This window comes from Carcharhinus amblyrhynchos, chromosome 3 (assembly GCF_965287045.1).
Source record: "Carcharhinus amblyrhynchos chromosome 3, sCarAmb.v2.hapA, whole genome shotgun sequence".
Classification (NCBI taxonomy): Eukaryota; Metazoa; Chordata; class Chondrichthyes; order Carcharhiniformes; family Carcharhinidae; genus Carcharhinus; species Carcharhinus amblyrhynchos.
In genome coordinates this window covers 128,138,516-128,426,280 of record NC_137326.1, presented here as the reverse complement: position 1 = coordinate 128,426,280, position 287,765 = coordinate 128,138,516, and the positions used below count along the sequence as shown (strand labels likewise).

Sequence of the window (287,765 nt, the reverse complement as noted above, 5' to 3'; positions counted from 1 at the left end):
ACTGATCCCTCAGGCACACTGCTGGTTACAGGCCTCCAGTTTGAAAAACAACTCTCTACAACCACCCTCTGGCTTCTGAAGCCAATTTTGTATCCATTTAGATACCTCATCCTGGATCCTGTGAGATTTAACCTTATGCAACAACCTACCATGTGGTACCTTGTCAATGGCCTTGCTAAAGTCCATGTAGACAACATCAACTGCACTGCTCTCATCTACCTTCTTAGTTACCCCTTCAAAAAACTCAAACAATGACAAGAGACAGTACAGGAAAGAGGGAATCTGGTGAGTTGGTGTGATGAACAATAATCTCCCTCAACGTCAACAAAACAAAGGTTTGACTTCAGGAAGTGTAGTGGAGGGCATGCCCTGTCTACATCAATGGGGACAAAATAGAAATGGTTGAGAGCTTCTGGTTTTTAGGTGTCCAGATCACCAAGAACCTGTCCTGATTTCCCCCCCATGCCTACACTATAGTTAAGGAAGCTCATCAATGCCTTTACTTTCTCTAAAGATTAACGAAATTTGGCACGTCAGCTATGGCTCTCACCAACTTTTTACAGATGCACCATAGAAAGCATTCTTTCTGGTTGTATCACAGCTTGGTATGGCTCCTGCTCTGCCCAAGACCGCAAGAACTCCAAAGGGTCATGAATGAAGCCCAGCCCATCACACAAACCAGCCTCCCATCCATTGACACTGCCTACACTTCCCACTGTATTAGAAAAGTAGCCAGCATAATCAAGGACCCTACGCACCCTGGACATTCTCTTTCCACTTTCTTTCATCAGGAAAAAGGTACTAAAGACTGAGGTCACGTACCAACTGCCTCAAAAACAGCTTCTTTCCTGCCACCGTCAGACTTTTGAATGGACCTACCTTGCACTAAGTTGATCTTTCTCTACACCCTAGCTATGACTGTAACACTACATTCTCCACTCTGTCCTTTCCTTCTCTATGATCAGTATGCTTTGTGTAGCACACAAGAAACAATACTTTTCACTGTATGTTAATACATGTGACAAATCGAAAGTGGGGGGGGGGGGTGGCGTGAAACCACTTGGGACTGAGATAAGGAGAAATTTATGTACTCAGCGTAGTGAATCTTTGGAATTCTCTATCTCCAGTGAAAACAATCCTAGTTTATTCAGTCTCCTTTTAGCCAATGTCCTTGACACAAGGCAACGTCCTGGTGATCCTTCTGTGCACTCTCTCCAAAGCTTCCATGGCCTAATGATAGTGTGGCAATCAGAACTTCATACAATACTCCAAATGTTGACTTCTCCCAAAATGTTCCTCCGCTGCCTCTGTTGGACGCTCTTCCCCCTGTTTATCACTGGGGTGGTTCTTCCATGACACTCTGTTCAGTTGTGGTGGCTGAGCCAACTTCTCCTTGAATGTTCCCCTTTTGTATGTTCTTTCCCCTGTTTAGCATTCTGGGAACCCACTGCTCCCAGGATGCTCCTCTGTTGGATGGTCTTCCTCTTGTTTATCACTGGGCTGGTGGGGGCTTTCCGTGATCTACTGTTCAGTTGTGGTGACTGAGTTGACTCTTCCCAGAATGTCTCTCCGCTGCTTCTGTTAGATGCCCTTCCTCCTGTTTAGCAGTGAGGGGATGTTCATTACTGGGAGGGTTCTTCCGTGACCCACTGTTCAGTTCAGTTCCGTTGTGGTGACTGACCTGAGTTCTCCCAGAATGTCCCACTGCCACCTTTGTTGGATGCTTTTCCTCCTGTTTCCTTCACTGGGGGGAGGTGTTTCCGTGATCCACTGTTCAGTCGTGATGACTGAGCCAACTTCTCCCAGAATGTGCCTCTGCCACCTCTGTTGAATTTAAAAATGATTAAACATTTCAGTTTTGTGGGTACTTAACTCCATGAAGATTGGGTAATAACTACCGCCTTGGTGGCATCACCCACTTCCCAGGAAAACATGTTTTGTAAAATTAGTGTAGGCTATATTTATGTTTGAAGCAATAGTTTAATTACATGGAATTTGCAGTGCAAAAGGAGGCCATTTGGCTCAACCTGTCAATGCCAGTGTTTGTCCTCCGTATAAGCCTCTTGGCATTGCTTCATCTCATCTATCAGTATAAAATTCAATTTCATTCTCCTTCATGCACTTAGCTTTCCTTTAAATGCATCTGTACTAGTCATCTCAGCCATTCTGCATGGTATCAAATTCCACATTCTAACCACTCTCTGGTTAAAAAAGCCAATTACTCCTGAAATTTCTAATCAGTTTTACTAGTGTGCTCCATATATTTGCAACCTGTAGTTTGAAACCCCTTCACAAGTGGAAATATCTTTGCTGCGTCTGGCCTTTCCATTCCCTTCATAATTCTAAACAACTCCCTTATTTGATTTAATTTATTATTGTCACGTGCATTAGTATACAGTGAAAAGTATTGTTTCTAGTATGCTATGCAGACAAAGCATACTGTACATAGAGAAGGAAAGGAGAGGGTGAAGAATGTAGTGTTACAGTTGTAGCTCAAGTGTAGAGAAAGATCAGCTTAATATAAGGTAGGTCCATTCAAAAGTCTAATGGTAGCAGGGAAGAAGCTGTTCTTGAGTCGGTTGGTACGTGATCTCAGACTTTTGTATCTTCCCTAACGGAAGAAGGTGGAAGAGAATATGTCCGGGTCCTTAATTATGCTGACTGCTTTTCTGTAATAGCAGGAAGTGTAGGCAGAATCAATGGATGGGACGCTGGTTTGTGTGATGGACTGGGTTTCGTTCACGACCCTTTGCAGTTTCTTGTGGTCTGGGACAGATCAGGAGCCATTTCAAGCTGTGATACAACCAGAAAGAATGCTTTCTATGATGCATCTGTAAAAGTTGGTGAGAGTTGTCTTATGTCAGCCCTCTGCATTCTCAGCTCTGTGACCATGGGAACTGGTCCTTACACATTCTCAAAAATCTTTGTTCGCCACCATTGAAATATTAGCTAAGTGTTGAACTGGTTGGACAGAGAGTTTTTAAAAGATGGGCTATGCACGAATTGTATACGTATATTAAATCTGGACTTGAGCAGTGTGTAGCTATCGCCTCAAGGTACCTTTACTTGCCTAAACTCATCTCAACTTGGAGTTCAAGTCCACGTTTTATAAATGTAAACCCTAATGCCAGCTGCGGATCAGTTAGTAGCACTTCCTTCTCTCTATAAGTTGTGAGGTTCTGGGTTCAAGTCCCAATCCGGGAATGCAGCACAGATATGTGGGCTATACTCCAAAAGAGGGCTGAGGGTGTTTGACACTTTTGGAAGTGCTGTCTTCTGGAAGGGGGGAGAGGGTGAGTTGTTTGGGGGGGGACGGTGTGCGGTGAGGATGGGTTGGCAGGGGTGTGGTTTAATTAGCTCATTTATGAGAAGTTGGCATTGATGCTAAAGCACATTCTTCAACTGCTGAGTTCCGAGAAAATGGCTCACTATTCAATTAAGGATGGTCTATAATCACAGTGCAGAAGAGGCCTTTCAACCTACCGTGTCTGCAGCGAGACGTGTGAAACACCCGACACCACCACCACCACCACCTCCCCCCACTCCCCGACCTCATCCCATTTACCAGCACTTCACCTGTAGCTTTGAATGTTATGATTTGCCAAGTGCTCATCCAGGTAACCTGCCTCTACCACTCTCCCAGGCAGCGCATTCCACATTGTCACCACCCTCTGTGTAAAAAAAAAAGATTTTCCCTCATATCCCCCCTAAACTTCCTGACCCCTCACCTTGAACCTACGTCCCCTCGTGACTGGCCCTTCAACTGATGGGAACAGTTGCTCCCTATCCACTCTGTCCATGCCCCTCATAAAATGTACACCTTCACCAGGTTGCCCCCTCAGTCTTTTCTGCTCCAGTGAATACAATCCAAGCCTGTCCAACCTCTCCTTATAGCTTAAATGTTGCTTCCCAGGCGGCATCCTGGTAAATCTCCTCTGCACCCCCTCCAGTCCATTCACGTCCTTCCTGTAAACACATTGATCAAAACGGCACAGAATATTCCAGCTGCGGCCTCATCAAAGTTCTATACAAATCCAATGTGACCTCCCTGCTTCTGTAATCTCTGCCTTGATTGGTAAAGGCAAGTGTTCCAAATGCCTTTTACACCATCCCACTAACATGTCCTTCTGCTTTCAGAGACCTGAGGACACAAACACCAAGATCACTTTGTTCCTCAGAACTTTCTAATCTCATGCCATTCATTGAGTACTTCCTTGCCAAATTACTCCTTCTAGTGTATCACCTCACACTTTTCAGGGTTAAATTTCATCTGCCACTTATCTGTGCATTTTACTATTCTGTCCATACCTTCCTGTAGTCCAAGATATTCAACATTACTGTTAACCATCTAGCCAATCTTTGTGCTATCTGCAAACCTATTAATCCTACCTGTCACAGTCATAAATGTTGTTTATACAAATGGCAATTAATAGGGGACCTGACACAGATCTCACATGTGGTATGCCACTGGACACTGGCTTCCAGTCACTAAAGCAGCCTTCTGTCATCACCCTCTGTCTTCTACAACTAAGTCAGTTTTGAATGCACCTTATCAAATTACCCTGTATCCCATGCGCATTTATCATTGTTATAAATCTCTTATGTGGGACCTTGTCAAAGGCTTTGCTGAAACTTATATAAACTATCAGTTACAATACCCTCATCTACACACCTGGTCTCCTTCTCAAAAAAAAATCAAATCTGTTAGGTATGACCTCCCTCTGACAAAGCCATGCTGAATATCTCTGATCAAACATTGCTTCTCCAAGCGGAGATAGATTCCCCTCCTTCAGAATTTTCTCCAATAGCTTCCCTATTACTAACATAGTACATAATTACTAACATAGCTCTCTGACTTATCTCTACCGCCCTTTTTAAATCGTAAAATCACATTAGCTGTTCCCCAATCCTCTGGCACCCGAAATAAGTCTCAACACCAGGTCAAAGGTATATTTGGTAGCACAAGCCACAAACTTTTGGAGCGCTGCCCCTTCCTCAGGTGAGTGGGCGTTATGTCCGCAAACAAGGCCATTATCGACACGAACTCAATTTAAAGGATAATGGGTGGAATGCAGATCTTTACAGGTAATCAAGTCTTAAAGGTACAGGCAATGTGTGTGGAGAGAGGGCCAAGCACAGCTTAAAGAGATTTGGACAGTTAGTGAGATTTTGCAAGCCCAGGCAAGTCGTGGGGGTTACAGATAGTGTGACATGGACCCAAGATTCCGTTGAGGCCGTCCTCATGTGTGTGGAACTTGGCTATCAGTTTCTGCTCAGCGATTATGTATTGTCGTGTGTCGTGAAGGCTGCCTTGGCAAATGCTTACGTGAAGATCAGAGGCTGAATGCCCGTGACTGCTGAAATGTTCCCCAATAAAAGATATGCTGCAGGAAAGATGTCCTGAGGCATAGTACATTGCGTAGACCACGCAGACACTGTGACAACAGATGAATGAACACTGCTCAACAATCACCAGGCAGGAGTGTTCTCTTCCTGTTGGGGGACACTTCAGCAGTCAAGGGTATTCAGCCTCTGATCTTTGGGCAAGCGTTCTCCGAGGTGGCCTTCATGACACGCGATGTAAGAACATAAGAAATAGGAGCAGGAGTAGGCCATCTAACCCTTCGAGCCTGCCCTGCCATTCAATAAGATCATGGCTGAACTGAAGTGGATCAGTTCCACTTTCTCACCTGCTCCCCATAACCCTTAATTCCTTTGCCTGTCAGAAACCTATCTACCCGTGACTTAAACATATTCAACGAGGTAGCCTCCACCACTTCAATGGGCAGAGAATTCCAGAGATTCACCACCCTTTGAGTGAAGAAGTTCCTCCTCAACTCTGTTCTAAACTGCCCCCCCTTCCTTATTTTGAGGCTGTGCCCTCTAGTTTAGGTTGCCTTCCTAAGCGGAAAGAATCTCTCAACCTCAACCCTATCTCGCCCCTTCATTATCTTGTAAGTCTCTATAAGATCCCCCCTCAGCCTTCTAAACTCCTACAAGTACAGGCCCAATCTATTTAATCTCTCCTCATAAGCTAACCCCCTCATCTCCAGTATCAGCCTGGTGAACCTTCTCTGTACTCCATCCAAGGCCAATATATCCTTTCACAAATAAGGGGACCAAAACTGCACACAGTACTCCAGTTGCGGCCTCACCAGTGCCCTGTACAGGTGCAACAAGACCTCCCTGCTTTTATATTCTATTCCCCTCGCTATAAAGGCCAGCATTCCATTTGCCTTCTTGATCACCTGCTGCACCTGCAGGCTGGGTTTTTGCGATTCGTGCACAAGGACCCCCCAGGTCCCTCTGCACAGTAGCATGCTGCAACTTTTCACCATTTAAATAATATTCCATCCTACTATTATTTCTTCCAAAGTGGATAACCTCACATTTGCTAACGTTATACTCCATCTGCCAGCTCCTTGCCCACTCACTCAGCCTATCCAAATCTCTGCAGACTTTCTGCACCCCCCCACGCAATTCGCTTTTCCACTCATCTTTGTGTCATCAGCAAATTTTGTTAGCCTACACTCAGCCCCCTCCTCCAGATCGTCTATGTATATGGTAAACAGTTGAGGCCCCAGCACCAATCCCTGCAGCACTCCACTAGTCACCAACTGCCAACCAGAAAAGCACCCATTGATTCCAACTCTCTGCTTCCTGTTAGATTTGAATTCAATAAAAAAAGTATGTGGAATGAATAATCTACTGATGACCGTGAAACCATTGTTGATTGTTGGAAAAACCCATCTCGTTCATTAATGCCCATCAGGGGAGGAAATCTGCTATCCTTACCTGCTCTGGCCTATATGTGGCACCAGAGGAACAACAATGTGGTTGGCTCCCAACTGTCCTTGGGGAACAAGGGATGGACACTAAATGCTGGCAACCAGTGACGTCCGTGTCCCGTGATTGAATAATAAAAAAAAGCTTAGATTCAGTGTTCAAGTCCTTGACCACTGAGGAAGTGCTTCACTTTTGGAGATGCCATATTTTGGATGCAACATTAAACTGAGGACCGACCTGCCTGCTCGATTGAGTGTGAAAGATCTCATGGCACAATGTTGAAGAGGAATAGGGGTGTTATCCTTGGTAACCCGGCCAATATTTATCACTTAACCAATGTCACAAAAAGCGGATTATCATCACATTGCTGTTTGTGAGAATTTATATGTGCAAATTGGCTGCCGCATCTCCTACAAATAAAACACTTTGAGATATCAGGTGATTGTGGAGAACACAAATAAACATGCAAGCCTCTTTTTCCCCCTGGTGCTGTGCAGGCATTGACCAGGAGGGGTCACTGGATTAGTATATCCATTTAACTCCTTCAAGTTAATGGCCTCCACTCCCCTCAACTCCTCTCCACGGGCACTGGGTTAGTTAGTAATTAGCAAGTGCAGGGATTACAACTGAAATATGTGTCTTACACCACGCAGGCCTATAACCTTCAGTAATGATTTAAAGGATTTAAATCATTTAATCAATAATGAACAATCCATTTAAAGGATTTGGTTATGGACAATTCTCTCAATTGCCACTCGAGGGCGCTTTAAGGGCACTGCAAAATGTGGCATCGCAAACAATCTCCACCTTGTCCTTGGTAAGAGAATTCATGGTTTGTTACGGACGAGAATTGCACACATAAAAGGAATACACAGATGCCTAATTTGATTTTTTACAATTTTATATAACATACTGCTACAACTGTCACCTTCACAACCAGGGCAAGAAACTTAGAAATCCTACAGCACAGAAAGAGGCCATTTGGCCCATCAAGTCTGCACTGACCACAATCCCACCCAGGCCCTACCTCCTTATCCCTACATATTTACCCACTAATCCCTCTAACCTCCACATCTCAGGACACTAAGGGGCAATTTTAGCATGATCAATCAACCTAACCCGCACGTCTTTAGACTGTGGGAGGAGACCAGAGCACCCGGAGGAAACCCACGCAGGCACAAGGAGAATGTGCAAACTCCACACAGACAGTGACCCAAGCTGGGAATGAACCCAGGTCCCTGGAGCTGTGAAGCCGTGGTGCTAAGCACTGCGCTGCTGTGCCGCCTTTGTTCATTCCTGGGTGGCCCGGAATTTATTGCCCGTCCCTAAATGGCCCTGAGAAGGTGATGGTGGGCTGCTTTCTTGTACCCCCTCCGCTGTGGTCCACGTGGTGTAGGAGCATCCACGGTGCTGTCGGAGAGGGAATCCCACAATCTTGACCCAGCGATGGTGAAGGAATTCGGGATAGAGAAGGGGCACGTGCCAGTTTGAGCTCTGGTGAAAATTGATGATGCCACTGAGGGCGGCACGATGGCACCGCGGTTAGCACTGCTGTCACAAGGTGTCAGGGACCCAGGTTCAATTCCAGCCTTGGGTGACTGTGTGGAGTTTGCAAGTTCTCCCCGTGTCAGCGTGGGTTTCCTTCACGTGCCCTGGTTTACTCCCATAGTCCAAAGATGTGCAGGTTAGGTTGATTGGCCATGCTTAATTGCCCCTTAGGGTCAGGGAAATTAGCTAGGGGAAGTATGTGAGATGAAGGGGATAGGGCCTGGGTGGGATTCTATTCTAATATTATTCTCAATAATCCCTCAGTATCATGACAGGAACAGCAGAAACTCGACTATACCCCACTTACCTGCAACCTTGGTTATTTGTCACAGTTCCAACATGTCTGAGGTTTGGATGAGCAGGCACCAGAAGTTATTATAAAGAAGAAACTTTTCATTTACAATAAAGGGAAACTTTGTGAGTTCACTTACTTTGGAACCTCCAATTATCCTTGCTGAGGGAATCCCTTTCCTTCTGACGAGTAATTGAGGTTCTAATATAAGTGGGAAAGCTGGGCTTTCATTTTAAACATCAGGTCTGGTTTGCATCTTGAGAATTTCCAGACCACCGATTCAGACGCTAGGTGGGTGGCATTCCCCTCCGCCTTCCCAGCAAACCCCCCGCCTTTATAATCAAGGAGCGCTCTCTGAGTTAGGCAAGTGGTCTGCTTTCAATGATGCTCTATCTACAGTGCTCCAGGAAGCCCACTGGGGAAAGCTTCATGAGGGAGGGTATCTCCCTTCTTTCCAACGTCTCCGTGGCTTGACTGAAACAGATGAACCATAGTCACCGAGCCTTAAGTTTCAAGCAGGTTTTGCTGCCACGAGCTATTTAACTGGAGGGAACAAATCAATGGCATATGTTTCTATGGCACGGTGGCACAGTGATTAGCACTGCTGCCTCACAGCACCAGGGGCCTGAGTTCGATTCCTGGCTTGGGTCACTGAATGTGTGGAGTTTGCATGTTCTTTCCATGTCTGTGTGAGTTTCCTCCGGATGCCTCGGTTTTCCCCCACAGTCCAAAGATGTGCTGGTTAGGTCCATTGGCCATGCTAAATTCACCTGAACAGGCGCCGGAGTGTGGCGGCTAGGGGATTTTCACAATAACTTCATTGCAGTGTTAATGTAAGCCTATTTGTGACACCATATAAAAAAAAACTTTAAACTTTACAAAGTAGTTGAAGCATAGAAAATAGGTATGGGGGAGGCCATTCAACCCTTCAAGCTTGCTCCGCCATTCATTCTGATTATGGCTGATCATCCAACTCAGTAGCCTGATCCCGCCTTTCCCCCCATATCCTTTGATCCCCATTGCCTGAAGAGCTATATCCAACTCCGTCTTGAAAGCATGCAATGTTTTGGCTTCAACTACTTTCTAAAGTTTAAAGTTTACCTATTAGTGTCACAAGTAGTCTGAGGGAGAATTTAGCTTGGCCAATCCACCTAACCAGTATGCTTCGAACCGTGGGATGAAACCGGAGCATCCGGAGGAAACCCATGCAGACACGGGGAGAATGTGCAAACTCCACACAGACAGTGACCCAAGCCGGGAATCGAACCCGAGTCCTTGGCACTGTGAGGCTGCTGTGCTAACCACTGTGCTGCCCTACCACTTCTGTAGTAGCGAATTCCACTGGCTGGCCACTCTCTGGATAAAGAAATTTCTTCTCATCTCCTTCCTAATCGATCTACTCTGTATGGTCAGACTGCGATTCCTGGTTCTGAACACCCTCACCATCGGAAACATCCTTTCTGCATCTACCCTGTCTAGTCCTGTTAGAATTTTATAGGTTTCTATGAGATCCCCTCGTTCTTCTGAACTCCAACAAATACAAACCTAACTGACTCAATCTCTCCTTGCACGTCAGTCCCACCATCCCAGAAATCAGTCCCAGAAAACAGGGCATACAAAGACACCGTATAAAGATATAAAGTTTGTGAACAGAATTCCCACTTACCTGACGAAGGAGCAGTGCTCCGAAAGCTAGTGGATTTTGCTACCAAATAAACCTGTTGGACTTTAACCTGGCGTTGTGAAACTTCTTACTGTGTTTACCCCAGTCCAACACCAGTATCTCCACATCATGATCCTTGGTGCCAGTTTCGATTAGGGTACTCATGTATAAATGAATTTTCCCGTTTTTAACTTTCACTGCCCCCATTCTCCCCCTAACCCACCCCTCTGCACAGGGACTGGCAGCAGCCCTTGCTCAGCTGCTACTATGAAGCCAACAATTGTTGTTCAGAGTTGCAAAGAAGTGGCAATTAAGACCATAAGACTGAAGGAGCAGATGTAGGCTATTTGGCCCTTCGAGCCTGCTCTATCATTCAGTGAGATCTGATATGATGATCCTCAGCTCCACTTTCCTGCCTTATTCCCATAACCCTTGATTCCCACACTGAGTAAAAATCTGTCTATCTCTGCCAGAGTCTGGCCTGTCTATCTCGGTCAGTCTCTAAAGCTCTCTGCAATAAAAGAAAGTTTATTTATTAGTGTCATAAGTACTGTGAAAATCTCCCAGTTGCCACAATCTGGCGTCTGTTTGGGTACACTGAGGCCAATGCACCTAACCTGCACATCTTTGGACTGTGGGAGGAAACCAGAGGATCCAGAGGAAACCCACACAGACTCAGAGAGAATGTGCAGACTCTTTACGGACAGTGACCCAAGCTGGTCCCTGGTGCTGTGAGGCAGCAGTGCAAACCGCTGTGCCACCATGCTGCCCAAATCCACTGGTGCAAAACCATCCACAGATTCACGATACTCAGAGAAGAAATTCTTCCTCATCCCTGTCTTAAATGATAACCCCTTACTTTGAGATTATAGAATCATATAACCCTTCCAATGAAGAAGGAGGCCATTTGGCCCATTGAGTCTGCATCAACCGTTCAACAGAGCATTTTTCCCATGTCCTATCCCTGTAACCTCACATATTAAACCCTCTAATTCCCCTAACCCATGCATCTTGAAACACTAAAGGACAATTTAGCATGGCCAATCCCCTTAATCTGCACATCTATAGACATTTATGACTTTTGGTCTTAGACTCTCTTTCCAGGGGGAACAACCTGAGGGAGAATAATCTCTCCCTCAATGCCAACAAAACAAAGGAGATTGTCATCGACTTCAGGAAGCATAAAGGAGAACATACCCTGTCTACATCAACGGGGATGAAGTAGAAAGGATCGAGAACTTCAAGTTTTTAGGTGTGCAAATCATCAACAATCTGTCCTGGTCCCCCCATGCCGACATTATGGTTAAGAAAACCCACCAACTTTCCCAGAATACTAAGGAAATTTGGCATGTCATCTACAACTCTCACCAACTTTTACAGATGTACCATAGAAAGCATTCTTTCTGGTTGTATCACAGCTTAGTATGGCTCCTGCCCTGCCTAAGACTGCAAGTAACTACAAAAGATTGTGAATGAACCCAATCCATCACTCAAACCAACCTCTCATCCATTGACTCTGTCTACACTTTCCACAGCCAGCATAATTAAGGACCCCATGCACCCCAGAAATTCTCTCTTCCACTTCTTCCACTGGGCAAAAGATACAAAATTCTGAGGTCACATATGAAATGACTTAAGAACAGCTTCTTCCCTGTTCTTGTCAGACTTTTGAGTGGACCTACCTTGCATTAAGTTGGTCTTTCTCTACACCCAACTATGACTGTAGCACTACATTTTGCACTCTCTCATTTCTTCTCTATGAACAGTATGCTTTGTCTGTGTAACGCACAAGAAACAATACTTCTCACTGTATGTTAATACATGTGACAATAATAAATCAATCAAAAAACATCCTCTCAGCATCTACTCTGTCTAAACCTCTTGAGAGTTAAAGCTGTATAAAAATGGATTCCAGGCACACACTACAACGTGTCTTCAGAGGCAGGAGTCCCTTCACCGAAGTTATTCACAAACTCTTACAGCAGTACACAAAGTGCTCGCAGACAGCAGTCTACCTCCGGGGGGGGGGGTGTCAGAGGAACTGACAATCCCAGTTAATACAAGGCAAAGACTCTCTGATTGGCTCATCAATTGGATCCTTGATCAGGGAGCTCATACTCCAATAGACCGACCTCAATGGTCTGACTGAAGTCATTACACATGTCTTTTACTGCAGGACTGGGGCAAAGAGGAATCGAGTGAACACGGGGTTTTGGGATAAAATGGGATATCTCTGAAATAGCCTGCTCTCCTCCCCGGCTGCTACTCTCGTTCCATGGGCCCCATATATGGGTTTATTAGTGTACCAACAAATCCACTGCAAAACAAATTCAAAACATCTGCTCTTTGTAATAAATCCTTTCCCACCCAAGTACTTCGTAGGGAAGCTTATTTTGCTCTGGGAATTTTTCCAAGAGCGAAAGAGAGAGGGGGAGAAAAAAAACCCCACTGTACTCTATGGGTAAAATGATCCAAAACATAATTTATTGCTCCACTTCAATTGGTACAAACTAAAAAAGTTAATCAGTTGTTTCTGTGGGAGCAAAACCAGAATGTTTTGTAAAATGGTTGGTTAAAAACGCTTTTTGAAATATTTCCAAGAAAACCGCATAGTTATGGATTTTATTTGCTTGCCTTCTGTTAAAATGCAATATTTGCCCCGCTTGTCAGTCCAGTCTGTACGGACAAGCATCTCTCAAAAGGCCACCATTGACGAGGAACTCCAATATTGTGTCATTGTGCCATCTTAGCCTTCTGTAAATTACAACAATGAGTGATTGATAACAAAGGCCTCCACAAGTCAAGAGAGACATTTCTTGTTCAATGTTCCTCTTCTTGCACTCATCAGGGTATTCACGAGAATACAATGTAAGGGAAATCCACAAATTTATACATCACGAGAGTGTGCTGATTGGTTGACAAGTGAACTCTGATTGGTAGCGGTGTTGCAATAGATAATGCATCAGTTGATGGTGACTGACACTTAACTGCCTAACATTTATTTGAAATTCTTCATTTCATGCCTCTATCAAGAACTTGACAAGAAATGTCTCTTTTATTTGCAGCAATACTCAAGTTTTGTATGACTGAAAGCCCTAGTGTATGAACAATTGTCATCACCACACCCCTCTACTGCATTGAGACCTGGACTGTGTATTAGCAACACATGAGAGAGCTAGGTAAGTTCCATTAGCAATGAGTCTGCCATATCATCCAGATTCAATGGGAGGGTTGTCACACAAACACTAGTGTCCTACTTGAAGACAGCCTCACAAGCATTCGGGCAAAAGTCCTGCAGAATCAACTTTGCTGGATAGGACACAGAGTCTGGATGATTGGAAATCAGTTTACATCCCAGATCCCATTGTCTCACAACTCTCAAATGGCCAATGGTCTAGGGGAGGACAAAGGAATTGCTTCAAAGACATCCTGAAACTCTCCTTGAAGCATGGCAGCATTGACATTGAGGGCTGGGAAGAGATTGTTACCAATTGTTCAAAATGGGAACAACTTGACTTAGGGGCTCTATCCATCATGCTTTGAGTTGCAACGTCTTAACAATGAAGCAGGATTGTGGCAAAGAAAAGGAAGCAAATCATGCATTCTGGATTACATAATAGCAGCACCCTTCACACCCTCAGAATGTCCCAGAGCGCTCCATGGTCATGTGAAGTACTTCTGAAGTGCAGACCTCGCTGCCAATTGGAGGAGAACCTGGCTTGTGACCAACAGAAATAGAGAAGCCTTGTTCGGAGAGACACTGAACTTGCCAAGAGGCTTTATGGGGAATGTACAGGGGTGCAGTCCAGGTATTGGAGGCAGTGCACAAACATCCAAACAACCCATCTACCAGCAATTCTGTAGATCACACACTTCAATTTCAAAACCCATCAAATTGGAGTGGATGCTAGTCCTCCTCAATCCCGAGAGACTGCCTAAAATTAACATAGTGAGAGGTCTCACAACACCAGGTTAAAGTCCAACAGGTTTATTTGGAATCAAGAGGTACCCTTCATTAGGTAAGTCAGTTTAACCTGGTGTGGTGAGATTTCTTACAGCAAAGTGATAATCACTGGATCTGCTATATCCATGGTGTAGGTTTTTGGGTAAATGTTGACCAGCTCTCCTCATTTAATGATGCTTGTGAAATGTTTTATATTTACTCCGATCGGATAGAAAGGGGCTGCTGTTCGATGTTGCATCTGAAATATGGCACCAGTGGCAATGCAGTACTCTCTCAGTCCTGTATTAAACTTCTAGTTTACGTTCTTGTGCCTCTGGTATGAGATGTAAACATATGATCTCTGATTCACATGCGAGGGCGCAATCTTGAACTAAGGTCAACATCTAATTGTGCTCTTATCAAGGCTTTATAGAGGAAGTAGTAATCCCTAGCCTGAGCAATCAAATACATTTCCCAGCTGCACTTTAGAATAATCCTATTATTGTATAAAAGCAAGCACAAATATTGCCTTATATTTCTCATTAAGAAATTTCCATTTAATAAGGTTTTAATCACAGTCATAATCACAGAATCTACAGTGCAGAAGGAGGCCACTTGGCCCATCGAGCTTGCACCAACAACAATCCCACCCAGGTCCTATCCCCATAAGCCCACATATTTACCTTCCTAGTTCCCTTGACACTAAGGGGCAATTTGTTATGGCCAATGCACCTAACCCGCACAACGTGGAAGTGTTGGAGGAAATCGGACCGCCCGGAGGAAATGCACATAGCCGCAGGGAGAAGGTGCAAACTCCACATAGACTGATCTGAGGCTGAGGACCTTCCCATTGTCCGCCACCTCCTCCTTTCTCATTCTCATGGTGGGTGGGATGGTATAGTTCCGGAGAGTATCTCACTATCTGCCTTGCAATTGAAATGCGCTGAATTGCATGATTTTGGCTACGTTTGATAAACTAAACTGGCACAAGCTGCCATCTGGTGCACTGGTCAATGTTTCGCTGAATCTCCTCCAAGCGGGAGCTGGCCTTTCTGACTCGAATGGACATTGCACAGAGCCCACACAGGAATTAGGCGAGTGGGCAAAAACTTGGCAGACGGAATATATTGTAGGAAAATGTGAAGTTATGCACTTTGGTAGGAAGAATAAAGGAGCTGAATATTAATTAAATGGAGAAAGACTGCAGAAAGCTGCAGCACAGGGATTTGGGAGCCCCCATGAATGAAACACAAGTAGCTAGCATGAAAGTTCAGCAGGCAACAGGAAAAGCAAATGGGATGTTGGCCTTTATTTCAAACGGAATAGATTATAAGTACCAGGAAGTCTTGCTAAGACTATACAGGACACTAGTTAGACCACACCTAGAACACTGTAAACAGTTTTGGTCCCCTTATCTAAGGAAAGATATACTGCCATTGTAAGCAGTCCACAGAATGTTTACTGGGTTGATTCCAGGAATGGAGGGATTTCCTGATGAGGAGAGGTTGAGTAGTTTGGGCCTGTACTCTTTGAAGTTTAGAAGAATGAGGGGCAACTTTATTGAGACATATAGGATTCTCAGGGGGCTTGACAAAGTGGATGCCGAGAGATTGTTTCCCCTTGTGGGAGAGTCTAGGACCAGAGGGCATAATCTCAGAGCAAGGGGGCTGCCCATTTAAAACAGAGATCTGTGGAATTCTTTACCGCAGAGGAGTGTAGAGGCTGGGTCTTTAAGTGTGTTCAAGGCTGAGGTAGACAGATTTTTAATCGGTAAGGGAATCAAGAGTTACGGGATTAAGACAGGAAAGTGAAATTGAGGATTGTGATATCAGATCAACCATGATCTGATTGTTTGGAGAATGGGGATGAAAAAAATATCAGCCATGATTGAATGGTGAAGCAGACTCGACGGGCCGAGTGGCCTAATTCTGCTCCTATATCTCATAGTCTTACGATCTAATCGGCCAAATGGTCTACTTCTGCTCCTACATCCTATGATCTAATTGTCTAAGAGTGGGATTCTCACTCCTTCAGGTGCTAATTGATGGTGGAGATTTTTTTGTTACTTATTTTTAATCTCTTTTTTCTTGCTCATAATCCAGTCTTTCTTTCCCTCTCCTTATTTCTCTTTCTGAAATTGATTTAGTATTGAACTAATTCACTTTAATTTACACTTCCACGCCCGTTGTTCTTCCATTATATCTCAATCCTTTGATCTGGTTTTCTTATGAAAGTACCCTGTTACTTGCCCTGTTTGCTAAGGTCTCCAGTGCTTTGTTTCCAAGTTTATCAGCACACACTTTCGCTAACTTGCCCTGCAAAACCTGTAAAAACTTAAACGTGCAAGAACAAGCCTGACTAGCAGCAGATGATGGTAAATGCCATGCAACAGCAACCTGTGGGCTACTTTTTATAGGGAAGAAAGAAATTTTATTTGTACAGTGCCTTTCATGGCTTCAAGGTGTTTCAAAATGCACTTTATAGCCAATGATTTGATTTGATTTGATTTATTATTCTCAAATGTATTGGGATACAGTGAAAAGTATTGTTTCTTGCAGACAAAAACATACTGTTCATATAGTACATTGGGGAGAAGGAAAGGAGAGAGCACAGAATATAGTGCTACAGTCATAACTAGGGTGTAGAGAAAGATCAGCTTAATACATGGTAGGTCTATTCAAAAATCTGATGGCAGCAGGGAAGAAGCTGTTCTTGAGTCAGTTAGTACGTGACCTCAGACTTCTGTATCTTTCTCCTCATGGAAGAAGGTGGAAGAGTGTATGTTGGGGGTGCTTATGGTCCTTAATTATGCTGGCTGCTTCTCTGACGCAGCGGGAACTATGGACAGAGTCAATGGATGGGAGTGTGGTTTGTGTGATGGACTGGGCTTTGTACATGACTCTTTGTAGTTTCTTGCGGCCTTGGACAGAGCAGAAGCCATACCAAGCTATGATAGAACAAGAAAAGATGCTTTCTATGGAGCATCTGTAGAAGTTGCTGAGAGTTGTTGTTGTGGACATGACGTATTTCCTTAGTCTCTTGAGAAAGTAGAGATATTTTCAAAATGTCTTCGCTGTTAGAATCGAGACAATTACTGCAATTGTATAGGGTGTTGGTGAGGCCATACCTGGAGCATTGTGTTCTGATGTTCTGGCGTCCAGATTTGAGGAGTGATGTCCTTGCTATAGAGGGAGTATAGTGAAGATTTGCCAGGCTGATTTCTGGGATGGCAGGTCTGTCATAGAAGGAGAGGCTAAGTAGGTTAGGATTGTCTTCATTGGAATTTGGAAGAGTGAGAGGGGCTCTCATAGAAACTTATAAAATTCTAACAGGATTAGACAGGGTAGATTCAGAAAGAATGCTTCAATGGTGGGGATGTTCAGATCTAGGGGTCATAATTTGAGGATAAGGATTAACCTTTTAGAACTGAGGTGGGAAGAAATTTCTTCATCCAGAGATCAGTGAATCTGTGGAATTCACTACCACAGAAAGAAGCTGCAGCCAAAACATGTGATTTCAAGAAGAAATTAGATATAGCTCTTGGGGCTAAAGGTGCTAAGAAATATGTGGAGGGAAGAGGGGGATCAGGATATTGAATTTGATGATCAGCCATGATCATAATGAATGATGGAGCAGGCTCGAAGGGCCAAATGGTCTAATTCTGCTTCAAATTTCTATGTTCCTAAACGCCACCGCCAATTTGCAGACAACATCCCACAACCAGCAATGAGTTAAATGACCAGATGATCTGTTTCCCTGGTGTTAATTGAAGGATGCGCGGTTGCTAGGACACCATGAGAAACCCCCAATTCTTCTTTCAAATTGTATCATGGAATCCTTTCACATTTGTCTGATCAGACCTCGGCTCAATGTCATCTGTAAGAAGGTTGTTTTTTTAAGCTTTACTATTAATTATTCTATTTCCATTTTCAGTTCCTCAGACTGTGAAGGCAATGGAATTTTGGACGAATTGCAGTTTGTGCTAAGGTAGTGTCCAACGATTGGCACCTTGAGGTAACAAGAGCACCGGTGAGCGATTAGAACCATTCTGTGCTATCGCCACATACTCCATTCACTATTGTAAATCATAGAATCCTTACAGTGCAGAAGGAGGCCATTTGGCTCATTGAGTCTACAATCCCATCCAGACTCTTTCCCTATATAACCCCACCTATTTACCCTAGCTGGTCCCCCGACACTAAGTCACAATTTAGCACGGCCGATCAACCTAATCTGCACATCTTTGGAATGTGAGAGGAAATCAGAGCACCCGGAGGAAACCCACGCAGAGACGGGGGGAATGTGCAAACTCCACACAGACAGTGACCCAAGACAGGAAGCGAACTCATGTCCCTGGCACCGCGAGGCAGCAGTGCTAACCACTGTGCCGAAATACTTTGATAACTATTTGTTCATTCATAGACTGGCTCGCACGCACAGAAAAGTGTTTGTTCTTGTCGGACAGAAGCATGCAAGTTTTGACAAGGTTTCACTGGCATTATGCGCTCATCATTAAACATGTCATTACTCAGGAGCCAGCCATTTTAAAACCCCCTTTGTCTGTTTGACATCAAAATGTCATTATTGTTGTGAGATGCCAACAAAAGGAGACCCACCCACAAGTAGATGTGGTAAAAGTCAGCGGTGTGGCCCTAATTTATGAGTTGGCTCAGCAATTTAAAATTTTTGGTTGCTCACGCAGGCTGCCTCCACTTTCTAGACGCTGTTTAATTGCTGTATCTGCCGCCCCTGTGCTTTCCTCAGTTAAGCTCTCAGCACTCGGTGCCAGATCTGTGCTGCGTCAATCCTCTCCGAGCCCTTTCCAACTCGCAGGTGGCTTCACAAAGTTACAAAGGAAACAGGATAGTAATTACAATCAAACTCTGCTGCATCAACAGAGCACTGAGTTAGAAAGCGGGTTTACTGACTGCTCTTAGTGATGGTGGCCCAGGTCAGATTTGCTTCCAGATTTCTCCAAAACCAGTTGCACATTAACCAGAAACTTAATATAACAATGATGACTTTTAAAAAAAAAACCCTTTGCCTTGTAAAGTTATATCACAGAGACCGGTGAGGCTGTGAGTGAAGGAAATAAAGTAAGAAGGTTTCTCATAGAACAATGGTTTGGGCCACTCCTGTCCTGCATGTATTGACTTGTCTTTTCTAAGAAGGCCCAGCGCAGAGAGCTGCCTTCAGGCAGTCGTTGCCAGCCCCATCCTGACAGCAAGGTGAGAACGTGAGAGAACTGGGTTCTCAGGAATCAACACATGGGAAACTGTTATTAAGTTGTTGGGTATTTTGATGGAAATGAGAAAGAAAAGCATCCAAATTAACTTGATTGCTTGAGTTTCTTGCACCAAAGTAAGAAGTCTGACAACACCAGGTTTAAGTCCATCCAATTTATTTGATAGTAAACTCACAAGCTTTCGGGCAAACCCCGAAAGCTTGTGAGTTTACTATCAAATAAATTGGATGGACTTAAACCTGGTGTTGTCAGACTTCTTACTGTGTTTACCCCAGACCAACACCGGCACCTCCACATCATTTCTTGCACCGAAACAGGTTATTCTGGGTTTCCCTACCCGAGTCCCACAAAATTCTTCCGTCAATCTTTGGAACATTTGTGCTGCTGCTACAGTGGTTAGCGCTGCTGCCTCACTGCACCAGGGATTCGATTCCCAGCTTGGGTCACTGTCTGTGCGCAGTCTGCACAGTGGTTAGTACCCAGAGACCCAGGTTCGATTCCTGGCTCGGGTCACTGTGTGTGTAGAGTGTGCACATTCTCCCCGTGTCTGCGTGCATTTCCTCTGGTGCTCCAGTTTTCTCCCACAGTCTAAAAGGTGCGCTGGTTAGGTGCTAAATTCTCCCTCAGTGTACCCGAACAGGTGCTGGAGTGTGGCGATGACAGGGGTTTTCACTGTAACTTCATTGCAGTGTTAATGTAAACCCTCTTGTGACAATAATAAATAAATTTTTAATAAAGTAAGTAAGTGAACATTATCTGAGAGTTGCGATCAATTTCTCTGTGCAGTGAAAACTCAATCAATAATCATAAATATCAATAACATGCTCCTTTTAAAGAGGATGGAAGTGGATTGACCATGATAAATTGCCCCTTAGTGCCCAGGCATGAGCAGGTTAGGGGGATAAGAACGGTAAATACATGGGAATACGAGGATAGGTTCTGGGTCAGATGAAACCAAAGATCAGTGCAGATCCAATGAGCCGAATGTTATCCTTCTGTCCCGTCGGGATTCTCTGATTTTATGAACTGAATGGACCCTTGAGTGATCTTCCTCCCTAATTCTCACCCACCTGATGAAGGAACAGTGCTCTGAAAGCTCATGATTCCAGATAAACCTGTTGGACTTTAACCTGATGTTGAGGGACTTCTTACTGTGCCCACCCCAGTCCAATGCTGGCACACCTCCACATCATTCCTCCCTCGAGTGAGAGCTTCAAGTTTTTTAGGTGTCCAGGTCACCAACAGCCTGTCCTGGTCCCTCCCCATGCTGACATTATAGTTAAGAAAGCCCATCAACGCCTCTATTTTCTCAGAAGACGAAGGAAATTTGGCATGTCAGCTACGACTCTCACCGTCTTTTACAGATTCACCATAGAAAGCATTCTTTGGAGCTTGGTATGGCTCCTGCTCTGCCTGAGACCGCAAGGAACTACGAAAGATTATGAATGTAGCCCAGTCCATCAAGCAAACCAGCTTCCCATCCATTGACTCTGTCTACACTTCCCGCTGCTCCGTAACAATTCTGACCAGCGGCTGTAAGGCCAGAAATGCCATCTTCTTTCTCCATCGACACTGTCTGGTCCAGCTGCTGAGTTGATTTACTGTCTTTACTTCCCATTTCCAGTACCTGCAGTATTTTGCCTTTTTTTAGAAAACAAAGATAAAACAGGTGGAAATTTTGGAATATGGGAAATAGTCACACAGTCCAAGCACAACATCCGAGGAGAGAAGTGCAGTCCTATTCGTAATCTGCTGATGGGTAACATTTTCTGGTTTTGATGTAGGAAAATGTCTAAAACAATAACAAATCATTTCTCTCCACAGAGTCTGTGCCTGACCCACTGAACTGTTGCTGCATTTCCTGTTTTTAAATTCAACAGGCCCCAGAAAGATGGGAAACAAAGATTAAGTTAAATGGTTAACCGTACCGAACCAACAAGCAAACCCCAGAATAACAATTATGCAAAGCACCACTGTCTCTATCTTCTCCTCTGTGCCACGTACCAACATGGCTGGGACACGTACCACTTGCTGTTCCTTCATCGTCACTGGGTCAAAGCCTAATACTAAATTACAAAAGGTCGTGAATGTAGCCCAACCCATCAGGCAAAATAACCACCCATCCAGTGACTTTGTCTATACTTCCTGCTGCCTCGGAAAAGCAGCCAGCGTAATCAAGGACCCCAATAATCTCTCTTCCACTTTGTCCCATCAGGAAAAAGATACAAAAGTCTGAGGTCATGTACCAACGGGCTCAAGAACAGCTTCTTCCCTGCTGCTGTCATCAGATCTTTGAAGGGACCTACCTCGCACTAAATTGATCTTTCTCTGCACCCTAGCTATGACTGTAACACTACATTCTGCACCCTCTCCTTTCCTTCTCTATGAATGGTTCGCTTTGCCTGTATAGCGCGCAAGAAACAAAACTTTTCACTGTATGCTAATACATATGACAAAAATAAATCAAATCAAATGGTTAACGTTCTGTCAATTACATTATTAAAGTTAAGGGAAACAAGTGAGGGGTATTAATTATACTTGAGTATATATAAATGATGGATTTCACCAACAAGCTTCCGGAACTTCTGTGACTGCTGATCCCTGCGGGGGCTGGCCTGCATCATCACTCCCAGTAATTTTGTAATTTTCCTTTGACATTTTGATAAATTCTCTGTTGCAGTGTCCTAGCAGGGTCTGTCGCCCCTCTCGTTTTTGACTAATTCATTTATGTTTTCATGTTTCATGCTTTAAGTTTATTTATTAGTGTCACCAGTAAGGCTTACATTAACACTGCAATGAAGTTACTGTGAAAATCCCCGAGTCGCCTCACTCCAGTACACTGAGGGAGAATTTAGCATGGCCAATGCATCTAACCAGCACGTCTTTTGGACTGTGGGAGGGAGCCGGAGCTCTTGGAGGAAACCCACACAGACATGGGTAGAACGTGCAGCTCCCACACAGACAAACCAGGAATTGTTGTTTATTTAAAAGAGTACAAATAAAGGATAGTTGGGACACTGGGTGGAGTGGGAGGACAGCTGAGAGGCTGTATAAACAAGTCAATAAACCCTGTTGATAAGGAGAAGTTCTGCGTCTTGGCCTTGGCTTCACCCATTGGCTTGGATCCTATTAAAACACTTCCTACCAAAGTGCGTAGTGGGAGTGCCTTCCCACTCAAACTGCAGTGGTTTAAGGAGGAGGCTCATAATCATCTTCTTCAGGATAACTACATATGTTTAATATGGGAAATGGCCTTGCCAGCAATGTCCATATTCCCAGGAATGAATAAATAAACCATTTTTTCAACAAAGTTAAACTCCACCAGGGAGCAAAATGTTATTGGAAGCTATAGAACCCTACAGTGCAGGAGGAGGCCATTTAGCCCATCGGGTCTGCACCGACAACAATCCCATCCAGGCCCTATCCTCATGACCCCATGTATTTACCCTAGCTAGTCCCTCTGACACTAAGGGGCAATTTACCACGGCCAATCAGCCTCACTTGGACTGCGCAAGGAAACCGGAGCACCCGAGGAAACCCACAGCGAGAATGTGTAGCCTCCGCACAGATAGTCATCCCAAGCCGGAATTGAATCTGGATTCCTGGCACTGTGAGGCAGCAGTGCCAACCACTGTGCCACCGTGCCGCCCCTAAAAGACAAGGAAGCATTCTGAGTGGTTAGCAGTTAGGCAGCAAAGATTAAAGTTAGTCCCATTTTCTCCAGTCTTGAGTTCATGCATTGAAAGACAAAATTTATTTTTCTATCACACTACTCACAACATCACAAAGAGCTTTATAGCCAGTGAAATGCAGTTACTTTTGCAACTTAGTCACTGTTATAATATAGGAAATGTAGCAGTCAATTTGTGCACAGCAAGCTCCCACAAACAGTCATAAAGAATTCTCATTAGTATCAGCTTTAGTAGCAGGTTTGCCCCTGGGTGACATAGTTCCCAGTGCAAGTTCCAGTCCAGGACCTGAGTGCAAAAAATCAAAGCTGACACGACAGTGCCGTACTGAGGGGGTGCTGCACTGTTGGAGGTGTCATCTTTTGGAATGAGAGGTTAAACTGAGGCCTCACCTGGCTGCTCAGATGGATGTATAAAATCCTGTGGCACTATTCTGAAGAATAGGGGAGCTATCCCCAGTATCCTGGCCACTGTTAATCCCTCAACCAATGTCACAAAAGCAGTTTATCTAGTCATTATCAATTGGTACTTGTGGGCCAAAGCCCTATGGGTGGCACAGGGGTCTCACAGTGCCAGGAACCCGGGTTTGACTCCTGGCCTGGACCACTGTCTGTGCGGTGTCGGCACATTCTCTCTGTGTCTGTGTGGGTTTCCTCCGGGTGCTCCGATTTCCTTCCACAGCCCAAAAGATGTGCTGGTTAGGTGGGTTGACCATGCTAAATTCTCCCTCAGTGTACCTGGACAGGCGCCGGAGTGTGGCGACTAGGGGATTTCACAGTAACTTCATTGCAGTGTTAATGTAAGCCTACTTGTGACAATAATAAATGAAGTTTAAACTAAGACCATAATAAATAGGGACAGAGGTACGCTGTTTGGCCCCTTGACTTTGCTCTGCCGTGCAATAGGATCATGGCTGATCCAACATTCTTCACATCCTGTTTCATGCTCCTTTCCCTTAACCCTTGATTCTCTTACTGATCAAGAATCACTCTCAGCCTTAAATATAGTGAAGGTATTCATCTCCACAGCTCTCTGTGGCAAAGAGTTCCAAAGACTCACAACACTCTGAGTGAAGAAATTCCACCTCATTTCAGTCTTAAATTGGTTAAAGTCCACCAGGTTTATTTGGTGTCATGAGATTTTGGAGCACTGCTCCTTCATCAAGTGAGTTTTAAATTGGTGTTCCTTTATTCTGAGATTATGCCCTCTCTTCCTAGACTCATCCATGAGGGGAAACATCTTCTCTGCGTTTACCCTGTCAAGCCCGTTAAGAATCCATAATGTTTCAATGAGATCACCTCCGACTCTTCGAAATTCCAATGAGTAGAATCCCACACTGAAACTTCTTACTGAACAGTGTGGTGGATATACTTCCTCCTCTCAGATAGCAATGGTCCGAGGAGGAACTATTTTCTCATGGGTAACCAGATATGGGCAATCGGTCCGGTGATGTAGTGGTTAGCACTGCTATCTCACAGTGCCAGGGACCCAGGTTCGATTCTCAGCTCGGGTCACTGTCTCTGCAGAGTCTGCATGTTCTCCCTGTGTCTGCAAGGGTTTCCTCTGGGTACTCCGGTTTCCTCCTAGAGTCCAAAAGAAGTGCTGGTTAGATGCATTGGCCATGCTAAATTCTCCCTCAGTGTCTCCAAAAAGGCTCTGGAGTGTAATGACTATTTTCATAGCAACTTGATTGCAGTGTTAAGGTAAGCCTACTTGTGACACTGATAAATAAACTTTTAAATGCTAATCTTGTCAGCAATGCCCATATCCTGAGGATGATTAAGCCAAGTATTTTTTAACCAAAAGACTGGTTGCTGCATTTGCTGCATTGCAATAAAGTATCGCATTAGATGTAAAGCATCATATTAATTCAACTCTTCTTTTGTAACCATTTTTGTGATGTTAACGATGAATAAATTGACCAGGTCATTGGAGAGGCCTCCCCTTCTCTCCTTTGAAGTAGTGTTTGAAACAGGTTTATTTGGTATCATGAGCTTTTGGGGCGCTGCTCCTTCATCAGGTGAGTCTTAAATTGGTGTCCCTTTATTCTGAGACTATGCCCTCTCTTCCTATCCTCACCCATGAGGGGAAACATCTTCTCTGCATTTACCCTGTCAAGCCCATTAAGAATCCAATATCTTTTACATCTACCTGAGAAGGCAGACAGAGCCTCAGTTTAACATCTCACCCTGAAAGACAGCATATATGGCAGTGCAGCACTCCCTCAGTACTGCACTGGAGTGTTGGCCAAGATTATATACTCAGACATCTGAAGTGATACAATGAACCCAAAATTAATTTTGGGTGGTGGTGTAAATCTGCAATATTGGATCAGACACTTGTTATACACAGTGTAATAGCACAAGATATCAACGAGGAGGCTGCTGTAAATCATGGAGCTCTTTTCTAATCATTCCTGGGACATGGGCGTCACTGGCTGGCCAGCATTTATTGCCCATCCCTAGTTGCCCTTAAGAAGGTGGTGGTGAGCCGCCTTTTTGAATCGCTGCAGTCCATGTGCTGTGGGGTGACCCACAATGCCAACAAGGGGGCAATTCCAGGATTTTGACCCAACCCTTTTCTCCCATTGGCCGTGGTTCATGTGCTTCCATTGTGGGTGGGTCATGTGATCAGCTGACTATGCCCCTTAAAGGGGCCACGCTACCACACAGCACCTAAAATTCATGTTGTTCATGCACTGGAACATAAGGCATTGCAGATATTATACACTCAAAGTGATATTACCACTGGGACAGGTATCTGCTCCCCTGATTAAGAGGACAGAATCCTATCAATGGCCCAAATTTGTCAATCTAACTCATTATAGCCTGAGAACTCTGACTCACCCCCTTGGTTTTAATAGTAAGAGAGTTGCTTCAGGATAATGGCAGATATTAAAGAGCCATGCCTTCCAGGGAAGTATTTTCCATGGCATGTGACCAGGTTTGAGAAGAGAGATCTGCAAATGCCTGTTTGGTGATGGAACCATGATGTGCTGCGGTTACTGCACTTACTGAAACAGGTGATTAAAAGGATTGTCTTATTTGCATTACTATTCAGACAGGCTTTTATTTTGGTCCATGGAAAAAAAATTGGAGCATTTCCTGTGGGTTATTTCTCCAACTCTGTTTGATTGCAGCCCTGACAATCCCTGCTATTTCTGTATGCAGGATCTAAACCACATCATTGTGAAAATGGACTGACAGGAGACCAGGCATGTTCTTACAGTATTCAATTACTGGTCTCGCTTTCCCACACATTCCATCGGACAATCTAAACCAGCAGTGTCAGATTTACCCTCAACTTCCTATACGTTTCAGAGACTAGGCCAACCAAGGCAGGCATCTCAAAGCACTGGTGAAGTACAACCAGCAGTGCCTTCGCAAGATCCTCTGAATCTGTAAGAATTATACAGTGAACGGTAGGGCCCCAGTGAGTGCTGAAGAACTGAGGGACCTAGGAGTACAAGTACATAATTCCCTGAAAGCAGCATTACAGGTTGACAGGGTGGTGAAGAAGGTGTTGAGCACACAGGCCTTCATCAGTCAGGACACTGAGTACAGGAGCTGGGACATTATGTTACAGTCGTATAAGTCATTGGTGAGGCCGCAACTGGAGCATTGTGTACAGTTTTGGCCACCCTGTTATAGGAAAAACATTGATAAACTGGAAAGAGCGCAAAGGAAATTTACGAGGATGTTGCCAGGATAAATGGGCCTGAGATATTGGGAGCAGTTCGCCAGGCTAGAGCTTTATTCCCTGGGATGCAGGAGAATGAGGTGTGTCAAACCATGAGGGGGATCGATACGATGAATGCCAGTAGTCTGTTACCCAGGGTAGGAATATTAAAGGACGTAGGTGGTAGGTGAGAGGGGAAGGATTTAAAAGGGGCCTGAGGGGCAACTTCTTCACTCAAAGGGTGGCATGTAAATGGAATGAGCTGCCAAGAAAGTGGTTGAAGCAGGTTCAACAGCAACATTTAAAAAGCATTTGAGTAAATACATGGATGGGAAAGGATGAAAGGGATATGGGCCAAACACAGGCAATCAGGACTGGCTAGGAGGGACTTTCTCTATGACTCGATGACTCTATCTGATGGTAAGAAAGGCGGCTGAACAGCAGTGCCTTCGTCCAATCCAACATTCCCAGCACTGAGGCTCTAATCACTCAAAAACCAGCCTCACTGTGCAGGCAAGGTCACCTGACACCAAACTCCTAGATTCACACGGTCATAGGGGTAAATTTCCCAGCCCTGATTGCAATGGGAATCATCATGTCCGGGATGGAAAATTTGATGGACCATCTAAAGGTCTTGGGTGGGAATTTCCATCCGGGGCCCAGCGCGATCAGAAGAACTCTCCTATTGAGTTTTGCAACACAAAAAAAGAAGCCCTTTGGCCCATTGTGAGTGCGCAGCCATCAAGCACATACCTACCCATTCTAATCCCATTTTCCAGAAATAATTGCCCTACTTGAAACTCGGTCAGAGCAGGAGACTCCCAATAAGACAGTGGAAATGCCTTAGAGATGTTCCTGAATAGAACTGACATTGCTGCCAATTCCCAGGAGAGCCTGGCTTGTGACCAACCAAAATAGAGAAGCATCATTCGGAGAGACACTGAACCTGCCAAGAGGCTTTACTGGGAACGTACAGGGGTGTGGTCCAAGTGTTGGAGGGAGTGCACGAACATCCAAACAACCCATCCGCCCACAAGTCTGCAGATCACACACTTGATTTATCGACGATTTCAAAACCCATCAAATTGGAGTGGAAGCCAGTCCTCCTCAATCCTAAGAGCTGCTTAAAATTAGCAGAGTAAGAAGTTTCACAACACCAGGTTAAACTGCAGCAGGTTTATTTGGTAGCACAAGCTTTCGGAGCGCCGCTCCTTCATCAGGTGAGGGACTGTAGTATTCCCTCAGTACTGCACTGAAGTGCCAGTCTAGATTATGTACACAAATGTCTGGAGTGGGTCAGGGGCCCCCAACCTTCTGAACTAGAGAGCACAAATATGCCCTGTTTGTGAACACAAATCCTCTCTCACCTGATGAAGGAACTTGAGGCTCTGAAAGCTAGTGCTGCCAAATAAACCTGTCGGGCTCTATCCTGGTGTTGCAACATATCCTGGCCAGTAATTTTTGTTGTGTATGGTCCATTGTTGCCTGTTGCATTCTGGGGATGGCTTTTCTTCACGCGGATATCTGGGACATTAATTGTTAGCAGGCTACCTATCATACAGCGAAAATGGAGCCCACTCGTGTCTGACCTGCCCTCCAGTACTGCAGCCTTGCCAGCAAAGCTCACTGGATAGCGAGCAGCAGCTGGAGCCTTTGCTGACTTACTTCTCCCTTTTATGAGGACACTGAGAATAACTTTAACCAACCAAACTACTGCCTTGCTGTGATGCACCAACTCAACCTCTCCCATTGCCGCACTCCCCCCTCCCCCAGTGCTAGAATGGATTATAATTTAATTAGTGTAGCACAGATCGATATACACAGAGTTGGGGGGGGGGGAATTGTGGAGGAAGGGAATGAAGCTCTATTTTGCGTTGAAGTTTCAATTCATCATCATGGACTCACATAGACTCGGATAAGTTGCATTGCTTAATGCATCAACTCTGAACCAGACCTGTCCTGTTCAGGCTGAATCTTGCTTTGGTACAGCAATTGAATTATTATCACAACAACTCCACCAAAAAAGAGGGAAAAGAGATGATAATCTGTGTAGAAACTCCTTGAATTGGCTCATTATGGGCCCCTGTGGGTATATTGTACGGTTCTTTCCTTTACACGTCTCACTAAAACTGCACATTCTATCTGCTTTTACACCTTCCGATAAAAACACCACACTAAATTTCACAGCACCTGTAAAGGTACACCAGCGTCGTGGTGCAGTATTAACCCACACTCATTGTTTCCGAAGCAGGCAGGATGCCAACTTTCTTCTACCTGTGAATTCACAGGCGCGGTGGCACAGTGGTTAGCACGGCTGCTTCACAGCAGCAGGGACTTGGGTTCAATTCTCGGCTTGGGTCATTTTCTGTGCAGAGTCTGTATGTTCTCCCCATGTCTGTGCAGGCTTCCTTCAGATGCTCCGGTTTACTGTTATCACAAGTAAGTTTATATTCACACTGCAATGAAGTCACTGTGAAAATCCCCTAGTTGCCACACTCTGGTGCCTGTTCGGGTACACTGAGGGAGAATTTAGCATGCCCAATGTACCTGACCAGCACTTCGTTCGGATTGTGGGAGGAAATCAGAGCACCCGAAGGAAACCCATGCAGACACGGGGAGAATGTGCAAACTCCACATAGACAGTGAACATCTGACACTATATAAATAAACTTTAAACTTAAATATCCACGTTGTTTGCTGATTGGCATCATGACCTGCTCACTCTGCATTTTTCTGGGGATGCTCATTGATCATGTATTATTGCTTTCACTCGGATGGCATCTAGAGTGACTTCACCACTGTGTATGAGCCATGGACGCTATTTTGGACCTCCAAGGCCATTCACAGTAGCCAAAAGTCTACATCCTGCCTGTCTATCGCAGCTTCCATTGTTTCAATACAAATAATCATTCAGAAATGCATCTTACTTCAAGCAGCCCAGGGAGGTGGGGAGGGGTGGTTATTCCCAAATGTAGAAAAATTCTAACCTCTCCATCTAATATGTCTGATTTAATTGTCAAAGTTGTCATTTGTTGTCACGACAATTTCATATATGTTGTGGCTCAGAGCAACAGGGCTTTGGTTCCTCTCTCAAAGCAAACACCATGGGTGACATGGTGGCACAGTGGTTAGCACTGCTGCCTCACAGCGCTAGGGACCTGGGTTCGATTCTTGTCTGTGCGAAGTCTGCACATTCTCCCCTTGTCTGTGTGGATTTCTTCCGGGTGCTCCGGTTTCCTCCCACAGTCCAAAAGTCGCTCTGGTTAGGTGCATTGGCCATGCTAAATTCTCCTTCAATGTATCCGAAAAGGCGCCAGAGTGTGATGACTAGGGGATTTTCACAGTAACTCCATGGAAGTGTGAATGTAAACCTACTTGTTGCACTAATAATAAATGAACTTTAAACAAGGAACCCGCCAATAATCTTTATGCCAGTAACTCTGCCAAGAATGGCTGGTCTTGTCATCGCACTGCTGTCTTTATAGGAGAGGTTGCAAACATTCACTTCCTTGGCTTGGTAATGGTTTGATGTGGACATGCCTGCTTTGGACTGGGGTAAACACAGTAAGAAGCCTCACAATACCAGATTAAAGTCCAACAGGTTTATTTGGTAGCAAATGCCACTAGCTTTCGAAGGTGAGTGGGATTTTAGTTCACAAACAGTGTCTTTATATGCCCTGTTTGTGAACTGAAATCCTACTCACCTGATGAAGGAGCAGCGTTTCCAAAGCTAATGGCATTTGTTGCCAAACAAACCTGTTGGACTTTAACTTGGTGTTGCGAGACTTCTTATTTGGTAATAGTAAACATAGAGACATGGATGCTTAACCTGGACCAATTGACGGGCAACACGACAGCTCAGTGACTATCACTGTTTGCTGTGCAGTCACAGGGACCCGGGTGGGATCTCCAGCTTGGGTCAATGTCTGTGGGAGTTTGCACATTCTCCCCGTGCTTGCGTGGGTTTTCTCCGGGTGCTCCGGTTTCCTCCCACACCCCCAAAACGTGCTTTTAGGCTGATTGGTGTCAATAAATTGTCCCTAAATTGGATCTCCCTTGATCTGGCGCACATAGAATTCACTAAATTTGCACCCCTGCCTTGTGGAGTCCACTAGATGTGGACAAAATTCGTAGGTAGAAGGAGGACTTGAATAAGGCACTCACTGAGTGTTAAAATGGGCAGCGCGGGCTTGTAGGACTGAAAGGCCTGTTTCCCGTGCTGTATTGTTCTTTGTTCTTTGAAACATTCATGGAGCAGAAGGAGGTCATTCAGCCATTTTTGTTTGCACCAATATCTGAGCTACTGGATTAAACGTGTAGCATTGAAGATGAGTAAAGGTGAGCGGAATGATTGGAAATGCTTTCAGGAGTAATAACAATACCTTCCAATTAAGTTGCACCTCTAATTTAGGGAAACGTTGCAATGTAATTCACAGGAGAGTAATCATATAACAAATTGACACCAAGTCAAAGACGGAGGTGTTAGGAAGGGTGAATGAAAGCTTAGTCAAAGAGGTAGATTTTAAGGAGCATTATAGAGGAGACAGATAGAGAAATACATTCCAGGGCCTGGATATCTCAACTAAAATGCTGGGGAGCAGCGAGTCTGTGATGTGCAAAGCGGGAGGAAGAGAACTTGGAAAGATTGTCTAGCTGAAGGATGTTGACGAGTTTGGGTCAGAGTTTTATGGCCTCCCGAGAGCATGGCAGGTGGAAGGTGTAAACACAGGCGAGATATTAAGTATGTGTCCTGGCTGCCCATCCCCCTCCGACCCCCATCCTCCCTATACCCCACCCACAGCACTTCCACCAGGAGCAGCGGCCACTTAAGGGCCCCCTCCCCATTACTGGATTTTACCCATGGTGATGAGGGGTGGGAGGGGATCCAGTGCCAAGTGCCCAGCCCAGCAGGTGAAACCTGGTAGATGGGTGCCAGGGGAGATGGGCCCCCTGCCGTGTCCATTGGAGACTCTCTCCCCCTGCCTAAAATCTTCCCTTTCCTGTAAGACCCTGGATTCATTTTCCAGCCTGGCTTAATCCCATCTCGCTTCCATCTGCTCCAGCAGTGACCATTGCTCCCAGCGGAACTGTTGGGTTAGAGAGCTGCTGGCCAACCAGATGGCTGTATGAGCGGGGGGACTTCCTCTCCAAGGGGGGAGCAGGAGGTGTTCCCTAAGCCCATTATCAGCCCGACAGTTGTTAGATGGCTGCAGAGTGAACCTGCCATATGGGGGTGAGCATACCTCCAACATTTATGCCATGGGAACAAGATTCCTGGCCCCAGTGTACAATTCAGCCCTGGGAGGAGGTCATGGATTTAAATGCAGGGAGGAGAAATTTAAATGGTGATCATAGAATCTCCTACAGGGCGAAAAGAGGCCATTTGGCCCATTGAGTCTACACCGACCACAGTCCCACCCAGATCCTATCCCCTTAACCCCATGCATTTACCGGGTCCATAAAACAACGAGGGGCATACATCAGCTAGATAGTCAATATCTTTTCTCAAAATAGGGGAGTCTAAAACTAGAGGGCCCAGATTTAAGATGAGAGGAGAGAAATACAAAAGGGTCCAGAGGAGTCATTTTCTCACACAGAAGGTGGGTGAGTGTCTGGAATGAGCTGTCAGAGTTGTAGTAGAGGTGGTTACAACTTTGTCTTTTAAAAAGCATTTAGACAGTTACATAGGTAAAATGGGTATAGCAGGATATGGGCCAAACGCGAGCAACTGGGGCTAACTTAGAGGTTTAATAAAAAGGGTGACATGGACAAGTTGGGCTGAAGGGCCCGTTTCCATGCTGTAAACCTCTATGACTCTATGACGGATCCCTCTGACACTAAGGAGCAATTTAGCATGGCTAATCCACCTAAACCGCACAGCTTTGGACTGTGGGAGGAAACCGGAGGAAACCCACAGTGAGAATGTGCAGACTCTACACAGACAGTGACCTAAGCTGAAAATCGTACCCGGGTTTCTGGCGCTGTGAGGCAGCAGTGCTAACCACTGTGTCATCCACGGTACCAGTGCACTGGGAGCCAATGTAAGTCACCTAACCGGGGAGTGATGGGGTGATGCCGGCTAGGACTCAGGCAGCAGGTAGTTGGATGAACTCAGGTTCACAGGAGTTGCGGCACTGAAGCCCTGAGGAAATCTAACCCTCTGCTGAAATTAACCAGTGTACAACAAACAAATCACGGTATTCTTGTGGTGATAACTCTGAAGGGGTGGAGGTCAAGGTGCAAACTGTATCAGAGAGAGAGTCAGACAGGCTGCAGGTGAAATGCCTGAAGCTTCCTGACTTGTGTTCCATGAAGGATTTTGGATTGCTACAGAATGTAAAGCTGCAGGCAATGTCCCTTGTGATCCTGCACTGACTCTGGAGCAGTGGCTGAGCACTAACGCAGCTTTTTGCAGTGCATAGGCTGCAAAGTGTCTCACGTCCTAAGCTGTAATCTTCGTGCTTTATTGTGCCCACATATTTTCACAAATGCGACCTGGGGGATCTAATCTTATTTGCACTTAAGTCTCTCGTTTGTTGCTGTTTGACATTAGTAAGCAAGGAGTTTTGGAAAAAACTGTTCTTGGTGCTGTTGTTTTACCGGTGAAAAAATCCTAAACAAAGTATCAGCAACTTGAGATAATGGCAAATTAGTGAGAACATGGACTTAAAACCTTAGACGTTGCTCCTAAAGCTTTGTGTTACAAATAAGGGGAGCACTAATAAATCAAGGCTTATATCGGTGTCAGCTATAGCTCAATGGCAGCATGCTTGTTTCTGAGTCAAAAGATGGTGGGGCGGCGTTTCCCCACCACGGGAATTGTAATGGGGAGGGGGGGGGGCACAGACAATGCAAAGGTCCATTGAACTTAGGTGGGATTTTCCAGTTTCAGGGCAAGCTCAGCCAGAAAAATCCCACCCTGTGAGTTTCAGTTCCACGCCAGTGACTTGGGCACATAAGGCACCTCAGTGCAGGACTGAAGGGATGGAACACTGTTGGTGGTACTGTTGTAGAGGATGAGATGTTAAATTGAAAGCCTGCCTGCTCTCTCAGCTGGACATGAAAGAACCCATTGCACTATTTCAAATGTAGCCATGATGAGGAGATGCTGGCATTGGACTGGGGTGGGCACAGTAAGAAGTCTTACAACACAAGGTTAAAGTCCAACAGGTTTATTTGGAATCACAAACTTTCAGAGCGCTGCTCCTTCTCCAGGTGAGTGACTCCAAATAAATGATTCCAAATGAACATGTCGGACTTTAACCTGGTGTTTTGAGACTTCTTACTGGACTATTTCAAACAGTAGGAATGTATCACTTGTGTCTAGGCCAACATTTATCCCTCATCACTAAAACATATTATTTGATCATTGCTGCTTACAAATTGGAGTTTGTGTTTCCTACAAGAGGAAAATAATACATTTAAAAAGGACTTAACTACATTGGGACAATTACCATGAGGTCAAGTAAGGTGTTATAAAATTGCAAAGCCTTTTTGCCATGCCCCCATTCACAGAGGCACCCAGGAAATCTTCTGAGTTTCCATATAGTTGGTTTCCCCACATCCTCCAGGGATGTGCAGGTTAGGTTGGCTGGCCATGCTAAGTTGCCCCTTAATGTCCCAAGATGTGTAGCTTAGAACAAAGAACAAAGAAAATTACAACACAGGAACAGACATTCAGCCCATCAAATCTGAACCGACCATACTGCCCGACTGAACTAAAACTCCCTCCCCTTCTGGGGAACATATCCCTCTATTCCCATCCTATTCATGTATTTGTCCATGTGCCCTTTAAAGCTCATTATTGTATATGTTTCCAGTACCTCCCCTAGCAGCGAGTTCCAGGCACCCACCATCCTCTGTGTAAAAAACTTGCCATGTACTTCTCCTCTAAACCTTGCCCCTTGCACCTTAAACTTGTGCCCCTAGTAATTGACTCTTCCATCCTGGGAAAAAGCTTCTGACTGTCCACTTTGCCTGTGCCTCTCATAATCTTGTAGGCTTCTATCAGGTCGCCCCTCAACCTCTGTCGTTCCAGTGAGAACAAACCAAGTTTCTCCAACCTCTCCTCATAGTTAATGCCCTCCATACCAGGCAACATCCTGGTAAATCTTTTCTGCACCCTCTCCAAAGTCTCCACATCCTTCTGGTAGTGTGGCGACCAGAATTGAACACTATATTTCAAGAATACATGGGTTTACAAGGATAGCGTCTGGATACGATGTTCTTTCGGAGAGTCAGTACAGACTAGATGGGCTGAATGGCCTTATTCTGTACTGTAGTGATTCTATGGATTCTATGAGCTCCAAACAGCATTTGGTAAAGGCTCACTTGAAGGTTACATGAAACAAAAGAAAAAAAATATGCAAAATTGTAACGTTCCACTATTTCCCAGCTAACGTCCCACTATTTCTGTCGTCTTGATCGACTGAAAAATGAAAGAAAAAGACCAAATGAAATAAAAAGTCAAAAGTAAATGTTTTCGCAGAAGGTTCTTTAAGAGTGCTGGGTTATTATGGAATGATTCTGGAGTAATGAGGTGAAGGGGGATTAGAGACTCCAGGTGTAGAAACCATTATATATAAGATATGCAAAGCTTACATATGCCCCCTGAGTCTTGTTTAATTCACTTGGAAGCAGGCTGTAAATTTTAATTTGGTGGTTTCCATTTACAGTTGGCAGAGCTTAAATGAAATGAGGTCCAATGGCCACTGAACAAGCACCCAATGTCTGAATTTTACAATATTGCTGTCTGGAATTTTTTGCACTTATCTATTTTTTTTACATTTTTTCATGGGATGTGGGTATTGCTGACATCCCTCACTGCCCTTGAACTGAGTGGCTTACTGGACCATTTCAGAGGGCAGTTAAGAGTCAACCACATTGCTGTGGCTCTGGAGTCACATGTCGGCCAGACCAGATAAGGACGGCAGATTTCCTTCCCTAAAAGACATTAGTGGGTTAGGTGGATTGGCCATGCTAAATTGTCCCTTAGTGTCAGGAGGGGTCTAGCTAGGGTAAATGCATGGGGTTACGGAGACAGGGCCTGGGTGGGATTATGGTCAAGGCGGACTCGATGGGCTGAATGGCTTCTGTAAACTTAAAAGATTCACTAGTGAACGAGATGGGGTTTTTTTAAACAACAATTGACTAATTGTTATCGTTAGACTTTTAATGTCAGATGTTTAGCGTTGAATTCAAATTTCAACATCTGCCATGGTGGGATTCGAACCCGGGACCCCAGATCATTACCCTGGGATGAGAGGCGGGGTAATTTTCCCTACCCACTCACCATGGGAATTGTAGCAGGTGTGGGGCAGACCATCCGTTGACTTCGGGCGGGGTTTTCCGGTTTTGAGGTGAGCGTGGCTGGAAAACCCCTCTACGGGTCTCTGAATTACTAATCCAATGACAATGCCACTATACCATTGCCTGCCCTGTAATTCCTTCATTACTGGTTAACTTATTAGTAAGCATTATCATTAGTTAAGCACCAAGAGCCCTTGAAAATAAACTTTAACGACCTGTTGAATATTTTTAATTTGAGACAATTATTTACTGCACACCATTACTCAGTATTCTGGAATTTTGTTTTGTTTTATCTGTATTTAGTGCTGTACTTTAGACAAGACTGAATTCCAAAGATTTTTCTCAAAAATGTAAATCCACTCCAGGATATCTTTGGCCGGTTCAGGTGTTGTGCCTCCTTTAAACTTGATTGAAGTTTATTTATTAGTGTCGCAAGTAGGCAACGCTGCAATGAAGTTACTTACTGTGAAAATTTCCTAGTTGCCACTCTCGGGCGCCTGTTCGGGCACACTGAGGGAGAATTTAGCATGGTCAATGCACCCAGCCAGCAGGTCTTTCAGACTGTGGGAGGAAACCGGGGCACCCAGAAGAAGCCCACACAGACACGGGGGAGAATGTGCAAACTCCACAGAGAGAGTGACCCAAACTGGGGAATCAAACTGGGATTCCTGGTGCTGTCAGACAACAGCACTTGCCCCTGAGCCACCCCTACAGAGATTTAATGCATGGAGCAACTGTAATTCTATCCTTCATGAGTTCAAACATTGCTGGAACTGTCTCGCTACATTACAGTTACTCATCAGAATTTGGTTTTCTTACACTTCAAACTTTTAACAACTGGCACACTTCATCAGCGGAGGAGGTCATCTTTAAATCTGCAAAGTGGAGTTGGGTGGTACAATGGTTAGCACTTCTGTCACACAGCACCAGGAACCCAGGTTCAATTCCCGGCTTGGGTCACTGCCTGTGTAGAGTTTGCACATTCTCCCTGTGTCTGCATGGAATTCCTCCGGGTACTCCGGTTTCCTCTCACTGTCTGAAAGACCTGCTGGCTGGGTGCATTGACCATGCTAAATTCTCCCTCAGTGTGCCCGAATAGGCGCCGAAGAGTGGCAACTAGGAAATTTTCACAGTAAGTAACTTCATTGCAGCGTTGCCTACTTGCGACACTAATAAATAAACTTCAATCAAGTTTAAAGTGCAGGTTAGGTGCCTTGGCCATGTTAAATTCTCCCTCAGTGTACCCAAATAGGCGCTGGAGTGTGGCGACTTGGGGATTTTCACGGTAACTTCATTACAGTGTGAATGTAAGCTGACTTGTGACTAACAAAAATAAACAGAATTTCATGTGGAGAATAAATAGCTGCTAGGTTTTTCTTGTGAAACTGTCACATGCTAAACAGGGTTTAGATGATATAAACTATGCAACAATGCTTAATTGGATTACTTAGTCAGTTTAAAAACATAAGAAGAACCTTGGACACTCTCCCAAACATTGATTATTTTAATCAAATGATGTGGTTGACCATGTACAGTTTAAAACAATACACTTTGTACCACAGAGATGGAAACGAATAACAATAATACACAGCATTTACAGAGATAAGACACACTCGCATTTATTACGCAATGTGGTACTTATTTTTTGAAATGTTGTGTAAGTGCATCAAATAATATCTTCTTCCCAACATTTCTCCTCCCTGGACGGCGCTGTCTCTTAATGTGCCAGATCCGTTCTATAAGTGGACATCATTCCCATGAAAGTCTATAAAGTGAACATTGGTCATTTATGGTGGTTCACCATAGAAGGCATCGGTCATAGTCAATCCCAACATATTAGGGCAGCACGGTGGCACAGTGGTTAGCACTGCTGCCTCAGGGCGCCAGGGACCTGGGTTCGATTCCCAGCTTGGGTCACTGTCTGAGTGGAGTTTGCACATTCTCCCCATGTCTGGGTGGGTTTCCTCTGGGTATTCCGGCTTCCTCCCAGAGTCCAAAGATATGTGGGTTTGGTGGATTGGCCATGCCACACTCTAGTATCAGGGGGACTAGCTAGGTTAAATGCATGGTGCTATGGGGATAGGGCTGGGTGGAACTGTGGTCGGTGCAGACTCAATGGGTCGAATGGTCTCCTTCTGCACTGTAGGATTCTATGATATAGAATGAGGCTGCTGGATAGTAATCAGGAGAGGAAATATCTTGGATGATTTGAGGCCAGTAAGAGGAATCTCCATTGGTAGCCTGGAAAAGCTTGGTATAGTCAGCGACACACTAAAGGGTAGATATTTTAGCAGTGCCATTTTAATTCAGGCTCAGGATATGGTTTCACTGGCATCCCTAGTACAACTTGATGGTCACAGATGGCAGATGTGAGCCAATCATCTTGGCATGAGACTGCTGCCATAAAATAGTCAGACCAGAAAAGGATGGTATATTTTCTTCTGTAAATGACATGAGTGAACTAATTGGATATTTACAACAATCCAGCAGTTTGTGGCCTTTGTTAATTATACCAGATTTTTAAAGCTGAACTCAAAGGCTCATGCCACCATGGAAGGTTTTGACTCACTCTGGTGGTATTATTAGTCCAAGCTTTTATATTACCCAGTAACATAACCATTGTGTTACTGTATCCAATAATAAGTCCATGTCCAAATGCAACAAGGCCTGGACTATATCCAGGCTTGGAGTGACAAGTAACATTCACACCAAGTGCCAGGCAATGACCATCTCCACCAAGAGAGGATCCAACCATATTCCATGACGTTGAATGGCATGACCATCGCTGAATCTGCCACTATCAACATTGACCAGAAACTCAGCTGGGCCAGCCAGATAAATACTGTGGCTACAAAAGCAGGTCAGAGGTTAGAAATCCTGCAGCAAGAAACTCACCTCCCAACTCCACAAATCCTGTCTATGATCAACAAGGCACAAGCCTGGGAAGGGTGCAGCTCAACACCCAAGAAGTTTGACACCATCCAAGACAAAGCAGCCCGCTTGGTTGGTACCTCGAACATTCACTCCCTCCACTATTGATGCACAGCAATAGCAATGTGTACCATTTATAAGATGCACTGCAGCAACTCACCAAAGCTCCTTAGAAAGCATCTTCCAAACCCATAATCATTACCACGTAATTATCTGGGAATACCACCGGCTGGAAGTTCCAATCCAAGCCAATCAACATACTGACCTGGAAATTTATCGCTGTTCCTTCGCTGCCACTGGGTCAAAATCCTGGAACTCCTGCCCTAGCAGCACTAGGGGTGTATGTATATGACATGGACTTCAGTGGTATAAGAAGGCATTTTACCACCACCTTTTCAAGGGCGATTAGGAATGGGCAATAAATGTTGGTCCAGCCAGCGACGCCCACATCCCATTGCACCAATAGCAATGCAGCAGAGATGCCAACTTATGGCACCTCGTTCAGAGTGACCACTTTTGTCTTTGCTGCCATGCTTGTAAGCCATGGATTTAACTTCCCAGGGCCCAGCACATCACCTACATCTGCTTTCTGCTGGCATTGCCACCCTGGACATTACAAAAAGTTTGGAGCCTAGTAGGATATACCTGAGGGATAGGTAGGGCTAGCGAAGTTCCACCTCACTTTCATGTTCCATTCTGTTGCTGACATTCTCTCCAGAAACATTGTAAGCTCTGATTAATCACTACACCTCCAGTGGGACATATTAACTGTCAACTTATTGTTTTGGTTAGCCACGTGTCTGACACACATGATATTATCACTTACCCCAAATCTCACTGCTGAGGGATCTGTTCCTGAGTTTCATTGTCACATGGCCATTACTCTCAGTTCTACAATAAAAGGTTATTGGTTCAAACCTCACTGCAGGACTTATGTGTATCATCAAGGCCAATACTCATATGGAAGCCTGAAGTAATTAAAGACAGTAAAGACAGTAAGATTATGGGTTTGGAAGCCTTAAGTAATTAAACTTCAGTTCTCTGCCAGAAGGTCGGCCTCACCCACACCCTGTGACACCCACTGGAGGTAGGGTAAGGAGGCAGGTTCTGAATCCACCTCAGCAGGAACAAGGATTGAACTCCATGCTGTTGGAACCAATTGGATCCACACCAGCTGACCAGTTCCCTAGATGTCCAAGTTGCCAAGGCAATATAGACTTTATATGCATGTTGGGATCTAGAGCTATAGATAGGGATAATAGGTGTTCCAGTTTCTTTTCATTACATGTCTCTCCCATTCCTACATGCCTGCCGTTGACATTTTATGGAAGGATTTGCAAGTAGATAATCAGGCTGTTTGGCTGCATTATGGATGCACCTTCCTTGGCCATCAGGTCCTGGACTGGGACACGAATATGGAACTTCTGGCTCAGAGGCAAGAATGCTACCCTGTGCAACTCAAGACTTCATAGAATACAGCATCCAGAAAAACTGATTTCTGAAAATTGTATATCGGGAAGAAAGTCATTACAAAAAGATGGAAGAAAAATTATGCCGTCACAGAATCAATTCTTGTGACTTCTACATACACAGCCACAATTCAGTGGTACAATTTATCCACTTGTTAGCTGTGGTACAGTTGGTAACAGAGTTGCCTCTGAGTCAGAAGGCTTTGGGTTCAGACCCCAATCCAAAAGTTTAAGCACATAATCTAGACTGACTTTCCCAATGCAGTGCACAGTGGTTAGCACCCAGGAACCTGGGTTTGATTTCCAGCTCAGGTCACTGTCTACACGTTCTACCCGCGTCTACGTGGGTTTCCTCCGGGTGCTCCAGTTTCCCCCCACAGTCCAAAAGATGTGCTGGTTAGACGCATTGGCGATGCTAAATTCTCCATTGGTGTTGCCAAGCAGGTGCCTGAGTGTGGTGACTAGGGGATTTTCACAGTAACTTCATTGCAGTGTTAATGTAAGCCTATTTCTGATACCAATAAATAAATAAAGTTTGAGGGAAATATTGCATTGTCAGTGATTTTGGATGAAACATTAAACAAAGGCCTCTATCTGCCATCTTAGGTAGATGTAATAGATCCTATGTGATTATTTTTTTAAAAAAAGGTAGGCGCCTTGGTTAATATTGTGTCCTCATCTTCCATCAATCACATTATCTGGTCATAATCATATTACCATTTATGTGACCTTGTGGTGTAGAAATTGACTGCTATGCATCCTCCATAACTATGGTGATCACACTTCAAAAATACTTAATCGGCTGTAAAACACTTGGGGACATCCTGAGGTTGTTTTTAGCACTTTATGAATACAAGTCTTTCTTTTTACTTTAGAAATCTGCCCAAATATCTTATTGTGACCTCTCTATCCATCTGGCGATGTCCTACATTCATTCCTGACACCCCATCCTATCATTGGCATCTTCTGTTTCAGCCATTATACCTCCCTTGTCTCACCTTCCTCTTACTAAGCCTTCTCTCTACTTTGCTTCCCCCTGTCTAATAATATCCCTCTTCTGCCTCTCCCTCTTGCTTTGTGCTGACTTATCCTGTCTGCTGCATTCTCAAGGTGGAGATGTCGGCGTTGGACTGGGGTAAGCAGAATAAGAAGTCTCACAACACCAGGTTAAAGTCCAACAGTTTTATTTGGAATCACAAGCTTTCGGAGTTCTGCTCCTTCATCATTGTAAAGGAGCAGGTCGTGAACGGGGAAGAGATAGTTGGCAACAAAGAAACAAGTTTTTTTGAGAATCCAGGGAAGAGGACTGAAACCCTTTGCACAGATGCCATTGAGGTTGAAAAGTGTAGGAGAAAAGAGGTGAGCAGTCAGGAAGTAGTGATTAGGGAATGCTCAATTTAAGTTATGCAGGCCTGAAGGTTAGGTTGTAGGAGGAAGAGAATACTGACCAAGGTATGGGGTTTTGCAATTTAGGAGTTCATGGGAAAGGGACAGTGCAAAAGTATTTTATTCAACTCATGAAGGAAGAAAGGGAAAAAATGGTAAAGATTGGTTTCAGGTGGGCAAATTGGATTGGACTTCCAACCATCCGGTTCCTTCTCCATCCACACAGGTATCTCCTAATTAAACATAGCAAGTTATGGGCTGGCCAGAATTTTTCTAAGTTCATCATGGATGCCACCAAAGTCATTCTGTTCAAGTCCTGCCACAAATTGTAAACATTCATTTCTGACCACCTCTGATATTTTGCCTCATCTTCATCCAGACAATGTCATTCCTTAGCCCTGAAGGAGATTCAGATGGACCCAAAACATTAACACCGTTTCTCTTGCCATCGGTGCTGCAAGACCTGCTGTGTTTTTCCAGAATTTTCTGCTGTTATATTAGCGCTATTTCTATATTTCCTCTTTGATTCATGAATTGAGCGTCAAAGCCATTTTCAGTCCATCGCTGAGGCAACTATTCCCAGCTCGGAAGTATTGCTCATCTATATTCGTCATTCAAACTGCCAATAAAATTCTCACCTTCAGGACAATCACTTTCTGATACAGCTTTTTCCAACGCTTCCCTTGCTGTGCTCCTCCAGACCATGGTGAGAAAGACTAGGATCAAGAATTAAATGTGGGGAGCTGGGTTCAAGATTACTTGGAGTTTTTTTATGGAGGAGCTTGAATTAAGAATGGGAATCACTACTTGTCCATGACCTCACTCCATCCATGCATTGATGTTCCTCTGATTCCAATCCATTGCATCTTCTGTCCTCTACTCTCAACATCCCGGCTGGAGCCATCAATAACCACGCACCCACACTCTGGAATTTAATCCCTAAGCTTCCCACATCTCTCTGCAGTTCCAAACTTACCCAATAAAACCTACACCCCATACTCCCCAAACCACATATACTCAGCAGCACTCCATTACCCCCCCATCACCCCACACTCCCCTGCAATACCCAATCCCCCGAACACCCCATACCCCCAACACACCCCCAACATCCCAAATCCCCACAACATCCCATACCCCCAACACCCTATACCCCTCCACCATCCTCCCAACACCCCATCCATATCCCCAATACCCCATATCCCCCAACAACCCTCCAATACCCCATGTCCCCAATGTCCCCCAGCATCCAACACCCCATATCCCCCCAACACCCCATACCTCCCAACACCCCATATCCCAACAGCCCGTACACCCAACAGCCCCCCAAACACCCCATATCCCCCCAACACCTCATCTCTCCCAACACCCCATATCCCCCAACACCCAAATACCCCATACCCCCAACACCCCCTATTCTCCCCAATTCCTTCACAGGGTGTGTCCCATCATTGTAAGTTGTTACTGGTTTGTTTGTCGAAAAAGATGCAAGCTTTGAACAAGATATCTTAAGGTAAAATTTTCCTGTCTATTGATCTTGCTACAAGACTTCAAAAAGTCCTTCTGTGCACCACATCCCATTTAATTTCCCATCCAAGAATAAAATCTTACCTACATTAAAATTTTGACTTCAAAAAGTTCTTCATTGGCGCTTTGAGCTCCCTGAGATTATGAAAGGTGTATTATAATTGCTGGCATTCCTTCGGTCTCTGTCTTTTAAGAGACGATATTGAATAAAAACTTGTGTTGTCTGCAATTATGCTGCTGTCCCTAGTTGAAATATAATAGTGCAGTTGTGTGTTTGTAGGTGCAGTGTTTAATATGCAGATGATTATACCCTACAGTATCAGAGAACCTGTTATAATAGGATGAGAGTTCAGTTTTTCAAGGCTGCGAGGCCAGCTGGAAAGCCTAGGACCAGGGAATAGTCATAAGGAGTCAACCATTCAGGATTGAGACCAAGAGAAAAACTATTCACTGAGAAGGTTGTGAATCTTTGGAATTCTCTACCTCAGGGAGCTGTGAATGCTCTGATGTTGAGTTCACTCAATAAAGCGATTGATAGGTCTTTGGACACCAAAGGGGTTCAAGAGCTTTGAGAACATGGCAGGAAACTGAAGCCAAGGTTGAAGATCAGCCATTACTGAAGGAGCAGGTTTGAGGGGTCATTGTGGCCCACTCCAGCTCCTCTATCTTACGATTTACTGTGTTGATAAGCTTGGATTCAATTCATGAAAGAAGAAAGGAGGTTTTCCAGCATTTTCTGCTTTTGAATCAAGAACTTTCTGACTCAGAGTTGGGAGTGCGGGGAAATTGAATTTGACTAATGACCATCCGGTTCCTTCTCCATCCACACAGATATCTCTGAATTAAACACAACAAGTTATGATCTGGCCAGGAAATTTCTACGTTCGCCATGGACACCACCAGAGTTACCCTGTTCAATTTCTGTCACAAATTGTAGACATTCATTTCTGACCCTCTCTGATATTCTTCTTTATCCTATGTGGAGCGGTTGAGGAGTCTGGATCTATACTTGATGGAGTACGGAAGGATGAGAGGGGATCTAATTGAAATTTACAGAATACTGAAAGGCCTGGATAGAGTGGATGTGGAGAGGATGTTTCCACTTGTGGGAGAGGCTAGAACTCGAGGACACAACCTCAGAGTGAAGGGACGCTCCTTTAAAACTGAAATGAGGAGGAATTTCTTCAGCCAGAGAGTAGCAAATCTGTGGAACTCATTGCCACAGAGAGCTGTGGAGGCCAGGTCATTGAGTGTCTTTAAGACAGAGATAGATAGGTTCTTGATTAATAAGGGATCAAGGGCTATAGGGAGAAGACAAGAGAATGAGGATGAGAATCATAACAGCCATGATTAAATGGCAGAACAGCCTTGATGGGCTAAATGGCCTCATTCTGTTCCTATATCTTGTGGCCTTATGGTCTCATCCAGGCAGCATTATTCCTTAACTCTGAAGAAGAGTCAAAAGGTCTCAAAATATTAACCCTGTTTAAATCTTGTGATTTATTGTAATGGTCAAGACAATGGTGTCAGTTTGGGCAATATTTTCGTGCTTGAGTATAATAAGAATGGGGAAGATCCTTGGAGCTATCTCAGCTGTTAGAACAGCCCGTGTTCACCGCATTAAAGCATCTGAACCACTTCTGGGCTTTTGCCTTTGCTATTATACCTGTAGGTCCATTCAGTATGTTGATCAGTCTTTGTGTGACTCAGAACACCCTGGTCTCAGTTGTAAATTTGCCCATTACTAATTTGACCCTGTGCCTCCCGTACCTAACCTTTTGTACCTGGATCATTAGTGGATACAACATACTTTTCCTCTAATCTTCACTCTTATCTGCCTTTGGTATTGGCCCAAGGACAGTGGTAGCACTCCCAGCTCTGAGTCAGAAAGTTACGGATTCAAAAGCAGAAAATGCTGGTAAATCTCAGCAGGTCTGACAGCATTTGTGGAGAGAGAAAAGAGTCAACATTTTGAATCTGGATGACCCTTTGCCAGAGCTCATGATTTTGGCATAATTTTGCATTTAAGTTCGTAATTCAAATTGCTGTTGAAAGATTTGACAGCAAAATCTAAGCTGAAGCTCGATCACAGGACTGAGGAATGCTGAGCTGTCAGACATGACGCCACTCGGTGGATCATAGAATCCCTACAGTGCCCAAGGAGGCCATTCAGCCCAATCGGGTCTGCACCCACCACAATCCCACCCATGCCCTATTCCCGTAACCCCATATTTTAACCCTGCTAATTCCCTTGACACTAAGGGTCAATTTAGCACTGTCAATCAAACTAACCCACACATCTTTGCACTGTGGGAGGAAACCAGTGCACCCGGAGAAAGCCAAGACAGACATGGGGAGAATGTGCAAACTCCACACAGACAGTGGCCCAAGACTGGACTTGAACCCAGGTCCTTGGAGTTGTGAGGCATCAGCGCTAACCACTGTGCCACCACGTGAAGGATCCTTTGGCATTATTTCCATAATAGAAGTCTATAATCCCTACAGTGCAGAAGGAGGCCATTCGGTCCATTGAGTCTGCACTGACCACAGTCCTACCCAGGCCTATCCCCATAGCACTACTCATTTACTCTGACACTAAGGGACAATTTAGCAAGGCCAAACAACCTAATCTGCACATCTTTGTGAGAGGAAACCCATGCAGGCACGGGGAGAACGTGCAAACTTCACACAGACAGTGTCCCTGGCGCTGTGAGGCAACAGTGCTAACCACTGTGCCACCATGCCACCTATTTTGAAGAAAAATAGGTGAATTATCCTCAGAGTCCTGGCCAATATTTAACCCTTGACCAACGCCACGAAAAATTTGCAGTTTGTGGGACTGTGGTGTGTGCGCAAATTGGTGGCCGTATTTCACACTTCATTGGCTGTTGGGCACTTTGTGCCAAATGGGGTTGTGAAAGGCGCAATTTAAATGCAAGCTCTTTTTTCCCCATATCTTGCCCAAGTTGCCCCCAGTGTTTGTTGTGGAAGGGTATTTAAGAAGAATTTTCTTGGCTGAAAAGTACAGCAATGGAATAATGAGGCGCGATGGTGTCACTCCCCAGTTACATCACTTCATGCGTTTCTGCACACGTCCTTCAGCGTCCATGATTCCACATTAACAACATTAAAACTGTAACAGCACACACTGTTCCAGACACTGTACACCCACTGCAAAAATGGCCTCTCCAATTCAGATTATCTCTGCTTCTGTTATATCCGCCTGAGGGCACTAAGTTGGAATGCCCGTCTTTTGCCAAGCTTGAAAGCCTAACAAGGAGTGGGCGAGGGAGGGGCAAAGATCACAGCTTCAGGTGTAAAGTTTCTTTCCTTGGCAAAGTTAAATTGTCAATTTTTTAATTTATTAGTGACACAAGTAGGTTTACATGAACACTGCAATGAAATTACTGTGAGCAACCCCAATGCATAAATGCCTTTCATCTTAACATAAGCACAGTGACACAGTGGTTGGCACTGCTACCTCACAGCGCCAGGGACCTGGGTTCGATTCCTGGCTTGGGCAACTGTCTGTGCACATTCTCTCTTCACTCAAAGGGTGGTGAATCTCTGGAATTCTCTGCCCGTTGAAGTGGTGGAGGCTGCCTCGCTAAATATTTTTAAGACGCGGGTTGATGGGTTTTTGATAAGCGAGGGGATTAAGGGTTATGGGGAGAGGGTGGGAATGTGGAACTGAGACATGACAGATCAGCCATGATCTTATTGAATGGCGGGGCAGGCTCGAAGGGCTAGATGGCCTACTCCTGCTCCTATTTCTTATGTTCTTATGTCATAGAAATCATAGAAACCCTACAGTGCAGAAAGAGGCCCTTCAGCCCATCAAGTCTGCACTGACCACAATCCCACCCAGGCCGAACCTCCAATCCGTACATATTTTACCCACTAATCCTCTCTGACCTATGCATCTACGGTCAATTTTGCACAGCCAATCAACCTAATCTGCACATCTTTGGACTCCATGTCTCCATGGGTTTCGTCCCACAGTCTGAAAGATATACATTGACCATGATAAATTCCCCCTCGGTGTACCCAAACAGGTGCTGCGGTGTAGCGATTAGGGGATTTTCACAGTAACTTCATTGCAGTGTTAATGTATGCCTCCTTGTGACACTGATGAATAAACTTTAGGCGACAGGATAGACGAAAAAACATTTATTCTTCTAAAACAAAAAAGCACATTTTAATATTAGGTTTAGATTTTATAATTTTCTATGTCGAAACCACCATCCCTGATGCTAAATTCTCCCTCGGTGTGCTCGAACAGGTGTTGGAGTGTTGCGACAAGGGAATTTTCACAGTAACTTCATTGCAGTGTGAATATAAGCCTACTTCTGACATTAATAAATAAGCTGGTGGTCCCGTACAATATCTATTGGTAGGAATTGATCCACTTCTAGTATGGAGAGAGTTGCAGTTAATACCGGGTACAAACTGGCATGGGGGTGACCCTGGCACAGCAGGGCATTCAAGAGTCTCAGGAGTCACAGTGCCACTTTTAAACTTTATTGTCATGCCTACTGTCAGTGCTTGGCATGGGAAAGTGGAACTGCAACCTCTGAAATGACAGAATGAAAAAGGCAGGATGAGGAAAGAGGGGGAGGGAAGGCAGGGAACGAAAAAAGGGGATAAAGCACGGAGGGAGGAGGAAAAGGGGAGAGGAAAATTAAACGGGAGGCGAGTCAATGAGGCAGAATGAGCACCAAGACAGATAGAGTGACAGAAGAAAATAGAGTGGGGGAGGGAGGCGGGGATTAAAATTCCTCTGATTCCATATATGGCAATAACAGAAAGGCAAAGTGATTTCATGTTCTTAAGGTCACCCAACTCAAAAACAAAAGGGGGAGGGGGGAATAAAACACACACAGGGAGCTCCAAGTGTCCCTTAACTACTTGAGACCCCAAACATTCCTTCAGTGTGCCCGGGAGCCGGGAGGGAGTGAGTCTCCCTTTTTTTTTCTTGCCTAATCTTTTGCCAAAAAAAAAGTTTCGCAAACTCATTTCCCCGCGTCAGCGAAACAGTCAGAGCCACACTGAGAACTTCTTTTCTCTCTTGTCTGGGTGGGTTGTGCTTAGAAAAAGTAAAACTCCCTCCCAGCCCCAAAAAAAAGTTGTTGGAAAGTTGCTTGTGTCGAAGTTGTGTTTGCACACATTTCTCTGCGTGTGTGTGTGTGTGTGTGCGAGAGGAAATTGACAAAGGCTTGTTTTCCATAGAAAGTTTGGCAGTTCTGATTTGCTCAGGTCAAGTAACCCAGACTGGTAAACTCATGAATAATTAAACAGAGGGAGACTTGCCCGCAGAACCGACGCTGACTGATTGAACACTCCTTGGAAACTTGAGTTTCTCCAACTTTTTTTATTTGCCTGGAGTCGAGAGGAGGATGAAAATCCTGATTATTTTACATCTGCACTTTTGAAAACTGGAACTAGGGGGCCGGGGAAGGGATTTTCTTTTTAAAACAAAAAGTTTGTTAAGAAAAGTTTTCAGAACTTTATTTATTTGCCCTCTGTCTGTATAACCTACATTTGTATCAGTAACAGTCTTGAGATGGATCCCAATCCTATTCCACCACCGGGACAGACCATCGTCCGCGTCTTGGGAGACTCGGAGACCGACCTGGAGGCTCTATTCAACGCGGTGATGAACCCCAAGCCGGGCACCGTCCCGCACCAGGTGCCCATGCGGATGAGGAAGCTGCCCGAATCTTTCTTCAAGCAGCCCGACTCGGGATCCCACTCACGCCAGTCGAGCACGGACTCCAGCAGTAACTTGCCCCAGTTCCAGGTGCAGCACATCCGATCGCACTCGTCCCCAGCCTCGCTGCCCGTCAGTGCCAACCCCAACCCCCAGCCGTACGGGCACCTCCGGCAGCAGTCCTTCGACAACATAGACGATGTCCCCCTGCCCCCCGGCTGGGAAATGGCCAAGACCCCGTCGGGACAGCGGTACTTCTTGAAGTGAGTAGACCAACTTTTGCGTGCGTTCAAACTTTTGATTTTAACCTGAACTTGAGTTGATTTATTATTGTCACATATACAGTGAAAAGTGTTGTTTCTTGCATGCTATACAGACAAAGCATACCGTTCATAGAGAAGGAAAGGAGAGGGTGCAGAATGTAAAATTACAGTCACAGCTAGAGTGTAGAGAAAGATCAACTGAATACTTGATTTGATTTATTATTGTCACGTATACAGTGAAAAGTATTGTTTCCTGCGCGCTATACAAAGCATACCGTTCAGAGAGAAGGAAAGGAGAGGGTGCAGAATGTAATGTTACAGTCATAGCTAGGGTGTAGAGAAAGATCAACTTAATACTTAATTTGATTTATTATTGTCACGTATACAGTGAAAAGTATTGTTTCTTACATGCTATACAGACAAAGCATACCGTTCAGAGAGAAGGAAAGGCGAGGGTGCAGAATGTAATGTTACAGTTGCAGCTAGAATGTAGAGAAAGATCAACTTAATACCTGGTTTGATTTATTATTGTCACATATATAGTGAAAAGTATTGTTTCTTGGATGCTGTGCAGACAAAACATACTGTTCATAGAGAAGGAAAGGAGCGGGTACAGAATGTAATGTTACAGTCGCAGCTAGGGTGTAGAGAAAGATCAGCTTAATATTTGATTTGATTTATTATTGCCATATGTATTAGCATACAGTGAAAAGTATTGTTTCTTGCACGCTATACAGACAAAGCATATCATACATAGAGAAGGAAAGGAGAGGGTGCAGAATGCTGTGTTACATTCTCTACAGCTAGGGCATAGAGAAAGATCAGCTTAACATTTGATTTGATTTATTACTGTCACACATATTGGTACACAGTGGAAAGTATTGTTTCTTACGCGCTATACAGACAAAACATACCGTTTTTAGAGAAGGAAAGAAGAAAGCGCAGAATGAAGTGTTACAGTCATAGCCCACTTTCTCATAGTTTAAAGTTTATTTATTAGTGTTGCTTACATTGACACTGCAATGAAGTTACTGCGGAAATCCCCTCATTGCCATGCTCCAGTGCCTGTTCGGGTACACTGAAGGAGAATGTTTAAAATCCTACAGTGCAGAAGGAGACCATTTGGCCCATCAAATCTGCACCGACCACTCAAGCCCTATCCCCATAACCCCATGCATTCACCCTAGCTAGTCCCCCTGATACTAAGGGTAGACTTAGTATGGCCAATCCTCATAACATCTTTAGACTGTGGGAGGAAACCGGAGTATCCAGAGGAAACCCAGATACAGGGAGAACATGCAAACTCACCCAAGCTGGGATTGGAACCCCGGTCCCTAACCACTGTGCCACTGCGCCAACCCATTATACTAAGGGGCACTTTGGCATGGCCAATGCACCTAATCAGCGTGTTTAACATGGTGTTCTTAAAACAACAGCAAAACTATTGTGTCTAAATGTAACTCAAATATTTCTAACTTCTTTGTGGCCCTGTGCAAACATGCCTATAGGTTGTCAGTAACTAGGGCTATGGACCAGAGCTGGAAGATGGAATTAGACTAGAATTAGAATTAGCTCTTTTTTGGCAGGCTTGGTTAGGATGGGCCAAATGGTCTTCTGTGCTATAACTCTTTCTGCGCCCTAAACCCTCAGCAACTCAGTTTTGACAAGGTGGATGGTGGGGCTCGTGAAAGGGTCTTGGGGGTGTTGAGAAAAGGTGAAAGTTTGTAAACTTCTTTTGTAGCAGCGATATCAGGGTAATCTTGAAAAACCTCCTTTGTTAACAGGTAATTAATAGCTCTGTCTAACTGTAAAAACAGGTGACCTTTGTGAAGATTGTTGCCGCAAAGTATTTTGTCTATCAGTAGTGTGAGAGAATGAGATTGACCAGAAGGGTTATGGTTGGCAGAGTGAAGTGTAACAGAGATTGGCAGACAGTGGTGTACTGAGAGCTCCGACTGGGATTGGTGGCTTGAAGTGCAGGGGAGGGGTGATTGACATGGCAGCTTTGTACAGATTGCTGCTGCCCAGATGCCTCATTTATTTGAAAAAAATACTTAAATGACATTTTGGGCTTGCCAAGGTGAGGCATGTTGGTACTTGGAAACATGACATCTCGAGCAGCCAGTGTTCTGATTAGGTCTCCTTTATTCAAGTGTTGCTGCAAAAAAAAATCAAGAGACAGAGTCTGCCTTATGTACACTGCACCTGACACTGTCTAACCTCTGATCGCTTAACATCACCAGTACCCTCAACGCCGACCTTACCTCTCCCAAGTGCAACTCTGAACCCAGTGCCAGTGTGTACTCCAGACTCACTGACAATCCATAAGGAACTTGGTTCAACTCATTTTTCTGAGTTCCATACAGGGAGATTCTCATCCATATAACACCAAAGCAAAACACTGCAGATGCTGGAATCTTTAAAGTTTTTATTTAATAGTCACAAGTAAGGCTTACATTAACAACAATGAAGTTACTGTGAAATTCCTCCAGTCACCACACTCTGGCACCTGTTTGGGTCAACGCACCTAACCAGCACATCTTTCGGAATGTGGGAGGAAACTGGAGCATTTGGAGGAAACCCATGCAGATATAGGTAGAAAGTGCAAGCCCCACACAGACAGTGACCCAAGGCAAGAATCAAACCCGGGGTCCTTAGCTCTGTAAGGTAGCAGTGCTAACCACTGTGCTACCATGCCGCCCACAAATCTGAATCAAAAACAGAAAATGCTGGAAAATCTCAGCAGATCTGACAGCATCTGTGGAAAGAGAATAGAGCCAACGTTTCGAGTCTGGATCACCCTTCATCAGAGCTGATTCTCATCCAGACAGTTTGTGCTGAATTAAAACTTGAAGGAAGATGGATAATGTTCCAATCCCCATAACCACACAAAACGTTACCCACCTCCACTCATTTCTTTTTTTAGGATCCTTGGGTAGTGTTTTTGTTTAAATGTTCTCGCTGTACATTTGGGAGCAGGATTTTGTTGTGCCTTGTATTTGACCTTGCTTATCCCCTGAATTCTGCTCCATTTTATATATTGTTGACAGTCTTTTATTGGATGGAATGTTTTTTGTTCTCTTTGCAATTATCCGTCAGGAATAGAAGGAAATGTATATTTTATTGCCAAATTTACTTTGGAATCATTTTCGAAGCAGGCAAGTCATCGCCTACCACAACCCCCGCCCACTCCTCCGATTCTTTACCAGAATACAACTTAGGTCCATTTATCTTTCGTGCCATAACACCACATGAGCTACACAATATTTGTCAAGATTGCAATTTACAACCTCCCACTCAGTGACTGTTGATATTGATGCGCTGTAGTTCCTTTGGCATTAAAGTTTAAACATGTATTTATTAGTGTCACAAGTAGGCTTACATTAACAGTGCAATGAAGTTACTGTGAAAATCCCCTAGCCACACCCTGGTGCCTGTTTGGGTACACTGAGGGAGAATTTAGCACGGTCAATGCATTTAACCAGCACGTCTTTTGGACTGTGGGAGCGGCTGGAAGAAACCCACGCAGACAGAACTTACAGACTCCGTACAGACAGTGGCCCAAGCTGGGAATCGAACCTGAGTCTCTGGTGCTGTCAGGCAGCAGTTCTAACCACTGTGTCACCATGCTGTTCCATGCACACTATTTGCCATTTGGCCAGAGAGTCAATATTCTGAAGCTTGAGCAGCACCGCACATACAGTCTCAAAAACGTTTCCAGTTCTTTGACAACCATGTTGCCCGTCATTTTGTCGGAAGAAAAATAAATTGTCATTGTACCTTGACTGACCTCAAAGTGCTTTAGAACCAATTAAATACTTTTGAAGTGTCACTGTTGCAATATAGAGGGCGTAGCAGCCAATTTGCGTGCAGCAAAGTCCATTCAACAGCAATGTGATAATGACCAGATCCCCCATCAGTCGGCATTGATGGAAGGACGCATGTCGGCCGTGGGCCACACTCTGAGCTCCCAATAGCGTCACACAATCTTTCAGGCCCATCTCATTTTAACACCACATCCGAAAATGTGGAGCACTCCCTCAGCACTGCACTGGAACATCGACTTGACTTGATTTATTATTTTCACATTTATTATTCGCAGTGAAAAGTAGTTTCTTGCACGCCACACAGACAAAGCACACTGTTCATAGAGAAGGAAAGGAGAGAGTGCAGAATGTAGTCACAGCTAGGGTCTTGAGAAAGATCAACGTAATATGGGGTAGGTCCATTCAGCCTAGATTTTATGCTCATTTCTCTCGAAGAGGGTCTGAACCCACTTTCTTCTCACTCAGAAGGTGTGAGTGCTACCCACTGAGACACAGGTGACACTTTTGTCAATGCAGGTCTGTGCTATGTGACCCAACGCTGTTTTAAATCATTAACAGATGACCCGTCTGTGGATGAACTAAAAGAAAACAGCTTGATTTGATAATCTTAGTAAGTAAGTGATACGATTCAAGAAGTCCCTCAATTTAGTGTGTGGTCTGGTGAATTGGATACCCTCAGCTGGAATGACAGTAGGGACGCTACAACGGGCCCCCATGCCCCTGGGGAGCAGGGGACAAGGATGGGGTGGAAAGTGGGAGAGGAGATTGTTGGAATGAGCATGGGGAAAGAGTGAAAAATCAGCTACTGTCTGACATCCAGTCACCCTGGAGGGGAACGCTTAATGTGTGAGAGTCAGAGCAGACGGTATCAACTTGGCTGTCATGTCCTTGCTGGTCAAAGGACTGGTTTTTATGCCCTAGACTCTCAGCTAATTTGCCTACAAATTCTGGGCCTTAATTGTACACGCGAGGACTGAGCTTAGACTAGGAGTGGAGGGGGAAAGATGCAGCTACAAGCCTGGGAACATGACAACCCATACAAGGTAAAAGAGAACAACGTGACTTCAGATTAGGGTTATTTTCTTGGCAGGTTTTGTGCATTTTTGTTGTGTTTGTTTGCGGTTGAATCACAACATATTCAAACACAAGACGACCATGTTAAGTCATGGAAGTCTCTTCGAAGTTATGCGCGTCAGCTAAGTAACTGAGGGTGAGAAAACCGGCAACAGTTAGAGTCAAAGAAGTTTATAGCCCAATTTGTCCATGCCGCCCAGTTTTTACCATTAAGCTAGTTCCAATTGCCTGCTTTTGATCCATATTCCTCTGTACCCATTTTACCCATGTAACTGTCTAAACGCTTTTTAAAAGACAAAATTATACCCACCTCTACTACTACCTCTGGCAGCTCGTTCCAGACATTCAACACCCTCTGAATGAAAAAACTGCCCTTCTGGACCCTTGTGTACCTCTCCCCTCTCACCTTAAACCCATGCCCTCTAATTTTAGGGACACCCTACCTTTGGGGAAAGATGTTGACTATGTAGCTGATCTATGCCCCTCATTAATATATAGAGTCTATAAGATCACCCCTAAGCCTCCGATGCTCCAGGGAAAAGTTGTTTTACATTGTCTGAAATGTAATTGCTGCAATAAGTTAGTTTGCTAACAGTTCAAACCTTGGGCTTGGAAGTAAACAGCTGGGAAGTAAAATAAGAAACACAGTTAAGAGTGACTGTTATAATCAGGGATGTAGACTATTTGTAATTTTTGTTTCCATTGCTCGAGTAACAATGCAGCAGATGGGTAAAGTGCCTTCAAAACAAAGCTTAAAGCTTGGAAAATTACTGGTGATACAAAGCTAGGCGGGAATGCAAATTGTCAGGAGCACACCAAGAGCCTGCAAACAGATATAGACAGATTAAGTGAGTGGGCAGCAAGGTGACAAACGGGCTATAATATGGGGAAGTGTGAAATTATTCACTTTAGTTTTAAGTACAGAAAAGCAGAATATTTTTTTAAAAGGTGTGAAACGTTTTAATGTGGATGTTCAGAGAGATTTGGGCAAATTCAGACAAAGAATGCAGATAGTTAGCACGCAGGTACAGCAAGCAGTTAGGAAGAAAAATGGCAGGTTAACCTCAGTTGCAAGGGGATTAGAGTACAAGAACAAGGAAGTTTTACTACAACTGAGCAGGTCTTTAGTGACACCACATTGGAATGTCCAGATTAGTTTCCATATTTAAGGAAGGGTATACCTACAATTGGAGAGGGCGGTTGTCTGGACGACTTGGGTGCGGATCAGATTAACGCCAGCGATCTTTGTTCTGTCTGAGGTGGGCTTCTTTCCTCACCTTAGCAAATCATGGCACTTTGCTGTGTTTAAGTAATCTGTCTTTAGTCAGAGGCCTTAAGACCATTAGCAGAATTAGGCCACTCAATCCATCAGGTCTGCTCCGTCATTCAGTTATGGCTGATAAGTTTCTCAAACCCATTTGCCTGCTTTTTCCCCGTAACCGTTGATTCCCTTACCAGTCTATCTCTGTCTTGAATACACTCAATGACTTGGCCTCCACCGTCATCTGTGGCAATGAATTCTGTAGATTCACCATCCTCTGGCTCAAGGAATTCCTCCTCATCTCAGTTCTAAAGGGTTGTCCCTTTATTCTGAGGCTGTGTGCTCGGATCCTAGTCTTGCCCATTAATGGAAATATCTTCTCCATGTCCAGAGAACTGAAGATGCAGATACTTATACTGAAGGTGGTACAGCAAAGGTTCACTAGCTTAGCCACTGGGATGACGGTGTTGTCCTGCGATGAGAGGCTGAGTAAATTGGGTCGATATTCTCCGGAGTTTAGAAGAATAGGTGAGATCTCCTGAAACATTCACAGTTATGAAGGGGTTTGGCAGCTGCGGAGAGGTTGTTTGCCCTGGTTAGGGAATCTCGAACAAGGGGCACAGTTTCAGGCAAAGGAGCACTTAGGACTGGGATGAGGAGAAATTTCTTCATTCAGACAGTTGTGAATCTTTGGAATTCCCTATCCCAGAGGGTTGTAGAAGCTCCATGGAATATATTTAAGGCTGAGATGGACAGATTTTTGGTCTCATCGGGCATCAGAGAATATGAGGAACAGGTGGGAAAGTGAAGTTGAACCAAAGATTATTCATGATCATATTGAATGGTGGAGCAGGCTCGATGGGCCGTGTGGGCTACTCCTGCTCCTGTTGCTTGTGTTTAGATGTACGAGTTTGCCAGTTGTCTCTGTGACTATTTCACGACTTGCGCAGTGGTCAAACTGAGCTCAGCTCAGGAGTGGCACAGTGGTTAGCACTGCTGCTTCGCAGCGCCAGGGACCTGGGTTCAGTTCCCGGCTTGGCTCACTGTCTGTGTGCAGAGTTTGTACATCCCCCGCTGTGGGTTTCCTCTGGATTCTTCGGTTTCCTCCCACAGTCCAAAGATGTGCAGTTTAGGTTGATTGGCCATGCTAAATTGACCCTAGTGTCAGGGGGATTAGCAGGGTAAATATGTGGGCTTACGGGAATAGGGCCTGGGTGGGATTGTGGTGGGTGCAAACTTGATGGGCCGAATGGCCTCCTTCTGCACTGTCAGGATACTAGGATCTTTTCCGCCATATAGGAGAATCAGAAGCTTTTATGTAACATTGCATTGATAGTTGTCAGAGAGTACCATTGTAAACATACAGCAGGCCCATTCATAGTTCTGCTTGTTGTAAATCTTGATGTTTCCTTGCTGCCATTGATTCCATTGACCTAAAAGGGTGAAAGCAGCAACTTGCTTTGCTGACTAAAATTGATCTCCAGACTGCTAACTCCTCAAAGCTCACAACTCACATTTTTATCAAGTGTAGGGCAGCTTTGCTCAAAATATCAGCGAGTCGAACATAGGAACAGTCAACGATTTAGTCCCTCAAGTTTGTACCAAGGTCAGATAGTTGCACATGCTGTACGTCAGATGGTACTTTTATTTTCTCCCTCAGTGATAATCAGCCTCTTCTTTTGGCTGCTTATGACTTTATGCCCAGGAGCAGTTCCTCTCCCCATCATTATAATACCAATGATAGTACTCATGCCAAAACAGATCACTGCCTGCACTCCAGGCATGTTTCTGCCTTGGTCTTTTCTGCCCGCACCAACCTGGCTTTCAAGTTAATGTTGTAAGGGGCGGCACAGTGGCAGGCACTGCTGCCTCTTAGTGCTGGGGATCCAGGTTCAGTTCTGGTCTTAGTTGACTGTGTAGAGTCTGCACGTTCTCCTCGTGTCTTGTGTGGGTTTTCTCCAAATGCTCTGGTTTCCTCCCACAGTCTGGAAGACAAAGAACCAGGAAAATTACAGCGCAAGAACAGGTCCTTTAGTCCTCCAAGCCTGCACCAACCATGCTGCCTGAAGGAATTAAAAGCCCTACCCTTCCAGGGACCATATCTCTCTATTCCCATCCTATTCATGTATTTGTCAAGACGCCCCTTAAAAGTCACTGTCATATCTGCAATGTTGATTAGGTCCATTGGCCATGCTAAATTGCCCCTTAGTGCCTCATAATCTTAGGTTAGGTGGATTAGTGTGGTGTTACAGGGATAGGGCAGGGGTGGGCCTGGGTAAGATACACTGTCAGAGGGTCAGTGCAAACTTGTTGGGCTGAATGGCCTCATCTGCCCTGTATGGGTTGTATGAAAGTTCAGAACTGTAGCAGTTTCTAGTAGTGGGTGACACTGAATTGGGGAAATACGATGGAGTGATCCTTATCTTCTCGTGAAGTTTTCTGCAACCCAGTACACCAAGGAACCAAGCGAGTTAGGATGCTGGTATATTTTCGAAGGAGTCCTGAGTCCTATTTGTATAGATTTCTATTAGATGATTGTAGGACACCAGTGAGTTACAAAGTGGGTAATTCAGTAAAGAATTCTCATGATATCCTAAACCGTGAGAGCAGATCTTGAATGCCAACAGAGTCCTCAGATAGAATTACTTCCTGAAACCTTCAGCCAGCAATATTTTATATGCTTTCCTTTTGCATTTTATAGTTCATGGTCTATTTAAAAAAACAATATCCCAAAAAAAGTTATTACATTTTAGTGAAGAAGAGAACGAAGGCTAAACGTCGACAATAATGAGATAAGAGCATGAGAGGTTATTTTTAGCTAAATCGTTGGGTGGTATTCAGTGGAGACATTCATGTGGAGAGGACTAGAATATAAGAGCAGGGATGTACTTCTGAGGCTGTATAAAGCTCTGCTCAGTCCCCATTTAGAGTATGTGAGCCGGTCTGGACCCCATATCTAAGGAAGGATGTGTTGGCCTTGGAAAGGGTCCAGAGGAGATTCACAAGAACGATCCCTGGAATGAAGAGCTTGTCATATGAGGAATGGTTGAGGACTCTGGGTCTGTACTCATTGGAGTTTAGAAGGATGAGGGGGGATCTTATTGAAACTTACAGGATACTGCGAGGCCTGGATAGAGCGAACGTGGAGAGGATGTTTCCACTAGTGGGAAAAACTAGAACCAGAGGGCACAACCTCAAACGATCCTTTAAAACAGAGATCAGGAGGAATTTCTTCAGCCAGAGAGAGGTGAATCTGTGGATCTCATTGCCGCAGAAGGCTGTGGAGGCCAGGTCACTGAGTGTCTTTAAGACAGAGATAGATAGGTTCTTGATTAATAAGGGGGGCCAGGGGTTATGGGGAAAAGGCAGGAGAATGGATATGAGAAAAATATCAGCCGTGATTGAATGCTGGAGCAGACTCGATGGGCCGAGTGGCCTAATTCTGCTCCTATGTCTTATGATGTTAGGGACGCAATGAGGATCTTGGCCAGAGCTGGGATGAGAGCCCAGCATCACTTCTTATCAGGAAATCCTGCCAAGTTAAGTGCCGGTCCAGCACTTGACAGGCCAGTGGTGGGTCCTCCCTGGGAATTAGGATGCTGAGGATCGAAACCTGCTTACCGGCTGCTCTGTATTGTTCAACAGTGCCACTGGGGCAGAGGGTGGTTCTCAGTCGACTCCTCCTTCTGACGCAGGGTCCCTCGATCAAGAACTGAATGCCTTTGAATGAAGGTCCCCTGGAAACCTGTAAGCAGCTCTGACAGGGGTTTACTTTTCAGGCTTCAAGCTGGACAAGTACCCCAACCCACTGCTGGGTGGGTACTAGCGACAGGCAGCAGGGTGTAGCCCTCAAGTGGGAATTAATTACCCACTGCAGGGACTCAAGTGTTGGCTGTCTGTGGGCTTTCCCACCGTGGACCTAATCCGGACAAAAGCGGGAAGATGGCAGGGTCCTTGCCTGCTAATCTCCTGTCCAATTAAATGCCGCCTCCCTCCCCAGCCAACAAACTCAGCGTGGGGTAGGAGGTGAACTTTGACCCATTGCGTCAGACCAGATAATGATCTGGAAGCCAGCGCTCTTCCACTCCTCTCTCCATGTCCTCATGAAACTCACTCACATGAAGAAGGAGCGACGCTCTGAAAGCTTGTGCTACCAAGCAATCCTGTTGGACTTTAACCTGGCGTTGTGAGACTTCTTACTGCGCCCGCCCCAGTCCAACGCCGGCATCTCCACATTATGAAACTCGACAGAGTTAAGAAAAGCTGGATCCCCAGAACAAATTACCTCCCAGTGAAAATTGTTGATAGTTTGATAATGGTGATGACTTGGTTACGGTGCAACATGAGTACCCGACGCCCACACTGTGCATCATAAAGTGAATCAGCATCGATTTCAACTCTTCAATAGGGCTGGGGCAATAAATGTGATACGGTAATCAGCGTTTACACAGATTCAGTTCTTGAACACTTGCGAAAGAAATTCAGGCTTGGCACTCTTTACTGCCTATAAGAGCAGAACATTTGACTAAATTAGGGGTAATTTTCTTTAAGTTAGGGCTGCTCCCCTGCTCCTTCCATCCTTACCTCCTACAACAAGTACAAAGAGCACAAAGATTTCTTTGTACTAATGTTAGGTACCCGGTTCAGCTGGCACTGTTGTTCCCCAGCCAAACCACACATGGCACCAGCATCCCCATCTGCCCCAACCTCGATCCTTTCTATAGCTTCTCTCCAAGTTCCTTTTGTCCATGAGATTTACCTCCTCTTCCCAAGCCTCTCATTGCCACTAAACTGCTCACCTTCCAATCTTCCTCCCTGGTCCCTGTGTCAGCTGGTGTTGGAAACTGTTTTCTTCTCTTATGCACCGTCCCTCTGCCTCTCAAAACTACCTCCAGCTCCCTCTCCTAAAACCCTTGACTATTGATGACCCGAAAGACCCTCCCCACAAATGCTGCCACACACACACCCCCCCCCCCCCCGGACTATAGAGCCTAGGTAAGATGCTGTGTTGGAGAGTCGGTGCAGTCTCGATGGGCCGAATGGTCTCTTTTTACACTGCAGGGATTCTATGGTGCCTCTGCTTGCTGCGTCTGAAACCGTGCCAAACTTTCTCCAACTTCATGCTTGAATCCTGTCTTTCTAGTTTCTACCCTTGCTACAGCACTGGAAGGGTTCTTATCAAAATTGTAAAATAACACATCCTTTGTAACCATGGCAATGCTTCATTTTCCCGCTTTGTCTTCCTTGAACTCTCTGCAGCTTTGACACGGTTGACTATAACATCCTTCTGTAGTCTGGCTACCTTGCTTAGCTTTGCTTTTGCTGATTGAACTAAAATAATCTGGTAACAGTGTCCCTTCCTACACCATTACCTTTGGATCCTCAAAGATCTTCCATAGCTGTCTCCACCTGTATGCTGCCCATTCATCGTAAGACATAGTCTGAGATTTTTAGGCTTCCCCAAGAGATGGATGGCAAGTGAGGGAGAGGGGGGTGCAAATTTGGGAGCAATGCCAGCAGTCCCAACACCTATCTGCCTGTCTCTGCCCCAGTAGTCATTTTACCCATAGTAGAAGAAACATCTGGCTGCCTGTCCACCCATGGGTCAGTTGGTCACTTAGGGACCTCCTTGTTGCTGGGGTGACTTTTCCCTCAGTGCCAGAGGTCCATGCCAGTTCTCCACACTGCCCAGCAAGAGCTGTTGACCTAGTGGATGAGCTACATTGAAAGCCCTTTGGATTGTGAACGCTAACCTTGATTTCACCCCCCCCGCCCCTACCCTCCTGTGAATCCATTACCTCTGCCAATCCCTAGCCCCTCAACCCCTTCACCAGGGCCTGCCCTGGTGAGAATCCAGACTCACCTCACAGTGCGGGCTCCGTTGCTGAATGGCTTTCTGGGAGCTGTTGCAGTTCTAGCAGTGGCCACCGTTCCTGAAGGCGCTGCTGAGACAGGAAACTGCATTGATTGGCAATTTTGGGAGGCGCAACTTCCGATTTGAAGGAGGTGGAGGTTTCGCCTCAAGCCAGTTAAAGGCTCAGCGGCCATTCAGTGGCTATGTGGTGAGCGCGACTACTGCAGGCAGGCTAGCTGTCGACATTTGATGGGAGGATCAGGGTGTGAGGACTCCAATCCCAGTGTAAAATTCAGCCCATCTGGTCCATTTCCACATGTCATAGAGTCATAGAGGTTTACAGCATGGAAACAGGCCCTTTGGCCCAACTTGTGCATGCCGTCCATTTTTTGTATGCCAATCTCCTGCAGTTCTGCTTCTCCAGTGTGTCATTTAGCCCCCTTACTTGCCTCAATGCTGTTAGGCTGAACACACAAGAATTAGGAGCAAGAATAGACTCTTCAATACAGTGCTACCATGTGATAATACCATAGCAGATCTGACTGTGGCCTCAACACCACTTTCCCATCTATTCCCTGTAACCCTTGACTCCCTTGCTGGTCAAAAATCCAACTCAGCGTTGAACATATCCAAGGACCCAACCGCCCCTGCCCTCTGGGGATATGAATTCCAGAGACAAGTGACTCCCTGAGAGAAAAAAAGTTCTTGTGTGGGATTCTCTGGCTTCCTCCAGGACGTCTATCTCACAGTGGGAGGGAGGTGGCGCGCCTTTGGCAATTAGTGGGATCTCCTGGTCGAGTGGGATTTCCCATTGACTCCACCCCAAGTTGCTGGGATTAGAAGACCCTATAGGTGTGAAGAGCTGGAAAGCTCTGGCCCTTATCTTAGTCTGGAATGGGAGACCCCTCATGTTTACACTGTCTGATCGACATCCAGTCTTGGATAGGAGCGTTGGGACAAGAATAGGCCGTACACCCCCTCAAGTCTGCTCCACCATCCACTGACCGATCAGCATCTTATCTCTATTTACTTGCATTGGTTCCCTATACATTAGTGCCCTTGTCACAAGTGCATCCATTTAAATATTGGAAAAGCCATTGGCTTCACCCTCCGCTGTAAGTGACATATCCAGCCCACCTCCCTGACCACTGTCTCAGGTTGAACTAACTTTGATTCCTGACTTGACCCCCCAAGCTGAGTTTCCAACCCCATATCCTCTCCATTAAAAAGAAACCTGCCTGCTTCCACTTCTCTGACGTTACCTGTCTCTGTGATGATTAGGCACTTATTTCGCAAGAATATTGTTTATATGGATTGAGCCAAAATAAGGGATGGGCGGTGGATGGATTACAGGCGTGCAATGTGGGTTCTATTGTGTCATTGACAGATATGAGGGTCAACCATTGGCTTTCGGCATTCATTTGCATCCCCGCCTATCACAGGCATGCATCAGTGACCAGTCTGTCGCTGGTTAATCTGTCAGCATTTGTCTCAGCTTGGTTTAAAAAAGAATTGTGAAGAATAGTCCAAACTTATCAGGGCTATTGTTATCATATGGCCCTGTGTTATAAATAAGTCTGTATTTATAGAAAGACTTCCATCCTGCTTGCCAATCAGGTGTGACTCTGTAAACAAGAATTTGTTGGAAGTTCTCGACGAAGGAAGGTCAGACATCACAAGACAGAAACTGTGCTGTCCAAATTGGCTTTCTGTTTCTGAGTTGTCGTCCAGAGGTTTTAATAGCATTTATGCAGAACAGAATTGTTAGTATTCTGATATTAGTATTGTGGGTGGCACAGTGGCTAGCACTGCTGCCTCACAACACCAGGGTGCCAGATTCAATTCCAACCTCAGGCCACTGCCTGTGTGGAGTCTGTATGTTCTCTCCGTGTTTGTTTGGGCTTCCTCTGGGTGCTCTGGTTTTCTCCCACAGTCCAAAGATGTGCGGGTTAGGTTGATTGGCCATGCTAAGAAATTGCCCCTTAGTATCCAGGGATGTGTAGGTTAGAGGGATTAGTGGGTATAATACGTAGGGATATGGGGGTAGGGCCTGGGTGGGCTTGAGTTCAGTGCAGACTCGATGGGCCGAAGGGCCTCTTTCTGCACTGTAGGGCTCTATGATTTCTAAATTGACCCTCGTGCTAGAGGGATTAGCAGAGTAAATGCATGGGGTTGTGGGGATAGGGCCTGGGTGGGATTGTGGTTGGTACAGACTTGATGAGCCAAATGGCCTCCTTCTGTACTGTAGAGATTCTGCAATTTACCCACAAATTTTCTAAAAAATGTCCATATTCTTCACACTTTGATCTTTACAGAGTCCTGCCAGGAAGTTTAAAGGTTTTTTAAAGTTTAAACTATATTTATTAGTGTCGCAGGTAGGCTTACATTAACACTGCAATGAAGTTATTGTGAACTGAGTGTTAGACTCAATGGATTTTCTATCCTTATCCACAGATTGTTATAGTACAGGGTGTGGTGTGGGGTGAATATAGGGCCAATTAGGTTAAAGTTATGCCAGCAATATGGATATATGTGTATATATGTTATGTGTATTTCTTAAATTGATTGATTGGTACCCTTTGGAGGGAAGGGTCTCAAGTGCTTTTCATTGAAAAGATAATATAGAAAATGTTATCTGATTTTATAACAAATTGGGGGGCAGGGGGTATCTTCCAGTCCCGTCTGACACTGCAGACAGATCGGTGCATGTGCAGTGGCCCACTCAGCACTATGCTGCCGGCCTCTCAGAGGCGGGAATACGCCCCATCCACAGCTTTATAATGATATACACGCCGGTGACCTCTGCAGTGCACAGAGTGTGGGAGATTCTTCTTTGAGCGAATTCGACACTTCGAATTTTCTTGGGAGAATTCCAGCCAGTCTGTTATCAAGAAGGAATTAGCTACAGCTGTTGGGGTTAGAGGGATCAAAGGATAGGAGGGGAAGGCAGGATCAGGCTATTGAGTTGGGTGATCGCCCAATGAATGGTGGGGTAGGCTCGAAGGGCTGAATGGCCTATTCCTTCTCCTATTTTCTGCATTTTGTATCGGGTGAGCTGATATTCAGATAGTGACTGCCTTAATTTGGTGTCTCCTGGGCTAATAAGTGGAGGAAACTTGGTGAGCAGTGCTGCTGCTGACTACTGTCGATGACCTTACTAGGAGTGTAGGTGGATGGGATTGGACTCGACTGCGATGGCCCCGTCAGTGCAATAATCAGTTAATGTTCATCTCTGTACAGAAAGGGAACCCGAGCGAAAGGGCTGTCAGGGCTCTGCAATGATATCCCAGTGGGAAGGAGGGAGCTCAGCGGGGCAGGGTTAAATTCTGGAGTAAGGAGTAAGTTTGTTCATCCCTAGGTTTGAATATATTCTTTGAAGGTTCCCTTTCCTTTTCCGGCTTTAAGGATCGGCGAAGAAAGTGGCTTCAGTTCTTCTCAACCCGGTTTCTGGTGTTTGTGAATCCATTAAGCGTACCTTTCAATGAGTTTGGTGTCGATTGCCAACCAAGGAAACCCTATGATGGCTGGAATGTGAAATGCAGATGTCAGTTTGGCGCAGCCTAGGAGGCCTTTCTGAGCTTTGAATTAAATATGACTAACATGTCAGAGGAAAGTCAGATTTACTATGTATCAACCTTGAGTCGTATCTGGGAGCACTGAGTTTGCTATCCCTCCAGAATTACCTGGGAATCTCCAAGAACTTAAGATTTATCTCCAGGATACTGTTGTAAGCAAACCCCAGAGAAGGAGGAGCATCAAGAAAAATGTCTTTTTTCCTTTTAACACTTTTGTTTATGTTTGTTTATAAATGTATTGGTGCAGAGAGGGGGCTGTGGGGTGGAGGGGAAATCGGGAAAAAGGAGTTGTTTGACTGATGCTCAAGTCATTTCTGATTAACTAATCAAGAATCCCTACGGTGCAGAAGGAAGCCATTCAGCCCATCGGGTCTGCACTGACTGCAATCCCACCTCGACCCTATCACCGTAACCCCACATATTTACCCTGCTCATCCCCTGATGCTAGGGTCAAATTTAGCATGGCCAATCAACCTAACCTGCACATCTTTGGACTGTGGGAGGAAACCGGAGTACCTGGAGGAAACCCACGCAGACATGGGGAGAATGTGCAAATTCCACACAGACATGTTGGATTCTGTTCGCTTTTGCTTTGCAGTTAGTGTGGGGAGGTGGGATGATTGGAGGATGGATGGATGAATCAGGTGTCCAATGGTGGTGGGCATATGATGAATCTCCAGGATTGTGTAGAGGAGGGGCAGTGGTGTAATGGTAACATCACTGGTCTCCTAACCCCGAGGCCCAGGATACGGGAAAGTGGGTTCCAATCTGACTGATAACAGCTGGTACAATTTAAATTCAATTAACTAAATCATTTTTAAAAATCTGGAATTGAAAAGCTAGATGCAGTGATAGAATAGAATAGAACAGAATCTCTCGTGCAGAAGGAGACCATTTGGCCATCAAGTCTGGTGACCATAAAACAACCATTGCTCTTAAAACCCATCTTGTTCACCAATGCCCTTTAGGGAAGGGAATCTGCCAATCTTACCCGGTCTGGCCTACATGTGACTCCAGAGCCTCAGCAATGTGGTTGATGCTTAACGACCCTTTAAATGGCTGAGTGAGACACTCATTCAAGGGCAGTTAGAGATGGGCAGCAGACACCGGCCTTAACAGTGACGCCCACACCCCATGAAAGAATAAAGAAAGCATTTGGCAACCCTTGGGAGCACTTGATACTGAACGAAGACATTTGGAGAATATTTCAGTCTTTAGCATTGGCAACATGTACGTTGATGAGCCCAAGCAGTCAAAAAGCCAGTTTAAAAATAAGGTTTGTGGGATCGGCTGTAACCACCAATTCATAAAGGTTAGCTGGCATTGCTGCTGTGGATTTGTGCAACGCCCTCTCCCCTGACAAGTAATGTTAACACGAATGAGAGTTAAAAATAAGTGTGAGTCTAGCAAACAGCACAAGCTGTTTTGCAATGAATGCAGTTACTATGCTGGTGGGAAAAAAAAACACTGCATTCATCAAACTACCTCTCGCCTTGCGTCCCCACGACATGGGAGTGAGATAAGCAATGCCAAGTCAGAGCACTGCTGGGACAGGCCAATGATCGTTTACATTTTGGAGGACGTCCTTACAGAGAACCTGATCACGTCTCATCATTGGGGTTTCCAACACGGTAAGAAGTCTCTCAACACCAGGTCAATGTCCAACAGGTTGGACTTGTTGGGCTTTAACCTCGTGTTGTGAGACTTCTTACTGTGATGTCCAGCGCCGGCATCTCCACATCATGGTTTTCGACACACCCAGGCCAGTCCGATCAGGCAGTTTAGGAACAGGTTTTGTGTTGAACCAAATTCTGTTCTGTTTTCCCAGCTTTTCAGATCAGTTCATGGTGGCACAGTGGTCAGCACTGCTGCTTCACAGCGCCAGGGACCTGGGTTCGATTTCCATCTTGGGTCACTGTCTGTGTGGAGTCTGTATGTTCTCTCTGTGTCTGCATGGGCTTCCTCTGGATGCTCCGGTTTCCTCCCACAGTCCAAAGATGTGCCAGGTAGGTGGATTGGCCATGGTAAATTGTCCCTTAATGTCAGGGGTATTAAGCAGAGTAAATATATAGGGTTACAAGGATAGGGCCTGGGCTGGATCGTTGTTGGTGCAGGCTGGATGGACTGAATGGCCTCCTTCTGCATTGTGGGGAACCTATGATTCTATAATGTGTTGTTGCTTTTAAGGGAGACTTCCTCCGGGTGCTCCGGTTTCATTTTGAAAGACGTGCTGGTTGGGGTGCATTGACCTGAACAGGCGCTGGACTGTGGCGCCTTGGCGAACTTCACAATAACTTCATTGCAGTGTTAATGTAAGCCTTACTTGTAACTAACAAATAAACTTTGACTTTAACTTTTGCCTGTAAGTGTGCCTCTATCTCGCAACATTCAACGGGGTAGCCTTTTGAATCTGTCCTGTTGGGCACAGAGTTGGCATGGCACTGGTGCTTTTTCTGCTCAATATCAGCTCCAGTATTGCCCCTCTTGAGAGCTTTCCTCTCAATTGCCGTCACGCTGACTGGCTTGGTAAAATTTGGAGATGTGTCAGTCGACACAGGGACTTTTTCATCTTACTTTTTTTTGTCCAACTCAGGCTCCTTGCAAGAGAAATTCTGCTCAAACTGCCAGAAGGCAGTGGTGATGTGATAAAGTCACCAAAGCTCTCAGTGTGGATTCCTCTGTACACAAACCTTGCACTGACAGTTATACATGTTCTGTCATGCTAACACAGGTCAACAACGTGCATGGAGAATATTATTGTAGCAGTGTCCAAAAGTGGCTGGCAGCCTCATCAGGAGTGTTCGCTGTCGGAGGTGGGGGCACAGTGGCAGAGTGGTTAGCACTGCTGTCTCACAGCGCCAGGGATTCGGGTTCGATTCCTGGCTTGGGTCACTGTCTGTGTGGAGTTTGCACATTCTCCCCATATCTGCGTGGGTTTCCTCTGGGTGTTCCGGTTTCCTCCCACAGTCCAAAGATGTGCGAGATAGGTGGATTGGCCATGATAAATTGTCCCTTAGTGTCAGGGGGATTAAGCAGAGTAAATATATAGGGTTACAAGGATAGGGCCTGGGCTGGATCGTTGTTGGTGCAGACTCGATGGACTGAATGGCCTCCTTCTGCACTGTGGGGATTCTATGATTCTATAATCTGCTGTTGCTTTTAAGGGAGACTTCTAATGGGAGAAAGTTTCTTGAGGAAAGGTGGAGCAAAATTTGGGAGTTCCAGAATGTGGGAAAAAGGGGTTCAATGGGAGTTCCAACGTGTGGGAAAGGAATTAACAAAGAGTCCTAGAATTTGACAGAGGGGTTTTGCAGGGAGTTCCAGATGTGAGAAATGCGTTGATAGGGTATTCCAGAATATTGGAAGGACCTTTCGAAGGAGATCCAAAATATGGGAAAGGGGAAGCTTCAGAATGTGGGAAAGGAATTTACAAGCAGTTCCAGAGTTTGGGAAAAATGGTTCAATGGGGGATGCTAGAATGTGGGAAAAGGAACTGAGGTTCCAGACTCTAGAGGGAAGGGTAAGCGGAACTTCCAGAATGTGGGGAACGGAATTTGGAGAATTTCAAAATATGGGAAATTGGGATGCAGCAGGAGTTCCCAATTTGGAGAAAGGGATTTTGGTGGGGGGGGGGGGGGGTGGGGGGGGGGGGGATTCCAGAGCGTGGAGGCAAATTGGCTGAAGCCTCTATCACAGATGGCCTAGCAGAGGGAGAGCTGAACATGTAGTCCTTTAGCTAAACCATCGAACTTCCGAAGCCAAGGACCACAGCGTTTTGCTTGCCAAGAATTGCATTTGTAACACAATCTGTTTTTAAGATTTTCTGCACGAAAGCCAGCTCTCCCACACACACTGTTTACAACTAACATGGAACCCTCCTGTTGACGGTGGTTCATCCCAGGCACTGAAAAGGAACAATTATCGCTGCCGGCAATTGGCTACATGGAAGAGATGGAGAGGATTCAATGGCAGGAGCTGTGAGTCAAACCCATTCTTCTACAAGGAGCTCATGCTGCCTCTGCAGTACACCATTTCAGCATTCACATCACGGATTATTAACTCACATGCCACGTATCTGCTAGATTTTGTTGTCAGACATCTTACCAGATTTGATTGATACCAGAGCTTCAAGTTTTAGGTGTCCAAATCACCAACAACCTGTCCCTGTCCTGCCACATTGAAGTTACAGTTAAGAAAGCCCACTAACACCTCTACTTTCTCAGGAAGCTAAGGAAGTTTGGCATGTCTGCCGCAACTCTCACCAATTTTTACAGATGCACCATAGAAAAATCATACAGTCATAGAGGTTTGACTAGAGGTTAGAAAGTATTCTTTCTGATTGTATCACAGCTAGGTCTGGCTCCTGCTCTGTTTAAGGTCACCAGAAACTATTAAGAGTTGTGAATGTAGCCCAGTCCATCATGTAAACTAGCCTTCCATCCATTGACTCTGTCTACACTTCCTGCTGCCTTGGCAAAGCAGCCAGCATCATCAAGGACTCCACGCATCTTGGACCTTCTCTCTTCCACCTTCCTATGTCGGCAAAAAGATACAAAAGTATGAGATCACACAGCAACCAACTCAAGAACAGATTCTTCCCTGCTGCCATCAGACTTTTGACTGGACCTACTTTATATTAAGCTGACCTTTCTCTACACCCTAGCTATTGCTGTTTGTGGGACCTCAATTGTTTGATTCATCACAATACTTCAAAACAAGTTAATTGGCTACAAGGCACTTTGGGCTATCCTTGAAGTTGTGAAAGGTGCTTGATAAATGACACAGTGGATAACACTGCTGCGCCACAGTGCTAGGGACCCAGGTTCGATTCCGGCCTTGCGTGACTGTCTGTGTGGAGTTTGCATGTTCTCCCCGTATATGCGTGGATTTCCTCCAGGTTCTTTGGTTTTCTCCTACAGTCATAGAGTCATAGAGGTTTACAGCATGGAAACAGGCCCTTTGACCCAACTTGTCCATGCCGCCTTTTTTGTTAAACCCTGAAGTTAACCCCAATTGCCTGCATTTGGCCCAAATCTCTCTATACCTATCTTACACTTGTAACTATCTAAATGTTTTTTAAAAGACAAAATTGTACCTACCTCTACTACTACTCTGGCAACTTCTTCCAGACACTCACCACCCTCTGTGTGAAAAAGTTTCCCCTCTGGACACTTTTGTAGCTCTCCCCTCTCACCTTAAACCAATGCCCTCTAGTTTTAGACTCCCCTACCTTTGGGAAAAGATATTGACTATCTAATTGATCTATGCCCCTCATTATTTTATAGATCTTTATAAGATCATTCCTCAGCCTTCTACATTCCAGAGAAAAAAGTCTCAGTCTATCCAGCCTCTCCTTATAACTCAAACCATCAGGTCCTGGTAGCATCCTAGTAAATCTTTTCTGCACGCTTTCTAGTTTAATAATATCCTTTCTATAATAGGGTGACCAGAACTGTACACCGTATTCCAAGTGTGATCTTACCAGAGTCTTGTTTAACTTCAACAAGATGTCCCAACTCCCGTATTCAATGTTCTGACCAATGAAATCAAGCGTGCTGAGCAAACCATAGTGTAGGTTAGATGGATTGGCCATGTTAAATTGCCCCTTAGAGTCCCAAGATTAGGAGGATTAGCGGGATAAACGAGCGGGATAGGGCAGATGGTGGATCTGAATACGATGCTCTGTTGGAGAGTCAGTGCAGACCCAATGGGCTGAATGGCCTCTGTCTGCACTGCAGGGATTCTACGATGAATGCAACTTTCATTCTGCATCTCAAAGAATTAAGACTCATGCTTAATAACCTTCCTGTTTATGGGTTTCCCGGCAGCAGTGACAGCTCACATTGCACCATCGTTGGCTGGATCTTCCAGCCCCTCTGAAGTCAATGGCCATTTGTGTTGCTCGCTGGCCACGCTGCCATGGAACCTTTGGCGGGACTTGAAGATCCTGTCAGTGGGAAGGGCTGGAAAATCACGCCCTTAGCTCCAGACTTTGGAACAGATATATTTCTGGGACAATATCACGGTGTCATCTCCCCCATGTTACATAAACCCTAAATCTGGGATTGGAATGGAAAACAATGAAATGAGAACAGTTTGAGTCACATTGCATTATGGTGCAAAATATCACAATCCAACGTTATGCAGGACAACAGGAAAGTTTTGCCCTGACTCACACTAGGAAATAGTAACTAAACTATTGAAAACATTTCAAAACACAGAGTCTGAGCGTTAAGTTTTGCACAAATGCCTAGAATATCCAGGCTTATTTGATGTATAGAGATCTAAAAGAGCTTTAGAGTACTTAACTGTGTGGCACCTTTACTATTGAATATAAAATCTCCATGTTAACCTCCATTACAAATAATAACTTGGGGCAGGATTCTCCAATCTCGATCGTCTGCCCCACTGCCAGCGAGAATGGAGGAGGTGGCACTGAGCGACACTGGGGAATGTGGCACTCAGTGAGACTCAGACCATAAGATTTAGGAGCAGAATTAGGCCACTCAGCCCATCGAGTCTTCTCCACCATTCAATCATAGCTGATCTTTTTCTCATCCCATTCTCTTGTCTTTTTCCCCATAACACCTGACCCCCTTATCAATCAAGAACCTATCTATTTCTGTGTTAAAGACACTCAAGGACTTGGCCTCCTCAGTCTTCTGCGGCAAAGAGTTCTACAGATTCACCACTCTCTGGCTGAAGAAATTCTTCCTCGTCTCTGTATTAAAGAATCGTCCCTTTAGCCTGAGGTTGTGTCCTATGATTCTAGTTCCTCCTACTTGTAGAAACACCCTCTCCACATCCACTCTATCCAGGTCTCACAGTATCCTGTAAGTTTCATTAAGATTCCCACTCATCCTTCTAAACTCCAATGAGTACTGACCCAAAGTCTTCAACCATTCCTCATACAACAAGCTCTTCATTCCAGGGATCATTCTTGTGACCCTCCTCTGGACCCTTTCCAAGGTCAGCACATCCTTCCTTAGATATGGGATCCAAAGCTGCTGACAGTACTCCAAATGGTGTAGGACCAGAGCCTTATACAGCTTCAGAATTACATCCCTGCTCTTGTATTCTAGCCCTCTGGACATGAATGCTAACATTGCATTTGCCTTTCTAACTACCAACTGGAGAATATGGCACTCAGTGGCACTGGAGAATCCCAGCCGCAGATGAGGTCAGAGGTTTTTGGCACCGGTCTTTATGCGAGGTTTCTCTGCCACCCTTTCCTTAAAAGAAAGAATTACAGTTGATGTGGTAGATATGTGTTAATATGTGGTTTGATAGTCTCCAAAGGTTGGATTCATCATCTCAATCAATTAATTCGAGGGAAGTGTTTCCATCTTCAACAATACAAAGGAAAGGTTCTCACACCCAGGCAGATCCCGTGAAGCAATTTCTAAGTTTTGAAATTCTCATCCTGGATTTTAAAACCCTCCTTTGACCTTATCCCTCCTGCAGTCCCACGGCCCTCCCAAGATATCTGTGCTACTCAAATTCTGTCCTCTTGTGCATCCCCAGTTTTAATGGCTCCATCATTGGTGGTCATGCCTTCTGTTACCTTGGGCCCAGTGAGGCGAAGGGAGGATATTCCCTTTCTACCTCATTTTCTTTCTTAATACACTCTTCCTACCTCTTTACCCAAGCATTCAATCACCTAACCTAATATCACCGTAAGTCTCTCAGTGCCATACTTTGCTTTATAACTCTCCTGCACCGCATTTTGGGATTTTAGTAATAGAACCATAGGATCCCCCGAGTGCAGAAGGAGGCCATTCAGCCCATCAGGTCTGTGCTGACTCTCCAAATGAACATCTTACCATTGCGTAATCCCCATAAATCCGCACAATGGCTAATCCATCTAACCTACACATCTTTGGACACTAAGGGGCAATTTAGCATGGCCAATCCACCTAACCTGCACACCTTTGAATTGCTGGAGGAACGCAGAGCACCCGATGGAAACCCACGCAGATGACGGGCAGAATGTACAGACTCTGCACAGCCAAGCCACCCAAGGCTGGAATCAAACCTGGGTCCCTGGCGTTGTGAGGCTGCAGTGCTAACTACTGTGCCACCATACCTGCCTGCCCATAATGTTAAAGGTGCTATCGCAATTCAAGTTGTTGTTGTCTCACACATATCAGTAGAATGGCGGGAGGCGACTTCACGAGGGAATAGAATGAGGCTGGATAGAAAACCAGGATCACACCCAATCCTGTCAGTTCCCGGGTGTAGGCGGGGCCTCAAGTACCAGATGATGCTGTTTCTGAGTGAGGTGGGCAAGGTGTTGGGGGGGAGGTGGAGGGAGGGAAAGTGAAGAAACTGGAAGAAGGGGGGGGGGGATTAAACACTTCAGATGCAGCTTTGAAGAGCTTATACGACAGAGATTTAAGAAAGAACCTGACCTTTTTTTCAAGAAAATGTGTGCCTGATGGCAATCTAACTTGACGGTTCTTTCCAGCAGACACTGGGTCGTGGCCACCAGTGGGGTTCCCAGTTCAGGCCAGAAATATTCCTCGAGGTTTCATGACATCCCTTCCCAACTCCCAATTGTCGCATCCCCTCAAACGGCCTTTCCTCCCAGCTATCAATATTTTGGGGTGGGATTATTCCTCCACATCCCCACGTCACTGTGGCATGTTTTGCAGAGGTGGTCCGCCGTCAGAGTGGTGGGATCTTCCAGCCCCACCGCTGTCAGTGGGGCTTCCTGTTGTTTGTGCTGTTTGCCACTGGGGCAACCTTGGCTGCGGAGGTGTGGGGTGAGATGGATGGTGGGGGGCGGAAATTGCCAGCAGCAGGACTGGAAGGAATGACTGGAAAATGAGGCCCTTCAGATCTAACAGCCTGCAGAGAAAAGGAATAAAACTTTTCCTTTTAATGCCCCCTATAAATTTATCGCCCCAGCAGGCTGATCTTAAATTCTTGTAGTCTGTTGGACTGGATTGGCAAGCCTAGGGGCACAATTGGTGCCGTGTGGTTGAGGAAATGAGATTACTGGACTGCAGAAATGTGGAATTTTGGAGGATGGGATGCACAAAGGCAGTATGTGTTTGACACACAGAGGGAGAGAGAAAGAGACAGAGACAGAGACAGTGCAAGTGGGACCTGCAGAGACAGGCCCCTGTACAAACTGGCACGAGTCCAGCTCATTTTTAAATATTTCGTAGACAGTAATAAATTAAACCTCTTCTGTCAGAGGCCCCGATATCCACTGTTTCACAATCCGCAGCCATTTCTGTCTCTGCGCTCAGCGACTCCCAGATAATTCTCCTGCTTTTTTCTTCCTTTTGTTTTTAATTGTGTGTGTCTGCCTATAATTCTGTGGCTTTACAATGGGTACAGTAACAGGGCACACCTCGCTGTACAGCGGGGAATCTTTTGTATTCATCGGCTGGGAGTTTCCACATTGTACTGCAGACAGGAAAGAGACAAAAACATGAATTAATGGTTTACTATTCTCAATATGGTTGGTTGGGCCATGTCTCCCGATTGGTTTCGGTTGCCTGAGGCGGCCAGAGGGAAATTTTCCAGTTATTCTTGGGCCCTTTATTTTACCTCCCCCCGCCCCTCCAAATAGAGATGGGCGAGTGATTGCAGGGAAGCTGGTGGAAGAAGTGTTTAACCAAGAGGAGACAGGCAAGAAGGACAACGAGTCTTTTCTTGTCATCACCTTCTTTTGTTTGTGCACAGTACACCAGATACCCTGTAGCATGCTGGATGCGTGACATCAGCTGGGCAAACCCACTGAGGCAGCTACTGTCTATAGTGCGTTAAATTCATATCAACCTGCAGTAAAGTCCACAGTGAGTACAGATTGTTCAAAGTTCAACCCAGTTTCTGTAGAAGATATTACCTGACCTACCTCACACTGAGAATGGAAAGCAAAACCAAATGAGAAGTGCTCACGGACTGAAGCCAGCCCTCATTTTATAAATTCTGAGTTCTTCCTTTAGCTTTAGACAATACCTTGATTTTGTATGATCAATTTACGGTTAAGTTACACATTGGGAAACAAGGAAATAGTATTTGTTGAAATTTGCTGTGGTGTGCAAGGCATCGGACCTAGTGCTGGGAAAATGGAATTAGAACGGATAGGGGCTGGCATAGATGGGTCGAAGGGCCTCTTTCTGTGCTGTAAAATTCTGATATGAATTCTATGCAGAACTGAGGTAGTTGGAAGATAGAAAGCTTGAGGTGCTACAGTGCCACCACTGATGGGATGATGTAATTGCAGTGCGTTAGTTTATTTATTAATAGTGTCACACGTAGGCTTAGTGTAATAACTTCAGTCAAGCCACTGAGGTTGACCTATTGGAATATGAACTCTCTGATTAAGGGGCCAATTGATGGGCCAATCAGGGATCTCTTCCTTGTATATAACCGAGACTGTCAGTTCCTCTGGCACTCCCGGAGGTAGACTGATAGCACTCTGTATACTGCTTTTAGAGTTTGTAAATAAAGGGATTTTGATGAAGGGAGTTCTGCCTCTGAAAATTTTTAAAGTTACATTAACACTGCAAGAAGTTACTGTGAAAATCCCCTAGTTGCCACTTACTCCGGTGACTGTTCAGGTACACTGAGGGAGAATTTAGCACGGCCAATGCATCTAACCAGCACATCTTTCGGACTGTGGGAGGAAGCTGGAGCACCCGAGGAAATCCACGCAAGATATGACGTGCTGGAGTCTGATCTTAAGCAGCCTCGTCACCAGTTTTGTTCCTTACTGTTATGTTTTGGGGCTTTAGCCTCTTCTGCAGCAAAGAGTGAAAGAATAGGTAGCCAGATGGTGGATTTCTGAACCAACAAGTCAGAGTTTATCGATATAGATGTTGCTTCATCACCACCTAAACTGGAAGACAGAACTCTGTGAATACCTGTGTTGCTGTCACAGAGATGTCATATGACCAATTTCAAAGAGATATATTGCCTTACAATACATACCATCCCTCCCCCTTTACTTCAGTAATACGACAACAAACTTTGAAACATTAAAGATTACCCACTATGAACATCAGTTACATTACCGATTATTATTACCTATGTATAATTGATACGAGAGTCTTTTTGGTGGAGACAGTGTGACAAATTTATATAAGCAGATCCCAATATAAATGTAGATGTAAAAGTTTATAATGAAAAGTGTCTTCTGACATGCGTTTAATATGTTATTGCTGCCCCGCTATATGTATGTATCTATGCCTTTCTCTTCCTAAAATATGCCATTTCTACATAGGTTGCTCATTACTTCCTGTATGCAAACCTGTGAAGCAGATATTTTGAAGGAGAGTTGCTATTTTAGCAGATGCTAGATATTGCTGGAGATCCTATGCCTCCAATTCCCGGGCCACTGACACTCTGCTGGTTACAATCCGACCCTGCAGCCTCTCTGCCCATCGATCCTCAGCTGACAAATTACCATCAGCTAACATTCCTGCATGCCTCCCTCTGGCCTTGAACATGTCACTGCTGGGCTCTCCAGTTCTCACACCTGTCCTACCTCTTTGGTCTTGAGCTAGTTCCTTCAAACTATTTTCCAGCTCTTTGGTGCCTACAAGTTCATAGGAATTAGGAGCAGAAGCGGGCAAATTCAGCCCTTCAAGCCTGCTCCGCTATTCATTCAGATCATGGCTGGTCTCTCTCTGGTCTCAAATCCTGCCACAGAGCTTGGATTTTAAAGTCCTTTCCAATTTACAAAGTCCCTTCATATCCCCTTATCCTTTCTTTAGAAAAATATATTTACCTCTTTCTTGAAACCATTCACTGATTCAGACTCCACTGCGCTATGGGGCAACGAGTTCTATAAATTCACCACCCTCTGCGAGAAGTAGCCTCTCTTCATCTCAGTGTTAGTTCCACAGCCTCTCAACCTATAGCTGTGATCTCTTGTTCTAGATTGCCCCACAAGTGGAAACATTTGGTCTATATTTACTCTATATACCCCTATCTGATCCCCTCTCACACTTCTCTCCTCACCTCCCTTCATACGTCAATCTCTTCATCCCCGGAATCAATCTGTTGGAACTCCTCTGATCTGCCTCCAGTGCCACCACATCACCTCACTGGACCCTATTGCCTCCCATTCTGTTTCTTCCCTGCTAGTGCCACTGTTTTTGATCCCCATTGGCCCCCACTTCAACAAATGCCTCTCATTCCTTCTTCAGTTTTAATACCTCCTTCTCTGGTCTCCAAATTTTAATCCCTCCTTCTGTTTGTCTTCCAATTTTAGTGCCCCTCCCCTTCTTTAGCTCCCTGCTCTCTGACACCAATCAGGCAAGAGAGTTTCTTCCTCATTGAATGGATTGGCCCTGCCTTCCCCCGCCATCCATCATCTGATGGAAAGTACCAAGAGAGAAAGAGAGATCCAGAAACACAAAAGGACAAATCCCTCACCGGTGACTGAAGGGGAGGGAGACAGGATCACAAAAGAAGAAAAGGGGGAGAAATAGAGAAGAAGCCAAACTGATGAGCAATGGGACATTGAGACAAAGACCCTCTTGAAGATGAGAGCTAGCTCCAAGGGTGACCATATTCTTTTAACTGACTGTGAAGATTGGATATATGTGTGTCTTGAATCTAATATATGCCAATCATACTTCAGAATGTCAACAGTTAGGGGAAGAGAAAGTGACAGTCACTTTCCTACTGCCACCGCGCCCCCCCCCAACCATTTGTCCAGAGTTGAGGGGGTTGAGCTATGAGGAGAGGCTGAATAAACTGGGCTTGTACTCGTTAGAGTTTAGAAGGATGAGGGGAGATCTCATTGAGACGTATAAGATGATGAAAGGGATGGATAGGGTAGAGGTGGAGAGGTTCTTCCCGCTCAGAAAGGACAGCAGGACTAGAGGGCACAGCCTCAAGATAAGGGGGGGGCAGTTTAGAACGGAGTTGGGGAGGAACTTCTTCACTCAAAGGGTGATGAATCTCTGGAATTCTCTGCCCGTTGAAGTGGTTGAGGCTACCTCGCTAAATATATTTAAGACGTGGGTAGATAGGTTTTTGGTAGGCAAGGGGATTAAGGGTTATGGGGAGAAAGCGGGAAAGTGGAACTGAGCCACTTCAGATCAGCCATGATCTTGTTGAATGGCGGGGCAGGCTCGAAGGGCTAGATGGCCTACTCCTGCTCCTATTTCTTATGTTCTTATGTTTTCTTGTCCATTTACAAGTAGCTTTAGAGCGATACTACTTCCATGAGCAGATAGCAATCTTATTGTCCTCAACATGTGTCTATTTAGACTATCAACCCCAGCAATTTCCTCAAATGGATAGGTTGAATGTATCAAATCATAGAAGGATACAGCAGAGGAGGAGATTATTATATCCTATTGTACCTGTATTGATCAGGTTAGTCCCACTCTTTGTCTGTAACTTTTCTCCTTCAGGTATTTATCCAATTCTCGGACCCTGTGTTTTTTTATTCATTTGTGGGGCATGGGTATTGCTAGCTAGCCAGCATTTATTGCCCATCCCTAGCTGCCCTTATTCAGAGAGCATTTGAGAGTCAACTGCATTGCTGTGGATCTGGAGTCACGTGTAGGCCAGACCTGGTAAGGATGGCAGATTTCCTTCCTTAAATTAGTGAACCAGATGGGTTTTTACGACAATCGACAACGGTTCCATGGTCATCTGCAGATTCTTAATTCCAGATATTTTTTATTGAATTCAAATTCCACCATCTGCTGTGGCGGGATTCGAACCCGTCTTCCCAGAATATTAGCTGAGTTGTTGGATTAATAGGCTAGTAATAATACCACGAGGCCATTGCCTCCCCATAGGACCACATGAACGCAGCCAGCGTGTACATGTGAAAGTGTAAGCCCAGCACATGACTGCCACACTGCAGATGTTGCACTCTGCTTGCTACCAAGGCGAAACAATCTCAACAATCAAGGACAGAAAAACCAGTTACTTCTTCCAGTGGCCTCCTGCCACAGAGCTTGGATTTTACAAGTCCTTTCCAATTTACAAAGTCCCCTCATCAAACCACTGTTAGGTTTTCAATGAGATTGTGTTTACCTAATAATAATTTGACCTCCCAGTATTATACATTAGAGCTGTACTTCAACAGCATAATAGTACATTTTGTACTGCACTACATTGTTATCCTGTCATTTTAGCAGTGTTATGTTATCCACCTTACAAGGGGCAACAGCACAGGGAAATCCGCTCATGCAGGTTTATAAAAATGGTCTTTTTCTGGTTTTATTAAGTCCATTTCATTTCCAAGCCCTTCAGAAACTGACAGAGAGGAGGCCAGTGAATCCCAAGGTCATAACAGTGGACAATTTGAGGAGGGATCTAGGATTGATCTTGGACAGACACACTCAGTTGCCATCTGCTGATACCCTTTCTTCGCATGTCAAACTGTTTCTGGATATACCAGTATGAGTCAAGTTCACCTAAATGTTGTCCAGGCCCAATGCCGATTTGTCAAGAATCTTGCAACCCATTCAAGTCACCAATTCCAAATCTCTTCCTATACCTAGTGGTGCATTAAGGCAGTTTTTCTACTGTTCCGTAGGTAGTTATTCCAGGAACAGGTCACCAGTCTGTCGCCAGAGGCTTAAGGCTTGAGGGACGCCACCCCACATCAAACATGGCCAACTAGCAGTCTCTCCTGCTTTTACTGCCAGCCATTGATATGTTGGAAGGATTTGCAGGTTGACACTCAATGTTAATGACCCACTCTCCTTGGCCGTCAAGTTCTGGAGTGGGACTCGAACCCAGAGCTTCTGACACAAAGATGTTACCCACTGCGCCACAGGAATTCCATTGAAGTGTAATGATTTCAATGAAGCCATTGAGGTTGGAGTATGAGCACTCTGATTAAGGAGCCAATCAGAAGGTCTTTGCCTTGTACTTAACCGGGTGAGTCAGTTCCTCTGACACCCCCGGAGATATACTGCTGACTGCCAGCACGCTGTATACTGCTGTTAGAGTTTGTAAATAAAGGGATTTTGCTGCCTCTTAAAACTTACCGCAGTCTGCCAATCTGTATTTTATTTTCTCAGTCTCGAGAGCTTTCGTATTGTTGTTGTTCCCCAAGTGTAATGCTGTGTGGCAGAGGAAGCAATGGTCTTCTCAATATTCCAATCACAATAACAGTGAATGACGTTGTTGTTGGAGGCTAGTCTTTAATGTTGCTTAGCTTCATCCTTCACTGTCAGCCTCTTGCTCTTGTATAGGGTGAGTTTTAGTCTGTGCTCAAGTGCCAGGCAACAACTTTTGAACTTGCTAAGGAATCTTGGGGGAGCGAGGCCCAAGTGGAGACTTGTGGCTTTTGGACACCACTTTACCTTGCCAGATATTGCTGTTTGTAATGAAGACCTTTTGGTGGATGGGGACCTGAGATCTTTCTAGCTGCAAGTGAGGTCTACAATGCCGTATTTATAAATAGAGAATTTTACATCAACTGATGATAGTTTAATGGTCACCATTACTGAGGTTAATTCCCAATTCCAGATTTATTAACTGAAGTTAAATTCAGTGCCGTGTGGCATTGTCTGGGCCTCTGGATGACTAGTTCAGTGTCATTACCATTGTGCCATCATCAAATGATATATCACAAAGCATTGCCAAGGAAGTGTGCATTGAGCTTGGGGGACTCGCACAGGAAGAGGGACAAGAGGTGCGGGGAGGTCGCTGATGGCAGACTTAAGGAGACACATTTTGAGAAGAATTCTGAAGGGCAAAGGGGCTTAGCAAGTGAATTCCAATGTACATGGTGCATGTTGGCTCTGAGCTTTGCTGCCAGTAGTGGGCTAGAAATAGGTATTTTTTAAAATTAACTTGCGCAACATGGGTGTCACTGTCTGTAAGAAGTCTGACAACACCAGGTTTAAGTCCAACCGATTTATTTGATAGTAAACTCACAAGCTTTCGGGGTTTGCCCCTTCATCAGGCGAATGGAGAGTTCTGGCCTCAGACAGAGCATATAAAGCACAGACAGTTTACAGATTACTGATTAGAATGCGAGTCTTTACGACTAACCTTCTATTCAAGTCTTAAAGTGGCCAACAACGTGAGTGGAAGGAGCATTAAGCCCAGGTTAAAGAGATGTGTATTGACTCCAGACAGTACAGTAAGTGAGGTTTACTCACATTCAAAGGTTCCAGCTCATCTCTGCTCAATGGGGTCTGCAGTGCAGGGATCCCCGCAGCGTGTTTGTACAGAAGCTGTAGTACAAAATCACTGAAACTCCAACTCCGGGTCCTCATTTCAGAACTCAATCCTCATTGCCATTCACACTTGGCTTCCCCTCTACATATCCTTCTCTCTGTCTGAGTGGCCTTGACAGTTAAGAACATCTTGTGCTAGTGGAGAGCGCTACCTCAGGGCATGGGCAAGTCTCACCCAGTCTAAGCCGACTTCCATCACCTACGTACGTGCATCTGGATTTCAGCTTCTGTCAACTTATTGCAGCCTCCCTTTTTTGATGTGAGGAGTCACCCATCAGCTGCACAATGATTTTCTAGGTGTTGCTTCAACTAATATCTGGGAAACAGGTACATTAATTACATTCAATTGTTCCTTTCTCGGTGGTGGGGGCGGGAAGGTAATGAAGGGAAGTGAAAAGATAATCACGCGAGTGAGTAATCAGGACTGCAAAGAGGATAGGTGAGCGTTCAAGGGTAGACTGGAAAATACTACGTGAGGGCCATTGCACGAGCAAAAGAGCAGCTAGTGCAGCAAGGTATATGGCAAGGTTGCAGATAGAACAGAAGGAAGATGGGTTCCACTTATACGGCCCACTGTCAGTAAGTTAACGTGACGAGGTGTGCCAAAAGAAAGACTTGCATTCGTATAGCCCCTTTTCATGACATCCCAAAGCATGGTGACAGCACAGTGGTTAGCACTGCTTCCTCACAGTGCCGGGGATGGGGGTTCAATTCCAGCCTTAAGGAACAACGAGCATAGAAAAGTACATGAATGTGGAGATGCCTGGTGTTGGACTGGGGTTGGCACAGTAAGAAGTCTCACAACACCAGGTTAAAGTCCAACGGGTTTATTTGGAATCACGAACTTTCGGAGAGCTGCTCCTTCATCAAGTTGACACCACAAACATGTCACACTACGTGTGATCCCCACCATTTGACCTGGGCTTGCAAAATCCTGCTAACTGTCCTGGCTTGAGGCAATTCACACCTCTTTAACCTCTGATTATCCCTCCCTCTACTCGCATTGTCTGTACCTGTAAAGACTTGATTACCTGTAAAGCACAGGTCCAGACTCTCCGGCCCTCCAAGCTCGTGCTTGACCTAAACTGAAAAAGCCTTTACTGCCCTTACTCAATCTGTACCCCTCTATTCCCTCCTTACTCATTTACCCACCCAGTGACTGTGTGAAGTCTGCACATTCCCCCCGTCTCAGCGTGGGTTTCCTCCGAGTGCTCCGGTTTCCTCCCACACTCTGAAGGATGTGCGGTTGATTGGCCGTGCTAAGTTGCCCCTTTGGGATTAAGTTTAAAGTTTATCTATCAGTGTCACAAGTAGGCTTACATTAACACTGCAATGGAGCTATTGTGAAAATCCCCTAGTCACCACACTCCAGCACTTGTTCGGGCCCCTGAGGGAGAATTTAACATGGCCAATGCATGTCCTTTGGACTGTGGGAGGAAACCAGAGCAGCCAGAGGAAACCTCCTCAGTCACAGAGAGAAAATTCAAAATCCACACTGACAGTGACCCACGCTGGGAATCAAACATGGATCCCCGTGAGGCAGCAGTGCTAATCACTGTGCCATCGTGCCGCAGGGTAAATATGTGGGGTTTACAGGGATGGGGCCTGGGTGGGATTGTGGGGAATGGCCTCCTTCTGCACTGTCAGGATCCCGTGATTCCGCAGCCATTGGTGTACTTTAGTCACTGCTAAATGTCAGACACATGGCAGCCAGACCTATTTAAAATGGAAAAACCATTTTAAGGGCTTACACAGACAGCAGCAAGGTCAAAAGGAGATGAGATAAATCAATAAATAGTTTTCAGTGATGCTGAATTGAAGATGGAAGAAAGCATGGTTACTGAGGATGATTATTGGCAGACCTCATACATTCACCATTCCTCCTTCCTGTTTCTCTCCAACCTTCCTCACTCTATGTGTACAAACCGTACTCCTCTGTCACCTAAAGAAATGCTCTCAAATCCATGTTCGCTTGCTCTCAGTCCCACCGGGGTCAGTCTGCCTGATTGCTGACATGGAAATCTTTGATTTTGTTTCTATTTTGTCCTCTGCTTTTAATTTAAATCTTAAACCTTAGTGCTTGGCTGGGAAAGCTATTGAGATTTTGTTGGTGGTTTGGGGGAGGGGGGGTGGGATTGTGAGGAAGCGTGGTGTTGGTAGGGGTGGAGGCGGACGGATCTGTCCTGTCTTGGATGTTGGCAGGAAGGGCAGAGTTACAAAAATAGCTGCCACTCGAGATCTTTAGACCTCAGAGAAATGGGGGAAGCGTGTCTGCATTTGGAGACAGAAGGCTCCTGTTAGCTTTATTCCTGGCTTTTTTTTTTATCTTGTCTGTCACCACGCTCCTTAAGAAATGGGAGTCTGATGCGATGCTCGAGTGGGATATTTATCTTGCTGAGAACGCCATTCAAAATCACATCTGGAATCCATTGGAATCTTTTTTTTGGAAGATCACTGATGTAATGTTTGGCTTATGCGCTTGATGACCGAGAGGTTTAAACTGCGACCAAGAGAAAAAGTTATTTTTTTACAGATGTGTTTTTAAGATTTGTTTTACTTACCAGCTGTTCTTTGTTCGGCTGTGAAAGTACTTACTGTGCAGTCAACAAACCTCTCAGACTCCCCATCAAATAGTAAATCTGCTTCTCCAGGACCTATGATTTTTGCTTTTTGCTTTGCGGGCAAATTGGTGAAAAAGTCTCCAGCCTGTACCCATTAGCTAAACTCTTGGATCCTATAGGAAGGCTTCCAAAGAAGTACTTTAATTTTTGGAAGGAGTCTATCCAAAGACTGCTTCAAGAACATCATGAGCTGTAATCTTTCTGCCTTTTGGTTATTCGTCACATGTATTTGTTTACTTGTTTCACCGTCTTCGGACCCAGAGCACACCCAAAGCCTTCCCTGCAGGCCTCATGTCACCCAAGGATGGGGTGAAGTTAGCTACTGAAGGGTGCGATGTTGCCTTTTGACATTTTTATGTTATCTATTTCAGAAAGGAAAAACAACTTTCATTTGTATAGCATCATCCATGACCCGAGGACATCCCAAAGTACAAGCACTGAAGTGTTGTCTCTGTTGTACAGCGGCCAATTTACACACAACCAACTCCCACAAACAGCGGTGATAATGATCAGATTACCTACTCCATTCAAATAAATATTAGTCAAGACATTTCTCCTCATTCAAAATAGCGCCATCCTTCATGACTTCCTGAAAGGGCAGACAGAATTTCGGTTGGACGTCTCAACCAAAAGGTGTCACCTTCTGTCCTGAAGGTGCGGTGATCCCTCAGCCTTGTGGTGAAGTGTTAACCTGTGACTTTTATGCTCGCAGTGTCAGGAGGGGGATCGGAACCCAGGGTAGATTCAGAAAGAATGTTTCCGATGGTGGGGGAATCCAGAACTCGAAAGCTGTAGTTTGAGGATAAGGGGGTAAACCTTTTAGGACGGAGGTGAGGAGAAATTTTTTCACTCAGTGAGTGGTGTAAGTGTGGAATTCACTGCCACAGGAAGTAGCCAAAACATTGTGTGATTTCAAGAAGATTGTTTTCCTCTAACTTCCTCTCTTTTTCAAACCTACCTCTTTGGTTAAGAATTTAGCCGTCCATCTGCACAACCCCCTCATTGACACAGTACCAATTTCTGTCTGATTATACTTCGCTTTGGCTTGCTTTCCTAGGTTAAAGCTGCTTATAAATGTATGTGGTTCTTGTGTTATAATACAGTACTGTGCGAACCAGTGATAGTTCTACATTGGCTATTAGGCCATTAAGTATCTAGGTCCCAACACTTAAGATCTTCTTTCTTTTGTGCAAACTGTTTCCAACAGAACTTTGTATTAATTTCTAACCCTTATACCTGTAAAGTAGATCCTCAAACTGCCCAGTTATGAGCCTGAACTGGGACAGTATGTTAGATTCTTTTCCCAAACTTGCTGATCAGTTCTGGTTCAGTAACCTTGCTTGTGGTCGCTTCACACTTAACCTGTTGTAGCAAATTCAAGGACCAGCCTTCTATTCTTGACTCCTAACAACTTCCTGGATTAGCTCATTGACTTCCGCTACAACTCGTACTAACTGTCAGAAAGCTGGCTCTGAGCAGAATTAATCATCTCTCCTTTCTCATGCAGTAATTTCCTTTTGAGAGCAAGGTGCTCAATGAATGCCTGGTCTCAAAGACTCCATGGATTAACTTTACTCAAGTGGTAGAGTAATGGATGTGTACAGCACTGAAAGAGGCCATTCGGCCCATAGCACTGGCCATCAAGCACCTATCCATTCTAACCCCATTTTCCAGCACTTGGTCCGTAGCCTTGTATGCCGTGATGTTTCAAGTGCTCATCTAAATGTTGTGAGGGTTCTTGCCTCTACTGCCCTTTCAGGTGGTGAATTCCAAATTCCCACCACCCTCTGGATGGAAAGGTTTTTCCTCAAATCCCCTCTTAAGTTTCCTGCCCATTACCTTAAATCAGTACCCTTTTTTTATATCTCTAACCACTTTTCCCCAAAGGTGTTAACTCTTGCTAGGTTATGGTAGCATGGGCACTGCTCCTCTGATTGCTCCACCCAATGGTCCATCTTTGACTGGTGAGGTTAGTTAGTCAGTGGCCGGAATTTTATGGGCACGCCTGACTTTGATTTGATTTGATTTGATTTATTATTGTCACATGTATTTACAGTGAAAAGTATTATTTCTTATGCGCTATACAGACAAAACATACTGTTCATAGAGAAGGAAACGAGAGAGTGCAGAGTGTAGTTTTACAGTTATAGCTAGGGTGTAGAGAAAGATCAACTTAATGCGAGGTAGGTCCATTCAAAAGTCTGACAGCAGCAGGGAAGAAGCTGTCTTTGGGTCGGTCAGTACGTGACCTCAGACTTTTGTGTCTTTCTCCCGAAGGAAGAAGGTGGAAAAGAGAATGTCCGGGGTGCGTGGGATCCTTAATTATGCTGGCTGCTTTGCTGAGGCAGCGGGAAGTGTGGACAGAATCAATGGCTGGGTGGCTGGTTTGAGTGATGGATTGGGCTACGTTCACAATCTTTTGTAACTTCTTGCAGTCTTGGGCAGAGCAGGAGCCGTACCAAGCTGTGATACAGCCAGAAAGAATGCTTTGTATGGTGCATTTGTAAAAGTTGGTGAGAGTCGTAGCTGACATGTCAAATTTCCTTAGTCTTCTGAGAAAGTAGTTGGTCAGTTTTCTTAACTATAGTGTCAGCGTGGAGGGGACCAGGACAGGTTGTTGACGATGGGGACACCTAAAAACTTGAAGCTCTTGACCCTTTCTACTTCATCCCCATTGATGTAGACAGGGGCACGTTCTCCTTTACAGTTCCTGAAGTTGATGACAATCTTCTTTGTTTTGTTAACATTGAAGCCACTGGAATTGAGGCGGGCAAGGCTCACAGAATGGATTCTCCGTTGGCCTTGGGCAGGATTTTACAAGTCTCCCCCAGGCGAGGTTGTAAAATCCCGGGCTCTGTGTCCGCTGATCTTGGGCATGGAGCAGAGACGGGCCTGTTTTTCCCTGTGCTGAGGGGGCAGCAGTAAAGACTGTAAGTGCAGCTACCAATGATGGAGTGTGGAAGGGCAGTGTATATGTGTTGTGTTGAAAAGAATCTCATTTTCTTCTTGTGTGGTTTGTGTTTGGTTTTGTGAGGGAAGCAAGTTATATGTACATGTGAGAAATATTTCCTTCTAAAGATAGTGCATGATGTACTGTTTCTTGGGAAGATTGGGTCAACAAGATCTAATTTTCATCACAAGACAATAGTGGATTGCTGACTCTGCCAGAAAGCATTTGGAAATCATAAGGAACAGGAGCAGGGTAAGCTTTCTTGCTCGTGGAGCCTGCTCTGCCATTCAGTATTGTCCTGGCTGATCTTCATCCTCAACTCCACTTTTCCGCCTGTTCCACAATTCCCTGATTCTCTGGGAGACCAAAATTCTGTCCATCTCAGCCTTCAAGCTATTTAGCAATGGAGAACTCCTACCCTGTCAAACCCCTTCTGCATCCTCTATGTTTCCCTGCTCTTATAGATTCCATCCAGTGCAGAAGGTGGCCATTTGGCCCATCGAGTCTGCACCAACAATGATCCCATCCAGGCCATATTCCCATAAATCTACTTATTTATCCTGCTAAACCACTTGAGGCTAAGGGTCAATTTAGCATGGCCAATCCACCTAACCCGCACATCTTTGGATTGTGGGAGGACACCAGAGCACGCGGAGGAAACCCATGCAGACATGGGGAGAACATGCAAACTGCACACAGACAGTGACCTGAGCTGAAATTGAACCCGCATCCCTGGCGCTGTGAGATAGCAGTGCTAACCACCGTGCCACCCTTTCTGATGAATTCCCACCTCGTTCTTCTAAACTCCTGAGAATATCGACCCAATTTACCCAGCCTCTCATCATAATTTAGAAGTTTATTTACTAGAGTCACAAGTGGGCTTACAATGAAGTGACTATGAAAATCCCCTAGTCGCCACACCCCAGTACCTGTTTGGATACACCAAGGGAGAATTTAGCATGGTCAATGCACCTAGCCAAAATGTCTTTCAGACAGTGGGAGGAAACCAGAGCACTCGGAGGAAACCCAAGCAGACATGGGGAAGAACGTGCAGACGCAACACAGACTGTGACCCAAGCCAGGAATTGGCCTGGGTCCCTAGCACTGTGAGGCAGCAGTGCTAACCACTGTGCCACCATGCCACTGTACTGCCCCATCATCATAGGGTGACCCTCTCATCCCAGGGGCCAATCTGTTGAACCTTCCCTTTACCTCTTCCCAAGCAAGAGTATCCTTCCATAAATATCTTCTTAATTTATTTACAAGCGAACAAATTTAACTGCATTTAAAAGAAGAAAGACTTGTATTTATATAGCCACTAGCAAACCCAAAGTGCTTTCCAGCCAAGGAAATACTTGATGTCCAGTTGCTGAGGTGTCCCAAGGTGTGTCGGGTTAGTGGGAGTAGCCATGGGAAATGTGTGGGGTTACCGGGATAGGGCAGGGGAGTGGGCCTGGGTAAGATACTCTGTCAGAGAGTCACTGCAGTCTCAATGGGCTGAATGGCCGCTTCTTGCACTGTAGGGATTCTGTGGGTCAGATGGGCTTGCCCGAAGGCTGGAAAATCCCGCTTGAGGTCAACGGACCGTTGCAAGATCCATGTCCCGCCCATTACGCCTCCCGTGGTGGGAAGGGGAAGTTCCTCGGTATGATTCTACAATCCCCACAGAGGGGAGTTATTCACAAGTGCACTTCAGTACGTTCAGCATTGCCGTTTAGTGCACAGTATTTGTAAACAAATGTTTGTTAAATGATACTTCTAAGAAAGTGGTGGCCCTTTAATAACAGTGCACATTTATAATGTATAAACACTCGGCCTGTCTTGGACTGCATTTTTCATTTTCTTAAAGATATCTAATGGTGAATGTGGAGAAATTTCCATTTTAGGACTTGCTGAAGCCATAGCACTGCTGACATTTCACTTTGACTCAAGCTCCCCCCTGGCTGACTGTATCTTCTGCTAATGCACAGTGCCGGAGCTCCTGCTGCTGCAGTTTGTGGGTGTTAAGTAAGGAAAGGCAACAAGAATTCATTTGTTTTTTTGAAAGAGGCAGAATTTTCTGCACACCCCTGCCACCCCCTCCCTCCCTCCCAGACACGGTGTATTTTCAGCGGTGAAAGTGGCCTGCTGTTGGCCAGTGGCGGGATCCTCTGGTCTCACCGACATCTCTGGGGTTTTGTATGCGCTGCATCCTCTGCCACAGGGTAGTGCACCCATGGGCTGGGGGGCTGGGGGGGAGGGAGGGATGTTGGGGGGGGGGGGTGCGGTGGGCAGGTACCATCGGCGGAACTAAAAGATCCTGTTGCAGGAAGGGACTTACTCTTTAGACTTAATAGTAAATCACTATTTTGGGGAGGCAACTGCATAGCTCCCCAAAAATAGTGATTTACTGATAAGTCGGCATTGGTGGCACAGTGGTTAGCGCTGCTGCCTCACAGCGCCAGGGACCCGGGTTCAATTCCGGCTTCGGGTCGCTGTCTTGCGTGGAGTTTGCACATTCTCCCCGTGTCTGTGTGGGTTTCCTCTGGGTTCTCCGGGTTTCCTCCCACACTCCAAAGGTGTGCGGGTTAGGTTGACTGGCCGTGCTAAATTGCCCCTTAGTGTCGGGGGAATTAACAAGGTAAATACGTGGGGTTACGGGAATAGAGCCTGGGTGGGATTGTTGTCGGTGCAGACTCGATGGGCTGAATGGCCTCCTTCTACACTGGAGGGGGTTCTGTGATTTTGTGAGGTGTTTAAAGGTGATTCCAACATTTCTTTGGGTTCGATATTCCATGTATGCTCTGGAGGGTTTAGAACATTTACTTCCCAGGCAGTACATGGTTGGGAGCGTAGGCCGGGATTACTGCCTGTCTTCCACACCACAGTGGAGCGTACAGTATCCAGCAGTACGTTCTAGATAAGCCCTGAAATTCCCTCTCTAAATCTCTCGGCCTTTTCTTTGAACCATACGACGCTTCGAATCCCGTCACGGCAGACGATGAAATTTGAATTCAATAAAGCCAGCGACGCCCATGTCCCCCGTGAGTGAATAAAAGATCCACAGGTTGACACTTTAAACAAAAAGCCCTCTGAAATGGCCCAACAAGCCACTCAGTTCAAGGGCAATTAGTGATGGGCAATAAGTGCTGGCCCATTATCCATGAAAGAATAAATTAAAAAATTAAAACCTGCATTTGCAACGGCAAATCCTGTCACCAAGTCTCTTTGGCAAGCGATCAATTTATGATTTAATTTTTTTTCTGCTCTGGGACATGTTACTACGTTAAAGATGCTTATATCAATGTCGACATTCTGTTCTGTCATTGGCGGGGGGTTAGATTTCACAGTTAAACGTGATCTGGTTTTCACCTCATTGTTGGCAGTCTCTTGAGAATTGGGGATGACGTCCGTCAGGCTTCGGATAACTGAGGAGCCCAATTCTGGGCCCACAAATTCTTCTGCAGTGGGGCCGTGTTGTTTGCAGCCGCGGGTTGGCTTCCCTCTCCCTGCTGTGCTGTCGCCGTTCTGCCTCACTGCCTTGCTACTGAGCCCTGAAGTGGCTTGCACCTTGGTGGGCCGGGTGAAACCCCGTGCTGAGCAGTCCGCAACATTTCCCTCCCAGTGCGTGGTGTTAATGCCTCCGTGCTTTAGGGCGGCCTTGAGTGTATCCTTAAACCTTTCCCCCTGGCTGCCCTTGGTCAATGGAAAGCTGAGAGAAGAGGATCTGTCTAGGGAGGTGGTTTCCAGGCAGCTAGGCTTAATGGCTTGTCCATTGGAGTGGGGCTTCAATGCAGCTTCACGATGGATACTAACATTGGTCCAGTGCCCATTTCATATCAATATGCATTCCAGCATGGACTATTCAAAGATTGGGAAAAGTCAGTGAGAGCCCAGGCCAGACATAATGTTGGTGGAATTTGGAAACTGGTCCATGATAGAAACCTAGAAACTAGAAGCAGGAGTAGCCAATTCAGCCTTTTGAGCCTGCTCCGCCATTCATTTTGACCATGGCTGGTCATTGAATTCAATATCCTGATCCCACCTACTCCCCATATCCCTTGATCCCTTTAGCCCCAAGAGCTATATCTAATTTTTTCTTGAACTCACACAATGTTTTGGCCTTGGCTACATTCTGTGGTAGTGAATTCCATGCATTCACCACCCTCTGGGTGAAGAAATTTCTCCTCACCTCTGTCCTAAAGGGTTTACCCCTGATCCTCAAACTATGATCCCTAGTTCTGGGCTCCCTCAGCATCAGGAACTTTCTTTCTGAACCCTGCCTGTCTAACCCTGTTAGAATTTTATAAGTTTCGATGAGATCCCCTCTCACTCTTCTAAACTTCAGTGAATACAATCCTAACCGACTTAGTCTCTCCTCATATGACAGACCTGCCATCTCAGAAATCAGCCTGGTAACATTTGCTGTCCTCCCTCGATAAGTAAGAACATTCTTCCTCAGATAAGGACACCAAAACTGCATAGGTGTGGCCTCACCAATGCCCTGTACAATTGAAGTAAAACATCCCTATTCCTATACTCTCACTACAAAGTCCAACATACCATTTGTCTTCTTTACTGCCTGTTGTACCTGCGTGATTACTTTCAATAACTGATGCATGAGTACACCAAGGTCTCGCTGAGTATCCACCTCCCTCGATTTACACCCGTACAAATAATAATCTGCCTTCCTATTTTTGCTACCAAAGTAGGTATCCTCACATTTATCCACATTATAGATGGCAGATGCCCACACACTCAGCCTGTTCAAATCACACTGAAGCATCTCTGCATCCTCCTCACAGCTCACCCTCCCATCCAACTTTGTATCATCTGCAAATTTGGAGGTAATACATTCAGTTCCCTCTTACAAATCATTAATACATAATGTGAACAATTCGGGTCCGAGCACAGATCCCTGCAGAACCCCACTGCCCGCCAATCAGAAAACGACTCATTTAAGCCAACTCTTTGCTTCCTATCTGCTAACCAGCTTTGTTCCCATCTCAAGACACTACTTACAATCTCATGTACTTTAACTTTATATAGCAGGGTGTTATTTGAGACCTTGTCGAAAGCCTTCTGAAAGCCTAAATAAGCCACACCCGCTGGTTCTCCTTGGTCAGCTCTGCTAGTTACATCTGAAAGAATTCCAATTGATTTGTCAAGCATAATTTCCCCTTTGTAAATCCATGCTGACTTTGTCTGATTATATTGCTACCTTCCAAACTTAGAGCTATGAAATCCTTGACAATGGACTTTAGCAACTTCCCCAGTACTGGTGATAGTCAATTAGAAAAATGATCAGGAGCAGGAATCCAATTTGATCTTTATTATTCCCCTTAGATGAAAGGGGTACAGGAGCCTGCAGTGGGCACCAGTGATGTCCCCAGGACATTTTTATTGTGTTAAAGGTGCTGTATAAATGTTGGCTGTTGCTTAACATTGTTACATCGGAATCAAGCTTTAAGTTGTTGAGCTCCCTTTAACAAATTTTAATAATCAGATCATTGATTGAAGTGTCCTTGTGCACGAGTCGCAAAAACCCAGTCTGCAGGTGCGGTAGGTGATCAAGAAGGCGAATGGAACGTTGGCTTTTATAGCGAGGGGGATAGAATATAAAAGTAGGGAGGTCTTGCTGCAACTGTACAGGGCACTGGTGAGGCCGCAGCTGGAGTACTGTGTGCAGTTTTGGTCGCCGCACTTGCGCAAGGATATATTAGCCTTGGAGGGAGTGCAGAGAAGGTTCACTAGGCTGATACCGGAGATGAGGGGGTTAGCTTATGAAGAGAGATCGGATAGACTGGGTCTGTACTCATTGGAGTTTAGAAGGCTGATGGGGGGATCTTATAGAGACATATAAGATAATGAAGGGGATAGATAGGGTAGAGGTAGAGAGATTCTTCCCACTTAGAAAGGATAGCAGGACTAGAGGGCACAGCCTTAGAATAAGGGGGGGGGCAGTTTAGATCGGAGTTGAGGGGGAACTTCTTCACTCAAAGGGTGGTAAATCTCTGGAATTCTCTGCCCGTTGAAGTGGTGGAGGCTACCTTGCTGAATATGTTTAAGTCACGGGTAGATAGGTTTCAGATAGACAAGGGAATTAAGGGTTATGGGGAGAAAGTGGGAAAGTGGAACTGATCCACTTCAGATCAGCCATGATCTTATTGAATGGCGGGGCAGGCTCGAGGGGCTAGATGGCCTACTCCTGCTCCTATTTCTTACGATTGGGCTCCTTTAAGAAGGAGATACGCCCTACTTAATTGATACCTGTCAATCATCATTCATATAAAACAGGCAGAGAAATTTAGTAACTGAGGGTGTTAGTGGTCGCGTTGTGAAAGTGTGGACCAGGGCACAAAGGGTAGAAAAGCAACTGAGCAAAAAAAAAATTTACCATCACACTCAAATCAAATAGGAGGAAAAAAGGGAGTGGAGAGAAATGAAAGAGTGCATCCAAAATAAGGAAGGATATGTTGATTGATTGAAGCGCCACCGGTAAGAATTGCAGGGTGTGGTTTGGTGCTTAACAAGCTTGCTCTTGTTGCATCAATCCCAACAGTGAGCCGATAGATCCATTGTTTTATGTGTAAGATGCGCTGGGAGATTTGCAGTGCCCTACCCTTGTGCAGATGAAACCAGTCAGTCTCCTGTCCTGCACCCCCTCCCTCCACCACACTGATCATGCCCGCAGTTTCCCGACAGGACTGCAAAGCTATTTTTGCACTGGCTGAGAGATTTGCAGGAGGGAGCAGAGCTTAGTATTATTTTTTTGCCTTGTCGTCATTGCCTGCAAAACCCTTTGTAACCTGAATCCATTGGGACTGGCTGCTGCAGCCTTGGTTGGGGATCAAGTTTACTGACAGCGGGGTGGTCATCATAACTTGTTTAACAATGCCCAGTTTTAGGACAGGGAATTTTAGGAGTTGCTTAAAACAAATCAAAATTATGTTCTCTCCTCTTGCCTCACTCATGTGATTTTGATTTGATTTGATTTAATATTGTCACATGTATTAACATACAGTAAAAAGTATTGTTTCTTGTGCTCTGCACAGACAAAGCATACCGTTCATAGAGAAGGAAATGAGAGAGTGCAGAATGTAGTGTTACAGTCGTCGCTCGGGTGCAGAGAAAGATCAGCTTAATGCAAGTTAAGTCCATTCAAAAGTCTGACAGCAGCAGGGAAGAAGCTGTTCTTAAGTCGGTTGGTACGTGATCTCAGATTTTTGTATCTTTTTCCCAAAGGAAGAAGGTGGAAGAGAGAATGTCCGGGGTGCGTGGGGTCCTTAATTAGGCTAGCTGCTTTGTTGAGGCAGTGGGAAGTGTACACAGAGTCAATAGATGGGAGGCTGGTTTGCGTGATGGATTGGGTTACATTCACGACTTTTTGTAGTTCCTTGCAGTCTTGGGCAGAGCAGGAGCCATATCAAGCTGTGATACAACCGGAAAGAATGCTTTCTATGGTGCATCTGTAGAAGTTGATGAGACTTGTAGTGGACATGCCAAATTTCCTTAGTCTTATGGGAAACTAGAGGAATGGGTAGGCTTTCCTAACTATAGTGTCTGCATGGAGGGATCAGAGCAGGTTGTTGGTGAGCTGGACACATAAAACGTGAAGCCCATGACCCTTTCTACTTTGTCCCTGTTGATGTAGACAGAACATAAGAACATAAGAACATAAGAAATAGGAGCAGGAGTAGGCCATCTGGCCCTTCGAGCCTGCCCCGCCATTCAATAAGATCATGGCTGATCTGTCATGGCTCAGTTCCACTTGCCCGCCCTCTCCCCATAACCCTTAATCCCCTCTCTTATCAAAACCCATCAACCCGCGTCTTAAAAATATTTAGCGAGGCAGCCTCCACCACTTCAACGGGCAGAGAATTCCAGAGATTCACCGCCCTTTGAGTGAAGAAGTTCCTCCTCAACTCCGTTCTAAACCGCCCCCCTTTTATCTTGAGGCTGTGCCCCCTAGTCCTACTGTCTTTTTTGAGCGGGAAGAGTCTCTCCACCTCTATCCTATCCATCCCATTCATCATCTTATACGTCTCAATGAGATCTCCCCTCATTCTTCTAAACTCTAACGAGTACAAGCCCAGTTTATTCAGCCGCTCCTCATAGCTCAACCCCCTCAACTCCGGTATCAGCCTAGTAAACCTCCTCTGCACTCCCTCCAAGGCCAAAATATCTTTGCGCAGGTGCGGGGCATGTTCTTTGTGCAGGGGCATGTTCTCCTTTATGCTTCCTGAAATCAATGGCAATCTCCTTCATTTTATTGACATTGAGAGAGAGATTATTGTTGCCACACCAGTTCACCAGCTCATTCCTAGTGGGTGAGTTTTGTCAGCTCTTCCTTTACCTCATTAATGGCAAGTTGTATTTTCAATTGCCTTGGCCCGAGGTTTTGGAATTACCTCCCTATCCCCTCTCCACCTCTTCCTACATCAGCACCCTCATTGAATCTACCTCTGTGAACAACCCCCCTGTCCCACAGTTTATCTTACTCATTCATGGGACCTGGGCATCGCTGGCTGGGCCAGCATTCTTTGCCCACCCCTAGTTGCCCGAGGGCAGTTGAGAGTCAACCACATTGTTGTGGCTCTGGATTCACATGTAGGTTAGACTGGGTCAGGATGGCAGATTTCCTTCCCTAAAGAACGTCAGCTAACCAGATGGGTTTATTCAACAATCCTCAATGGTTTCCTGGTCATCAGTAGATTCTTAAATCCAGAGTTTTTTAAATCAAACTAAAATTCCACCATCTACTGTGGCGGGATTCGAACCCAATTCCCCAGAGCATTAGTTGAGTTTCTGGATTAAAAGTCTGGCGATATTACACTAGGCCACTGCCTCCTCAATGTCCCCTTCTTTGGCTTGGTATCATTTTTTGACTGATTTATTTTTCTTTGAAGTAACCTGGATCATGTTACTAAGTTAGAGGCCCTCACAATCAATTATTGTTTGTGATGTGATTCTATCCTGTAGTGGTCAGGGCGGACACCGTGATGAAATTGCTCTTGTCCTCATCCCATAACAACATGCATTTTTCCAACTTGGGCAACCTAAATGGAAATAAAGCAATCCGGAGCAGAAATTCAGGCTGATCTTTCTCATTTCTCTTGGGCCAGGTGCACTATAGACAGTGGTTGTAGCTTCTAACCAATTCCTTGGATCAAATCAGTGAAATCAGCCCTGATTTATAAAACCTGGACTGAGAATCTGGCCTCTTAGAATCATAAAATCCCTACAGTGGAGAAAGAGGCTCCTCTTGTCTGCACAATCCCAATCAAGCCCTATTCCCATAACCCCACATATTTACCCTGACACTAAGGGGTAATTTAGCATGACCAATCAACCTAACCCACACATTTTTGGATTCCTCCTGTTCTTCCAGCTCCTCCTGAGCTGCTGCATTATCGGCTAACTGTTTCAATGCCTCATACAGTCACTCACACCTCACCAACCAACCAATCTTGAGCCACAGAGCATTACTCATCATTCATAGAACCATAAAACCATAGAATCCCTACAGTGCAGGAGGAGGGCAATCAGCATCTTGAGTCTGCACCAACTCACCGACAGAGCATGTTATCCAGGTGCACCCCAAGCTCTATCCCCATAACCCCATGGATTTACCACCTTACCTGTACATCTTTAGACACTAAAGGACAACAACCATGGCTAATCCACCGAACCTGCACATCTTTGGACTGTGGGAGGAAACCGGAGCACCTGGAGGAAACCCACGCAGACACGAGGAGAATGTACAGACTCCACACAGACGGTCACCCGAACCGGAAATTGAACCCAGGTCCTTGGTGTTGTGAGACAGCAGTGCTAACCACTGCGCCACTGTTTGCTATGTACCAATTGGCAGCTGCATTTGTTACATAAACACCATTGGTACATTTCAAAATATTTCATCAGCGTTAAAGCACTTTGGCATATCCTGTGGTGGGAGAGACATCGTCCAAAGTTTTCTGGCCCTTCCCGCTGGTGGGATCTTTTGCTTCCGCCAACGGTCACAGCGCCAGGGACCCAGATTTGTTTCCCAGCTTGGGTCACTGTCTGTGCGGAGTCTGCACGTTCTCCCCGTGTCTGCGTGGGTTTCCTCTGGGTGCTCCGGTTTCCTCCCACAGTCTGAAAGACGTTAAGGGGATTGGCCATGCGAAATTCTCCCTCAGTGTATCCGAGCAGGTGCTGGAGTGTGGAGGCTCGGGGATTTTCACAGTAACTTCATTGCAGTGTTAACGTAAGCCTACTAATGACACTAATAAATAAACTTAAAGAAAACACTCAGAGAGAACAGTGTCTGTACAGAACTCAGTAACATTGCGGTGAGGGACTGGTGGCGACGTGGGAACTTTAAAAAGCAAAATCTCTTGAGCATAATGGCACCAATCTGCTGAATAAACTGGTGACAGTGCTCCCACTCTATGCGTTCCAGGTTTCTAGGCTATAGGTCATGTTTGTCAGCAGGAGGATTTGTTTTGCACGATTGCTTTGGTACCATGACTGCACAGGAAATTATCAGCTTGCACGACCACCAGCGCAAAAACACTAATTTTACGTTCATCTTGGTGGTAATAATTTTAATCAGGGGGTGTGTTTGTGTGTGTGCGTGTGGAGTGGGAACGGAGAGGGGCAAAGTGTTTTTTTTTAAAATGTGGTCGCAAAGTTTTATATAACAGGTCCAGCACAAAGACATAAGCGAGGTCTTTCTTAGCACCAGTTCCTCCAGAACTCTGGCCCTTCCTGTGTATCAAAGCCCTGGGAGCGTTCAGGCTGGCTGCAGAACAGAGACACGGGGACGGAGGCAGGGCAGTGATGAATGTGTCTCTGGTGAGGGCAGCCAGACTGGAGCTCAGTCTGATGCATCCTCTTAGTTTGTGCACTTCGCTTCTAACCCCCCCCGCTCCCCCTCCCCCCCACTCAAATCGTTTTCCTTCTGGAAGAGCCAGTGACGGGACCTGACTCATTTCCTGCTTCCAGTGTGACTTGGAAAAGTCTGGAAACCTGTTTATTTCACTCATCTTGCTCAAGCTCTCTTAGCCGCAGCCTCTAATATATCCATACATGGGGTTATAATAGGACAACAGATTCTTTGTAGCAGGGCACGTTCTGTTTTCAGAGAGCTGGCGTGACTTGTACATATAAATTGTATGGAAGCAATTAAAGCTGGAGGGAAATGTCATGTGGGTTGCATTTAAACTGACCGACTTATTGCAGAGTTACTTTTTTTTTCTCTCTCCTCTCTTGAACTGAAAGGCTGAGTTTAGATTTTGTTTTGTCAGGCAAGAGCAGTCAGGTTTTAAAGCAGTCCCATGCTTAACCTACAAATATAACTTGTTCGGTTGAAGATGTTGCCCGTCCTAGCCGATCTTTTTGATTTGATTTGGTTTATTATTGTCACCCGTATGAATTTACAGTGAAAAGTATTGTTTCTTGCGGGCTGTACAGACAAAGCCTACCGTTTATAGAGAAGGAAAAGAGAGGGTGCAGAATTAGTGATGCAGGGTGTAGAGAGAGAGAGCAACGTAACATGAGGTAGGTCCACTCAAAAGTCTGATGGCAGCAGGGAAGAATCTGTTCTTGAGCTGACTGGTCTTGCACACTATGCAAACAAAGCATACTGTTCATAGAGAAGGAAAAGAGAGGGTGCAGAATTAGTGATGCAGGGGTGTAGAGAGAGAGAGCAACGTAACATGAGGTAGGCCCACTCAAAAGTCTGATGGCAGCAGGGAAGAAGCTGTTCTTGAGCTGACTGGTATGTAACTTCCCCTTGTCCCACAAAGTTTTAAGTTTAGTTTATTTATTAGTGTCGCTAGTAGGCTTACATTAACACTGCAATGAAGTTACTGTGAAAATCCTCCAGTCGTCACACTCGGGTGCCTGTTCGGGTACACTGAGGGAGAACTTAGCACGGCTAAAGCAGCTAACTAGCACGTCTTTTGGACTGTGGGAGGAAGCCGGAGCACCCAGAGGAAACCCACTCAGACACAGGGAGAACGTCCAGACCCCACGCACTCAGTGACCCCCAAGCTGGGAATCGAACCCCAGGCCCCTGGTGTTGTGAGGCAGCAGTGCTAGCCACTGTGCCACCGTGTCACCCCCAGGTCAGATTATTGGCAGACTTTCACTTAAGTTTGCTCTGGTGGGTTTGAACTTAAAAGGTGCAGCTTGGCCTCAGAGAGATAAAGAAGTGCTCTTGTTTACAAGATGCTCTCCAGCTCCGAGTTGGGGTGAGTGCCAAAGGAGGGAAGCTATTTCTGTTGACAGTGTAAACAGTGGGTGCCAGGCTGGCTCCATGAGCTGCTTTTGTTGTGTAGATGACACTGTTGTTTGACGGCTCTGAGGGCAGATTATCTCCTGTTCCTTATAAAACAGACAGGAGTAAGATGCACCCCCCCCCCACCCCACCCCCCTGCCCATTCTTTTGTGATTTACAGTTCGAATCGCAGGAACATGTGGTTTTTGCAATGTGCAGTTCCGAGGAATGTTACTCTGTTAGGAGAAGCTGGGGGAAAAATAGCAGCTACTCATGACACAGCTGTAATAATAAAGCCTCGGACAGCTCCAGAGCTGCTTTGCGGTATGGATGTCAGGTGGATGGATGGAAAAGGTTCCATGGCACTGTTTAGGAGCAGAGCCAACTCCTGACCAATATTTATCACTTTACCAGCAGCTCGAAACAGACAGTTTGGTCATTTATCTCACCGTGCTGTTTGTGGGTGCTTGCTGGGCTAAAATTGGCTGCCGCATTTCCTACTTTAACAGGGAGACTACAGCCGGAATTTTATCGCCCTGCCTGTCACAGTTTATGGTGTCGGGACAAGCGACGCTGCAAAATCCCATATTTTGAAAGCAGTTTCGCTGTAAAGCACTTTGCAATGTCCTTTGACCTTGAATTCTGCTCTCGTCTCCTTTCCTTCCTCCCTCACTTCCTCCCCCCTTCTTTCCTTCCTGCTTCCCCCTTTTCCTTTCTTCCTTCCTGCTTCCCTACCTCCCTCCCTCCCTCCTTCCTTCTAGCCCTTCCTTTCTCTCTCCCTCCCTCCCTCCCTCCTTCCCTCCCTTCCTTCCTCCTTCCCTCCCTTCCTTCCTCCTTCCCTCTCTCCCTTCCTCTCTTCCTTCCTCTCTTCTTTCTCTCCTTCCTTCCTCCCTCTCTCCTTTCCTTCCTCCGTTCCTTCCTTCCTTCCTCCCTTCTTTCCAGCTGTGACGAAGAGTCATCCAGACTTGAAACGTTGGCTCTATTCTGTCTCCACAGATGTCAGACGTGCTGAGATTTTCCAGCATTTTCTGTTTTTTTTTGAATTCCAGAATCCGCAGTATTTTGCTTTCTGTACCACTGTTTAGAAATCAGTCTCTAATTTGTGATATTTGAGGGATTAAGAGGGCAGCGATTTATACAGCGTCTCCACCTTCTTGACTCTACAGTTGATGGCTGAAAAACCCATAAGGTGAATTGTTTTGGGGAGTAGGGGCATTTTACAATTCTTGGTCCATTAGTTGTGCCTGTACAGACTGAAATAGGTGGCATTACTGACATTTACAAATGCAAGGAGGCAAATCTGACCATAATGCAGGTTTTCGAAAAGATTAAAATGGGTCTGCCAGGGATTTTCTGCATTTATTGACTAACTAGCAAGCTTTTTTTTATTTATTATTGTCATGTATTGAGATGCAGTGAGAAGTGTTGGTTCTTGCGTGCTATGCAGACAAAGCAGGCCGTTCATAGAGTACATAGGGGAGAAGGAAAGGAGAGAATGCAGAATGTAGAGTTACAGTCACAGCTAGGGTGTAGAGAAAGGTCAGCTTAATATAAGGTAGATCCACTCTGGTGGCCTCTTTTAAGGTCAAATCAAATAAACAAACTCAAGTTAAATCAGGACAAAGTAAAAGGGGCAGCTCCCCAAAAGGAAGGGGAAACAGCCCGAACAAAATCAAACTACAAAGGAAACTTAAAAGCATCAAATTAAGATGCGATTATTAGAGTTAATAATGCACCCCAGTCCCTGCGGTGCCCAATGAGCGTGAAAGGCGTCAACTGCGCCCGTGGACACCGCATGCTCCCTCTTCAGGGACACCCGGCCGCGAATGTAGCCCCGGTAGAGGGGCAGACAGTCAGGATGCACGGCCCCCTTCGATTGCCCGCTGCCTGGACCTATAAATGGCGTGTTTCGCCTGGCCCAGGAGCAGGGTCACGAGGAGGTCGCCATCCCGACCCTAAATGTCTGATGGCAGCAGGGAAGAAGCTGTTCTTGAGTCAGATGGTACGTGACCTCAGACTTATGTATCTTTTTGCTGAAGAAGGTGGAAGAGAGGATGTCTGGGATATGTGGGGTCCTTAATTATGCTGGCTGCTTTCCTGAGGCAGCGGGAATTATATTTCTGTTGCTGTCAGCTGCGAGGCAGGCTTAACAAACTGCCCAGAGCTGGTCTCCTGATTGGCTGCCTCCAAGTGTTAGGAGTGGGTTAACAGACCTTCCAATTAAGTCCTAATTTGATATCAATAGTTCATTGGACGCCACTGATATATAAACGGGGTACAGGTGGCACTGGGTGTTGGTGGAGAATTGTGTGTGGAGTTGGATCAAAGAGATAAAGGTCGTTTATGAAGAATCGGAACTTGTATTTCCTTTACTGAACTGCAGCCAGGAGGTGGCACAGTGGTTAGCACTGCTGCCTCACAGCGCCAGGGACCCTGGCTTTGAGTCACTGCCTGCGTGGGGTTTGCATGTTCTCCCCGTGTCTGCGTGGGTTTCCTCCGGCTGCTCCGGTTTCCTCTCACAGTCCGAAGGTGTACAGTTAGGTGCATTGGCTGTGCTAAATTCTCCCTCGAACTGGCACCGGAGTGTGGCGACGAGGGCATTTTCGCAGTAACTTCATTGCAGTGTGAATGTGACCAACTAGTGACTAATTAATAAACTTTACTTTCGGCTCAAGTGCCAAGCTCGCTCTCTAGTTTGCAAAGATCTTGTTAACCAGAGTAGCAAGGCTGTGTGGGTTGCTGTGGAGCCCCAGTTGGAGAAAGGAAAACCACTCTGCACTTTCCATTGCAATGCGCGGTCAACCCGGAGGCTGCCTGAGCAATGGCAAAGTGATTTAGCGTTGGCTTTATCCCTGTCCGGGCAGTTACACTTACTGAGCAAAGCTCAGATAGGAGACAGAGGGTGGTGGTGGATGGTAAATATTCATCATGGAGTACAGTTACGAGTGGTGTGCCTCAGGGATCTGTTTTGGGGCCACTGTTGTTTGTAATTTTTATTAATGATCTGGATGAGGGTATAGTTGGGTGGATTAGTAAATTTGCTGATGACACCAAAGTTGGAGGTGTGGTAGATTGTGAGGAAGGGTGTCATAGTCTGCAGGGAGACTTAGATAGGTTGCAGAGCTGGGCCGAGAGGTGGCGGATGGAATTTAATGTGGAGAAGTGTGAGGTAATTCACTTTGGTAGGAGCAACAGATGTGTCGAGTATAGGGCTAACGGGAGGACTTTGAATAGTGTGGATGAACAGAGGGATCTAGGTGTGTGTGTACATAGATCCCTGAAAGTTGGGAATCAAGTAGATAAGGTTGTTAAGAAGGCGTACGGTGTCTTGGCGTTTATTGGTAGGGGGATTGAATTTAGGAGTCGCAGTGTAATGTTGCAACTGTACACTACTCTAGTGCGGCCGCACTTGGAGTACTGTGTGCAGTTCTGGTCCCCGCATTACAAGAAGGATGTGGAGGCGTTGGAGAGGGTGCAGAGGAGGTTTACTAGGATGTTGCCTGGTATGGTGGGGAGGTCCTATGAGGAGAGACTGAGGGATTTAGGGTTGTTTTCGTTGGAAAGAAGGCGGCTAAGAGGGGATCTTATTGAAACATATAAGATGATTAGAGGTTTAGATAGGGTGGATAGTGATAGCCTTTTTCCTCGGATGGAGAAAGCTAGCACGAGGGGGCATGGCTTTAAATTAAGGGGGGGTAGCTACAGGACGGATGTCAGGGGTAGGTTCTTTACCCAGCGGGTGGTGAGGGATTGGAATGCCCTGCCTGCTGCAGTTGTAAATGCGTCTAGTTTGGGGGCGTTTAAGAGATCTCTGGATAGGTTTATGGACGAAAAGGGATTGGTATAGGCTAGTGGGTCATTGTTTTTGTAACTGGTCGGCGCAACATTGTGGGCCGAAGGGCCTGTTCTGCGCTGTAATGTTCTATGTTCTATGTTCTATGTTCTAGCTCTCAGAAAGGAACATTCTTCGTATGGTTAAAACCTGCCCATCGAAAAAAATGCAGTTTACTCTTAAAAAAAAACAGCACCTCTGCCCACACCCCCTCAGAGTTTTTGTTTCAATCAGAATAAAAGCAGAAAGGCCACATGAAACTTGGAGCCAAGAGGCACAGAGTGAATAGCTAAACATTACTCAGTGGTGGTTCGATGCCATTGTACATCCGAGATGTCTAATGACTGTTCTGTAATAAAACTCTTTAAACCTATAATCTGCTGGTGGATTTATTCTTCTTGTTGTTAAGTAATGACTGGAAGACATAAAACGTAGATTTCCCATTCTCAGCAATCATCCACAAATCATTTCTTCTGGTCTGCCAGCCATTTTGCAATTGATATGAACTCATCTGGAAAGCCAAGCGGGGTGACTCTCTCCATTCTTTGTTAGGAACATAGGAATTAGGAGCAGGAGTAGACAAATTCAGTCCTTCCAGCCTGCTCCGCCATTCAGTCAGGTCACGGGGCTCCATAGCAACCCATCCAGCCCAGCCTTGCACCCTTGGTGGGAGAGCACTGGGAAAGTAATAGGAAGCCATGTTGACATAGCTTCCAAAGGCAGCCCTGCTAACGGAGAGGTTTTCCAAGGGTGGCCTGGAAATAAATTATGGAGGTGGGCAGTCAATTTTCATCATTAAGGTGCCAACTGTGGATGATTTTAACCCCACCCACTGCCACCACCTTAATAGGGAGCGACCCAGGGTTGACGTTTGGACTATTAGTGCCAGAGGCTCCAGCATGCCGCAAAGGTTGCCCTCATAACCCAAATGAGCCATACCCGTCCCAACGGGGCAGCCTGCCAACTTGGCCCCCTCTGATTATTATATCTAGATTTACTCTGAGTTTTTCTCCATTCAAAGATGCCCTTGTGATCCCCTACCTCCTCCCAGCTGCTTTTGCATGAGAGAAAAACGCCGCACTGATAGATCCCCAAATTCAGGTCAAAGTTGCAAGTTAAATTTATTTCTGAAATGTAAATTTATAGAAAGCAAAATAAAGGATTTGTAGTCAGATGAAAAGAAGATAAAAACTATTAAATTTACACTGATGCTTTTAACTTTTTTCTGATATAAAAATAATAAAGGTCTTTGCATTCTTTTGGTGCTACGTTTTTAGACTCGTGAAAGGAGGGTGGTAGTGAGTTAAAGCTACAATACAGTGACTGTTCTCTCATCCTTGCTCACATTGAGTATAGCCCCTATACACCCTCTGGCTGCATGGTGGCACAGTAGTTAGTACTGCTGCCTAACAACGCCAGGGTTTTCAATTCCAGCTTGGGTCACTGTCTGTGTGGAGTTTGCACATTCTCCTTGTGTCTGCATGGGTTTCCTCTGGGTGCTCCGGTTTCCTCCCCCAGTTTGAAAGATGTGCTGGTTAGGTGCATTGGCCGTGCTAAATTCTCCCTCAGTGTACCCAAACAGGCGCCGGAGGGTGGCAACTGGGGGAATTTCACAGTAACTTAATTGCAGTGTTAATGTAAACCTACTTGTGACACTAATAAATAAAAAAAACACATCTAATGGATCCAGATATCACAATCAGCACTTGCTGCTCCTTAGCCAAGATTGTATATCCATTCCACCTGTTGGCCCACAGACAAAGTAAACAGAATCATGGAAGAATTATAGGTGCAAAAGGAGGCCATTTGGCCCATCAAGCCTGTGCTGAAAACAATCCCACCCAGTCCCTAAACCCGTAATTCCACATACTTACCCTGCCAATCCCTCTAACCAACACATCCCGGGACACTAAGGGGCAATTTAGCATGGCTAATGCACCTAAATACATTCCAGAAGGAGCAATTCCCTCTTTAAATCCCGGTGCCTGGACTTGGCTGCCATTGTAGAAGGGTCACATTTACCTTACAAAAATGTGAGAACTTCAAGTAAGATGGATTTCAGCTTCCAGCATCAGCTCCTTTTACAGAGGGGTTGAGACCAAAATAAAAGACAGAATTTTCCCATTCCCCCCCGACACAGTAATCGTAGCAGGCGTGGGGCGGATCATGCAAAGATCCGTTGATCTCAGGCAGGATTTTCCGGGTTTGTGGTGAGCTCAGCTGGAAAATATTGCAAAAAGTTACCATTTTCATTACAGATCATAGATCATAGAATCTACAGTGCAGTGGGAGGCCACTTGGCCCATCAAGCCTGCACCCACATCAATCCCACCCATGTCCTGTCCTATCCCTGTAACCCCACACATCTACCCTCCTAATGCCTCTGACATTATGGGGCAATTTAGCATGGCCAATCAACCTAACCCTCACATATTTGTACTGGTAGGAGGAAACTGGAGCATCCGGAGGAATCCCATGCAATCACGGGGGAGAGCATGCAGACTCCACACAGATAGTCACCCCAGGCTGAAATCGAACTCGGGTCCCTGGCACTGTGAGGCAGCAGTGCTAACCACTGGGCCACCCCACTATGATTAGCTCAGGAGATGTTCTCAGAGCAGTCATTTTGCAAGGTGCATTTAAACAAAAAATATATTTTCCCACTTTATAAACTCATTCAACACGGATTTTAATAGCACTTGAGTATCGCGCTTAGAAATTACTGTTGGCAATGTTAGCGAACACAATGCTTTCATTGCTATTTTACCAGTGGGATTAGCCCCTGTAAAATGAATACATTAGCACCTGCATTTGAGTGTTTGTGTGCTAGTTATAGTTACAGTAAATGTATTGATTTGTTTTTTTTTCGGTTCGTGTTTTTTACTTACCCCCTGAGCCTGGCAAAGTGCAGACTGCACTCCTTTGAACACTGCAACATCTGGTTTTCACAAGCATTTGCACTTTATACAATGGTTTTAAGTACTGGCCAGTGGTTGAATCACTTCACTTCCTGTCTAGGCTGCCTGATTGGGCAGTGTGAGTTGGAAGTGGATTTAACTTTGTACTGTCCCATTTGCCACGGACGTGCAGAAATGAATTAGCTTTCTGTTCCTCTTTTCTGAATCTCAATTTAAGTGCCACCCCCCGCTTTCTGAATATTATCCAGTATTACTCTTGTTCTGATGAAAGGATGCGACCAATATGAGTGCAAGCCATCTTCCCCACAACTTGAGCTTGTGTCTTTATATGTCCTGTTTGTGAACACAAGCCCTCACTCTCCTGATGAAGGAGCCTGAGGCTCCGAAAGCTTGTGCTGCCAAATAGACCTGTTGGACTTTAACCTGGTGTTGTGAGACTTCTTACTGTGCTTACCCCAGTCCAACACCGGCATCTCCACATCATGACCACAACTTAACACAGACATCTTTACTTTGTACTTTTTTCCTCAGTTGGACTCTTTGAGGAGGCTGAAGTTGGAGAAAAGATAATAGAATGAAGTTGGGGGGGAAGTACTTTTGGCTTTTTAAACAAATGTGGGTAAATTTTTACCTTAATCCGACATACGTTCAGCCACTCTGGTGCTAACTGTCAGAATTCAATAGAAAAGCCCACTGCTACCTCCCCGGGGGGTAATTAGAAAGGAGCAATCAGTACCAGCCATGCCAGTGATTCCCACAATCCGAGAATGGTGGCACAGTGGTTAGCTCCAGGGACCCGGGTTCGATTCCCAGCTTAGGTCACTGTCTGTGTGGAGTCTGCATGTTCTTCCCATGTCTGCGTGGGTTTCCTCCTTGTGCTCCGATTTCATCCCGCGTTTCAAAGATTAAGTGCATTGACCATGCTAAATTGTCCCTTAGCGTCCCGGGGTGCGTAGGTTAGCGGGATAAATATATGGAGTTACGGGAATAGAGCCTGGGTGGGATTGCTATCAGTGCAGTTTCGATGGGCTGAATGGCCTCCTTCTGCACTGTAGGATTCTATGAATTATAAAAGACCTGCCCAATTGACTTTAATAATGAAAATTTGCGTTTTTTAAGAAATTTATTTTGTTTTTTGTAATCTCAGTCCTAGTCTTGAGGAAACCAATTTTTTTTTTAACCCATGCCAGGATGGAGCACTTTCAATTCAGCTAAACTGAGGTTAGGTCCAGAGTAGAGTTGGCAGTCTCATCTCTGAGTAGAGGGTTGTAGTTTGAAGCTCCGTACACCTTCTCCTTCTTAGGCAGCCCCTAGGGATCGAGGGTGACTTACTTCCAAAAGTTTGAAAGTTTTATTTTATTAGCGTCACAAGTAGGCTTACATTAACACTGCAATGAAGTTGCTGTGAAAATCCCCCAGTCGCCACACTCTGGCGCCTTTTTGGGTACACTGAGGGAGAATTTAGCATGGCCAATGTGCTTAACCAGCACCCATGCAGACACGGGGAGAACATGCAGGCTCTGTACGGTTACCCAAGCTTGGAATTGAACCCGGGTCTCTAACCACTATGCCACCGTGCTGCTGTTATAGATCCATGCAGCAGAGAAGCAGCTCATTCAGCCCATCTAGTTGCTGGCTCTGCGAGGCAGCACTGGATTCTGAGATGGCCTTCAGGCGACCTGCAGGCTCTGCGGCATGGCTAACTGGTAAGTGGGACGGATGAGTCGCTGGGAGTTCGTTCGCTGTCCCTGACGCCTCGACTTCTCCGCTATCAGTGCAATCGTTGCCTTCCTCAATGAATGGTCGGCCACAAGCCAGGGACTCCCACGAGGCAGTGGGGATGAGGCAGCCTTGCTTCCTGGATATCCCTAAAGCCTTTCTGTTGTCTTCTTGGGAGATTGAGTTCTGCTCCACTCAAATGTTAGCCTCGGCTAACATTTCTCACATGGTTGAATCAATGGTGTTGTCGGCCTTTGTGATGTTAAGTGGAGGTCAGTATTAAGGGTTCTCTTGTTGATTTTGTGTATAAGGTGGGAATTATTTGTCCATGTGACATCAGTCACTGCACTTGAAAGAAATGGATTGTATGTGCAGTGATTAGAGCTGTGATACAGTACGATATTAACACTGGTTTTGCTTTCAAAACACCCTTTGCCCCTGTGCTGATAATGTGCTTTAATCCCAGTATCTGATTACAGGTGACTTTGTAATGTTGGTTTCTTCACTCATTGGAGAATGATTTCAAACAACACAACACATTCCGGGCATGGTGGCACTGTGGTTTGCACTGCTGCCTCACAGCGCCAGGAACCTGGGTTCAATTCTCGGCTTGGGTCACTGAGTGTGTGGAGTTTGTACAGTCTCCCCATGTCTGCATGGGCTTCCTCTGGGTGCTCTGGTTTCCTCCCACAGTCCAAATGACACACTGTTTAGGTGCATTGACCATGCTAAATTCTCAGTCGGGGGGATTTCACAGTAACTTCATTGCAGTGTTAATGTAAACCTACTTGTGACACTAATAAATAAACTTTAATCTTAAATCCCTCAACTCAGCATGTTTTCCCGGGTGCTCCGGTTTCCTCCATTGTCCAAAGATGTATGGGTTAGGTGATTGGCCATGCTAAATTGGGGAGGTGATGGCCTAGTGATATTATTGCTAGACTATTAATCCAAATTTAACTAATGTTCTGGGGACCTGGGTTTGAATTACAGTGAAATTTCAATTCAATAAAAAATATTTGGACTGAAGAATCTACTGATGACCATGAAACCATTGTCGATTGTTGGAAAAACCCATCTGGTTCACTAATGTGCTTTAGGGAAAGAAATCTGCCATCCTTACCTGGTCTGGCCTACATGTGACTCCAACAATTTGGTTGACTCTCAACTGCCTTCTAAGGCAAGTAGGGAAGGGCAATAAATGCTGGCCAGCCAGCAACGCCCATATCCCACACATGAATAATAAAAGTAGATTGCCCCTTCGTGTCAGGGAGACTAGCAGGGTAAATACATATGGTTATGAGGATCGGGTTTGGGTGGGATTGTGGTCAGTGCAAGCTCGATGGGCCAAATGGCCTCCTTCTGCACTGTAGTAACTCTATGAGATTTCATTGGGATCCTTCTGAACCTTTAAATCAGGAGAACTTCCTTTCGTCTCTGAGAGTTGAATAAGAATCCAGCTTCCAGGGTGTAGGGAAAGTGTTCCAGCCCATTGCTCTGCCTTCTTTCTGGATTGGGCCTATTCCAGTTCTGTTGAATTGACAGTCAGCCTTGCCCCACCACTTTGCAGCTTGGTCAAGTGTGATACAAGAAACACATGCGAGACAGACTGTTACTGTTTGCATCCAACTCCGGGCAGTTTACTGGAACCAGTTTGAAACCAAAAGTCGAATAAACTGGATTTTTTTTTTAAATTCTTGGCAGCGGAGTTGAAGCTGCCCATTTATTAGCATCTGATTTAGATCTCACGCTGGGTTTTAAAAAAAAACGAAAGGCAGCGAGGTACAGTATCATTCTGCCGAATGTTTGTCGTCTGTATTTGCACAGCTGGAGGGGGAACTCGATGAATGCAGAGTTCACAACAGATGTGCCCTTTCAGAGGACTGGGGAGGGGGGGTGGGTGGCGGGAGTAGAGGATGACCGGTGCTGCTGATGTGGCCTTGCCAGAGGTGAAATGTCACCAGCTGTTTTGGATGTGGAAGGGGCCTGTTCAGTTTCATTGAGGAGTCAGGCAGGTCTGGCTTGGCATTTGGACAGCACAGATGGTACTGGCCAACATTCCAATATGTTGGATTTTGGAGCATTAACAGAACATTGGATGTTATTCTTAGAACGAGACAACCGCACTGTGACTGGCAAGTTACACACACGCGCGCACACCTTGCCAAACCTCCTTTTATCTGCATCTTGTTAAGGGAGGCACTAACCTCTTGAATCTACACAGCTGACTATTACGCTGGGGCAATTGAGTTTGCTTAGGCTAATAACCAGTTAGTTTTGTATAACATTTTGCTACACGCCATATCAAAAAACCTCTCTGTTCTCCCACTTTCTTGAGCAGGTGGAGTAGAATGGCAGGAGTAGGCCATTCAGCCCTTTGAGCCTGTTCTGCCATTCAGTTTTCGGCGGCACGGGGGTACAGTGGTTAGCACTGCTGCCTCACAGCGCCAGGGACCCGGGTTCGATTCCTGGCTTGGGTCACTCTCTGTGTGGAGTTTGCATGTTCTCCCCGTGTCTGCGTGGGTTTTCTCCGGGTGCTCCAGTTTCCTCCTGTGCTCCAAAAATGTGTGGGTTAGGTTAGTTGGCCGTGCTAAATTGACCCTAGTTTCAGGGAGATTAACAGGGTAAATATGTGGGGATACAAGGATGGAGTGGATTTGTTGTCTGCACATGCTCGATGGGCCGAATGGCCCCCTTCTGTACTATAATGACTTCTAATTTCATCATTAAATTCAATATCCTGATTCCCCTCTTCCTTTTGATAGGTTCACTGGTCCTGTACCCTTAGCTGGTCCACGGTTACCTTTGGCAGGGGTGCGAATCAGGTAATAGACTGCCTATCAGAAAAAATAAACAAAATAACCACCCCCCCCCTCAACCCCACCCCAACCCCACCCCCACTCCCCTGCCCCACATCCCACCCCACACTGCGGCAGAGGTATCTCCCCATTGGCCACTGGCAGAATCGCCCGCTCCTGTCTCACCTACTGCCCAACCAGGATTCCACCACAGGGCTAGAGTGGGGGGGTGGGGGTGGGGGAGGGTGGTTGCCGGTTGTCTTCCATGGGACTGGAAGATCTGGATGGCGGGAAGGGCCTGAAAATCTCGTCCGCTGGCGATGCCCAGAACAAGGTCTGCACGAGGTGATTTTCGCAAAGACCTCGATTTAAATGTGTAATAAATGGGACAGGAGCCTTGATAACATATTTAAATCATAACTCCAAGATCCCAGCAACAGTTTGGTTCGTCAGCGAGGGAGGTGGCTGCCTAGTGCTTAACCCTCTCTCCTTCTTAGGCAGTACCTCAGAATTGAGCCTATTTTCTTTCACTTTGGTCCGATGAGATCCAATACACAATCTGAAGACTCTGCTTCCTGGGCACGCAGTGCTTGAAGGGTCAGGCAGATGAGGGGTTTTTTGTAGGTTTGCCTACTCTCTATGATGCCTTGAGACTCTTTGATCCTGAGCAGGGGAAGGCCAGGCTAAGTGCAAAGTAGCAACTGGTGAAGGAGTTCTGGGAGCAGGGCAAGCATTATTATTACACTTTTAGAGCCAGAGAGGTTTACAGCATGGAAACAGGCCCTTCAGCCCAACATATCCATGCCGCCTTTTTTTTAATTACTAAGCTAGTCGCAATTGCCTGTGTTTGGCCCATATCCGTCTGTACCCATCTTACCTGTGTAACTATCTAAATACTTTCTAAAACACAAAATTGTACCCGCCTCTACTACTATTTCTGGCAGCTCGTTCAGGCACTCACCACCCTCTGTGTGAAAACATTGCCCCCCTGGACCCTTTTGTATCTCTCCCCTTTCACCTTAAACCTATGCCCTCTAGTTTTAGACTCTCCCCGACCTTTGGGAAAAGAGTTTTGCGAGTTTTGAGCTTTGAGCTTCAAAGTGGATGTCGTGCTTGTGCTTAAAGTTCCTCAGCCTTTTAAATAAGGTTTGTCATCACAATCAGTCATAGATTAAGATGTTGCTGTTCCCATGCTCGGTGTTTACCCAGCCAGTACTCAAATTGTGCGGGCAATGGGCCAGTGAAATACAGATGTGAGCTCAATGGGTGCCCCCCCCCCCCCCCCCCCAGTTTCCATTAACACTGTTGGTGGATCATTCCGATCAAATGCCTCCTTGGGCTCTGCTATTGCCGTGTTTGGACTTTTTCTTTCATTGCAAGTGGTCCTTTTGGCATGCGAGCAGCAAACTTGCCCCCTTGCGTCAACCATGGCACCTCATTACTCCTGTTGCAAGGTTGGTATTGTGCCACCTCTCCGGTTTTACCCATCTAGTCAATCATGTAAAAGGCGCAAGTGTTACTATTCAGCCATGACTGGCGCCAAAGGCAGAAGAAAATCACAGAGAGATACCTCAGGCAGCTCTTGCACACTTCTTGGCGTACAGCCATTTAATAGGAGCTCAAGGGCTGATCCCTTTGGCCCCCTTGACCAGAGATTGTTTACATTTTGCAGAAACACGTCCAAAAAGAGGGGAAATAATAACAATAAAATCCAATGTGCGTACATTGGAGAGATGCCAGTCACTAAAGGATTTATGGATTTGGCTACCAGTCAAACCTGCATCACGTCACTTGTGTAAAAAGCTCTGGATTTGACCCTTGGATTCAGTTGACGTCTTACACAACATCAACGACTTCATTGGGCGACTTCGAGTCCCATGTTCAAATGAAGATTAAGGTAGAAACGGAATGTTTCTGATTGGTTTGCACCCAGGGCCCCCCAAGATTAGGGTCAATGAATGGTGTTGAGTCAGACCGCGGGCATTGTATGCTGTGTTTACTGTTCCTCTCCTACTTTAACTGCAGTGTTGTGGGAAAATCAGAATGCGAGAGGCACCACCAAAGCATCAATTACTCCAAATTCCAGCCTGACGTGTTTACAGTGTGAACTTCTTTCATTTTCAGTTGTCGCTGGGGCCAGCATTCTATCTTGTCCAGGGCAACTGCAGCCAAGGAACAAAGGCCTGACATTTGCCTTTGTGCAGATACACAGGCCTCTCCAGTTAACACTGAACTGAATTCTAATTAAAAAGCACGTTTATGACAAAACACCCTTCTATATTGCACCGTCAATAAACATCAGTGTAGGGCCTCCATTAACCCATTGGAGAACCACCCTTTATGTTGCAAAAGAAATCCCATTCTTAAAGCAATTAACAACTGCTGATATATTTCCCTTAACAATCCAAAGGCACTCCAACAGAGGGAATTAGAATGATAGAAACTGCAGTGCAGAAGGAGGCCATTTGGCCCATCGAGTCTGCACTGACAACAATCCCACCCACGTCCTACCCTATTCCCATAACTCCATGTATTTACCCTCCTAATCCCCCTGACATTAAGAGGCAATTTAGCATGGCCAATCAACCTAACCTGCACATCGTTGAAGTCCGGGAGGAAATGCTTTCTATGAAATCGGAGCACCCGGAGGAAACCCAGACAGACACGGAAAGAATGTGCAAACTGCACACAGACAGTGACCCAAGGCCGGAATTGAACCTGGATCCTTGGCGCTGTGAGGCAGCAATGCTAACCATTGTGCCACTGTGCTGTCCCGAATTATGATCATTGAACCAGATAAGGAGGTATGAGAACATAAGCTTTGTCATCAAGGTATATTTTAAGGAACATCTTACAAGTGGGAGAGAGTTGAAGAGGGAATTCCGGAGCTTAGTGTCTCACTAACCAAGTTATGGCCATCAATTGTGGGGTGGAAGAGGTGAGTCAGGGGAAGGGATGCACAACAGAATTCCAATTTCGCAACAGGAAGATTCCACAAGTATTTCAACAATAAAAATGTGTTCATGGCAATGCAGAACTGCATGAAGGCCCTGGTTAGTCAGCCAAGTGACCACCACTGTCTACACAAGTTTTGATTTAATTTATTAGTCACATGTATTGGGATACAGTGAATAGTATTGTATCTTGCACGCTATATAGACAAAGCATACTGTTCATGGAGTACATAGGGGAGAAGGAAGTGAGCAGAATCTAGTGTTACAGTCATAGCTAGGGTGTAGAGAAAGATCAACTTAATATGAGATAGGTCCATTCAAAAGTCTGAGGGCAGCGGGGAAGAAGTTGCTCTTGAGTTGGTTGGTACGTGATCTCAGACTTTTGTATCTTTTTCCTTATGGAAGAAGGCGGAAGAGAGAATATCCAGGGTGTGTGGAGTCCTTGATTATGTTGACTGCTTTTCCCAGGCAGTGGGAAATGTAGACCGAGTCAATGGATGGGAGGACGGTTTGCATGATGGACTGGACTACATTCATAGTGTAGTTTCTTGTGGTGTTGGACAGAGCAGGAGCCATACCAAGCTGTGATACATCCGGAGAGGATCCTTTCTATGGTGCATTTACGAAAACTAGTGAGTGTCGTAGCAGACAATGCTGAATTTCCTTCACCTCCTGAGAAGGTAGAGGCGTTGGTGGGCTATGGAACTATGGAGTAGGCTAGAATTAAGGAGTAGGTTATGGAGGTATGGAGTAGGCTGTGGAGTAATGGAGTAGGCTGTGAAGGTATGGACTGAACTATGGATCTGTGGAGTGAGCTATGGAGCATTTTTTTGTGCTCCTAGAAGAACGCACTCTGCATATTGCATTGTTTAATGTGTAGGAATGTCTCTTACGGCTGCGTGGGCATGTTGTTCTAGCAATTGAACCTAAGGCTTGTTTTTATTCCCTGTAGTGGTGACATGCACACTCACCAGTTTGAATGGTGCAAACACTGTGTGCCACCAGAAAAACTCAGCTATAGACTGGCAGGAAGCAAGTTTGTCTTTTACAACAAAAATTAAATGAAAAAAAGCTCTTGTGGTTTTTCTCTTTCTAACTTAAAATTCCACCCATGTGTCGGTACAAGTCAGAGTAGTAAATGGAATCAGAAGATAACATCAAAGTACGTCGGCATTGTGAAGGGAATTGGACATCTGAAAATTCAATTTCTATGTTATTTGATGTTTTAAGAGGCTCAAAATTTATTTGCGATGACCTTTTCTCCATTTTGGGGTAAATTCAGGACTGGATTTTTGCAATGATGGAGAACCACCTTGTGAAAATGGCAGAAGCAGCCCGGATCTGCAAGTCCCACCCTGAAAATGACAGCTAACATATAAAACAGCTGCTTTCTCCAGTCATGTCTGAGTTTCATTAGCTAGGAGTGGGAAACATAATGTCTGCGGATTGTGCCTTGTAGAAGCAGTCTAATCTTTGCGGAGTACTTGTTTAAGTTTAACTTTGTTCACTAGTTTCACAATGGGCTTACATTAACACTGCAACTAAATTACTGTGAAAACTCCCTAGTCGTCACACTCTGGCGCCTGATCGGGTACACTGAGGGAGAATTTGCCACGGCCAATGCACCTAACACGCACATCTTTTGGACTGTAGGAGGAAACCGGAGCAGACACGGGGAGAACATGTAGAATTCTGTACAAGGTGGGCATTGAACCCAGGTTCCTGGCACTGCGAGGAAGCAGTGCTAACCACTGTGCCAATCTTGGAGGGTGGTAGGGCCAGAGGAAATTATCGAGTGAGCGAGAGGTGAGATTTGAACACAAGGATGAGGAGTGGCAGGGTAGGAATCGATATAAATCGATGGAGCTCAGAGGTGATGGATGAGTTGGACTTGGTGCAGGGTGGGATATGGCAACAGAGCTGCAAAGAACAATGCAGCACAGGAACAGGCCCTTCGGCCTTCCAAGCCTGTGCCAATCTATCTAGACCAACCTCCTGTGTTCCTCTATTCCCTGTCTGTTCATGTGTCTATCCAGATAAGTCTTAAATGTCTCTAACATGTCTGCCTCAACCACTTCTCTTGGCAGTGCATTCCAGGCCCCCCACCACCCTCTGTGGAAAAAACTTCTCCCACACATCTCCACCGAACCTTCCCCCCTTTATCTTGAACTTGGGTCTCCTTGTAATTGTCATTTCTGCCCTGGGAAAAAGCTTCCAACTGTTCACCCTATCCATACCCCTTATAATGTTATGAACCTCTATATCTTGTGTCCCTCTGTGGCTTCTGGGAAGTACGTGAATTGGCGAGCGCTACAGACATGTTTGCCATTGGCTACTAATACTGCAGCGTGATTGATTCCCAAGGAAGTTCTGTTGATAAAGGAACACGATGTTCGGAGCAGCGACACACTGGGTAACCTGTGGGGGGGGGACGTATTGCTGTGTCCCAGACTGGCCAGCGCTGACAACCAACACTGAGCTGCTGGAGAACTCTGAAAGCCCTAACATAAAGGATTCATCCCGTAACATGTTCTATATCTACTGCCCTCATGGACAGCCGCATGGATAGCCCGATGGATAAATAGGCCTTCTGGTTTTCAGCCGTCATGTTCAATGGACCGAATGGCCTTCTTGTAGGGATTCCATGGTTCTAAGTTGTCCAGGCTCACAATGGGCTCAAGTCTGTTGCAAGTAGCGAATGAGTTTCATCGGATCTAAATGCCTGCAGTCAGAAACTGGTGGTTCAATCAGTGAAATGGTTGTGGAAGAGGTAAACATACTAAATAATAAACATTAACAACTGCCTCAACAAAATATGATATTGGAATGACAGTACAAAAACCGACTGGACAGAACAGGGCCATTTAAAACCTCTCTATTCATGCCACAAGTAGGCTTACATTAACATTGCAATGAAGTTACTGTGAAAATCCCCCCAGTTGCCACACTCTGGTGCCTGTTCGGGTACACTGAGGGAGCATTTAGCACGGCCAATGCACCTAACCAGCACATCTTTCAGACTGTGGGAGGAAACCAGAGCTTTCGGAGGAAAGCCACATAGACACGGGGAGAATGTGTGCTCTCCGCACAGACAGTGACCCAAGTTGGGAATCGAACCCAGAATGAATTAAAAAAGAATCACAGCACAAAATTGAATCCATCTTGTCTTTTATGGAAGCTGGCCGGGCCAGCATTTGTTGCCCACCTCTTGAATTGAATAGCTTGCTAGGCCATTTCAGAGGGCAGTTAAGAGTCAACCACATTGCTGTGAGTCTGGAGTCACACGGAGGTCAGACCAGGTAAAGACGTTAATGAACCAGATGAGTTTTTACGACAATCGACAATAGTCTCATGGTCATCAGTAGACTTTCAATTCCAGATTTTTTTATTAAATTCAGATTTCGCCGTCTGCCGGGGTGGGGTTCGAACCTGAGTCCCTAGAGGCTCTGGGTTACAGGCCCAGCGACAATACCACTATGTTACTGCCTCCCCACACGCTGGGATCTTCTGCTGGAGTTGAAGCATGATGCCGTCAGGGATTTTTTTAAATAAAAGGAGAGATTTGCCGCGTCATTCCTAACAATGCCTGGAAAGTTTTGCATCTATAGACTATGTAATTTTTAAACTCCTCCTAAAATATTGGTACGATAAGTTATTGTGAGACAATTTACAGAATTCCCTCCATCCGCTCCGTCTAGATTGGGGAGTGCTGTTCTCAATATGTGACCTTCTTCAATGTACCCCCTTAAAGGGTTTGGAGGAGTGTTTTCAGGAAGCAAGAATGAGTAGATTACGCCAAGAACATTTTATTTTAAACATTTTTTTAATTTAACATTGAACATCAACCATTTCTGATGGCATGCAATGGACAATTTCTTGAATATTTCTGAAAAAGAGAGAGACAAGGGCCTCACCTGTCTCACCTGTCCCAGATTCGGGGCGGGTGAGTCTTGCAGAACGGCATCCTCCACTGGCCTCTGGCGGGATCTTACAAGCATTGGGTGGGTGGGGTCGTAAAATACCAGCCATGCTGTTGAAGCTTTCCGCCTTGCAGTCATCAGGGCAAATGCAAGAATGCCAAATTTCAAAGCACCCCAATTGACCACATAATAACTGCGACTGTTTGAAATTTGGAATTCTTGCATTTGTCCCAACGAGTGCAAGACAAAAACCTTCAACAACATTTCTCGCTTTTGAGCAACATTCAAGTCTCGTATAACCCAGCAACTCTTCCTTAATTGGCCATTTTGTGCCAAAGTGGAATCCTTCCTCCTTCCCTATTCATTGAAAGGTATGACCCTATTCCTTAGATTTATTTATTCAGGAGGAGGGATAAATTAACCAGCATGGAACAGCATGATCCTAATGATAAACCCCTCGTGGAGGAATTAGGCCAGCTCTGTGTGCTGTGATCATTGCTAAACCACAGAAACTTCATTAGCAAGCCTCAAAGTTAATAATTTTGCTTGCAAGCATCTGGATTCCCAATAATAAAATTGCAGGAGCCAAAAATGAAATTCCAAGTCGAATCTGGTCAGAATTGTTGCAAGATGCGGCAAGCCAAGAGGAACAAATAGCAATTTAGATAATTGAATGGTGGCAAACAAACAAGTCAAGGGCACCAGTGGCCAGAATGGCAGCAAAACCCATCCTGTGAAGGGTTTGAGAGGAGAAATTGTTTTTGAAGTTTATCTATTAGTATCGCAAGCAGGCTTGCATTAACACAGCAATGAAGTTACTGTGAAAATCTGCTGGTTGACACACTCTAGTGTCTGTTGGCTACACTGAGGGGGAATTTAGAATGGCTAATGCACCTAACCAGCACTTCTGGACTGTGGGAGGAAACCAGGGCACCCGGATGGAAACCCATGCAGATGACGTGCAGACTCCACACAGCCAGTGACCCAAGCTGGGAATCAAACCATGCGTTGTGCAGCAGTAGTGCTAACCACTGTGACACCTTGCCACCCTGGGAGGCTGTTACCAAATTTAAGGTAACTGCTACAAAAACTAGTGGGAGAAATGAGGATAATATTATATTTAACCCAACAAGTTCCTACCTGGGTGGGCAATGGAAGCAGATTCAACAGCGACTTGCAAGGGGAAATTTGATTATATACTTGCAAAGGAAAAAAATTACACTGCTATTTGATTTGATTTATCATTGCCATATTTCATTGGCCCTCCCAGCTTTGGAGCCCACCTGCTGTCCATATGGGTCCTCCTCAAAAATCTCCCTCTGGGTCCCTCTGCCGGTTCTCAGGGTTTCTGTCTCAGAATGGTGGTGGCCCAATGGCGGTAGCGGGATCCGGTTTTGAACATAAAATCCAGCTCAATTTCTCCCCACAGTTTCTCCAAGTGTGATGCTGTCGTGGAACTAGATTTTATTGTGTTGCTGCTGCTGGTGGCCTTTTACAGATAACTGTACTGTGTTCAGGGCTCAGAGTGTGCAGATAATGAGGAGCCGATGGCCTAGCGGTACAATCGCTAGGCTATTAATTCAGGAACTCAGCTCATGTTCTGGGAACTGGGTTCGAATCCTGCCACGGCAGATAGTGGAATTTGAATTCAATTGAAAAAGAAATCTGGAATTAAGAATCTACTGATGACCCTGAACCCATTGTCGATTGTCGGAAAAACCCATGTGGTTGACTAATGTCCTTTAGGGAAGGAAATCTGCTGTCCATACTTGGTCTGGTCTACATGTGACCCCAGAGCCACAGCAATGCAGTTGACTCTCAACTGCCCTCCAAGGGCAACTAGGAATGGGCAATAAATTCTGCGCCGTGCCCCATGTATGCATATATAAAAAAAGACTGCCCAAAGCGGTGGGGTGGGGTGTGAGGGAGAAATGTGAGGGTGGGGCAGAATTCCAGGTTGCTGGACAGATGTTCTTTGTTAGTTGACTTGGCCATGACAGATAAATGTCTCAAAATCAAAAACCAAGGTGAGGCTCCTTGATTAGGGAACCGACTGTAAACCCTTTTCCCAAATAATCAGCCAATGCTGAATTTCAACAGGGGGCGGGGGCCAATAACTATCATAATCCTGTGTCACAGAAGCCTCATTCAGCCTGACGGGCAGATCCCGATTAATGTTGAATAAAAGCAGACATCAATCTGTTCTCTTTTTTTAAAAGTTTTTTTTTTCCTCGCTCAATCAACAACACTTGGGCCGGCGAGCCAAAGCAAACAGACAAACAAATCAAAAGTGATATTGAAGCTTTTGTGCGACCAGTTTGTTTAGGAGGCAGTCAGTGTTTGGATTGGCTGAAAATTCTTTGGTGTCCGCTTTGAGAATGATTCCTTGTGTTTGGGCTCCTTAGTTTTAAGTTTTAAAAAAAACGTCACTGAGCTCCACTACAGTCTCCCCCTTTGTGAAAGAGTTAACACGAGCAGAGACTTTGGCCCGGAGACTCGCCGTGGTCTGTTATTCATGGCAGCGGACCATCTTATTCCAGCCATATGCAAACAGCAAGTGTCTGACAGGATTTCCTGAGTATTCCTGCATTCTAGACTGTAAAAGCAGGGCCTGTGGATACTTCTGCAAGTCTGCTTGAATAATCTTGCTTTGTTGTGCGGAGCTCCAGCGCGGACGACCATCTCAAGCGCCAACGAGACCCTCGGTCACCCCACCACAACCCCTTCCCCCACCCTCCCCCCCCACCACACCCAGCTGCCTCAGGATGACATGCGAAATCCAGACCTCCCGGGACACCTGCCCATTTTATTGCAGGAAAAATATTCTTCCTACAGGAATCACACTGGCTGTGAGGCAGGTATTCCAGTTCCTGTAATTGAGGTCAACTCAAAGGACACGCTCCCAAGTGGGAGAAGAAGGGGCCTGTGGAATGAACGCACATTGCTGTGTTTGACCGCAGGTTCAGCAGAATGGAATAACCCGGGGTGTGCGAAACTGAGAGGGACGGATTTCAAGAATGCTGCTTCCTCAAAGCACTCCAGGCCTGGGAGAGTGATAATGCTGTCTCATTTTTCATATATAATTCTGTGAAATGCCCATTGAAGGCATGTCCTATTCATGACTTCAAACACTTTCTGTGGAAACTTCCGGAGCTGTCTTCTACATTTTAAAATGGACGCTCCCAAAGTGACCGCCAAGAGTCAGGTGACCTTTGCAACTTCAACACAGGCCATCCTGAGCTTCTGGAAAGTTCTGAATTGAATCCTAGTGGCTCCTTCTTGGAAAATACACGCCCAGACTACATTTCTTTGATAAAGCTGCATTTTAAGAAGTCTCACAACGCCAGATAAAAGTCCAGCAGGTTAATTTGGAATCACGAGCTTTCGGAGTGCTGCTCCTTCATCAAATGTAAATTGACTCACCTGATGAAGGAGCAGGCTCCGAAAGCTTGTAATTCCAAATAAACCTGTTGGATTTTAACCTGGTGTTGTGAAACTCCCTAGTCTACCTACTCTAGTCCAACGCCGGCATCTCCACATCATGAATTTGCATAATGTTCATGGATTGATCCAAACACAGAATCATTGGATTCCTAGACTGTGTGGCCAGGTTCCTTGTGCAGATGGAGAAGTAAATTTAGCAGGAGAGGCTCAAATCTGGAATTCCCACTCCTGAGAGACTGAATAGGTTAGCATTTTGTTCACTGGGACTTCAGAAGAATGAGAGGGGATCTCATAGAAACCTAAAACATTCTAACAGAAGTAGACACACAGTAGATGCAAGAAGAATGTTACAGAATTAGATAGGGTGGATTCAGGAAGGATGTTCGCAATGATGGGGAGTCTAGCACCAGGGACACATTCTGAGGAAACAGGGTAAACCTTCCAGGACTGAGAAGAAGATAAGTTTCTTCATCTAGGGAGTGGTAAGACTGCTGAGTCCAAAACATTGTATGTTTTCAAGAAGGAGTTAGATGTAGTTCTGGAGGCTAAATTGATCAAAGGATTTTGGGGGGAAGGAGGAATTAGGCGTTTGAATTGGATGACCAGCCATTATCATAAAGAATGGTGGAGGAGACTCAAAGAGCTGAATGGAGAACTCCTGCTCTTATTTTCAATGTTTCCATGTAAAACTGACCTTCATGGGGAAGGGGGGAGAATGGGGGGGTTCTAATGTGTACATCTGTGGCTCATAGAGGCAACCGCACATGTTAAAATTGCAGTTTCCTCAGTCAGATTTGGTTTAGATGTGTGCATCTAAGGCACTCTTGTGCACTGTTGACCTGGTAAGAGAAGGTCTAAAGCTCTGCCAGATTTCTTTATCTGTTTGGATATGATCTAGGGTCACCTTTGACAGAGATCAGGTGCTCTTTGGATTGTTAAAAGTAGAAATGAATGTACATAAAAAAGTGCATAAATTTATTGGAACTGTCAATCTGTCAAGGTATTTAAATGTCCCACCCTTGAAATGTTAGATAAATCCGTCAGCAATGTTAAAAAAGAATCAGTTATTGCTATTTCACTGTCTGTTGACATATCACGGGATATTACGGGATTATTGCTCCATGACTGATTTCATAACCTGTCATTACCACAGTGAGGTGAAAAGTCAGTTCACAGCTTGAATGATAGTTTGAAGTAGTTATAAACTCCTCGAAGTGAGACTATGAATACAAATGCTTGTTTACAGAAGAGATTAAATGAATTTTGATGTAGTGAATGTCTTTTAATCAATGAGTGTTGTTTGTTTGGAATTGTGAATTAATGAATAGATACTTAAGAACTTTATTAAGTCTCATCATGGGTCCTTTGGTCTGTGCATGGCGGATACTGGGTGAGTTGGTATGGTAGTTTATGGTAGAGTGAAGAGTGGAGGACATGGGTTGGTATGAATTGGCACTAAATTCACGTAGGGACCATAAAAGACCATGGTGGTGGGTGGAGGGCATAGATTGGCATGGACGGTATGTGGGACTATAGAAGATGGGTAACGAGGTTGCATGGGTTTGCACGGATGGGTCATGGGGTGTGTGGGGGAATGTGAAGAGTAAGAGCTGGAAGGCTGCTTTCTGTTTTGTTTTTTTCTTGACATCTTCAACAAAGTACAGGAATACCAGGGCGGGTCTATCACCCAGTTCACCTCCCCAGCCTGGTACTGTTTCCCTGGTTGGGCTTGTAGACACAGTAGGAAGTCCCATAACACCAGGTTAAAGTCCTACAGGTTTATTTGGTAGCAAAAGCTTTCGGAGCACTGCTCCTTTGTCAGGTGAGTGGGAGTTCTGTTCACAAATAGGGCATATAAAGACCCAAACTCAATTTACAAAGTAATGGTTGGAATGCGAGTCTTTACAGGTAATCAAGTCTTAAAGGTACAGACAGTGTGAGCGGAGAGAGGGTTAAGCGCAGGTTAAAGAGATGTGTATTGTCTCCAGCCAGGACAGTTAGTGAGATTTTGCAAACCCAGGCAAATTGTGGAGGTCACAGATAGTGTGACATGAACCCAAGGTCCCGGTTGAGGCCGTCCTCATCTGTGCTGAACTTGGCTATCAGTCTCTGCTCAGCGATTCTGCGTTGTGTATCATGAAGGCTGCGTTGGAGAATGCTTACCCAAAGATCAGAGGCCGAATGCCCGTGACCGCTGAAGTGTTCCTGGCTTGTAGAACCAGGAATTATCCTGGCTCGGGAGTGAAAATTTTGTTTGCAATTTAACAAAAGGGAGCGAACAAGACGAGTTATCCACGAGTGTAAAAGACCACCATCTCTCTCCGATCCTACTGAACTATAAGCCATTCTGATTGGACAGCGGCTGTTGATCATGTGACAGAAACTGGCCACTGATACTGATCTCCTTTATAACCCCAAGGCCCGGGAAAAATCCTCGGCGGTCTGTAGAAGACACCGGAATGAACATATAGAACCCTACAATGCAGAAACAGGCCCTTCGGCCCATCGAGTCTGCACCTACCACAATCCCACCCAGGCCCTATCCCCGTATCCCTACATGCGACAGCATCTGCAGAAAAGGCAACGTCATCTTTATTTTTTAACAGCTTGGAGGCTTTAAAGAACTTAAAAACCTCTTGGCCTGATTCCTAAAGCTTTGACAATGGGTCATCTGGACTCGAAACATCAGCTCTTTCTCACCTCACAGATGCTGCCAGAGCCCCTGAGATTTTCCAGCGCTTTCTCTTTAGATTTTAGATTCCAGCATCCGCAGTAATTTGCTTTTATTCCTAAATCCAAGGCCACCATTAAAGAAATTATACTTGCTGATATAAAAACCACAAGTGCCTAACTTTATCAGCTGCTGAACATTCATTTCTTTGAGGGAATCCTACAATAAGCCTGATATCCTGAGTTATTCTAATTGTCTGACCCCAGCTATCTGAACTCATCTAAACTACAATTCAAAAGTGAAACAGACTCCCCTTTCCCGAATCTGCAAAAACCGTTTTCCTGTAATGTGCTAGACATGTGAACAATGGTCTATTCTACGGTTTACAATGTTAATGTTTATTTATTAGTCACAAGTAAGGCTTGCGTTAGCACCGCAATGAGGTTTCTGTGAAAGTCCCCTCGTTGCCACATTCCGGCACCTGTTTGGGTCAGTGCACCTATCCAGCAGGTCTTTCAGAATGTGGGAGGAAATCGGAGCACCCGGGGGAAACCCATGCAGACATGGGGAGGACATGCAAACTCCGCACAGTCAGTGACCCAAGCCGCGAATAGAACCCAGGTCCCTGATGCTGTGAAGCAGCAGTGCTAGCCACTGTGCCACTGTATTTGTAAACGTTCCCATTTCTCTTTAACTGTATGTTTTTGTCCCGTGTATGTGTGAGAGTGCTGAATGATTGGTGTGGCCTTTAGACTCTGCGTGATTGTATAAATGAATAATCATCTTTTAAATGCATGAAAGTCTGCTATTGCTTCTTTAAATTGACCACATTTTAAAGGGGGCTTGCAAACACACACATCTCCCATTCCACACCAGCCTTGATCAAGAGAAGGGAATTGGAGTCTCAGTTCATCTCTCCTCCCCATCAGTTAGCTCTCATAATCCAGATTAAGTCCTCCTTCAATTCCTGTGTTGGCAGACCTGGCATGACATGAACATTATTTTTTCTTGTTGGTACACATTTGTTCAATTTAGGGTTTCCCAGACACAGATCTCAGAATCATAGAATCCCTCCAGTGCAGGAGGAGGCCATTTGTCCCCTCGAGCCTGAGTCAATAGCAATCCCACCCAAACCCTATCCCGTAACCCTACATATAAAATAACGAGGGGCATAGATCAGCTAGATAGTCAACATCTTTTCCCAAAGATAGGGGAACCTAAAACTAGAGGGCATAGGTTTAAAGTGAGAGGGGAGAGACACAGAAGTGTCCAGAGGGACAATATTTTCATACAAAGGGTGGTGTGTGCCTGTAACAAACTGCCAGAGGTAGTAGTAGAGGCGGGTACAATTTTGTCTTGATTTGATTTGATTTATTATTGTCACAGGTATTAACGTACAGTGAAAATATTGTCTCTTGTGCGCTACACAGACAAAGCATACCGTACATAGAGAAGGAAATGAGAGAGTGCAATGTGCGTGCGAGTGTGTGCACTTTTAAAAAGCATTTGGTTAGTTACGTGGGCAAGATGGGTATAGAGAGATATGGGCCAAACGTGGGCAATTGGGACTAGCCTAGTGGTTAAAAAAAAGGTTGAATTGGACAAGAAGGACCTGTTTCAATGCTGTAAATCTCTCTGATTCTACAACTCTATATTTTCCCTGCCAAGTGTTGTAATGTAGTTATGTTGGTCTTCCTACTACAGAACATGTCTTGCACGTATTCTAAGCATCTTCACCACGGATATATCCTATTTTGCTGAGAACTCTTCCTATCGATAATCCTCCTGAAATTCATTGCGAGGTTTGTACAGGGTTTTCTGTAAATATTCACCTCTGGCCGAAAACTTCCCATCCCGCCTGCCGCGGGAATCATAGAGGGCAGGGACAGAAAATTTGGCGGATCATTTACTGGTCTGTCGACCTTGGGTGGGAATGCCCTCTCTTTGGGCGCACGTGACCGGAAAATCCCATCCACCCTCTGTCGACATCCAACATTGTTGATTCCTGAAAGTCTGCAGTCAATAGAGTTTGATGTTCTGTGGTGGTGAGTTGATGATCACAGACATTGACCATTACTGCTCCCATAAGATATGTCACTGTCCCAGCCTTTTTTGACGCGACCACCCTTAACATACAATAGGTCATCTACAAGCTACAGTCCAGAGGTTCACTAGGTTATATTGTATGGTAGAGGTGACATGGTGACACAGCGATTAGCAATGCTGCCTCACAGCTCCAGAGACCCAGATTGAATTCCTGGCTTGGGTCACTATCTATGCGGAGTCTGCATGTACTCACTGCTTTTGCGTGGGTTTCCTCCTGGTGGTCTGGTTAACTCCCACAGTCCCAAAGATGTGCAGGTTACGTGCTAAATTCTCCCTCAGTGTACTGGAATAGGCACCAGATTGTGGTGACCTGGGGATTTACATAGTAACTCCATTGCAGTATTAATGTAAGCCTACCCACCCCACCCAACACTCCCATCACCACATCCAGTAAAATCAGAAGAGTCTAACCTTCTTCGGATGTATGTAGTGATAGTGCAAGTTATGAACACATACGGACCACTGAGCTGTGTTTTGGCTCTACAATTGACAGAAATATGTTGGTAAAAGAGTGGAGCACAGTGATGTATGTGAGTCATAGGATCGTTAACAGAGCGTGTACATCGGATATCAGAGGATTTTTCTCAGGGTGGAAGCGTTAATTACAAGGGGACACAGGCCCAAAGTGAATGTTTTTCACAAAGAGAGTGGTGGATCCCTGTTGCCAGAGGAGGTGGTGGAAGCAGGCAGATTAACGACATTTGAGAGGTATCTGGATGGGTACATGAATAAACAGGGAATAGAGGGATACAGAATGAGTAAGGACAGAAGGTTTTATTTAGTTAAGGCATCATGATCGACAGGGCTTGGAGGGCTGAAAGGCCTGTTCCAATGCTGTCCTTTCCTTTGTTCTTTGTTCTTAAGTAATGCCCAATGGTGAGTCAATGGAAATATTAGAACATAAGAACTAGGAGCTGGAGTAGGCCATCTGGCACCTCGAGCCTGCTCCGCCATTCAATAAGATCTGGCTGATCTTTTTGTGGACTCGGCTCCACTTATCCGCCTACTCACCATAACCTTTAATTTCTTCATTGTTCAAAAATGTATCTATCCTTGCCTTAAAAACATTCAATGAGGTAGTCTCAACTGCTTCACTGGACAGGGAATTCCACAGATTCACAACACTTTGTGTGAAGAGGTTCCTCCTCAACTCAGTCCTAAATCTGCTCCCTTTTTTTGAGGCAATGCCCCCACTGAAAACAACTTCCCTGCTTCTATCTTTTCTATTCCCTTCATAATCTTGTAGGTTTCTATAAGATCTCCCCTCATTCTTCTGAATTCCAATGAGTGTAGTCCCAGTCTACTCAGTCTCTTCTCATAAGCCAACTCTCTCAACTCTGGAATCAATCTAGTGAATCTCCTCTGCACCCCCTCCTGTGCCAGTATATCCTTTCTCGAGTAAGGAAGCCAAAACTGTACACAGTACTCCAGGTGTGGCCTCACCAGCACCTTTTACAGCTGCAACATAACCTCGCTGTTTTTAAACTCCATCCCACTAGCAATGAAGGACAAAATTAGATGGGGTCCATTACAGCAACAACTTGCATTTATTTATTTAACACCTTAAATGTAGTAAAACATCCCAGGAATATTTATCAGGCAAAATGTGATGGTGGGCCACATAGGGACAGGTGACCAAAGAGATGTGTTTGAAGAGACATCAGAGCAGATTTGATGGGCCAAATGGCCTACTCTAACTCCTACGTCTTTTGTTCTTAAAAGGCTGAAAGAGAGCTCGGGAGGCTGAGAAACTAAAGGGAGGGAATCCAGTGCCTAGGGTTCAAGCAGATGAAAGCTTGGCCATCAATGATGGAATGATTGACATCAAAGATGTGGCAAGAGGCCAAAATTGGAGGAGTACAGAGGTTTTTGGAGCATTGTCAGATTGGATGAGATTCCATCGATAGAGAGGGGCTTGGACATGGAAGGATTTGAACACAAGAATTAGAATTTTGAAATTGAGGCATTGCTGGAAGGAGAACTTTCATTCCTTATGTATTTGATGTCGTGACTGTACTGACCGAGCAACTTGTGGTGGTCTCAGTTGAGGCTAGTAACTTTAAATAAAATTGCATGTGAAAGAATTGAGCTGCAAGATTCCACCATTTAAAAGGAAAGAATCTTTATTATACAAGAGTCAAATAAAGCAAACACAAAACGCTACCTTAATTTCTCAACCTCATCCACTGCTGGGATTATCCAGTCCCGCCAAAAGACAATAGACCTTTGGCTGTGCTGCCTAATCCCCCCTCCTTGGTGAGCGGGACTGGAAAATTCTCACCATACTCTCAAACCCAGAATCAACATAAATCAAACATAAATTAACAGGCAAAATGTGGTTGATTCTAAACTATAAATTACACATTAAATGGCAGGTATCATTGAGAAGACCTTTCACTTTGACCCAGCATTCCACTGAGTACATTTGCCATCAAACCCCTTCAAAACTCTTGATTTCCAAGTGAAGGATTTCAGCTCCTCTTCTTCTCAGACTTCTACTCCGTTTCCAGCCAACAGCAACACCCAACTAAACCAGTTCATAGAATCCCTACAATACAGAAGGAGGCCATTCAGCCCATCGAGTTTGAACCTACCACAATCGCATCCAGGTCTATTCCTGTAACCCCACACATTTACCCTAGCTAATCCCCCTGACCCTGAGGGTAAATTTAGCATGGCCAATCCACCTAACCCACACATCTTTGGACTACGGGAGGAAACCGGAGCGCCCAGAGGAAACCCACGCAGACACGGGTGGAGGGGAATGTGCAAACTCCGCACAGACAGTGACCCAAGCTGGGAATTGAACCCGTGTCCATGGTGCTGTGAGGCAGTAGTGTCACTGTGCCGCCCTGTTTCATGGGCACGGCTTTCACCAAAAATGGTGCACATCTGCACAACTTCGTCAAACTTGCCTATGACGGTCCAGATGTGTAGCTTCACCAGTTTTATCTTCAAATAGCAGCATCTGATTTCTTCAGCTGCCTGTACTGCACCACTGGACTCATCAACCAGTGAGCTCTGGTGACCCTGTCTTCCTTTTATATAGTTTGAAGTAGAGGTTTTGATTTCCAAACCCACTTTCAGTCTCAGTTTTCTTTTACTGATGCCCTTTTCAGTTTCCCTGTTTACTCAGGGTCTGTCTAAGAAAAACGTACAAAGCTTTGAAAATATGGATTTCACGACAAGCTTTTAAAGCTGCTGTGTGATGAATTCTGATCACTATCCAGAGAATATTTATCACAGGCTCCAAGCAGGACGTGATCTAGAATATAAATGTGTACAGCTTGGGCCAAAATACCTGATACAGTGTGTAACCCTGGCAAAAAAAAGGCATTTGAAAGAATGTAAAAAGAAAATATTTAGTTAATAGGAACGAAAACAGCAGATAGCCAGAGAATGACCTCCCCTCTCCTGTCCTGGAAGGTCAACTCCTCAAACAGTTGATGGCAACATGTTAACTTATCACTAAACACTATTTTCTGTCTGTGGTGACTAATTTCAGAGGTTTTGTAAGCGAGGCAGCAATTTTTTGATTTGATTTGATTTGTTATTATCACATGTATTAGTATACAGTGAAAAGTATTATTTCTTGTGCACTATACATAGAGAAGGAAAGGAGAGAGTGTAGAATGTAGTGTCACAGTCACAGCTAGGGTATAGAGAAAGATCAACTTAATATTTGATTTATTATTGTCACATATATTAGTATACAGTGAAAAGTATTGTTTCTTGCATGCTACACAGACAAAGCATACCGTTCATAGTGAAGGAAAGAAGAGAGTGCAGAATGTAGTGTTACAGTCACAGCTAGGGGGTAGAGAAAGATCACCTTTCTATAAGATAGGCCTATTCAAAACTCTGACAGCAGCAGGGAAGAAGCTGTTTTTGAGTTGGTTGGTACGTGACCTCAGACTTTTGTACCTTTTTCCCGACGGAAGAAGGTGGAAGAGAGAATGTCCGGGGTGCGTGGTGGTCCTTGATTCCGAGGCAGTGGGAAGTGAGGTTGTACTCAATGGATGGAAAGCTGTTTTGCGTGATGGACTGGGCTTCGTTCGCGACCCTTTGTAGCTTCTTGCAGTCTTGGGCAGAGTAGGAACCGTGCCAAGCTATGAGATGCTGACAGGCACTTTTCAACTCCAGTTCCATTTGTTCCTCCCCCCTTTCTGTGAATATTGACTCTTGTCCACGCTGTTATACATTGCGCCCTCTGACCTTCAGAGGCAAACCCTGCTTTACAGTCAGAGCCAGGCAGACTGGGTGGAACATTTTTTGCTGTCGCAATTCCACTTTATCCAATGCCCCCGTGCGACAGTGCGCATCCAGTAAACAATGCCACCTTCATTCACGAGGGGCTCAGGCTGTGCCCACACAGGCAAATGCGATTTTATGTGTGCCTTTCTGTAGTTATATTTTCCTTCCTCTCAGCCTCACCACACCATTGTGGTAGTTCTTGAGTGTGGGCAGAGCATGACAAGTTTGGTAACAAAGCCAGTAGTGTTTTCATACACTTGTTTTTCTCAGTTACAGGCCAAGAGTACCTTGCTGGGCTGCAGAAAGAAAGTGACCCTTTAATTAATGTTCAAAAGTTTGCAAATCTCAAAAGATCTAAAAAGTTGATTTTATTGTCCACCGGAATGGAACACAGGCTGCCTCTGAGTCAGAAATGTGTTTGCTGAAGTCCCACTCCAGAGGCCTGAGCACAAAAGGCCCCCATTGCAGCACTGAGGGAGGGCCACACTGTCAGAGGTGCCAGCTTTCAGACGAGGCATTAATCTCACCCTCCCCGTTTGTTCCCGTTCTTTACCTACATTGTAAAAAAAAGTACAAAATCACGGTTTTCGATAGAAAGATGCAAAACATTCCGTGGCACTGCTCCAGAGAAAAGCAGAAGGTTTTGCCTGTGCCAATATTTACTGCTTAGTTCTATTTGTTCATGGGACGTGTCATCACGTATTGCCCATCGCAGAGGGCATTCAAGAGTCAACCGCATTGCTGAGGATCTGGAGTCACGTCCTGGCCAGACTTTAAGGACGTTAATTAGCCCCATAAGTAGGCTTACATTAACACCGCAATGAAGTTACTATGAAAATCCCCCAGTCGCCACACTCCGGCGCCAGTTCGGGTACACTGCAGGAGAATTTAGCGTGGCCAATGCACCCTAACCAGCAGGTCTTTTGGACTGCAGGGGGAAACCGGAACAGCCAAAGGCGAACATGCAGACTCTGCACAGACAGTGACCCAGCCGGGAATCGAACCTGGGCACCTGGCGCTGTGAGGCAGCAGTGCTAACCACTGTGCCACCTCTGAGTCAATCAGATGGGTTTTTACAACAATGGTCATCATTAGACTTTTCAATTCCCAAGGTTTATTGAATTTAAATTTCACCACCTGCTGTGGTGGAATTCATGTCCAGTCATAAAATCCCTACAGTGCAGAAGGAGGCCATTCAGCCCTTCGAGCCTGCACCGAGAACAATCTCACCTGACCCCTATCCCAGTAACCCCGTGTATTTACCCCACTAATTGCCCTAATCTACACACCTTGGGATACTAAGGGGCAATTTAGCATGGCCAATCTACCTAACCCGCACGTCGTTGGACTGTGGGAGGATACTGGAGCTCCCGGACGAAACCCACGCAGACACAGGGAGAATGTGCAAACTCTGCATAGACAGTGACCCAAATCGGGAATCGAACTCGGGACCCTGGCACTGTGAAGCAGCAGTGCTAACCACATTGCCACCATGCTGCCCCAAACCCCCAGAGCATTAGCCTGGGTTTCTGAACTACTAGGCCAGCGGCAATCTGACTGCACCCCTACCTCACATGCATGACTAACGTAACTAAAAGTCACTGGTCTGGCCAACTTTAGGTGTTAGTGTGACTTTGCGATGCACAAATTGACCTTTCCTTACATTACAACACTTCACAAAGGTCCTTTCTTGGCTCTTAACCGTTTTTGGAATGCCCTGTGGTGGTGAAAGGCGCTATCTAAATGCTGCAAACCAGTTAGCTGCTGCCGAGGATTACTTTGAGGTTGTGCTCAGGATTAACCTTTCCCTTTATAAAGAAAGAATCAACACACCGCGGAGGCAGCTTTGATGTTTGTAGCGCTGTGGTTGTAGAACAACATTAAGGTCTCTGTTGTGTTAATGAAACTTTGAAACTGATAATTGACATCTGTGGAACATTCTGGAAGCCGGAGGCTATGTTTAATTAATGGAGACATTAAAGATGAATATGAAAGGGAAAAAAAAAATGCTTTGAACTCCAATGTAGGTAAGGAACAGGAGTGGAAAGAATATATAGTTCCCTTTAATTTGTGAAATGAACCCCTTAGGATACATGTCTGTCAGTGATCTCACTAAACCGGGCAATTTCAAAACCTCACGTAGCCTTTATTGAAAAATATCTTTGTCAGTGACCTGATCGAGGTGTTCAAGATTATGAGGGGCATGGACAGGGTGGATAGGGAGCAGCTAATCCCCTTAGTTGAAGGGTCAGTCACAAGGGGACATAAGTTAAAAGTGAGAGGTGGCACATTTAGGGGGTGATGTGAGGAAAAGTGTTTTCACCCAGAGAGTGGTGACGGTCTGGAGTGCGCTGCCTGGGAGGGTGGTGGAGGTGGGTTGCCTCACATCCTTTAAAAAAGTACCTGGGTGTACACTTGGCACGCCAGAACATTCAAGGCCACGGGCCAAGTGCTGGCAAGTGGGATTAGGTGGGCAGGTCAGGGCCTTTCATGCGCGGGTGCAGACTTGATGGGCCGAAGGGCCTCTCCTGCACTGCAGCATTCTGATGTGAAGACTCAGGCCCTGAATTTACATCCAATCTTTCAAACTTCTAACAGGTCTGTCTGAAATTCCTCTGCACTAATTGTAACAGAGTAACGAGGCCATTTATTATAAAGTCTGTTACAATAATAAAAAGAGGAATTTCAGAGGGACGTGTTTTGCTGTTGGTATATTATTCCCATACTCTCTCTCTGTTTAATACACACACACACACACACACACACACACACACACACACACACACACACACACACACACACACACACACACACACACACTCCAAAAGACATGCTGGTTAGGTGCATTGGCCACTCTGGATTCTCCCTCAGTGTACCCGAACAGGCGCTGGAGTGTGGTGACTCAGGTATTTTCACAGTAACTTCATTCCAGCGTTCATGGAATTTTACTTATGACGCTAATAAATAAACTTTAAACCAGTCAGCGAGGTCGAGTGAAACGTCAATTTTGTAAGTCTGCCTCATTTTACTTCCCGTTGAGATTCAACGGCAGGTAATGGGTGTCTCATTGAAGGAAACGTGTTCCTATATACCCTGGGTCCCTTGCCCAGCAAGTGAGCTTATGTCTCTTGTTCTCTCTAGCTGATTGTTTAAATACAGCGGTGGACATCCTGCGGCCCAGTGGCCACAGGCAGCCCATCCGGATTCTGAGTGCAGCCTGTGAGAAATTTAGTTGACTGTTGGTCACTTGCAGGGTGGCCACATTTTATGGATTCCCATCGGCGTAGACTTTTTCCTCCTGGTACCACTGAAGCGATTCACACGCAAAGCAAGGGCAAGTGAAGTGAGGGTGCGTGCTGATTGCGAGGGGAGATGCATTGGTTTATGGGGATAGGGTGGGATTGTGGTCGGTGCAGGCTCGATGGGCCGAATGGCCTCCTTCTGCACTGTGGGGATTCTATTATTGTACGAACATTGACTGTGAGAACTGTGCGCTTCCCTCAGTGTCCAAAGTGTAAATATTTCTCTTTTTTACCATTTGATGATACAAATATAATCTATTTTATATTAATAGGTAGTTCTATTAATAGAAAAATGATTAGGCATAACTCATTATAAAATATTTGGCAGGTATTAAATGTATTTAATCTTAGTCAGGGGGTCGTGGTGAGTAAGCAAGCCCGATTTCAGTCTTGCAACCCATTGAGATGGGCTTGGCCTGCCCATCGCTGCTGCAAAGCCTACTTCAGGAGGGTTGTTCTACAAGCCTGTGAGTCCGAGGGCTGCTTTGCCAGTCGAAATGCCGTGTGAAGTTGATTGTGCTCAGCTCTGTTTACGTTGATGTCAGAAGACTTTAGCTGACGGGCTGCTCCAGGGGCTGTTACTGTCCCAGGCCCTGCGTGGTACGGGTGGGCAGTACTCCAGGCTGATAGTCAGTCTCTTGTTTTTCTTGTTCTCTCTCTCTCTCTCTGTCTTGCTCGCTGTCCTTCCACCGCCTCTCCCCACCACCAACCACCACCCCACCCGCGCCTGGGGGCATTTTGAAGAGGTGACCTCTCCGGGACCTCCTGTTATCAGCTGGAAAGTAGAACAGGGAGCTAGAGAATTGCTTACCCCAGGAAAGAAGTTTCGAGGCAGCAAGTAATTGCTTGCTGTTAGCCCACTCTGTGAGCTTGGGAAACCATTTATTTTCCAAAATGAATTTAGCACGGCGCTGTCAAAGATGGAACCGTGTTGACAATAACGGATTGCACTGCGGTGTTGCGTTATTGAGCTCAGGAAAGCTTGCAGCCGAGGGAGAACGATCAGAGAGGCGCAGGATTAGGAAAAAGCGAAGGTCTCTTGTGGCAGAGATGGGGGTTTCATAGGTGATTAAAAAGTTCAACAGCTCTTGTGTTGATATCCTGCTACCACTCTAGCATGAAGCTAAAAGTGTGGATCGACAGCCTATTAATCTGCCCTCTAAATTCAACATGAGAATATGGAAATAAAAACAGAGCAGTTTCTGAAACAGGCAGCTCACTCACACCATCTGTTTGACATCAGGGCAGCAAGTTCAACATTTTTGATTTTGATTTGATTTGATTTATTATTGTCACGTGTATGCAGTGAAAAGTATTGTTTCTTACGCACTATACAGACAGATCATACCATTCATAAAGAAGGAAATGAGAGCGTGCACATGGTATTTGGTGTTACTGGTGTTAGAGTGTAGAGAAAAATCAACTTAGTGCAAGGTAAGGCCGTTCAAAAGTCTGACAGCGGCAGGGAAGAAGCTGTTCTTGAGTCGGTTGGTAGTGACCTCAGACTTTTATATCTTTTTCCTGATAGAAGAAGGTGGAAGAAAGAATGTCCGGGGTGTGTGGGGTCCTTAATTATGCTGGCTGCTTTGCCGAGCCAGTGGGAAGTGTAGACGGAGTCAATGGATGGGAGGCTGGTTTGCGTGATAGACCGGGCTGCGTTCACGACCTTTTGGAGTTCCTTGAATCTCTCCCCAGGCACGAACTCACCAGCCGTCCACGCTACGCTCCCACTGCAGCGAGTCGGAGAATTTGACCCCCAGCCACATTGCCGTGTACTGTGGCAGGATGGGAAAATCACAGCGGCGTGAACAGATGCAACGCTCTGGCCTCCATGTCTCAACGTGCAGTGCCCTGTTACGATAAAATGGTCGCTTTACCCGACCCTCCCCACCCCCATCCCACCGAATCTGAATACAGCACAGGAGGCCAATCTGCCCACCACCTCTGTTGTTGGCTCTTTTGAAAAAGCAACCCAATTAGTTCTAGATTGCTGCCCTTCCTCCATAGTCTGAATATTTCTCCTCTGCAACGATACGTCCAGTTCCCTTTTGCAACTTACAACGGAGTCCACTTGCTTTACTTTTTCACACAGCGCATTCCAGACCAGAACAGATCTCGACATTGTTATCTCTCCTCTGTTTTCATTTTCAAGCCCTTCTGTGATGTTGGTCCTCACGATGCATAACCTCCTCCAGTTTCTAGGTGTTTAGATCACCAACAACCTGTCCTGGTCCCTCTGTGCTGGTGCTATAGTTAAGAAAGCCCACCAACGCCTCTATTTTCGGGGGAGGCTGAGGAAAATTTGCATGTCCACTACGACTCTCACCAACTTTTACAGTTGCATCATAGAAAGCATTCTTTTTGGTTGTATCACAGCTAGGTGTGGCCTCTGTTCTGCCCAAGACCGCAAGAAACTACAAAGGGTCATGAATGAAGCCCAGTCCGTCATGCAAACCAGCCTCCCATCCATTGACACAGTCTACACCTCCCACTGCCTCGACAAAGCAACCAGCATAATCAAGGACCCCACACACCCCAGCCATTCTCTCTTCCACCTTCTTCTGATGGGAAAATGATACAAAGGTCTGACGACACGTGCCAACCGACTCAAGAACAGCTTCTTCCCTGCTGCCATCAGACTTTTGAATAGCCCTGTTAAATATTAAGCTGACCTTTCTCTTCAACCTATCTGTAATTGCAACACTATATTCTGCACTCTTTTTCTTTCTCCCTTATGTACTCTGTGAACAGTGTGCTTTGTCTGTATAGTGCGCAAGAAACAATACTTCTCACTGTATCCTAGCATATGTGACAATAATAAATCAAAATCAAAAGCCCCTCAAGGTTGGTCTGTCAATTCTGAGTCGCTGTACTACCAGTTTCAGGCTTCCTCCCGAGCGATGTCTTTCTGACAGGTACAAAGGACATACTACAGTGATCCCTAATCCCTTTCCCCATCGCCGCATCTCCCATTACACCCTTCCGTGCTTGCACCCACAGTGGACGGTGGGAGCGGCAGGCTTGTTGGCCACTCAAGATCTGATGCAGAAGAGAAAGAACTCTCATTAATGGCGGTTCCTTCACAACCTCAGGGTGTCCTTTACCGCCAGTGAAGTGCTTCACAAAACGTAGTCAGTGTTGTGACTTCGGAAACAATTGCTCCTTTAAACAAGTAACTTACTCTCCATTTTCCACCCAACAGGCTTTTCATTTCATTTTAAAAATTGTAGATTTAGAATTGGATAGATTTTGGCCTTGGTCCCCCCTTCCCAACAAAGGGGATTCTGTCTCTCTTTACGTGGAATGTATGTTAGCGTACAATCTGCGTTCATTATTTGGGAAAATTATATGCAGAAGTGGTTATGCGAATGCAGTGTTATATGAATGAGTGTATTGTATGGTCTGCATACAAAATTTATCAAATGACTCTGTTAGAAAGCACTATGTATGCAGGACAAATTTCCAAAATATGAGCCACGACAGATCAGCCATGATCTTATTGAATGGCGGGGCAGGCTCGAAGGGCTAGATGGCCTACTCCTGCTCCTATTTCTTATGTTCTTATGTTATGTCTTTCTTCAACCTTTTCTCTGTGATTCCCTCATCAGTCCTGGACCAGTTGAAGGGATGAGCGACTGAATTGGTCCGAGATTTTGGCCAGTGATGGTCAGTCTTGGTGCCTTATGGGGGCTGGACTTGAATTTCAATAGGGCCTTTAATTACTGCTATGTAATGAACACAGCAGCTAATTTTTGCCCCGCAATATCTCACAAACTGTCACATCGTCTGTTTTTGTGGTGTCGGTTGAGGAATAAAGTGTGATGTGGCCAGGGCACTGGGGATAATTTGTCCGCTCTTCCTTAATAAAGTGTGATGGAAGCTGAAACAGGACCCGGCTTTAGCGCCTCCTCTGAAATATTTCGTGCACTGCAGCAATTCACCAAAAATCCTTAGACAGCACCTTCCAAACCCACAACCACTTCCGTCTAGAAGGACAAGGGCATCAGGTACATGGAAACACCACCACCTGCAACTTCCCCTCCAAGCCACTCGCTGCCCTGACTTGGAAATATATCGCCGTTCCTTAGCAGTCACTAGGTCAAAATCCTGGAATTCCCTCCCTAACAGCATTGTGGGTCAACCCACGGCACACGGACTGCAGCCATTCAAGAAGGCAGCTCACTACCACCTTCCCAAGAGCAACTAGGGATGGGCAATAAATGCTGGCCAGCAGCAATGCCCATGTCCCAGGAATGAATTAAAAAGCTCCCGCGGTATGGCATGCCATCAGAGAATCCTACAGTGCAGAAGAGGCCATTCAGCCCATCGAGTCTGTACTGACCACAATCCCACCCAGGCCCTACTCCCACAACCCCATGTATTTACCCTAGCAGTCCCCCTGACATTATGGGGCAATTTAGCATGGCCAATCCATCTAACCCGCACATCTTTGGACTGTGGGAGGAAACTGGAGCACCCAGAGGAAACTCACGCAGACACGGGGAGAACATGCAAACTCCACACAGACAATGACCCAAGCCAGGAATTGAACCCGGGTCCCTGGCACTGTGAGGCTGCAGTGCCTACCACTGTGCCACCATGCCAGCCCTGTCTGAATGAATTAAAACTTCAAATCATGAGCAAACCTTTTCAGCCTGTTTGGAGCTGGTTATGTTGTTCTGGAGAAGATGCAAAGGGAGTGATTTGCTAGCTTGCATGCAGGAATGGACCTGAAGTCAAGCTCTGTGTGGCAGTGAATGATTTACACTGGGAGATAAGCCACTGGCTATAGATAGCTTTGAAACAGCAGCTGTGCTCGGGGCCTGGTGCTCAGCCCCCTCCCCACCAGCTGTTTGGGGGAAACAGGAGCCACCCATAGTACTTTGCAACAGCTGCTAATACCGAGAAGAGATTTTTCTAAATTATTGATGCAAATGAGTATTTTAGGAGCAGCACTAATAATAGACTTGTAAAACTGCCATGAATGTGGCAAACCTTTCACATTTGTTAATAAGGTAGGAGGCTGCGCTCAAGAGGTTGGACAAGGAGTTTGAGACCAATTTGGTATTTTTATCATATTCAGTGTTCGCTCTGCTAAAAAGAGAATCGAATTTGCTTCTCGAGAAAAGGACATTCACACGTTGCGAAACTATTATTAAACAAGTGTACGTTGAGATTTCTGAAGGTTTAGGGTACAGGAGTATTTCATGTCATTACTTACTTCAGGGAAAATCAGACACATTGAATTTTCCAGTCCCGCCTGCCTTGGTAATTGTAGCCAGTGGGGGGACGGACCATTCAAAGGTCCGTTGATCTTGGGTTGGATTTTCCAGTCTTGGGGTGAGCGTGGCTGGAAAGTCCCACCAATCGGGTGGAATTTAATCTGGGTGAAGGGGGTCTTACCGGCTTCCCAGAGACCAGGCAGAGCTCGGCACCTCCTCATTTGTATTAAATGGGAGTCAAGCCCTTAAGTGGCTAGCGGCACACTTTCCCCGGGATCGATCAAGGACCCTGGAAATCCTGGGAATCTGGTCAGTCACGAGTCTGGCAGCTCCTGCCAGCTTTGGCAGGAGAACTGGTAGAGACCCAGGTTTGTTGATGGCCCCGGGTCACACAAGAGTGAGGGTGGGAATGGGGCTCGGGTGGGGGGGAGGTTTGCTGGCTAGGAGGGCAGGAGGTGGGGCGGGAGGGGTGGCAGAAGGATGACTCCTCTCCCTTGCCTGGTGCTCATGCCGAGGGACCCTCGCTGGGAACCTGCTTGCAGTTTCGCATGTGGCAACTGCCCTTCCTGCCACTGCTTGATTACTAATGGTGGAGGGTGAGACCCTCAATGGGGGACAGAGGCAGGAAAGCAGCAGTGCCCCCACCTGGCACCCTCCTGCTCAACGTACCCCCGTTGGAGGAGGGCATTAAGTTCCATTCATTATGAGTGGTAGGATCACCGTGTTCAGAAGTTTGATTAAAAATAAGTAAAGAGAAAATGGTTTCCAGTGGCTGAGTGGTGGCTAAATGGAGGCCAAAGATTTAAAGTGATTGGCAAAGGAACAAAAAAAGCAAAAGATGGGAAAAAGGGGGAGAAGATGGCATGATGGTATTACCACTGGACAACTAATTGAGAAGAGCCAGGATAATAATCCGGGGAGCCGGGTTCGAATCCCACCATGGCAGATGGTGAAATTGGATTCAGTAAAAAACCTGGGAATTACTGATGAAACCATTGCCAATTGTCATAAAAGCCCATCTGGTTCACTAATATCCTTTAGGGGAAGAAATCTGCTGTCAAAGAACAAAGAAAATTACAGCAAAGGAACCTTCAAGCTTGCGCCGACCATTCTCCCCATCTGAAATAAAACCCTTCCGGGGACAATATCCTTCTATTTCCATCCTATTCATACGTTTGTCCTTACCTGGCCTGCCCTACATGTGACTCCAGACCCAAGGCAAATCTGGTTGACTCCCAATTGCCCTATTGGATGGGCAACAGATACTGGCAAGCCAGCGCCACCCGTATCCCATGAACGAATAAGGGGACAAAACGCTGTTACGATGTGGAGTGATGCCTGAAGGAGTGGTGGAAGCAGATTCAGCAATATCTGTCAAAAGGGAATTCAGTAAAAACACGGAAGGGAATTTTATACAGGGAAAGAGCAGGGACTGATGGAGCAGTTTTTGTTTCAAAGGACCCGCATAGCATAGCAGGACGAATGGCCTGCTATATCATTCACTGTTTCCAGATAAAAAGTTAAAGTGGCAGCTCAGCTGAAGCAGAGCAGGGTTGGGTGCCGAACGGTTCTCAGATCTGCAAAGCGCGATGCCAGTTAGAGACAGCAAGCCACCCCACTGTATCCCATCTGTACAGACATCTGCCTTCCTTCAAAAATAAAGCGAGAGGTTGTTTTGGAAATAAGAAGGGCTCACCAGTTTGAGTCGCTCCTTTGAAAACAGGGCAGTGTCTGTGTTTATCCTTGAGACACAGCCAAGAAACGTTAAAGGGAATGTTGTGCCGTATTGATCTTTTTAATGGCTGCCAAATTAAAGGAGGCAGTGGGTGGGAGAGCTGGTGGGAACAAGGCTAAGTAATAAACCTTGAGGAGCCAGTCTGACTAAACAATGTCTACCGTACATTGTTCTCCTGTTAGCTGTTTAATATCCACCAAACTCCTGAAAAGACAATGGCTGCACTCAATTCTTCTCATCATCTCTTCTTCCTCAGTGGAATCACTCCCAAGCTGAATACCACTGCTGTCTCACGGCACCAGGGACCCAGGTGTGATTCCCGGCTTGGGTCATTGTGTGGAGTTTGCATGTTCTCCCCGTGTCTGCGTGGGTTTCCTCCGGGTGCTCCGGTTTCCTCCCACAGTCCAAAGATGTGCAGGTTAGGTTCATTGGCCACGCTAAATTCTCTCTCAGTGTACCCGAACAGGCGCCGGAGTGTGGGAACTCGGGGATTTTCAAAGTAACTTCATCGCAGCGTGAATGTAAGCCTACTGGTGACTAATAAAAATAAACTTAGCTTACCAAGCAGGCAGATATTAATTATATTGCATGCTTAACACTGATACTTACAAAGGCTTCCTGGCAATGGCGTTGATATTGGGCCATGAAAGATGGACTTTACTCAGTCATGACAATATAGCACTTGCTGTCTTGTTGGACGGCGTGGTGACGCAGTGTTTAGCACTGCTGCCTTACAGCGCCAGGGACCCTGGTTCGATTGCCGGCTCAGGGCACTGTATGCGTGGAATCTGCACACTCTCCCCGCGTCTGCACGTGTTTCCTCCGGGTGCTCCGGTTTCCTCCCACAGTCTGAAAGATAAGCAGGTTAGGTGCATTGCCCATGCTAAATCCTCCCTCAGTGTACCCGAACGGGTGCCGGAGCGTGGCGACTGGGGGATTTTCACAGTAACGTAGCCCCACCAATAAATAAGCTTCCAACTAATCGTTTCTTCTGCAGTGGAATTGTTCTCAAGTCGAGCTGAATACCGAATGGGCAGATTGTAATTGTATTACATGCTTAACAATGATACTTGCAAAAGCTTAATGGTGATGGGGTTGGTATAGGGCCATGAAAGATGAACCTTATTCAGTTGTGACAATGTAGCTCGTATCAAGTTTCTTGCTTCTGAAGCCCATGCTCAGCTGTTTTGATTGAAGCCATTGATAATTCGTCAATTCAGCTAACCCCCTAAAGAAAAAAATTAGTTACATTGCTTTTTTTTTCTTAATAATTGCTTTATTCAAAGAGAGCAGACAGGTTATTTTCTCTTCAGTTCCCATTGCCAATAAATAGGCCGCACTAAGCACATGATGTCCTGACTATTTGAAATGATCATATGTCTCTGAATTCACAATTCCATTCTCACAATCCCTTCACAAATGCAAGAGCAAAGCCTAAAAATTACTCTCTTGATGACAGAACTCTTGTCCCTAAATTTCTATCGTCTGGAACTTTGCCCACCTCTATCCCCTGTCTTACTTCATTTTTTTTATACTTTCAAGGGATGTGGGCGTCACTGGCAAGGTCAGCATTCATTGCCCATCTCTAATTGCCCTTGGGAAGCTGGTGGTGAGCTGCCTTCCTTGAACTGCTGCAGTCCGTGTGGTGTAGGTACACCCACAGTGCTGTTAGGGAGGGATTTTGATCCAGCGACAGTGAAGGAGCGGCGATATATTTCCAAGTCAGGATGGTGAGTGGTTTGGAGGGAAACCTCCAGGAGGTGGTGTTCCCATGTATCTGCTGCCTTGTCCTTTGAGATGGTAGTGGCCATGGATTTGGGAGTTGCTGTCTAAGGAGCCTTGGTGAGTTGATGCACTGCATCTTGTAGATGGTACACACTGCTGCCACTATTTGCTGGTGATGGAGGGAATGAATATTTGTGGATGGGGTGCCAATCAAGTGGGCTGCTTTATCCAGGATGGTGTTGAGGTTCTTGAATGCTATTGGAGCTGCGTTCATCCAAACAAGTAGGGAGCATTCCAGCACGCACCTGATTTGTGCCTTGCAGATGGCGGACAGGCTTTGGAGAGTCAGGAGGTGAGTTACTCACCTCAGGATTCCTAGCCTTTGACCTGCTCTGGTAGGCCCAGTATCTATATGGCTGGTCCAGTTCAGGTTCTGGTCAGTGAGGTTGATGGTAATCCCAGGTTGTTAACTCTTGTCCATGTCCAGACTGCACATTTCCTGCTCGGGCCTTCACTGTTAGCTCATCCAAAGCCCTGTTGCTCATGAGCTGTTGGAAGCTTCATGCTCTTCTTCCATGTCGTTCATAAGTATCACTCATGTCTTCATTGATTTGGTTCCCAGCCTCTTCATTTAAATTTCTTCTCCCTGTTAAATTCTGTCCACAGTCTCAGACCTCTCTCCCTCTACAATATGCTCCAAGTCAACAATATCCCATCTCCAACTTTCCATTCCTCTGACCCCGACTCTTATGAACCCCTGCTTGGCCCCAGCCATTGCTGGCTGTGTCTTCAGTCTAGGCTTTGGAACCCTCTAATCTTTTCCTCCTCCCTGTCCTCTTTAGGGGCCTTGATAAAAGCTTCCTTTTTGGCCACCGCCTCCTCGAGTCCATTTCTCCCTTTGCGAACCTTGTTATTCTACATTAAAGGGTTTGTGTAAATGCAAAGTTGCTATTTCTGCACAAATATCCTGCACTTTTCCTCGTCCTGTCAGACTTGGCTCTGTGCTCGCACCATCACCTCGGAATCTGAAGGCCCTATCCCTGTTTAAGGATACTTACCCTGCTAATATCCCTGACACTAAGAGGGAATTTAGCATGTCCAATCAATCTAACCCGCACATCTTTGGACTGTGGGAGGAAACTGGAGCACCCGAAGGAAACCCACACAGACATGGGGAGAATGTGCAAACTCCACACAGTCACCCAAGGCTGGAATTGAACCGGGGTCCCTGTGGCTGTGAGGCAGCAGTGTTAACCACTGTGCCAACGTGCCGTCAGTCTCAATGCAGATTGTGGGAGCTTGCTGTGCGCACCTTGACTGCTGCTGTTTCTACACTGCAACAGTGACAGTTCTCGAACAGTATTTCAATCTCAAGCACTTCAAGTCGCACCAGATTGTACAATGAGATTTCTCTGATTCCTTTTTACTTCTCTCTTGAAGCGCTGGCTGAGGTTTGGAGCCATGGCAGCCAGCAGCTCTCTGCTACCGCGTCCAACTCGCCTTTCAGCCTCTGCAACTGCTGGCAAGCTATTCGACTGTGGTGTGCAGCGCCTGGCATCCACAGGTGCCGATTTCCCAGGAGTGGCTCACTTGATCAGGATCAGAAGTGGGAATCTTGCTTGGTTTCCCTCTCCACGCATCCACCTACCCCCCCACCCCCACCTCTTCTAAGCCCTGGGGCACTGAGGTCAACTCTCTGCTAATCGGTTAGCTGTGCAACAGATTCTGCATGGAATTGCAGGTGTTTGTTGTTCCCGGCACAGAGCCCAGTATAACTGCTGATTCAGGTTATGGGTCAGGCTGTGAATGGAATAGCTGCACCTGGCATCCTCCATCTTTGGTCTTTTTAAATAAAAATCTGCAACTAATTGCCCGGACTGGACAGGCATGCCTGGAATTTACACCTGGGGACTTTACCATGAGAACAGTGTGTGCGAGCACGCAACGCCAAGCTGCCTTTATTTCTGTATGTGCCCAAGATTCCTGCTTTAGAGTGGTCACAAGTGAGTTACGGAGACCATTCAGCCTATCAAGTCCATGCTGGCTCTCTAACACAATCCTGTCGGTCCATTGCCCCACTCTATCCTGGTAGCCCTCGACTGCCCACCCAATTCCTCTTTGAAATTGTTAGGCTGGATTTTCCCAGAAATTCCTGTCCGAGGTCAAGGGTCCTTTTGCTTGTGCGTCAAATTCTCCATGGCTCCCGTGATGATTCCTATGGCGGGTGGGACTGGAAGATTTATGGCGTTGTCTCCTTTTTCATCACACTTGTTGTTAGCGAGTTCCAGGCGTTGCTGCATATAAGTTGTTTTTCTCTGCATTCTGCCACTTCCCCCCACCCCCATCACTCCTTCCTCGCATCATCACATTGTTCGCGCAAATGCGTGAAACCTGTGTCCCCTCATTGTTGTACCAGCAGCTAATGGGAACAGCTTGTCAATGCCTACCTCATCTCATCATCACGTGACCTCTGCCTGCTCCTTGGCTTCTAGTCTTCTCCGTGTCTCTCTGCTTTGTGCTGGTCTGTTCATTTTTCAACAACTTTCTGTGCTTTTCCAGCCATCCACCATTCTCTTCCATTCTGTTCTTCCTTGAAATCTTCCCTCCGCAACATCTCTCACAAGTTGCTTTCCTCTGAAGATGTGCCCTATCTAATCTCTCCCAGCCTTTTCCGAATTATGTTCAGCAAATTTCTTTTTTGAAGTTTTAAAGTTTATTTATTATTGTAACAAGTCAGATTACATTAACACTGCAATGAAGTTACTGTAGAAATCTCTTCGTCACTGTTTCTTTAGAAGGAACTCTTCAAATGCAGAGAATAAAATTATAACAAAACTTACTCCAACTTATAAATCAAAGAAAGGATTTAATAAAGAAACTTCATTACTCCAAACTTGAGGCCTTGTCCTGGGCCACTCCAACTCACCCACAATTCTGAATAGATTCTTATTTAGAGTGAGTCAGCTGATCAGCTGACCATCACATCATTCTGTAATTGGTTCAATGCTTTATTGGGTCAGCTGACTCTTACAGCTTGTTGCCATTGGTCACATTACATCCAATACAAAGTTGTCACCGGTCTAACAGTCACCACACTCTGGTGCCTGTTCGGGTTCACTGAGGGAGAATTTAGCATGGCCAATGCACCTAACCAGCACGTCTTTTGGACTATGGGAGGAAACCGGAGCACCTGGAAGAAACCCATGCTGATAGGGGGAGAACGTACAGATTCTGCATGGACAGTGACCCAAGGCCAGAATTGAACCGGGGACCCTGGCGCTGTGCTAACCACTGTGCCACCGTGCCACCCCATTCACATTCTTCATTCTCTCTTGCAATAAGCTAATCTATTCTCTGCTGTGTTGGACTGCCACCGTGTCACCCCCTCTTTTAATTCTCCTTCCCATTGTGTCAAGGTGGGGTGAATGACAACTGTCAGTCAGATATCACCCACTCTACACGATCATCAAAAAAACACGATGAGAGCAGATAAACAGATACTGATGGGAGTTGACAGCACTCGCTGCAGAAAGGAGTCCCTTTGTGACTGAGGAAGTTGTTAAATCAATTAATTCCCAGAAAACTAAAACCAGGTGGTTTGATGATGATAGACTTGGAGGCTTTCCTGCATCCAGTGACGCATGGGGCAGACAAAGCATGTGCTCATGTCTGCTTCCAAAGTCAGTTTTCCTGGAGCGGGTCACTGGCCTGCGGGGCTCCACATCCAGCACAGCTGGCCAGGAGACTCTCCGGCTCACCGCAGGCACATTGGAAGGATTTACGAATTGATAATCAACCTGTTAAGAAAGCACTTTCCATGGCCGTCAGGTCCTGGAGGGGGATTTGAACCTGGAGCTCCTGGCTCAGAAACAAGGATGTTACCCAATTGCACCATGACCTCCCATTGCAAAGGGTAAAACACCCATGAATCCAGATCTAAGGCAGGACATGATGCCATTTGATTTGGAGAAGGCAGCTCACCTTCTCAAGGGCAATTAGGGATGGGCAATAAATTCATCATGGAATCTTTACAGCGCAGAAGGAAGCCATGTAGCCCATCAGGTCTGCACCAACCACAATCTCACCAGCCCCTATTCCCGTAACCCCACATATGTACCCTGCTAGTTCCTCCCTCAAGGGTCAATTTAATATAGCCAATTAACCTAACCCGCACACCTTTGGACGATGGGAGGAAACCAGAACACCCAAGGAAACCCATGCAGACATGGGGAGAACATGCAGACTCCACACAGACAGTGACCCAAGGCCGGAATTGAACCCGGGTCCCTGGCACTGTGAGGCAGCTTTGGTAACGACTGTGCCACCTGGTACTTCAGCCAGCGACCCCCATATTTCACAAATGAATAAAAAAAAACCGACTGAGACAAATAAAATCTTGTAATGACCCGCATTGGGATGTGCAACAGTGCACTTTGTCGTACTGACTGTTGTACTTGGCACAACACATCTCAAAGTGGACCTAAGTACGGGTGAGGCATCTGGATTGGGAGTGGAGCAGCATAACGGGAGAAAGAGAGGTGAAGTGGACTCTGAAAGATGGGTCAGTTTTACTGAGCCAGACACAGGTCTGGATCACACAGTATCCCACTGCTCACATTACAGCTTGTCCTGCTGTGTACGGTACATTGCGTTTCCTGGTGTTACAGTGTGAGAAAGCACTGCCAGTACTGTCTGCAGGATGCTTTATTCCCTCTTCTCTTTGTCAGGCTTCCTCCAGACCTGTTCAGTGTCGCTGCTACAGTCAATAACAGATGAGGTACATCGCTGTGATGTGATGTGATGTGTCCGTCACACCCCATTGTGAAATGTGGGTGAGATGTGGGGCGTGTGTGAATTGAAGTGATAGGGAAGGGGTTACCTAATCTGGTTGTGTCGACCCCGGGGGTTATTTCACAAGACCTTTTGGCTCAAAACAGCCCACCTCGATACTCCTCCATTCATCTCAGCTCACTGCCTTTTCACAGCAGATTGGAAAGCAAAGAGACTTAACTGACTTAACTCTAACGCGGCACGGTGGCACAGTGGTTAGCAATGCTGCCCCACAGCCCCACGCACCTGGGTTCGATTCCCAGTTTGGGTCACCGCCTGTGTGGAGTTTGCACATTCTCCCTGCGCCTGCGTGAGTTTCTGCCAGGTGCCCTGGTTTCATCCCACACTCCAAAGGTGTGCGGGTTAGGTCAACTGGCCGTGCTAAATTGCCCCTTAATGTCAGGGGAACTAGCTAGGATAAATGATTGGGGTTATGCGGATAGGATCTGGTTGGGAGTGTGGTTGGTGCAGACTTGATGGACCGAATGGCCTCTTTCTGCACTGTAGGGTTCTATGATTCTTTGACATTAGTGAAATCTGCTGTCCTAACCCAGTCAGCCCTACCTCTGACTCCAGAGCCACAGCAGCGTTGTTGACTCTCAACTGTCCTCTGGACAGGTCTAGCAAGTTGTAGTAGTTTTCCAAGACCACCACATTCTTCAGGCAACTAGGGATGGGCAATAAATGCTGACCAGTCAGAGAGGCCCATATCCCATGAATGAATGAAAAGAAGCACGTGTAAAAGAAACACATTGTGGTTGGATGGCCTGATGAATTTTTCCCCTGAATTGCTGTTGGCAAAATCCAGAAAATTGATCTCCAATTCCTAGGAGGCCCATTCCGGGAATTCTGGGATGGGGACTGCTTATTCAGGAAATTTGATAGGAAGTTTGAAGTTCCTTTTGGTAGCTTCATGAACATATGTGCTCCAGCGGGGAGGAGCTAGCCAGTCAAAAAAAAGAAGTCAAGTAGACAATAGTGTTAAGCTTGAAGCTCAGTGCAGGACATTGAATGTTCCTAGCATTCTCCCAATCATGAGATTCTATACATGAGCACAATTCCCTACTTTCTGCCTGAGATTCGACAATTCCAGGGCCATCCTCCACTAACCATTACTATCTCATTCCTCCACTATGCACTTGTTCCAATCCATCAATGCCTCATATTTCAGGTTGCCATTCCCCCATTCAAGTCCATCCATCACCTGCCTACCTGCGAAACTTCCTTCAGTTCTACAGCCCTCTGAAGTCTCTGTGTTCCTTCAACTCTGGCCTTTTGCTCCAATATTGACTCCCATGCCTCCAGTCAGCTGGGCCCAAAGACCTGGAGTTCCCTCACTAAACACTCCGGTGCTTCACATCTCTGCCCGCCATTAAGACTCTCTCTAAAACCCACCTCTCTGACTGGACTTTCAATCACCCCACCTTTCACCCCCTTCTTTGACAGTGCCAACTTTTTTTTGTCATGCTCCTGTGCGTGCCTTGGGACATCCTCCGAAAGGTGCCGTGTATTTGCAAGTTTGGGTTGAATGCGGTCAAGCGAAAATGCTCTGATGCCTGAAATGCCCAATGCCTCCAAAATACCCTCAGCTGTCTCAACCTTGTATGGCTGCGTACCATGTGATGACGGGCAGGATTTTACAGCCTCGTTTGTCCCAAAACTGTAAAATCCCACCCGAGGTCAACAGATCTTTCCATTGTCCACCCCTCGCCCGCTCCAATTCCTGTGGCTGGTGGGGCAGTAAAATTCCACCAATGTGTACAATTTGCCCAACACGTACCGCTATGCAGCGTGCAAATTGTATATGTGTACCAGCATGTACAATACATGTTTGCTTCCTGTGGAAACACCTAAATGAGGCACTCCTCGACTGAGGTGTTTGTAAATCATTGTACCCTGACTGGCCCAAACTTTTAAATGTTTGTAAATCATTGAATAAGTCAAAATAATCCAGACTGTATTTTCAGAATAACAAGTACACAAAAGGATTGGACAGATTGCCATGGTTCTAATGATTTGTCAGACCATTAGATGAATAAATACTCTTAGAATCATAGAATCTGATAATGCAGAAGGAGGCCATTTGGCCCATCAAGTCTGCACTGACCACAATCCCTATCCCTGTAGCCCCACTTTTTATCTTGCTAACCCCCAGACACCAAGGGGCAATTTAGCATGGCCAATCCACCTAATCCGCACGTCTTTGAACTGTGGGAGGACCTGAAGGAAACTCACGCAGTTTTGGGGAGAACATGCAAACTCCGCACTGACAGTGACCCAAGCCGGGAATCGAACCTGGGTCTCTGGCGCTGTGAGGCAGCAGTGTTAACCACTGTGCCACGGTGCTGCCCCATACTTGGCATAGTCCAAGTCCAGTGAAAATGATGAAGCCACTCCTGTCTGTCTCTCTTTCTCTAAAGTCTATGGACTTCAACCTGATGTTAGAGAGAAGAAGCTTAAGAGGTGACCTAATTGAGGCACACAAGATGATCAGAGGATTAGATAGGGTGGACAGTGAGAGCCTTTTTCCTCGGATGGAGATGGCTAACACGAGGGGACATAGCTTTAAATTGAGGGGTGATAATTATAGGACGGATGTCAGAGGTAGGTTCTTTACTCAGAGGGTAGTAAGGGTGTGGAATGCCCTGCCTGCGGCAGTTGTGGACTCGCCAACTTTAAGGGCGTACAATTGGTCATTGGATAGGCATACGGATAATATTGGAATAGTTTAGGTTAGAGGGTCATTAGATTGGTTCCACTGCTCGGCGCAACATTGAGGGCTGAAGGGCCTGTACTGTGCTGTAATGTTCTATGTTCTTCTATGTTCTATGATGTTGTGAGACTTCTTACTCTCTTTCTCTAAGTTCAGATTTAGAAGTTGTGAGTACTTTTGGAGAAAGGGAGGTAGTGTGGTACTATCTATAAACTGCCTTCTCGAGTTCTTATCCAGTCCAAGTTTCTCAGCATAAATATTTAGAATATAAACATTAAATAAAAGCCAAACCACTCTTTGCAACCATATTAGACAGGCCAGAGGAAGGTGAGGCTAACCAATTGATTGCTGTGGAGGTTTAGTGGATAGGGTCCCCTCGTCTGCAGTAAGTGATGGAAGCCCTGAGCTCCGAGCACACTGACAGGTGCTCGGGATAGGGTGACCCACCATCAGCTGTGGAAGTGCTGACAGAGATGGGAATTGACCCCATCTCCCCTCACTCTGGCTCCATCGCGAGCGGGGTGGTAGTGAACACAGAGAGAAGAAAAAAATTAGTCGTCCCTCCAGCCCACGACAGCTGCAGACAACTTGCTGTAAATGTTCAGTTCCATTTCTTTCCGGGGCTGTGGTGTCCCTTTTCTGGAGCTTTATATAGACTTCCTTTGAAATCTGTACCCATCCACTCCAAGCTGCTATGCCACATAAACAGTTGTCTGCATGGCCCTGCTTCATCTTACCATCAATTCAGTCAGTGGGTGTGTGGGATCAGTGATACGCACTCATTGTCTATCAAGTTACATTGAGACAGGAATAGACCATTTAGCCTCTTGAGCCTGTTCTGCAATTCGATTAGAGCACAACCAATTTGTACCTCCACTCTATTTACCATTGTTGCCCCCCACCCCCCCACAACCCTTTGCTCCATCTCTCTTGACATCTCTATTACATGACAAAAATAAAGCAACTTTAGCCGCACTAGTTTTCTAAAGTTGGCCCCTTTGTGGATAGATGGAAAAAAACTTTTTCATTCCCTGGGGGAATGTGTTAACAAAAATGCCTTTTGAAGTAAATATTAAACTGAATTTATGATCATCTAGATGCGTTTCTGGGGAAATAAAATAATTTACTGCCTTTAACAACCCCAGAATGTTCCCACAGTCTTCGGAGCCAATGAGTTACTTTTTAAAATAGAGCCTCTGTTCTCAAATAGGCAAGGTGGCAGCTAATTTATACACAACAAGATCTCCACAGACATCATATTCTTTGAATTTGATGTGATTTGATTTATTATTGTCACAAGTATTAGCATACAGTGAAAAGTATTGTTCCTTGCGCGCGATACAGACAAAGCATACTGTTCATAAAGGATGAAAGGAGACAGTGCAGAATGTAGTATTACAGTCACAGCTAGGGTGTAGAGAAAGATCAACTTCATGCGAGGTAGGTCTATTCCAGAAGTCTGACAGCAGCAGGGAAGAAGCTGTTCTTGAGTCGGTTGGTACGTGACCTCAGACTTCTGTGTCTTTTTCCCGATGGAGGAAGGCGGGAGAAAAAATGCCCGGGGTGCATGGGGTCGTTGAGTGTGCTGGTTGCTTTGCCAAGGCAGCGGGAAGTGTAGACAGAGTCAATGGATGGGAGGTTGGTTTGCGTGATCACTTCTAGTGATGTTGGCCGAGGGATAAATGTTAGCACCAGTACTCTTCTTCAGAATGCTATCTTTTCACATCCATCTGAAGAGAGTGGAAGGGGCATTGCTGGCTCAGCCAAGATTAATTGACCATCCCTAAGGGCATTTAAGAGTCAACCTCACTGTTGTGATAATTCCAAGAATTTTTGACAGACGATCTAGTTGCTATTGGCTCAGCAAGACTATGTTGCTTGCTCTGATCATGATGAAGTGGTCCTTTCCCAATTAATAGGGGAAGGTGATGGCCTTGTGGTGATATCGCTAGACAATTAATCCAGAAACTCACATACTGTTCTGAGGGACCCAGGTTCGAATCCCAGCACAGCAGATGGTGGAATGTGAATTCAATAAGATAAAAATCTGGAATTAAGAATCTACTGATGACCCTGAAACCATTGTTGATTGTCGGAAAAACCCACCTGGTTCAGTAATGTCCTTTAGGGAAGGAAATCTACTATCCTTACCTGGTTTGGCCTACAGCAATATGGTTGATTCTCAACTGCCCTCCAAGGGCAACTAGGGATGGACAATAAATGCTGGTTCAGTCAGCAATGCCCATGCCCCACAAATGAATTTAAAAAATAGTGCGCTGGAGGGCACAGAATAACATTAATGCAGTGTCCAGGATACCAGAGTGAAAGTCTCTTCTGTAACATATAGACCACGGTGATTTTGCATAAGCATCAAGCTCCTCCGTGACACCTTCAATTTTGCCATCTCCTTCAACCTGAATTGGGATTCTGTTTCTCTCTCTATAGATGCTGCCTGACTTGTTGAGTATTCCAAGCATTTTCTGTTATTATTACAGAAAAGATTCTCTGACCCATTAGCAGCAGCTCCCTACACATTCCCAGCTTGAACAGACTAAACCTTGGTTTCCTGGTCTGTGCAAGATCTGGGCTCACGTTATGTGCAATAGAACTGTTGAATGCTCTTTGTGAACATCACCTGACGTGCAGTGGACCAGCTGAGTGCCTTCAACCGTATCCCATTAGTAGGATGCAAATCAGTTTGATGCCGGCCAGTGGGTTTTCCGATCTACTATGATGGACATCAATGGAAGATCCGTTGGGAAATTCATGGTGGCGTAAAAAACAATTTTTGGGCCTTCTGCCGAATTCTGCCCACCCACATTGTACCTGCCAGCAGGGGAATGGCAAAATTCTTCCATCAAAGTCAAAGCATCAGCTGGCAGTGTTAAAACACAGTAAGAAGTCTCACAACACCAGGTTAAAGTCCAACAAGTTTATTTGGTAGCAAATGCCACTAGCTTTCAGGGCTCTGCCCCTTCATCAGGTGAGTGGGGAGTTCTGATCACAAACAGGGCATATAAAGGCACACACAGTTTACAGAATACTGATTAGAATGCGAGTATTCTGTAAACTGAGTGTGTGCCTTTATATGCCCTGTTTGTGATCAGAACTCCCCACTCACCTGACGAAGGGGCAAAGCCCTGAAAGCTAGTGGCATTTGCTACCAAATAAACCTGTTGGACTTTAACCTGGTGTTGTGAGACTTCTTACTGTGTTTACCCCAGTCCAACACCGGTATCTCCACATCAGTGCTAAAACAAACAGAGGTTAAGAGGTCACTTAATAGAGACATATAAGATGATCAGAAGGTTAGATAGGGTAGACAGTGAGAGGCTTTTTCCTCAAATGGAGATGACTAGCACGAGGGGACATAGCTTTAAATTGAGGGGTGGTAATATATGACAGATGTCAGAGGTAGGTTCTTTACTCAGAGTAGTAAGAGCGTAGAATGCCCTGCCTGCAACAGTAGTGGACTCGCCAACATTAAGGGCAATTAAATGGTCATTGGATAAATATATGGATGATATTAGAATAGTGTAGGTTAGATGGGCTTTAAATTGGTTTCACAGGTCGGCGCAACATTGAGGGCTGAAGGGCCTGTACTGCGCTGTAAGGTTCTATGTTCTAGTTGGCTGGACACAGACCAACAATAAATTTCAAGTTACCCATTTTTAGGCCTGTGTAGCTCTTAACCAATTCCAAGTTCTCATAATTAGTTCACCTATCATTTTGCACCTGTTCCTTCTGTATGCTTTCGATGATTCAGTAAATAACGGAGATATATAACCAGGACATTTCAATAAGTGAGATTCGCAATTTCCAATTTGGAAAATGTATTATAATATTTAGCTTCAGGACACATTGTTACAATGCTACAGTGAAATTTCCATTGTAATGCCACTTGGTGGTCTTACTGGCAATACACACATATCTAAATACTGAATTTTAACATTGGAATTCCCATGGGAAATGCTTATATTACAGGATTTAATGCCTTGTGAGGGGACATAGCCTTTGAATGATCCAAAATGCCTGCCACTGACTGGAAAGGCATCAGGAGCAGTTGCGCATGCTGCAGTGTGTATGCACAAATGTTTTGAAGATTTTTTGGTTGCTGTAGAAGTTACAGTTGGGTTAAGTTAAGTTTATTTATCAGTCACAAGTTGGCTTACGTTAACACTGCAGTGAAGTCACTGTGAAAATCCCTGAGTCACCACATTCTGGCACCTGTTTGGGTACACTGAGGGAGAATTTAAGCATGGCCAATGCAACTAATGAGCACATCTTTTGGACTGCAGGAGGGAACCAGAGCACCCGGAGGAAACCCACGCAAACACTGGGAGAACGTGCAGATACTGCACAGTCAGTGACCCAAGCCAGGAATTGAACCTGGGTTCCTGGCACTGTGAGGCAGCAGTGCTAACCGCTGTGCCACCGTACCATTAAAAGCCAGTAAAAAGCTAAAGCCACAAACTATTGTCAACTCTGCTTCATTCCTGTCCCTCTGTGCAAATGGAATCCTCCAGTCGGACGAGGGGGTGTGGATGTGGGTGTGAGGTGTGGCCTGAGTACCGAATGGGCCTTCCCTGAGGGGGACAGCTTACACATTCTAGCTAAGCTCCGAGTTGTAGTTTGGCAGCTGTGCAACACCTGTTGAGGGAAGTGTGGATGCTGGAGTGGGGAGTGTCAGCGGGGCCTGTGGTGCAGGTCCAGTTGCCACGGCGATTGTAGCCTTTCCACATAAGATGAAGGAGATGACACCAATTTGGTTGCAGTGCGAGGCACTTTGCAATAAGATGAAGCTAAAAATGTTCTTTGACACATTGTAGGATAGACTTTAAGGTATTGACATTGAAAAAAATGCAAACAAATCTGTGTTGTTTCCCTTCGTGTAGGCCTCTGGAAATTTATACTTGACCATTTGAATCACATTGTTAAAATAGGTGCTGATTTGTTGCCCCGACAGGTGGTAGCTCTTTGCTTACATACCACGAGCAGTCCTGTTGAAATATTCCTTTAACTTGACCCATATACTTTGTGGAACTTGATACTTTTATACTTCAATGCCAGTGGCTTCCATTCTTTCGCTGTGATCTGGGTAAATATGACCAGATGTCACCAGATGGGGGTGGGGTGGGCTGCACAGAGGACGTGGAAAAATCTGAGCCTGGAGGCGAGGAAAGCAAGCTACTTGTTTCTGTGGTAGAGAGGCTGACGGAGGGGCCGCGATGAACTGCATCGTACTTGAAGGAATTTCACATCGGTCATTTCTATTTGTTTGAGATAGACTCCAGGACTGGAATTTTCCTGGCCCCACAGGAATCATAGTGGGTGGGGTGGGGGGGGGGGGGGGGGGGAGGCGGGGGGCACAGACCATACAGAGATCTGTTGACCTCGGGTGGGATTTTCTGGTTTTGGGGCGAATGCATCTGGAAAATCCTGCCCCAAACATTTCCCATGGAGATACACTTCACCCATCTAAATCCTGAGAATTTGTGCATAATTGTTGAGCGCCACCCCTCCACATGCAGCAGGGAGGCGATGGCCTCATGGTATTATCACTAGGCTATTAATCCAGAAACTCAGCTCATGTTCTGGGGACCCAGGTTCGAATCCCGCCACAGACGGTGGAATTTGAATTCAATGAAAAATGTCCGGAATTAAGAATCTACTAATGACCATGAAATCGTTGTCAGAAAAGTCTATGGTAGGCTTACATCCTTTAGGGAAGGAAATCTGCCGTCCTTACTGGGCCTGACCTACATATGACTCCAGAGCCACAGCAATGTGCTTGACTCTCAACTGCCCTCGGGCAACTAGGGATGGACAATAAATTCTGGCCAGCCAGTGATACCCATGTCTCATGCATGAATAGAAAAAGCTCCTGTAGTTTAACTGGCCGTAACCATATAGCTTACTTGCACAGAGAAGTGATAAGGTTTACACAGTTCACTTTGGGCCATCTTTACCATCCAGAGGAACGTGGAAGGATTGGAGGTCTCAATGAGGCTACACTAGGAATCATAGAATCTCCACAGTGCAAAAGGAGGCCAATCAGTCCATCAAGTCTGCACTGACCCAGCCCGTAGCCCCATGTATTTAACCTGCCAATCCCCCTGACACTAAGGTGCAATTTTGCATGGCCAGTCAACCTAACCCACACATCTTTGGACTGTGGGAGGAAAGCCACGCAGACACGAGGAGAATGTGCAAACTCCACACAGACAGTGACCCGAGCTGGGGAATCGAACCCACATCCCTGACGCTGTGAGGCAGCAGTGCATTAAAACTGTCCACAGGTAGCCTGGGTAATTTGCTGTTTACGATTGACTGGCTTCTTCTGCTCTTTGGAAGTTCAGACACTTCTGTCCAGAGTTTGACTTTGTGCTGTGCTGTGGAGTTTGGAGCTGTTTTGTTTCGGGGTCATTGCCTGTATGATTTACAGTGCGATGAGTCAGTCAGTGTGGGCAGCAGTCGATGCCCAGTGACTCACTGCTTCCCGCTTGCTCTGTCACCGGGACATCTTTGATGTGTGTGTATGGGAGTTGCGGTGAGTGTGTGTGTGTATGTGTGCTGAAGATATTTGTGGGTGGGGGAGGGGGTGGGGTGGTGAGAAGAAAAGGTCAGAAAAAGTTGAGGAAATACGTTAGGAATCAGCCCAGTGCAGCAAAATGCATGACGAAATGCCAGTACACACACACACACGCACACACACACACACACACATGCACATACACACACACACACGCACACACACACACGCACATACACACACACACACATGCACATACACACACACACGCACACACACACACATGCACACACATACGTACACATACACACACACACGCATGCACACACACACACAAGCACACGCTCACACACACACTCACACATGCACGCACATGCAGGCATGCGCACACACACGTGCACACACTCACACATGCACACACACATGCAAACAGACACACACACATATATACACACAAGCACATGCTCACGTGCACACACACACACACACACTTACACATGCGCACGCACACACACACACACACACATTTTCTTTTTGCAACACAGAATTCTGCTGGAGTTGGGAATAAGATTGACTCTGAAGGATTGTCAATCTAAATTGCACAGGGTGATCCCAGCACGAGGTGACATGGTGACACAGTGGTTAGCACTGCTCCCTCACAGTGCCAGAGACCGGGGTTCGATTCCTAGTTTGAATCATTGTGTGAAGTCTGCAATTCTCCCCGTGTCTATGTGGGTTTCCTCTGGGTGCTCCGGTTTCCTCCCATGCTCCAAATTGTGTGGGTTAGGTGGATTGCCCATGCTAAATTACCCCTTATTGCCAGGGGGACTAGCTAAGGTAAATGCATGGGGGTTCTAGGGATAGGGCCTGGGTGGGATTGTGATTGGTGCTGACTCGATGGGCTGAATAGGCCTTCTTCTGCACTGTATGATTCTATGATTAGACAAATCACAAGGCAGGCTTCTCTGTGCTTCAGTTTCAGATCTTGTCTTTGATGGGATGTGAGCACGATGGCACAGTGGTTAGGACTGCTGCCTCACAGTGCCAGGCACCCAATTTGATTCCCGGTTCAGGTCACTGTCTGTGTGGACACCACACGTTCTCTCAGTGTCTGCATTGGTTTCCTCTGGGTGCTCTGGCTTCCTCCCACAGATGTGCTGGTTAGGTGCATTGGCCATGCTAAATTCTCTCTCAGTATACCTGAATAGGTGCTGGAGTGTGGTGATTAGGGCATTTTCACAGTAACTTCATCGCAGCGTTACTATAAGCTGAATGGTGACACTAATACTTAAACTAAATTTGACTAAGATTGAGCAGATTTCTCCGGGCTGACATCGCAAGCTGGCTGTTTTTTAAAAATGTGATTTAATTCTGCCCTCACCATGTGTGACCTACCAGAACCTGAAGCAAGGGGACAAATCTGACCCAACCTACGTTAACTGTTTAATTGCTGGATTCCAGCAGTTCCCAACCGCAAAAAAAATCTGTTCACTGCACTTTTCTTTGGAAAATATCTGTCGCGCTTTAGAGTTAGGGGAATTGCGCAGTAAGTTCATTGCAGTGTTCATGTAAGCCCTAGGTGTGACTAATAAATAAACTTTAACTTTAGTTTCAACTCCTCGTGTAGCTGCCTGCCTCCGAATTGCCTTTCCTTTTCCCTGCAGCACTGGGAAAGCTAAGAGAGCTGCCTAGACATGCTGCGATAGAGTTACAACATGGAACATCGGAGAAGAGAAATGTTCAGGAACAAAAAATGCCCAGAGAAAATATTGGAAACTCAAAACAAGTTGTTCAGTAGCTGTGGGGGGGACAGAGATGAGTTAACATTTCAGCTTTAGACCCCTAGTCAGAACTTATTCTCTGTTTTTGTTTCTGATTTCCTAAATATGCAGTATTTTGATTTCTTGACTACTTTTCGGTAACGTGAACCGTTCATTGGCACCCCTCTTCTCCGCACTTTTACACATCGTGGCTGCTGAGAACGAGCATTTCACACCCAACCCTGTTCTTTCCCCTGCAGCTCCACGAAACAGCCTGCCTTGTTGGAAACCTAGCCCCAACAAACAATTACTTTCCTTATTTCAAATGAACATGTCACTGCAAGGCACGAACCCAGATTCATCTTGCTTCCTCAGAAAATGTCAGAGGTAGCCATCAAATGTATGTTGCCCACAGAGTTTAAATTTTAAGATTCTCATCCTCCTTCTCAAATCTCTCGACACCCTCATTACGCCCCATCTCGACAGCATCCACCAGCTGTACAAACTATTCTATTTTAGAAACCAGCTGGTGAAGGACAGAACGGGAGCCCACTTTATAAATGTTAATTCACAGAAATGCACGTTGCAAACATGTGCCTCCAAACCCAGGTTCAGTAGTTTCAGTCTGTTCCTATATATCGGAACACAAGTTAATTCTCCCAGTCAATGAATTACTCATTTACTGTCAATTAAGATAACTCTTTCAAGACTCCTGTTTTTTGAATTCTTTCGTGGGACGTGGGCGTCGCTGGCTGGGCAGCATACTTTGCCCGTTCCTAGTTGCCCCTTGGAAGGCAATTGAGAGGCAGTCACATTGCTGTGGCTCTGGAGTCACATGTAGGCCAGACGGGGTAAGGATGGCAGATTTCCTTCCCTAAAGGGCATTAGTGAACCAGATGGCGGTGGGTTTCTGACAATTGACAACGGTTTCATGGTCATCAGTAGATTCTTAATTCCAAATACTTTTGATTGAATTCAAATTCTGTCGTGGCTTAATTCAAACCTGGAGCCCCAGAACATTAGCTGAGTTTCTGGATTAATAATCTAGTGATAATATTACTAGTCCATCACCACCCCTACATACTCCCCTAATACTCTTCCAATTTTGGTCTTATGGGCACTTTTGGCTGAGATGTTAAACTGAGGACGTGTCAGCCTTCTCAAAATGGATGTAAAAGATGCTATGGTGCAAGATGAAGAAGTGCGGGGGGATTTCTCTCCATTCTCCTGGCCAATTTTTATTCCTCTGGCACCATCACCAAAACAGATGCTCGATGTCATTATCGTGTCGTTCGATGTGGAATGTTACTGTTTGTTAACGGGCAAAAACAATTGCCACAGTGAGATACTTCAAAATGCATTGGCGTGCACTGAGGTAATGAGAGACCTTCATAGAAACCCTACAGTACAGGAAGAGGCCATTTGGCCCATCGAGTCTGCACCGAGCGCAATCCCACCCAGGCCCTACCCCCAGATTCCACCCACTAATCCCTCTAACCTACGCATCTCAGGACACTAAGGGACAATTTAGCCTGGCCAATCAACCTAACCCGCACGTCTTTGGACTGTGGGAGGAAACCGGAGCACTCAGAGGGAACCCATGCAGACACGAGGAGAATGTGCAAACTCCACACAGACAGTGACCCAAGCCGGGGATCGAACCCAGGTCCCTGGAGCCGTGAAGCAGCAGTGCTAACCGGTGTGCTACCGTGCCGCCTGAGGTTCTGGCCCTGGATTCTCCGATCCTGCTGCTGTGAAGGGAGATTTGGTTGAGCGTCAAATTCTCCCTTCTCATTGGCCATGGTAGCGGGGCGTGCGAGACAGGAGAACTCTGGCCCTTAATGGAATGGAACTCGTTCCGTTCGTTCCTCAGTTTACGGAGTGGAGTCGTTCAGTGGTAGCCTGGTGCACTTGGAGGTTTAGTGTTCGTTGCTTGTTTCCTCGGAGGTGGAACGCTTGTTAGACACTGTCTGGCAATGCCGTGCAGGGCCATTCGGTTGCTATGGCAAGTTGCTGTGTTTCAGGAGGCCTGGCTCTGTGTACCGCAGTGATAGTGAGGCCCCCCCCCACCCCCCCTCCTCAGATCGCAGTCTCCCTGCTCCAGTGCAAAAGGGCAGCGTTCAGGCCACGTTGCCCCATGCCAAGATTTTTCACCGAGGACGACCGGGTAACCACGGTGACATGGCCTGCAACCCTTGGCAACAACTCCTCCAGAGGCGGCTCTGTTGCCTGACCTCTGAAGTTGCGTAACGTTTCCCAATTTTCTCATCAAGATACGCCAGCTAGAAATTGACTCAGCAGCTCCGAACTCTATCAGCCAGCAGCCAAGCCTTGTTTTATCTGCAATTTATTTTTAGAATGTACTGAGCATCCCCACCTTAAATTGCCTAACATTGTGAGCAATTATCTCGTGTACTCAGTAAGTACAACAACACACACATGCATCTCAGACCAGTCGTACTGGCTGGGGTGAGAATGCTACATTTCCTATTTACGCAATCATTCTTTTGATTGGACCTGTACAGTAATTAATTGCTGATGCAAGGTGCCTGTCTTGTACTCTCTCTGACACCTGCTTTACCTTATTGTGTTCATTCTGAAGTGGTGCAATGACTTCACTGTGCCATCATCACTGGTCAGCGTTTGCCTCTGGCCTCTAGCTCTCGTTGCAAAAAAATAGAGAAAGAGAGAAAGAGCGGGCGAGAGAGACAAAGAGAGAAACAATTTGTGAAAGAGAGAGAAAGACCAAAAGAAAGGATGAAAGAAGGCGAATGAATGAAAGAAAGAAAGAAAGAAAATGTGAACAAAAGAGCAAAAGCAAGAGTAAAAGACTGAAGAAAGAAAAGGAAAGAGGGAAAGAAAAAGAGCGAGTAAAAGAGAGAGAAATAAAAAGTAAGAGTTCCTGTAACCGTGTCCATTGGTTTTACAACACTTGACAATAGCTTCCTGGTCACCATTACCAAGATTTGTCTTCAATTCAATGTTTGTTAATTGAATTTGAATTGGGTGGCACAGTGGTTCCATTCTGGCCTTGGGTGACCTTGTGAAGTTTGCATGTTCTCCTTGTGTCTGCGTGGATTTCTCCGGGTGCTCCGGTTTCCTTCCACAGTCCAAAGATGTGCAGGTTGGGTGGATTGGCCATGCTCCTTTGTGTCCCATGGTGTGTAGGTCAGTGGTTTTAGCGCGGTAAGTATGCGGGGTCACAGGGTGGGTGGGAATGTAGTTGGTACAGGCTAGATGGGCTGAATGGCCTCCTTTGCTGTAGGGATGCTGTGTTTCTAGTAAGTTTATTATGCCTTAATTGCAAGTGGCAATAAAGAAGTGGCCATACCACTTCTTTCTAATGTTTTTGACTGATTAATAAATGTTGGCCAAGACACAAAGAGATCTTCTCAGCTCTTCTCAAAATGGTGCTGTGGGATCTTTAGCTCCAGAGGACAGAGAGGAGCTCGAGTTAACATTTTATCCTATGAATGGTAAGGATAGAAAACAAAAGACGCACATTCCGGAAAATGACTCCATGTGTGAAAAATCATTTTCATGGTGGAACAGTACAGCAAGACATTGTTTTATTTTCCCTTAGAATTCTTTAATTACCATTCACGCATTGCCGTGTGCATGGTTAGAAGGGTGGGTAATGGACTGATAAATGGTGAGTAATGAGGAATTAAACACATGTTTACATTATTCAATCCTGTGTTCCTGGAATTGTCCTCCTATTCATGTATGCACTTCCTGGTCAAGTGTTCGTGCTAAACACTGGATGTCGCCCTTGGCCCTATGAGTGAGCTTGCTGGACCTCAAACTGGTCAATGCCTTCTCCTCTTCAAACTCTGTAAAATGGACCACTTCAACGGAAAACAACAAAAAAGCCATTTCAGAAACAAAAAATCTGTACTCCATCTGTCAACAACGAAGGCTGCTCGGAAATGTTTATGAAACTGCTGAAAATTGTGGTCAAGTGTTATGAGCTCCTTTATGTTTGTGGCTCTTAGACGGCCTGATCTGCTGACAACTGAAAAGCTTTCCAACGAGAAAGTTACTGCGCAGATATTTTTTAAAGATATTTAAATTTTCATTTTTTAACCGTGCAATGTTTTGCCTTTGGTTTTGTGCAAACATGATGTGCTGAATTGAACAGGGCTGCAAAAGCATAATAGAAGCAGGAGTAGACCAGATGGCCTGTTAATCCTGCTCCACCATTTAGTGTGATAAAGGCTCATCTTCAGCTTGGGTGTCACTTTATTAACCATTCCCCTGATTTTTTTTGAGAAAACAAAAATGTGACTGTCTCAACCTTTAATGTATTGGGTGAATGTAGCGAATTTGCATTCCAATGTTTATACTTTTCTCTATGAAGTGCTGATTGTTTGGAGTAAACTGCTGCTTCATGCAATCATACACTCCCTACAGTGCAGGAGGAGGCCATTCGGCCTATCAAGTCTGTACTGACCACAATCCCACCTGGTCCTGTTCCCGTAACCCTACATATTTACCCTACTAATCCCCCTGACACTAGGGTCAATTTAGCATGGCCAATCAACCTAACCTGCACATCTTTGGACTGTGGGAAAAAAACCAAAGCAGCCGGAGGAAACCCACGCAGACACGAGGAAAACATGCAGATTCCACACCGAGGCCAGAATTGAACCTGGGTCCCTGGCGCTGTGAGGCAGCAGTGCTAACCACTGCGCCACCATGTCGTCCATGCCTTTTATTACTCACTCCAGTGTTCCCGGCTTCTACCCTGAAGGCACTGATTCTTCTTGTCCTGTGAACACTCCAGTACATTGCCACTATCTGTTACTTCATATGTGAACCTTAGTGGCAAATAATGGAAAAACCATCTGCATTTATATAGCACACTTCATGACTTCAGGATGCCTAAAAATACCTTACAGGCAATGGTGTGCATTTTTACTGAAATGTCATCACTGGTGTAATAGAGGGAGCGTGATGAACAATTTGCACATATCAAAATCCCATAAACAGCTATTTTATTTATTTATTTATTTGTATCATAAGTAGGCTTACATTAACACTGCAATGAAGTTACTGTGAAAATCCACTAGTCACCATGCTCCAGCGCCTGTTTGGGTACACTGAGGGAGAATTTAGCCTGGCCAATGCACCTAACCAGCATGTCTTTTGGACTGTGGGAAGGAAACCAGAGCACCCAGAGGAAAGCCACGCAGACTCGGGAAGAACGTGCAGACTCCGTACAGACAGTGACCCAAGCCGGGAATCGAACATGGATCCCTAGTGCTGTGAGGCAGCAGTGCTAACCACTGTGCACCCCTCAGGAGATGCTAGGAGATGTTGACCAGATAAGCTCCATAAGTGATGTTGGCCGAGGAGTAAACATTCGTCAGAACATCAGGGAGAACTGCCCTGTTTTTCTTTGAAAGCAGGTTGGGGATCACTTGTGTTCGGCTGAGGAAGCAGATAGAACCTTGGTTGAATATCTCATCTGAATAAGGCCCCATTGATTGTGTAGCATGTTAATGGCGTATTAATTGTATTAGTAAGACTGAGGATGTACAAGTGGAGGACATTGATTGATTAAGTGCCTTGAGCATGTATAAAGAGAGACTTCCCTGTAATTTTTTATTTAATGTATTATTGTTTTTGTTAATAGAGTAAAAAGAGAGGCTTCTGGAATAGTTGCTGTAGATTAGGGAGAAAGCAGACATTTGTAGTATTGCATTCCATAAGTAAATCTATTATTACATCTCAGTGTAAGTCAACTCTGCATAAAAGGCCACCCCATTTGTGAATCATGATTTTGCATATAGTCAGAGTATAAATTGATCCCCCTTTACAATATGCATTAATAGTCAGCCAAATTCTTCACGCACAAAACATGTTCTACTCACTGGTATATTCCATTTGGAATATTGTGAGCAGTCTTGGGCCCCACACCTAAGGAAGGATGTGCTGCCCTGGGAGGGGGCCCAGAGGAAGTCCATAAGAATGATCCCAGGAATGAAGGGTTTATCATGAGGAGTGGTTGAGGAGTCTGGGTCTATACTCAGTGGAGTTTAGAAGGATAAGGGGGTGATCTAATTGAAAATTGCAGAATATTGAGAGGCCTGGACAGAGTGGACATGAAGAGGATGTTTCCACGAGTGGGAGAGACTCAACCTCAAGGGCACAACCTCAGAGTGAAGGGACGCTCCTTTAAAACTGAGATGAGGAGGAATTTCTTCAGCCAGAGGGTGGTGAATCTGTGGAACTCATTGTCATAGAAGGCTGTGGAAGCCAGTTCATTGAGTGTTGAGGTAGATACGTTCATGATTAATAAGGAGATCAAGGGTCATGGGGAGAAGGCAGTAGAATGGGGATGAGAATCATATCAGCCATGATTGAATGGTAGAGCAAATTTGATGGGCCGAATGGCCTAATTCAGCTCCTATATCTTATGGTATCCTATAACTGGGTAGAAGGGGACAAGTAGATGATAGGGGCTGTGTTGTGAAGATGCATGGGAATTTAACATGTGCCCACGCAGAACTGAACGCATGGCAAATGGAAAATGGGCAGCCACTCACACCCACAATGCTTCAGTTCCATACTCAGCGTATAAATCAATCCCTGTTTTTGGAGGGATTCTTCGAGGCTTCGGGGTCAAACTATATGTTGACATCTTTGATATGTACTTCATCATCTCCTTTCAGGAATTTGAGGCAGCACCCCCTCAGTATAGTTACATTCATTAGTGCCACCAGTAGGCTTACATTAACATTGCAATGAAGTCACTGTAAAAATCCCCAAGTCGCCACGCTCCGGCGCCTGTTCGGGTACAGTGAGGGAGAATTTAGCATGGCCAAGGTATCTAAGGAGGTGATTCAATTGTGGCGGAGAGCACAGTTCAGCTTATTATCGCACTACATCAAAACGACGCACATCTTGTGCTGGAACCGACCAGGGAAACTCCTTGTTCCTGATGGTGAATTTAGCTGTTTCTTATGGCCCTGTGAACCATCACAGTGCCTCAGTAGAGAAGTGGATGACCCTCTATCTCTAACCAGGAGAGAACATTGAGAATTTACCAAGCAGTGGCCAGAAGAAAAAGCAAAGTGTGTCTTCAGAGTTGACAACATTGTTCTTTGGTGCATTTGATGTTATACTGAAGTTATGAAAAATGCAAGTAAACTCTTAATCCTGTTTACTATATCTTAACCTGAAATGCTTTAGAGAATAGGGGATTATAGATTGAGTAATCACCTGAACCCCAAATTCACGCCTGGGTTATATTTTTCGAATGAACTTCCTGCAGTGTGGGAAGATCATTTTGTTTTAAGTTAGGATCTGTTGCTGGGAGTACCCTGAGGAGGTACATGTCAACTCTAATAACCTCTACCCACATACAATCTGAGAATCAGCATCAGAGATTGCGAGTGGTTTTGTCATGTAAGATTAAGTTCCAGAACAGAAAAGGGTGTTTTGGTTGTATCCGTTGCCCCAAGATATTGGTTTTCAGTCACCCATGGCCATGTTTGAGCTTCCATCTGTAAGCAGCACTTTAGACCTGCACTGGGCGTGAGAGGCCACAGGTCAGATTGGAGCCTTGGATCCTTGACTGGGAGGGACCTTGGGTGTACTTTAAATAGAAGTAATTCAGAGTGATATCACAAGTGGAAGGATATACTTATTCACAAAGGCTGAATGGGTTGGAGCACTTGTCTTCAGGAAAGAAAAGACTGGAGGGGAGCGGGAGGGTGGTGACACGACAGAATGCGAACAAAAGACCTTGATGGGACAGACGTAGAGAAAACGATTCCTCTTGTTGGAGAGCCACAGCTAGAGATGATATACACAAGAAGGTGGGGGGGTCTCATGGTATTATCAGTAGACTATCAATCCAGAAACTCAGCTAATGTTCTGGGTCCCGGGTTCAAATCCAGTCACAGCAGATTTGAATTCAATTAAAAAGAAATCTGGAATTAAGACTCTACTGATGGCAATGAAACCATTGCTGATTATCGGAAGAACCCACCTGGTTCACTAATGTTCTTTAGGGAAAGAAATCTGCCGTCCTTATCCGATCTGGCCTCCAGAGTGACTCCAGAGTCACAGCAATATGGTTGACTCTCTGAACAAGGGCAATTAGGGAAGGGCAATAAATGAGAAGCCTGCGTCCCATGAATGAATTAAAAAGAAGAAGGTACTACTAATTCCGATAGGGAGTGCAGGAAAAATGTATTTATTCAATGATGAGAATGTGGAACTCGCTACTACGTGACATAGTCAATATGAAGAGTGTAGATGTTATTCAGGAGAAATTAGTCAAACATATAAGGGATAAAAGAATAAAAAAAATGTTGACAGGGATAGGTGAAGGGGTATGGGAAGAGGTTCTTGTGGAACATAAAGACCAGTTGGGCTCTATGGGTTAATGAGTAGTCCCATTGCCAAGAATGTAAGTGGGATACAGGTCTGCACAGATGGGCAGCAGGACCCTGGGCAGCACTTTAGTGGTGTTGACCATTTAAGAGGCTGTTGCCTAATTAAGGATGGCAGCCCATCTCCCAGAGCTGCTGGCCCACTCTGGAGGCTGCAGGGAGCAGACGTTGCCACCTAACCAGCCGAAAGCATGGTCAATTTGTTTTCTTACTGTACTGGGGGGGCAGGAGGCTACCTGGTTTCAATGAGGGGATGGCGTGTTGTGGTGGTGGTGGTGGTGGTGGCGCCCTCTTGTGGAGCAGCCATTGCAGAGGACCTTCTCCCTGGGAAGCTGCGTAAGGCTGCCAGGGTTTATCTGGTAGTCTTCCCATACTGCAGCAGCTCAATCCTGCAGCATAAAATCCCAGCAGGATTGGGAAATGGCCCGTCATTGGGCAGTAGATTAACACAATTGGCCACCTTCCTGAACACCCGTGGTGATGGGAAGGTGTTGGGTTTGTTTCCATCACCATTTTACCAGCTCAACGACCTCCAGTCTGTCTCCAAACTGCTGGTAAAATTCACCCTCTGTAATTCCATATGTGCAGTATGCTTGAATTAAAGTTCATCAGTGTCACAAGTTAACACTGCATTGAAGTTACTGTGAAAATCCCCTCGTCACCACACTCCGGTGCCTGTTCAGCTACACTGAGGGAGAATTTAACGTAGCCAATGCAAAAGTAAAGTAAATTTTATTTATTGGTCACAAGTAGGCTTTATATTAACACTGCAATGAAGTTACTGTGAAAATCCCCTAGTCGCCACACTCCAGTGCCTGTTACACTGGGGGAGAATTTATTATGGCCAATGCACCCAACCAGCACGTCTTTTGAACTGTGGGAGGAAACTGGAGCGACCGGAGGAAACACTCGCAGACACGGGGAGAACATGCAAACTCTGCACAGACAATGACCCATCCGGGAATGAAACCCAGGTCCCCGGTGCGATGAGGCAGCAGTGCTCACCACTGTGCTACTGTGCTGCCCATAAGTGTGTGTGTAAATTGTGCGTATAACAAATTTTCTTTGCAATCCACCTGCACGGATTACAGTAAGTTTCTAATGGACGGCTATGTCTGAAAGACCTCGAAAACAGTTTGATTGGTTATGCGGAAATTGGGCGCAACTGTGGGAGATTTTTACTCGGTCCACGTGTGCAGCCTTATCTCAAAGATGAAGGAGCGAACATGTTGAGACAAGTTCTGCAGGTTGCACAATGGAACACGTGGCTGCAACGCTGCACTGTACCTTGTGTTGGGTGTGCAGCCTGGGTGTTTGACACAAAGTTCAGTACAGTAACAATGGATTTTTTTTTGTACTGAGAGCACGGGGGTGGGTGAGTCAGAAAACGCCCAGAAAGCTGTGGTTTCTCCGTGGTGATAACTGCACGCATAGGAAGACTACAACTGTGCCCTGGAGTGAAAGAAAGCAAACATCAGATGGTCTGCTTGATTAGTCCAGTGTCACAGTGGCGTATTCTGATGGCTCTCCCACCTTTCCTTCTCAGTGGGAGACATCCTTGCCTTTCCATTACCAGGTTGTGGATTCACGTCTCGCTCCAGAGTTTAAACACAAGGTCAATGCTGACTGCCCCCGTGCGCTGCGGCGAGAGATACTGTGGAGGAGATGTTAAGTCTGAACTTTGGCCGGATTTCTGCACCGTTCACGCCCCGCCGCTGCTGCCAGCAGGAATAGAGAACTTTTCACTCAGCCGGATTTCCATTCACTGCAGTGGGAATCTCAGCTGCGGGCGAGGTCGGAGAATCTGACCCTTTAATAGAAACATAGAAACTAGAAGTAGGAGTAGGCCATTTGGCCCTTCGAGCTTGCTCCGCCATTATAATCATGGCCGATCATCGAATTCAGTATCCTGATTCCTCCCTTTTCCCCATATCCTTTGACCCCTTGAGCCCCAAGAGCTACATCTAATTTCTTCTTGAAATCACACAATATTTTGGCCTCAACTACTTTCTATGTTAGTGAATTCCACAGATTCACCTGTGCTGTCAGATGGATGTAAAAGATCCCTTAACCCTATTTGAAGAGTAGCACAATAATTGTTCCCAGTGTTCTGACCAACGTTTATCCCTTAACCAACATTTAGTGTATTGTTTGAGTGACTATGTTTCAAATGGTTGCCAAGTGATTTGGGAAGTCCTGATTATGTAAAGGGCACTATAGAAATGCAGATCTTCCTTTTCTTCCCCCTGTACAGCTCATAAGAACATAAGAAATAGGAGCAGGAGTAGGCCATCTAGCCCCATGAGCCTGCCCCACCATTCAATAAAATCATGGCTGATCTGATAGTGGTTCACTTCCACTTACCCGCCTGCTCCCCTTAACCCTTAATTCCCTTATTGATCAGAAATCTATCTACCTGTGACTTAAACACATTTAACGAGGTAGCCTCCACTGCTTCAATGGGCAGAGAATTCCAAAGATTCACTACCCTCTGAGAGAAGAAGTTCCTCCTCAACTCTGTTCTAAACTGACTCCCTTATTTTGAGGCTGTGCCCTCTAGTTCTTGTTTCCTTTCTAAGTGGAAAGAATCTTTCTGCCTCTACCCTATCTAGCCTCTTCATTATCTTGTAAGTCTCTATAAGATCCCCCCTTAGCCTTCTAAACTCCAACGAGTACAGGCCCAGTCTACTCAATCTCGCCTCATAAGCCAACCCCTTCATCTCCGGTATCAACCTGGTGAACCTTCTCTGCACTCCCTCCAAGGCCAAAACAGAGCTCAAGACAGATGTTTTTTTTTGCTGTCTAAATTTGGGGAATGGTGCATAGCTGAGAAATGTCATAAGGTGGGAGAAAATAATTCTCAAAATTTAAGGGAAGATTTCCAGTAACATGTTAGAATCTCTTTTCTTTCTTTATTATTTTGTGTGATGTGGGCAGGGCCACCATTTGGTGTCCATCCCTAAATGCCCTTGAACTGAGTGCCTTGCTGGGCCATTTCAGAGAGCAGTTTAGCATCAAAAACTGTGGATCTGAAGTCACAAGTCTTAGAAACATAGAGTCATAGTTCGAATGGACTTATCTTGCATTAAGTTGATCTTTCTCTACACCCTAGTGATGACTGTAAGGCTACATTCTGCACTCTTTCCTTTCCTTCTCTATGAATGGTATGCTTTATCTGTATAGCGCGCAAGAAACAATGCATTTCACCGTATGTTAATACATGTGACAATAATAAATCAAACCAAAAATCGTTGAGCAATACAGCAGGGAAACAGGCCCTTCAGCCCATCTAGACCATGTTAGCCATGGTGCCCTCCCAGCTAGTCGCAATTGCCTGCATTTGGCCCATATCCCTCTAATTCTTTCCCATCCATAGACTTATCCAGTTCTGCTATTATATCTGCCTCAACCACTTTCTCCAGCAGCTCATTCCAGATTGGTCAGACTGGTAAGGATGGACGATTTCCTTCCCTAAAAGGACACTGGTGAACCAGAGAGTCTTTACAGTGCAGAAGGAGGCCATTTGGCCCATCAAGCCTGCACTGGCTCTCTGAACAAGCATTCTATCTTGTTCTCATGCCTTCCCCTGCCTTATTCCTGTAACTGTACCCATTGTTTTTACAACAGTTGACAATAGTTTCATGGTCACCATTGCCATGATTAGCTTTTGAATCTGGGTTTGTTAATTGAATTTAAATTCCACCCAGCTGCCACGGTGGGGTTTGAACTCAGGTCATTAACCTCGGGATTACCTTCTCCCCAGCTTGTGCCCTCCTCTGCCCAGTATGCCCAGTGGCTTGATATCTAAATGGGAGGCACGTTGGCACAGTGGTTAGCACTGATGCCTCACAGCGCTGGGGATCCCGGGTTCGATTCCCCCCTTGGGTCACTGCCTGTGTGGAGGTTGCACATTTTCCCCGTGTCTGTGTGGGTATTCTCCCATAGTCCAAAGATGTGCTGGTTAGGTGGACTGGCCATACTAAAATGCCCCCTAGTGTCAGGGGTCTAGCTGGAGCAAATGCATGGGGTTATGGGGATAGGGCCTGAGTGGGATTGTGGTGGGTACAGACTCGATGGGCCAAATGGCCTCCTTTTATACTGTAGGGGTTCTATGATTCAATGATGAAGTTCTTCCGAAAGTTTGGTCGAGTGAGACAGAGACAGTTGCCAAGGAAGTCCATCTGAACGATTTCACTGCGCGCATTGCACGTATTGAGTTGTTAGCAGGGAGGAAAAGATGACGTTGAATTAAACCCTTCTTTCCACCTTTTTATTTTACAGCCACGTCGACAGGATAACAACATGGCACGATCCGCGGAAGACCATGAGTCAGATGAACCTGAACACGGCCGGCACCTCCAACCAGATGCAGCAGAGATCCATGCCTGTGGCTCATCCAAATTCGGGTCAGTACCTTTCTCCTGAGCACAGGGAGCAGCTGTTCTAAGCCAGCTCTCAGACGCTGCTGTAGGAAACTCAGCTTTAATAACCAAAGCATGTTGATTGGACCATCTGCACATTCTCCTCGTGTCTGCGTGGGTTTCCTCTGGACACTCCGATTTCCAAAGATGTGCAGGTTAGGTGGATTGGCCATGCTAAATTGACCCTAATAGCAGGGGGATTAGCTAGCGTAAATGTGTAGGGTTACGGGGATAGGACCTAGGTGGGATGTGGGCAGTACAGATGCGATGGGCCGAATGGCCTTCTTCTGTACTTAGGGTTCTATAATTTTATAGGATCATTGTATCCCTACGGTGCAGAAAGAGCTAATTGGCCTATCAAGCCCATAGAGACAACAATTCCACACAGGCTCTAACCCCATAAGCCCATGTATTTTCCCCCTGACACCAATGGGCAAATTTAGTATGGCCAACCCACCTAACCTGCAAATTTTTGGATTGTGTGAGGAAACTAGAACACCTGGAGAAAACCCACGCAGACACGGGGAGAATGTGCAAACTCCACACAGACACTTACAAGGCGGGAATTGAATATGGAGCCCTGGCACTGTGAGGCAGAAGTGCTTGCGACCATGTCATTTTGAGCATCTTCCAGACAGAGCTGCCATTTTCCTGCTCTCTTTTATCTCCAGTGTACTGAGCTCCATGTTCCATTTTTCTCACAACAATATCTGTATATATCCACTTTGCTGGAATTCCCGGATGCCTGTCCTTGGCTGGAGGGACGTCCAGATCCATGTTCTCCACTGCATGTCCCTTTAGTTCATAGAATCACAGAATCCCTACAGTGCAGAAGGAAACCATTCGGCCCATCGAGTCTGCACCGACACTTACCCCATACCCAGGCTCACCCCGTAACTCCACACACTTACCCTGATAACCTATAGACCTTGGGACACTAAGGGGCAATTTAGCATGGCCAATCCACCTAACCTGCCCATCTTTGGAGTGTGGGAGGGAACCGGAGCACCCAGAGGAAAACCACACAGACAAGGGGAGAGCATGCAAACTCCACACACGCAGCGACCCAAGCCAGGAATCAAACCTGGGTCCCTGATGCTGTGAGGCAGCAGTGTTAACCACTGTGCCACCGTGTCACCCAGTTCTGGAACTGGAATTGCTCTCAGCAGCGTATCAGTAGGTTGTATCCATTTGATCTGTTTATCAGCCACGTCTAGATCCATGGATCCTGGTGGGGGTGACCCCTACATTCCTGTTGTGGTTTTATTGTCCTCCGCTTGTTGGCTTTTGTTTGTTTCACATTGCTAAATTCTTCTCTCTTTATATTGAAAGCCCTTGCATTCTGTTGACTTAATTTAGCTGAGGGTTTGATGCACGTGTTGGGTGACAGGCAGACTCTTACTCCACTGAGGAGAGCCCAGTGTGGGCTAAACCCGCTGGCACAGCTGGGCAGGGTCTTTTCTGGAACTCTGTAACTCTGGACACTATGTGATGAAGGTTGAGGTGAGGCGGTGAGTGTATTGCACTACCCACCCCTGAACCCGATTGCAAGAAGCAGCCTGCAGCTGACAGATCCCCTCCCAAACAAAAGACCCCACCCCACAGTGATAACACAATGCCAGAGGGTTAAACAGGCTGAGATTCGAACCTTCCCCCTCAGAAGGAAGGAGTTCAGTCCTGGAGAGTTGCCAGACAATCAGACTGCCCCAGCCGTTCCAGAACAGGGTGGCATGGTTATGGTGGCACAGTGGTTAGCACTGCTGCCTCACAGTGCCAGGGACCCAGGTTCAATTCCGACCTCAGGTCATTGCATGTGGAGTTTGCAGGTTCTCCCTGTGTCTGCGTGGGTTTCCTCCGGGCGCTCCGATTTCCTCCCGTAGCCCAAAGATGGGCAGGCTAGGTGAATTGACCATGCTAAATTGCTGCTTAGTGTCAGGGGGATTAGCAGGGAAAATACATGGGGCAATGGGGATAGGACTTGGGTGGGATTTTTGTCAATGCAGGCTTGATGGGCTGAATGGCCTCCTTCTGCACTATAGGGACTCTATGAGTAGTGGAACTGCAGATAGACCCACAAAGAAGAGAGGATGGATGCTGCAGCTAGGTAAATTGGGGTCTTTGTGGGTGGTGGGTGGCAAGGGATCAGACTAGGAAATTGGGGGGAGGTTGGGGCAGGTATTTGGAGGGGGGGGGAGCAGCAGCGCTCCAAAAGCTTGTGATTCCAGATAAACCTGTTGGACTTTAACCTGGCATTGTGAGACTTCTTACTCAGAAAAAGATGGGGAAGCATTAAACGGGGTGGGGGGGTGGGGGGGTGGGGGAGGCATCTTTGTGTGGGTGGGGCTCGAGGGGACATTGCCTCTGATGTGCAAAGGGCACCCTGTGCAATGCCTTCCCCAAACGCTGTGCATCCCATTCTGCCCCACCGTAACAACATTTTGTTTCGAAAACAGCCAGCCCACGCCAACTATTAAATGATGTGGGCAGTGTATAATCCAACCCTCTATAATGCCATCTGAACCTTTTCATGTTCTTCCTGCCAGGCACTGTTTGTTCTCTTGAGTTTTGTTTCTTTATGTTCTGGAAAAGAAAATTAGGTGTCAAATGGATTTGCTTGATAATGATTGTGTTGTTGAGCTCCTCGCTGTATACCAACCTGGTCTTTTACCAAATAACAATGGCTTTGGGTGTTTCCTTTGTACCTGTGATTTAACAAGGAGTTTCTGTACCAGCAGTGGAACCTGAGAACTCTGTTGTGTGCCAGGAAAAGTTCGAGTCACTAATCTGCTGAGATAACAGAGGACTGTGTTGCTGGGGTTAGTAATTATTAAGACAACCCAACCCTCTAAAATTACCATAAGGTCTCCAGGACTTGAAAATTAATCTTCTGGGCCTATCTGCGAGCACCTTGGAACAATAATCATACAATGATAAATGGCACACAAACAGACCATTTGGCCCATTCTGTCCACGCTGGTGTTCATGGTCCACTTGTACTTCCTCCCCATCATCTCTCATCCAAATCTACTATCGTAATCATCTACTCCGATCTCACTGATATGGATGTCTCGCTTTCCCAGAAATAAATTCATACAGCATTGCAGTATAAAAAGAGGCCCTTCAGCCCATTTCTTGGTTTGTATACCCATGCATTTCTAGTATTGTGCTTGTGCATAACAAAGAACAAAGAAAATTACAGCACAGGAACCGGCCCTTCAGCCCTCCAAGCCTGCACCGGCCACACTGCCCGACTGAACTAAAGCCCCCTACCCTTCCGGGGACCTCTATCCCTCTATTCCCGTCCTATTCATGTATTTGTCCAGACGCCCCTTGAAAGTCACTGTCATTCCTGCTAACCTCCCCGGCAGCGAGTTCCAGGCACTGGGACCCTGGGTATCTTCTCTGCGTCTTCTCCGGTCAGTGATCTATGTCTTTTTTATGGTGACAATATTCTTATGGTGACCAGATCTGCACGTAATCTTAAGCGTGGTCTAACCAAGGGTTCAACGTAACGTCCCGACTTTTCAATCCTATCCCTTTTGAAATAAAGCCTCGTGTTTGATTTGCTTTTTTTTTATGGTTTTGCAAACCCGTGGTGCAGCTTTTAGTGACTGGTGCATTTGTGTTCTGAAATCTCTTTGTCCCTCTTTTTCACTAGACTTGCTCCTTCCAGGTAATAAGTGATCTCTCTATTTTTCCCACCTCTTGTTTACCTCAGCTCTGACAAAGGGTCAGTCAAGCTCTATTCTTTCTCCACAGGTGCTGTCAGACCTGCTGAGATTTTCCAGCATTTTCTATTTTTGCTACCTCTTGTTTATCCGTTTTCAACCTAATTTGCCAATTGTGGGCCCATTCTGCAAGTTTATCAACATCCTCTTATAATTTGTTTCCCTCCTCCTTAGCACTGACTAACCACACAACACCCCCCCATCTCCCCTCCCAACCCCTTGCCCCCACCTTGCCCTCAGTCACAAATTTTTTGTTTATTCCAAAGTCCAAATGGTTAACGTAAATTGTGAACAGCAGTGCTCTCGGCATGGATACTTCCAGAACACTGAGTGGGATTTTCTGGCCATACTTGCCCCAAGAGCAAACAAAATCCCTCCCGAGGTCAACGGACATTTGCATGGTCCAGTCCCCATCCTTCCCCACCCGCTATGGTTCCCGTGGCGGGCGGGATGGGAAAATTCCACCCCCCTGTGTCCCAACTTCTGCACTGTGAATATCTCCCACTCTACTTTCTATCTGGAAAGCAGCTAGCAACCCATTCTGTCACTTATTTCCCGGCTCCACATTATGAAACCTTATTCATTACACTATTGTGGGACACCTTATTCAAAGTCTTTTGAAAATCCAGATGAATTATATCTACTGTATCCCCATTGTCTACCCTCTCCTCAAAAAAAATCATTTAAGTTGTTGAAGCAAGATTTTCCCTTTTGAAATCCATGCTGACAGATGTTCTTCTGTTTATTTTAGTAAGAATTTCATTACTTTTCCTACCAGCGATGTTGACCTTAATGGTGTGTAATACCCAGGTCATAGTCTGCATGGCCAATTAACCAAACCTGTACATCTTTGGACTGTGGGAGGAAACGCAGAGCACCTGGAGGAACCCCACGCAAACATGGGGAGAATGTGCAAACTCCACACAGACGGACAGTCATCATAGAATAATAGAAATCATACAGTGCAGAATTCGGTACATCGAGTCTACGCCGACAACAATCCACCTAGGCCTTACCCCCACTACCCTACACATTTACCCCACTGATCCCTCTAACCTACACCTCCCAGGACACTAGGGGGCAATTTAGCACGGCCCGTCAACCTAACCCGCACATCTTTGGACTGTGGGAGGAAACCGGAGCACCCGGAGGAAACCCACGCAGACACGGGGAGAATGTGCAAACCCCGCACAGACAGCAACCCAAGCTGGGAATCGAACCTGGGTCCTTAGAGCTGTGAGGCAGCAGTGCTAACTGCGCCCACTGTTTGGTTTCTCAAGTAAATAGATATAGCTCTTGGGGCTAAAGGAACCAAAGGGGTATGGCGGGAAGGCGAGATCAGGATATTGAATTTGATGATTAGCCATGATCAAAATGAATGGTGGAGCAGGCTCGAAGGGCCCACTCCTTTTCTCTGTTTTATGTTTCTACGTGACCGTGACTGTGTTTCTAAAGTGCTTCCTTGTCTGCAATGTTTTCCGAAACGTCCTAAGGTCATTAAAAGGTGCGATGTGAGTGCGAGTTGTTTCTTACTGGGAACAAATGTATCGCCTCTGCCCAGTCTGTCAGCTGTGTGTTCCAGTAAATGTGGTGCTAGCACGGCGTTCGCTTGCCAAAAGAGGCGGCGCCCCTGTTTAAATATTAACAAAGGTTTCTAACTTGAGCAGCCAGTCCCGTGGGGTTTAGATGGTTGCATTGCTAAACATTCAGCTGTCTGTGCAACCAGTGTTCCGAGCTATTTGCTGCATCAAGGCGTCTAGCAGTAAATTAGTTCCAAATGTGAGTTCAGTTCTGGGGCTCCTGTGATGAAATGGAAAATGTGTTAGGCGGCCTGTTTGTTTTTCGTACACTTCGCTTTTCTTTCCCTGCCAAAGTGGCTGAAGGTTCCCCACAGATACACAGGGAGAAGCTTTTAAAAGCTTTCTCAAGCTTATCAGGAACATTTTTTCTTTCACACGGCAAATTGTTATGATTGGGAAGGCAGTTCGCCTGAAAGGGCAATGGATTTGATCTGATTTATTATTGTCTCACGTATTAGTGCACAGTGATAAGTATTGTTTCTTGTGTGCTAGACAAACAGAGCATACCGTTCATAGGGAGGAAGAGGAGAGGGTGCAGCATGTAGTGTTACAGTCATAGCAGTAGATGCACCCATTGTGCTCTTTTTTGTTAGTCAATCCAACAGAGTGACTCACTCAGCCATTTCCGAGGGGAGTGCGAGTCAACAATGTTGTTATGGCTCTTGGGCTTCATAATCGTTGAATTGTAGAATCCAAACAGTGCAGAAGAGACCATTCGGTCTATCAAGTCTGCAACGATTCTCTTGACAGAGTATCTTACCCAGGTCCGTACGCCTGCCTTATCCCTGTAATTCCACACATTTCCCATGTGTCCCAACCTACACATCTTGGGACATCAAGAGGCAATTTTAGCATGGCCAATCCACCAAACCCTGCACGCCTTTGGACTGTGGGAGGAAACCAGAGCACCCGGAGGAAACCCATGCAGACACGGGAGAATGTGCAAACTCCGCACAGTGACCCAAGTCGAGAATTGAACCCGGGTCCCTGGCGCTGTGAGGCAGCAATGCTAACCACTGTACCACCATATTTGGTTAGACCATATGCAGATGGCAGATTTCCTTCTGTGTCATTAGTGAACCAGATATGTCTTAATGACAATCCTGTAGATTCAAGATCATTATTATCCAGACTAGCGTCTAAATTATAGATTAATTAATGAATTAAATATCAATTCTCTCAGCTGGAATAGTGAGGAATTGAACTCATAACTCCAGAACATTAGCCCAGGCCTGTGGATTACTAGTCCAGTAACATTACCATTGCACCACCATCTTCTTCCAGCTCTGTGAGAAGTCACTAAATTTTTAAGGCCTGTGAAACCAGGAGTGCCTTCTGAAGGAAGTTTTCTTTCAGTGCTCTATGACACAGTTTTGGACATTTTAAAATAAGGTGAAAGTATTCTTTTTCTCGAACGTGTTTTCATTACTCCTTAGAATCATAGAATCCCTATGGTGCACAAGAAGGCCATTCTGCCTATCGAACCTGCACCTCTCAGTGCCCTCTCCCTGTAACCCCAATTATTTACCCTTTTAACCCCTGTCACTAAAGATTAGTTTACTATGACCAATCAACCTAACCTGCGCATCTTTGGACTGTGGGAGGAAGCTGGAGCACCCGGAGGAAACCCACGCAGACGGGGGGAGAATGTGCAAACTCCACACAGGCAGTGACCCAAACCGGGAATCAAACCCTGGTCCTTGTGAGGCAGCAGTGCCAACCACTGTGCCACCATGCCACCCAAAATCGGAGACCTGTGTGGAACATAAACCTATCAGACAGTGTGTTCAATGCAGTGCCAAAACTACTGAGATCACAATGTTTACTCTGTTTACAGGACGACAGTGGGATATTTTTGCAGTCTGTGTTTGAACATGACATTCCAATAAGGCCTAGAGGAGATACACATAGAATCCCTACACTGCAGGAGGAGGCCATTTGGCCCATTGAGCCAGCACCGTCAATGAACCCATCCAGCCCTATCCCTGTAACCCCATTTATTTACCCTGCTAATCCCCCTGACACTGATGGACAATTTAACATGGCCTTTCCACCTAACTTGCACATCTTTATGCTGTGGGAGGAAACCGGAGCACCTGGAGGGAACCTGCGCAGACACGGGGAGAACGTGCAAACTCCACACACAGTCAGTGACCTGAAGCTGGAATTGAACCTGGGTTCTTGGTGCTGTGAGGCAGCAGTGCTAACCACTGTGCCACCGTGCCACTTTCAGTCTGTCCTGCTCTGGTGATATCACCAATACAGTGGGGCTATTAGCGTCAGAGCGCAACCCCGTTCACCGTATAGTCCAGCTGCAGACTGATGTGGAGCCCAGTTCACTTACTAGCTCAGAAATGTGGCGGAGAACTTGGAGAAATTGAGATTCTTCTTCTTCCAGTGGAGAAGGTGGAGAGGAGATCAGATTGAGGTGTTTAAATCACATTTTTTCATTTGATTTGACCTATTATTGCCCATGTATTAGTATACAGTGAAAAGTATTGTTCTTTGCGTGCTGTACGGACACAGCATACTGTACATAGAGAAAGAAAGGAAAGAATGCAGAATGTAGTGTTACAGTCATAGGTAGGATGTAGAGAAAGACCAACTTAATACGAGGTAGGTCCATTCAAAAATCTGATGGCAGCAGGGAAGAAGCTGTTCTTGAGTCAGTTGATACATGTCCTCAAACTTTTGTATTTTTTTTCCTGATGGAAGAAGGTGGAAGGGTGTATGTCCGGGGTGCCTGGGGTCCTTGATTATGCTGGCTGCTTTTCTGAGGCGGTGGGACAGAGTTAATGTGTGGGAGGCTGATTTGCGTGGTGGACTGGGTTTTGTTCACGACCCTTTGTAGTTTTTTGCGTTCTTGGACAGGACAGGACCCATACCAAGCTGTGATACATCGAGAAAGAATGCTTGCTATGGTGTGTCTGTAAAAGTTGATGAGAGTTGTAGCGGACATGCCAAATTTCTCTAGCCTCTCAACCATTTGCTCTCTGTCCCCATGAATGAAGACAGGAACATGTCCTCCATTACGCTTCCTGAAGTTGATGACAATCTCCTTCGTTTTGTTGACATCGAGGGAGAGATTATTGTTGCCGCACCAGTTCACCAGATTGTCTATCTCATTCCTGTACTTTGTCTCATCATTGTTTGAGATTTGATCCACTGTGGTGGTGTTGTCAGCAAACTTGAAAATTGAGTTGGAGGGGAATTTGGCCACACAGTCATAGGTGTATAAGGAGTATAGTAAGGGGCTGAGGACACAGCCTTATTGGGCACCAGTGTTGAGGGGTTAATAAGCAGTATCTTACCCATGAGAGAGGGGTCAGATTTGAGATAATTGGCACAAGATTCAGAAAGAACATGAGGATTGGAGGGTATTAGCTATCAGGTGAGATTACACAAACGTAGTTTGTTTTCACTTGAGTATCAGAGGCTGATTGGCGACCTGATTATGAGAGGCATGGATAGTCACAGTCTTTTTCCCAGATAGAAATGTCAATTACTAGGGGACACAAGTTTATGGTAAGAGGGAGAAAGTTTGAGGGAGATGTGAGAGGCAAGTTTTTTACATTGAGGCGGGTTGTCTCACATCCTTTAAAAAGTGCCTGGATGAGCGCTTGGCACGCCATAACATTCAAGACAATGGGCCAAGTGCTGGTATATGGAATTAGGCAGGAGGTCAGGTGTTTCACATGTGTCGGTGCAGACTTTAGGGGCTGAAGGGTCTCTTCTGCACTGCATGATTCTACGATTCTATGATTGTAATATTCTTAAAGGAAGTACAAAAGGAAACAGACACAGGTACACGAGCATCAATGCACTTTGTGGTCAGAGAGGAAACAGGATTTGCTGTTTGTTCAGTTACACTGTTTGGGAATTTGTGCGTGTGTGTGTGTGTGTGCATTGTTTATGTATGCACATGCATATACATTTGTGCAGGCGTACAGTGTTTACATGTGCATGTCTGCACATGTGTTTGCTTGTTTGTCTGCGAATGTCATTTGTGTGAATATGAAATGAAATGAAAACACAAGGCTCGGTGCTCGAACCTGGAGTTAAAACCCAGGGTTTACTTAGAAATGGAAGAAAGGTCCTTTCTGGCTTGATTAAGATACCTGAGGAAGCTCGTCATAAAACCTCAAACTCAGTCAGCACTTAACGAAAAGTGCAGCTTCAGGGTATTAGTTCTTTTTCCCATTTGGAAGTGCCAGGGATTCTGATTATTTTCCAAAGGAAATTTGCCAACTGCTGCTGTGTGGTTCTTGCCTCCCCTATTTCATAGAACAGGAGAGGGAATTCTGTTGAAAATCTACTTGCTGAACAGGATCTGTTTTTGTACCATAATCCATTTGCTGGAAGCCTTTACCTGTCGAAACCTACAGTTCTTCCAAATTGCTCCGTGATCTTAATAGTGCAGTGTCTGTCGGCCCCTACGTTTTGTCAAAATTTGCAGTCTGTGGATGAAGCGGGGCTCTGTTGGTGGCACGTTCTGCTTTGCTGTCCAGAAGGTTGAGGGTTCAAACCCCACTCCAGATGATGGTGAGGAATTTTCCCATTGGTTTGATGAAGTCTCCAGCAAGGAGACCAATTCTTAAGGGCGGCACGGTGGCACCGAGGTTAGCATTGCTGCCTCACAGCTCCAGGGACCCGGGTTCAATTCCGGCCTCCGGTCACTGTCTGTGCGGAGTTTGCATGTTCTCTCTGTGCCTGCGTGGGTTTCCTCCTGGTGCTCCGATTTCCTCCCACAGTCCAAAGATGTGCAAGTTAGGTTGATTGGCCATGCTAAAAATTGCCCCTTAGTGTCGGGGGGACTAGCAGGGTAAATTTGTGGGTTAACAGGAATAGGGCCTGAGTGGGATTGTTGTCGGAGCAGGCATGATGGGCTGAATGGCCTTCTGTACTGTAGTGATTCTATGATTCACCACCTAGATTGTCCCATGCATGATGTTAATCTGAATTTGCCAATCCCACTGCCAATTTTAGACATGAAACCACTTTTTTGCTGGCATCATTTGGACTGCAGTGCCTTTCCAACGCGACATTAATCCGAGGCCTGGCCTATCCTCCCTGGTGGATGTCAAAAACCACCCACAGCATTCTTTTGAAGAAGAGTCAGTACTCTGTCTCTCTCCCTGATGTCCTAACCAACATCCATCCCATAACCAGAATCTCTTAAAACAAATGATCTGGTCAGGTGTAGCTTTCGTGTCACCAAGAACTGCCAACACCTGTGATTCTGGAGATTTAAGTTTATTTATTAATGTCACAACTAGGCTTACATTAACACTGCAATGAAGTTACTGTGAAAATGCCCTAGTTGCCACACTCTGGTGCCTGTTCGGGTACAGTGAGGGAGAATTTAGCATGGCCAATGTACCTAACCAGCACGTCTTTCCAATGTGATGCCATTGTGACAGGCAATAAATGACTCATAATTTGTTCTTCCGACTGGAATTATTATTATTATGGGTGCAGCATGTTGGCACAGTGGTTAGCATTGCTGCCTCACAGCGCCAGGGACCCAGGTTCAATTCCCAGCTTGGGTCACTGCCTGTGTGGAGTTTGCACGTACTCCCCATGTCTGCGTGGCTTTCCTCTGGGTGCTCCAGTTTCCTCCCACAGTACGAAGATATGTAGGTTAAGTGGATTGGCCATGTTAAATTCTCCCTCAGTGTACCCGGAGTGTGACGACTGCGGGTTTTCACAGTGACTTCATTGCAGTGTTAATGTAAGCCTACTTGTGACACGAATAAGTAAACCTTTTTACTTTTATTGTAACTGCAATGAGCTTGAACACATGGATTGAGAACCAATTCCCAACAAGACATTGATTTACAGCCGTCAGATCCCCAGAGATTCTGGTTATGGGTTGAATGTTGGTGAGGACACCAGGGAGTAAGGCAGACGACCTACTCTTCTTCAAAAGAATGCTGTGGGACTGTTTTGGCATCCACCAGGGATGATAGTCCAGGCCTCGCATTGGAAAGGCACTGCAGTCCGATTGATGGCAGCAAAAAAGTGACTTCATGTCTAAAATTGGCAGTGGGATTGGCAAATTCAGATTAACATCATGCGTGGGACAACTCCAATCTAGGTGGTGAATCATAGAATCCCTACAGTACAGAAGGCCATTCAGCCCATCATGCCAGCACTGACAACAATGCCACTCAGGCCATTTCCCTGTTAACCCACAAATTTACCCTACTAGTCCCCCTGACACTAAGGGGCAATTTAGCATGGCCAATCAACCTAACTATTAGGAGTGGCAATCAGGATTGTTAAGGACGCTGCAATTAAACGGATGGATTGTTTGCGTTTTGTTTCCAGTCATTAAAAATAAAGTCATACCTTTAACTCTTATAATTACTACTTTGGGAGGATAAGGGTGAGACATCCTTATAATGCTCTGGTACGCAGTGAGGTACAATTATATTTTGGGTGGCAGTGACAACAATGCTGAAAGCAATTAAAGGATATTCCGTGTAACCAGGCTCATGGAGCTGCCTTGTTATTGGAATTACTAATTCTAGTTATGTATATGCTTGGAGGTTGGGGTGGGATTTTCTGGCTGTGCTCGCTCCGAGGTCGGAAAATCCCACCCAAGGTCAACAGACCTTTGCACGGTCCGTGTCCCGCCTGCTACGATCCCCGTGGTGAGAGGGATGGGAAACTTCCGCACTTGATCTCTAGCCTTCAATGGTCACATCCAGTCAAAACAGCCCTCTACCCATCTCCTCATGTCTTTATTTGATTTTGATTTTTTATTGTCGCATGTATTAGTATACAGTGTAAAGTACTGTTTCTTGCGTGCTGTGCAGTCAAAGCATACCGTTCATAGAGAAGGAAACGAGAGAGTGCAGAATGTAGTGATACACTCATAGCTAGAGTGTAGAGAAAGATCAACTTAGTGCAAGGTAGGTCCATTCAAAAGTCTGACAGCAGCAGGGAAGAAGCTGTTCTTGAGTCAGTTGGTACGTGACCTCAGACTTTTGTATCTTTTTCCCGAAGGAAGAGGGTGGAAGAGATGCATGGGGTCCTTAATTATGCTGGCTGCTTTGCCGAAGCAGTCGCAAGCGTAGACAGAGTCAATGGATGGGAGGCTGGTTTGCGTGATGGATTGGACTACATTCACGACCCTTTGTAGTTCCTTGCGATCTCGGACAGAGCAGGAACCATACCAAGCTGCGATAGAACCAGAAAGAATGCTTTCTATGGTGCATCTGTAAACGTTGGTGAGAGTCGTAGCGGACATGCCAAATTTCTTTAGTCTTCTGAGAAAGTAGAGGCGTTGGTGGAGCTTCCTTAACTATAGTGTCACCAATGGGGGGACTAGGTCAAAAGATAAAAGCATTCAAAGAAACTTGGGCAACATTTTATTTCTTTAATTCCTCTATTCTTTGTTGCTCTCAGCTGTGCCCAGATTGCTGTCCAATTCCTGGAGATTCCAGGACAATCCTGGAGGATTGGCAACCTTCCTGCCATCTGTAAGCAGAGGCTATGCTCTTACAGCTGAGATGTGAAGGAAACAAAATCTACTGTGGCATGGGGGTGGCAGGGGTGGGGAGGGGTAGTGGTGGTTCATGGATTGTGATATAGGGCTGAGGTTCAAGGAAAGAGGCCCGATTACCGTTACTTTATTTCTGGCACATCCTATGAAACAGGAGAAAGCCACTTGGCTCCTATTCCACTGTACAGTGAGATTGTGTCTGATTAAGGACTCGGGGGCTGCGCCCAGCAACGTTGGAGTAGCACCTTCAACATGGTGAAATGTCCCGAGGGTTTTCATAGGGGTGTAACGAGACAGAGGTTGACACCGATCCACGTTGGGAGGTATTAAAATGGTTGAAAGCTGAGACAGAGGGATTGAAAGCAGCACCACAGAGGAGGATGGAGAATGTTGGCAATGTCAAGAACTTTAGGGAGGGAATTTAAAAATAGTTGCCAATTTTGGACAGAGTGAGAGTGAGCAAGTGGTGAGATTTGGATGAGTGCGGATCCCGCGAAGGGTTGTGTGGAGCTGAAGATTACAGAGATAGGGAGCGGGTAAGGGAATTGAGTAGTGAAGAGAACTGTGAGGTGGGTAAATATCTTGTCGAGATTTGACTGATCATCCTCTTCATTATGAGGTTGGGTCACTTCCATTGAGGGTGGGGAGGATGTGGGGGCGGGCCAGGCTCTGAAGAAGTGCTGAATTTAACAATGTGACCAGCACTACCAGGCTATCCGTGTGGAGGGAAGGTACTGGCTGGCCAGTGGTGGCAGTTGTAGCTCGCTGAACTTCCCAATCTCACAGCTCACTTCCAGCTACCTGCCCTGCCTGGCCCTCAGTGGGGAGGAAGATTCAGAATCGACCCACAAATAGACAGCTAATTCAGCAGATAGGCTATCTGCTACTGCTGGGCCGGTGTTGGACCCACCACTCGGAGATGGGAGCGCCCAGCTATTACATCTCTGAAATTCCTGCCTCCAAGCAATCCCCACCCAGTGATACTCGTGGGCTTGGACGATCCATCGGTAACCTGAGGGGATGCTTTCCCCGGCTGATAAAATAATCATTTACAACCAGCAGGAACAAATTAATAGTGTTCAGTACACCATTGGAGCGCCAGTGTTGACTGGTGAGATGTGTCAGGGGTGGGGGAGAGGTGGCCTAGGGGCAGAGGGTGATGGCTGTGGCCAAGGTTTCCTGCTCCCCTTACTGCGAATAAGTGTAAAAGCACCCGGTGTGATGCCTCCTGCCAGACCTCCTTAGTGGGTTCGACACTGCTCACATCTCAAGCAGCCTGGAGCCAAAATGGCACCTGGGAGAGCAATATCATCAGAGCCTGCCTTTTAAATATTAAGGAGGTCCTCACCGATCTTCCTTGTGACTATAAGGGATTAAAATGACGGCAGGTGGCAGACACAACAGCAAGAATCTGACAGCCATTTTAACCAACCATCTACTCCATTCCCACCAAGCAGCAAAGGTTAAAATCACGTCTAAAGTGTACACCCTCAATGCCCACACTATAGTTAAAAAAAACCACCAAAACCTCTACTTTCTCAGAAGGCTGAGGAAATTCAGCATGTCAGCTACGACTCTCACCACTTTTTACAGATGCACCATAGAAAGCACCCTTTCCGGATGTATCACAGCTCGGTATGGTTCCTGCTCTGACCAAGACCGCAAAACACCACAAAGGGTTGTGTAGCCCAGTCCATCGTGCAAACCAGCCTCCCATCCATTGACTCTGTCTACATTCCCACTGCCTCAGGAAAAGCAGCCGGCATAATTAAGTACCTCCCACACTCCGGACATTGTCTCTTCCACCTTCTTCCGTCGGGAAAAAGATACTAAGGTTTGAGGTCACACAAATCAAAAACAGCTTCTTCCCTGCTGCTGTCAGACTTTGGAGTGGCCCTATCATATATACAGCTGATCTTTCTTTACACTCTATCTGTAACTGCAACACTATACTCTTCCCCCCCTCCTTTCCTTCTCTCTGTATACTCTATGAACGGTATGCTTTGTCTGTATAGAGCGCAAGAAACAGTACTTTTTACTGTATCCCAGTACATGTGACAATAATAAATCAAATCAAACATATGATGCTGGCCCTGAGGGTGAGGTGTTAATATTTATTTCCATTCAAAATGAGAGCTGCCGATCCAACCGCCAATTTATAAGATTAAAGGGACAGTCCTTTAAAACAGAAATGAGGAGGAATTTCTTCAGCCAGAGAGCGGTGAACCTGTGGAATTCTTTGCCGCAGAAGGCTGTGGAGGCCAGGTCATTGAGTGTCTTTAAGTTAGAGACAGATAGGTTCTTGATTAATAAGGGGATCGGGGAGTTATAGGGAAAAGACAGCAGAATGGGGATAAGAAAAATATCAGCTATGATTGAATGGCGGAGCAGACTTGATGGGCTGAATGGCTTAATTCTGCTCCTATGTCTTATGGTCTTAATACAGTAGAGAGTGAGGGTGGGAACGTGGAGAGTCTGTTTTCACTTACAAAACCCCACACAGCTCTCTGATAAATTCCCTGCCTCACCAGTTACACAGTAAAAAGTCTGACAACACCAGGTTTTAGTCCAACCTATTTATTTGATAATATACTCGCAAGCTTTCGAGGGGTTACCCTCTTCGTCAGGTGAACCTGACGAAGAGGGTAACCCCTCGAAAGCTTGCGAGTATATTATCAAATAAATAGGTTGGACTAAAACCTGGTGTTGTCAGACTTTTTACTGTGTTTACCCCAGTCCAACGCCGGCATACCCACATCATCACCAGTTACACACAAACCTTTTGTCTCCTTTGTGTTATCACTAATACATCCAGATGAGAGCCCTGCGCTGATCAAGAGCCTATAAAGGGTTACAAAGTACAATTTCCCAATAGTTCTGTCAACCCCAAAGAAGCAGAAAGGCTTGTTTAACCAGTCCTGAAATAGAACAGCAGTTGGAGAGAATACAGAAGACCGACATGAATGAGTGGCAGCTTTGCAGTTACAGTGCGAGATTCTCAGCTAGTTCAAGCCCCAGTAGAAGCTGTGAAAGGTGTGTCCGTTCCCGAACCTCAGTAAATTAGAATGACTTACCACGGCTGGGGGAGTGGGGCAAGGTCAAGATAAAGTAATCCAAATTACTACGCCAACAGCTGAATTTATATAGTGCCTTTGGGATGCCATAAACGATTCCAAGACGCTTCACAGGAGCATTTGACGCTGAGCCAGATACGAAATATTAGGATAGAATAGAATCCAGAATAGAGTCCCTGTAGTGCAGAAGGAGGCCATTTGGCCCATCGAGTTTTCACTGTCAACAATCCCATCTGGGCCCTAGGCCAGTAACCCCACATATTCACCCCACTAATCCCTCTGATCTGTGTATCTGGGACACTAAGGGGCAATTTAGCATGGCTGATGCGCCTAACCTGCATATCTTTGGACAGTGGGAGGAAACCAGAGCACCTGGAGGAAACCCACACAGACACAGGGAGAATGTGCAAACTACACACAGGATGTATGATTCGGTCAAAGATGTAGTTAAGGAGCAACTTAAAGGAGAGAGCGGTAGAGAAACAGAAAGCTTTAGTTCTAGAGCCCAAGGCCTGGGAGCTGAAATTGTGGCTGTTTATGGTAAAACAATGAAATTTAATGATGTGGAACAGGCCAGAATTGGATAGATCTTCAAGATAGACGTAGACAAGATCCATGTCCTCCTGCTGGTCCATTAAAGGAAATCTGAACATCTGAAAATAGGCAGGCAGAATTTCAGCTGCCTAGACCCTAAGCTCTGTAACTCCCCATCTAAACCTTGCTGGGCCTTTTCTGGCCCATGTTTCACCTCTTAGGGAAGCTGCTTCCTTGCTCATGCATCTGACTAAAATGACCAATCTCCAGTTGTAAAGCAGGACCCAGCTGCCAGCCTGTTGTCTGGTCTACTTCTTTGTTCAAATCCCCCTCCTGGGACGTTGATCTGCCCATGAGGCCAGACAAGCAGCCTGACTGATGTTCATCTTCCTCAAGTGGATTGTGGTAGCTGTAATAAGTCTGTGGAGGCAGAAATCCCTTCACCAAAATCCCTTTATTTACAATTCCAACAGCAGTACACAGAGTTCTATCAGTCAACAGTCTACCTTCAGGAGTGCCAGAGGAACTGACACTCTTGGTTAAATACATGAAAATGACTCCCTGATTGGCCCATCAATTAACTCTTTCATCAGTGAGTTCATATTCCAGTGTGGTTTGATTGAAGTCATTACAGTGGCCCAATAGTGGGTGGGGGCCTGCCCTCCCGTATAACCCTACATAGGCCCGAGGCCTAACTGTGTATGGCACCCACCTGAGGTTTGGAAATGGGCCTTAAGGAACTTCTACCCATTAATATTTTCAATGCTGGCCTTTGAAAGACCTCTTCAGCCACAAAGAATGGAATTAACGCTGATCTATAGAAGTAACTTTTCCGGACTTGTCTATGGTTGGAAAGCCTGCAGTCTCTTGTCGTTCTCGATATTGGTCGGAATTGGTTTCGGTTTCCACTGTCGGTAGTTGTTTTGCACAAATTTCTCGAAAACTAGAAGAAGTCTTATGGGTGATTCTCGTGGTGTTTCCGTTTAAACAGGGCCAATGCCTGAAGGGTGGGAACAAGCAGTGACACCTGAGGGAGAAATTTACTTCACCAACCACAAAACCAAGACAACCTCCTGGCTCGACCCAAGATTGGACCAACGTAGCAGTAAGAATCAATAAAATTACCAGTTGATTCCCCTCCCCCCTCGCCCCCCACCGTCGCACATTCCTGTTCCTTTGGATGCACAACGTGTCCTGTGGCTTTGCTAGGAACCTGAGCCATTCACATTCCTGGTGTGAGATCACTGGGCTGTTCCAGCGGACGAAAAAAGAGAATTGAGCTGTTCTTTACCTGGATGGCCAGCGATGCAGGTTGGCTGTTGGCAGAGGTCAAAGGTGACGTAGAGCTCACTTTGCATTCGCACCCCGGGCAATACCTCTTAATCTTGGAGGTGTGTCTCTTTTCCCACACCAGCATCTGCCCTTGTCTCTGTACTCATTGGCTGTCAAAGGGCTGTATTCCAGTGTGGCATGGGCTTGTGTCCACTAGGATATAGCGAATTGCCCTTCAATTCCACGCTCTTTGGAGCCTTGACCATCTTCCATCCCATCAGACGTGGATCTGAAGCCAAACCTCCGAGGTGAAAGGACAGTTTCCCCAGTGGACGTCCATGCTGTTTAGTCCCCTTGCAAAATTACAATTACATTTTCCTTCCTATTGTTTCATTTCAAATGTCAGCGTTGACCAGATCCTTCTTGCGTGAGCAGGAATAGCACCTAGAAAGTGGGGAGGTGATGGCATTGTGGTATTATTGCTAGACTCTTAATCAAGAAACTCAGCTAATGTTCTGGGGACCTGGGTTTGACTCCTGTCGTAGCAGATGGTGGAATTTGCATTCAACTTAAAAAAAATCTGGAATTATGAATCTACTGAAGACCATTATTGATTGTTGGAAAAACCCATCTGGTTCATGAATGTCCTTTAGGGAAGGAAGTCTGCTGCCCTTATCTGCTGCAGCCCACATGTAACTCCAGAGCCACAGTAATGTATTGACTCTCAGTTGCCCTCCAAGGGCAACTAGGAATGGACAATAAATGCTGGCCAACCAGTGACACCCGTGTCCCATGAATGAATAAAAAATATATTTATTACTCCGTGTTAACTTGGACACTTAGAAGTCTGGAATGAGCAAAACATTCGTTTATGTGCTATTGGGAATATTGTAAAGTCCTTTGAGTTCTGGTAAAGCATCTTGCACATGCCTGCGTCACACTTAGAATGTGATGGTGTAAGCATAAGGATGTGACTGTGTTGTAAAATGATTGGAAACTGCCCCTTCGAGGATCCACCAGGGTACAGTGCATCCATCAAATTCTCCATGCAATAAAGGCAGACTTTTTTCTATTTAATGGCACGGCTCATTCCGTCTCACGCCTCCCAATCAGTGGTCAGAAACCAGCCCGACAGCAAATATTCTGAATGCCAGCTAGGGAGGGAATGGATCAGAAATGCGCCTCAGCCTCCAGCCCTTTATTACCTCAATTTTAAACGTCTCACTCTCATGTTTCTATCTTTCAATGGCTGACCCTCTCCCTCTCCATGTCATCTCCTCCAGTCCTGCGACCCTCCCAAGAACTTTGCGTTCCTCCAGTTCCGGACACTTTGGTCCACTTTTATCAGCCGTGTCTTCAGACACCTAGACCCTAAGCTCTGAAATCTTCCCCCTCAAGCCACTCTTGCCCCCACCCACTCACTTAGTTCTTCAGCTCATCTGACTTAATGCCTCCTTCTTTGATTCTGTGTCGGTTCTTGTCTAATTGCACCATGGGAGCTATATAAATGCAAATTGTTATCAGTTGTGTTGTATCTGGGTAAAGATGTTCCACACAAAAAAAGGGTGACTGAATTGACGTCGCTTTGTTATGCTATCACCCATGGTCAAAATTATCCCTGTGCTTTACCTTATTCTACCTCTTCTTTCATAGTCTATTAGTAATGCTTTGTGTATGCGGTGCTGTCCAGTGCAGGACTCATTGACCTAGGTCCATGCATTTGATGTTTACCTGTGCCAGGACAGGGGAGGCGATGGCGTAGTGGTATTATTGCCCGACTAGTAATCCAGAAACTCAGCAAAAGTTCTGGGGGACCGAGGTTCGAATCCTGCCATGGTAGATGGTGGAATTGTAATTCAATTTTAAAAAAATCTGGAAATAAGAAACTACTGGTGACCGTGAAATCATTGTTGGAAAAAACCCATCTGGTTCACTAGTGTCCTTTAGGGAAGGAAATCTGCCATCAGGTCTGGCCTACATGTGACTCCAGACCACAGCAATGTGGTTGACTCTCAAATGGCCTGGCAAGCTACTTGTTCGAAGGCAACTAGGGAGGGGCAACAAATGTTGGCCAGCCAGCAATGCCCATGTCCCACCAATGAATAAAAAAATGCACTTGATGTTTACCTGTGCAGGACTTCATTCTCCTAAACCATTGGTCTGACTCAATGCAGCGGTACACTCTGGTACAGGATTTTACCATCTATTGGTATCACTTCATTCCTTTAGCCCCTCGATGCTTCATTTTCTGTGAGATGGTGTGTTTGTTCGTGGTTCAAAAACGCTGGAAAATCTCTGCGACTCTGGCAGCATCTGTGGAGAGAGAACCGCGCTAACGTTTCGAGTCTGGATGACCCTTCGTCATAAAGTCATAGAGCAATACCACACGGAAACAGGCCCTTCAGCCCAACAGATCCATGCCAACCAAGGTGCCCTCCCAGCTAGTCCCAACTGCCCGCGTTTGGCCCATATCCCTCCAATCCTTTCCCATCCATGTACTTATCCAAAAAGTACAGAGCCAGAGCCAACTTTTCCAGCATTGTCTAATTTTGTTTCAGATTTCAGCGTCCACAGTCATTTGCCTTTATTTCTGTTGGTGGTTTTCGGTTTAGCACGTTTTGGATAGTTCTATCTGCTTGGTTCGCAATGAAAATACACATTCGGGCAATTATCGAACACACTGAATGATAGGAAAGTGCATGCATTTTCCTCTGGATATCCTTTGCTCTATTTGCCAGTATCCTAGTTACATGAATCTAGTCAGAATCTGCGAGATTTGGTTTCACCCAATTGCATTAAAAATAGTTAATGGAGGCCCACACATGTGAGGCTGCAATGAGAAAGAAAGACTTGCATTTGTATAGCGCCATTCACAATCGCCAGACATCCCAAAGCACTGGATGACCAGTGACGCTGTTCTGAAGTTTTTTTATTGGTACATGGAATGTGGGACTGGCTGGTTGGGCCAGCATTTATTGCCCATCCCTGAGGGCGTTTAAGAGTCAACCCCATTGCCGTGGATCTGGAGCCACATGTAGGCCAGACCAGGTAAGGACAGCAGATTTCCTTCCCCAAAGGATATCAGTGACAATCAACAATTCTGACAATTGACAATGGTTTCAGGGTCACCAGTAGAATTCCAGATTTTTATTGAATTCAAATTTCACCGTCGGCCCTCGTGGGATTTGAAGCCAGGTCCTTAGAACGATAACCTGCATCTACTCGCCGTGGCTGCGTGGGTTTCCTCCAGGTGCTGCAGCTTCCTCCCACAGTCCCAAAGATGTGCGGGTTAGGTTGACTGGCTATGCTAAATTGCCCCTTAGTGTCAGGGGGTAAATATGTGGGGTAATGGGGGTAAATGTGTGGGGTAATGGGGATAAGGCCTGAGTGGGATTGTTGTCAATGGGTCGAACGGCTTCCTTCTGCACTGCAAGGATTCTATGACTTATTCTATGTTTCTATTTGAACATTAGGGTAACGCAGCATTCCTTAAAGTCGGTTACACGTTGGTCTGTTTTTATAAAATGGAATTTCTCAAAGCTAAATGTATTTAATTAAGTTGATTACAATATGAGGATGATTGAGTGCAGAATTAAATATTTGCCATAAATTGACCAAATATTTAGCTTCCTGCCCAGCAACCTTTCCTCAGGTCTTGAATCTGAGTGGGGGGATAGCTGTGTATTAGAATCATAGAATCCCTACCATATAGAAGGAGGCCATTTGGCCTATCAAGTCTGCACCGACCACAATCCCATCAAGGCCCTATTCCCGTAATCCCACACGTTTACCCTTGAATGTATTCAAGAGGTGACTCGATTGGGGAAAATGGGATCAAAGGTTATGGGGAGAAAGCAGGAGTAGGCTATTGAGTTGGACGATCAGCCATGATTGTGATGAATGGCGGAGCAGGCTGGAAGGGCCAGATGGCCTCCTGGTGCTCCTATCTTCCACGTAACCCACACACCTTTCGACTGGGGGAGAAAACCAGAGCACCCGGAGGAAACTCACGCAGACACAGGGAGAAGGTGTAAACTCCACACGCTCAGCCGAGGCTGGAATTGAACCCAGGTCTTCAGCACTGTGAGGTAGCAGTGCTAACCACTGTGCCACCGCGCCGCCCCAAAGCAGCAGCAGGTTTTGCAAGGTTAATGGGTGGGGAGTCAGCCTCACCAAGTGACGGCCAACATCCTATCAAGGCCGATCTGCTTTAACAGAGAAAAGAAACAGCTGGCTCCTCGTAAACAGAATGCAGCATAAAGTGTAAAAGGAAAGGAACAATTAGACAAACAGAACACTTGTTGAAAGCTTAATTGCTATATGTCCAAGCCCAGGGACAAGCTAAACGCTGGGGGATTTACATTTGGCGAGTTGCTCTTGCTAACCTTTCACATGGGTTACTGGAGTGAAGGATGTGCACAGTTAAATCCAGGATTCCTCTGATCTTTTCGTGAGTTGAGTTTCTACCACCCCGTCTCCCTCTGGGCTGACTGGAACAAGAAGTTACTTGTTGGCAGAGTGAGCAGACTAGCTCCTGGATGGCGTGACCAAGTAAGAAGAGCGCTGGCAGCCTCTGTGCCAAGCATGTGTTTTCCATCAGGCAGTTAGTGCACGGCACCTGATGTTGGCTAACCCTGGAGATCAGCTGGGAGAGAGGCTCCCATACCTCACTGCCTGCAGCTGCGAACATGGCGTGGGATTGTGGGGTGGAGAGAGTAGAGTTCTTGGCCTCTTGATTGAAGCAAAGTTTACTCTATAATCATAGAATCTTACAGTGTAGAAGGAGGCCATTCAGCCCATCGAGTCTGCACCAACCACATCCCATGCAGGCACTATCCCCATAACCCCATGCATTTACCCTAGCTAGTTCCCCTGACACTAAGGGGCAATTTAGCATGGTCAATCCACCTAACTCGCACATCTTTGGACTGTGGGAGGAAACCGGGGCACCCGGAGGAAACCCACGCAGACACGGAGAGAACATGCAAATGCCACACAGACAGTGACCCAAGCCAGGAATTGAACCTGGGTCCTGGGTTGTGCACTAACAATGCCTTCTTATCCCATTTGCTCTCCTGTTACAGCCGTGTCAGAGCTTCTTGAGACAAAGACTTTGTTTCACTCTGTGTTAAAATCCAGATGGTTTCTCCAGCTTCCATGCCATATTTCATAGATGGAAAAGTTTAACAAATTGTGAGTTAATTTCGTTTCATAGATGTATTTCATTATCGATCTCCTATGTAGGAACAGGAGTAGGCCATTCAACACCTGGAGTGTGTCCCGCTATTCAGTTAAGTCATGGCTGACTTCCATCTACCTGCTCTTGCCAATCAAAAGTCTACCAATCTCAGTTTTGAACCTTACAATTAACCCCCTCTCAATTGTTACAACCGTTTTTTGGGAGAGCGTCCCAGATATTCACTACCGTTTGTGAGAGGAAGTGCTTCTTAACATAACCCCTGAAGGCCGAGCTCTAACTTTGAGGTTAGGCCTCGTAGGGGGCGGGACTCGGACGACGCAAAGGTCCATTGACCTCGTGTGGAATTTTCCAGTTTCAGGGCAAGCCTGGCCAGAAAATTTAGTGGAGGGATGACCTTATCCAAACAGATAAGATTCTGGGGGGGATGATTGACAGAGTAGGTGGTGAGATGTTTTCACTAATGGGAGAGTCTCCAGCAAGGGGACAAAACTTCGAGAAAAAGGGCCGGTTGTTTAAAACTGAGGTGCGTAGAAATCTATCCTCGCAGAGGGTGGTGAATCTCTGGAATTCTCTGCCCCAAAGGGAGGAGGCTGGATCATTGGAAGTATTTAAAGTGGAGGTGGATAAATGTTTGACAAATTGGGAATAGAGGGCTATGGAGAAAAGGAGCTGAGGCCACACAGATCAGTCACGATCATATTGAATGGTGAGTCAGGCTTGAAGGGCCTGCTGGTGACTCCTGCTTCTATTTTGCGTGTTCTTGTTTTTTTTTCTGCCATCACCTCCTGAATATGTCTCATCCTAACTAGGTGGCATGGTGGCACAGTGGTTAGCACTGCTGCCTCACAGTGCTAGGGACCTGGGTTCAATTCCAGCCTCAGGTCACTGCCTGCGTGGAGTTTGCACATTCTTCCTGTGTCTGTGTGGGTTTCCTCCTACAGTCCAAAGATGTGTGGGTTAGGTTGACTGGCCATGCTAAATTTCCCCTCGTGTTGGGGGATTAACAGGTTAAATATGTGGGTTTAAGGGAATAGGGTCTGGGTGGGATTGTGGTTGGTGCAGACTTGATGGGCTGAATGACCTTCTTCTGCACTGTAGCAATTTTATGATAACCTTAAGGCCATGGACCTTTGTCCTAGTTTCCCCAGTAGAGGAAATTGTATCCCTTTATCCATCTTATCAATTCCATTGATTGTCTGTAATACTGAGCAGCCCTTACCTCACCACAGCCTGACACACACTGGTGGTATTGCTCCATCTTTAAGGTAATCACTATTCACCAGGGCTGGCCCAATCTTACCGAGAGCATTTAGGAAATCAACACATCAAAGAGTGTTGCAGTGCAAAGGGAGGCCATTTGGACCATTGTGTCTGTGCTGGCTCTTTGAAAGAGTTTTTCTTGACAATTAATCTTTAATTCCTGGAGATTCCAGGTTATTTCTGTCAGACATAATATGGAGGAGGAGAGGAGATCCGGTGGTGTAATCATTACAGTGAGCTTACTCCAGTCAGTGACACCAAAGCTCAATTCGCAATGGACAAGTATAATCTATATTGGGAGGTCGGTGTATGCGGTGAATTACTGAGCTCTGGAACAGACAGGAGCCTGCATTATAAACTGCCCATCAGGGTGGAATGAGGATATCTGGGAGCTTTACTTTATGGGCACGCAATTCCAAACTGAGGCTGACATTGGATGCCTGCCTAGGGAAAGGAGGCCTGCAATACTGCCTCACCTGATGAAGAAGCAATGGTCCGAAAGCTGGTGATTCCAAGTAAACCTGCTGGACTTCAACCTGTGAGACTTCTTACTGTGCCTTGGGAAAGTGTTTGATTCCTTCAGTATTAAAGTCCCTTATCTTGATGTGTTTTGTACCTTTTAAGTAAATAAGCAGCATTCCAGGGAGCACTTGAGGAAAAATCAAGTCTCTCTTTACCCTTAAAAATAAATAACCGTCCCCGATTGTTGCTGCTCACCCTTCACTATTTCTGTCATCTCCTTTGGCCCTACAACCCTCTGAGATATCTGCTCACCTTCTGGCCTCTGAGACACCCCTGATTTTAATCACTCCACCATGTCCTCAGCTGCCTAGGCCCCAAGATCTGGAATTCCCTTCCTCAACCTCCCCACTCCTCAGTCTCTAAGCCACTCCATTAAGAACCGTGAAACTTAAGAACAAGCTTTTGGCCACCTGTTCTAACATCCCCTTACATGACTCGGTGTCAGATTTGCCCGATAATGTTCCCCTGAAGCGCCTTGGGGTTTTCTGCCACGTCAAAGGCCCAATATAACTGCACGTTATTGTGTCACACACATTGTCGGAATATTCCTGACAGACACAGTCGGGTTTATTCCTGCACATCTGTCTTACCGGTTCCTGAGGGGCCAGGAACACTCCTTTGAAATGACTCCAAGAAGTAAATTAGAATTATGTTATCACCTGAACTTTAACCTCTGGAGCAGGCCACTGCATGTTAATTTTAGTGGTGACGCTCTGTGTTTGTCTTGACACAGTAAGAAGTCTCACAACGCCAGGTTAAATTCCAACAGGTTTATTTGGTAGCAAAAGCCACTAGCTTTCGGGGCTCTGCCCCTTTGTCAGGTGAGTGGGGGCTGGGAATTATTTTCCTGCCACACCCGCCTCAGGAATTGCAGGGGGCAGAGGGGTGGACCATGCAAAGATCTGTTGACTTGGGCAGGATTTTCTGGTTTTGGGTTCAAGCTCGACTGGAAAGCCCCGCCCAGGGAGAACTTGCAGATGCCACCCAGTGACCCAAGGCTGGAATGGAACCCGGGTCCCTGGCGCTGTGAGAATCCCTGCAGTACAGAAGGAGGCCATTCAGCCCATCGAGTCTGCACCAACCACAATCCCACCCAAGCTCTATTCCTGTAACCCCTCATATCTACCTTGCCAATCTTCCCCGACACTAGTCAATTTAGCATGGGCAATCCACCTAACCCGCACATCTTTGGAGTTTGGGAGGAAACCTGAGCGCCCGGAGGAAACCCATGCAGACATGGGGAGAATGTGCAAACTCCACACAGACAATGACCCGAGGCCGGAATTGAACCTGGCTCCCTGGCGCTGTGAGGCAGCAGTGCCCACAGCTTGGCCATCGTGCTGCCCTCTGTCTGAATAGAATCATAGAACCCTACAGTGCAGAAAGAGGCCCTTCGGCCCATCGAGTCTGCACCGAACACAATCCCACCCAGGCCCTACCCCCATATCCCTACACATTTACCCATTAACCTATGCATCCCTGAGCACTAAGGGGCAATTTCTTAGCACAGCCAATCAACCTAACCTGCACAAATTTGGACTGTGGGAGGAAACCGGAGCACCTGGAGGAAACCCACGCAGACACGGGGAGAATGTGCAAACTCCACACAGACAGTGACCCGAGCCGGGAATCGAACCCAGGACCCTGGTGCTGTGAAGCAGCAGTGCTAACCACTGCGCTACCGTGCCGCCCATATCGCATGAATATCTCTTCATGTGATATAAAATTGTAAACGGAGATTCCTGCTCTGCCAGATGGACAATAATCCATACCAGCAAAGAAAATGAGCTTTTCATAAAGAATAAGCAGTTTCAGATCGGACTGTATGGTGAAGGGAGGGTCAGAATCGGCACTTTCGGCTGTGTGTTTGCTAAGTCCTGTCCTTTGGGCAAGATGCCCTATCTGCTCTCCAGGTTGGTGTAAATGACCCCATCGCTCCATTTTGAAGAGGCAGGCATTTTACTATAGGAGAACATGGGGAATTATTTCATTTCGATGCACGTTTACGGCAACGTGCATTAAACACACAAAGCGCAAGTAAAATGGGAGGCATGTTCCTTAGGCACTGTTGCCAGAATTGGAAGTTGGCTCCCTCTCTGCCTCCCTGATGCCTGTCAAAGGACAGTGTTGTTTAGACAAGCACTTCCTGATCAGCTTACAGTCTTCTGACGTAAAGAGGACAAAGGCACCTGGGGCTGTGATGGAGAGGGAGTGCTGTGTTGTGTATATAATTTGTAGCCAGGCTTACTTTACAGGGAGATCTCATTTCCCCTCTGGCGAAACCTGCTGAGCTCCTCTTACCAGCTTCACTGTCTGAGGGCGATCTCGGTGCAGCGAGATCACTATAACCCTGGAAGGGATTGGGATTCTTTGAGGGATCGAATGCTGTCTGGGTGATCGCTTTTTGTGGATCAGCTGCTGACAATGGATCACCTAATCCCAGTTTGGACCTGTCCAGACCTCTCGAAGTCCAATGAATACCATTTTGTCATCTCGGATTAAGACTGTGTGGAGATCAAAAGTTTTTAAAGTTTATTTATTAGTGTCACAAGCAGGCTTACATTAACACTGCAGTGAAGTTATTGTGGAAATCCCCTAGTCGCCACACTGTGAACCCTAGTTGGTTACAGTGAGGGAGAATGTAGAAAGGCCAATGCGCTTAACCAGCAAGTCTTTCGGACTGTGGGAGGAAACTGGAGCACCCAGAGGAAACCCAGGCAGACACCGGAAGAACCCAAGTAGGGTCCGTAATATGAATTGTGAGGAGATGGTGGCATAAGAACATAAGAACATAAGAAATAGGAGCAGGAGTAGGCCATCTGGCCCTTCGAGCCTGCCCCGCCATTCAATAAGATCATGGCTGATCTGTCGTGGCTGATCTGTCGTGGCTCAGTTCCACTTTCCCGCCCTCTCCCCATAACCCTTAATCCCCTCTCTTATCAAAAACCCATCAACCCGCTTCTTAAAAATATTTAGCGAGGCAGCCTCCACCACTTCAACGGGCAGAGAATTCCAGAGATTCACCACCCTTTGAGTGAAGAAGTTCCTCCTCAACTCCGTTCTGAACCGCCCCCCCTTTATCTTGAGGCTGTGCCCCCTAGTCCTACTGTCTTTTTTGAGCGGGAAGAGTCTTTCCACCTCTATCCTATCCATCCCATTCATCATCTTATACGTCTCAATGAGATCTCCCCTCATTCTTCTAAACTCTAACGAGTACAAGCCTAGTTTATTCAGCCTCTCCTCATAGCTCAACCCCCTCAACTCCGGTATCAGCCTAGTAAACCTCCTCTGCACTCCCTCCAAGGCCAAAATATCCTTGCGCAGGTGCGGCGCCCAAAACTGCACACAGTACTCCAGCTGCGGCCTCACCAATGCCCTATACAGCTGCAGCAAGACCTCCCTACTTTTATTGGTGATAATGTCACTGGACTGGCTTTCCAGAAGCTCATGCTAATGTACTGGGGTCAAGGGTTCAAATCCCACCATGGCAGCTGTGGAATTATTCAATCAATAATCTGTAATTGAAAGCTAACTAAAGCAATGGAGACCGTGAAATTATCGTTACCTGTCGTTAAAAAACCCAAGCCGGGTATGAGGGTGATGAACTGTCAGCCGGACTGGAAAAAGTTAGCGACAGAGCAAGTTCAGGGGCAGAAAAAGGTGGATGTGAAATGTGAGCTAGGGGTCTTTGACAAGGTGGCAGGAGACAAGTTAGATCAATCTTGGCCTTTCCTCGTTCCAAAGCTTCTTGCAAATTACCCTGGGTCTGCAACGTACAGGGTCTACTGATTTGGTTGATAGTGGGCTCCTAGCAATGATTCTGGTATTGATATAATGTACGTCATAGCTCAGAGGAAAGGCATAGCTTAAAAAATGCTTTGTTCATTTTCAGGATGCTGAGGCGTCAGATTGGCTCAGTTGGTGGCACTCTTCCTTCTAAATGGTGGGTTGAAATGCCACTTTGTGGGTGGAGGTCAGACCTTTTGAAGGTGACATTAAAATATACCCATACGGTTGTTGAATTCGAATCTGAAGCTTCTTTGGCGCTAGTTGAAGAAGAGCTAGAATTCTCCCAAATCTTCTGGCTAACATTCCTCACTCAACCAACATCACTCAAAATATAAACTGGCCACTCATTTTGTCAATGTTGATGGGGGTGGCACAGTGGTTAGCACTGTTGCTCACAGCACTAGAGGCCCAGATTCAATTCCCAGTTTGGATTACTGTCTGTGTGGAGTTTGCACATTCTCCTCGTGTCTGCGTGGGTTTCTTCCGGGTGCTCCAGTGTCCTCCCACAGTCTGAAAGACGTGCTGATTAGGTGTGTAGGCCGTGCTAAGTTCTTCCTCAGTGTACCGGAACAGGCGCCGGAGTGTGGCAACTAGGGGATTTTCACAGTAGCTTCATTGCAGTGTTAATGGAAGCCTACTTGTGACACTAATAAATAAACTCAAAGCTTAAAACTTTGGAACAAATGGGTGCTTTGATTGCCTGCATAACAAAGGTCATGACATTTCAAGGTAGTTTGTTTTACGCCTACAAGGATGATACCAGCCTTTTTACAAGGATCGAGTCAGAACTGAGAGGTTCTAATTGTTAGGAAAGATTGAACAGACTGGGGCTCTTTTCTCTAGAAAGGATACGGATAAGGGAACTAATGGTCTTTAATATTGTAAATGTCTTTGTAAAGATAAATGGAAAGATGTTTCCATTTGCGGGAGAGATTAAAAGATCCATAAATGTAAAATAGTCACTAATAAATCCAAAGCAAATTCAGCTTTACCCAGAGAGTGTTTATAATGTGGAACTGGCTAACATCTGTGGTTCTGTGCACTTGGTAAATTGGTCTTTCGGAGCGCCATTGCAGACCTGGGCTGAATGGCCTCCTGTGCTGTAAATATTCTGCGATCAGCATTGACATATTTAGGAGAAACTGGATAGGCACATGGAGGGAGAAAGGAATAGCAGGATATACTGGTGGGGTTGGATGATGAGATATGGGGAGAGGATTTTGTGGAACACAAACACTGACAAAGACCAGCTGGACCAGTTTGTGTGTTGTCAATTCTACATTGTTCGATAAGCTGTTTCTGGAAGAATGGCAAACCCAACTCTAATTTTTGGCATGAAATCTTGTGCAGGATGTTTAGGGGAGCCTGGTGGTGTAGTGGTGGACTAGTAAACCAGCGGTGGGGATCTGGGTTCAAATCCCATCACAGCCGATGGTGAATTTTGCATCCATTTTTAAAATCGAATAGAATCATTGTTGATTGTTGTAAGAATCCATTTGGTTAATTGGGAAGGAAATCTGCCAGATTCACAGCAGTATGGTAGTGCAGTGGTTAGCACTGCTTCTCACAGCTCCAGAGACCTGAGTTCAATTCCTGGCTTGGGTCGCTGTCTGTGTGGAGTTTGCATGTTCTCCCTGTGTCTGCACGGGTTTCCTCCGGGTGCTCCGGTTTCCTCCTGCGCTCCAAAAATGTGCGGGTTAGGTTAGTTGCACATTCTCCCTGTGTCGGCATGGGTTTCCTCCCACAGTTCGAAGATGTGTAGGCTAGGTTGATTGGCCATACTAAATTGCCCCTTAGTGTCAGAGGGATTAGCAGGGTAAATATCTGGCATTATGGGAATAGGACCTTGGTGGGATTGTTGCTGGTGCAGATTAGATGGGATGAATGGTCTTATCCTGCACTGTAGACGTTGTAAGGTTCTATAAGCGTAAAATTGCCCCTTAATGTCAGGGGGATTAACAGGGTAAATATGTGTGGTTACAGGGATAGGGCCTGGGTGGCATTGTTGTTGCTGCAGGCTCGATGGGCTGAATGGCCTCCTTCTGCATTGCAGGGATTCTTTGATTCTATGAATGTAGTTGACTCTTAAATGCAAGCCACTCAGTTCAAGGGTAATTAGGGATGGCGCTGGCCCAGTCAGCGATGCCCACATCCCATGAATGAATGTTATAAAAGCTGCTGTGTGGAAAGCCGTGGGGTCCACCACTTCAAAGCAGGCAGTTTCGATTCGATCGCATTTCCAGGCACCACACGGTTCAGCCGTACATGGTGGGAATAATTACAGTGCAGAAATCCAATGCTTTCTTCCTTCCTCCTCAGTGATGAACCAGCAGCAGATGACACCAAACACCACCGTGCCCCCTCCCGTCGTGCCCTCGCAGAACCCTCGGATGGCCATGATGAACCTGTCCAGTGCCATGACTGTTCAGCAGAAGCATCAGCAGAAGGTGCGGCTCCAGCAAATCCAAATGGAGAAAGAGAGGATCAAGCATCTGCAACAGGAGCTCATGAGACAGGTAACCACCCCCTGCCGCATCCCCTCCTCCCCCCTTCCCCACCCAGCCCTATTCCCAAGGTATCTCCTCTCCAAAGCTTCCATACTGCTGCTGCTTAAAATGTCCTTTTGATGATTATGTTGATAAATGCATTGCAGAGTTAGTACCTTAACTGATTGGCTTTTCTTCAGCTATCAACTGATGTCCAAAATAATGACCGGAACAGAACAACCAGGAAACCCTAACCAACAAAGTAAACCAGTCAATTCGTTGACTAACTTCTATATTTTGGTGATACCCCATAAAAGCAAGCGGTCAGGTTCTTTGAAGAGTCCAGATTGTTTTGATTGGTGACTGGTTTGTCAACTTTTTGGCAAATGAACTATTGTCCGTCATTGCGAACACGTGACAACCAGCTTCCTCCAATTGGTTGGGTGGTAAGTGCGATATAAAAACTTGGAGCAGGAGTTGGCCATTCAACCCTTTGAGTCTTCACCATTCATTATGATCATGGTTCATAGAATCCTACAGTGCAGAAGGAAGCAGTTCAGCCCACTGAGTCTGCACCGACCACAATCCTACCCTGTTCCCATAACCTCATGCATTAACCCTAGCTAGTTCTCCTGACACTAAGGGTCAATTTAGCATTACCAATCCACCTAACCCGCATATCTTTGGCCTGTAAGTGGAAACCGGAGCACCCCGGAGGAAACCCACACAGACATGGGGAGAACATGCAAACTCCACACTGACAGGCCAGGAATCGAACCTGGTTCCCTGGTGCAGCAAGGCAGCAGTGCTAACCACTGTGCCACCATGCCACCCAATTGATCCTCAGTCCCAGTGCCATATTCCTGCTCTTCCCCATTCCTCTTGATGCATTAAAATCTGAAAGAAAATCTGTCTTTTTCTTGAAACTTTGCCTCCACAACCTTCAGTGGTAGAGAATTCCACAGGTTCACTACTCCTTGAGTAAATGAGTCTATCAAAGAACATTCCACATGTATATTGGGTTAGATGATATATGTTGCAAGAAGGAGGCATCACAGTAGACCCTGATTCCAGACACCACTCACCTGAACTTTCAACAGCATCTCCCAAACCCAGGACACTAACCATATAGAAGGTCAAGGATATTAGGTACTTGGGGACACTGCAACCTTCTATGTTCCCCACCAAGACTTGGAAATGTGAAACTCTTCATTCAGCATCACTGGGCCAAAATCTTGGAATTCACTGCCTGGCAATACTGTGGGAGCACCTTCATCACAGAGATTGCAGTGGTTCAAGGGGGCAGCTCACCACCGCCTTCTCTGGGAGATCTAGAGTGGTAATTAACAGTGACTTCACTTGCCCATATCCCTTATAGTGAATATAAAAAGATAGTTGTATTTCTGTGTGATATCAGGTGGATATTGGTCAGAATCAGGAACTTCGGTTCACTTTGCCTCCATAGTTCACATATACAAGGTTTTCGGACTGCAGATGTTGAGAGGCAGAATTTCAAGGTTTTGACATTAGTTCAGCTGACCTCTTCTCACCCATCCATGCACTGAGCAAGCCCAACCCCCAACTCCTGGGGCCTATCCTCCCTCAATTCCTTCCTGAAAGTGATCTGCACCAATTGGAGCGGGGGAGGGGGGGGGGGAGGCAGTGGGGGAGGGGGGGCGTGGTGAAGAGAGGAAGAATAACAGACACCATCTCTAGGTAAACAAAGCAAACACTTCCTGTTATCGATCTCTGCCACATTATCTTCGAAATAAATCCTGTTTGGAACATTTGTTTTTCCAGGAGGATTTCACTATTCTCACCTCCCTGCCCTGCTATAGTGGGTCACAGCTTTGCAGGGACAGCCAGCAGATTTATCTAACATGTATATATTTTGTTCTCTGATAAATTGACAGCCAAATAAATTATCGGGCAGAAACGAACATCATTGACGCATCCCTCTCTCTGTCAATCTCGCCTCTTGTTGCATTCGCTCTCCCTCTTTCATTCTGTACCTTTCTCTCTCTCTCCATCTCTCTCATCCTCTGTCAGTCTCTCATTCCGTGTAGAGTGTCTTGTTCTCTCTCAGAACAAAGAACAAAGAAAATTACAGCACAGCACCAGGCCCTTCAAGCCTGAATCATCCATGCTGCCAGACTGAACTAAAACCCCCTACCCTTTCGGGCACTATATTCCTCTATTCCCATCCTATTTATTTATCCAGGCTCCCCTTAAAAGTCACTATCATACCTGCTTCCATTACCTCCTCGGGCAGCGAGTCCCAGGCACCCACCACTCTCTATGTAAAAAAGCCCCTTGTTTGCACTCACTTGCACTGGCTAAGAAGGAACTCAGTTGCTGTTGGGGTGGGTTAAGGATCAGGGCTGTGAAGGTGGGCAGGATTAGGGTGTTGAATTTGATGGTGAGCTGTGATCATATTGAAGGGTAGTACAGACTTGAAGGGCCAAATGGCCTATCCTGTATCTATTTCCACTGTTTCTATCCCAGCGGGTACTGACACATATCATTAGCAACGACTTAACTCATCTGATCAAGAACCCTCAACCATTAACAGCCTGCTGCAGTAACACCAAAGGAGATGCGTACTTGGCTCATGATAGTGGAAGTGGGATAGCCAAGGAGTTGTTGAGAAAGTGACTATAAATTATAAATTAGAGAAAAAAATAACAGAAAGACAGAAATCTGACTCCAGGTATAGGGAAGCGCATAAACAATATAAAGCATGCCTGATCTAAGCCAGTATTTAGGAAACTATATATCTGCTGACTGAGAGGTGGGGCATAATAAGGGAGATCGGTAGCAATTGGCATGCGGGCTGTGTCTGTGCTTGTTTTCCCTCACAGGCTCCGTATTCAGCCGAGTCTCTGTCTTCTTCAGAGGGAGACTTACAAAACATTGATCTTAAGAAGGAACCATTTTCCCACCATGACACAGGGCACAGATAGTTATTTGGTGACATATAAACATCATTTTCCTTTATACATTCATGGGATATGGGCATCGCTGGCAGGACCAGCATTTACCGTCCATCACGAACTGCCATCCATTCCAGGGGGCAGTTAACAGTCCACATTGAAGTGGGTCTGGAGTCACCTGTAGGCCAGACTGGGTAAGGACGGCCGATTTCCTTCCCGAAAGAACATTAATGAACCAGTTGGGTTTTTCCGACAATCAACAATGGTTTCACGGCCGTCAGTAGATTCTTAATTCCAGATTTTGATTGAATTCAGATTTCACCATCTGCCGTTATGGGATTCAAACATAGGTCCTCAGAGCATTAACCTGTGTCTCTGGATTACCAGCCCAGTGACTGTGCCACTACGCCACTGCCTTCCCCTTGCTTCTTTGTCAATTAACTCAGAAATCAACAGATGAAAAACCGCTACTGAAATTAGATTAGTTGAACAGAGGTGTGGATGGAACTTACTGATGATGTCGAATATTGAGTAGAATGGACCTGTATTCTCCAGCTGCCCCTCACCTTGCCCCCTTATCCTGTCTGCAGAATCTAGAACGAGGTGTCATGAAGAATCGGGTATTTAGGACTGAGATGAGAAAAAAAATTTTCGGTCAGAGAACTCTGCATCTTTGGAATTGTTTTTGCCCTCTGGATAAATATAAATCTTGGACATTTAAGGCCTGAATTTTCACTCCTGAGTCGGGGGTAAAGTCAGAAATATTCTGTACATCCAATATGGGCGAAAGTGCCCTGAACAATCGTATTTGCATAATCTTACATAACCCTCTCTAAAAACACATTTCATTATAGTACTTAATCCCATATAAAAGTAAGCATTGTATCCATAGCCTCATATCAAAGACTTTATAACCTCTTGGAGCTGTCGATTAAACTGTGAACTAATAGGCACCCCACTGTACTAATGATAAGTTGTGAAATAAACTATGCCGCACAAATTCTATAATGACAACCTTCAGGCTTCTGTCAACAAATAGAATGAAATAGTATTCTTGAACGATAGCATATTTTTGTTTAAAGCTTAAAGGCAAAGAGGTTTAAGTGCTTTGACAGCTTAACAGTTCCCTTGACAACTTCAGCTGACATTTCCAATCAGGTTGACAGTTCCAATGAGTTTATCCATTTTTAAAGCACATTCATGTCTACTTTTAGGAACCTCAAAAGCACTTTACCTTTCCTAAAGGACACTTCAGCTCCCCCAAGGGGCAACCTATCTCTCCCAAAGGTGTCCCTGGACCTGTCCAAAAGGGGACCCGACCTCTCCAAATAACTCCAGCAGCATTAGACCTTACACTTGATTTCCTACTAACAAAATTTCAATCTGTTTCAAGGCAGCTGCATGTTAACATGTATAGCTGCCTCTGTGAACGTATGTGCAACACATCCCTCTCCTCCCGCCCAGCAATAATGGTGAGTGCCAGTTTTGGAGGTGGGACTTTTGGGATTGGGTCTCCAGCACCATTTTGGCTAACCTGGGGACTTGCTTAGTCTTTATGAAAAGACAGGCCTTAAGTAATCAAGGGATGTGGAGATTGTGCGGGAAAGGTGAGGTTGAAGAGCAGTTGTCTGAATGATGGCATCATGTGTCTTATTCCTGTTCTCATATTCATAATGAAAATTATTCGCAAGAGGAAGAAGAGGAGTCAGGAAGCAAAGATTTCACCAGCAGGCATTCTTAGCTCAAGAGAAATTGAAATAAATCACATCAATGATGCCTGAATTCTAAATAAAGATGGCGTCAATTTTACCTTATGCAGTGTGGAACTGGGAGTGTGTTTTATATCTTTCTCAAGTTTTATTTGTGTTGACTTTAATGGAAATGAAATCAGAAGCAATGTGAGAGAGATGGCTCTCATCTGTTTAACATTATCCCTCGGATGGTCGTAACCCCATTTCTGGACGGCGGCAAGAATTTTCCGACCATTCCCGCTGGCGGGATTCTCGGGTCCTGCTGAGGTGACCGGAGATTTGGTTGAGCGCCGAGTTCTCCATCCTCGCTTGCAGCAGCGTTGGAGTGCGAACAGCTGGATAATTCCAGCCAACATGTTTCTCACAAAGGGAGAGGCCATAAGGATAAGCGGTGATTAGCATTGCTGCCCCACAATGCCAGGGACTCGAGTTCAATTCCGGCCTTGGGTCACTGTCTATGTGGAGTTTGCACATTCTCCCCGTGTCTGCATGGGTTTCCTTCGGGTGCTCCAGTTTCCTTCCACAGTCCAAAGGTGTGCAGATTAGGTGGATTGGCCTTTGCTAAAATACCCCTTCGTGTCTCATGATGTGTAGGTTAAGGGGAATGATGAAAGGTCATCTAGACTCAAAACTTTGGCTCTATTCTCTCCTCACAGATGCTGTAAGAAGTCTCACAGCCCCAGGTATTTGGTATCATGAGTTTTTGGAGCACTGTGAGTCACTGATGAAGGAGCAATGCTCCAAAAGCACGTGATTCCAAATAAACTGCTGGACTTTAACCCGGTATTGTCAGACTTCTTACTGTGCTTATCCCAGTCCAATACTGGCATCTCCACATCATGGCTCCCAGAGATGCTGTCAAACCTGCTGAGATTTTCCAAGGCTTTCTGTTTTTGTTGTGCAAGGGGATGAATGTAGGTTATGCGAATAGTTGTGTAGATTATGGGAATAGTATGTAGGTTATGGGGATAGAATAGGGTAGTTGGCCTGGGTAGTGCAGACTTGATGGGCCGAATGGTCTCCTTCTGTACCGTAGGGATTCTATGTGTGGATTGGAAGAACTGAACAAAATATTCATTACTGTATAGGGAGTTGCAGAGGCTGAGTTTGAGACATAGTATTATAGTAGAGAAGCAGGAAATGCAACTTTTATTCATTTCTTCTTTTTAGTTTTGGCCACAAAAATTGAATAACATGCCAGTTGGTCACCAAGGCCAAATGCATACTCCAGGCCTCTTCCTTCCCATTGCTTTCCCAGTGGCAATGCTACTACCCGCACCCTGCTAGGATTCCCAAGTACCGTGAGTCATCAATGCCAGTTGAATGGAATGAATGCTGTAAAAGTGTCTTTATTCGAGCTGGCCCTGTACAATGCGGGGCTTGGCTATGGTGCAGTGACAGCTCCAAAAGTGGAGACACCAGCTGCATGTCTCCAGTAAGCACACTCACCACTCAACAATCTGCGGCGATATTGGAGACATCACAGCAACTTGCGCCTTCAAACCCACTCGAATGAAACTCGTTTATCGGAACATAGCTGATTCACACGTTAGCTTCTGGTGGGATGGGAGTAAGCAGGCTGCAGCCTAATCGCAGCCAGATTACCTGGGAGTTTGAGGGAATTACACTTTCCACAGAATTTATAGCATAAAAACAGGCCATTCAGCCCGACTTTTCCCATGCTGGCGATGATGCTTCACACAAAAGCCTCCTCCCAATCCTCATCATCTAATCCTATCACATGAAAATTCTGTTGCTCATATGCCTATCCAGCTTCTTCTTAAATGCATCCAAGCTGGGAGGCATGGTGGCACAGTGGTTAGCACTGCTGCCTCACAGTGTCAGGGACCTAGGTCCGATTCCGGGCTTGTGCCGTTGCCTGTGCGGATTCCGCACATTCTCCCCCTGTCTACATGGGGAGCACACCTTTGGGTGCTCTGGTTTCCTTGTCCAAAAGATGTGCTGGTTAGATGGATTGGCTATGCTAAATTCTTCCTCAGTGTACCCGAGCAGGCGCCAGAGTGTGGCGACTGGGGGATTTTCACAGTAACTTCATTGCAGTGTTAATGTAAGCCTACTTGTGATACTAATAAATAAATAAGCTATTTGCCTCAACTGCTCCTCGTGGTAGTGAGTGAGGAAGAGTGGGGTTGGGTGGCACTACTCACTCCTTCTATTGACTAAAAGTGGGGCAATGGTAATTACTCTGTTCAACTCAAACAACCACCTAAGTGTGGAAGGATCGTAGAGAAGAGGCCATTTGACCCATTGAGCCTGAATCAACAACAATCCCACCCAGGCACTATCCCCATAAGCCCACATATTTACCCTGCTAGGCTCCCTGACATTAAGGGGCAAATTTATCACGGCCAATCAGTCTAACCCGTACATCTTTGGACTGTGGGAGGAAACCGGAGGAAATCCACACAGACACGGGGAGAACATGCAGACTCCGCACAAACAGTGACCAAAGCCAGGAATCGAACCCGGACCCCTGGCGCTGTGTGGCAGCAGTGCTAACCACTGTGCCACCGTGCCACCCACATGGGACATACAAGCTAATTGGATAGAACTGTCACCAAATGGGAAGTTGGGAGGTGCTTGGGTTTTAGGTAGAGGCTTTTAAAACCACAAATGTAGATTTTTAAATAAAGGATTCTTGCCTCCTCACCACTGCCAGGTGTATCTTACCTGAAATCTTATTGATTTGTGAGAGGTCACCTCATACAGACATTGGTTATGTTCTTCCCTAATGCCACCACAGGACGTCAAACTTTGCATTTTACACAGTGCTCGACCAACACCTCTGGACATCCCAAAGTGCTTTCGAAACAATGGGCCTGATTTCAAATGTTCAGAAGGTACAGGAGCGGAATGAGGCCATTCGGCCCATTGCGTCTGCTCCACCATTTGATAGTGGCTGATGTGCTCCTCATCCCCATTTCTTGCCTTCTCCCCATAACTCTTCAACCCCATTACCAATTAAAAATCTGTCTAACTCCTCCTTAAATTTACTCACTGTCCCAGCATCCACCGCACTTTGGAGTAGCGAATTCCACAGATTCACAGCCCTCGGGAGAGGTAGTTTCACCTTAGCTCTGTTTTAAATTTGCCACCCCTTATCTTAATACTATGACCTCTTGTCCCAGAATGTCCCACAAGAGGGAGCATCTGCTCCATGTCTACTTTATCCATACCTTTCATCATCTTGAATACTTCAATTTGATCACTCCTCATTCTTCTGAACTCTAGAGACTATTGGCCTAAACTGTTCAATCTCTCTTCATACGACAAACCCCTCATCATTGGAATCAATCTAGCGAACCTCCTCTGAACTGCCTCCAATGCTGCCTCACCTTTCCTCACATAAAATGTAAGTGGTCCGGTTTTGGAATGAATACAGATCTTGCCCAGTGAATAACCAGTCACTCCTGTTATGTGGGTAAACATTACAATCAGTTTGTTTGCGGTCAGGTCACACAAACAGCAAAGGGGTGACCAGGTCATCAGTTTTGGTTGAAGGTAGAATATCGGCCGGGGACATCAAGAGAACTAGGGAAGCCTCAAGGGGTTGCATCCCTTCAAACAAATAAGACAAAAGGTGACCCCTCCCAATGCCTTCTGACTCCGAGGCGAGAGAGTGGCCAGCATTTGTGATGTTCTATCAGAAAGATTGTGCAGTAAATGCTATAATTTGGCAAATAATTTGGTGAAGAAGCAGATATTCAGGAACCTGGACGTAGAGAGACAAGAACAGAGTTTGATGCCGTCTATGAATCAGACATATTCCGTTAGAAAAGATCTCAGTAGTGTAGTAATCTCTAACTCAGAAGTTCAAGAATTCATCCAAACTCAGGAACTTGAGCACACAAATTAAGCGCCAGCGTGGTGGCGCAGTGGTTAGCATTGCTGCCTCACAATGCCAGGGATCAGGGTTCAATTCCCAACTTGTCACTGTCAGTGCGGAGTTTGCACGTTCTCCCCGTTTCTGCGTGGGCTTCCTCCGGTTGCTCCGGTTTCCTCCCAGAGTCTGAAAGGTTACCTGCGTGGTCCGTGCTAAATTCTCCCTCAGTGTACCCAAACAGGCGCTGGAGTGTGGCGACTAGGGGATTTTCACAGTAACTTCATTGCATTGTTAATGTAAACAATGGTGGCAATAATAAGTAAACTTGCACTTAAGCTGACATTTCAGTACAGCGCTGAAAGAATGCTGCATTGCCCCAGACCCTGACTGTTGGATTAGGCAGTAAAGCAATGATGTATGTACATGCTCATTCTGATGGATGGAGGAGACCCCGGTCGCACTATTCAGTGGACAGTGGAAGAATATCTCATGCTCTGACTAACATTTTCTTCAGCTGCCACCATTAAACCATGTATCTCATCTCATTTGATGTCTGTGGGCTCTTGCTGTGCATATATTGGCCATTGCATTTGCTTTTATAAAGGGATCAAGGGATATGGGGTGAGGGCGGGATCAGAGGATTGAATTTGATGATCAGCCATGATCAAAATGAATGGTTGAGCAGACTCGAGAACGTCAGACTCCACACAGACAGTGACCCAAGGGTGGAATTGAACCTGGGTCCCTGGCGCTGTGAGGCAGCAGTGCTAACCACTGTGCCGCCCTTCACCTCAGTCCTAACAGGTTTACCCCTTATTCTCAAACTGAGACTCTAAGTTCTGGGTTCCCGCACCATCAGGAACATTCTTTCTGACCTGAAATGTTAGTTCTGTTTCTCTCTCCAGTGATGCTGTCAGATCTGTTTAGCATTTGCAACCTTTTCTGTTTTTTACAAAGAACAAAGAACAACACAGCACGGGAAACAGGCCCTTCGGCCCAGCGAGCCCGCACCGCCATCTTAACAATGTGCTTTTCCTCCTCCACCCTTGACCCATGTCTGTGGTTATGGTACCCCCATTGGAAACCAGATTAAGAGGATTTTTGTTGCGGATATCCTGCATTTTGCATTTGTATGAATGGTCTGATTGTTTATCTCGTGCACAGACTGGCGGCTGATTTCCTGACCCAACAATGGTGACCACACTAGGAGAGCGCAATGGGGCCTCTTAAGATTGGGAAGGGTGCTATATAAGTGCAAGTCTTTCTTTACTAACCCCTGTGCATACATGCACAGTACCTGATCCCAGCGGGGATCATGAAACACTTAACCAGATCTAAGCATTCTCCCTTCTGAACCAACCTATTGTGTAGCGCCCATTAAATCTTGGTGGTAATGTAGTATCTTGAGAGCTCTGTTATGCCGCCCAGACAAGCAGGGACCAGTTAGTTAAATCCATTAAATCTACAAGCTGCAAAGCTGGGAAACACCTGCCTCGACATGCCTGCAGGACGTAATATAGTGTATCCCCCACCAGGGGTGGGGGGAGGGGAGAGAGGGGAGAAAGCAGGGGAATGACTGACTAAAGAAAAGCATCATTTCAAATCCTTGCTGCTGCTTCCAATCAGGCTGCCTGAAGAAAATGTTGACTAAAGGGGTTTGGCTCCTGTAGGCTGATGGCAGGAAGCAGGGCCCTGGGTTCGGGCCTGTGAGAAAGGCTTCTGACAGGCCCTTTGGCCTAAGTTGTCCATTCTCCCTCTTCTTTAACCACTAAACTAGTCCCAGTTGCCCATGTTTGGCCCGTATCCCTCTATATCCATCTTACCCATGTAACTGTCTAAATGTTTTTTCAAAGACAAAATTGTACCCGCCTCTACTATTACCTCTGGCAGCTCTTTCCAACCAATCACCACCCTCTGTGAAAAAATTGCCCCTCAAATTATTTTGATTTATTATTGTCACATGTATTAATAAAATCGTAGAATCCCTACAGTGCAGAAGGAAACCATTCGGCCCATCAAGTTTGCACTGACCACAATTCCTGATCCCAGGCCCTATTCCCGTAATCCCACCTATTTACCCTTCTAATTCCTGGCCAATCAACCTAACCCAAATATCTTTGGATACAATAAAATGTATTGTTTCCTGTGCACTATACAGACAAAGCATACCTTACGTAGAGAAGAAAAAGAGGGGGTGTAGAATATAATGTTACAGTCATAGCTAGGGTGTAGAGAAAGATCAACTTATTATATGGTAGGTCCATTCAAAAGTCCGATGGCAGCAGGAAAGAAACTGTTCTTGAGTCAGAACTCAGACTTTTGTATCTTTTTCTGGATGGAAGAAGGTGAAAGAGAGAATGTCCAGGGTGTGTGGGATCTTTGATTATGCTGGTTGCTTTTCCGAGGCAGCAGGAAGTGTAGATGGAATCGATGGATGGGAAGTTGGTTTGTGTGATGGACTGGGCTTCATTCATGACCCTTTGTAGTTTCTTGTGGTCTTGGTCAGAGCAGGAGCCATACCAAGCCGCACTGAAGTATCAATGAGCCTTAAACAGTGACAACTAAGTCAACCTTCATGTTCCCGATGGGATGCAGCAGCACAAAGCAACACCAGTCAGAAGAACAAAACAAATAACAGCAAGATCTCTTGGTGGTGATCAATTTTTTTAGAATCTCCCCGTGTCTGTGTGGGTTTCCTCTGGGTGCTCCGGTTTCCTCCTACAGTCTGAAAGATTTGCTGGTTAGATTTGGCCATGCTAAATTCTCCCTCAGTGTACCCGAACAAGCACTGGAGTGTGGCAACTAGAGGATTTTCATTGCAGGGTTAATGTAAACCTACTTGTGACATTAATAAACTGCTCTCCTTTTGAACCATTGAGGAACTTGATGTGTTGTTCATTTTCCAAGTGGTTCAATGTTTAAAGGGTGAAAAGATATATGTTTAAAAAAAAGTGTTCGAAAATTAATTTGTTCAATGGCACAGTAGCTTGAGCTATCAAAGTGGACACTCCCCCAAATCAAAAGACTCAACGCACCACCATTGAAATCAATGTCTTGAAGTGAAATCTTCTAAACTGTGTGCAGTTCTAGCTGAGAAAGGAAGGAGTGTCACCTGTGGGAGAGCTCCTAGAAAGGTTACACAGTGAACTTTGACCTAGTTCGGAACCTCCTGCATTTACAAGGTGACCCTCGACATCACATGCCACCAAGTTTGTGAGTGCTGAATGGTCACTCCTCACATAGAAATAACCTGATCTTATATTAATAAAAAAATGCTACTGGAAATTTCAAATAAGGGCAGGGGTAGCATGGTAGCACAGTGGTTAGCACTGCTGCCTCACAGCGCCAGAGACCCAGGTTCAATTCTGACCTCTGCCAGTGTGTGGAGTTTGCACATTTCTCTCTGTCTGAGTGGCTTTCCTCCGGGTGCTCCAGTTTCCTCACACAGTCCAAAGATGTGCGGGTTAGGTTGATTGGTCATGATAAATTGACCCTAGTGACAGGGGGATGAGCAGGGTAAATATGTGGAGTTACTGGAATAGGGCCTGGGTGGGATTATGGTCAGTACAGACTTGTTGGACCGAACCTCCATCTTCTGTACTATAGGGATCCTATGGTTCTATGTTACTTGTAATTAATCTATTTGTCCTGAGTGTAGGAACGGCGGTAGGAGAGTTACATTGTTGGCACTTTTTGGGGGCGAATGTGATCAGTTGGACGATCAGTCCTGATCCCACTGAATGGCGGAGCAGGCTCGAGGGGCCAAATGGCCTCCTCCTGCTGCTCCTTTCTATGTTTCCATGGAAGTGCTGGAAATACAAGGCAGGGCAGAAGAACAAACTCACGTCACCTTTGGAGATATCCCAAATTGCTTCACAGCCAGAAGTATTCCTAAATTGCAGACCGGAATTCTCCAGCTGTTCACACAGGTGGGATTCTCCTGCCCTGCTGCAGTGAATGGAGATTTGGCAAAGCGCCAGATTCCCTGTGCTCACTCTCAGTGGCGGCTGGGCGTAAACAGCCAGAGAATTCCAGCTGTGAGTCCGTCTAGAAATTTGGGCGGCCAATTTTTAGATAGCTAGGGTCCCACGCCCTGCAGACCAGGTAATCTGTTTTAGTGACATTGTTGAGTGGTATATGTTCGTTAGAAGAACAGGAAGAAATCCTTTGCACCTCTCTAAAATAATCCCACGTGACCTGTGAGAGAGTAGAGAGGGCCTCTTCCGAACAGGACCAAAATATTAATTGTGCATCCAGAAAACAGCGAGTGAATGGCCCCAACCCATCTCCATACACTTTCCCATCAATTTTTTTTTGATTTGATTTGATTGATTATTGTCACATGTATTAGTATATAGTGAAAAGTATTGTTTCATACGCACGATACAGATAATGCATACCGTTCATAGATGAGGAAAGGAGAGGGTGCACAATGTAGTGTTACATAGTCGTAGCCAGGGTTTAGAGAAAGATCAACTTAATGTGAGGTAAGTCCATTTAAAAGTCTGAAGGCAGCAGGGAAAAATCGCTTGATATGTGACCTCAGACTTTCGTATCTTCTTCCTGATGGAAGAGAATGTCCAGGGTGTGTGGGGTCCTTGATTATACTGGCTGCTTTTCTGAGGCAGCGGGATGTGCCGACGGAGTCAGTGGATGTGAGACTGGATTGCGTGATGGGACTGGGCTTCGTTCGTGACCCTTTGTAGTCTCTTGCGGCCTAGGTCAGAGCAGGAGCCATACCAAGCTGTGATACATCTGGAGAGGATGCTTTCCACAGTGCATTGCCCCTCACATAGGTTCTAGCTCAAGTGAACTGTGTTCTGGTGGTAATGATAAAGAGCAAAACATTGCAGATTCTTGAAGTCTGAAATAAAACAAAGTGCTGGAAAACCTCAGCAGGTCTGGCAGCATCTGTGGAGAGAGAAACAGAGTTAACGTTCTGAGTCCATATGATTCTTCCTCAGGCCCTATGTTATAATATTAAATTATATGCATATTATCTCTATTATAATATATATGTTCTGATGGTGCCGAGGTAGATGTCTGATTTTAAGCTTGGATTTCCCAGCATGTATATCAGTGCTCAGCACACATCCGTTAGGAATTCCAACAAATCAAAAGAAAAACGCAGGAAATCCAGAACAAAAGTATGAGTGGCCAGCCAGTCTGTCTCCTTCCATGAATAGATTGAACTGGTTAATGTCATAGATATAACCAGCTGTGTATAGGGTTACCAACTCTACAGGAGTTGGAAGGCTAATAGAAACATAGAAGATAGCAGCAGGAGGAGGCCATTTGGCCCTTCTAGCTTGCTCTGCCATTCATCACGATCATGGCTGATTGTCCAACTCAACAGCTTAATCCTGCTTTCTCCCTATAACCTTTGATCCCATTCGCCCCAAGTGCTCTATCTGGCTGCCTCTTGAATACATTCAATGTTTTGGCATCAGCTATTTCCTGTGGTAATGAATTCCACAGGCTCACCACTCTTTGGATGAAGAAATGTCTCCTCATCTTCATCCTAAATGGTCTACCCTGAATCCTCAGACTGTGACCCCTGGTTCTGGACTACCCCCACCATTGGGAACATCCTCCCTGCATCTACCCTCTCTAGTCCTGTTAGAATTTTATAAGTCTCTACAAGATCCCCTCCTCATTAGTCTGAACTCCAGCGAAAACAATCCCAACCTGGTCAGTCTCTATGAACTTGCTATAAAGTTTCCTAAGCGAAAAGTACTAGTCATACCAAAAATGTATTTTTTTTCTTTCTGTTTATTAATTATAAAAGTTTGGGTGATGGGCAAGTGGGAAGAGGCTATTTGCACTCGATGCTTGGTGGCAGGCGATCATACGAAGTAACTTCTAGAAATAAGTCCACCTGGGATTGGCAACTCTACCTGAAATATTAAACTGTCTTGAGGATGGCACGGTGGCACAGTGGTTAGCACTGTGGGTTTCCTCCCATAGCCCAAAGATGTGCAGGTTAGGTGGATTGGCCATGCTAAGTTGCCGCTTGGTGTCCCAAGGAGTGTAGATAAGTGGGGTGAATATGCGGGGCTATGCAGCTTGGGCCTGGGTGGGATGCTCTGATGGAGAGTTGGTACAGACTCAATGGGCCAAATGGCTTCCTCCTGCTCAGTCGGGATTCTATAATTCCTATGCTGTGGTATCGATGACCTGCTCTGTACTTCCAGCATTTTCTGTTCTTTGTTAAAGAGGAAGAAAGGTTTCCGCAATGAATAGATACTGACTACATTTTCACTTCCACTGCCGTGACCAGACAGTCAATTCCCAGCATCAGTTTTTAACAATCAGGTAGAGTGAAAAGTCCATCCCAGTGTCTCTGTGCCAGGACTGTGTAAAGTTCGACCATCGGCCATTAGTAAATAGGGTGAAGACATTATATAAGTTCCCTGCAATTAGAGTCACAAGAGGTGTACAAAACAGTGAAAGGCCCTTTGGCCACTCATGTCTGTGCTAGTCAAGGACAAACCACCCAACTATTCTGTGGGTGGCACTGTGGTTAGCACTGCTGCCTCATAGGGCCTGGGTTCGATTTCCAGCTCGGGGTCACTGAGTTTGCGCCTTCTCCCCGTGTCTGCATGGGTTTCCTCCAGGTGCTCCGGTTTCCTCCCACCATCCAAAGATGTTGATTGGTCGTGCTAAATTGTCCCTTAGTCTCAGGGGGACTAGCTAGGGTAAATTATGGGGATAGGGCCTGGGTGGGATTGTGGTCAGTGCAGACTTGATGGGCCAAATGGCCTCCTTCTGCACTGTAGGATTCTATGATATTCTAGTCCCATTTCTCAGCACTGGGCCCATAGCTTTCCATGCCTCAACGTCGCAAATGCTCACCTAAATACGACTAACAATGTTTTGAGATATTTGCACTTGTGTGTGCGTTTCAAGCAAAGTGGTTTGTCAGCTTATGTTAGTCTTTGTAAGGTGAGTCCAGAGGCTCAGAGAATTTAAGCGCAACTTGTTCCTGTCTAAAAGGGCATTTGTTTCTCTGGGGTCGACACTTGGTTACAGCGTTTGTGTTTCTTTCAGGAGAAGGCACTGTATAATCAAATCCCCAGTCAGATCCCCATTGAATCGGATAACATCTCCACGGCCCAGAATGCAGTCTCTACACCGGCTATGACACAGGAGATGCACGCCATCACAAATAATGGCTCCGACCCCTTCCTCAGCAGGCAAGTGTGTGTTTTCGTTCACGGGACAGCAGTGCCAAAATCAGCTGAGGCAGACCTTTAATTTTAAAACCAGAGAATTTGATGTAATTACATGTGAATAACAGACTTCCCTTTCTCCTCTATCTTCCCCCCCCCCACCACTCCACCACCCACCACCGACATCACCTCCCCTTGCTGTCTTTCATACACAGTGGACCGTACCACTCGCGGCAGGCAAGTGCAGACAGTGGTTTAGGATTAGGAAGGACACCTGAAGACTTTCTGGGTCACGTGGAAGAAATGGATACAGGTGAATTCCGAGCAACAAGGCTCATTTTCTTACTTGACTGTATTGCACTGGACTTTGTGGATGTATGATAAATCAGCACTATTGAACTTTAAACATTTCTTTTTTTAAAAAGTTTATTTGTTAGTGTCACAAGTCGGCTTACATTAACACTGCAATGAAGCTACTGCGAAAATCCCCTTGTCGCCACACTCTGGCGCCTGTTCGGGTACACTGAGGGAGAATTTAGCATAGCCAATGCACCCTAACCAGCTCATCTTTCGGACTGTGGGAGGGTCAGCGCTGTTTGTAATATAAATAAATGATTTGGGGGAAAACGTAACTGGTTTGATTAGTAAGCGTGCGGACGACACAAAGGTTGGTGGAATTGCTGATAGCAATAAGGACTGTCAGAGGAAACAGCAGGATATATCGATCGGTTGCAGATTGGGGTGGGGAGATGGCAGATAATCCAGACAAACGTGAGGTAATGCATTTTGGAAGGTCCAGTACAGGTGGGAAATATACAGTATATGGCAGAATTCTTATGAGTATTGATAGGCTGAGGGATCTGGGTGTACAGGTACACATGTCACTGAAAGTGGCAGCACAGGTGCAGAAGGTAGTCAAGAAGGCATACGGCATGTTTGCCTTCATCAGCTGAGGCATTCAGTTTAAAAATTCACAGCTTTATAGAACCTTAGTTAGGCCGCACTTGGAAATAATGTTCAATTATACCAGAAGGATGTGGAGGCTTTGGAGAAAGTACGGAAAAGATTTACCAGGATGTTGCCTGAGATGGAGGGCATTAGCTATGAGGAGAGGTTCGAGAAACTTGGTTTGTTCTCACTGGAATGACAGAGGTTGAGGGGCGACCTGATAGAAGTCTATAAGATTATGAGGGGCACGGACAGATAGGATAGTCAAAAGCTTTTTCCCAGGGTGGAAGAGCCAATTACTAGGCAGCATAGGTTTAAAGGGCAAGGTTGAAAGGAGCAAGTTTTTTTACCCAGAGAGTGGTAAGTGTCTGGAATGGTACTGGAAACAGATACAATATTGACTTTTAAGGGGCGTTTTGACAAGTACATGAATAGGGTGGGAATAGAGGGATATGGTCCCCGGAAGGGTAGGGGGTTTTAGTTCAGTCAGGCAGCATGGTCAGTGCAGGCTTGGAGGACCGAAGGGCCTGTTCCTGTGCTGTAATTTTCTTTGTTCTTAGAAACCGGAGCACCTGGAGGAAACCCACGCAGACACAGGGAGAATGTGCTGACTCTGCACAGACAGTGACCCAATCCGGGAATCGAACCCAGGTCCCTGGTGCTGTCAGGCAGCAATGCTAACCACTGTGCCAATGTGACTAATTAATTAAGAAATGCGTTGGTATAAAGTACATCTTCTTAAAAAAAATTCCCCACAGCTTATGAATCTTATATGTCCAAGCAATAGGATGTAAGTGAAAATGATGAGGAGATGCCGGTGTTGGACCAGGGTGGGTGCAGTAAGAAGTCTCACAACACTGGGTTGAACTCCGACAAGTTTATTTAGAATTTCAAGCTTTCGGAGTGTTGCTCCTTCATCAGGTGAGTGAAGGAGCGGCGCTCCGAAAGCTCGTGATTCCAAATAAACCTGTTGGACTTTAACCTGGTGTTGTGAGACTTCTTAGTGTAAGCGAAAAGAGAGATCAATTAAGACAAACAGTTAGCAGGAAGATATCCACTAACACGTGCTGAATATCTCTATTTGAGGTAAATTTGGCATGGTAAGTGCCTAATAATCCAAAGAGTTCAGTACAACTCAGTAAAGGGGGAATGTCTTATCTTGTTAACCTCTTTACAATATGACTCAATGAGAAATTAATAGCAATTGGAATCAACACAATGAAACGTAAGTAGATTATATTCAGTTCATACAAAGGAAGGATTAGATTGGCTAATTGGATGTTTATAGGTTGGCTGATCTGTAGAGCTCAGTTCCAAATCGGGCAGTTCACTCACCCACTGAGTCATTGGAAGGGCCAGAGGTTGGATCGAAGCAATTTAAGTAACCCTCAGGAAATTCCAACATGTCTCACGACCAATGTTATATAGGCCAAACATGTTTGGTGCGTCTGCTATTTTTAGGTCAGAGGATCTGGGTTGCTGCTGTGGTACTAGTTGAGGTTTCAGGTATGAATGTGCCGACATTTCTATGGATCTCCAAATAAACCCGGAATGCTTTACCCGCAGGAGACATGGGGCAAACCGCAATGACTGCAAATCAGCCCAGTCGCTTCCCTGACTTCCTGGACTCCCTGCCTGGAACCAACGTGGACCTCGGCACCCTGGAAGGCGAGGACCTAATGCCAAGCCTGCAGGAGCCCTTTGGATCGGACATCCTGCCTGACGTGGAGTCCAGCCTCAACCCTAAAGAGACTTTCCTCACCTGGTTGTAAGCACTTCAGGAAGCTCGAGGGAGAAGGAAGGAAAGAGAGAAAACTAAAATAAAAAATTGAAACAAAGTTACCTTTTCCGCTTGGATCAGAGGCAAAGGGCCTCAAAGTAGCGCTTTTTGTTTGCCTGATGACTCTTACGCTCTCCCGTACACCCCAAAGTGGTATATGCTTGTCATTTAAAGTAAAGAAAAGGCGGCTAGCAATATTTTATATGAACTATATTCTTGAACTATCTCAATGTCTTTGTCCTTCCATGTATTCATGGGATTAACCTCTCTGAGTAGAAGATCAAAGATTTCACCGCTTTATCCTCTTTTGCATGGCAAATTGGATGTTTTTTTTTTGTTGTCCATTATTATAATGTTATTATATTATTAGCAGCCAAAAGGAAGATGAAAATGAACCAAAGAGACTAGCCGTTTGTTTTCTTTTTGTGTAATAGCATGGGTGACGTCTGTTTGGTTCAAAGTTGAAAGAAACGCATTGGGGAAGTTGGGGAGGGTGGGTGAGGGTTGAGGGGGGGGGGGAGTAACGGTCGGGGGGGGGTGGTTAATGCAAGTAGTTATGGTGACATTTTATCAGAAGAATGAAGTGATGCCAAACACTTATCATCTATTTAATACAGACAGAGCTTTAAAATTGTTTGTACCATTCAATATCAAATGTACAAAGAATGGTCGGGTTTGGAGTATGAGTTTTGTCACCGTGACGATGATTCGTAGCCATTTGCACATAGGGGCACCATTGTATTCTTGGTGGTTCATGCTGCAGCTCTATATTACCCTGTAGTGTACTATTACTTAATTGTCACGGCCTCGGTGCCAGTGCTGGCAGTGTCAGTAGGCACAGGTTTGCCGCATTGACCGGCACTCCTTTGTCTGCTAATCTCAGCAGGGCTGTTGGACCCAGTTAAAGTAGGCAGCTCTTAATGCCTTTATAGAGATGGGGATAGGGCAACATGGTATGAGCAGGCTGATTCCCTTAATATCACCTTCATTAGCATCTAAACTCATATCTTTTCAAAGCTTCAAGATTATACCGTAGCTAAATTTAATTGTATACTCGAATAGTTTGTTATGTTATAATGTTATGTGCTGTAAAAATAGATTTTGCAGAAAAAAAAACTACCACATTTTATAAAGTGGCTATTTAGTTCATTTTTTTTAAAACTTTTTTTTTAATTATTATCATAATGAAACTTGGATTTTGGATTTTTATCATGTCAAGTACACAAATTGTTATACTTGCAACAACAAAGAAAAGAATGTGACCCTTTCTTTTCGTTGGTTCTTCAGTGAGAATTTGGAGCGATGGAAGCTACAATGGACGGGGCAAGTTTGGGGTGGAACGAGAGGTGTTCTGTAAGCTTAGGGTTGAAAGGAACAGTGCAATGTGTCGTGATGGAAGGTCTATACAAAATAAGGCTTGCTGTGCAGTATAGAAGAGGTTGCACGGTCTCACTTGATGAACAAGTTGGGAGAGTGCACCACATATATTTTACAGAGGGGGCCGCGGGTGGGGGGGGCTTTGTGGGCGTGGGGGGGTAGTGGATGGGGGTGAGGAGGGGTGCAAAATGAATTTTTGACAAATATTAATCAACAATTTAAATTACAAAAGGCAAGGTTACACCTGATAATGCTCACCAGGTCTATTTATTGGTGTCACAAGTAGGCTTACACTAACACTGCAATGGAGTTAGTATGAAAATCTCCCAATCGCCACTCTCCGGCCCCTGTTCGGGTACACTGAGGGAGCAATCTTAGCATGGCCAAGGCACCTAACCGGCACGTCTTTGGACTGTGGGAGGAAACCCACACAGATATAGGGAGAAATGTGGCAAGCTGCGGCGCCTGATGTACGGAGCCCGATTAAATATTCGCACCCATTTTGTTAGCTGCTTTTTTTCCGTCTACAGATGAGTGCCTAGCTTTCCAAATCAGTGTAAGTTCAGTATCGAATTTACAGGCACCATTTTTAGCACTCCTCCCCTCTCTCTCTTTCCCCCTCCCCTACCCCCCGATGCAGAAAAGTTTCTGATTGGGAAAAATGGAACACATAACGATGCAGAATTGAATGGGGGAAAAGCAATGAGTTTGGTTTAACCCACCCCCCCCCCCCCGCAAGCCACTGTACTTCGTACCAGTTAACTCTGCGGCTTGCACATCCCAGAAATAGGCAGTGCGTCAACAGGAGGGTTGAGCAAAAAAAAGCCTTTATTGATGTTTGAAAGTGGGTTAGGGAGCTAATTGCTGCTGGAGGATCATGTCACCCTAACCTTGGCTAATGGCGCTAATTCTCTTGCCTGGATTCCCAGGTTTCTGAAGGGGGTTGTGTGGAGGGCAAGGGGTGCAAGTAACTGAATGAAGCTCATTTTGGTAGTGAAGGTGTGCAATCTTAGAAGGAGAAAGGACATTAGCCCTTCTCAACCACCCAGTGTTCATGTGACCATTGGCGGGAATGACGTTGGGAGAGAAAACGGCTCCAGATGACTATTTTCTTCCACTTGAAGGAGAACAGGTCACTCACTACCTGTCCTCATCTCTTTAATATAATTTTAATTTATCAACATCCTTCAGATTTGGGGGGCCCTTTTTTTTTGTAGCATTGTCGCCCAGTCTGAATTTTCTTTTAAGGACAAAGATTTGAATCTTAATGTGAGTTGAGTGAATTGCACTTTTAGACTTTATTAGTTGAGCGGTTTCTTATTGTGGCGAGAATTCCTGCAAATCCACTTCGTTTCAGCATCTTTTCCCAAGCTGGCTAAAGCTACAGCGATATCAACGTGGGGAGGATTTGTAACACACACTCAGAATCTGAGCCACCGAGGGAGTGGTGTCACTTGAAGTAGCCCTCACCTCCGAAGTCTGGTTTCATCACCTCTCCGGCCGTAGTTGGCCATAGGGATTGGCGTTTACCCAAAGGGTTTATCTGCAGCGACCATTGTCTCACAGCTAGTCTAACGAATGGAGTGCGATATTAATCACAGTATATGGGCAAAACCTTGGCATCACCTCTGTGTAGCGTTGCCAACTGTACATAGGATTGACCAGAAATCTCCAGAAGTTGACACTCAATTTCCAGGACACCGCTGTATGCAACCCTGGAGGAAAATCTTGTGAATGTTAAAAAAGATTTGGGGTTTATTGTCCTTTTTTTTTAACCATTTCTCTTTACCAGATTTTCAAGTATTGAAAATGGGGGGGAAAGGGAAGGCTGGCAGTCAAGCATCATCCAGGTTGATAAGTCATTTTTACTCTCCAATTAGCTTAGAGAGACAGTGGATGTCATTCTCTGGTCTTGTCCGTGACGGGATCCATCACAAGCGAGACCGGAAAATTCCAGCCAAAACTCCCATTTGCTTTCAGCGGCACCGGAGAATCCCAGCCGCGAGCAAGGATAGAAGATTTTGGCCACTCGTGTGTCACAAAGATGGATGTGTTAGCTGACCAGTGACTGGAGCGTAGGGGGGGCAGGGTGGGTGTGTGGGGGGCAAATCATGTGATGAAACCTCCAGGAATACATTTAATCACAGTTAGCAACCTTACTTCTATGGGTAATGAGGAACTGCACGGAAGGTTAGATTTGGAAAATAGGAATGTGCAAGGGGACGGATGAGAAAGCTGGAATAATGACAACATTTTACGTTAAATATTGATGAACAGGGAAACTTGTACAGGACTTGAATGCAGCTCAGGTAAGATTTGCTTGCACGATTGCGTTTGAGCTTCTGTGAAAGTCTTCAACAAAATGGGATTACTTTAAAATAAGGTACTTCTAGTACAGTCTGAACCTATTTATAGATAGCTCGATCTATTCATGAAAGCGTGAAAGTGTATCATGTCCTTTCTTTTTGAACCTGGGGGTTATTCTGTACTGAGACGTGTTGAGCATTGCATATAGCAGGGTATGCGTACAGATTGTATGTAAACAGTTCAGTTCTGCAGTTCTGGTTTAAATCCTTGAAGTCTTGTACAACAAGCTTTTAAAAAAAAATAAATATAATTGGATTTTATGCTTTTATGTGTCTTCTGTTTTTATTCTACATTTCACTTGTTCTGCCCTGGATAAAAAATATCTTTCTTCATAAAATCACACAAAGGACATAGAGAATTACAGCACAGGAGCAGGTCCTTTGGCCCTGCACCGACCATGCTGCCTGACTGAACTAAAACCTCCTACCCTTCCGGGGCCCATATCCCTCTATTCCCATCCTATTCATGTATTTGTCAAGATGCCCCTTAAAAGTCACTATTGTATCTGTTTCCACTACCTCCCCTGGCAGCGAGTTCCAGGCACTCACTACCCTCATACATCTCCTTTCGACCTTTCCCTTCACATCTTAAACCTATGCCCCCTAGTAATTGATTCTTCCACCTTGGGAAAAAGCTTCTGACTATCCACTTTGTCCATGCCCCTCAAAATCTTGTAGACTTCCAGGTCCCCCTTCAACCTCCATCGTCCCAGTGAGAACAAACCAAGTTTCTCCAACCTCTCCTCATAGCTAATGTCCTCCATACCAGGCAACATCTTGGTAAATCTTTTCTGTACCCTCTCCAAAGCCTCACAGCCTTTGGTAGTGTGGCGACCAGAATTGAACACTATATTCCAAGTGCGGCCTAACGAAGGTTCTATAAAGCTGTAACATGTCTTGCCAATTTTTAAACTCAATGCCCTGTAAGCATGCCGTACGCCTTCTTGACCACCTCCGCCACCTGCGTTGCCACTTTCAGTGACCTGTGTACCTGTACACCCTTTGCCTATCAATACTCTTCAGGGTTCTGCCATTTACCGTATATTTCCTATCTGTATTAGACCTTCCAAAATGCATTACCTCACATTTGCCCGGATCAATCTCCATCTGCCGTCTCTCTGCCCAAGCCTCCAACCTCTGATATATCAGAGGATATATCCAGCTGTATCCTGTGATGGTCCTCATCGCTATCTGCAAATCCCCCAATCTTTGTGTCATCCACAAACTTACTAATCAAACCAGTTACATTTTCTTCCAAATCATTTATATATATTACGAACAGCAAAAGTCCCAGCACTGATCCCTGAGGAACGCCATTTGTCACAGCCCTCCATTCAGAAACACACCCACTTCTACCCTCTGTCTTTTATGACCGAGTCTTTTATGTGTTTTTATATGCCCTGTTTGTGAACAGAACTCCCATTCGCCTGATGAAGGGGCAGCACTCTGAAAGCTGGTGGCTTGTGCTACTAAATAAACCTTAACCTGGTGTTGTGAGACTTCTTGATAGCCAAGTTCCGCACATGAGGACGGCCTCAACCGGGATCTTGGGTTCATGTCACACTATCTGTAACCCCGACAAACTTGCCTGGACTTGCAAAATCTCACTAACCGTCCTGGCTGGAGACAATACACATCTCTTTAACCTCGCTCGCCCCAAGACTGGGAATTCCCATCAGAGGTCAAGAGACCTTTACATCGTCCGCCAATTTTCCGTCCCACCTACTACTATTACCGCGGTGGGTCATAGAATAGAATAGAATCATAGAATCCCTAAAGTGCAGAAAGAGTCTGCATTGACCACAATCCCACCCAGGCCCTATCCCCATAACTCCACACGTTTACCCTACAAATCCCCCTGACATCCCCCGAACAATAAGGAGCAATTCAGCATGACCAATCAACCTAACCTGCACATTTTTGGACTGTGGGAAGAAACCGGAGCAAATCCACACAGACATGGGGAGAATGTGCAAACTCCACACAGACAGTGACCCGAGCTGGGAATTGAACCAGGGTCCGTGGCACTGTGAGGCAGCAGTGCTAACCACTGTGCCACCATGCTGCCAGACAGGAAAATTCTACCCAATTCTTTCTGAGTCATAAGGTTGTGGCTTTGGGTCTAGCTTCAGAGACTTGAGCACAAATTGGACATCGACACTCCTGTTCAGAACAAAGGGAGTGCTACACGGCCAGAAATGACATCTTTTGGACAAAATGTTTGTCCTCACAAGTCTTAACCCTCTCTCCACTCACCTTGTCTATACCTTAAGACTTGATTACCTGTAAAGACTCGCATTCCAACCATTATTTTGTAAATTGAGTTTGTTTCTCTATATGCCCTGTTTGTGAACAGAACTCTCACTCACCTGATGCAGGGACAGCGCTCCGAAAGCTAGTGGCTTGTGTGACCAAATAAACCTGTTGGACTTTAACCTGGTGTTGTGAGACTTCTTACTGATCTTATGACTGAGCCAGTTCTGTATCCATCTTGCCAGCTCACCTCTGATTCCATGCGCCTTCACCTTCTGCACCAGTCTGCTATGAGGGACCTTGTCAAAGGCCTTACTGAAGTCCATGTGGACAACGTCCACTTCCCTATCTTCATTAATTATCTTCGTCACTTCCTGGAAAAACTCAACCAAATTAGTGAGAAATGACCTTCCCTTCACAAAACCATGTTGCCTGTCACTAATGTGTCCACTTATTTCCAAGTGGGAATAAATCCTGTCTCAAAGAATCCTCTCCAATAATTTCCTTACCACTGACATGAGGCTCACCGGCCTGTAATTACCTGGATTATTCTTGATACCCTTCTCAAACAAAGGAACAACATTGGCTATTCGCCAGTCCTCTGGGACGTCCCCTGTAGCCGGTAAGGGTACAAAGATTTCTCTCAAGGCCTCATGAATTTCCTCCCTTGCCTCTCTCAGTACTTTGGGGTATATCCCATCCGGCCCTGGGGACTTGTCTACCTTAATGTTTTTCAAGAACCCCAATACCTCTTCCTTTTTGATCTCAACATGACTCAAACTATCTACACCTCAGCCTTGTTGCAATCTAGCTCAGTTACTTCCTCTTACTTTGTACCGATCAAGCTCATCACCTGTGCTCTGAGCCAATGGGCAGGATTTTCGGGTTGCGCTCACCCCAAGACTGGGAATTCCCTTCTGAGGTCAACAGACCTTTACACAGTCCGCCAATTTTCTGTCCCACCCACTGCAATTACCGCAGTGGGTCATAGAACAGAACAGAATCATAGAATCCCTACAGTGCAGAAGGAGTCTGCATCAACTACAATCCCACCCAGGCCTTATCCCCATAACTCCACACATTTACCCTACAAATCCCGCTGACATCCCCTGAATGATAAAGAGCAATTCAGCATGGCCAATCAACCTAATGTACACATTTTTGGACTGTGGGAGGAAACCGGAGCACCCAGAGGAAACCCATGCAGACATGGGGAGAATGTGCAAACTCCACACAGACAGTGTCCCAAGCTGGGAATCGAACCAGGGTCCATGGCATTGTGAGGCAGCGGTACTAACTGCTGTGCCATCATGCCATCAGACAGGAAAATTCTATCCAATGCGTTCTGAGTCATAAGGTTGTGACTTTGGGTCTAGCTTCAGAGACCTGAGCACAAATAGGATGCAGACACTCCCATTCAGAATGAAGGGAGTGCTACACTGTCAGAGGTGACATCTTTTGGACAAAATGTTTGTTCTCACAAGTCAATGTAAAATATTCCATGGCATGATTTCTAAGACGAGAGTCCTGGCCAATACTCGTTGCAACATCGAACACCTGCAGTACAGGAGCGTCTGCATCAACTCTCTAATAGAGCACAGACCCACTCCCCCATCCTATCTCAGCTCATTTTACAGTGTGTTTACTTTTGCTTAGAGTCCGTACCCAGGCTTAACCAATTGAGCACGATGTGAATAGTTCAGATACCAGATTCAAATAATCAAACACAGACCAACTGAACATTACACTGATATTTAGGAAAAGGTGGGAAATGAGTGTGATTGTAATTTGGTGTGGGGTGGGGCAGGAGGCATGAAATCCTGAAGGGTTCCACCGAATTTTTTGGCCAAATCCCATTATTATTTTAAAATCAACAATTCCCTTTCCTGCTTGGTAACCAGTTGAAATTACAGACCAGACAGGAAGGTCAGCAGCAAATGGAAAGGGTCAAAGCTTGATGGGAAGCTTCTTGTGAAGGGACGCTCCTTTAAAACTGAGATAAGGAGGAATTTCTTTAGCCAGAGAGTGGTGAATCTGTGGATCTCATTGGTATTGAGGCTATGGAGGCCAGATCATTGAGAGCTTTTAAGACAGAGATAGATAGGTTCTTGATCACTAAGGGATCAAGAGTTATGGGGAGCAGGGAGGAGAATGGGGACAAGAATCATATCAGCCATGATTGAATGGTGGAGCAGACTCGATGGGCCAAATGGCCTAATTATGCTGCTATATCTTATGGTCTTATATCTTATGGTCCAGGGTAGTGTAGGGAGTTTTTTGTTGGAGTCAGATTGGCAGGATGGAGGGATGGGGGTGGAGAACTGGATAGGTGGATTAGCCACGCTAAATTGCCCCTAATTGTTCTAAGATGTGTAAGTTAGATGGTATAGCCACAGTAAATGTGTGGGGTTAGGGCAGCACGGTTAGCACTGCTGCCTCTCAGTTGCAGAGATCCGGGTTTGATTTGTGGTTTGGGTCACTGTGTGAAGTTTGCCTGTTCTCCCCGTTTCTGCATGGGTTTCTTCTGGGTGCTCCGGTTTCCTCCCACAGTCCAAAGACGTGTGGGTTAGGTAGATAAAAGCTAATTACTGTGGATGCTGGAATCTAGAATCTGAGCTTTGACAAAAGGACACCTGGACTCGAAACGTCAGCTTTTTTCCCGCCTTACAAATGCTGCCAGACCTGCTGAGATATTCCAGCATTTCCTCTTTTGGTTTGTGGGTTAAGTAGATTGACCATGCTAAACTGACCCTTAGTCTCAGGGGATGAGCAGGAGTTACTGGGTTGGGTCTGGGTGGGATTATTGTCGGTGCTGGCTCGCTGGGCTCAATGGCCTCCTTCTGCACAGCAGGAATTCTATGGTTCTATAAACTGGGGTTGGAGAATGGGGTTGGCCGACCCCAAGTTGGGAGAGGCGGTACATCCAATTGTGGCAGTGAGGAGAGGCTGTGGTCGATGGAAGATTTGCCTGATGTGGCTGTGGGGTGGGGATATACACTTCTGCCTCCTCTGGCTCTCAAATGCAGTAAGACCATAAGATCATGAGGCATAGAGCAGAATTAGGCCACTCGGCCCATCGAGTCTGCTCCACCGTTCAATCATGGCTGATATTTTTCTCATCCCCATTCTCCTACCTTTTTTTCATAATCTCTGAACCCCTTATTGATCAAGAACCTATCTATCTCTGTCTTAAAGACACTCAATGATCTGGCCTCCACAACCCCCAGCACCAAAGATTTCCACAGATTCACCACTCTCTGGCTGAAGAAATTCCTCCTCATCTCCATTTTAGCCTCAGGTTGTGCCCTCTGGTTCTAGCTTTTCCTACTAATGGAAACATCCTCTCCACGTCCACTCTATCCAGGCCTCACAGTATCCTGTAAGTTTCAGTAAGATCCCCCATCATCCTTCTAAACTCCAACGAATACAGACCCAGGAACCGCAACCATTCCTTATACAAAAAGCTCTTCATTCCAGGGATCATTCTTGTGATTCTCCTCTGGACCCTTTCCAAGACCAGCACATCCTTCCCTGGATATGGGGCCCAAAACTGCAGGCTGCTCCCCTCTCTAAACACCGGGTCTGCTGAGATCTGGGAAATCAGCATTAAACTGAAATCAGGCTCTTAACTGCAAGTTGAATATTATGACTGAGTCTCAATGCCTCTCCAAGACTGGCAATAGATAAATCTTGTGACCCACCCATGCTGTGATGGCAGCACTTTGGGATGGTGTTTTGCAATTTTCAGTGATTTACTTTTAAACTTCTTGCTCTCTCCAGGCTTAATGTGAGGATGACTACTCTAGATGATTACCGCCACCCTTGTCCCATCACCGTCTTGGCTACCCTCTACCCAAGCATGTGACGCCAAGACCAATGGTAACTTTCCCACCACCAGGACCTTGCCTGAGATTGGTGAAATCAAGACAGTCCAACAAAATTGGAACCATTCTGGTCTGTCTCCCTTGGCTCAACACAAGATGCTACTCTTTGGACATTGGGAGACCTTTTGCTTTAAAGAGTGGGGATGGGACAGGAGTTACTAATGACCTCTGAAACTTTAAGCAACCCCAGGTAATTGTAGGTGAGTTGCTGCCTTGCAGAGAGCAACCTGCCTCCATGTGAATATATCAGCTAACTGCATAACCCACCAGCCAAACCGGTTTCCTGTGCAATTAACTCAATGCCACAAGTCAGTAAAGGCTGACTGGAGATGTCAAGACCAAGATACACTTCAATGGATGTGGCTAGGCTACTTCCTGATGTTGCACTCTGATAACCATAAACACAAATACTGAGTTGCCACTAGTCATTGTAAGCTTAGTATTATTAGATTTTGGCTTTGTACGTTCATTCACAAAATGGACACCGCACAGATGAACAAATAGGATGTTCAATCATCTTTCAGACTTAAACTGGGAGTAGAACATGATTGTGTAAGAGTATAGTTACTTATTATGGTTGGGTGCTTACCTCAGACATTGTGAAATCATGGCGCTGCCATGAAAAGCCATTGTCCTAGAAGGAACTTAGATGAAGGAGATAATTAGCATGCAAGGCTGGAATACCGTAAAGGAAATGGAGTATTTACCCAGCATATTGTTAAATATTTAGCCATGTGTTAAAAATGACCTGAGTCATGGAGGTAGATTTAGGACACTCATTTTAAAATCTGTTATAGAAACCAATGGATTTTAATTTCCAGTGGAAATGCTAAGTGTATAGCTCTATAGCACAGAGTCAGAGAATCCCTACAGTGCAGAGAGAGGCCATTTGGCCCATTGAGTTTGCAGCACACTCTCCAGCAGAGCATTCCACCCAGGCCGTATCCCCATCACCCCATGCATTTATCCCACTCACCCCCTTGACCTACATATCTTGAGGCACTAAGGGGCCCAATTTAGCATAGCCAATTCACCTAACCCGCACATCTTTGGACTGTGGGGGGAAACCGGAGCACCCGGAGGAAACCCACGCAGACATGGGAAGAACATGCAAACTCCACACAGACAGTGACCTGAGGCCGGAATCGAACCCTGGTCCTTGGTACTCTGAGGCAGCAGTGCTAGCCACTGTGCCACCGTGCAGCTACGACATTGACTTTGACAAGAAACTAACTGTAAATCACTGATTAAAAAAGAAATCAATTTCCTTTCCTTCTTCACATTTGCTAAAGGGAACATACTGCATGGTTGATAAAATTTGTTCCAATACACAAATCTTACACTAACCCACAGAGAGACAGAACATTGAAACGCCACCCAGGGGAATCCCACATAGACACAGGGAGAATGTGCAAACTCCGTATAGTCAACTGAGGCTAGAATCAAGCATGAGTCCTTGGCGCTGTGAGGCGGCAATGCTAACCATTGGGCCACTGTGTAATGGGGGGAGGGGGAAGGTTGGTGGTGCAGGGTGGGGTGGGGGGTGGAATCCACAAGGCCAGTTTAATACCCCACCGACCAGCTGAGAATCTGACCAAGTGTCATGGACAAATCAAGCACTGGGAAGATAAGAATTCCTTTTGTTACTTCTGCTGCCTGTGCAAATCTGAGCACAGATTTATTCAAGTGCAGAACCAGCACCTCCGTGTAAAATATTTGGCTGCGTTCCATCAACTAGGGGGTGCCAACCTACTTCAGGCTGCTTTACTGGCAATCAAGGACATTTATTGTTAACAATGACCTCTTTCATTCTGTTTCATTGACTGCTTTTTAGGTTAAATGATGTGGGAGTTATTGTTGCGTGTTCAAGAAACTCCCATACAAGCTGTAACCTCCCCCCACCCCCCACCCCGTTCCTTTTGCCTGCTCTTAACTCTCCTGCGGTGGTATGGTTTCCATGGGGCACTCCCAACCCTGAGTTGAACTGGATAAGGAGTGTCAGCAGGTTGTTACATCATGATGGGGTTTGACCTCTCCTCCACAGAGGGAGGCCCGGTCATTGAGTGTCTTTAAGACAGAGATAGGTAGGCTCTTGATCAATAAGGGGATCAAGGGTTACGGGGGAGAAGGCAGGAGAATGGAGTTGAGAATCATATCAACCATGATTGAATGGCAGAGCAGACTCGATGGGCTGAATGGCCTAATCCTGCTCCTATACCTTATGGCCTTATGGTCTAAGAGTGCCACCAGGATCTTACAAATCAATTGCAGCATCTTCCAAAATGACAATGCTTCAAAGGTGTCACCCAGTGCATTCAGACTTAGGACATCCTGTGAATATGGTAAGAGTATCAGGTGAATACTTTGTTTCCAGTGTGGTGTGACCTGGTTAAAACATCATGAAATATAATATTCGAAATATCAAGCCTCAAGATAAGGAGATTTGGGCGTGGTGTTGGAAACACTGGAGGCACAGATGTGGGCACTGTCACAGAGGTGGGCACCGTCACAGAGGTGGGCACTGCCACAGAGAGGGGCACTGTCACAGAGGTGGGCACCATCACAGAAGGGGGGAGGGCAATATTCTTCTTCAATTGGAATGGCTAGGAAAGAAAGTGGAGGGTAGGTTCCTGATATATCTCCAATGATCTGTGTGATTCAGATAAACATAGAAGATAGGAGCAGGAGGAGGCCATTTGTCCCTTCAAGCCTCCTCCACCATTCATTATGATCATGGCTGATCATCCAGCTCAATAGCCTCATCCTGCTTTCTCCCCATAACCTTTGATCCCATTGGCCTCAAGTGTTATATCCAGCCACCTCTTGAATACATTCAATGTTTTGGCACCAACTACTTCCTGTGGTAGTGAATTCTACAGGCTCTCCACTCTTTGGGAGAAGAAATGTCTCCTCATCTTCATTCTAAATGGCCTACCTCGAATCCTCAGACAGTGACCCCTGGTTCTGGACTCCCCCACCATCGGGAATATCCTCCCTGTATTTACCCTGTCTAGTTCTGTTAGAATTTTGTAAGTATCTACAAGATCCCCTCTCATTTGTCTGAACTCCAGCAAAAACAAGCCTAACCTAGTCAATGTCTCCTCATACATCAGTTCCACCAACCCCAGAATCAGTCTGGTAAATCTTCATTGCACTCCCTCGAGAGCAAGAATATCCTTTCTCAGAAAGGGAAATCAAAGCTGCACACAATAGTGGATAGTTTTGTGGGTAGCTTTTGAGTCAAAGGATTGTGGCTTCAATTAACCATGTTCCAAAAGCTTGAACACAAATGCCAGGCTGGCACTTTAGTGCAATATTGAGAGTGCAGCACTGCCAGAGTCACCCTAATTGGTCTTTCAGATAGGCAAGGAAGATCCGATAGCACTGTGGCGATGAATTGGAATGGAGTTCGATCCAGTGACCTGCCTAATGTTGATCCACCAATCAACACCATAAAACAGTTATCCAGAGATCAAGTCATGGTTATTTGTGGGATCTTCATATGCACAAACTGGCTACCACAAAACCCACATTGCAACAGTAAATACACTTCAAAAAAGCACCTTGTTAGCAATAAAACACTTTGAGAAATCCTGATGTTTGGAAGGTGCTAAATGAATATAGGACTTTATTTTTTTTTTCTGGACTTGTCATTGATCTGCCCAGTAACAGCAGGAACAAGAATTTAACAAGGACTGATAGGATGTGATCTGCCCAGGAAAAGGCTAAAAACCTGCCAAGTGATAGCAGTGGCCAGCATTCAAAAGGGATGATGAACTATGACATTTCCCAGTAACGACATTAGCAGGCACCCGGACAGAATCAAGTTTAAATATCCCATTCATCAGGGTAACAGCTTACCTAGATGACTGACAGATCAGTGGAGGTATACAGACAACAATTTTCAGAGTCGCAGAATGTAAGAGTTGCAGACATCCTAAATACACAGAAAGGAGAACCAAAGAGGAACCAGGTATAATTGCTAGCATCTGCAAAATCAGGCAGGCATTGTAACTTCTGAGAGCCGACACGCCAGTTTAACATCATCCAGCTGAGAGACCATTTCAACATCTCAGAAGTCATAGAGCCGGGGTAGTGCAGGAACCCTCACAAAGGCAGTAAGAATATCTTTGCTGGACCAGAAAAAGATGACTCCAGACTTGATCATCTGCCTTGTATTGTGTGGTAACTATAAGCTGGGATTTGACAAATAGATTTATTTAACTTAGAAGTTGCTTGGGAATGGAATAATCTTAAGGAGCGCAGGGATCATATATTTTGGAACTAGAGTTAATTTCTATATAAACTGTGAGAGCTTAGTAATTCATATCTTTAATTGTGTTAGAGTATTATAGTTCTATTTGTGTGTATTTCTCTCTAATTTAATGAATAGTATTTGTTACGCGAGAACTAGACTGGTTATTCACACTGGGGTTTCATGTGTCTCTTCACACTATTCTAAAAGCAAAACTATATACCCCCATGAACTGGTGTTTCAAGTTGAGATGAAATAGATAACATCCATATGGTTCGTGACAGGCCTCCTGTCTGATCAGTGGCACGTGTTATACTGCATGTTGTGTAGATAAACACAGGTGGGCTCGCTAATGGGAGGAATACCCATTATAATCCATACTGATGCCCAAATGTCGCCACATTTAATGTGCTTTTAGTAGGACAGGATGATTATCCAAACTGGCCACTTCTGTTGCACATTTACATTCATGTCAGATTAAAACATTTGATTTGGTTTGTTGTTGCCACATGTATTAATATATAGTGAAAGGGATTGTTCCTTGCACGCTATACAGACAAAACATACCGTCCTCAGAGAAGGAAAGGAGTGGGTGCAGAATGTAATGTTACAGTCATACTAGAGTGTAGATAAAGATCAACTTAACACCAAGTTGGTCCATTCAAACTGGCAGCAGGGAAGAAGCTGTTCTTGAGTTGGTTGGTGCGTGACCACAGGCTTTTGTATCTTTTTCTCAATGGAAAAAGGCAGAAGAAAGAAGGTCTGGGGTGCGTGGGGTCAGAGCAAGTTTGACTCCAAGATATTAGGCCTGGTGACCACAGGATTGGTCAAAGAGGAAGGTTTTTGAGTCTTAACACACTGTCCTCAGAGAAGGAAAGGCGTGGGTGCAGAATGCAGTGTTACAGCCATAGATGTAGATAAAGATCAGCTTAGTACAAGGTAGGTCCAATCAAACGTCTGATGGCGGCAGGGAAGAAGCTGTTTTTGAGCCAGTTGGTATGGGACCTCAGATTTTTGTGTCTTTTTTCCCGATGGAAGAAGGTGGAGGAGAATATGTTTCAGGGTGCGTAGGTCCTTGATTATGCTGTCTGCTTTTCTGAAGTAACAGGAAGTGTAGGCGGAATCAATGGATGGGAGGTGGGTTTGAGTGATGGACTGAGCTATGTTCACAACCCTTGGTAGTTTCTTGCAGTCTTGGACACGGGAGGAACCATACTAAGCTGTGATACATGCAGAAAAAATGCTTTCTATGGAGCATCTGTAAAGATTGGTGAGAGTTGTAGCAGACATATTGAATTTCCTTAGTCTCCTGAAAAAGTAGAAGCATTGGTGGGCTTTCTTAGCTATAACATACTGCAGGAGTGATGGAATAGCACTTTACACTTTAACGAGCAATGTGGAAGTGCAGCCTGATTCAACCTCTTAACCTCTTCACACCCATTCCACATTGGAACTTGGAACTGCTGAAACCTTCTTTGTCACCAAAGGTTTAAGGTTGTGCAGTTATTTGAAAGCAAAAAGTGGGGGTGTGGGGATGGCCTTGGCGTGATGTTCATCTTCGTATTAACATTAACATACTAACACACCCTCCTCAATGTTAAGGTCATGCCAATTACACTGGTGATGTTAAGAGAAAGGGTTGAAGGGTATTAATTGTCTTTGAGCACGTATAAATAGGGGATAGCGGGAAACACTGGGATGAGTGGGAGGACAGATGTGAGGCTGAACAAGTCATACAACTCAATAAAGATAAGGTCAGTGTCTTGGTTTCCTGGCTTGGATCACTCAAAAACCTTTCTCTTTTACTAATCCTGTGATCACTAGTCCTAGTATCTCACAGGTCAAAGTTGGTCTGACCCCATATACCCCGGACGTTCTCTCTTCCGCCTTCTTCTGTCGGGAAAAAGATACAAAAGTCTGAGGTCACGTACCAACCAACTCAAGAACAGCTTCTTCCCTGCTGTTATCAGACATTTGAATTATATTAAGTTGATCTTTCTCTCCACCCTAGCTATGACTGTAACACTACATTCTGCATCCTTTCCTTCCCTTCTCCCCTATGTGCTCCATGAACAGTATGTTTTGTCTGTATAGCAAGGAAGAAATGATACTTTTCACTGTATCTCAATACATAGAATCATAGAATCCCACAGTGCAGGAGGCCATTCGTCCCATCGAGTCTGCACCTACCACAATCCCACCCAAGCCCTTTCTCCATAACCCCATGAATTTACCCTAGCTAGTCCTCCTGACACTAAGGGGCAACTTACCATGGCCAATGCAACTAACCCGCGCATCTTTGGACTCAGGAGGAAACTGGAGCACCAGAAGGGAGCCCACGCAGACACAGGGAGAATGTCCAAACTCCACGCAGACAGTGACCCGAGCATTGAACCCGGGTGCCTGGCGCTGTGAGGCAGCAGTGCCAACCACTGTGCCACCGTGCTGCCCTACATGTGACAATAATAAATCAAGTCAAGTCCATAAACAGTAGATAAGGGTCATGGGTGGAGGGGGGACTGGTAATGTTAATATGGCGGCGCGGGCTCCTTGGGCCGGAGGGCCTGTTTCCCGGGCTGTTTTTGTTCTTTTGTTCAATCAAACGAAGTTCCGGGTGGGATTCTCCGGCCTCCCCACGGCGTCTTTCTGGAGGTTGGAGGGGGCGCGCCATTGGCCGATGGTGGGATCTGTACTCCCGCCGCTGTCAATGGGATTAGCCATCGAACTCCGCCGCCAGCCACCTGGAGGCCCACGGGGGTGCGCTGTTGGCCGGATCGGAGGGTCCCACCGGCGAAGACAGCCGGGGAGTTCAGGCTGACATTAAAATTGTGAGCTGGTGTTGTTGCTGCTGCTGTTGATCTGGTAAAATGGGGACGATTATGTAGCCTCTCCCCGAAGCATGAACATCATCCGTGAGGAATTGTGGCAATCATCCTGTTTGAAATAATAATCTGAGTCGCGACCAGCTAAAGCCGAGTCCCTTTTAACAACCGCCAGCATCCCGGGGTCACGAGTGTTGTTTAAAACTTTTCGTACCAATGTAATAAGTTAAAAAAAAAAAATCTTTTAACAGCTACCACATGTGCTCTCTGTGAGATGGCAAGTGTTGTACTGTGGGAATGTGCGCGTTGCTATTTTTAACCGACTGCTGCTTAAATGCGGGCCAGCTGCCTGCTCTGAACTCTCACCCGTCCACATGAAGCCCCCACCCACCCGCTCCTCATTCCAGCAACCGTTCCGCAGTTGGTCCACAGAAGTGAGAGGGAAAGGGTGAATTTTACCAGCCCCTTTGGAGGCAGCGTGCTGGCTGGGGGAGGTGGAGGGGGGGTAGGGGAGCTGTGGGACGGGCTGCGGATAAAGTCAGTGGACGTGAGCCTGCAGCAGAAGGTCAGAGGTAACCGAAAGTCAACGCTTCTAAAGTTTGTTTCTTTCTTGGTGTCACAGGTAGGCTTACCTTAACACGGCAATGACGTTGCTGCGAAAATCCCCTCGCCGCCACATACCGGAGCCTGTTCGGGTACACTCAGGGAGAATTTAGCATGTATCTAATCAGCACGTCTTTCGGACTGTGGGGGGGGGGGGGAGCTGGAGTACCCGGAGGAAACCCACGTAGATACGAGGAGAACGTGCAGACTTTGTACAGACTGTGACCCAAGCCCGGAATCAAACCAGGCTCCCTAGCCCTGTGAGCCAGCAGCGCTCACCACTGCGCCACCGCGCCGCCCATAAGAGTTGGGCACCATTTTACCAAATTTTATCAGGCCCTTGGAGACAGCGGGCTGGGTGGGGTGTGAGAGGGGCTGGGGGAGCTGTTGGGTGGAGGATTGAGTGAGTAAAGTCAGAGGGTGTCAGTCCACAGCAGAAGGTCAAAAGTCAATCCATTCTGGCCATTAATGACACAAAACGGTAGGCCCACAGCCCACATGCAGAGGTTTGCCAATCTCCGATTAGCTCCTGGAGACTGACATTACAGATAGTACTTGGGATGATATAATGGCTGCCACACCTGTTGTAAATTTTATATTTCATGTGTTCGTGCAGAGACAATACTTGTTTCCATATGTGTAACAGCTCTTGTTTACTATGCTTCAACATGTCAGTTCCGTGCTTCAGCCTTGCTTTCCAGCTCTTTCGACAACTTGGTCTACTTTTCCCTGAGTCCACACCCAGGCTCAACCAATCAAATGCAGAAGAATCGAACACTGTCGCTCCTGCCATTCCTTATCTCCTTCCACTTTGCCCAACCGCCTCCCTCTGGGGTTCCCTCACCAGGACAATCTCTGCAAAGGCAGTGAAGGGTGACCTTGCAATAGTGCTCACTCTTTATTACTCAACTCACCCACACCGTCCCTGATAACTGGCCGACCTCCGGAAAACTGAGGTCACGAGGAGTGCTGGTTTCGTGATCGCAATTACGGAGTTGCCTGTCCCGATGTTGGGAATATTCAGTGCGTTCAATATTCCATGTTGGAAAAATTCAGTGCAAAATGTCACAGTGTTTGGCAGTGATTGCCTGGGTGTTTCTCTTTTAATTTAAGATATACAGCACGGAAACATTCAGCCCAACACTGGCCTGTTGGTGTTTTTTCTTGCCGGTTCATAGGATTTGGGCCAACATTTATTGCCCCATCCCTGGGGGCAGGTAAGAATCAATCACATTGCTGTGGGTCTGGAGTCACGTGTGGGCCAGAGCAGGTAAGGATAGAGACGTAGAAGCTAGAAGGAGCAGGAGTAGGCCATTTGGCCCTTCAAGCCCGTTCTGGCATTCACCTTGATCATGGCTGATCATCGAACTCAATATCCTGATCACTCACCTTCCCCATATCCCTTTAGCCCCCAGAGCTATACATATCTAATTTCTTCTTGAAATCAGACAACTTTTTGGCCTCAGCCACATTCTGTGATAGCGAATTCCACGCATTCACCAATCTCTGGGTGAAGAAATTTCTCCTCACCTCAGTTCTAACAAGTTTATCCCTTCTCCTCAAACTATAATTCCTAGTTCTGGACTCCTCCACCATCGGGAGCTTTCTTTCTGAAACTACCCTGTCTAACCCCTCTCAGAATTTTATAAGTTTCTGTGAGATCCCCTCTCACTCTTCTACACTTCAGTGAATGACAGTATTTCTTCCTTAAAAGTGAACCAGGTGGGTTTTCCTCACAATCACCAATGGTTTCTGGTTATTATTACACTTTTAATTCCAGCTTTCTTTTATTGAATTCTAATGTCACCACTTGCCATGGTGGGATTCGAACCGGGGCTCCCAGAACGTTCCCTTGCGCCTCTGATTACTGGCCTAGTGACTGCCTCCTCCACAAGAGCCTCTTCCTGTCCTGATTCATTTCACCTTCTTGGCATATCTTTCCGATCCTTTTTTTCCCACATGGAAATCTAGCTTCCCCTTGTTTACATGTCATTACATTCAGCTCATCCACTCCTTCTGATAGCGGCGTCCACGTTCTCACCACTCACTCCTCTGGATAAATAATTACATCCTACTTTCCCTTTAGTGACAACTTAATATTCATAGACCCTAATCCTGGATGCCTTCCAAGAAGGGGAAATATTTTCTATGCACTGACCCAGTCAAACACTGATCGAGGCGTTCGAAATGTCAGAAAGATTTAATATAGTTCATATGGACATTTGAACCATAGAATCCTACAGGCTGGATGAGGCCATTCAGCCCATCAAGTCTGCACCAACCACAATCTTACCCAGGCCCTATCCCCATAACCCCATGTATTTACCCTAGCTCGTCCCCTTGACACTAAGGGGCAATTTAACATGGCCAATCCACCTAACCTGCACATCATTGGACTGTGGGAGAAAACCGGAGCACCCAGAGGAAACCCACCCAGACACGGGGAGAATGTGCAAACTCCGCAAAGACAGTGACCCAAGCCGGGAATCGAACCCGGGTCCCTGGAGCTGAGGGGCAGCAGTGCTAACTACTGTGCCACCAGGCCACCCGTCTATCTGATCACCTCCCACCTTCCGCCTCAGTCTCCTCTTTTGTTCAAGTAAAGTGCATGAGTCTACTCATAAATTCTCAGGCCTGTTCAATATTTTGTTCATCTTTCCCAGGGCCCCATCATCTTTTCTATGATGTGGAGACCAGCGATGTGCACAATATTCTAGAGTATTTCCAAGATATTATTCTTCTATTACAAAACCTTGTGTGATTTCAAGAAGAAATTAGATATGGCTCTTGGGGCTAAAGGGATTGGAGGATATGGGGGGAATCAGGATATTGAATGCAATAATCAGCCATGATCGCAATGAATGGCGGAGCAGGCTCGGAGGGCCGAATGGCCTACTCCTGCTTCTAGTTTCTATGTTAATCAATCCCCATCCCATTTACCAGAATGATAGGGAGTGGGATAGCTTGATCTTGGTTTTGGACATAGCTCGGCACAACATTGAGGGCTGAAGGGCCTGTACTGTGCCATACTGTTCTATGTTCTATGTTTCTATCTCCCAGTGTCGCTCTCCCCCTCCAGTCCTCTCTGCAGGATGCTGACTCATGTTGGGGTAGGGTTCCAGGGGCTCCAGTGCCTCAAGCTGGACACCATTTCTCATCTAAATTTAGACAATGGGGAAGGGGAAATTTTCTGACTCCTCTCTCCCCCCAGCTAACCTTTGCCCGGGCACTAGATCTTCTGGTCCTGCCGCTGCCAGTGGGAATCGCATTGATTCCACTCCTCTCCCCTCCACAACGCTATGTGGAGTTTCCCGCTGGTGGGACCAGAAGTTCCTGCTGGCAAGAATTGCCAGAAAACCATTCCAAAGTGACTGCTCTCAGGCTATTCACCAGTAGGGGGAGCACTATACCCTTCAGCCAATCCTGCATCTAAAACAGTGAGAGAGGGTGCTGATGAAGCAGCCAAATGTATTTCTGGCAGGCTGGCTCTTAAGCAGGTCCTAAGAGGTTGTTTTGAGGTTAACATGGAGGGAGGCCTGGAGCAGGGTCCTTGTCTGCCCCTCACGGTGGCACAGTGAGTAGCACTGCTGCCTCACAGCACCAGGGATCTGGGTTTGATTCCCAGCTTGGGTGACTGCCTACGTGGGGTCTGCATGTTCTCCCTGTGTCTGCGTGGGTTTCCTCCGGGTGCTCTGGTTTCCTCTGAAAGGTGTGCTGGTTAGCTGCATTAGCCCTGCTAAATTCTCCCTCACCGTACCCGAACAGGCGCTGGAATGTGGCGACTAGGGGATTTTTCACAATAACTTTATTGCAGTATTAATGTAAGCCAACTTATGACACTAATAAAATGAACTTATACAAGACACTAGTTAGACCTGATTTGATTTGATTTGATTTATTATTGTCACATGTATTTGTATACAGTGAAAAGTATTGTTTTTGTGCGCTATACAAACAAAACATACCATTCATAGAGAAGGAAACAAGAGAGTGCAGAATGTAGTGTTACAGTCATAGCTAGGGTGTAGAGAAAGATCAACTTAACATAAGTAGGTCCATTCAAAAGCCTGAAGGTGGCAGGGAAGAAGCTGTTCTTGAGTCGGTTGGTACATGACCTCAGATATTTTCCCGATGGAAGAAGGTGGAAGAGGGAATGTCCAGGGTGCGTAGGGTCTTTGATTACGCCGGCTGCTTTGCCGAGGCAGTGGGAGTGTAGACAGAGTCAGTGGATGGGATGTGTGATGGATTGGACTGCGATCATGACCTTTTGTAGTTTCTTGCAGTCTTGGGCAGAGCAGGAGCCCATACCAAGCTGTGATACAACCAGAAAGAATGCTTTCTATGGTACATCTGTAAAAGTTGGTGAGAGTCGTAGCTGACATGCCAAATTTCCTTAGTCTTCTGAGAAAATAGATGCATTGGTGGGCTTTCTTAACTATAGTGTCGGTATGGGGGGACCAGCACAGGTTGTTGGTGACCTGGACACCTAAAACCTTAAAGCTCTCGACCCTTTCTACTTCATCCCCATGGATGTAGACAGGGGCATGTTCTCTTCTACGCTTGCTGAAGTCAATGACAATCTCCTTCGTTTTGTTGACATTGAGGGAGAGATTATTGTCGCCGCACCAGTTCACCAGACTCTCTTTCCCATTCCTGTACTCTGTTTCGTCATTGTTTGAGATCATTGTTTTGAGTATGAATACTATGTGGAATTCTGGGCGACATAAAATAGCTAGGATGTGAATGCATTTGGAGAGAGCGCAGAAGAGATTTACAAGAATGGTTCCAGGGATGAGAAACTTCAGTGGGAATGTAGAAGTTGGGACTGTTCTCCTTGGAGAGAAGAAGAATAAGAAGAGATTTGATAGATATGTTCAAAATCATGAGGGGACTGGACAGAGTAAGTAGGGAGAAACTGTTCCCACTCGTAAAAGGCTCAAGAACGAGAGGTCACAGATTTAAAGACATTTAGAAATGAAGCAAATGTGATGTGAGAGAAAATATTTTCATGCAGCGAGTTTTTGGGGTTTGGAATGCACGGTCTGGTAGTGGAGGCTGATTCAATCGAGGGATTCAAGAGAACATTAGATGATTATTTGAATAGAAACAATGTGCAGGGGTATGGGGAAAAGACCCGAGAATTGCAGTAAATCATGAAGTTTATTTATTAATATCACAAGTAAGCTTATATTACCCCTGAAGTTACTGTGAAAATCCCCCGGTCACCACACTCCGGCACCTGTTCGGGTACACGGAGTAAGAATTTAGCATGGCCAATGCACCTAACCAGCACATCTTTCAGGCTGTGGGAGGAAACCCATACAGGCATGGGGAGAATGTGCAAACTCCACACAGACAGTAACCTGAGGCAGGAATCGAACGTAGGATCCTGACGCTGTGAGGCTTCAGTGTTAACCACTGCGCCGCCCTCTTGCTCACTTGGCGAGCTAGAGCAGAAACAATGGGCTGAATGGCCTCCTGCTGCACTGTAACAACCCTGTGACTCTGAATGCTCCATCAGCCTAACACACAGTGCTGCTGCAGCGCTGTTATCTGATAGAAGGCTGGAGAAAAACCAGCGAGGGCTTGTGAGGCACAGCAAGTCTGCTGGGCTCCACCAGGTGGCAGCATTTTCCACTCAGTCAGGCATCTCCAGTGGACACAGTTTGCAATAAGTCACAGGGTAAGGAAGGGGGCTCGTGATTTAAACAGAGGCATTAAAAAGAATGCTTCACCGTCTGCTCCCCAACTTAAATACACAATCAGAAATAATTTACCGCCTGCTGACGAGGCCCTGCTTTGCTGTTTCTGTGGCTCAGATGGGTGTGAAATATTCTATGGGGTTATTGGAAAAGGGTTTGTCCTCCTTCCTACATTGACCTGTCTTTTGGGGTCTTTCCAATCATTCCACTTTAAAGTGTAGAACCACAGAATCCCTACAGTGCAGAAGGAGGCGATGCGGCCCATCAAGCCTGCACTAACAACAATCCCACCCAGGCCCAAACCCAGTAACCCAACATACTTAGCCCGCTAATCCCTCTATCCCACACATCCTGGGACAATTTAGCACGGCCAAGCAACCTAACCAGCTCGCCTTTCGTACTGTGGGAGGAAACTGGAGCACCCGGGAGAAAACCCACGCAGACACGGGGAGAATGTGCAAACTCCACACAGACAGTGACCCCCCCCCCCCAAGCCAGAAATCGAACCCGGGACCCTGGAGCTGTGAGGCAGCCGTGCTAACCACTGTGCCACCGTGCCATAACTGGGACTTTCTCCTTTAAATGGACAGGTTTCATAAACATGAGTTGTGTTTCCTTGAGTATAAAAGCTTGAGGTGGGGTGGGGTGGCGGGGGGCGGGAGGTGCAGATGTGATTGAAGAAAGCATTTAAAATGTTAGAAAGATTTAATACAGTTTATATTAGACAAGCTCTTCTCTCTGGTGGGTGCAGTCAAGGATGGAGCGAGCGGCCCACTCACAATGTTAGATCACATCTGCCCAGGGGTGAATTTAGGAAGCACTTTTAAACTGTGGGGTGTTGGGGGGGGAGGGGAGGTGAAAGGTTATTAAGGTTAGTCAGGATTGTGGAGTTGAGGCTACAATCAGATCAGCCATGATCTTACTGAATATAGGAGAAGGCCCGAGGGGCCGAATGGCCTACTCCTGCTCCTAACCTTTTATACGCGTGCATGTTTTCACATAAAGACTTGCAACTCTATTCCACACGGGGGCACAGTGGTTAGCACTGCTGCCTCACCGTGCCAGGGACGTGGGTTTGATTCCCGGCTTGGGTCACTGTCTGTTCTCCCCGTGTTTGCGTGGGTTTCCTTTGGGTGCTCCGGTTTCCTCCCACACTCTAAAGACGTGCGGGTTAGGTGGGCTGGTCACGCTGAATTTCCCTTAGTATCAGGTGGACTGGCTAGGGTAAATATATGAGGTCACGGGAATAGGGCCTGGGTGGGATTGTTGTTGGTGCAGACTCAATGATTCGATTTATTACTGTCGCATATATCGGGATATAGTGAAAAGTATTGTTTCCTCCGCACCATACAGACAGAAGTACTGTTCATAGTGTACACAGGGGAGAAAGAAAGGGGAGAGTGCAGAATGTAGTGTTACAGTCATAGCGAGGGTGTAGAGAAAGATCAACTTAGGGGGAGGCCCATTCAGAAGTCTGGTGGCAGCAGGGAAGAAGCTGCTCTTGAGTCGGTTGGCGCGTGTCCCCAGGCTTTTGTATCTTTTCACCGACAGAAGAAGGCGGAAGAGAGAATGTCTGAGCTGCACGGGGTCCTTAATTATGCCGGCTGCTTTTCCGAGGCAGCAGGGAGAGTAGAAAGTGTGAATGGGTGGGAGGCTGGTTGTAGTGATGGGCTGGGCTTTGTTCATGACCCTTTGTAGCTTCTTGCAGTATTGGGCAGGGCAGGAGCCAAACCAAGCTGTGATACAACCAGAAAGAATGCTTTCTATGATGCATCTGCAAAGATTGTTGAGAGCGGTTGCAAAATGGGTGAGAGTCAAAATGGATGGGCTGAATGGCCTTCTGCACTGTAGTGATAATAATTTTTAAATGTTTTTCTGTGGGACGTGGTCACCGCTTGCTGGTCAGCATTTATTGCCCATCCCTAATTACCCGAGGGCAGTTAGTTGAGAGTTAACCACATCATTATGGCTCTGGAGCTACATATGGACCAGACCAAGTAAGGACGGCAGATTTCCTTCCCTAAAGGACATTAATGAACCAGATGGGTTTTTAACCACAGTCGTCAACGGTTTCGTGGTCAGATTCTTAATTCCAGATTTTTTTTGTTGAATTCAGATTCCATCGTCTGCCATGGTGGGATTCGAACCCAGGTCCTCAGAACATCAGCTGAGTTTCTGGATTAATAGTCCAGCGATAATAGCACTAGGCCATCACCTCTCTCAGTATGACTCTATGAAAAGGCAGGAGTTGCTGGGAGACAGCTGGTGAACGGGATTGAGATCTTGCATGTGTGAGGTTATCCACTTTGGTAGGAATAATTGTTGGAAGGACTACTACTTACAGGGCAAAAGGCTGCAGCAGGCGACGGTGCAGAGGGACCTCGGGGTCCTTGTGCATGAGTCGCAAAAACCCAGCCTACAGGTGCAGCAGGTGGTCAGGAAGGCAAATGGGATGCTGGCCTTCATAGTGAGGGGGATTGAATATAAAAGTAGGGAGGTCTTGCTGCAACTGTACAGGGCACTGGTGAGGACGCAGCTGGAGTACTGTGTGCAGTTTTGGGCGCCGTACTTGCACAAGGATATTTTGGCCTTGGAGGGAGTGCAGAGGAGGTTTACTAGGCTGATACCGGAGTTGTGGGGGTTGAGCTATGAGGAGAGGCTGAATAGACTGGGCTTGTACTCGTTAGAGTTTAGAAGAATGAGGGGAGATCTCATTGAGACGTATAAGATGATGAAAGGGATGGATAGGATAGAGGTGGAGAGACTCTTCCCGCTCAGAAAGGACAGCAGGACTGGAGGGCACAGCCTCAAGATAAGAGGGGGGCAGTTTAGAACAGAGTTGAGGAGGAACTTCTTCACTCAAAGGGTAGTGAATCTCTGGAATTCTCTGCCCGTTGAAGTGGTGGAGGCTACCTCGCTAAATATTTTTAAGACCCGGGTAGATAGGTTTTTGGTAGGCAAGGGGATTAAGGGTCATGGGGAGAAAGCGGAAAAGTGGAACTGAGCCACTTCAGATCAGCCATGATCTTATTGAATGGCGGGGCAGGCTCGAAGGGCTAGATGGCCTACTCCTGCTCCTATTTCTTATGTTCTTAGAAAGGCACAGGGAAGCTGTGCTTCTGTCTTGTTAAATAAGCCATTAGACCCTTTAAGATACAGAAACCCTTGGTCCCAGCTCCTTTCCAAGGGACTCGACTGCTCTCTGGTCAGTCTTCTGCTGGAATTCCAGGATGATCCAATGCAACTCCCAAGGGAAACATCAGATGAGTATTCAGCAGCTCTGCAGTTTTTTGGCATCCATGGTTCATAGTGAAGGGTCTGTAGATTTCTGAGGTCTGAATTGTCATCAGGACGGGAAAGCAATAGTGGGATGAAGTGATTCATCAGCTGGGTGAAACCCCTAGGGAAAGTGATTCACTTCCTGGGTGGTAAATGCTGTAAGATGCTGCATATTAATCGATAGGTCTTAATGAAGTCTTCATAGTCTTAAATACGTGGGCATTTATTAGCTACAAGAACTATGTACCTGGGTAAAGGGTTCAAGCTAAGAGCTGTCTCCATGCTTGCTTGCGCACTCGGCTCTGTCCAACACCATCCTGACCCTGGGTGCAGGTCATGTGTTCTCGTAATCACTATGTGGGTGGTACTGTACACAGTCCCACCGGGCAGCATGGTGGCACAGCGGTTAGCACTGCTGCCTCACAGTGCCAGGGACGTGGGTTCGATCCCCAGCTTGGGTCACTGCCTCTGCGGAGTTTGCACATTCTCCTCAGGTTTCATAGAACATAGAACACTACAGCGCAAACAGGCCCTTCGGCCCACAAGTTGCGCCAATCATATCCATACCTACCAGACTGCAGAACTATCTGTAACTCCCAATCCCATTAAATCCCATATACTCATCCAGAAGTCTTTTAAAAGACCCCAGTGAGTTCGCCTTTGCCACCACCGACGGCAGCTGATTCCATTCACTCATCACCCTCTGAGTGAAAAACTTACCCCTAACATCTCCTCTGTACTTGCTCCCCAGCACCTTAAACCTGTGTCCTCTTGTAGCGGCCATTTCAGCCCTGGGAAATAGCCTTCGAGAATCCACCCTATCTATTCCTCTCAACATTTTATAAACCTCTATCAGGTCGCCTCTCAACCTTCGTCTCTCCAGGGAGAAGAGACCTAGCTCCCTCAACCTATCTTCATAAGGCATGCCTCCCAATCCAGGCAACATCCTTGTAAATCTCCTCTGCACCCTCTCAATAGCTTCCACATCCTTCCTGTAGTGAGGTGACCAGAACTGCGCACAGTGCTCCAAGTGGGGTCTGACAAGGGTCTTATAAAGTTTCCTCCCACAGTCCGAAAAATGTGCCGGTTAGGTGCATTTACCATGTTAAATTCTCCCTCAGTATACCCAAACAGACACCAGAGTGTGGCGACTTGGGGATTTTCAAAGTAACTTCATTGCAGTGTTAATGTTAGCCTACTTGTGACACGACTAAATTAACCTTATGTGAGCCAGACCCTCACAGTGCATCTTCTCCCACATTTTTGTCCAATATGTTTTAGCTGGTACCAGTTTACCCCTTGTATCTACATCATTGTTACTCGACACAGAGTGGCCAGAATTGAACCTGGATCCCTGGAGCTGTGAGACAGCAGTGCCACCCTGTGGTATATAATTGCACATGGTTGCTGAAAAAGTTAGCATGCGAACTTCAGTCAGATTTTTCTCAAATAAATTATTACAGAGGCAAGCAGAGACTCCAATGGGTGTTTATTTGGTCACCATAAATATGTTACAAAGCTTGACTTGTGCACGATTACAATAAACTCTCATTTTTCATAAGACACAGGTCCTCAAAACAAGAGGTTGCAGAATGACCTCAAGGTCATGGCGCACCCAAGGTTGGACTACACATAGCTGAAAGTTTATCAGGAATAGAACATTTATCTGCCTATGCATCTGGATGAAAAGTGAAGACTTCTTTCTGCTTTTCTGAAGCTTGGGACATGGTTCACATGGAGCAGCATAGAATAGTTGGGCTGAGTTGCCTGTCTCTGCGCTGTCAAATTCTATGCAATTGTTTCTCTGTTATTCAGGAGGGGGCTAAAAAGGTTGAAGATTGCTTCTCCTAATTTTCTTTTCATTCACCTACAGGGGAGCGGTCTCTAATTTAGTTGCACAACAGTTGGGTGTGGGATCTCTCCCTGGGTGCTACTACCAATGAAATTGTGAATGCAACGAGAAAAAGTTCACGAAGGTGTCACACAGAAGGCATCCACCCCATAATTGCTCACTCAACCTCTGATGCCAAGAGGCCCATGGATATAATGGTGGGTTACCGCTGCGGATTTCCCCCAATTCCTTCAGCGGCACGCTTAGAGCTCTGTTGGAACATTGTGGGAAACGAACCCCCACCTCCCCCTGCCTCAGGAAATTTGCACCCCTTGCCAGAGAATATAGCCTAGACTGGTAAGCTTTTCCTGTCCATGGGCAGGTGTGAGCTCCACATAAAAGGAAATGTGTTTTGGCCCTGGAGGGAGCTCATCGCAAAAACGGCAGTTGGATTCAGGGGTTGTCACGCGGCGAGATGAGGCAAATTATTCTCTCGAATTCAGAAGGTTGATGGGGGGATTAGATAGAAATCTGCACCATATTTGCAGGGAAGGACAGGGTGGATAAGGATAAATTGTTTCCGCAAGTCGAAGGCTCAAGAACCAGGGGCCATAAGCTACAGGTTCGGGCCAAGCCGTTCAGGAGAGATGTCAGAACACATTTCTACACGCAGAGAGCGGTGGATGTTTGGAATGCTCTTCCTCAAGCGATGGTGGCTGTTGTTTCAATTATTAGGCTTCAGTCTAAGATAGGCAAATTTCATTTGAGCAGGGGTTCAAGGAATGTGGGCCTAGGGCAGTTACATGGAGTTAGGCCACAGCCATGATCTTTTATAGAGTCATAGAGGTTTACAGCATGGAAACAGGCCCTTCGGCCCAACTTTCCATGCCACCCCTTTTTTAAAAATCCCTAAACTAATGCCCATTGCCCACATTTGGCCCCTATCCCTCTATACCCACCGTACCCATGTAACTGTCTAGATGCTTTTTAAAAGATAAAATTGTACCCACCTCTACTACTACCTCTGGCACCTTGTTCCAGACACTCACCGGACACACTGTGGTCAGGTGATGAGAGGCCAAGTGAGTTGAGCTTATATTGTCCGGCGTTTAGAAAAATGAGACACAACCTCATTGAAACACACAAAATTCTGAGGTGTCTTGACAGGGTGGAAGCTGAAAGATTGGGGAATCTAAAACACAGGGGTGGGGGGTGGTGGTGGGCACAGTCTCAGAATATCGGACCGATCAGTTAGGACTGAGATGAGGAGAAATTACTTCACTCAAATGGTTGTGAATTTATGGAATTCCAGAGCGTTCCGGATTTTCCATACATTTAAGGCTGGGATAAGACAGATTTTTAATCTCTCCAGGGATTAAGGTGGAAAAATGGAGTTGAAACCCAAGATCAGACAGAGTCATATTGAACGGCGGAGCAGGCGCAAGAGGCCATGTTTTCTACTCCAAATCCCAACTCTTGTGTCCTTGAATCTCCCTGTATGGGCCCTGGTGAAGACTCCAATGTCTAAGATGTTATGTTATCTGTTCTCTCTACTGATGCTGCCTGACTTATCGAATGGTTCCAGCATTCTACGATCTTCATTGAGCTTCCTTGTCCTGAAGTTCACCTCCTAACACAGTAACCACCACACAGCTTCTATCAATCTATCATTTCCCTTTTATGGACTCGATGGGCTGAATGGCCTCTTTCTCTACTCTAAGGATTCTATGATCATTCTATACAGGACAGACCACACTCTGAGCCTATTTTAGGTGGTGGGTTGGAAGAATTAATTCCAGAGCTGTACACTTGTGGAAGAATTACATTTTACACACTTGTTTTTTGACACATGCATAACATTTTTGCTAGCCAGGCAATCTCTCGAGGGAAAGTGAAATCAACATAGTGAAATGAGTGTTAGCACAACCTTGTGTGAAATTTCTCCATTTTAAAACTAGTTACAAACTAAACAGGTAAATGCCTCTCTTAAAACCATTGCCCAACGAACGTCACGTGAATCTCATAGTCTTGCTTCCGTAATCAGGGCTCTGTAGATACCTTTGGGGAACAAAATTAAATCCATGCCCATTTCCCTTCGAAATTATTGCAAGTCCGTGTGGCAAAGAGAGTCCCAAAGAAAGATTCCTCAGTTGCTTAGTCTCAGTTAATGGTCACTTTGTGCAGATGTTCAGCAATCCACTTTACCTTGTTAGGCTAAAGAGAGAGAGAGATGGAGGAATGAAAGGTACATCTTCGAAACAAAGCGGTATATTGATATCTGTGATAATTCTTTTAATTCATTTCTGGGACATTGGTGTCGCTGGGTGAACCAGCACTTATTGTCCATCCTTCGTTGCCCTTGGAGGTCAGTTGAGAGTCAATCACATTGCAGTGGCTCTGGAGTGACATGTAGACCAGACCAGGTAAGGATGGCAGATTTCCCTCCCTAAAGGGTATTATTGAGATCTATAAGATTGGGTGGGCTGGGAGGAATGCATCTCCAGACAATGAGGACTTGGAGGCCATGGGCATCGGCCATTTTCTTGCTTGGAGTCCTCCCCACCCAGCTCTCTGTGCTGACTTCCCAATGCTGAATACTGGGGCCTAACTGAAAGCCAGGCCGATGAAAATTCTCATTGCCCGCTGGCCCAAAATAGTCAGCGTCCAATCAGATCCCTGTTCAGCTCCTTCGGTTTCGGTATACTTGTCTGTACCTCGGGCCGGTTTATAGATGCAGGGGGGGTTGGTATGACTATGGCCACTCAATCCTGCTGCCTGAGACAAACGTCTACCCCTTAGTCTCCATGTCCATTTGGAGCAGAAGGAAATATAGAGGCCGCTTTTGATTTTAAGTTGTACACGTCTGCAGCTTTTGGGCAGGGACGTTTTGGATAACTGGACTCACCCACTGGGAAAGGCGTGTGAGTGGAAGTGACGTGAGGATATGACAGAACGGGCGGAATGTTCCCACGGGACTCGCCCCCTATCCCTCTGAACCTTGCCCATTCATGTACCTGTCCAAATGTTTCTCAAATGTATCCACCTCGACCACCTCCTCTGCCAGCTCATTCCACACACTCACCCCCACCCTCTGTGTGAAAAAGTTGCCCCTCAGGTCCCGTTTAAATCTTTGCCCTCTCATCCCAGACTTCTTTTGGAAGCGAGGGAATGTTCAAATGGTGGTTCATGAATGCATGAACCATGGACGGACTACCCAATCTGCACCCAGATGAATGCCTAGGAATTAACTAAACTGCATCAAAGCATGAAGCCTAAACCAGTGCCCTGTACCATAGGCAATGCGCCAATAGGCAATGTACCATAGGCAATGCGCCAATAGGGAATGTACCATTGGCAATGTGCCAATCCCATCCAGGTTTGTGCTTCTTTTTCCACCATCAATTGTCCTAAACTCGAAATTGTTACAGATTGGAGACTGTGTGATATCAGTTATGAACATGCTAACCTGCTTGCCTGAACTGCCTCATTCTTTTAACGATGGCATTAGCTTTGCGGGCAGTTGGTGGCGCAGAGGGAAAGTAGGCCCAGGCTCCAATCCCACCACGGCAGCTGGTGGAATTTAAATTTGTTTAATTCATTTAGAATGTCAAGCGATTCTCAGCAACAGTGACCGTGGCAACTATGATCGATGGCTGCCAAAACCCCTCATCTGGTTCATGATGTGGAGATGCCAACATTGGATTGGGCTGGGCACAGTAAGAAGCCTCACAGCACCAGGTTAAAGTGTTGTGAGTGAGCTGATGAAGGATTAATGCTCCAAAAGTTTGTGATTCCAACTAAACCTGTTGGACTTTAACCTGGCGTTGAAAGACTGCTTACCATCTGGTGCACTAATGCCCCTTGAGGATGTTGTCTGGCCTACGGGTGGCTTCAGACCCGCAGTGGTATGGCTGGCCCTTAACTAGGCCTTAACTGGCCTAGCAATCTACTCGGTTTGAGGACAATTAGGGGTTGGCGACAAATGCTAGGCTTGAGCCCAAATTCCATGAAAGAAAGAAAAGAAACCTTTCAATTTCAAGTGGGTTAAACTCTCTCCTGCAAAGATGGACTTGGTAATGTGTTAATGAGTGTAAACCCGTCCGCCACTAATCAGTGCAGAGTCCGATAGCATTCTAGTTGATAACCAGGTGGAATCCTCCCTGCAGATAAGGGTTCATTTTTAGTATCTTTGCCTCTTAAGCACACATATATATTCAGTGGCTTGCCAGGCCTAGCTATTTGCTTTAGCTGTTTAATCCTATTTTACGACTATCTATAAATTGGGTTTGGAAGAAAAAAGGCTGTTAGGAAAATGATAATATAAAGTAATGAGGTGGGTTACCTGAACCACAGCACGAACAGCAGCTGCACTCTCCACAGATAAACCCAATTAGTCCGTTAACAACCTGGATTCCACAAAGAATAAGCTGAACCCCACTTGTCACCAGTAGGAGGGCGAACAATGTGACGTGCCAGGTGACTATATTGGGAGGTTTTACGCACTTATCCCACATGCTGTGATCACTCAGGTAATCCCTGCCATAGGAAAGAGACAAAACACAAAAATGAAAACAGACCAACAAACTCAATTACCGTTTATTTATTAGTGTCACAAGTCGGCTCACATTAACACTGCAATGAAGTTACAGAGAAAATCCCCAAGTCTCCACACTCCGGCGCCTGTTCGGGTACACTGAGGGAGAATTTAGCATTGCAATGCATGTCTTTTGGACTGTGGGAGGAAACCCGCGCAGACACGGGGAGAATGTGCAGATTCTACACGTTACCCAAGCTGGAAATTGAACCCGGGTCCCTGGCGCTGTGAGAGAGCAGTGCTAACCACTTCGCCATCGTGGCATCCTTATAGACCCGGGCAGCACAGAAGCAGGTCATTCAGCTTATCTAGTTGCTTTGAAGGAATTAACCAATTAATTTTGCTTCACTGCAGTTATTCCCCTTTCAACCGTAGATTCAATATCCTTTTATAAGTTACTGTTGACCCCTCTTCCCTTTTAGCCAATGCGTCAGCAACTTTCTCCATAGAAAAGTATTCTCCTCATCTCCCCCGCGCTCATACCTCTCCAATCCCCAATTTTTGTTCTTTTGCCAATTTAAGAGATGCTGGAACACACTCAGGAGTTCAATCAGAAACAATGGAGAGAGGTAAATAAGTAATGAATGGTGGTTCGGTAGTATGGGGCTTGAGTATTGCTGAAAAAAGAGAAAAGCTATCAAAGTTTTTCATCTTGCACTCATCAGGATAGAATCACAAGAGTATCAGACTCAAAGGGAACAAAAATTTATTCCACATGAGAAGAGGGTCCTGATTTGTGGGGACAGCCCAAGGGCCAGGCTGTTTGATATGATCCACCAGTTTGACATACATACCTGGTATCACACCGGCACTGAAATTCATATAACACAATACTCATTCATTTGTGAAAGTGATTATGTTACACTTTCTCACAGTTTTTAGACAGTATGCGTAAGGGACTGACAGAGCAGCATTGCTGCCTCACAACGCTAGGGACCCGGGTTTGATCACTGGCTTGGGTCACTGCCTGTGTGGAATTTGTATGCTCTCCACGTGTCTGCGTGGGTTTCCTCAGGGTGCTCCAGGTCTGTCCCACAGCCTGAAAGACGTGCTGGTTAGCCGCATTGACCGGAAAAGCACCAGAGTGTGACAACTAGGGGAATTTCACAGTAACTTCATTGCAGTGTTAATGTAAGCCTACTTGTGACTAATAAATAAACTTTAACTTTAAAAAACTTTCATTTTAACTAACAGAAAAGAGTTAATAATTCTTAAAGCAAAAGGATAGCATACACACCCGAACGCAGTAAGAGTATGAAACAAGTAACTATGATTTTAAAACACATAAGTTGATATCTTAAGTATTTTGTTGTGATTGTTCATTTTGGCCAAGGCAAGTTACCGAAAGGCATGATGGGAAAGGTAAATAGATGAGAGTCAAAGGCCTGGGAACCCATTAGATAACAGAACTCATATCTGGAAGATTCTTACAAGGATAAATATTTTAAAACATAATGAAAGATTCATTCACTGCCCAGACACAGAATAGACATGACCCTGGACACAGGAGCACATGTCTAATCAGCTTGGCAATGAGCCGGTGGGAACATCCACTTTGACCCCCATGGTAGTGCCCACTGTAACCAGGCAACAGGAAAGTGGCTTTAGCCAAGAAGGGAATTGATGTCCGGATTTTATGGACGAATTAAATACCATCATGCTGGCAGGTAGAATACAGTTGGCTGAGGTACTTGACAGAGACTTGTACTGATGTGTGTACACCAAATGAAATTAATTTTAAACCAATGAAAGGCAGAGAATCTGATAAAGAAACGGCATAACCACTCTGTTTTTACTGATAACTTCAGAATGTGTGCGAGGGGTCCGGGTATTCTGTATCTGTGACCATCAAGATAACTTCTCCCATTGATCACTAGTTTTTTAATAAAGTTTTACCTTTATACTGTGACATTGGTTTTCAGAGTTGAGTATCTCCTGCATTTTCTGCTTTGAAGCATGGAATCATACATTGCAGGAGAGGCCCTTCAGCCCATTGAGTCTGCACTGATACGCGAGAAACCTGAACTTCCACCTAATCTCATTTACCAGCACTTGGCCCATAGCTCTGATGTACCAACTGATCATCCAGATACTTCTTAAAGGACGTGAGACAACCTGCCTCTACCAGCCTCCCAGGCAGCACATTCCAGACCATCACCACCCTCTGGGCAAAAGGAGGCTTCTTCATATTCCCCCTAAGCCTTCTCCTCCTCACCTTGAACCTAAATCCCTTCGTGATTAACCCTTCCATTCAGGGGGACAGCTGCTCCCTATCCACTCTGTCCATGTCTCTCATAATCTTGTACACTTCGATCAGGTCGCCCCTCAGTCTTCTCTGCTCCAACGAAAACACTCCAAGCCTATCCAGTCTCTCCTCATAACTTAAATATTCCATCCCAGGCAGCATCCTAGTGAATCTCCTCTACATTCCCTCCTATGCAATCACATCCTCCCTACAATGTGGCAGCCAGAACTGCACACAATACCCTAGCTGTGGCCTCACCAAAGCTCAATACAATTCCAGCATGGCTTCCCTGCTTTTGTAACCTAGGCCTTGATTGATAAAGGCAAGTGCTCCTTATGCCTTTTTCACCATCTTACTAACATGTCCTTCCGCTTTCAGAGATCTGTGGACAAGCACACCAAGGTTGCTTTTGACTTTACATTCCCACATTTGTTTTCTTAAATCTATTTCCTCTGGTTACCAATCCTCCAGAAAAAGGAGATTTTCATGATCTACTTTATCAAAATCCTTCATATCATACGGCCAACTCTATTAAATCTCCCCTCAATTTTCTGCTCCAAGGGGAACAATCCCAGCTTGTCCAGTCTCTCCCTCATCCCTGGTAGTATTTAACACGTCTCCCCTGCACTTTCTCCATAGCCTTGACATTCTTCCTGTAAGTTTGGAGCCCAGAGATGGACACAATGCTCCAGCAGTGACCTAACCATTCATTTATGAAGGGTTAGCATTGCTTACTTTCCTTTGTACGCTATGATTCTATATATAAAGTGAATATTTTAACACTTTGTCCTGATGTTTTAAGAGATTTGTGACTCCCAGGTATCCTCCTTTCTTTAAAACTATGCTGCTCAGTATGTTATCTTATTTTCTATACTGGAGTAAAAATGCCTAATTTCATAATTAAAATGTTTGAGGAGCATCATTTTTAGTTTGGGGATTGAATTTTTAAATGCAAGATGAATGAAAATCCCTTGTGAGGAGCTGGTAAAAAGGATCTAAAGCTGCCTGCAGTCGCTACCATCTCGAAGGATAAGAGCAGCAGATGCATGGGACACCACCCACTTCTCCTCCAAGCTCACACCATCCTGACTTGGAAATATATCAGCGTTCCTTCACCGTCACTGGGTCAAAATCCTGGAATGCTCTTCCTAACAGCGCTGTAGATGTACCTACTATACATGGACTGCAGCGGTTCAAGAAAACGGCTTATCACCATCACCTTCTCAAAGCAATTAGGGGTGGACAGTTTAAGTGCTGACCTAGCGAGCGACGTCCACATCTCATGAGTGACTAAATAAAATAAGTTTCCATTCAAAAAGTAGCCTGTGTTTATTGAATAAGATCGGAGTAGGAAGTGGGACAACACTTTTGGAGTACGAAATATCCACAGTCATCTTTTTAAGGGATTGAAGTTTATAATGTGTTCCCAGAATCAAGGAGATATTTTGAAAGATAAAGGTAATCAGTTAAATCTCTGTCTGGAACATCACATGTGTGCCATGTTACCAAGGGCACAGATTGCAATGAGGAATATTTTTGAGGTTTTGGGTTTAATCTATATTTTCCCACAGAAGGAATCAGTTGAAGCCTGGAAGCCCCTCTGAAACACGCAGAGAGAGAGAGAGATCTGTCAGGAACTGTAAATCAGAATCCAAAAGACTATCAGAAACAAAAGGTGTTATCTGATTTTGGAATCACTGGGCAATAAAGCTGTGTGATCCATACTTGAAATGAGATGTCCATGTGAGGTGCTTAAGGAGAAGTTGAGGGGTTGCCTGGACAGATGCTAGTGGAAAGGGAAGGCCCTAAGAAATCTCAGAGAATAGCAGAAGCACTGAGGAGAATCAAAATGAATTCCTGAGAGCTGTGGCACACCTTAGTTTGGTTGCAGGAGAAGTGAAAGAACCCTCGATATCTTGTAAAGAATAGGAGAACACTTGTGTCCATTTTTAAACAGAACTAGAAGTAGTCAGTTGAGATTTTCGGACTTGAAAGCATAAGTGTTTCTGCCCCTGTTTCAGGCAGGTGGGAGCGGTAGAGGAGCAGAGAATGAATTGGGAATCACAAAATAGCCAGTGGGATTTTACTGCTTGATAACCTCCACCAGTGACTAACGGGATTCCTTCTATGCAACAATGGGAACCCCATTTGAATTCATGTGAATACTATTTGCATGCCTCCCCACCCAATTGTTAGCCTTGGTTTTGTGACATTTCCACAGGTTTTCAGCAGAAGGTATGAGGGGAGATAGGGGAAGGCCTGTGAAAACATTCCCCTATTGCGCCCGTTGAACCTTGATCCTGTGTCCTTATTTTCTTTACCAAGACATAAAAAACACAAGGCAGGGCTGAACTGCGTTTAGAAAGAACCCCAGATTGATTGAACTCTCTAAGTCAGTCAGGGAATGGCACCTCATTGTCAGACCAAATTGAACGAAAATACAAATGGAATTTTCCGGAAAAGTCTGACCAGGATATGGGGGGGAGGCCTAGTATTTCTGGATTGTCTGAGGCAGTTTGTTATAGATTGCAGCATCACCTGGCTGTCTCCTTTTAGATCTCGGCCTTTTGGCTAAGATCACGTGTAGTATCGACATGCTGTGCTTGGTTGAAGTCATTAGGTTACATTTCAGCTTCACTTGAAGCAATTTTTTAAAGCGGCATCTCGGCCTTTTGGCTAAGATGCAAATGAGATCAAGCCTTGGAGGGGGAGCTGCAACTACTCCAATCAGCTTGGATCATGTAGATCAAGCCCAAGACAGGAGGTGGGTGAGTGCAGTTACTCCCAGGTGGCAACATTGAACAGACGGGAAGCGGTCTTCAATATTTATAGCCACCTTATCAAACTTGTGTCATGAGCCAATTCTACCAATTATTATTTGAATCTTTGCAGTGAGTTAAAAACCGCCCGAGGATTTTTTAATTACCTTAGTCTGGAGCTGCACACTTCTCAACCGGCCTTCTGACCCCGGGCCTAGTGGGTAATGTGCAGCGCAGCAGCCTTGGAGTGAGTGAAGCCATGGGCCCTCTTTTTGCAGCACTGACCTGGGGTCAGTACTCCAGTTACCCAGGAGTTAGAAGTGTTTTTAATCCTCGTAACCTTTCCCGGGTAACTATTCTACCAAAGGGGGCGGAAACACCCGGTGACAATTTATTTAATCTGTTAGGGCAGCATGGTGGCACAATGGCTAGCACTACTGCCCGTCTTTGATTTTAACATTCATTTTGGAGGGTTCTAGGTGCAGGGTAATTGTCCATTGGAAGTTTAAATTTCCCAATCTGTTCTCCTGCAATCCTTGTGTCGGGGTCCCCCTACATATTTTCCAGGGATATCTCCCAGACATTGTGTCCTGGAGATTGAAAGATCTGAACCACAGTATTTGAATGTTGCTGAACTTTGTAACACTGCCTGGAGTATGTGTCCTAAAGTTATTGCATCACTGGTCTATCTGGGTTTGAATTCTATATTGAAATCTATACAATATAATTCATTATATTTTGGAATAATGGCGAGACAATGCCATGTTATAAGCCAACCCTAACCTCCCCACTGCCCTGGAGTGCCCCGAGGTCCAGCACCACCCCCCCAGCAGTGGCGATTCCCCCCACCCCGCTCACCCTGGCAGACCTCCCCCTCCCCCCACTGACCCCACAAGATCGTACCCCTCCTGGGTGCCAGCCTGTGCTGGGGGCACAGGCTGGCACTGCCAGGGTGCCCATGCCCAGGGGGCACCACCACCACCCTGCTGCCTGACCCCCCCCCCGGGTGGCCCCCAGCTGCCCTCCCTTCATTCCGGCAGGGTCTCCCTCTAGCTCCCCGAACGCGGGGAATAGTCTGAACCCCACCCCCGAGAATAAAGTATTCCTGGCGGGGTGGGAGATACAAAAGGGACCCGAGAGTTCCCAATAATTACATTCAAACTACATGTAAAACATATTAAAAACAGATTCAAATTACCTACCTGCCTGTGGCCTGGCCTGCGACTGTTCTCTGGCTCCGGGAGATGTGCACGCGTTCCCAGCGCGTGCGCAAATCCCGGAACAAGGCCAGCGACGCGCACCTCCCACCACTACCCGCCAGAAAAGTTGCGGGTGGCGATGGTAGAACCGCGGCCCACAACTGCAGTTCAAAAGCTAGCACCGTGTCAATGTGATGGTTCACATTACTGCATCATTGGCCAAGAGTCAATAACAGGGAGCGTCGGGAGAGATTAGAATTTCGATCAACCGATACGACAATGGCGATCGCGAGGCAGTCTGAGTGAGTGACGTTCCTTACCCATCAGCAAAGGGGTAGATGTAAGTGTCATTTGTGCTTGCGTGACATTTTGGACCTTCATTGAGAGCCACTGCCGAAATGATGAAACAGTAGGTAGCTCCTGCCACGCCTATCCCGGCAAAGATTATAGAGGAGAAATTCTGAGCAAAGACAAAATGCAATTTAATTAAAATATGACTATGGTAACAAGTCTTAAGACAAAATTTGATCTCTCCATAATACTCCATTCCAAAGTTACTTCACTGACAAAATAGACAAACACGGTCCATTTAGGAATAAACCATATTTCATTACTTCAGATTTATATCTTTTAAATGAAGCTGACTTTTAAAATAAGTTTAATTTTGTTTATTAGTATCAAAAGTTGGTTTACATTAACAGCTCAATTAAGTTACAGTGAAAATCCTCTAGTCGCTACACTCCAGCAGATCTCCTTCCCAAAAGGACATTAGTGAACCAGATGGGTTTTTCCCGACAATGGTTTTATGGTCATCCGCAGATTCTTAATTCCAGATATTTTTTATTGAATTCAAATTCCACCATCTGTCGTGGCAGGATTTGAACTCTGGTCTTCAGAGCATTAGCCGAGCTTCTGGATTAATAGTCTAGTGATAATATCACTAAGCCACCGTTACTATGATGTTAGACATGGAGTGCAGCGCAGAGAGCTTTTAGCACTGGGAGTCCCCATTGAGAACCTGGACTTAACGTCGAATAAAATTGATAACAGAATATCAGGGGTGAGGGAAACAGGGGGATGAGCATTTGTTCTGCAAATCCCAGTACAAAGAGCACTAAAACTGGAATCATGAACATTGACTTTAAACGGAAATGAAAAGCGTGTGGATTCTCTGAAGGGCAGGTGTTCTGCAACTCCAGATCTATGCCTGAGCAGCACGTAGAACATAAAACATTACAGTGCAGTACAGGCCCTTTGGCCCTCGGTGTTGCGCCGACCAGTGGAATGAATCTAATGACCCTCTAACCTAAACTATTCCAATGTTATCCACATTCCTATCCGCTGACCATTTGAACGCCCTTAAAGTTGGCGAGTCCACAACTGCTGCAGGCAGGGCATTCCACGTCCTTACTACCCTCTGAGTAAAGAACCTACCTCTGACATCTGTCCTATAATTACCACCCCTCAATTTAAATCTATGTCCCCTCGTGTTAGCCATCACCATCCGAGGAAAAAGGCTCTCACTGTCCGCCCTATCTGACCCTCTGACGGCGAAAACCTTTGCCAGTAACTCTCATGGAGAAAGAGGGGTGGGCTGAATGTGCACATCTCTCAGTTCTCAATGGAATCATGGAATCTTACAGCACGGACAGAGGCCATTTGGCCCATTATGTTCATGCCAGCTCTTTGAAAGAGTTATTCATGGGTCCAGAATGCTCTGACTCTAGAAGCGACAGAAAGCTCCAGTGATTGAATAAATACACCTCAGGATGCAGCACTGAACTATATAAGCTGGAAGAATCGAGATGTGGTTCCGGGCCTGTGCTGCATTCATTGGCCTCCATGGGTGAGTAAAAAGGATCTCAGTATCCCTGGGTTCGGAAGGGAAAAATCAGCCCAGAACAGCAATGGTTTCCACGGTCAAATTTCCTGACAATACTTGACTATATTCAGATTCACAGCAGAATGGCTGGTTGGACAAGATACTGGCCTCTGAAAATGTTTCCTAATCCCAGTCACAGTCACTGAAATCAGGAGAGGATTGGGGAAAAAGAGGGGAAGAATTTAATCGAGTAGGAAGATGACATGACCTGTGCTTAAAGCAGACGGTATTCTTCAATGTTTCAGTGAGCAAGTGGTCAATCTATACAGCAGGTTCCCAAGGGAGGTTGTGAAATTTGTTAACATGATTTAAAGAAGTGCAAATTAGATAGATTTCCATCCGAAAATACTATCTGGAGATCTGTTTGAATTTAGTTGTTGTAAGTAATACAGGAGTTGGGACGGCTTGTTGAAGTTGTACAAGACATTGGTAAGGCCACACTTGGAATACTGTGTGCAATTCTGGTCACACTATTATAGAAAGGATATTATTAAACTAGAAAGAGTGCAGAAAAGATTTATTAGGATACTACCAGGACTTGATGGATTGAGTTATAAGGAGAGGCTGAATAGACTGGGACTTTTTTCTCTGGAGCGTAGGAGGCTGAGGGGTGACCTTATAGAGGTCTATAAAACAATGAGGGGCATAGACAAGGTAGATAGTCAATATTTTTTCCCAAAGGTGGGGGAGTCTAAAACTAGAGGGCATAGGTTTACGGTGAGAGGGGAGAAATACAAAAGTGTCCAGGGGGCAATTTTTTCACACAGAGTGGTGAGTGTCTGGAACAAGCTGCCAGAGGTAGTAGTAGAGGCTGGTACAATTTTATCTTTTAAAAAGCATTTAGACACTTACATGGATACAATGAGTATAGACGGATATGGGCCAAATGCAGGCAATTGGGCTTAGCTTAGGGGTTTTAAAAAAAGGTAACATGGACAAGTTGGGCCGAAGGGCCTGTTTCCATGCTGTAAAGGTCTATGACTCTATCATTCTAAGTGTAGAATGTGAGGAAGGAACACGTTATTTTAGATCTGTGATGCCCAAAGTTCCACAGCATTGGGGAATTTCCTGGGTCATTTGAAGATTACTTGTTCGAGATTGATGGGCACATAGAATTTCGGAGAAACCTTTGACTTCCTCATCTATCAAAAATCTTTGCCTTCAATAAATTCAATGACCCTCTGGGGAAGAGAATTCCATAGAATAACCAACCATTGAGGAGAAACAAAATTCCCTCATCTCCGTCTTAAACACTAGATCACTTACTCTTAAATAGCGTGCCCTCAGTTCTAGTTCTGTCCCACAAGTGGGAATATCCTCTGGTATCTACTCTATCTTCTCAGGATCATATATATAAGATCACCTCTCATTCTTCTAAACTCCAGCCAACATTTTCAAGCTTTCTTTGTTAGATTAGTCCCTCATCTCAGGGATCATAGAATCCCCACAGTGTTGAAGCAGGTCATTTGGCCCATTGAATCTACACAGACTCTCTCATAGAGCACCTTACCCAGACCCAACCCTATAACCCTACATATTTACCCTGATATTCCCCCGAACCTACACATTTTTAGACACCAAGGAACCATTTAGCATGGCCAATCCACCTAAACTGTGTATCTTTGGACTGTGGGAGGAAACAGGAGCAGATCCAGAGGAAACTCACGCAGCATGAGGAGGATGTGCAAGCCCCACACAGACAGTTTCCCAAGGCTGGAACTGAACCAGGCGCTGTGAGGCAGCAGTGCTAACCATTGTACCACTGTGCCTCCCTATACTGAGTCCAATGAACCTTCTCTGAACGGCTATTGACAGGTATTATTAATGAACAACTTTGTTATCACTGTATCATACAACTGCAAGCCTGGTAGAAGGTGAACTAGATAGGCCAGGTTCTTCTAGAAATTTCTATGTTGGTGACAAGAAACAGGACAAATCTTCATCTCAAATGAAATGACTCAGGTCCAAGTTTCAGACTGACCTTCATTTCAAATCTGCTTGTAATAGTGGGGTGAGGTTCCTGCATATTCTCACCCATTTTACCCTTCCCGCTTCCTCACTGAGCAAGTCCTGTATTGCTCTTGGGCAGGGCTCAACATTGGTCAAAATCATGGAGTGGAGGGGGGAAAGACATTGAAAATAAAAACCAACAAAGCTATGGGAAGCCCAAGAGATCTTTGCGATACTTACCGCGAATCGTTTCCCGCAACTCTCGTTTCCACAACAGCCGCAGCAATCGTTATTTTCCATTCCCATGAACACCAGAATTGGGAACACCATCTGCCCTCATTTCAACAAAGATAAATATTAGATCGGCCAAAGAAATTAACTGTGCAGTTAAATAGTGTTTGACAACAGGGAATGGCAGTGAATGGAGGAGGATGAGTCTGAAATTGTACAGGTGCAACCATAAAAACAACATTACAATGCAGCATTCATTGTAGAAGATGTCTTAGTTGGTGACTTTAACTAAGGTGAGTCAGATACAGTGAGCTAATACAGGTGAGTGTGAATATAGGTCACAGCTCCTGTTAAAACAACACACTGGAAAGCTTGAATCACCTTGTACAAAAGTTCAATCGAGGCATCCAAGAGGACATCAGATGATTATTTAAATATTTTATTTATTAGTGTCACAAGAAGGCTTACATTAACACTGCAATGAATTTACTGTGAAATCCCCCAGTCGCCACACTCCAGCGCCTGTTTGGATTACACGGAGGGAGAATTTAGCATGGCCAATGCACCCTATCCAGCGCGTCTTTCAGACTGTGGGAAGAAACTGGAGGAAACCCACGCAGACACAGGGAGAATGTGCAGACTCCTCACAGACAAGCTGGGAATCAAACCCAGGTCCCTGGCGTTCTGAGGCTGCAGTGTTAACCACTGTGCCACCGTGCCATCCATCTGTGTAGGTGGGCTGAGAAAAGATAGGGGAATGACACCAAGCCATGATGCTCATTTAGAGAGCTAGTATAGACACAATGGGCTAAATGGTTTCCCCTCTGCGCCGTCACAATTCTATGACTCATGTCCCTATTTGAGAGAGATATTATGGTTAAACTCAGATCAAATCACCTGGAAAGTTAAGACACTTATATCGCATGGAGTCACGTTAAAGTGTGTGTTATACAACTTGCGCCAAACAAAATCACCTATAAAGTTGTGGAGACAATTTTACTTGAATAGTTGGTCTTTGAAAATAACAAACCCAACCTTGCACCCTTCGCAAACAAAGAAAATAGACAACTTTGACAAAAGGTGAGTTACCAGTAATCCAGATCCTAAAATCCCGCCGAAACACCAGACGGTGTGTGCCAGCTTCTCTGGGGTATTGTATCCTGTTTCTCCATTGGGAAAGAACAGTAGAGTGTTCAGGATAATGCTGGTAAGGGCCAGGGGGATGAGGGCGATGCCAAGGCACCTGGCACATTTTCCATAGCACATGGTAGCGACTGGCTGTGGTTCGCTCTCAGCGCCCCTCTCAATTCCACTCTGAAACTGGAGGGTTTTGATGAACGAAATAGAGGGCGAAGTCCGCTACTTCCCACTCGATGCAGCGCCAGTGACAGTGAGACAGTCAATGAATCCCTGCTGTCTTTATACACACCGCCCCCAGATCAGATATTGTGACATTACCTCAGGTTAGATATTGCCCTTGGTTTACGTGGAGGTGGGGGGACGCAGAAAGCCCTCATTCACCATGACAACTATCTTGTCCTGTTAATTATTCACCACTTGTCCAGCGTTACACTCAGGGTTGGCGAGATCTCTTCCAATGAACTGGCAATGAACCAGCATAGCCGCTCAATGCGTGTTTTATCCACCTATGAACCAGTCAACATTTCAAAAACATTCTTTAGTTTTATCTCCCTGGCTTCCCCACTCTTCTACTGAAGTTTGAAAGGCGTTTCACAGGATTATTTAACCCTGCAATGCGGTGGGGCTAGGAGGAATCAAACTTTTGAGTTAAAAACTATAATTTAAAATTCCAATTACCTGTAGTTGGGAGCTGATGAGTCAATATTTGCATTTGGTGAACACACAAGGCTTCAGACAAAGATCTCTACCTTTGATTTCGCCAAATGTTGGGGCATTCTTTGGCCGTAATAGAATTGGATAAACTATTATGCAGACCATCATTGGCCATTCTGATAAATGTTAACTAATGCAGATGTTGGAATCCGAAACCAAAACAGAAAATGCTGGAAAATATCAGCAAGTCTGATAGCATCTGTGGAGAGAGAATGTTGACCTGCTTTCCCCCAATTCTTGACTTTTTTTCATTCATTCTTGAAATGTGAGCATCAACATCTAGGCTGGCATTTATTGCCCATCCTTAATTACCCCTTCTGAGCTGCCTTCTTGAACTACGGCAGTTTATGTGGTGTACGTCCTGTGTATTTTTATGAAACAGTTTGATACAATTGATTAGCTTTCTAGGCGATTTCAGAAGGCAGTTACAATTGCTGCATATCTGGGGTCACATTTCAGCCAGGCCAGGTAAGAATGGCAGATATCTTTTCCTGAAAATCATGAATGAACCAGATGGGTTCTGACAACAATCCAGTGGTTTTATGATTGTTATTATCACTTGGAAAGGCACATTTTCATCAGGGATAGTCAGCATAGTTTTGTCTGGGGAGGATCATACCTTACTATTTCTGGAGGAATGAACAGGATGGATTGATAAGGGTAATGGAGTGGATATTGTCCACATTATTGGAGAGGATTCTTCGAGACAGGATTTATTCCCACTTGGAAATAAGTGGACGTAATAGTGAGAGGCTACATTGCCTTGTGAAGGGGAGGTCACGTCTCACTAACTTGATAGAGTTTTTTGAGGAAGTGTTGAAGATGATTGGTGGGGATAGGGCAACGGATGTCGTCTACATGGACTTCAATTATGTCCTTGACAAGGCCCCTCATGGCAGACTGGCGCAGAAGCTGAAGTCGCATGTGATCAGAGGTGAGCTGGCAAGGTAGATACAGAACTGGCTTGGTCATAGAAGACAGAGGGTAGCAGTGGAAGGGTGCATTTCTGAATGGAGGGCTGTGACAAGTGGTGTTCTTGAGGGATCAGTGCTGGGGACTTTGCTGTTCATAATATATATAAATGATTTGGAGGAAAATGTAACTGGTTTGATTAGTAAGCTTGCAGATGATACAAAGGTTGGTGGATTTATGGATAGTGATGAGGATACAGCAGGATATAGATTGGCTGGAGACTTCAGCGGAGAGATGGCAGATAGAGTTTAATCCGGCCAAATGTGGGGTAATGCATTTTGGAAGGTCTAATACAGATAGGAAATGTACAGTAAATGGCAGAACCCTTAAGAGTATTGATAGGCAGAGGAATCTGGGTGTACAGGTACATAGGTCACTGAAAATGGCAATTCAGGTGGAGGAGATAATCAAGAAGGCATACAGCATGCTTGCCTTCATTGGCCAGGGCATTGAGTTTAAAAATTGGCAAGTCATGTTGCAGTTTTATAGAACCTTAGTTAGGCCACACTTGGAATATAGTGTTCAATTTTGGTTGCCACACGACCAGAAGGATGTGGAGGCTTTGGAGAGAGTGTCGAAAAGATTTACTGGGATGTTGCTCGGAATGGAGGGCATTAGCTATGACGAGAGGTTGGAGAATTGTTTGTTCTCACGAGAACGACAGAGGTTGAGGGGCAGCCTGATTGAAGTCTACAAGATTATGTGAGGCATAGACAGAATGGATAGTCAGAAGCTTTTTCTCACGATGGAAAAGTCAATTATTAGGGGGCATAGATTTAGGGTCTGAGAGGCAAGGTTTACAGGAGATATACGAGGCAAGTTTTTTACACAGAGGGTGGTGGGTGCCTGGAACTTGCTGCTGGGGGAAATAGTGGAAGCAGATACAATAGAGACTTTTAAGAGCATCTTGACAAATGCATGAATAGGATGGGAATATGGTCCCTGGAAGGGTAAGGGGGTTTTAGTTAAGTCAGGCAGCATAGTTGGTGCAGGCTTGGAGGGCCGAAGGGCCTGTTCCTGCTCTGCAATCTTCTTTGTTCTTTGTTCTACGTGGATTTCAGTAAAGCATTTGGCAAGGTCCCACATGGCAGGCTGGTCAGGAAAGTGAGATCTCAGGGGGTACAGTGGAAGGTGGCAGGTTAGATCCAAAATCGGTTCAGTGACAGGAAACAGAGTTTCCTTTGGGTTGATGGATGTTTTTGTGAATGGAAAACTGTTTCCAGTGGTGTTCCACAGGGCTCAGTGTCGGGGCCCTTACTGCTTGTATTGTACTGGCACAGTTGGGCAATTTGCAGATGACATAAGAATTGTCCACGTGGTGGACAGTGAAGAGGATAGCTGTTAACTCCAGAATGACATCAATGCTCTGATTGAGTGGGCAGAGAAATGGTAAATAGAATTCAACATGGAAAAATGTGAGGTGATGCATTTGGGGAGGGAAAATAAAGCTTAGAAATATTCAATAAATGGAAAGATATTGAGAGGGGTTGAGAAAGAGAGAGACATTGGAGTGCGTATGTACAGATCCTTGAAAGTAGCAGGATCGCTGGACAAAGTGGTCAAGAAATACATTCCTTTGTTGGGCGAGATGTTAAATACAGAAGCAGGGATGTAATGATGGAACTGTTTCAAATACTGGTTAGGCTACAGGTAGAATTTTGTGTACAGTTCTGGTCACCATGTTATAGGAAGGACATCATTGTTCTGGAGAGTGTAGAGGAAATTTACAAGAATGTTGCCAGGGTTTGAAAATTGCAACTATGAGGAGAGATTGGGTTGACTAAGGTTGTTTCTCTTGGAACAGATGAGACTAAGGGGTGACCTAGTTGAGGCCCTTTAGAAATGGTGCCCGATCTCTGTGAGGCTTGGCTTACTAGCCTTTTAGCTACCCACCAGCCCCCGCTATTGGAACCAGAGGGGAACTCATTACTCACTCAAAATAATAATTAAGTGTGGAAAAATTGTGATCTGATTCGTATTGGCATGTCTGGCACCAATCATATCATTTTTTAAAGTCATTTTTTGGGAAGATTCCACACTGCATGTTTTTAACAAGAGGTTAGATATAGCTCTTGGGGCTAAAGTAATCTCAGGATATGGGGGAAAGGTGGGAACAGGTTACTGAGCTGGATGATCAGTCGTGATCCCAATGCATGGTGGAGCAGGTTCAAAGGGCTGAATGGCCTGATCATGCTGCTATTTCCTGTGTTTCAATGTTTCTATGTTAATGATCTTTAATTTTAATACATGATGCTTTAGAAAGTCAACAGGGTGTCACTTTTATTCCTGTCGCTAACTTTCAAAATGTGTAGTGTTTAAGTCAACGTATTATAGTTAATAGAAAACAACACGCCATGTTAAATGTTTTATCACACTTCTCTCAGTGTCACAATAACACAATAAGGATTAGTTATGAAATCAGAAGTGAGTACAATGAATAATAACTTTCCCAATTTGCATGATTTAACTTTGTAAGGATAATTCTACTTGCTCTGACAGAGGAGATAGTTATGAAAATGAAATGAACAGTTGTGTTCTTAATTCGCACAGTGTACTCAAGGTCAAATGGTTTGAACATTATGAGGAGCGGAAGCTATGATGTAAGTTGAATGAAAGATTTTGAACTGGGTTCTTTTATCAAATAGAAAAAGATCACATCAAATACATCAGGGACAATTGGGAATGGAAGCAAAGAGGGTGGCATCAAATAAATTAAGAACATAGAGTGGCACGGTGGCTTAGTGTTCAGTATTGCTGCCTCACAGCGCCTGGGGCCCTGGGTTCGATTCCCGGCCTGGATGACTGTGTGGAGTCCACACATTCTCCCTGGGCCCGATGCCATCACCACGATGCGCTAATTTTTTGGCGGGTCAGGTTGGGAGATGCATGTGTTGGCTATTTTGTGGGATTCGCGCGTGCGTTCCCAATGCGTGTGCGTCTCCCACAGCTGGAGAGCAGGCGCAGTTGAGACCACGCTGGAAGCCAGGTAAGCGATTTTAATCTATTTGTAATGTAATTTAAATGTCATTATCGAGCCCAACACTGAATTCTCCGGGTCCGATAGCATCTCCCACCCCGCCAGGAGTATTTCGCTTTGGCAGGGTTTAGAGTAGCTCCGCACTTTCGGGCAACTAGTGGGAGACCCCACTGAGTGCGTGGGGGCGCAATTGGGGCCTCCCCAGATGTCAAGCCAGAGGCTGGTGACCCCAGGGCATGGACATCCTAGCAGTGTCAGCATGTGCCACTGGCACTGCCTAAGGGGCGAAGTACCCATGCCCAGGAGCACCTTGGCATCAGGCAGTGCCTAGGGGGTGGGGCTTTTTGTGGGTGGGGCTTAGAAAGATTGGAGGGGTTGGGGGGTTTACATAGAACATAGAACAGTACAGCACAAACAGGCCCTTCGGCCCACAAGCGCCGATCATATCCCTACCTACCAGGCCTATCTATAACCCTCAATCCCATTAAATCCCACTGCCATTCTGCATGGGGATTGATCGGAGCTGGAGGGAGCCAGTGATTGGAGTGGGTGATCTGCCGGGGGTGGGGGGGGTGGGGTCTGCCTCCCGGCCGGGGGATGGGGGGTCTGCCGGGGTGGGAGGGATCTGCTGAGGTGAGGGGGGTGGGGGGCATTGTCAGTGCTGGGGGAGGTGTGCTGGAGGCTGGGGCGGGGTTGGGGTCAGGGTTGGCCCGGCAATGCTCGAGGGCCACAATCGGGCCAGGGGGTGGGTGGAGGAGCAGCACCGTGGGGTTCCCGGGCTGGCCAGCGACCGAGCCAGCCAGCAAACTGCAGGCTAACAGTTCGGGGCCACTGCTCATGTGCGGAGGCCCGGAACTGAGAGAATTTGGTGTGATTAGGCTCCGCCCACCTGAGTTTTTAATGATATGAGACTTTGATAGGATGCAAGACTGGATGGAGAAGTGGCAGATAGACTTCAACCCAGATAAGTGTGAAGCAGTTCATTTTGGCAGGTCAGATAGGATGACAGAATATAATATTAAGGGTAAGACTCTTGGCAATATGGAAGGTCAGAAGGATCTTGGGGTCTGGGCTCATAGGACACTCAAAGCAGCTTCGCAGGTAGAGGCTGTGGTTAAGAAAGCATATGGTGTACTGGCCTTCATCAATCGAGGAATTGAGTTTAGGAGTCAGGAGATAATGCTGCAGCTGTATAAGACCCTGGTCAGACCCCACTTGGAGTACTGTGCTCAGTTCTGGTCGCCTCATTACAGGAAGGATGTGGAAGTCACAGAAAGGGTGCGGACTAGATTTACAAAGATGTTGCCTGGATTGGGTGGCATGCCTTATGAGGATAGGCTGAGAGAGCTCAGCCTTTTCTCCTTGGAGAGATGAAGGATGAGGGGTGACCTGATAGAGGTGTATAAGATGATGAGAGGTATTGATTGAGTGGATTCTCAGAGGCTTTTTCCCAGGGTTGAAATGGTCGCTACGAGAGGACACAGGTTTAAGGTGCTGAGGAGTAGGTACAGAGGAGATGTCAGGGGTAAGTTTTTCACTCAGAGGGTGGTGGGTATGTGGAATCGGCTGCCATCGGTGGTGGTGGAGGCGGATTCGATAGGTCTTTTAAGAGACTTTTGGATAAGTACATTGAACTTAGTAAGATAGAGGGTTATAGGTAAGCCTAGTAGGTAGGGACATTATCAGCGCAACTTGTGGGTTGAAGGGCCTGTTTGTGCTGTAGTTTTCCTATGTTTCTATGACATTCATGATAATGATCTCTGCAGTGCACAAAGTGCGAGAGATTTGAGTCTGAACTCCCACAGGAAAAACAATTGTGATTTACACCATTTTCCTGCCAATTCAGCTTACAATTTTTTTGGGAGAACCGCAACCCCCTCTCCTTCTCCCAGCACCCCGTGTCTGCGTGGGTTTCCCCCGGGTGCTCCGGTTTCCTCCCACAGTCCGAAAGACATGTTAGTTAGGCGCATTGGCCATGCTAAATTCTCCCTCAGTGTGCCTGAACAGGCACTGGAGTGTGGCGACTAGGGGGTTTTCACAGTAACTTCATTGCAGTGTTAATGTAAGCCTACTTGTGACACTAATAAACAAACTTAGGACTTACAACCTTGAAAAAAGGTCATAGAATTTAGCCAGCAGATGCCCATCTAAAGATAGATGAGGAGTTCATTGTGAAACAGAAGAAAAAATTCTATGAGGCTCATTGGATGTTCTCCTGCTTTAAGGATATATAAGGGCATAACATGAGTCCAAAATATATGGGTTAGGTTGATTGGCCTTGCTAAATTGACCATAGTGTCAGGGGGTTAGCAGGGTAAATATGTGGGGGTTACAGGAATAGGGCCTGGGTGGGATCGTGGTCAATGCAAACTCAATGGGCTGAATGGCCTCTGTCTGCATTGTAGGGATTCTATGATTCTATGATATGTGCCATGTGGCTTCATTCATGGCAATGAAGCCTTGCTCAAGGGGAAACGAGCATCAGAACATCATGTAGATAATCACAGTACTTATCAATTTCTCAGAAATGTTGAATTGTTTCACCGAATTGAAGCATTTGCCGGATCCCAGTTCAACTCAGTTGCATTGTGACCGCTTTGGCTGCAGTCATATGGATAATTTGATATGCAAAACTAAAACCAACCTAGTGCCTAATTTGCAAGTCAAATCAGTAATATTTAAGAAGTAACCATCTATTCAAAATTGGCTAAGGAACAGGCTGTGATGCGGAAATGCCGGCGTTGGACTGGGGTGGACACAGTAAGAATCTGATAACACCAGGTTAAAGTCCAACCGGTTTATTTGGTAGCAAAGCCACAAGCTTTTGGAGCACTGCCCGTTCTTCAGGTGAGTTGGAGCTCTGTTCACAAACAGGGCATATATAGGCACAAACTCAATTTACAAGGTTATTGTTGGGATTCCATTATCTTGTAAATTGAGTTTGTGTCTTTATATGCCCTGTTTGTGAATACAGCTCCCACTCACCTGAAGAAGGGGCAGTGCTCCAAAAGCTTGTGGCTTGCGCTATGAAATAAACATGTTGGATTTTAACCTGACGCTGTGAGTCTTCTTACTATAAGTAACAGGCTACAGATCTTCTTATTCAGGTTTCTAAAAGGAATACTGGTTAAAATATTGACCTTAACACCATAAGACATGGGAGCCAAAATAGGCCATTCAACCCATCGAATCTGCTCAGCTATTCAATGAGAACATAACTGATTTGGTATGATAATTCTTAACTTTCCCACCCTAACCCCATAATCCTTGAGTCCTTTACTGATTAAAAACCTATCTCAGCCTTGAATACACTTAACAACCAAAGCCCTTCAAAGCCCTCTGTGGTAAACATAAGAACATAAGAACATAAGAAATAGGAGCAGGAGTAGGCCATCTAGCCCTTCGAGCCTGCCCCGCCATTCAATAAGATCATGGCTGATCTGTCGTGGCTCAGTTCCACTTTCCCGCCCTCTCCCCATAACCCTCAATCCCTTCTCTTATCAAAAACCCATCAACCCGCTTCTTAAAAATATTTAGCGAGGCAGCCTCCACCACTTCAACGGGCAGAGAATTCCAGAGATTCACCACCCTTTGAGTGAAGAAGTTCCTCCTCAACTCCGTTCTAAACCGCCTCCCCTTTATCTTGAGGCTGTGCCCCCTAGTCCTACTGTCTTTTTTGAGTGGGAAGAGTCTCTCCACCTCTATCCTATCCATCCCATTCATCATCTTATACGTCTCAATGAGATCTCCCCTCATTCTTCTAAACTCTAACGAGTACAAGCCTAGTTTATTCAGCCTCTCCTCATAGCTCAATCCCCTCAACTCCGGTATCAGCCTAGTAAACCAAGAATCCCACAGATTCACAACAGAAGAAATTCCCCTCATTTCTGCCCTTTCTCTAAGATTACACCCTTGGGTTCTAGACTCTCCCACAAGGGGAGACAGCCTCTCAGCTTCCACCCTGTCAAACCCCCTGAGAATGACTATCAATGTCTCAATAAGGTTACCTCTCATTCTTTTAAACTCCAATGAGTACAGTTGGACTGTCTCCAATATCGTTCCTTAAATAAAGGGATCAAAACTGTTCACGATATTCCAGGTAAAGTATGGGTATTCATTTTTGAGTGTCTGGTCTTAGGTTTCGTCCACTAGCTGTGAAGATCACTGTTTTTAAGTACAATGAAACAAACCTGGGTGATATTCCCTGGTGATAAAAGGGTTGAAGAGATAGTCTGTCTAAAGTGGGTGATTGCGATGCACCAGAAAATTACTATTCTCTGCCATGGGAGATTCCAGAAGAGAGGGATAGAAGGACAATTTAAGTGTCCCTGCAGCCCTCCATGGGGGTTTGTTGTTGGCAGGTGGGGGGATGGGGCTGCAGAGTGATTGTACAGGACAATGAAACAATGTTATTGCAGCTGCTGTTCCCTTTAATTTTTTTGATTTGATTTCATTGCATTTATTATTGTCACATGTATTAACATACAGTGAAAAGTGTTGTTTCTTGGGTGCTATACCGACAAAGCATACCTTTCATAGAGAAGAAAATGAAAGAGTGCAGAATGTAGTGTTACATATACCTAGTGTGTAGAGAAAGATCAACTTAATGCAAGATAAGTCCATTCAAAAGTCTGACTGCAGCAGGGAAGAAGCTGATTTTGAGTTGATTGGTACATGACCTCAGATTTTTGTATCTTTTTCCCGATGGAAGAAGGTGGAAGAGACAATGTTTGGGGTGCGTGGGTCCTTGATTATGCTGGCTGCTTTGCCGAGGCAATGGGAAATGTAGACAGATGGGAGGCTGGTTTGCATGATGGATTGGGCTACATTCACGACCTTTTGTAGTTCCTCGCAGTCTTGGACAGAACACGTGATGGGAGACTTCAATTTCCCAAACATCGACTGGAATATCCCTAGGGTAAGGGGTTTGGATGGGGAGGAGTTTGTTAGGTGTGTTCAGGAAGGTTTCCTGACACAGTATGTGGATAAGCCTACGAGGGGAGAGGCTGTACTTGACCTGGTACTGGCGAATGAACCAGGGCAGGTGATGGATCTTTCGGTAGGAGAGCATCTTGGAAATGGTGACCATAATTCTATCTCCTTCACAATTGCGTTGGAACGAGATAGGATCAGGCAGGCTAGGAAGGTGTTTGTCTGGGGTAAGGGGAGATACGAAGAAGTCAGGAAGTTACTTGGACAAATAAACTGGAAGGAGGCGTTCTTAGGGAAAAGTACTGAAGGAAGGTGGCAGATATTCAAGGAATGTGTGTCTGGAGCTCTGAATGACAACGTTCCGATGAGACAAGGGGGTTTTGGTAGGTCGAGGGAACCGTGGTGCACAAAGGCTGTGTTGAACCTCGTCAGGAGGAAAAGGAAGGTGTACAAGAGGTTCAGGGAATTAGGAGAGGTTAAAGATCTTGAGGAGTATAAGGACTGTAGGAAGGAACTTAAAAGGGAAATTAGGAGAGCCAGAAGGGGTCATGAGAAGACCTTGGCGGGTAAGATTAAGGAGAATCCCAAGGCCTTCTATAAATATGTGAAAGGTAAAAGGATAAGAAGAGAAGGGATAGGACCTATAAAAGGTGAGGGGGGAAAGGTTTGTGTGGAACCAGAAGAAATGGCAGAGGTGCTTAACGAGTACTTCGCCTCAGTATTCACAGTGGAAGCCGATCTGGGAGATTTTGTTATGGATTTCCAGCAGATGGAAAGGATTGAGTACGTGAATATTAAGGAGGAGGATGTGTTGGAACTTTTGAATTCCATCAAGGTAGATAAGTCGCCGGGACCAGATGGGATGTACCCCAGGATACTGTGGGAGGCGAGGGAAGAGATTGCAGAGCCCCTGGCGATGATCTTTGCGTCGTCAATGGAGACAGGAGAGGTTCCGGAGGATTGGAGGATTGCGGATGTAGTTCCTATTTTCAAGAAAGGGAACAGAGATAGCCCGGGAAATTACCGACCGGTGAGTCTAACCTCAGTGGTTGGTAAGCTGATGGAGAGGCTTCTGAGGGACAAGATTTACGAACATTTGGAGAGGTTTGACATGATCAGGAATAGTCAGCATGGATTTGTCAAGGGCAGGTCGTGCCTTACAAGCCTAGTTGAGTTCTCCGATAATGTGACTGAACACATTGACGAAGGAAGTGCCGTGGACGTAGTGTACATGGACTTCAGCAAGGCGTTTGATAAGGTCCCCCATGCAAGACTTCTTGAGAAGGTGAGAGGGCATGGGATCCAAGGGCCTTTGGCCTTGTGGATCCAGAACTGGCTTGCCTGCAGAAGGCAGAGAGTGGTTGTGGATGGGGCTTTTTCTGAATGGAGGTCAGTCACCAGCGGAGTGCCTCAAGGATCTGTTCTGGGACCCTTGTTGTTTGTCATTTTCATAAATGACCTGGATGAGGAAGTGGAGGGATGGGTAAGTAAGTTCGCTGATGACATGAAGGTTGGTTGTGTTGTGGATGGTCTGGAAGGATGGCAAAAGTTGCAGCAGGACATAGATAGGATGCAGGACTGGGCGGAGAAGTGGCAGATGGACTTCAACGCAGATAAATGTGTAGTCGTCCATTTTGGCAGAACCAACGGGATGAACGAGTACACTATCAAGGGCAGAAGTCTGAGTAGTGTTGAAGAGCAGAAGGATCTTGGGGTCCGGGTCCACAGGACTCTTAAATCGGCCTCGCAGGTGGAGGAGGTGGTCAAGAAGGCGTATGGTGTACTGGCCTTCATTCATCGAGGGATTGAGTTTAGGAGTCAGGAGGTAATGCTGCAACTTTATAAGACCCTTGTCAGGCCTCATTTAGAGTATTGTGCGCAGTTCTGGTCGCCTCACTATAGGAAAGATGTAGAAGCTATTGAGAGGGTACAGAGGAGATTTACAAGGATGTTGCCTGGACTGGGAGGCATGCCTTATGAAGTTAGGTTGAGGGAGCTGGGACTCTTTTCCCCGGAGAGACGAAGGTTGAGAGGCGACCTGATAGAAGTTTACAAAATGTTGAGAGGAATAGATAGGGTGGACTCTCAGAGGCTATTTCCCCGGGTTGAAATGGTTGCTACGAGAGGACACAGATTTAAGGTGCGGGGAGGGAGGTTCAGAAGTGATGTTAGGGGTAAGTTTTTCACTCAGAGGGTGGTGAGTGAATGGAATCGGCTGCCGTCAGTGGTGGTGGAGGCGAACTCGCTGGGGTCTTTTAAAAGACTTCTGGATGAGTATATGGGGTTTAATGAGATTGAGGGTTATAGATAGGTCTGTAGGTTGGTAGGTGTTGATGTGATCGGCACAACTCGTGGGCTGAAGGGCCTGTTTGTGCTGTAGTGTTCTATGTTCTATGTTCTAACACAAGCCATACCAAGCTGTGATACCAATTCCCCACTAGGATTGTGGGAGACTGTATTAACTCTTTAATCGTGAAACACTATCTGCGAGGTTAATCACAAGTTCTGCATATTCCTTTACACAAGCAGTGTGGAATGTCTTCCGTTGATAGAGAATCAATTGGAATATTTCAAATGGAGACAGAAGCCGGTATTGTCCAGCCATTCACACCGGCAGGATTCTCCGGTCTTGCCAGCAGTGCACTCCTATTCGCGGATTTCCGGCTGGTGTGAGGTGACATCAATGGGAGTCCACATTGAGAGCAGCTGGACTAGAGAATCCCGCAAACAACGCTAATAAAATAAACTTTAAAGCATCTGCTTCCTCTGGCACTGCATTCCATAAATTCATCACCCTTAGGGTGCAACAATTAAATCTAAACTTTTCTTTTATTCTCCACCTCTTCTGTGGTGTGGGTAGCACAGTGGCACAGTGGTTAGCACTGCTGCCTCACAGTGCTAGGGACCTGGGTTCAATTCCAACCTTCGGTCACTGCACGTGTGGAGTTTGCACGTTCTCCCCGTGCCTGCGTGGGTTTCGTTCGGGACAGTTTCCACAGTCCAAAGATGTGTGGGTTAGCTTGATTGGCCATGCTAAATTGCCCCAGGGGAATTAGAGGGGTAAATATGTGGGGTTACGGGAATAGGGCCTGTGGTGGATTGTTGTTGGTGTGGACTTGTTGGGCCTCCTTGTGCACTGTAGGGATTCTATGGTAGAACCATATGGTTCTATTGAGAACCTGCGACTGTTAAACTCATTTATTAAGAATATATCTTGCTCACAGCCTTAAGAATTTTGAGTAGCAACATTGTAAACATAGTGGGGGAAATTTTCCTTGATTGTTCATCATAAAGCTGTTGTAAAATATATTTATGGCCTTCCCTTGTGTTTGTAATGTTGCTGACACATAGCAACCAGGGAAAATTCTTTCCTGTTATCACTGGGGCCTAATGCTGCACTGAAAATTATTTTGATTGCTCACTCTCTCCAAGCGACACGCTTCCCTACATTAATTTCAATTTACGCGCCTTAGTGATTGGAACTGAGGCCACAAGCTTCATTCTTTCTTTCAAGGCATCACTGTTAGATGCTTATTCCCTTATAGCTGTTCTGGTGAAAGGCCTGTGCCCAACATGTTGTCCTACTTTTTCCATCTTGGACAGACCCATTGTGTATTTCCATTATTCATCTGTTCCTCGCAGCAATTCAGTTTTGAATGCTGTTGCAGAGGTCAGGCGAACTGTTGTGAAATCTGCCAATGGGTTGAAATACACACGTAAACAGTGTTTTGTCAGTTTTGTGGCTTTAGTAATTTTCTTGCAAACTCAGCTGCCTGATATGCCGAAATTGCAACATAAACGGTAATCATAACTGTCTCGCAATCGCTATAGGATTGTAGTTTCTCTGCAGCATGAAATATCTCATATTCTTTTGAGTATAATAATCATACACAGCCACTTTCTTTAAGACATGTTTGTCCCCTGTTGGAATGAATTCACCATTTTGTTGGGAACTGCTACCCTGAAATCCAAAAAGTAGTCATTTCATTTCAAATTCTAATGGGTCATGGATAAGAAAGACTGCACCTGTGGCCTCAATGAGCCATTCAGAGGATATTCCTCTTCTATCTGATCTTTTTAAATGGTTACTTCCATCTCTCCTCTCTGAGGGTACCTCCATATTGAGATGTCGTCTCAATCTCCAGCTTGCCTCACCTCCCCCCACTCTCACTGCCGCAGCTTCAGAGTAGCCAGCCCTCTGACTGGCCTGCATCTTCAGAAACCCACCTACCATCCTAAGTTGCACAGCAAGAGGGAGATGGCAAATTAGGAGATTGCTTTCCAGGTTCTGAAATTCCTCAGGATGCAGTTTTAAAAAATTCATTTATAGGATGTGAGGGTTGCTGGCTAGGCCAACACTTAGTGTCCACCCTCACTTGCCCTTAATGGTGGTGGTGAGCTGTCTTCTTGAACCACTGCTGTTCCTCAGATGTTGGTATATCCACAGTGCTGTTAGGGAGGGAGTTCCAGGATTTTGACCCAGTGACAGTGAAGGAACGGCGATATATTTCCAAATCCGTAAGACCATGAGACATAGGAGCAGAATTAGGCCACTCAGCCCATTGAGACTGCTGTGCCATTCAATCATGGCTGATACTCCTCAGGATGGGAGTGGCTTGGAGGGGAACCTCCAGGTGGTGATGATCCCAGGTATCTGTTGCCCATGTCAAAGAACAAAGAACAGAACTGCACAGGAAACAGGCCCTTTGGCCCCACAAGCCTGCGCCGCCCATTTTAACGCTCAGTGAGTGCCTTATTCAAGTCTTTCTTCCATCTACAACTTTTGTCTACCTCTAGTGGACTCCACAATAAAGGGGTGCAAATTTAGGGAATTATATGTGCGCCAGACTAAGGGAGATCCAATTTAGGAACAACTTATTGACACATTTGACATGTCCTTTGAGATGGTGGCGGTCGTGGGTTTGGAAAGTGTTTCTTAAGGAGCCTTGGTGCATCTTGTAGATGGTACACATGGCTGCCATTGTTAATTGGTGATGGAGGGGGTGAGTGTTTGTGGAAGGGGTAGCAATCAAGCGGGTTGCTTTGTTCTGGATGGTTTCGAGCTTCTTGAGCGTTGTTGGAGCTGCACCCATCCAGGAGAATGGAGAATGTTCCAGCAGCTATGCCAAGATCATCCCTGCAAAGTGAAACAGGGCAGCACTGCAGTGTATCTTGTGAGTCAGGGTTAAGTAGATGCAAGTGTCATTATAAATACATTTTTGGTATCTGCCTGCCCAAGTCCGCAGAAATATTGATACCTGTGCATTGCTGAGGTACTGAGCAAAATCTTCAAAACAAATCCTTTCTTTTGTGTCCAGGTCACCCACGTATGCCCTTGTGGAGGTCACTACATCTCAATTTCATTACGTGCCTGCAGATACCCTATGTCATTGCCAACCTGAGGGAGCAGCAGTTCCCATTAAAGAACATCCCCACTCCTGCATCTGCTCCCTGGCCATTGCTTGCCTTGTAATGGGGCAAATGGAAGCTATGTTATTTGTGTCACAAGTCATAGAGGTTTACAGCATGGAAACAGGCCCCGCGGCCCAGCTTGTCCATGCCACCCGGTTTTTACCACTAAGCTAATCCCAATTGCCCTCATTTGGCCCATACCCCTCTATACCCACAAAACTGTCTAAACGCTTTTTAAAATTGCACCCTCTCTGATACTACCTCTGGCACTCGTTCCAGACAAGTAGGCTGACATTAAAACTGCAATGAAGTTACTCTGAAAATCGTCTCATCACCACACTCCATCGCCCATTCGGGTACACTGAGGGAGGATTTAGCACGGCTAATGCACCAAACCAGCACGTCTTTTTGGGCTGTGGGAGGAAACCGGAGCACCCGGAGGAAGCCCATGCGGACACAGGGAGAATGTGCAGATTCTGCACAGACATTGACTGAAGCCAGGAATTGAACTGGGTCCCTGGTGCTGTGAGACAGCAGTGCTGACCACGGTGCTGCTGTGCTGCTTCTCCGCAAGTTCTGTCCCTTATAAGAAAGCTTCAAAAATGAGAGACCTGACGGGAGATGGTGGCGTGGTTGTAATGCTGCTAGATTAGTAATCCAGACAACCAGGTTAATGATCTGACAACATAGGTTCAAATCCCACCATGACTGCTGTTGGGATTTCAATTCGATGGATGAATCTGGAATTAAAAGCTAGTCTCAGTAATGGTGACCATGAAATTACCATCGATTGTCATATAAAAAAACAATCTGATTCACGACTGCCCTTTATCTGGCATCCTTACCTGGTCTGACCTACATGAGACTTCAGATCCTCACGATGTGATTGACTTTTAACTGTCCTCTGCAGTGGCCTAGTAAAAACACACAGTTTATGGGAAGTTAGGGATGAGCAACTAGCGATGCCCATATCCCATCAAAGAATAAAAACCAAAGCTTCCGTGGAAGGAGACCAAGACAGAGAGTACCAGAGCAAAGAGGTTATGCTGAATTTATACCAGATACTGGTTAGACCTCTGCTGGAATATTGTCTACTGTTCTGGATGCCAGATTATAGGAAGAGGCGAATTCATTGGAGAGAGCACATGAGAGGTTTACAAGAATGGTCCCAGGAATGAGATACTTCAGTTATGAGGAGAGGTTGGGAGTGTTCACCTTGAAGAGAAGAAGATTCAGAGGAGATGTGATAGGCATGTTCAAAATCACGAGGGGGCTGGACAGAGTAGGTAGGGAGAAACTGCTTCCAATTGTAAAAAGATTGAGAACAAGAGGGCCCAGTGATTTGTAAAAGAAGCAAAGGTGATGTGAGAAAAATTCTTTCACACAGTGAGTGGAATATCCCCGTCCTGCCTGCCATGGGAATTGTAGAGGGCGAGGGGACGGACTATGCAAAGCTCTGTTGACTTAGGGCAGGATTTTCCGGCTTTGGGCGAGCCCGGTCGGAAAATCCCACCCAGGGAGTGGTTGGGGTCTGGAATGCACTTGCTGGAAGTGTGACGGAGGCAGGTTCAATCAAGGCATTCCCGAGAGCACTAGCTGATTAAGCGATTGGAAACAATGTGCAGGTTTTTTTAAAAAGTTTATTTATTCGTCACAAGTAAGGCTTAAATTAACGTTGCAATGAAGTTACTGTGAAATTCCCCGAGTCGCCACAGTCCAGCGCCTGTCTGGGTCAATGCACCTAACCAGCACGTCTTTCAGAATGTGGGAGAAGACTGGAGCACCTGGACGAAACCCAGGCAGGCATGGGGAGAACATGCAAACTCCACATAGACAGTAACACGGGAGTCGAAACCAGATCCCTGGCATTGTGAAGCAGCAGTGCTAACCATTGTACCATCGTGCTGCCCCATGGTAGCCCCATGGATATGGGGGAAAGGCACTAATGGCACTAATTCATGATGCTCATGTAGAGAGCTAGTACAGACACAATGGGCCAAATGGCCTCGTTTTGTGCTGTAATAACTCTGTGATTTTGTAATGGCAAGGAATTTTGGAATGTCAATGAAGTGTAGTGCAGCCCAGAGGCAATTCTGCTGTTTTCAGGTGAGTGGTTAAATCGAGGGCTCACTTACCTGTGAAGGTGGGGATGAAGAGTACCCTGGCATCTTTTAATAAAACAACTGGGACCAGCACGCTGGACAACATTCACACTGGAGCCATCACCACCAAAACAGCTGAACTGATCATCGATAAATCAAAGCAAAATACTGCAGATACTGGAAATCTGAAATAAAGGTAGAAAATGCCGGAAAACTCAACAGCTCTGGCAGCGTCTGTGGAGAACAAGGCAGGGATAGCGGGATGGGAGAATCCTGTATCTGGGATTCACCGCACGTGCATCTCCCAGTCCCGGATTTCCGGCGCAGTCAGATCCACGCTGGAAACTGACAGGAAGACAGGTCAGTTATTTTAATCCAATTTTCATGTTATTTAAATATGAATAACAGGCCCGGGATTGAATTCTCCAGGCCTGCTCGCTCCTCCCAAGCAGTCAGTACAATTTCACTTCTGCTGGGTTTACAGTGGCTCCCCACTTTTGGGCAACTATTGGGGTGACCCTGCTGGAGTGAAGGGGGGGGCAATCAGGGCCCCCCAGGGGGTCGGGCAGTAGAGGATGCTGCCCCCTGGGAATGGGCACCATGGCTGTGCCAGCCTGTGCCCCCTGAAACTGACCAAGGGGCAAGGTGCCTGTGCCCAGGGCATAGGGCAGTGCCAAGGGGGAGGGACCTATTGGGGGATGGGGCCTAGTGGGTACGGCCTAGGGGACAATGGGCGGGGGTGGGTGTTCCCGCTCTGCCACACTGCGTGGGGGCAAGGAGGGAGGCCAGCGATCAGGGAGGCTGCCAGGGGGAGGGGTCTGCTACGGGGGTTGGGGGGGGGGGAGGCATCTGCCTGTGGGGTGGTCTGCCTGTGGGTGGGGGAGTCTGCTTGAAGGAAGGGGGGGGTGTCTGCCTGTGGGAGCGGATCGGTACTGCTGGTGGGGAAACTGTTTGGGTTTTGGGAGGGGGGCGGTGGGGGGCGATCTGTTTGCAGATAGAGGTGGTCCAGGACAGCGGGGGTTGGGGGAAGGTTGGGGCTGGCCCAGGAATGGACTGGGGGGGGGGGGGGGGGTGGTTGGGGGGGGGGGGGGGGTGCCATGTGGAGGGGTCGGGGGAGGGGTCGTGGAAGCACCGTGGGGGTCCCAGGCTGGGCAGCAACCAAGATGGCCAGCAAACTGCAGACTGACAGCGTGGTGCCACCGTGCATGAGCAGAGGTGCGCTGGTTTCTGCTTCTCCAGTGGGAGTGAGCCCCGTGACTTGGAATTTAATGGTATTCACACTGCTGGCCTCTGCGTTGCACAGAGCGGGGGCGATTCTTGTCCGAAGTCTCACAGAGAAAACCAATGTGACGTATTCCAGTTTTCCAGCGAATTTAACACTTAGATTTTTTTGGGAGAATTCCACTCGACGTTTCGGATCCAGAAGACTCTTTTTTTTAGTGCTGCCATCAGCTCGTAAAAGATGAGATTTTTTCCCCTGCAGCTTCTGTTTTAGTTTAGTTGATTATTCATCTGATTATGCAAATTGGTTGCCAACCTTTGTGCGTAAAATAAAAGGTGACTGCATTTTAAAAGTACTTTTTGGTTGCAAAAGGTTTGAAAAGTCCCGAGGGATTAATAAGTGCTCTGTAAATGCAAATTCAAACCAAATGCATGGTTATTTTAATGTATGATGCAGTTAAACATCATGGGTAACTCTCCAAACATCAAATAAATGTATCCTTTAAGTATCATAGAATCCCTACTGTGCAGAAGGAGACCATTCGGCCCATCAAGTCTGCACTGACACTTTGATGGAATATCTTACCCAGACCCTCACCCTTATCCCCAAAATCCCACACACTTATCATGGCTAATCTATTTAACCTGCACATCTTTGACCTGAGAAGTAATGTAGTACCCAGAGAAAACTCACGCAGATATATGGAAAATGTGCAGACTCCACACAGGCAGTCACCCAAGGCTGGAATCGAACCCAGGCTCCTGGTGCTGTGAGGCAGCAGTGCTAACCACTGCGCCACCGTGGTTAATTCAAATTTTTTCTCCGGCACCTTGTTCTCAACAAAGAAAATTACAGCGCAGGAACAGGCCCTTCGGCCCTCCAAGCCTGCACCGACCATGCTGCCTGACTTAATTAAGACCCCCGACACTTCCAGGGATCATATCCCTCTATTCCCATCCTATTCATGTATTTGTCAAGGCACCTCTCAGAAGTCAGTACCGTATCCGCTTCCACTACCTCCATTGGTAACGAGTTCCAGGCACCCATTACTCTCTGTGTAAAAAATCTGCCTCGTGCATTTCCTTTAAACCTTGCCCCTCGCACCTTAAACCTGTGCCCCCCAGGAAAGCCACAGTCAATTCCTGGGTTCAATTCTGGCCTCGGGTCACAGTCTGTGCGGAGTCTACATGTTCTCCCCGTGTCTGCAATGGTTTCCTCCGGGGGTTCTGGTTTCCTCCCACAGTCCATAGATGTGCAGGTTAGGTTGATTGGCCATGCTAAATTGCCCCTTAATGTCAGGAGGACTGGCAGGGTAAATAAATGGAGTTACCGGGATAGGGCCTGGATGGCACTATGGTCAGTGCAAACTCAATGGGCTGAATGGCCTCTGCACTGTAAGGTTTCAATGATTCTATTCTATGATTCTATGGCTGATAAGTTTCTCAATCCCACTCTCAAGGGCAAAGTCTTCTGACTCCTTCTTTTCAATATCTTCTGTTGCTTATGATGCTGAGAGGCAGCAGTGCGAACCATTGTGTCTCCATGCCGCTCTGTTGAATGGTGGAGCAGATTCAGTGGGTCGAATGGCCTAATTCTGCTCTGATATCTTATGGTCTTCTCCATTTGTGTTGTCTCGTTCAGTTATAACTGGATAAGCTCCCTGTCTTCTCCCTAGAACGCGATTTGCCCAACTAAACTTTGCCATTATTTTTTGTTTTGAGAATGAGCTATTGCAGAATCAGTCAATCTTTTTTGAAAACTACTCAGGAGTGGCAAAGGCAAAAATGGTTCATTCCTGGAAATGGGCCCATTTACCCACATGGTGTTAGGCTGCCAGACTCCAACACAATTCACATCTGTTGAAGAACTTCTTCACACAAAGGGTTGTGAATCTATGGAATTCCCTGCCCAGTGAAGCAGTTGAGGCTACCTCATTGAATGTTTTTAAGGCAAGGATAGATAAATGTTTGAACAGTAAAGGAATTAAGGGTTATGGTGACTGGGCGGGTAAGGGGAGCTGAGTCCACAAAAAGATCAGCCATGATCTTATTAAATGGCAGAGCAGGCTCGAGGGGTCAGATGGCCTACTCCTGCTCCTGGTTCTTATGTTCTTATGTACTCAAAACAGTTCAGATATCCGATGCTAAGATCACTGTTTCCATTACTTTATTTTGTCTTTTCTTCCAGTGAAATTGCTAATGTCTATGTACACCTGTAAAAATGCAGTATAGAAATTACAACGTTTTAATGGCACATTCAACCAACCACAAATTAGAACATCATTCAGCTTCAAACTAAAACCATTCAAACTTTCCATGCTTCAGTACTGAAAACAGTCCTGGAATACCTAGTTCCTTGTTGCCTTTGGAGAGAAACGCAGACTCATTTGCTTATTCATATTTTTGGAGGTGTTATCAACACTTGGCTTCAGTTAACTGATAGCATCCACCACATTTTTTAAAAAATTTTTAAATCATGATCATTGGGAATACAGAGTGGGAAGTTCAGCTCAGGGTCACTCGATTGCTCACATTCACAGTTACAAAATGCCGGCTCATGCTAAAATTATGGAAGGTTCACCGGATAAAGCAGCTTCCGTTCTCCATTCTCCCCCGCCTTCATGTTCGAGGCAGGAACTGAGTAGCCAGAACAAGCAGCCACTCACTCCTCACCGCTCAATTCTTCGAATACCCAGTGTGGCCAGCTCTGCACTGAGATATGAGGGGAGTCTCCTAACATAGATACTCTCTCACTTCTTTCTGAAGAGTGATACCTCCTGCATTGCGTGCATGTAGGACAGTCAATGATTAGAAGTGAGGTTATTGTGCCTGACTGAGGCCTTTTGGGAATGGCATGATATGACTTTGTATTTCAGCAGCTGTTAGTCAATGGCTAAAAATACCCTCCCTCACACCACACCCGAGCAAGAATCCTGCAAGTTCTTGACCCTGCAACATACTAAGGACCACAGCAGCCGTTAGTTTACCTCTCACTTCAAAGCATTTCATATCATATTTGGCGCAACGACGTCCTAAGTCGCTTCCATACACTCGGAATATTAAACATACTTTACACACCCACATTTGGGGGTTCAAGTCAGGTGAGAACTAATATTTCCTTTTGCACAGATTTTTTTTATTTTTTTTGTAAGATAATGCCAATGGCATGATTTATTATCATAGATCTGTAGAAATTATAAAAGGCAAAATACTTCAATGCATTAACCTCTTCAATACTGCAAGACTGTACGATATAGAAATCTCAGTGAATCCATTCTTAATTCCTTTCCATATAAGATACAATAAGTGCGTTCATTTAAATAGGATGTGCTTCAGCCTGGAGTTACATGGGACTATAGCCCTATGGAGAGAAACAGAGTAACAATATTATATTCGTTTTACTATTTTTCTCAAAATGAAGGTATAATTTCAGTTAAAGCAAATCTAACAGGATATTACTGGGGTGCTAATTAGCAAAAATCTGGAACACCAGTGGAAACTACATTACATTTGGTGTCATACTGACAAAGCCACCTTAGTTTCTAGTTTATGTATTAGTGTCATAAGTAGGTTTACATTAACACTGCAATGAAGTCATTGTGAAAATCCCTAGTTGCCACACTCCAGCGCCTGTTTGGGTACACTAAGGGAGAATTTAGCATGGCCAATGCACCTAACCAACACATCTTTCAGAACATGAGAGGAAACCAGAGCACCCGGAGGAAACCCATGCAGACACGGGGTGAGCGTGCAGACTCCACAGCTGGGAATCAAGCCTGGGTGCCTGGTGCTGTGGGGCAGCAGTGCTAACCACTTAACCATCGTGTTGCCCCAGAACTATAGAAATTAGTTTTCTGTATAACTTTGAAAGCTCCAGATGAACACATGGTTTAGTTTCAGCAAGTTATCACACAAAAAGTTCAAACATCTAAACATGCCAGGACAAGTCTAACTAATTGCAGACGCAGTTCGTAGAACCATTGAATTCCTACAATGCAGAAGTAGGCCATTTGGCCCATCGAGTCTGCACTGACCACAATCCCAGCAAGACCCTATCCTCATAACCCCACTTATTTACCCTGTCAGTCCTCCTAACATTAAGGGATTATTTAGGATGACCAATCAACCTAACCGCACACCTTTGGGAGGAAACTGGAGCACCCGGAGGAAACCCACGCAGACACGGGGAGAATATGGAAACTCCACACAAACAGTGACCCAAGGCCGGAACTATGCCACTGTAGGGGGATTTTTAATGCTGTGACAAGTCAAATCCTCTCAAAACATTTTCACTATTTGTTCATTTCAATCTTGGCCTTTTAAATATATTTAGCATGGCTATGCTGCATGATATTTTAAAGGGAACCGCAAGGTACTGCATGGTGCCTTCCAGGTTGTGACATAACTGCGTATGTGCATAGATTGCAGGAACTGAGAGTGGTAAGTTTAGTCACTGCCGAACCTACTCTCTGGCACTGCAAGTTATCTTTTACAAGTATGGAGTCTCATTAAAAAGAAGTAATTACTTTCTATTTTTTTCACCCTTACTTCCATCTTTCTCTGTCATTTTCGGTACTAGATTTGACATTGAATTGACTAACTCTTCCTAGTTTGGAATCTGCAAGTCTCATTAGGCATTCTTCAGTCTGGTTAGTTAAGGAATCTAATGTAGAGACTAAAATGGATTGTAATCACATCAAGGTCCAGTGCAAAATCCCATGGAAGATTTGTGGGCACGTGTAAGTGTAATGAAGGGGAATCCAACACTGAGCTCCATAAGGAGCTATCAAGCTAAATGGCCAAACAAGATCATAGAATCTCTGCAGCACAGAAGGAAACCATTTGGCCCATTAGGTCTGTAGTGACCACATTCCTATTCAGACCCTATTCCCATAACTCCACTCATTTACCCTGCTAATCCCCCCGACTCTAAGGTGCAATTTAGCATGGCCAATCAACTTAACCTGCATATCTTTGAAGGGTGGGAGGCAACCGGAGCACCCTGAGGAAACCCATGCAGACACGGGGAGTATATGCAAACTCCACACAGTGATCCAAGCCGGGAATCGCACCCAGGTCCCTGGCGCTGTGAGGCAGCAGTGCTAACCACTGTGCCACCTCTAAGCCAAGGCAGCCACAGCTAAAACATAAAGGTGGCAGGACATTGAGTGATTCTTATATCCGCAGATACAAAAAAAGAATAATTTGCTTTGTTGTGTTTCTCAGCGATTAACCGCGAGTAACATTATGGTTGATCTGTTACAGGTTTAAGCCTGAATCATTACCCTATGACCAAGGTTCTCATTATGTGGTCAATATATAAGTCTGAAGGCCGTTCAGGCGTATTGACGGACACTTTTGGAGAGAGTTTGGACTTGTGCTGAGTACCTTCAAAC

The 287,765-nt window shown here is 45.7% G+C and overlaps 2 protein-coding genes across 3 annotated transcripts; one reads left to right on the top strand and one right to left on the bottom strand.

Moving 5' to 3' along the window:
- Nucleotides 1-48,370: 48,370 nt before the first annotated feature.
- LOC145341117 (WW domain-containing transcription regulator protein 1-like) lies at nt 48,371-220,154 on the top strand. 2 transcript variants are annotated; one of them, XM_080185982.1, is made up of 7 exons: nt 48,371-49,436; nt 170,145-170,269; nt 187,702-187,815; nt 201,073-201,269; nt 216,818-216,963; nt 217,155-217,252; nt 219,454-220,154. In XM_080185982.1, exons 1-7 carry the CDS (start codon nt 49,027-49,029, stop codon nt 219,657-219,659), a joined length of 1,296 nt encoding a protein of 431 aa, XP_080042108.1. In that variant the 5' UTR covers nt 48,371-49,026; the 3' UTR covers nt 219,660-220,154. The 2 variants fall into 2 exon arrangements, with proteins under 2 accessions (XP_080042108.1, XP_080042109.1); XM_080185983.1 differs by lacking the exon at nt 187,702-187,815 and having other exon boundaries at nt 48,378-49,436.
- Nucleotides 220,155-252,260: 32,106 nt separating this feature from the next.
- On the bottom strand, nt 252,261-264,165 carry tm4sf4 (transmembrane 4 L six family member 4). Its single transcript, XM_080186517.1, has 4 exons — nt 263,989-264,165; nt 262,909-262,998; nt 259,157-259,296; nt 252,261-252,575 (listed from the first exon to the last, which is right to left on the bottom strand). Exons 1-4 carry the CDS (start codon nt 264,163-264,165, stop codon nt 252,344-252,346), a joined length of 639 nt encoding a protein of 212 aa, XP_080042643.1. The 3' UTR covers nt 252,261-252,343.
- Between the last annotated feature and the right edge of the window lie 23,600 nt (nt 264,166-287,765).

What these genes read in the sequence shown, in the direction of transcription:
- LOC145341117 (XM_080185982.1), top strand. Translation starts at nt 49,027, where the DNA reads ATGGATCCCAATCCTATTCCACCACCGGGACAGACCATCGTCCGCGTC. An exon ending in GGACAGCGGTACTTCTTGAA is followed by an intron (nt 49,437 to 170,144) that starts GTGAGTAGACCA and finishes TTTATTTTACAG; the next exon opens with CCACGTCGACAGGATAACAA. An exon ending in CGTGGAAGAAATGGATACAG is followed by an intron (nt 217,253 to 219,453) that starts GTGAATTCCGAG and finishes CTTTACCCGCAG; the next exon opens with GAGACATGGGGCAAACCGCA.
- tm4sf4 (XM_080186517.1), bottom strand. Translation starts at nt 264,165, where the DNA reads ATGTGCTATGGAAAATGTGCCAGGTGCCTTGGCATCGCCCTCATCCCC. An exon ending in TTTTAGGATCTGGATTACTG is followed by an intron (nt 262,999 to 263,988) that starts GTAACTCACCTT and finishes AAATGAGGGCAG; the next exon opens with ATGGTGTTCCCAATTCTGGT. An exon ending in ATCTACCCCTTTGCTGATGG is followed by an intron (nt 252,576 to 259,156) that starts GTAAGGAACGTC and finishes TTCCTATGGCAG; the next exon opens with GGATTACCTGAGTGATCACA.